This window comes from Doryrhamphus excisus, chromosome 21, assembly GCF_030265055.1.
Source record: "Doryrhamphus excisus isolate RoL2022-K1 chromosome 21, RoL_Dexc_1.0, whole genome shotgun sequence".
NCBI lineage: Eukaryota > Metazoa > Chordata > Actinopteri > Syngnathiformes > Syngnathidae > Doryrhamphus > Doryrhamphus excisus.
This window is the reverse complement of record NC_080486.1, coordinates 1,844,889-2,133,246: the sequence shown is the minus strand read 5'-3', so window position 1 is coordinate 2,133,246 and position 288,358 is coordinate 1,844,889. Positions and strand designations below refer to the sequence as shown.

At 42.3% G+C, this 288,358-nt stretch overlaps 15 protein-coding genes, 2 long non-coding RNA genes and 3 other non-coding genes across 29 annotated transcripts in view; 13 read left to right on the top strand and 7 right to left on the bottom strand.

Moving 5' to 3' along the window:
- The window catches only part of LOC131109087 (suppressor of cytokine signaling 6), a 10,577-nt gene extending 6,668 nt beyond the window's left edge, over nt 1-3,909 (bottom strand). The window contains exons 1-3 of one of the 2 annotated variants that reach the window (XM_058060681.1): nt 3,716-3,909; nt 3,017-3,091; nt 1-2,136 (exon numbers count right to left, since the gene is read on the bottom strand). The exon at nt 1-2,136 is cut by the window's left edge and continues 6,668 nt beyond it. In XM_058060681.1, coding sequence (XP_057916664.1) covers nt 408-2,009 — 1,602 coding nt within the window. In that variant the 5' untranslated portion in view covers nt 2,010-2,136; nt 3,017-3,091; nt 3,716-3,909 and the 3' untranslated portion in view covers nt 1-407. Of the gene's footprint in view, nt 2,137-3,016; nt 3,092-3,539; nt 3,670-3,715 lie in introns of those variants that run through there. The other variant, XM_058060682.1, reaches the window with a different exon arrangement.
- A 2,605-nt stretch (nt 3,910-6,514) lies between these two features.
- rttn (rotatin) lies at nt 6,515-41,490 on the top strand. 3 transcript variants are annotated; one of them, XM_058059404.1, is made up of 49 exons: nt 6,515-6,701; nt 6,908-7,095; nt 7,168-7,441; nt 7,511-7,601; nt 7,668-7,782; nt 8,056-8,218; nt 8,923-9,085; nt 9,192-9,382; nt 9,483-9,598; nt 10,439-10,594; nt 10,668-10,880; nt 11,908-12,020; nt 12,091-12,217; nt 12,437-12,562; nt 13,931-14,047; nt 14,566-14,705; nt 17,039-17,210; nt 18,107-18,206; nt 19,280-19,365; nt 19,764-19,884; nt 21,094-21,190; nt 21,279-21,344; nt 21,415-21,600; nt 22,815-23,057; nt 24,284-24,440; nt 26,765-26,931; nt 27,020-27,239; nt 28,140-28,268; nt 29,409-29,519; nt 29,628-29,786; nt 30,490-30,567; nt 30,938-31,139; nt 32,061-32,167; nt 32,242-32,329; nt 32,399-32,600; nt 32,669-32,759; nt 32,837-32,987; nt 33,070-33,207; nt 33,934-34,115; nt 34,192-34,297; nt 34,394-34,491; nt 35,287-35,364; nt 36,266-36,392; nt 38,553-38,746; nt 38,828-39,101; nt 40,216-40,319; nt 40,535-40,604; nt 40,689-40,711; nt 41,238-41,489. In XM_058059404.1, exons 1-49 carry the CDS (start codon nt 6,671-6,673, stop codon nt 41,241-41,243), a joined length of 6,657 nt encoding a protein of 2,218 aa, XP_057915387.1. In that variant the 5' UTR covers nt 6,515-6,670; the 3' UTR covers nt 41,244-41,489. The 3 variants fall into 3 exon arrangements, with proteins under 3 accessions (XP_057915387.1, XP_057915386.1, XP_057915389.1); XM_058059403.1 differs by having other exon boundaries at nt 40,689-41,488; XM_058059406.1 differs by lacking the exon at nt 13,931-14,047 and having other exon boundaries at nt 40,689-41,490.
- A 668-nt stretch (nt 41,491-42,158) lies between these two features.
- On the top strand, nt 42,159-45,882 carry cd226 (CD226 molecule). The gene is made up of 6 exons (XM_058059414.1): nt 42,159-42,301; nt 43,455-43,784; nt 43,848-44,219; nt 44,348-44,450; nt 45,082-45,139; nt 45,262-45,882. Exons 1-6 carry the CDS (start codon nt 42,238-42,240, stop codon nt 45,328-45,330), a joined length of 996 nt encoding a protein of 331 aa, XP_057915397.1. The 5' UTR covers nt 42,159-42,237; the 3' UTR covers nt 45,331-45,882.
- dok6 (docking protein 6) lies at nt 45,475-88,449 on the bottom strand. Of its 2 annotated transcripts, XM_058059412.1 has the most exons (9): nt 88,341-88,449; nt 88,162-88,260; nt 59,768-59,875; nt 57,200-57,314; nt 54,340-54,459; nt 51,250-51,439; nt 50,953-51,091; nt 49,484-49,589; nt 45,475-46,713 (listed from the first exon to the last, which is right to left on the bottom strand). In XM_058059412.1, exons 2-9 carry the CDS (start codon nt 88,225-88,227, stop codon nt 46,514-46,516), a joined length of 1,044 nt encoding a protein of 347 aa, XP_057915395.1. In that variant the 5' UTR covers nt 88,228-88,260; nt 88,341-88,449; the 3' UTR covers nt 45,475-46,513. The 2 variants fall into 2 exon arrangements, with proteins under 2 accessions (XP_057915395.1, XP_057915396.1); XM_058059413.1 differs by lacking the exon at nt 54,340-54,459 and having other exon boundaries at nt 88,162-88,446.
- A 4,369-nt stretch (nt 88,450-92,818) lies between these two features.
- On the top strand, nt 92,819-148,712 carry LOC131108463 (uncharacterized). Of its 2 annotated transcripts, XR_009120464.1 has the most exons (4): nt 92,860-92,885; nt 147,736-147,804; nt 148,257-148,386; nt 148,456-148,712. It is a non-coding gene; the product is annotated as an uncharacterized LOC131108463 (long non-coding RNA). The 2 variants fall into 2 exon arrangements; XR_009120463.1 differs by lacking the exon at nt 147,736-147,804 and having other exon boundaries at nt 92,819-92,885; nt 148,456-148,703.
- Nucleotides 101,891-114,978, bottom strand: crispld1a (cysteine-rich secretory protein LCCL domain containing 1a). The gene is made up of 15 exons (XM_058059407.1): nt 114,863-114,978; nt 114,276-114,545; nt 109,039-109,157; nt 108,147-108,279; nt 107,959-108,074; nt 107,320-107,420; nt 107,058-107,249; nt 106,477-106,537; nt 105,670-105,736; nt 105,424-105,554; nt 104,785-104,828; nt 104,632-104,704; nt 104,348-104,423; nt 104,143-104,276; nt 101,891-102,856 (listed from the first exon to the last, which is right to left on the bottom strand). Exons 2-15 carry the CDS (start codon nt 114,543-114,545, stop codon nt 102,805-102,807), a joined length of 1,569 nt encoding a protein of 522 aa, XP_057915390.1. The 5' UTR covers nt 114,863-114,978; the 3' UTR covers nt 101,891-102,804.
- On the bottom strand, nt 120,848-125,577 carry pi15a (peptidase inhibitor 15a). Its single transcript, XM_058059415.1, has 6 exons — nt 125,468-125,577; nt 125,099-125,397; nt 123,574-123,692; nt 123,351-123,483; nt 123,147-123,262; nt 120,848-122,108 (listed from the first exon to the last, which is right to left on the bottom strand). Exons 2-6 carry the CDS (start codon nt 125,363-125,365, stop codon nt 121,973-121,975), a joined length of 771 nt encoding a protein of 256 aa, XP_057915398.1. The 5' UTR covers nt 125,366-125,397; nt 125,468-125,577; the 3' UTR covers nt 120,848-121,972.
- A 1,265-nt stretch (nt 148,713-149,977) lies between the features above and the next one.
- gdap1 (ganglioside induced differentiation associated protein 1) lies at nt 149,978-152,921 on the bottom strand. Of its 4 annotated transcripts, none has more exons than XM_058059408.1 (7): nt 152,736-152,921; nt 152,414-152,606; nt 152,248-152,280; nt 151,981-152,154; nt 151,671-151,765; nt 151,499-151,613; nt 149,978-151,431 (listed from the first exon to the last, which is right to left on the bottom strand). In XM_058059408.1, exons 1-7 carry the CDS (start codon nt 152,898-152,900, stop codon nt 151,064-151,066), a joined length of 1,143 nt encoding a protein of 380 aa, XP_057915391.1. In that variant the 5' UTR covers nt 152,901-152,921; the 3' UTR covers nt 149,978-151,063. The 4 variants fall into 4 exon arrangements, with proteins under 4 accessions (XP_057915391.1, XP_057915393.1, XP_057915392.1 ...); XM_058059410.1 differs by having other exon boundaries at nt 152,793-152,909; XM_058059409.1 differs by lacking the exon at nt 152,248-152,280.
- Nucleotides 152,922-153,731: 810 nt separating this feature from the next.
- On the top strand, nt 153,732-179,374 carry jph1a (junctophilin 1a). The gene is made up of 7 exons (XM_058060550.1): nt 153,732-153,855; nt 153,983-154,484; nt 157,143-157,911; nt 169,135-169,253; nt 176,843-177,591; nt 178,341-178,437; nt 178,507-179,374. The coding sequence occupies exons 2-6, from the start codon at nt 154,106-154,108 to the stop codon at nt 178,419-178,421; spliced, it is 2,097 nt and encodes a 698-aa protein (XP_057916533.1). The 5' UTR covers nt 153,732-153,855; nt 153,983-154,105; the 3' UTR covers nt 178,422-178,437; nt 178,507-179,374.
- Nucleotides 179,375-185,645: 6,271 nt separating this feature from the next.
- Nucleotides 185,646-187,717, top strand: LOC131109043 (elongin-C). The gene is made up of 4 exons (XM_058060578.1): nt 185,646-185,757; nt 186,229-186,253; nt 186,334-186,477; nt 187,265-187,717. The coding sequence occupies exons 2-4, from the start codon at nt 186,250-186,252 to the stop codon at nt 187,453-187,455; spliced, it is 339 nt and encodes a 112-aa protein (XP_057916561.1). The 5' UTR covers nt 185,646-185,757; nt 186,229-186,249; the 3' UTR covers nt 187,456-187,717.
- Nucleotides 187,718-188,381: 664 nt separating this feature from the next.
- On the top strand, nt 188,382-194,092 carry ube2wb (ubiquitin conjugating enzyme E2 Wb). The gene is made up of 6 exons (XM_058060577.1): nt 188,382-188,453; nt 189,196-189,287; nt 191,035-191,137; nt 191,396-191,551; nt 192,272-192,347; nt 192,428-194,092. The coding sequence occupies exons 1-6, from the start codon at nt 188,439-188,441 to the stop codon at nt 192,439-192,441; spliced, it is 456 nt and encodes a 151-aa protein (XP_057916560.1). The 5' UTR covers nt 188,382-188,438; the 3' UTR covers nt 192,442-194,092.
- Nucleotides 194,093-194,647: 555 nt separating this feature from the next.
- Nucleotides 194,648-256,643, top strand: stau2 (staufen double-stranded RNA binding protein 2). The gene is made up of 15 exons (XM_058059775.1): nt 194,648-194,749; nt 196,873-197,080; nt 197,769-197,899; nt 198,151-198,310; nt 198,573-198,708; nt 208,504-208,663; nt 210,144-210,251; nt 215,014-215,226; nt 216,974-217,111; nt 219,033-219,161; nt 219,594-219,651; nt 224,847-225,229; nt 234,159-234,272; nt 255,787-255,852; nt 256,452-256,643. The coding sequence occupies exons 2-15, from the start codon at nt 196,882-196,884 to the stop codon at nt 256,485-256,487; spliced, it is 2,031 nt and encodes a 676-aa protein (XP_057915758.1). The 5' UTR covers nt 194,648-194,749; nt 196,873-196,881; the 3' UTR covers nt 256,488-256,643.
- Nucleotides 256,644-260,714: 4,071 nt separating this feature from the next.
- Nucleotides 260,715-268,074, bottom strand: LOC131108623 (retinol dehydrogenase 10-A). Its single transcript, XM_058059776.1, has 6 exons — nt 267,544-268,074; nt 267,014-267,240; nt 262,980-263,078; nt 261,673-261,818; nt 261,145-261,276; nt 260,715-261,079 (listed from the first exon to the last, which is right to left on the bottom strand). The coding sequence occupies exons 1-6, from the start codon at nt 267,827-267,829 to the stop codon at nt 260,956-260,958; spliced, it is 1,014 nt and encodes a 337-aa protein (XP_057915759.1). The 5' UTR covers nt 267,830-268,074; the 3' UTR covers nt 260,715-260,955.
- Nucleotides 268,075-269,911: 1,837 nt separating this feature from the next.
- On the top strand, nt 269,912-272,336 carry rpl7 (ribosomal protein L7). Its single transcript, XM_058059974.1, has 7 exons — nt 269,912-269,976; nt 270,459-270,561; nt 270,645-270,811; nt 271,060-271,197; nt 271,418-271,527; nt 271,874-272,089; nt 272,287-272,336. Exons 1-6 carry the CDS (start codon nt 269,963-269,965, stop codon nt 272,080-272,082), a joined length of 741 nt encoding a protein of 246 aa, XP_057915957.1. The 5' UTR covers nt 269,912-269,962; the 3' UTR covers nt 272,083-272,089; nt 272,287-272,336.
- Nucleotides 271,255-271,337, top strand: LOC131109233 (small nucleolar SNORD12/SNORD106). Its single transcript, XR_009120713.1, has one exon. It is a non-coding gene; the product is annotated as a small nucleolar SNORD12/SNORD106 (small nucleolar RNA).
- Nucleotides 271,586-271,676, top strand: LOC131109232 (small nucleolar SNORD12/SNORD106). The gene has a single exon (XR_009120712.1). It is a non-coding gene; the product is annotated as a small nucleolar SNORD12/SNORD106 (small nucleolar RNA).
- Nucleotides 272,130-272,220, top strand: LOC131109231 (small nucleolar SNORD12/SNORD106). Its single transcript, XR_009120711.1, has one exon. It is a non-coding gene; the product is annotated as a small nucleolar SNORD12/SNORD106 (small nucleolar RNA).
- Nucleotides 272,316-274,524, top strand: si:ch211-171b20.3 (uncharacterized). Its single transcript, XM_058059976.1, has 5 exons — nt 272,316-272,892; nt 273,225-273,354; nt 273,505-273,612; nt 273,680-273,735; nt 273,797-274,524. The coding sequence occupies exons 1-5, from the start codon at nt 272,619-272,621 to the stop codon at nt 273,937-273,939; spliced, it is 711 nt and encodes a 236-aa protein (XP_057915959.1). The 5' UTR covers nt 272,316-272,618; the 3' UTR covers nt 273,940-274,524.
- LOC131108733 (uncharacterized) lies at nt 273,165-273,729 on the bottom strand. The gene is made up of 3 exons (XR_009120525.1): nt 273,661-273,729; nt 273,483-273,597; nt 273,165-273,405 (listed from the first exon to the last, which is right to left on the bottom strand). It is a non-coding gene; the product is annotated as an uncharacterized LOC131108733 (long non-coding RNA).
- Nucleotides 274,525-275,572: 1,048 nt separating the features above from the next.
- On the top strand, nt 275,573-283,495 carry pabpn1 (poly(A) binding protein, nuclear 1). Of its 2 annotated transcripts, none has more exons than XM_058059373.1 (7): nt 275,573-276,045; nt 277,417-277,525; nt 278,178-278,245; nt 278,385-278,491; nt 278,859-278,946; nt 279,049-279,200; nt 282,935-283,495. In XM_058059373.1, exons 1-7 carry the CDS (start codon nt 275,908-275,910, stop codon nt 283,122-283,124), a joined length of 852 nt encoding a protein of 283 aa, XP_057915356.1. In that variant the 5' UTR covers nt 275,573-275,907; the 3' UTR covers nt 283,125-283,495. The 2 variants fall into 2 exon arrangements, with proteins under 2 accessions (XP_057915356.1, XP_057915357.1); XM_058059374.1 differs by lacking the exon at nt 282,935-283,495 and adding an exon at nt 282,046-282,647 and having other exon boundaries at nt 275,575-276,045.
- Nucleotides 283,496-288,358: the final 4,863 nt, after the last annotated feature.

The following is a 288,358-nucleotide window of genomic DNA, read 5'->3' as shown; positions in this document are numbered from 1 at the left end:
CTGGAAGACCAGAATTAGTATGCTGTGTCAACTATATGAACTATCCTCCCTGAATTTTTTATTTTTTTAATGATGGTTTCATTTCATTCTTGTGTTTAATCTTTCCATAAGATATTTTATATGACTATGTGTTGTGTGTACAATGGGAGTGATGTAATTTAGGTACAAGATGCGACTTACGTGACAGTCTAAGAACAGAAGTGCTAACCGGAGGACCACCTGTCATGTATAACTCATGTCAGCACTTCATTGTGAGGGTTTGTGTGTTGTGTTGTATTGTGTTGTGTTGACCTCTGGACCGGACCCTCCGCACAGACCCAATCACCTCCGAGCGTTACTAGTGTGTAAACCTGGTGTACACTCAACTGAACACAAAAGTGCAAAATTGCCACCACTGTTGCGTGTCCTCAGTAGTGCTTCTCCTGCAGGTAATCTTTCATCTTGTTGGGTAAGGGCAGTTTCTGGATCAGGTCTATCCTGGTGTACTGTCGAATGACAAAGCGACAAAGGTACTGAAGGGAGCGCACTTGCATAAACCTGGAGACGGGGTTAGTTAGTCTGACGGGGTAGGTTGCGGACCCTGGTAAGCGAGACCTGGAGTAACAAAAAGCACCGTTCTCAGAGTCTTTAATAGAATGTTCAATCAGGTCCACGATGGACGTGTGTCCCTCCACGTCCGGCTGCTCGTAAAAGCTGAAGCGTCCGTTTGAGTGTTCGATGCGGGTGTGAAGTGTTTTGCCCTGTGACCTGAAACTCAGGCTGAGCAGGTACCTGTCGTCCGAGCTGTCTCTGACCAAAAACGAGCCGTCGGCTAAATTGATCAGCTTTTCCTCAGCCTCCCAGCGCGTGATGGGGCCCCAGTACCAGCCCTGCCTCGCCAGCTTCTTCAGCTCCTCGGTCAGGCTGGTCACCACCATCGGCCCGCTGCTTTGGACCGAGTCGTACACTCGGCTGACACCTGGGGCCGAATTGGGGTCAAAGTTGAGGTGGTGTCGAACTCTCTCGGCGACCTGGCTGTCTGAAGAGCTGAAGCCTGAAAAAGTCCTGGGGATGTGTCCGTTACTGGTCATAGGAGGCAGGAGGGGCGAGAGAGGAGGCGGGACCTCTCCTCTCGAGCTTTGGAGCATGACGCCAGCAGAACCGATAAGAAGACTATTCACTGAGGTTTCCATAAAAATATCTGGAGGCAACGCGCCAACCATCTCGTGTTCCTCGTGTCCCTGGTCCATCAGGGGGGACCCGTTGTCAGCCTCAGCCACCACCTCCATAGGAGACGAGCTGTCCAGACAGAAGGAGTGGGACCCTTCTGGGTACATTCCCTCATCTAAAGGCATTGTGTATTGGATGTAGTCCTGGGGCGTCAACCCCAGCACCACAGGCACGTCATTATCATCAATATTGAGATGCAGCTCGCCATTTTGGGACTGTTTTAAGGATTCTGCTTGGTCCTGAAAGAGTCCATCCATCTGAAAATCGCTAAATTCCTTTCGGACGCCATTTAAGTTGGGGCTGGGGCTAGGAGAGTGAACCATGGCTTTAACTTTGACCTCCATCTTAATACAGCCGTCGTCAGAGTTGACTGGCCGCAGAGGCCACGGCGAGGGGCTGTAGTGGTGACTCCGTAGCGACCCAGATCTCAGCGGCCTCTGGGCTTTCACCTCATTGAAGCTAATGGGCACAGAAGAGGAGGAGAAGGAGTCCTCGTCGTCCGCCGAGCCAATGGCGGAGGAGCCGGCTTTGCCCTTGGTCTTCTGCTTGGCGGACAGCCTCCTCTTCAGCGACCCCATAAGGCTCTCGCTCTTTGAGCGGCTTTTATTCTGGCCACCTTTGTCCTCCTCGCCACCCAGGTCACACACAGAGAGGTCTTTGGTGTAGCAGCCACCAAACAGTGACTCGTCCTTCGAGAACTCCGTGGCGACCGGGGGCTGCTGGAGCATGACAAAGTCGCCCTCCTCTTTGCCCTTTATGCTCAGGGACTTCCGAATGGTCTTAAGGCTTATCTTCTTCATTCTGGCGGGCCCTCCTCCAAAGTGGGGGGCCTGAGATGTATCTCCTTTTTTCCTGATGAAAGTACTATCCGCAGTATCCTCTCATCAGGTCGCACACAAGTCATGCATACACTGGAGCCCCCAAACCCTTCAAAGTGGAAAAAGAAATGCACACAATGAAACTTTCGTACAGTAAAAATGAATGGCCGGGCGGTTAAATTTTTTTTCCCATGCATTCTGATACCATCCAGCATTCGCTCAACATCAATAGTTAGGCCCCACCCAAATACTACACACTTTTGTGCTTGGTTTGTACAGACTTCTGATTGACCAATATGGCCATGACAGGTGAATGTGTTTTGGGAATTTTATTTTTTATTTTCTCCAACACCAGAGTTGGGGAAATGTGCGTTTTGGAAAATATCTGCATTATGTGAGGAAATAGCCTAAATCTAATGTAATCTGATGAGACACAGATACATATTGCACACAGATGGATACTTCAGGAACAATAATCCAGTGACCATATGCTTTGCACATAATTCACAAAGCTTCCAACATATGGAAACAGACTTATATTCATTTGAGACAATTACGGCAACAGTGAGAATTACACTCGGTATTTTTAGTGCATAGGTTGCGACTCGTTTGTGCACGCAACATATTAGTGATGTGTCGGGAAGTGATAACATTAGCGTTGTTTCCTCACAGACAGCATGTTGCGAAACACACAGAACAATCCATGTCTGTTACAATGTGAACGCCGCATTGTTGCACGCAAGCGTGTGGGTCGAGAGTGGTTTAGATGAAATACATTGTCTTTATTCTATTATGAGGTGGTTGTGGAGTGCACGGCGGCCCTTTTAATCGGGGTATTAAATATCCCCCACTTATACTTTTAGCATACGTGCACCCAGCTCCATGTATTTATATAAGATTAACCTTTTAGCCATTAAATGCCACAGCTAACTAAAGTCTATACTATGCAAAATAAGAGCTTCCTACGTATCACCTGATTGATTACTCACCATTATGAGCAGGAAAATGTTTCCTTGGCTTGTCTGGATGGGTCAAGTTCCACTTCGGCCACCTTTCATTTGATGCTATAAAAAAAACAAAAACAAAGGAGATCTTGTTATCATTGTTGAAACACTTCATGTTTTGTAGAGCATTTTATTACCACAACAGGTTAATAACGCAACACAGTAGAGCATAGTTTGTACTACCATACCCCTTGACTGTGCTTATTATTGAAGTAGCCATAAGGTTTTGTCCGAAGATAGCCTAGCCTAGCCTAGCCTGGCCTACGCATTTAAGAGGCATACCCTAAGCTTAGTTACATCTGTGTGAGTGGCGTAGTTGTAAAAATAGTCACAGTTTTATATAACAACGTAACAAAACATAAAGGGAAAGCAATGTTGAAGATAACCTGTCAATACAACACATCATACGACACTAACTAGCATGACAGCTACACAGCTAGCACGTTTGCTCCCACTGTCGGCGTACATTTTTAAATAACTCCGCGTTGGATAAGCACAAGCTATTTACCCCGACTTCCAGTTAATGATGAATAAACCGGAGTTTGTCTTAATAAAGCTTCGCAAAAGGCTCTCTTTTCCATATTTGTCGGCTAACGACACCTAGCTTGGCTAACGCTAGCTCGCTGCTAGTGATACCTAAGGCAATGAGCTAGTTTTCCTAATGTCGCCAATGTGTAACGTTACCTTGCCGTTATTCTGCCTCCGAGTGACCGGGAAAAGCGTCCGCATTTACCATCTCCGGGGTGGTACTTTGTTTAAAAAAAAGAAGAAAGAGGCCGGTGCGATATATGCCCAAATACAATGACACAATAAGGTGACACCTTTGTGACTGACTAGGTTAGCACACTTGAGTAGCTCACGGCCTCTTCCTTTGTTGCCTGTTGAGTTGTGGCTGGCAGTGAACGCATCACACAGACGCTCCATTACATTTGGAAACAATTTCACAAAAAAATAACAATAAAGTATATGTTTTGCGCAGATTATTTAAAAAAATATGGTTGTCAAAATTAAAAACACTTAAAACACAATTAAAAACACAAAACATAAAATGAAACAATTTTCATGTGATTAATTACATATTGAGCCGCATATAAGACGACCATACTGCTTTTAAGGCCCATTTTTTTGGGGGAAAAAATCATCCTTTCAACATCAGCAAAACAACAAATAACAAATCACACATATATATGAAAGATTCCTACAGTATTTACAATTGAATGCTCAGACGTTTTGTGGTTACCAATGTACTGATATAAATGAATTAAAAACAGAATTTTGCTCAATAAAACACATTCTTGTGAAATTCCAACTTTTGTTTCCATTTTTAAAAACGTTCTTCCTATTTTAAATGTCTTCGTGTCAATTCTTTACTCACAATTATGACTTTATTCCCATAAATTTCAGATTTCGAACTTTTTTTGCTGCCTCATTTTCAAAATTATGTCAACGTTATTCATTGTTTTGTTTGTGTCTCATAATATTACAACAAGTACAAAATAACACTAATGCTATGCTAATAAAATGACAATATTTTGGCTTTATTCTTGTAAAATTGGCTTCTGCAGAAATCTGAAAGTGTTTACATGTTTGTTTACTTTTTTTGTGTGTTTCTTGTTACCTTTTTTGAACGTGATGTGGGCCAATGAAAAAAAACACTCTATGGGATGCAAGTGGCCCCGGGCCACACTTTGGGCAACCCCGCTTTAAATATATGGAACTGTTTGTTTTGTAGCTTGTTTACAAAATAATAATAAAAAAAAAAAACAATATATCAAGTTGGTGCCCGCCATCTTTGTATGTTTTTGTATGTGGTCCTCGTGGAGAAAGATTACCTTTCAAACAAAACATAATTATAATTATGTTTTGTTTGAAAGAGCTTGCACAAACAATATAATTCCGACTTTTTAATAACTTTACTTTTCATTTTAATTGTGATGCAAGGCCTAAATGTCCAACATGTTGCTTCTTTATGAAGAAAACAGAGCTGACCATGGTGGTTTTGACTTTGTTAATTGCTCTAAAACATTCACGCTAACGAGTAAACTTTTCTTATTTGTGGTTTATGAGGACGTTGTATCCCAATCGCCGGGGTTTGTATTGGGAAAAAGATCACTCTCAAGTTGATCGAGCAAAGGAAGAACTCGGTTACCTAATTAGTGTCAATATTGTTTTTAAAGGGGATGGTGTTTACCACTGCCAGGCTAATTTGGTTCCCGCTGAACATCACATTGTTTTTTTTCCACACTGTCAAGCGTATGGCAGGCTTTTCCCCCAACCTGCTCGGGGCAGATATATGGGCAGACAGGCTCTCTGCAAGGACTCTAATTACTGGGCCTTATTAGGGTTGATCAGGCTGCCTTTTCTTGATGCGCTGCTGGCACACCAGGGGAAAGTGGTAGTGGGGAAGGATGAGGAGGGGTGGCAGCTCGGAGATGATGCACCGAGGATGCCATAACACCACGACGTCGTGTTTCTACAAGGCAAATTACACCTGACAAACAAAGTTTACTCTGCTAGGTATTGGGTGCCACGCGGTAAAACATGCAGCTGTCTGCAGGCACAACCATGGATGGGGTTTTAACACAAAGAGGGTACCAGTAACGGCAAAGAGGAAAAGTGTGATGATCGCTAACCACTTAGCTGAGTGGTTAGCTATCATCACGAGCAGGCCACACAGCTAGGAGACGCGAGTTCAATTCCACCCTCTGCCATCTCTTTCCAAAAAACATGCTAGGTTAATTGGCCACTCCAAATTGTCCATAGGTATGAATGTGAGTGTGAATGGTTGTTTGACTATATGTGCCCTGTGATTGGCTGGCCACCAGTCCAGGGTATCCCTGGATGAATGAATGAATGAATGTCTTATTTTCTGTTATGATGTCTACTTTACTGGGTAATATAAGTATAAGGTTGACTATAGGGGTGCTATTTTATGTCTACAGGGCTCTAATAATGTTAAAAATCTTAAAAGGCTGTAAACGGATTTTCCTTGCTCTAACTATGAAAATATTTCATTTATAAATACGGATTTAGTTTAATTATACATGGTCTGTTTTATATTTACACATGAATAACAGTTAAATATACTAAAAACATACTTAAAGCATAGCCTGCACAGTTTGTAAAAGTTATTTAATGAGACAGGATTTTTTTTAATCAAGAAAAAAAGCCTTCAAAACACAGGACTTTGACTTTGACTTTGAGACATGGAAACGACAAGACACCTCACCAGTTTAGTATCTTGTGATACAAGAACATGTGAACAACCACATTCCACACCAAAATGAATAAGTGTTCAATAAATAATAGCATTTTGCTTAAAAGCGTGAATTATTCTTCAAAGGTATAGAAAAGAACCACTCAAACAACGAAGAAAGTGTTCATATTTCAAGCGATGTTTAAATTATTATAAAAGTGACGTGTTTAAGTTTTTTCTCCGACACTTTTACATGCCCCTGAACGCAACTAGCTCATATCCCGGAAGTGGAGCGACGCTGGCGCGGCTGTTGAAAACACACCCGGGAGAGACGCCGTTAATGTGGCACAGGCAACGGACCGGAAAACAAAACTTAGCTCGGTCTTTTCTGTGTCAGGACAACGCTTGGCTTTTAGCAACTTGGGACGCAGCATTCATGGGATATGGAATTATCTGGCATTATCAAGAAGATAGGTAAGGCTAAAGTGTTAGCTACATAGCGTTGCATGGTGGGTTGACTTAACCGATAATTATTTAAAAGTGTCTTTATTATGGTTCTTGTATACAGTCTAAATTAACTTTGAGTATCCTTGTGGAGTGGTGTTCTTCTGTGGTCTAAAAATATTATGCACAAGTATAATATTTCTTTTCAGCTGAATATTTTTTTCTCTGACCAACAGGCCACTCCATAGTGGAGATAAGAGTTCGCGCATTGAAGAGCATCATTTGCAAGTTGAAGCACTCCCTCATTTCCATCTCTGACATTGTCCAAGAGCGGATGCTGTTTGTGCATCTCCTGGAATGGTTCAATTTCCCAGAGGTGCCCATGCAGGAAGAAGCCCTGGAGCTGCTTTTGACCTTATCCAAGGTAGAGGACAAATATCTAAGCTGATATTTTAATGTCAATACGGTTTCATTTGTTGCGTTATTTTTATCGTAGCATCCAAGTGCAGCACAGATGCTGAGGGATGTCCGAGCGGAGGATTTCCTCACGCAACTATCTCCGAATGTGGAGCCGAGACTACGAGGTGTCATCGATGCAACTCTGGATCAACTGTTCCAGCTACCCGAGCTCATCCCCAGCCGCGTTACGCTCAATGTGGCGCGTGTTACGCCGCCGACAGATTTACCATGCGATGGTCATCTTCCTCATCGAGGGTATTTCCAGAAGAACCAGCACAGTCGTGGAGATACACCTCCTCTGAAGATAGCAGGCACTGATATACTTGATAGTTTTCATGAAAATACCCACCTTGTTGCTCATACATTTGTTCCGCATACAGTTCACACGGCTGTGCAGTGCTTGAAGTTTTCCGTGTTTCCGTGGCTGACCTTGACAAACACCGACAGACACATCCTGACCTCCAATGAGAGGTGAGCGAATGTTGTAGAAGCGCACCTTTTAATGATTCTTGTTTCATTGAATTTTTTTTACAAAAGTTCTCTAAGGAGCAGCAACCCCAACCTGGTACGGAGCACGTGCGAGATACTGTGTGATGTCATTATGCAGGACTTCCCTGCTGAGATCTTCCTGCAGAGGCCCAATATTGCAAAGGTGCAGACTCTAAACGCTTGCTCGGAGTCAAACAAAAAAAACACTGGCCCATTCCCAAGTAGCACCACCACCACAAGTACAATACCAAGCACATTTTAAATGAATAGCTGCCCATGTTAGAACTTTGGCCTTCTTTCTAAAGTGCAATAGTGCACCTCCGCTTTAAACACTCTGACAACACGCAATAGCATACATCCAACTAATGTATCCCGCACATATCCGAAATCAGTCATTATTTATGCCTTCTCTGAGGGCGTCTTCTCCTGCCTTCAGACGCTTCTGTCCCTGCTGAGGCTGGGGTCGGGCGAAGGTGAGGCGAGTTCCCTCCACATGCAGGCGCTCTCCTGCCTGAGGCAGCTTTGCGTGGGGCTGAAGCAGAGGCTGCGCTTTCATCGAGATCCCAGCTTCCACTCGGCAAAGCAAGGCGGTGCTGCTTGTGAGTTACCGTCACGGCAGTTTGCTTTCTTTTTGCAGGCGTACGTTTCTAATGTTCAAGTGAAAGAAATCTTCTTTCAGAGATTGGGTGTGAATGCTAATTATTAGCCCTGTGTGGGAAAAGTAGAATATTTTTGAACAACGATGATGAGGAAAAATAATTGGCTAACTTGTCTCAAACTTGCTACTGTAAGCTATGCTAGAAAATGGCTGGAATGGGTAAAATTTTTGTTATTAAATGTAGCAATAACATATTTGTTATTCTAATTTGAAAATATAATTATTATTGCAATTCAAATCATAATTATTTTAAGTAATGATATAATTTCTTTAAATATAATTTAATTTTAATTTTAATTTTTTAATTTAATTAATTTAATTTTATTTAATTTATTTGATTTTATTAATTTTATTAATTTTATTAAATTTTATTTAATTGTATTTAATTTGAATTTTCTTCTTTATAATTTTTACAAATATTTTTTTTTACTAATAGTAACCAGGAGCATTTATACACTCAACTGCAGAGAGTACCAGGTGTGCCAGATGGTCTTTCTCATCATTATTTTTTTTAATTTAAATACAAATATAAGGCATTCAGAAGACGCATTCAAAGACGTAATGATATTTGGTATTCTACACTGGTCGCTGGGTGGCAGTAATGTGTACAGTCAATGTGGTTTTGTTTTGGCTTTGGCTATTTAGATCCAGTGTCCCAGAACTCTTCCTACTCCCAAGAAGTGCGGAGAACCCAGCGCTCTCAGGCTTCTTCTCCAGCCGCAGCGTGTTCTCCTCGACCATCTGTAGTTGGCGGAACAGGCCAGAGACTCAGGGGGGACGGCCAAGATGGAGATGCAGCTTCCAACAGGTACGTGTGTTGGCCATAGAAATTCCACTGATGCCGTGTCGGCTTTTATCACCCCCTCACATCTCATAGGTCTCATCCTTATACTTGGCTTTTCCTTCTCATCCAGCGGCAGTTCACACGGAAGCACAGCAGCAGTCCAAGCAGCCAGGCAAACACCTCAGTCTCCCGCAGACACGGCCCGCTTGGCGCTACCCGACCTGGATGCGGAGGACGCCGCGGAGATGCGGGTGCAGCAGCTCACTTTGGCTCAGTTCACAGTCGCCACCATGGAGCACGCCATCCCGCTGCTTAAGACAGGTAAGTGTGAGTGTGTGTGTGTGTGTGTGTGTATATTCCATGAGTGGCTTTGTTGAGAATTCTCTCTTTCTCTCTCTCTTTTCCCTCTCATATTTCTCAGAGGGTTCGCACGTGTTCTGTCGCGTTGTGGAGCTGCTGTTCGACACCGTCCTCCTGCTCGGGGACAGCGTTTGTGAACTGGTGTGGGACGACTGCAGCCTGGTGGGGATGGAGCTGGCAAGTCAAACCACTGCTCGTGACAGCCTCTTATGCAGATGAATGGATACACTTCATTGGGGGGGCGGGGGCGGGGGCGGGGGTACTTGGTTTCGCCTCATGGCGATTTGCCACAGTCACACGGCATACGGTGCTCGGCAGGCGAGATGCATTTGATTATGCAGAATGAATTTTAGAAGGTTACAAAAAAAAACAAAACGCAATTTTGTTACAAAGAGCCCTGACTTCTACGCTGAAGGAGACATTAAATATCATTTCTGCAAGATTTCCAGCCCTGCCTGCTGGTTGTAGATATTGTGTGCATATACTTTTGTTATTAATTTATTTGAGATGTTCCTCTGTAGGTGGGCTCACACTGTAAAGTTGTCAAGCACGGTGGCCCCTGAGGGGGCCCCTTGCTGTTTAATACACGCCAAACCACATCTTGTGGCTTGTTTTGTCATATTTATGTGGAGAGCAGGTTTTTTGGAAAGGGGGGGGGTGGGTCCTCCTGAGAGCGCTCCCATCTGAGCTGCCTTGCAAACAATAAACAGGGCACTTACTGCCCCCTGCTGGTATTAACGAACCACTGCTTCGCAGTATAAAGTGGCTGAGAATACTGAGAGTAGATTGCTCCAGTTTTATTCATTGTGATATAAGGTGGATCTGTATCTCGTCCAAAAATAGCCCTCAAATCCGCCTTTAGATTCAATTTCTTACGCTTGAATCAAGCAAATATTTTCCTTGGATCTCACCCCCCCTCTCACACACACACACACTAACTATCTGTGCACTGCTGTGTGTGTGTGTGTGTGTGTGTGTGGAGCGTTCATGTGATGGAACAGCATTTGTGTGTTTCAGAAGGAGAAGCTGCAAACATGCATGAGCCTGCTAGCGGATGTGCTGCGCTACCACCAGGATGATCTCAACGCTTCTCAAGCTCACCACAGAGTCGCTTACACAAGCTCGGCCATACTGACCATGAAACTCCTCCAGACCATACTCCCCCTGGAAAAGGTGTGCAAGACAACTTGGAGAGCTTGGCTCACTTTGTGACTTGTTAATAATAATAACAAAACTCATCACGCAGGCCGGTAGTAATCTCCCTGAGAATGCAGCAACGGCTATTTTTTACCTATGCCTGGACAAGACGCTGGCGATGGCGGTGCCCAGCATGCAGGAGGCTGCAGTGGCCTACTTGGAGCAGGTGAACTCCGACCATCACGAGATCTACAAGAGGGTGACCTGCGCCGCTCTCTGGATGGAGTCCACGTGCGGCTTCCTCAAGGAGGCCCAGGCTGAGGTACGAGTTGCAGGTCATATTTACCTTAAAAGTATAAGACAATCTCCATTTGTCCAGAGGTCCTGGAACATTATTTACCCCCTCCCACCCACCGTGCGAATACACATGGTTTACACAATGGGCAACAACAACAACACAAAACACTTCTCAGCGTGTCCAGACGATCAAATTAGCATTTTCCATCTTCCAGTTGATTAGTGACACTTCATACACCCTCAGGGACAAACTAGCAACAGCAAGTCCAAAATGGTGTCTATTTTTGAGCCATATGACGTTTTTCACTCGTCTCTACACTCTAGCACTCAGTTGGCGCCAACACAACTAATTTCTGCCAATTTTGGATTTATTAATAATAAATGGCATCTTTTCGTAGAGCATACAAAACTTATTTATGACCATCTAAGTACACTTTTGACATTAGAGCCTTCTAGATATGAAATAACACCCCTATAGTCATTTTTACACTTGACATAATAGGAGAAAATAAGAAATATATTATTTGCAATAAGTAGCCAGTAGCTGCACTTCAATACTAATACAGTAATCAGGTTTTGTGGTGATTAATTAGTTGACTGACAGTGTGTGTGTGGTCAGCGTATTTCCACAAACTAGGAGGGCTTATTTATAAATGCAATATTTTTGTCGATAGAACATAGAAAACTTGTTGACGACCTCCAAATATGGTTTGTATATTTGTATTTTACTCAATTTAGCCACTTAATATCAGAAAATGCTTAATTTAGGCATTAAATTATATGCCAATTTGCTTAAATAAAACTAAATAAATAAAAATAAATAAAATAATAATATAAATAATAATATATACATAAAAATAAATGTTTTTTTTTACTAACAACAGGCCCTATTCAACCATGAAACAACAATGAAACAGCAACCAACCCAAGCATGCCTTAATGGACTCCAGTCTCGTTCCTGATTAGTTAATGAATCAGTTCAGACGTGTCCTGTCAAAAAGTGACCCTGATCCAAGCGGACTCATCCTCATGTCGTGTATTCGTTCATTTAGGGGGAGAAGAATTGGCCGGAGCTGCTGGAACTGGCGGAGAAGGCAATAAACGGCCTTCCATTCCACCAACACCTACCCATCGTCAAGGAATGCGTTCATGTCTGCTCTTACTTGTGAGTCAAAAAAAAACGACCACCGATTCTTCCGCATCCCGTTAACAACGGTTTGAACTGACGTCGTCAGGTGGAAGTTCGACCAGCCCAGTCCTGTCCTCCGGACGGAGAGCCAGAAGCTCCTCCTCAAGCTGCTGTCGCATCCTTTGCTGCCCGTCAAGATGGAAACCTACACATGCGTGCTGAATGCGGTCAAGGTCAGAGCGTGACAGCTGCCAGTGTTTAAATGAGAGCGCGAGTTCACGGCTGGAACGATAACAAAAAGGGGGGCACTGGTCGGTGGAACGCTGCACCGTCATTGAACTATCAGTGTTCCTGCCCCGCACATCTCCGTCTCTTCCATGCACAGCACATGTGTGATAATAAATAATAAATGCTTTTATTTAATGTCATTATACACCCCCCCCCCCTCCCAGGAGTGCCTCGGCATTCAGAATGTGACGCGACAAGAACCAGGAGCCTGTAGCAGCGTTAACTTCCTCCTACACCACTGGGTGCTGTATGAAATAAGCGCCTTTGGCCTCCAGGATTCTGCAGAGAAGGTGGGGGAACTTTTCAATGCAATGTGTTGATACACAGTTATATACGGAATTGGTTCCAGATCCAATATACAGAATATTTTTGTAGTTACAGCACAGAAAACATATTTATACAGTAAACCTCGGATATATATCGGACTCGGATATATCGGAAATTCGCTCACAACGGACAGATAAAAAAGAACCGATTTTTCTGTAATGCATTTCCAATAAAAATTAATTGCATATATCGTATTTTTTATAACGGATTTCGCCTATTTCGGACAAAATCTCCAGTCCCGTTCCAATGCATTTCCATTAAATTTCCCTGGCATATATCGGATGGCCGCATCGTTATGCTAATCTTGTTGACGTCACTGGCTATTGTCTTTCTCCTGGCTCCAGATTTAGGACAAATATAAAAGTGAGTGACGTCAATAATACTAGCACAGCAGTGAATGAGATCTTAACCTCACTATTGGAAATAACGTAGGCCTGACGGGCGTAACAGGGCCTAGCTTAATTAACAATTTGTTATGCTCAATTTGTTAAATTCTCATTACCTTACATCTCTTTTCATTGCCCAGTCCAGGTACATTGGAAACATAGTCAAGGAAGTGCCTTTTTATAACGGATAAAATCCGATTTACGCATATACCGGATATAAATCCGATATATGCGTAAAACGGACATTTTCCGGTATACGCATATAACGGATTTCGCTTATATCGGACAAAACCAGTGGGAACAATTGAATCCGATATATCCGAGGTTTACTGTATATTTATTCTAAACGTTAGAAAGTTTCAAATGGACTAAGGAAGAAGGAACAAGAAGCCAAAATCTACCACTTCCACACAAAATGAGAGGAAAACCTTTTTTTCCACATCATCAGCCGGTCTCCATGCAATGTGAAAGATCATGTAATCGCAGGTCACATCTCATAACGTTACCGATGCCTAGTGACCAGTCCCAAATGATGGGTGCGAGACGTTACAGCAATGGCGACACAGTCACCTTGAAATGGTGTTAATTCATTTCTTCTTAGCAATATCCCACAGTGATGCTTTTATTAAATAAAGAAAAGAGTAAATTGCAGCCTCTTGAAGGATCCCGGGGCAAGGTCATTCATGCAAATTGACTCCCGCCAGCCGTCGCTTTTAGAGATGTTAGTTTAGGTCCTGGTTGTGAGGAATAATAGTAATTAAACAAAAGGCCCGCCTAGCAGTTACGACCACCGCGGGGCTTGTAAAGCTCTCTAATATTATATTAAGACTGTTAAAGTGCCAGCACGGCGTAGCGTCGGACGTTTCGGAGTCTGTCACTTGCATTACCTGCTGTCTTTATCCACTGCGCTAAATGTCAATTCGGCACTTAACCTGTGATCTACAGGTGAATGCCGCCGCCAAGGATATCCTGCTATTCCTGCTCAAGGGACGATTGATGATGACAGCGTCAACCTGGGACAGATTCAGCGCTGCACTTTCCCGGGTCATCGCCGTATTACAGGTGTTGTTGTGGTGCCGTACGGCTCGCAAAGCTCTATCGCGCTTTGAATTTATTAGCCGATATTAACGGAGCTGGTGGGGGCGAGGCGTAGGAAGGGAGTGGTGCTGACTGTTTACCCTGTAATCCAAATTACTGTGATCAAAAGTGCAAATGAAGCTCTGGTGGACCAACAAAGGCTGTTTATTGAGCTGCCAGAGAGCAATATTTACTTATTGTCTCATTTACATAGTCCTGTTTTATTGTTTCCTTTTCAGGTTGGCAGGGAGGAGGAAACATGCTGTTATTAATTGTTGCGTTTCAGGCAGCAGAAAAGCCAGAAAATTCTTCATAAATATGCATGAGCTCGTGACGAGGTTGTCAAGTGTGATTTAATTGAAGGCCATTCAGAAATGTGCAAGAAGAAGCAAACGATAGCCGCCCTAATGCACATTTCTCTTACCGTGGAATTCCCTGTTGTTCACGTCATAGTCTGCCAAGGATGCTTAAACACGCGTGTGTGTGTATTGTGTGTGTGACAGGTTTATGCGAGCACGGAGGAGTCACTGGGAAGCTGTGTCCTGCTGCTAAGTGACATGTCGGAGGTTGCGAGAGACGACACCTTTCCATGCACGGCCAAGTTAAAAGCCGCGCTCAGGCTTCTTTTCACTAGACAGCCCGCGTGAGTCAACTTTTCTAATGATGCCTCCCTACACTTGTGTGTGTGTGTGTGTGTGTGTGTGTCGTCTAATGATGTGCTTCTTCTGCTAAGCCAGAGGTAGGGAACCTATGGCTCGGGAGCCAGGTAGGGCTCTTTTGATGACACTATCTGGCTCTCAAGCATTTCTTACCACAATAAAAATGTATTTTTTGCTAACATTTTAAAGTAAACATCACAGAAATCACTGTTAAAAATAATATTAAAAATCAAAACTTTCTTATGCATTTTAATTCGTCCATATATTTTCTACTGCAATACCGCCGACCATATCTATCTTTCCTGATGATATTTTCCAGGTCAAACACCAAAACTTGATTATTACTGGGTAATGCGGTAGTCTACCTCGGTCATTGAGATGTAAAAAAAACATGTAAATGTAAACTTTCCTTCTTTAGTCAAATAGCTAAAGCTGCAGAACCAAGCCTTCTGGTGAAGATGGCCAAAAGAATGAAATACGTGTACTGAATACGGTTCAAAACTATGCAGCAGCAGAAGTTGCATTAATGGCAGCAAGTATTTGATTTATTATTGGACACTGCGCTTCTCACGAAAGTATGCTGGCCACACCCCATTGGCGTGGGGTAGTGTGCCTGGTCTACATAATTAGAGCCCATTATATCTAAAACTGTTGGTCTTACATAAAAATGCACACATTTTATTGCATTCAAAATGTATATGGCTCTCACAGATACACATTTTAAAATATCTGGCCTTCATGGCTCTCTTAGCCAAAAAGGTTCCCGACCCCTGTGCTAAGCCATTCACAGTGGAACCTATCACGTCGCAAATTTTGAGTTTCGTCAACATTTACAGAATAATTTGCCCGAAAAGTTCAAACTTCCACAAAGGAAAATGTGACGATAACCACAGAATTACGGTATTTGTAGTTGTTTTCATGATTACCCAGGAGATGTGTTTTCCCCGAGTTTGGGAGGAAAAGAAATTAATAAATATATAAATGCTTTGCGATGAGTTATTCCTTGAATTCGGTACCGTTCCTCACCTGACGTCTCTGTCTTTGTTTTGATCATGGATGCCAAATAACCCAAAATGGAGTCAAAGAAAGTAGCAAGTGCCAGCAGGTGAGAAACACTATTGAATTCAAGAGTTCAACTCAAAACAGTTGAGGGGTTGATCTCGCTGCTGCAGCTTTAATCAAGGTAAAAGCAACCTTCAATGTCCATGTATCTCTTTCATTCCTCAATATTCATCTATTTGCATTTGTTTTATAATAATAATAATAATAATAATACATTTTATTTGTATAGCGCTTTTCAAAACACTCAGACACTTTACAGAAGAATGGAGTTGAATAAAAGCAAGTAAACAGAGTAAAAGATACATTAAAATACAACATTCATTCGTTAATACACAGTTAAAACATGAGTAAAAACATTAAAAACAGATTATGCATATGCATGTAAACTGCAAAAAAGTCTGGTGGTGTAACTTTTAGTTCGCCAAGAATTACCGCTGATGACGGACCTCTGCTTCCTGTTGTATTTGCAAGCAAACAAGGATGTTTTGTGATTAAAAAAAAAAAATTATATATTAATAACACAACAAGATGAGCACCATATGGTACGCTAACCGGAAAATGTGCGCCAAATTTTGTCATAAATCAAAAACCGTGCTAACCGAGGTTCCACCGGTCAGTGGTTAACTTCTTTTTATGCTTGTGTAGTAATTTAGTAATGTTAAAATGTTAGCTAAATCGCGTAGTTAATGGAGGTTTTACGAGGGCGACAGTTGGTGCCTGGAACAAATGAAATCACTTTCCATGATTTCCCGCGGGAGAGCTTTGAAATTAGACCAATTTAGACATTAAGCGGCTTTCGCGGAAACGGTTGTGTTCAACTTTGGAGGCGCGACTGCAAGTTGATCAAGCAGACAAGCTCTTGAGACGTTTGTGATGGACACATGATTACTGTCTGTTGCTGTCTGCCCATCGACTCATCAAGTCATTTAAATGCTCTGCGAGGTCCGTGTAAAACAGCTACTCAGTCCCAGTCTATGAATATTGATGGAAATGGAAATTCACAGCCGGCCAGTCGATGAGCTCCGCTGAATTTTGAACACATAACAGATTTGTCTGCTCCGCTTGACGCTTTTGTTAGCGATTATGTTTGGAATATTTTGCTTCTGAGGCGTCTTGTGTACGGTCATAATGAAGATAAAGGGCTTTTTTTTCCACCGCCACTAAAGTTGATTTATGTGCTTTTGCATAGAGAAGATGTTTTTTTTTTTTTCCTGAGTGGGTTTTTAATTAGGTCTTGTGCTCATTGTAAAAACAGGGTGAGAATAGCAGCAGTGCAACACATCCTGCCTCACTTAAGCGGAGATTACGACGCCGACGGGATCAGACCACAGCTGGGGCCGGAGGTGACCTCCTCTCTTCCCGGTCTCTACTGCATCAGGCACCCTGTGGAGGTGGCGCTGGACACCAGCAGAAAGTCTGTACTGAAGGTATAATTACATGCAACACGAATAACCGAGTGGTTAGCGTGCAGGCCACACCGCTAGGAGACCCGAGTTCGATTCCACCGTCGGCCATCTCTGTGTGGAGTTTGCATGTGCATGCGTGGGTTTTACTCCGTTTTCCTCCCACATTCCAAAAACATGCTAGGTTAATTATCATTCATTGATTTTCTGCCGCTTTTTCCTCACAAGGATCACGGGGCGTGCTGGAGCCTATCCCAGCTGTCTTCGGGCGAGAGGCGAGGTACACCCTGGACTGGTGGCCAGCCAATCACAGGGCACATATAGACAAACAACCATTCACACTCACATTCTTTCCTATGGACAATTTGGAGTCGCTAATTAACCTAGCGTGTTTTTGGAATGTGGGAGAAAACCCACGCATGCACGGGGAGAACATGCAAACCCCACACAGAGATGGCCGAGGGTGGAATTGAACCCTGGGTGGTCTGTGTGCTAACCACTCGACCACCCGTGCCGCCCTGCTAGGTTAATTAGCGACTCCAAATTCTCCATAGGTATGAATGTGAGTGTGAATGGTTGTTTGTCTATATGTGGGCTGTGATTGGATGGACACCAGTCCAGGGTGTACACCGCCTCTCACCTGAAGACAGCTGGGATAGGCTCCAGCACCCCCGCGAAGAAAATGAATGAATGATTATCCGTCATGAAATACATTCAGGTTTCATAATTACACCAATGTAGTGACTCTCATGAAGCATTAATTACCCTCATAGTACTTACCTTTTCGTTATTGAAGTTTTAACTTGCAGCCCCTCACTCCAGTGTAGGTTTTTTTGAAACAAAGCAGGTGATATTGAACGAAAATCAAATGCATCCCACACGCTTAAAAACGTGTGTCGTCTGTGTTTGCCGTTAATAAGGTGGAATCGGTGGAGAAACTCTTCAGGATGCTGTCCTCGGACACCGTGGACATGGCGCTGAGAAGATCCTCTGCTGAGCAGCTGTCTGTGGTTCTGCAAGGTTGGCAGTCTCGAGTTAAAAAAAAAAAAGAAAAAAAAAAGCCAAAACAAAAACCCCTCCGTACGCTTCAGTATATCTTTGACTTTACATCTGCATTTCCTCCCTAATGCTGCCGAGCGCTGTCAGACCAGAGAAAGCATTTTATGTTTCTCCAGAAAAAGTGCTGACTGCTTACTTTTCCCTTGCTTACTTCTTCTTAAATTGGTTTCACGACACACTCTCTCGCGCTCTCATCACCGCGTCGAAGTGAAAAACAATGCAGCAGAGTGCAGTTGGCAACAGTTATGAGGGGATCCGACTATAACTGAAGGCTTGAACGGAGATTTCTAAAGGTATTGCATGAAAACGGTGGAATCATACTGTGTAAGAGTAACCATCATAATAATATAGTTGTTAGAGATCGGGAGCTCGGTGAACCTGATTAACTGTAACTTACTTGCTGGGCTTTTGCTAGCTTGTATTATTATCCTTATTATATATTATTATATTATTATTATTATCCTTATCCTGCCCGCTAGGTATGTTTTTAAAGCTGTGCTGTAGCTAAATAACTGGTAGTGTGTTAAGACGGTAGTTGGATTTTCATTTATGTTGGGCTTTTCTACCCTCGTACTCAAAGTGCTTTGGGTGCCGGGGCATGATAACCTTTTTTTTTTTTTTTCAAACTGATACCGATAAATTTCTGCTTCTCAAGACTGATATGACATCGATAAACGACATTACTACTACATTATCACTACGATCAGGAGAACCAGACTCCATAGTGGAAGGAGCCACCGACTATGGCCCAGCAAAGTGCACTGTATTCGGACACATGCTCCGAGCAGCTGGTGTGACGCCACGGAGGTTTCCGCACTTTTCAAACGCCGCGTCGCGAAGCATTTGGTACAATTTGAAAGTGAATGTTCGTTTTCAAGTTAGGACAGGCCGATAAGGTAACGGGCAGGTACGGGTAACCTCGCCTCATCTGAGATATTGTTATTATGTTAGGAGATTAATGACGCCATAATTCTCTCATATCGTACAATTATCGTTAACTCCTATTTAAAACCAATTTGCTTCCTTCTCTGCAGACACAACATTGCATCCGGTGCTGAAGAATCTCGGAATAACAGACCAAACCATTTCTTTCCTGATCGGCAGCGTCAACGGCAACAAGGTAAAAAGCTACCTGCTGCTTCGCTAAAGCAACACGGCAGACCTGAAGGAATTCCACGCAGGTGCGTGCCGTCAATAATAATTGCCTCAACACGACCCCGTCGATGCGCACACATGAGTTCATATGTTGCCAGTGGATGTGGAGGAGACCCACTGAGGCGTGGATGATAGAAGAATGAAATGGCCTGTGTTAACAGTGTCAGACAGGCCTGCGCTCGGCTGTGATTTTTGCCCTCCGGCGCCTGGCGGTCATCCCTTTTGAATCAGACGCTGCACGCGGGCCATTTTTCGGCCATATTGAAGCAGACGTAGAATGACCTGTCTGCGGGTGCTATTTGTCCCAGTGTACGTATGTGAGGCAACTCTTGCAAATTGAGCTCCATGTGCGTTTTGTTCCAGAGCTGGGATTGCATGCTGGAGCCGTGTGTGTGTATCCTGAGGAAGCTGGTGTACGCCGATGCGTCTCTGAGGAGCAGCCTGGCGCAGCGCGGCGGCGTCCTGCTCGTCACTCTGCTTCGAGGTGCACTATTTTGCGAGACGGCTCATTAAGCAATGAGCTTGCACATTTCTGCACGTGTGCGGTGGAGCTCGGGGGCACATTTGCATAAGATATACAAAGCCGTTTACTGATGCATAGCTTTCAGCCGTGTTGTGACAACACTCGCACAACACTTTATTAGACGGCTGTGCGTCACGTGAGAGCCAACAGAAGAGGTACTGTACATCAAAAAAATCTGCCTTGACAATGATTGGCATTTTTGTGTGAGTGACAGGAAGAAAAGCTCTTGTACCTTCTCTGTGGAGAGGTCGTTTGGCGCCACCTGTTTAGCACATTATCAGGGTGGTCCAAAATATTTACACAGAGGAAGGGGGGGCTGCTTTATATATTTTTCTGACTTTATAAAAAGCTGTGTTATTAATTATTAATATCAACAGGTCAGCTTTTGTCTTTGCATTTTGCCTTTTTGCTGTTTTTTTCAGTGTTTAATTTTATTTCTACAAATTGCCACGGGCTAGTAATAAAGTATTCCAGCAGCTCCGGACCCTGCTGGAATACATGAATTGGTACACCCTGAAAATAAGGGACCCCTCTGTTTTTTCCCCCCACATCCATTTTTGGAAAAATATTTTTAAAGACAAAATCAAAGCCAAAAAAGAGAAGTCATATTTTCAATGTATTTTCAAGATTCAATTTCTATTCATATTTTCATATTCATATTTCTCTTCATATTTCTCTTTTCTGTGTGAGTGACAGGAAGAAAAGCTCTTAACTCCAATTTTGGGGCTAACTGTTGGCTTATCAGATTTCGGGAGTTTTATTTTTATTTAAAAATAGCCCTTAAACCATATTTTCATCACAAAAATACATATGCATGTCACAGTACCATCAATACTATAATAGTAAATACATGACAGTAATAATATGAAGATATCTGTATTTTTTAATTTAAAAAAATAGACGTAAGACTGTCAGACAATTTGATTTGCAGATTTTACTGTCATTTTTTTATTTATTGTCCATGACCCACCCAGAATGTTTGGGTCTATGGCAAAGTTTATTAAGGTGAATACTGTCATAAATGTCATTATGGTGGACACATGTACCTAATATTGTGCTCCTTGAGCGATGGATTGCATTTAAAAAAAATTCCCTAATGACATGTTACATTGCTTGAAAAGATTAACATTTTTAGATTTGATTTTTCAAATCTTTTTTCCACCATGACAGCATCCCTGATCCTGAAGGCGAACGGTAACAGCGTGAACGAGGCTGCCGTCTTGATGAGTTTGTTGCTCTTTGATGAAATAAGCAGCATGGAAATATGGTGAGTGATAATGAACATCTATCCATCGTGCGCACCCACTCAGATCCTTTTGCATTACATTTTTTTTTTATTTATATCGGCATATCAGGTCGGATAAATCCCAGAGCGACGGCAGCCTTCCAACGTTCTCCCTCCCGTTATTAGTCGTGCGCAGGTAAACTTTAACGTTCAGATCGCCGCCATCATTCTCTTGGTTTTTATTTCCCCATTAACTTCTCCTCCAGGTACAACATCCCGTTCCAGGCGGCGAGCCACCACGCAGTCAGCCCGTACTGCTGCGTCCTGGCCCCCTCCTCTGATCTACTGACCCTGGCCCCCGCTCGCCAAGCTCTTCAAGTGGCTTGGAACGTCGCGTGGCACTGTGGCATCGACAACCTGCTCGAGGAGCTCAACTCGGACATCGACCCTGAGTAAACACTCTTCATTGGTTAAGAAATACAATGTTTGTATTCCGTTGTACACAATACGTCCTCTCAAGCCACTGAAACATATGCTTAGGAAAAAGACTGCTGTCTTGGGTTTCATTTGTCTTCATTCCCAAGTAATGGGACCTAATTGAAACAGATGAGCATGTCTCTAACACGCTCTAAAGTAGCCTGATTGCTAAATTTCATACCATCACCCAACATTTAGGGCTAATGTCGTGTCCTGTGGAACAACAGTTAGTTCGCCGAGGCGCATATTTAACATGAGAAAAATCTGCAACTGGTGCCTACACAGGTTTATTGTATACTATTCATACTACAGTAAACCTCGGATATATCGGACTCGGATATATCGGAAATTTGCTCACAACAGACAGATAAAAAAGAACCGATTTTTCTGTAATGCATTTCCAATAAAAATTCATTGCATATATCAGATTTTTTATAACGGATTTTGCCTATTTCGGACAAAATCTCCAGTCCCGTTCCAATGCATTTCCATTAAATTTCCCTCGCATATATCGGATGGCCGCATCGTGGCGCTCCGATTTTCCGAATCGTGACATGGCCGCTATACGACGTCGTTTGCAGCGTTGCCTGCGCGTCCAGGTACATTGGAAACATAGTCAAAGAAGTGCCTTTTTATAACGGATAAAATCCGATTTACGCATATACCGGATATATATCCGATATATGCGTAAAACGGACATTTTCCGGTATACGCATATAACGGATTTCGCTTATATCGGACAAAACCAGTGGGAACAATTGAATCCGATATATCCGAGGTTTACTGTATTAAAAAAAAAAAAAAAAGGTGGCGTCAGGTATGCTTGGAGTTCTTCTGCCTTGCCTGTTGCAGGCCGCAGGTTACCTGAGTAGTTACACATTATACACTATAAACATCAAAAACCATTAGAAATTACTGTTCAATCACGCAGTGACCGTTTATGAGCAAAAGTGTAGCGATAACCATAGAACCAGATATGGAACAAGAGTGGATACAAGAAATGCTTTGGCTGCTATAAAGTACAGTATGAGAAAATAAACTCAATTACATTAAACGTACAGTTAATAGATGTTTTATGACATGTTCTTTATTGTTCTCAAGCTGCTGTGTTCGCCACTAAATTCCCCATAGAGTCTGGGCTCCAAAGTCAAAGCATGTGTTTATTAAACACTCTGCAACACTCGCACAGATTCCACCCTGACCTGAAGCTGCCAGAGGCCCAGGTTGCATCGCTGCGAGCGACCCACCTTCCCAGCGCCCTTCACGATTGCGTCCAGGCTGTGGTGATGGCAGCGGGGCACAGTTCGGTGATCTCCGCCCTCTCCAGGCTCAACCTCTACTTGATGGTTGACACACTCGCTCTCCCTCACTCGCCGACGTACGGATGCAGAGAAACGCTGCACTCGCTCGGCTGGCAGGCTGCTGTGAGCAGGTACAAACGCAAATAGAGACTTCATAGGCATTCATTCATTTTCTACCGCTTTTTCCTCACGGGTCGCAGGGGTGCTGGAGCCTATCCCAGCTGTCTTCGGGCGAGAGGCGGGGTACACCCCGGACTGGTCGCCAGCCAATCACAGGGCACATATAGACAAACAACCATTCACACTCACATTCATACCTATGGACAATTTGGAGTCGCTAATTAACCTAGCATGTTTTAAGAATGTGGGAGAAAACCCACACATGCACGGGGAGAACATGCAAACTCCACACATAGGCATTCAATTAAATTAAATGACTTCATGGGTGTCACCCTTGGATCATTGTCATGTCGTATTGAAAAAGCACTCTGACACATTGAATAAAAAAAGTTTCAAATAGTTTAAAATCATAACAAATACTGTGGCACTTCACACTTAAGGAATTGAGCAAAACATGCTATTAATGAGCAACTAACAACCTCAAACTGAGTTGGAATTCTCAGAAATATTTGCTCTACAATATAACTCCTCCCACTTGAGGGGGGTCCCAAAACCCCCAAACAAACAAAAATGTCCCTTTTGTCCCTGAGGAAGTCTAAAGTCATCAATAACATTGTTACAGTTCATACCTTGATGGTTTGCGTTCACATGGATGACGATGTAGTCTGTTCATCCACAGGAAATGGCCTTTGTTTTTGTTTTTTTGGAAGCAGTAGCTTTTAGGCAAGTGTCAGAATGTGAATTCAGGAGGAACTAAGAAGTTTAGTGCAACCCTTGATTAGTTAATGAGTTGATGAATCGGTGTGTTTTCGCACTTTTATCCACCTAGTGTTCAGTATGTCTTGTTTAGGTGAATGAATTAAGCTAATTAACGGGCGGCTTTTATAGCTGCCATTATCTCCACCCGCTTCTGCAACTCTGCAGAACTGTGTGGGACAGCGCTTGCTGTAAATTAAATGTTTTCACGGCTCACCGGGTGCGGCGGGGTAATTTCTTTTTTTTTTTTTCCTCCATCGCTTCCCGGCACTCCGATACGGCTAATAAAGCACTCCAAGGAGGGGAAATGCGACAAATTAGCACGCAACTTTGACACAATTTCAAGGAGAGCTAATTCTCATTTCTTATTTTATTGTGTGTGTTTGTTTTTAATTGGTCGTAATGAAACAAATAAATATATTCTTTGTTTCCCTGAAGATGAAACGGCATACTTCTCACTGCTCTCTCTGATGGTGACCAGGTTTCTCCAGGTGCATCCAGCCTCCGTGGAGGACGAGCGGCTGCTGGCGTACGTCGTTGCATTTCTGAACGCCTACTTCAAACACACGCGCGAGCACTCTGCGTCTGACCCGGAGGACAAGGACCTACGCTGGATGCTGGAGCTGCTTCTCAACGAGGTAGAAAACCAGAGCCGAGCAGCAATATGTGTCTTATTAACGACGTGTGCATCTCTGTTATGATAATCCGGTTAGGACTCTTCTCGCCAACACAGATGGCGATACAGTTGTAATCACAGCAAAAATAAATCCAACTCTAAACATATTACTCCCTCATAAAATCACAATAACAGCACAGCTTCCAAGTTGGATTCATATTTGTGCCTGGAGGGGATGCGGGCATGGAGGCATTGCAAGTCTTCTCATTTTTCTGTTTGTCTGTAAACAATAAGCCCCTCCCCTCTTGGCACCCACCGCAGACTCGGATTGAATGCCTGGTTGTGGCGAGATGCGCCACTCTGACTTTTCTGTAATTACACAACAACATCTGGTGCTCCTCACACGTACGTTAGCAACCTACGAGACCGTACTACTCATCATCACTTTCTCTATAGGAGGCTCGGTGCAATGTACATACACTCGCTTGACACTTTCATCCGTGAGCTCCAGCCTTGGCTGCGATAATAATAATAATAATGCACATTTTTCATGGAAGTATTTCATTTTCTTTATTGGAGTGGTGCAGGAATGCGCACATTTGTAATCACGGGTAGCGTATTTAGCCGCATGAGAAGGAGTGAATATTCAAAACATCTCTAATTACCATGCAGTGCTGTTCTACACCGCTGCAAAGTGCAATTAGAGCTCTGCCAAGGCTGAGCAATCCTGATTTGGCTCAACACCAAATTGTGCACCTTCGTAGTTCTCCTGCACCAACCAAACAGCGTTGTTAGTATTCATTATTTATTGAAAAATGTAAAATACTAGCACTAATAATGCATTATTATGCATTATTTATATATTTTGCAAACCCTGTGTATTATTTAGATCACTTTATACATTTTTGTAACAAACAAACAAAAAAAAAAAGAAAAAAAATTCTTACAGATCTGTTCAAAAACGCTTTGGTCTCTTTCTTCTTGCATCAATCTTGAAGTATTTTAGGTATTTTTATTGTTCCATTACATGTACTACATACAGTTCTAACAGTGTCAATGACTATTACACATTTTTTTAATTTTTGATATACAGTAGCTGTTGGGAAATGTAAAATACTAGCACTAATAATGCATTATTATGCAACATGCATGGAAGAAAATGAAGAACTAGAAATAAATCCTTTTTTTAAACAGTGTTTTATTTGTTCCTTGCGAACCCTGTGTATTATTTAGATCACTTTATACATTTTTGTAACAAACAAAAAAAAAAAAAAGAAAAAAAATTCTTACAGATCTGTTCAAAAACGCTATGGTTTCTTTCTTCTTGCATCAATCTTGAAGTATTTTAGGTATTTTTATTGTTCCATTACATGTACTACATACAGCTCTAACAGTGTCAATGACTATTACACATTTTTTTTATTTTTGATATACAGTAGCTGTTGGGAAATGTAAAATACTAGCACTAATAATGCATTATTATGCAACACGCAAGGAAGAAAATGAAGAACTAGAAATAAATTCTTTTTTTAAACAGTTTTTTATTTGTTCCTTGTGAACCCTGTGTATTATTTAGATCACTTTATACATTTTTGTAACAAACAAAAAAAATATGAAAAAAAATTCTTACAGATCTGTTCAAAAGTATTGAAGTATTTTAGGTATTTTTATTGTTACATTACACGTACTACATACAGCACCATGAAATACCTCTAACAGTGTCAATTACTATTACACATTTTTTTTATTTTTGATATACAGTAGCTGTTGATGCTGATGAGCCGGGATGTGTGCCAGAAGATGTCAGCAGCTTAAGAAAAAGAAAGAAAACACATTTCTATTTTTTGCACCTGCTAAGCTAACTTTCACAATAAGCGAGCCAACCAACGGTGTCCAATCTGCACGCAGAAGAAAATACCGGGTCCATTTGTTCTGATCCCATAATCACATTGGAAAGAATAGAAATCCACTTAATCTGTTCCAGACGGCCATAAATATGAGCAACAGAAACGAGGTTTCGAAATTATTACAGACTTTGGGGGGAATGAGATGTGGCTATTTTACTTTTTTGAACAAGAATCCACAAATTTGCAGGGTGGTGCTGAAACAGGAACGTGCGTGGAGGCTGTGTAGGCGACGAAGCTCAATGCAGACACACTTTGTCACTATTTTAGCTTTATGGAGAATTTTGTCAGGATGCATGGTGCATTTTAGGATAATTCCTTAACATCTTCACCCTTTTACCTTCATAGATAGGGGATGGACTTCTCCCGTGGTGCTACCAGCAGGTCAAGAGATGGACCAAATATTCTACCTGTCCATTTATTTTCTCATTATTCCTTTAAGGAAACCATGTTCCTGCTTAATTTGCTTCCTGGTGTGGAGAGCACAAACGCAGGGCAGCACCCGGAGGAGCCCGAGGAAGTGAAGAACCACGTCAGCCAGAAACTGCAACGGGAGCTGTCCTGCCTCTTTAAAAACATGCTCCATTACCTGACACACACCTCTGACAGGTAAAGACGGCCACAAAAACATTCTCCCTTGCATCATATCTCCCGCTTTCTTGCTCACGCTGCCCTTCTCCCGTCTTGTCTTTCCCAGGCTATGTTTGGCATTAGCGGGGCCCTTCAAGAGCCAGCTGGCACTGCGCTTGCTGGAGAGCCTGCGGGTGTCTGATGCCCCGCGTTTCTATGGCCTTCCCAGCCTGGAGAGGACTCTGCGGGGCATGGTCAGTCTGACAGCGCAGCCTGGCTGGAGCTCGCACTGCCCTGAGCTGGCGCCCGCCTCCCTTTGTGCCAAGTACCTCAGCGGCCTTTTGGAGGTGTGTGGGAACGAGAATACTTCCTTTCCGAGGATACTGCGTGGGAGGCATATACTTTACAGGGCTTAAACCGGTATTGTGTTGCAAGAGAACCAAAGCGATAAGTGATAAGCATCGTGCAGCCGTACCTAATGTTGTGACTGTAGCGTAAATGGAAGGTCTCCGCAGTGTGTGTTTGCGTGCTGCATGACCAGCTTGTCTCTCGCATCAGAGATTAGAACATTTACAGAGCTGAATGAGTAAGAAACTGTGCTTTCAGAGGAGCTCATTAAAACCAAGATATTCATGGGACTTGAAATAGTTAAAAAAAAAAAAATCTCAATGATTAGATATGGCACATTGCAGAGATACTGATGAGATTAATCAAGCCTGCCCGCTCCATCTGTTCAGTTGTTCCACAGCCCATTTAAATGATAACATGGAGCGGACCCGCTTGCACAGCAGCGATGCGTCTGAGCCTTTTGTCTTTCAGAATAACATCCCCCCCGCCCCCCCTGCGGAATTAACTATCATGTTAACACGGCGGCTTTTTTTTTTGTGCTCAAACTTGAATTAAGATCACACAAGAGTGAAGGTGGTCTCTCTCCTCCTCGGTCCCTCCATTGTTGGACACACCTTTCTGCACGTTCCTCCTGGCTCTGAAGGGCCCTAAAGCGTGCACGGACCCCCCCCCCCCTCAAGCTGTTCGCTCTTCATCTGCTCTTCCGTGATGTCCCACGTTCTGATGGCACATCAGAGCTGCAGAATAGTCTCGGCTGTGTTGCAGACCGCCTTTTGTATCGGTGACGTGCATACGCTAACCTCCATCTGAGCGTCATGTGTCGTTTTTGGTCTTGAAATGTTCAAACACAGAAACGTGCAATGTGCATATGACTTAAAAAAATGCTGTCTTCCGCACAGGTGATCTCCTCGTTTTATGTGCAATGGGGGGGCAACTCCATGTCCTTCATGGGGAAAGGCGTGACCAAGAATGCCCTCATATGCTTGCTTCACTTGTCGCATGAGATGATGGCTGAGAGCAAGGAGAAGGTAAGGGGTGGTGCGACAATTTAAACAAGTGAGGCGTCGTGAGCGAGTAAATAAGTAAAGGAGTCGGCGGTATCGTGTCCACGAGGAAGGAAAACACACACAACTCCAAAATGCCACCTTTTGAGCACCAATTCTCTCCAAAGTGAGGGAAGATGATAGATAGAAAACCTATAACCTTGAAATATAACTTGAACAACTTGTTCAACAAGTTGAACAACCTATGTTGTTCATATTTGGTGTCTATTCTATCTATTTATTCTCCACATTATTATTATTATTATTATTTATTATTACTTGTCTTCTTTTGTGTCTGTTATTATATGGGAGCCAGGCAACGACATTTCGTTGGCAATTTCACTACTGTGTTTTTGTGCAATTACAATAAAGGGAGTCTATCTATCTATCTATCTATCTATCTATCTATCTATCTATCTATCTATCTATCTATCTATCTATCTATCTATCTATCTATCTATCTATCTATCTATCTATCTATCTATCTATCTATCTATCTATCTATCTATCTATCTATCTATCTATCTATCTATCTATCTATCCATCTATCCATCTATCCATCTATCCATCTATCCATCTATCCATCTATCCATCTATCCATCTATCCATCTATCCATCTATCCATCTATCCATCTATCCATCTATCCATCTATCCATCTATCCATCTATCCATCTATCCATCTATCCATCTATCCATCTATCCATCTATCCATCTATCCATCTATCCATCTATCCATCTATCCATCTATCCATCTATCCATCCATCCATCCATCCATCCATCCATCCATCCATCCATCCATAAGCCTATGACTGTTATGAAACATTTTGCATCATAGATGAACTTTAAGCCTAAGTGTCATGTACTTAGATTCGTTTTTTTCTTATTAACTTCTTCCAGTAGGTCAGAAATGTATAAAAAAAACTGAGGCAAGACTTCTGCACGGTGTTGTTAAATGTATAAATATTTAAGCTTTACGCTGATCTTGAAAGTGCTTGTTATTTGACCTTGGTTAAGCTGCAGGAGCAACGTGAGCTCAGTTATTGATATTCAACAGGGAACAAGACTGCACATGATTAAAACATTTACACAAGGCAAGCCAATGTTTCTCTTTTGTCTGGACTAGGACATCGTTTCCATGTGGTCTTTGGGGAACGAGGGCAACGTGGAGGAAACCAACGCCTCTCAGCTGAGCTTGGCCTGGCTTATCCCGCTCTGGGTGGACAGGGATCAAGAGGTACAACGAAAGCGCATGACAGATCCTCACACAACCTATTACACAACCATCATTACTTTGAATGGCCACATTGAATACGGTTTGTAATTCCTTGTCCGTCCCACCCAGGTGAGGTTTGCCAGCTTGGGTTTAGGCGCCGCTCTGTCCTCGGTGGCGAGCGGGTGCCAGGCTCTGTGCGCCAGCTGCCAGAACATCAGCGGAGGCCTGTGGGGCACCTTGCTCAACATCCTGCTCGATCAACACGAGAGCAGCATGGTCCGGAGGGAGGTGCGCTGCTCTAACTTTTACACTTATGAGCCAACTACTGTATGTCAATCATTTGGACCATTACATGACAGGCCTATTATTAGTATGAACCAAGTATTTCATTATACTTTTATAATTTTATCACCTAATTTACTTTTACTTTATTTTGTTTTTATTTGTTTCTCACAATAATAATAATACAAAATTAATTTAAAAAATAATTTATATTATATTTATATATATTTTAACTCTGTGCAACTAAAATGACATTATTTTTTGTAAAAATATTCGTAAAATTGTGACTTTTCTGACAACATTGTTGTATTTTTTAAATCCCTATTTCAATTTTCTTCTCAGAATATGACAACGTTAATTCCTATAATAGATTGACTTTATTCCCATAATCTCTCCAGCCTTATTTTCCATACATTATTATTGTTTTGTTTGTTTGTCATAATATTCTGACTTAAATATTTCTACTTAAAGCTACCAAAATGATGTTATTTTTATTGACGTTATATATTTTATAACATTATTTTGTAAACTTTTGCAACTTTTCTTTCTAATAATTTGACTTCATTCAGGTAAATTGTGTGTGTGTGGTGGAAGAGTGGTGTATTAGCTGAAAAAAGCAGGCAGAGGGCGCTGTTGCTGATTCAGTCATACATGCTAAAATCTACTCACCCACTTCCTCCCCCTATTCTGCGTGTATTTGTGTGTCCAGGCCGCGTTTATCCTGCAGAACCTGCTGGTGATGCCCATGCCTGCCAATGCAGAGGAGGCCGAGGACTCCCACTGGCAGGTCAGCAGCTCTGCCAGCTAGTTAAAAAGATTTTATGGACCATGAACTGTTTTCTCTCCTGGTGCCTCTGATTTTTTTTCTTTTTTTTTTAACCCCCTTTCCTTTTTTCTCTGCTCAAACCTTTTATTACTAGCCTCCATTCACACTCTTGTTGAGCCCCGCGGGGTTCAGAGCTTTGGGAATAAGCTGAAATTGAAACTCTACTGGGTTCTCAGGCCCCCCCAGCACTCCCAGTAAAATTAGAGCGTCTGAATAAATATTCCCCTTACAGGGGGTGTTTATCCGGGGTAGAAAAATAAATGAAATAAATGAATATTTCTTACATGTTAGACAATTTTAAAATAGAATATTGTGCTCATGTCTTTTCCAGCACCCTCGTGTCCACGACGAGGTGTCTGGCGTGTCGCTGGTGGGGCTTCCTGCTCTCCAGGCCCTTCTTTACCACTGTCAGTATTTCCAGCACTTGGCCGTGTCTGCCTCCACTTGTTACAGAGGCAGGTACGCCTTTCACCTGCAGAGACCTGGCACTGGTGACGCCGGGCAGGTTGGGCCTCGGGAGAGTACTTCTTCTGGTAGGTGCACATATCTCTTTGACATTCTAATGCTTTTTATTACTTCATAAAAGTCATTGCTTGCAATTCCCGCAATGTAGGTTTCCTTATTTATAAATGTTATATAAATATTTTGTAGTTATGGTTCAGAAAACCTGCTTGTGATCTCCTAAATATGGTTAATAACATGATTAGAGCCCTCTAGAAACAACATAACACCCCTATAGTCACCTTTACACTCTTATTTCCCAATGAATTGGAAGACATAAATACATATGACTCGTGGTCATGTGTGTTCCAGTGCTATGGGACAGGAAGTGATGTCATGTTATTATTGTGCCTATTGTGAGATCATTCAAACCAGCAAGTCTGGTGCTTGTGTGTCTCCATCGAACATTACAGTAACGTTACTGACACCTAGTGACCGGTGTAGAATACTACATAACACAACTGCATCTTCTGAATGTATTTTATGTACTTTTATTTTTTTAATGCTTAATCTAGGTTCAAAAAAATCATAACATTTGGACTAATAATAGACTATATTCATTATGAAACAGCATGATTTATTAATTAATAGATTTTAGAAAAAATTAGAGTGAAGGCCTGAAATTTGAAGCACAAATTGGCAAAACTCAACCCCTGACATCACTTCCTGTGTGGTCGCTTCTCAGCTCCCCTCGCACCATTTAGAGCAAGACATACCAGGACGAGTCTTATTTATGTTTTATATGTCTTATTTTCACTGACTATGTCTACTATATTGGGTTATATGGATTTAAATGTGGTTATAGGGGTGTTATTCAGGTCTAGAGGGCTCTAATTATGTTAAAAACTGAAATGTGAGGCGAGTACGCACTATTGTGGGTACACAAAACCTGCGTAACATGTCAAATGTTTCACATGCTTACAAGTCAACGTTTGTGTCATCTTTACGTCCAGTTTCGGACAATTCTCTGCAGTTTTGGAGAAGCGCCGCAGCAGCTGCTGCCGCGTCGACTGCCAACTCCAGCCAACCATCCAGCTCCATGTCCACGTCAAGCACTGTGGTTAGCTTGGCCTTCCACGCGGGCCCGCACACAAAAGAAGCATCTTGAAGTAAAATCCATGTTGTTTATGGCAGATAAGAGGTTCGGCGTCTCAGACGTCCAGGGCTGCGTCCCCTATGAGCTTTGCAGAAGATTCTCCTGCTAACAGGCTAACAGCACAAGGTACCACAACATCTATGAAATTGGAATAGATATGTAACAACGTATTTTATGTTCGGTGATGCCTTTTAGGCCAGAGCGACACGGACACCATCGGCTCCGTTGCCACGCACAACTCCCAACAAGGCCAGCCCTCGTCCACGCAGCCTGTCGTCATGGTTACCCCTGACCTGCTGGTGGCCCACTGCGGACTGCTGATGAACCTGCTCTCCATCCTGCCAGATTTCACCCTGACGGCCATACGACAGAACCAGCTTCTTTCAGCGCTGGCGAGGTACCATAAGAAAGCCCGCGATGAGTTCAATGCATGAACGGTTCATGTTGCATTCAAATGTCCTGCAGCTTGGTGGCAGTTGGGCCCGTTGAGAAATATCTCCGTGAACTGAAGGCACCCTACGTTCTTCCCGGAGAGAGAGAAGACATCAAAAGTCAGGTGACACAGCGGCGGATTCTGATAGATTGCTCCTAATTCGCACGTTCAACTCTTTTCTCCATCTCGTGTTCGCCTAGCTTGTCACGCTCCTTCAGTTCCAGTCCGGCTTCTCCAAGCTCCTGCACTTGTGCGTCTCGCTCAGCCCAGACCTGATTGGCCAGTTGGACTTCCTGAAACAATTCCTGTCCACCCCGGTGGCAGCGCTCACACTGGACGTCACAGGATTAGGTGTGATAATCCCTTATAACTATCACTTTATATTATATCCATCCGGTCTTGGATTTGATGATCACATGCTCTCCCTCCCCAGATGGAGGTACACGAGATGCTATCACTGCGTGCTGGGTGGACGTGTTTACGCTCCTGGCTACTTTGGTGAGTCGGGACAGTTCTGCGGTGTACCCATCTGTCTCTGCTGCACTGGGAAGACGCTGGCGGATGTTCACAGGTATTGTTTTCATAGCATTGTTGTGGTTAAATATTACGGAAATAGCAATATTGGAATCATATCTCATTATCTGACATGGAGGTTAGAAGGATTCCATCCGCCCTTCTATCTGTTTACAATGTTTTGAGTACAATTTAGAGTATTATTAGAGCCCTCTTGACATGAAATAGCACCCCTATAGTCACCTTAACACTTAATTCCATTACCCTGGGGGTGGACAGGAAGTGCCATCAGGGCTTGTTGTGAGGTCATTCAAACCTGCAATAAAAGTTGGTTGTTCCAGCGATCCAGTCCTGGTGCTTGTGTGTCTCCTGACTAATAATAATAATTATTGTGTCTTTGAATGGGTCTTTTGGAAGCCTTTTGTTTTTTACTCCATTTAGCCATATTTATGCATGAAAATGCATACTTTGTGTAGAAAATATGTCACATTTGCATAAATCTGCATATGTTTTGACTAATAACGGGCCATATTCAACCATGAAACAGCACTCGCCAACAATAGGATTGGTGTCTAGACACGGTCCTGATACAGATCCCAGTCTATCCTCCCTGTCCTTAAACCGCCCCCACACTCCTGATAGCAGGGATTTCCAACAAATCCAGTAAAAAATATGCTACTTTGGTACGCAATACCAAGTTAGAGAAAGTATTTCACCACTGGATTTGTCATTTATCGACTGTGTCATTTATTAAAAAGCATCCTCCTTGTTCTCTTGTGTGCAGAAACACTTTCGTTGTGTCTGAATGAAAAGCTAGGAGATCCTCTTCTGCACAAAGTGGCTTTACACTTCCTCGCCATCATTTTCGCCGAGGAGACGAAAAGGCGGGAGGGCGAGGTCACGACCTTCAACTCGGACGTGCTGAGTGGTCCGTCAGCCAGCCAGCTCTGTGAAGTGTTGACGCAGGTGACGTTCAAGGTCATTTAACGCAGCATCCAAAACAACACCTGTCATGTTAATTCTCTTCTATTTTTAATATCAGAGTTTTGAAAGCAGGTGCGTTCAGGACCCGCTAAAAAAGCTGACGGCCAGAGCTCTGATGACTCTACTCGCCAGCAGCTCCGCAGCGCAGAACCACGCTGCTGAAGGTAGCATGTCTTGACCTGTACCGTACTGTGTACATCGTATAGTACTACCTAACAGAACATATTACACTGTGCCTTTTTTGTACGTGTGTACTCCAGCTGGTCTGATTGACAGCTGCGTGGCGCAAATGAAGCAGATTCACACTCAGCTGCAGCTGGAGTCCCTGCGACCTGGCAAGCCTTCGCAACGCAAGAAGGTTTTCAGTTCTTTTCTTGTTGTTGTAAGGAACGGCTATATTTAGTATTTGCAAGTGTTTTGTTGATTTAGATTGTTTTAGGCCTTAATCAATTAAAATTAATGAATTAAAAAGTAATAAAAAAAGTAAAAAAAAAAAAAAGTAAATGATAATTTGAATAAATGAATACAAAATTGTGGATTTAACTTAAACATCTTACAAAATGATTGGCATTCATGAGAAGATGTCTGCATCTTTGATTGATTTTGAATACATTTTTAATAATACGCAAGAATAATACACTTAAACGTCATTATACTGTATTGACACAAATATAAAACAACTCTGAACCTCTGTATACATCCTCCATGGGGGTTAAAGGGCATCGTTAGCACATTTCAGTTCAGTTTCTTGCCCATGGATACTTCGGCATGAAGGTTGGAGGATCGAACCTGCGACATTCAGGTTGGGAGACGACCACTCAACCATCTGAGCCATGCGGCCCCTGTCATCTTTCTTAGCTACTCGATTAATCACCATTATTTATTTAACTTGCCTGACCTTTTGAAATGCTTTTTTCATGTAGACAGATATGCGTGAGTGCCAGAAAGAAAAGCTCAGGCAAGACTGCATTTGAGAGACCCAGATCATGTTACATTGAGGGCGCTATAGTTTGCACATTGGAACTTGCTGGGAGAAAGCAAATACTTTTACTGCCTTCCAGCGAGGCATCCGTTTAATTAGCAAATGCGGTGTGTGTGTGTGCGCCCACACGAGTGCTTCATTTAACTTTGTCTTGTTTTTCCGCATCATCAGGACGAGAGCCACTTAAAGGAACTCAAGCTGACCGTGGAGATCCTGCGAAGTGCTTTCTACCGCAACGGCGAATGCAAAGTAAGCCTCTGCGTCTGTTTTGCCTTTTAATTCCCAGCTGCTAATTGGTGTCAAATGAGCCCTCCGAGTACCAACGCGCTGGAATGCTTGTCAATGAGCCTCACCCCCCCCACCCAAGTTAATAGCAGCGGTGGTTACTTTGGACTAAATAGTGGTTCTCATGAAATATAGTGCCTTAGTCCCGATGATTCATCTGTGGAGGCAAAAGTATTAGGACACCCGACGCAAATAGCTTCCGCTTCTGTGAGAAAACATCCGTTATTTGTGATCCGCATTTGGTGACCCCGACGTGATACGAAGATGTGATTCAGAACGAGACGGGACGATAAGTGGAATCAACCGTCTTACAACAAGCACATGACCCGGAAACCCTCCCCCCCCCCCGAGGCAGCACCCCATTGGTTGAATGGCTTTACGATATTTTTGGATCATCGCAATGCCGAAACCAACACGTTTGTTTCTTCACTGTAGGCAGTACGCATAAAATACGCTAATAACAAGATGAAATCATTAAACTAAAATATTAATAAAAAGACAATTCCATGCGGTTGGGGCGTTGCAAAAGAGGGAGAGACTGGGATGAGACCACTACACTACACCGCCTACTTATCCCTGTCCATTCGTGGGAGAAGATTCTTTCACGTTTTTAGTCACATCGACTCGTACACTCACATAGCACAATCAGAGTTGCGCAACATTTACGTATGACTGATGGGAATACTGTCTAGAGGGGGCGGGGCAGCCGCTTCATAGGCCGTCACCAAATGTATCAAATTGAAAACATTTTAAGTCGTGACTTTATTGACGTGTCCCTGATAGCGACGCTGCCCCAAGGAACGCCGAGGAAAAGAACCAGCCTGGACTAACATGGAATGTATTAATCCTTTGTGTGTTTGTGTAGTCGGCGGCCAGAGATGCGCGCCTCACACTGGTGATTCACTCTCTTTGGCCGTGGCTCCTTTTGGACGACCCCGTCATGGAGGCGGTGCTGGAGCTCCTCTGCGTCTACACGGCCGACTGCCCCGCAGGTTTTTTTTTATGTGTTTCCTTCTGTTGTGAGCGTCCGTCTGTGCCTCGCCATGCTTGTCCAATCCAATGCGCCCATTGTCCAGCCTGGTGAGCGGCGGGCATTGTGTGTTACAGTGCGAGGCCACAATGGCGGCAGTGTGACGAGCGTCTTCGCGAGGTCGTCTTAGCTTAGTTTTCACACACTTTTTTTTTTAAAGTCTCTGTTCTGCTTCAGTAATTAGTATTCTGGTTTAATTGGGAGTCAGAATGCCGAGAGGCTTGTACGGAAAAAGGAGAAGAAAAGGCGAGATTCACGGGGAGGAAACTGGGAAATGTTACTTTGATAAACAGCTCGCGGTTCCTTTGATGTGTTCGCGAGGGCTGAACCCGTGCGATGGAAATCGCTTTTGTCTGTGAGGGGAAGGAACTTTTATTTGCAAAGACTCGTGAGCCCCCGTTTTTTGGTCTCTCTTTCTATTTGATTGGCACTGCTTCCTCAGCGGAGGCTGGCATCGTAGCCCCCCCCCACTCCGCCCTCCCCTCCCTACAAGGATGGAGCTCTGAGGCGGCAGAAGCGGTGAAGTCAGGCGCTGCCGTCTCCCTAAAGGTTAACCCAACAGGCACTTTGTGTCGCAGCTGCGTGCAGTTACGCCATCCGCCCCCCGGCTACCATTTTGTCTCCAGAGACAAAAACGACAGAACGTGAACGTTTTATCTCAAGTCTTTCATCTAAGGCTTTGTTGAAGATACTTTGACACGTATTGTTTTTAGGTTAAGAACATAATAATCCATACTTAATGCCGTACCCAATACTCACTCACATAGCACAGAGTTGCACAACACCTACATATGACTGATGGAAAAAAATACTAGTAGGCAAGATGACTTTTTAGAGACTCTATCGTCTCTGTCATCTCATTTTGGGCGATTTTCCTCTCAATACAGTTTGAAAACCTTCTAAATAAGCAGATCTTCATTGACGGGCATTAAGATGGCCGCAGGCTAACATTAGCATACATATAGCATACATATATGTTGACTGGACCAAAATGACCATCATCCATCAGCTCAGTGAAATCGCTTTGTTTTTTTTGGTGTAACTTTTCCAAATGTACCTTTATTACAATCATGTTAGCAATAGCCTAAACCAGGGGCGCCCAAACTTTTTAAAGCACATGGAGATATTTTAGTTGTTTTATATAATTTAAGAAAATAACTGTATATCAGCTTTGTGATATAGGTAAAAAAAATATTCTTTGTAAATTTTTTTTTTTTGTAAATTTTCTGATGACTTTATTCCCATAATAATGTAACTTTTTACGTTACAATTTAATATATATTTTCTTTAATATTTAAAGTCTCTGCTACTAAAATAATCTAAGATTTTTTCTCATTGGACAATGACTTTTTTTCTCTTTATATTTTGACTTTATTTCGGTAAAATTACAGCTGTTGTTTTATCCATTTCAACTGTTGTTATTCATTTTTCAATCATTAACTTATTTTTACTTTATTTTAATCATTTTATTGCCCTCATATTTTGACTTTATTCTCTTAACATTGTTTTTAAATATTTATTTATAATTATATTTTTATGTGACCTAGATGACTTATGACTTAAACGTTTTTTTTAGATTTAATATTATGAAATATTAATACTATTAGAGTTCAATATATAATGCTAAAATTATTTTCTAAAAAACTAAAAAGAAAAGGACAGAAAGGCTCTGTGTCCCAAATAGACCCAGGGCCACAGTTTGGACACCTCTGGCCTAAACTAATGTAGTTAACATGAAAGACCTTTTACGTAATTCAAAAGTTCTGTTAGAATGTTTAACCATCGCTCAGTCAATGTTGTGTCTTCGTGCGGTCGTGTCCGCTTGTTCTTTATTTATGACACACCTCCAGACGGCGTGCGGCCATGCGGCCATGCGGAGGTGTTTTGGTGTGACGGGCAGACAGCCGTGCAGCCCGACGCCCGTGTTTTTCTGATTATTCAGCATTTGTGGTGCTTTTAGCTAGCGTTAAGATAAACAGAGAAACCTGAAAGAAACAAGACCTTCCCTGAAGTGGAGTGCGCTACTTGGCTGCTACCAGCGGAGGCGCTGTTTATTCACTTGTTGATTCACCGCTCCTCCAGGCTGCTCTTATTACGGTTCTGTTTTTTTCCGCTTTCCCAGCATGCAGTTCTGTTTGTGGTGGCGGGCCAGGTGTCCCCCCAGGACCGAAAGGTACCTCCGGCGGATCGCTGATGCAGTCAGTCATGAGGTTGGCCTCGGTGGTCGCTACTGACGGTGGTGCCATCCATAAGCTGTCCTTCTCCCTGCTGGCCAACTTGGCCATGTCCCGGGACTGCAGGGGCGTCTTGCAGAAGGTAAATTCGATAATTGACTCCATCGTGTTGTACTCTTTGTATGTCATTGGTGCCACCATTGTGGTCGATTTCCTCCCCCAGAACAACTTTCTCCAAACCTTCACGTCAGTGCCGGTGCCCAAGGTGGGCGGTGCCAAGGCAGCAGCCGTGGGTGGCGGCCCGGGCGGCCTCATGGGTCTGTGGCTGCGGCTTCTGGTCAGTCTGTCCTTTTCAGAGGACGGCCAGCAGAGTATCCTCAGGACCAGCGGAGCGCTGGAGGTGCTGGCCGTTCTGGCGCCGCATCGACGCCACGCCCTCCTCGTCCTGCACAACCTCTGCTTCTGCCCCGGCAACAAGACTCACATCATCGCCAACGGTACCAGCACTGAAATTTAAAAATTAAATTAAATTAAATTAAATTAAATTAAATTAAATTAAATTAAATTAAATTAAATTAAATTAAATTAAATTAAATTAAATTAAATTAAATTAAATTAAATTAAATTAAATTAAATTAAATTAAATTAAATTAAATTAAATTAAATTAAATTAAATTAAATTAAAATACATTAAATTAAATTAAAATACATTAAAATACATTAAAATACATTAAAATACATTAAAATACATTAAAATACATTAAATTACAATACATTAAATTACAATACATTAAATTACAATACATTAAATTACAATACATTAAATTACAATACATTAAAATAACAATACATTAAAATACATTAAATTAAAATACATTAAAATAAAATAGATTAAAATAAAATACATTAAAATAGATTAAAATAAAATACATTAAAATAGATTAAAATAAAATACATTAAAATAGATTAAAATAAAATACATTAAAATAAAATACATTAAAATACATTAAAATAAAATACATTAAAATACATTAAAATAAAATACATTAAAATAAATACATTAAAATAAAATACATTAAAATAAATACATTAAAATAAAATACATTAAAATAAATTAAATAAAAAAATCATTTTGTTTTTTAAAAAGTACATTTAACTGACAAAATCCGAAACAAATGAAAAAAATTAAATTAAAAAAATAATTTTGTTTTTTTGAAAGTACATTTAATCGACAAAAACCGAAACGAATGAAAACCAAGCCCATTTGTCCCGTAGGCAATGATATAAATCCAGCAAATCCATAATGCATTTTATAGAGAATAATTATAGTAATACACGGGGCAAACAACTTATAATATAATTATGAATAACAAACACACGCTAGATGGAATTCAATCGTGTTTCTCACCTTCTTTATCACATTTGCTCGCCATGCAACTGTCTTTGGCCCCATGGTGGGTTGTTTTGGAGTTGCATTTTATAAGCTCCGTAATGAAGCTCCTGTTAGGGCGTTGCAAAAAAAAGAGACATGCTACGGTACGCTTTGTACGATTTCCCCTACGCCGCACGTACGTGGATGTTTTTATTCATGTCTTTGGTCTTTTCTTTCAGACAAAGCTCTGACCGTCTTGTTCTGCTGTCTGGAAAGTAAAGAGATGGAGATGCGCTGCATGGGAGCATCTGCACTTTGGGCGTTGCTCCATAACAATCAACGGGTACACACACACACACACACACACACACAGGATGGGGTTTATCTCCATGCGCAAATAAAAGCAGGAGGTGCATCTCCCTCTCCCCTGTAAGCCAAAACAAATCTTTGAGAAAGCTTTATTATGCCGCTGACCAGCGTCTTTTATCTCCGGATTCTCAAATCCTCATTATAAAAACTCTCCTGGCCTTTCTTAACTTTCTTATTTCGCCCTCCAAGGCCAAGACATCCTTGAAGTGTCCTTCTCTTCGCCTGCGAATCGAAGAAGCGCACCGCATGTCTAAGAAGGGTAGGTTAATCGGAAATTCATTTGCGTCTTTTTTTTTTTTTTTTAATGTAAATATATATTTATCATTTCATTTGTACGCCACAGATGCCGAGAACAAGCAGGGTCCCGTAAGCTCCTACTTGTTGAAGTGCCTTGAAAGCCTCTGCCTGCTGATAAACACATGATTGTCATTTTAGACAGTTTTCTATATTTATATGCCTGTTGGAGCAGTTTTTGGCTAAATATTTTCTTATTAAATTCAAATTATTTTTTTTTAGCCACACCAAAAAGGAGTCAAAGGAGAGTTTATTGCAAGGTCGGTTTTTCGTCATTTGCTTTGCTTCGGTTCATCTTGTATTTACTCACACGGACATAAAAAGGTCAAATCTGTCTTTGGAGGAACCCGACTTACATGGAAATAATTTTTAGAAGTGGTTTTTAACCATTTTTAATATTTTCACCGCACATTTGCTGTTTATTTAGCTTGAGAGGATGACGGCTAGATGTGGATTTGGGTTTACAGTTCTGGGTTTTTGTGGTTAGACGTGGGCAGGGCACGAAAAAGGTTCGACTCTGACTTTTGGTGTGGCCTCAACGTGACCTTTAAATTTTAGTTTCATTTTAGAAAGGATATTTTTTGTCTTTTATTTGCAGAAATGACTGAAAAAGACTCACATTTGGTGAGCTGATGCAGGATTATTAGGGCCACAATGAAAACTAAATAAAAAAAAAATCAAAAATCAAATAAAATAAAAAATACACAAAATATATATAAAAAATATATAATATAAAAAATATATAATTACATTACATTTTAATTACAATAAACATTTTAATAAAAATAAAATACATTTTATTTGTGTAGCGCTTTTCAAAATACTCAAAGACACTTATAAAAGTATACTGTATAAAAGTCAGGTATAAAAATAATATGAAAATAAAAAATAATATAAAAAAATAATATGAAAATAAAAAATAATATAAAAAAATAATATGAAAATAAATGACAATATTAGCATATTTTCCAGACTATTAAGTCACACTTTTTTCCTTATGTTTTGCCAGAATTAACAAAACATCCTATCCGTTACAGTACAGTAAGTGTGTGTGGTTGTCATGGCGATCACACATATGGTCCAAATTCCAGTACACAGCTATTTTTTTTGATTGGGCCCCAACATATTATTAATAAATCAACTCTTATATGATCAATAATTAGATTAATTTTAGCATCTTTAATGTCCAAAAAGCGTTAAAATGGCCCCTGCATCCTTGGTTTCCTTTGTTTGCGGCCCCCTGTGGACAAAGTTCGACCACCCCTGACTTTGGAGCTGGAAGCCGGACTCGTGCATGCACTTTGGTACGCCCTTGGTACGACCTTGGTACGTCACTTTGTTATTTTTATGTGTTTATCTGACGTGGTTGGCTTTGCTTCATTGTGCTCTTCTATTGATAAAGTGCCTTTGTGTGTGTGTGTGTGTGTGTGTGTGTGTGTGTGTGTTTGTGCTATGAGCTAGCGGCCAGCTAGCCTGAAAGCGCGTGCTCTGTCTCGCCGACCCGAGAGCAAGCTCGCGGCAGGAAGTTGCAGCTCGCAGCGCCACCGTTCCACTGTGGTCTGATCAATGCAGCTTTCATTCTCCTTGGCCGGGCCAAGATGGACGCCGTACAAAAGGAGCGCTGGTACTTCATGGCACTTCTCCTGCTCCTTTCTCTTCAAGGTACGTTTGCAAATGTCTCATCTCGTCTCCTCTTCTGTTTTCAAGTGATTGAAGTAGGGAGGGACTCTTTGTGATACTTTGGTTCCATGTTTTTATCCTGTAGTTTATGATCAATTGCTACAACTGGGATGGAGGTTCTACTGATCCCAATACTACAGGAGAACCTCCAAAGTCCACCACAATCTGTTCTGTGATGCATTCATAAATAATAATGATTAATTAATTCATTTTGTGTAATGTTTCAACGCTCAAAAGTGTCACCATTAGAGGTTTAACGGTGCTTAAGTCAGTTTACTCAACATTTTCCAGCAGGAAGATGCGTTCACAAGACGCAATGTCGTGTTACTACACGTTTTGTACATACAAAGATCGCCTGGAATGCTTTTTCGGAATTATTTTTCTTTTTTTTTATTTATTTATTTTTTTTTAATTATTTATTTTTATATTTATTTATTTTATCTGTTTTTTAAATAATTATTTTTATTGTCATTTGTTGAAAATAAACAACAGTTTTAAATAAAAGGATTTAAATATTTAATGATTAAATAATGACTGAATATTTAATGATGATTATGATGATTATTTTAATTGTCATAAGTATTAAAAAAACAATAAAAATGAAAAAACAAAAGTATTTATTTATTACTTAAATATTTAAGTAATTGCATAATAATTGTTTAAAATGGGAAATTATTTTATTATTTTTTTAAATGTTAAAAATAAATGACAAAAAAAGACAGTTTTTAATAAATTAAAAATAATTATAAAAATAACAGTAATAAATTACGCATAAAATAAAAATGGGAATTTGATTATGATTGTATTGCTCTTTGTGAGAAACAATAATAAAAACAATGTAATTAAAAATGAATATTATGAATTAAAAGTGGGGGTTAGCGTATTATTATATTATTATATTAAATGTCAGTTATTTTGTATTTTTTTAAATATTTTTTCCTATATATATTTTTTGGACAAACAATAAATAATAATAATATACTGCTGACTGTATATTCCACTGAGCAGACACTACTGGTTCTATGGTTATCATCACACTTTTCCTCATGGCCATCACAACTGGCGTCCCAGAAACGTAGTAAAGTATTTATCCACATGACGATGGCGTGAACCTCACATAAAGGGGCGTGTCCAGGTGGCGTCGGCGTCCAGAACAAGGAGACGGTCACCGTCCACCTCCAGGAAGGCATGCTCCTCGACTGCTCCTGCCCCTGGGATGGAAACCTCACCATGGTGTCCTGGACCAAAGACCCGGACTCCAACTCCATCGCCGTTTTCCACCCCGAGTACGGCGTGGCCACCACGTACCACTACCGCAACCGCATCGAGTTCCTGAGGACCACGCCCATGGACGGGAGTATCACCTTGAGGAACGTCACCCACCAGGACATCGGGGTTTATCGCTGCTCTGTTCAGACCTTCCCACAAGGCACCTGGGCCAGGATCATCCAAGTGGAGGACTTAGGTAAGACCTCGGAACTTCAACTTCCGGTTGTCTGCTCGGCGTTCACTGACTTCCCCCTCGTAGACGAACCCCCCTCAGAAGAAGAAGATGCCTCGGCGGCGCTGGTGGACGCAGACGCTCATCTGACGGCGGATCCCGGCAGCAACGTGACGGTGGGGTGCGGCCACGGCCACAACGGGACCGTGCTCCAAGCGGTGGTGGAGCACATGGCGCCGGGCCGCCCGTGGGTGATCATCGGCATATGTAAGCGGGTGGAGGGCGGCACGCTCAGCGAGGACTACAGCGAGCGGGGTCAGATCGGCTGCGAGGACGGCCTGGACGTCAGCCTGCACCTGAGCGCCGTGGCGCCGGAAGACGGCGGCTTGTACCGCTGCAGCTTCAGCACCGACGCCGGCCTGAGGACCAGCACCGTCATGGTCACGGTGCCCCCCGCGGGTAGGAGACGTTATCTGTTTTCCTTTTTGCTTTCTCATGCACTCCATGTCATCATTGGAGTCACAAATGAGGCGGCCATGTTGACGTTGCTGAAGGAGACGTTTCATTGGCTGCTTCTTCCTCCTCAGGGGGTTTCAGCCTGTCGCTTTACATGAAGTTCGTTTACTTGGGGACGGCGATCGCCGGGCTGGTTCTACTGACCGTCCTCCTCATCGTCCTGATCAGGACCAGGTACGGGTCTCCAACCGGGTCTTTGCTTCTTTCACCTCCACGGAAGATGAGACAGGATTTCCTTTTCAAATTATATATTTTTTTAACTTCCATGATTTAATTTAATTGTACTTTTTTCTTGCAAAATCTATGTGTAGTTTTTGTGTTTTTTACTTTTATTTAATATATTTATATATTTAATATATTTTATTATTTTCTAAATATTTAATATATTTGTATTTAATATATTTTTATAATATATTTAATTTATTTTTGTATTGTCAAAACTATTCTACTTCACTTTTAAAAGTTACATTTAATTTTATATTAAATAAAATACATTTATTAATTTTATTAATAAATGTATTGTATTGTATCGTATAAATTAATTTTATTAATATTAATAAATGTTTTCTTTATTTTTGCTAAAAAAAATTATAGCAAAAGTTAAATAAAATTTATTGTATTTTTATAATATATACTGATTTATATAAATTTAATTTAATTTCCATTTACTTTTTTGTTATTTTACTCCATATTATAAAATATATATTTTTTTATTACAAAGAATGGTAAAATATAATTCCCAAAAATGTACATGAACTCTAAATGAAAATTGTATTAATTTTTTTGTGTTTCCTGAACGGCACAGGAAGAAGAGCAGGACAGAAGAGGTGAGGGACAAGCTCCACCCATCTCACACCTCCCAGGTATAAAATCCAACAACCCCTTGCCCACGATCCAACAAGAGAACTACAAGAACTACAAATCTTTGTCGTGTTTCTTGATGATTCCTTCATTCTTCTTCTTCTCGACCGTCTTTGAATCGCAGCCTCGCGTGTCGCCACAGAGATGGCGGCGATGGTGGGCGAGGGAGCTGACGTGCACACAAGTCTACTGAGACTACAACTCAAGGGCAGTCATCAACTTGGCAGCCATTTTTGTAGTTCTTTCCTCTTTTTCTCGCTCATTTACTTAGAAGAAACACTTTTCCTGCGAGGTCACACGTTGCCTGATAGAAATAAAAGTTAGAGAGACGATGACGTGGTGGAACATTCAAGTTTATTACCTCCATCATCGGGAAAAAAAAAAAAAAACATATTTACAGTCAAACATCATAAAAGTGCCATCACACAACAGGAAATAAAGTGACATGTTTGTATATTTCTATCAAGTCTTACACAAATAAAATAACATTAGACGCTGGGAAGGCGTGTCAGCAGGTGTTGTACAGGCGGGGCAGATTGTGTGTTGTGTACACAAAAATAATATTAAAATTAATATCAAAAAATAAAAGGTCTCAGTGAGTCGGAAGGCACTTTTTACTGGAATGAGAGTAAAAAAATATTGTAAACCGGGACCAACACTTCATTATTATTCCTTATTATTTTTTATTAATTATTTTCCATTTAAAATTTATTAAATAATAATAATAATAATAATTTTTCAAGGTGCTTTTTTGCAGAAATGTCAGTAAATTAATTTGCCACCAAAATAATTTAATTTTATTAATAAATAAATATTATTTATTTATAATTATTAATAAATATTTGCCAAAAATGTCATTATTTTACTAAAATAAATTGCAAATAAAATGTTTAGATTGTAATTGAAATACATGCAAATGAGGATAAATCTATTATCATTTTTAGATGCGTTTTCTGTATTTCTGCTAAAGACCGACTATTCATGACAATTAATATTTCTAATTACCATTTGCTTTTCTTGCCAAATACATTGAACATATGAGGAACAGCTCTCAGTTTCGCACCAGTACAATCACAATAATAAACATAACGTAGAAATGAATACCTCGGCCAGCGTCAAGACGTGTTTGAGCAGTTTTAAAGGTGACGAGAACCAGCCTATGACAGCTTTTTCATGTAAACAAAATACGTTCTAAAAGCTGGCTTGAACATAAAAACACATTAAAACGACATTTATTCAAACATTTGTTTTAAGACACTAAAAAGTGGACACGATAATGAATTAACTTAACGAATGACATCATATAATACACGTGACTATACACAGGTCTACATTCGCTCTACAGTAGTGCTCAAAAGTGTCCAAAGGCCCAACTGTCATTGAAGCGGCCTCAGGCTGCAGGTGGCTGCTCGGCCACTAGAGGGCGACAACGCCTCTTGATGGCGCTTCGTCTCTTCTTCCTCCTCGTCCTCGTCGTCGTCGTCGTCTTTGTCCTGCTCTTCCCTCTCGTGCTGATGGGACAGGAAGTTGGGGAAGGTCTGCGCTCGTGGGATGAACGTCATCTCCATGCTGCTTCCTGGGACAGTGAAAGAAAAAAAGTCTGTTCATTATGGGATGCTTAAGCCTATTAATGGCTTATAATTTTCCCATAAAAAAATAATTTGTTGGGGGGGGGGGGTATAATTGGGAAATGAAAAACAAAAAATTGTGAATGTAAAGGTATTATTTTATTTTGTTTATTTAGCAAGATGGTAATTTCCACAAATATAAAAAAACAATGACATAACTTACTGACCTGCAGTATAAATCACGAATATTCTCACAAGAAATGCGTTAAATAATTTTTATTTTGCAGAAACACGTATAAAATTTATTATTTTTTTTAATTAATCCAAGATTTTTTTTCAATATATTGCATTTTTCTCAATTAAATCCATGTGTGTAATGTATAGCGTACAACTGACTTCGCTCGTGTAGCACTTCTTAAATTGACCACAAGAGGGCGCTGAGTCGCCAAAGCAGCTTTAGCAACACAAGGTTGGCGTTACACGAATAAGAATTGGAGTGCGACGTTGAACCGACCACCAGGGGGCGCTGCGTCCCCAAGGCAGCTTCAGCAACACAAGGTGGCGTCACACGAATAAGAGTGGAGTGCAACGTGAAAGATGGCTGAACGGACGACATACAAACCAAAGAGTATTAATGACAAGTGCAAGACGATCCTGCGAGAGATAATTAATATGCTGTATATATTTTCACTTTGAAATAATGATTTTGAAAGAAAGCTATAATACTGGACTGTCAGTCACATCAGCACGTCCTTTAGCAAGTTAAGGCAGCAAGAAGCTAGTAGCTCGCTTGACAATATTGAGTGGTGTTAGCATGACGGCTAACCGAACGTCTGCTCACGTGGAAATGACGACAGTGACGCGTTCAAGATCCCCGTGAAGGTACAGTTTATTTTTTATACCATGTAAAGCATCACGTGACAAACATTTTCATAATTTTGTGCCCCGCTTTTACTCATGTTTTAGCTGTGTATAAACGAATGAATGTTGTATTTTAATGTATCTTTCACTCTGTTTACTTGTTTTTATTCAACTCCATTTTTCTGGAAAGTGTCTTTGAGTATTTTGAAAAGCGCTATACAAATAAAATGTATTATTTATTTATTCATATATGTGCCTTTTTCACAACTAGATTTAGAAACATGAATTTTACATTTTTTACCAAATAAGGCAGAAAGAAGCTAGTAGCTCGCTTAACAATATTGAGTGGTGTTAGCATGACGGCTAACCGAACGGGAAGTGACGTCAGTGGCGCGTTCAAGATCCCCGTGAAGGTACAGTTTATTTTTATACCATGTAAAGCATCACATGACAAACATTTTCATCATTTATTTATTTATTATATATGTGCCTTTTTTCACAACTAGATTTAGAACTATGCATTTTACATTTTTTACGGCAGAAAGAAGCTAGTAGCTCGCTTAACAATATTGAGTGGTGTTAGCATGACGGCTAACCGAACGGGAAGTGACGTCAGTGGCGCGTTCAAGATCCCCGTGAAGGTACAGTTTATTTTATACCATGTAAAGCATTACATGACAAACATTTTCATCATTTATTTATTTATATATGTGCCTTTTTCACAACTAGATTTAAAAACATGAATTTTACAAAATAAGGGGATTTGGATGTAACACCTTGATGAATAAAACGTTTAGTTATGTGATTGATTATATAAAAAGTATATTTGTGTGATTGATTATTATTAATGGTATGGGCGTTTTTTATTTATTTTTTGCATAATATTAATACATTTTAATATAATAAATATATTGTAAATATTTACAAAAAATACATACTTAAAATGAAATAAAGGTGCAAATATATTTAGAATTGTATTTCCTGCCCCCCCGTCCCCCCTGTGATAAGTCTTATCAAGCCGCCATCTTTTGAGACCTGCTTCCTCTTGATCAAATCTCCTCCTATCACTCCCGGATGATCAAACTAAAAGCTCCATTACGATGTTGCCCACATGCCGATAGGTGAGGGGAGGCTCCCAGGGGGGCTCCCTCCCTAAACAATAAAAGAAATACAAGGACGGACAAACGACGTTCCGGCCCAACTATTTCCCCCTCAGAGGTATTTGGTGTTTTAGTGGCCGGCTCCACGGCGGACGTATGCGGTGTTTTACCTTTACTGGTTGCCCTTAGCAGGTGAGCTGAGGCTGAGAAAGGAACCAGCTTTAGCTTAATTAGCCCCCCGGGCCCGCAGCGTATTTAAAAGCAATCAGAGGATGACTCAGCAAATTGTGTGTGCCGATTAGATATTCATCCCGTGTGCAGCCGTGCGTGACAAAGCAGCTGTTGTTGTCCAAAACGAGCGGCGGCACGGCGGCATGGCAGTGTTGCTCATGAACGCTAGCTGCTAGCCACTAGCCGCTAGCCGCTAACACGAGCCAAGCGTACTGGAAAAGAGCGGAGGATTGTTATGTTGTGGAAGGTCAAGGAATGACATCATTGTTCACAAAGCGCCCAATCAGATGCCGGTATACTCGTCGCAGCCACTAGAGGGTGTGTTTGCTATGATATGCTGTGATGTAACCAGCATTTCATGCCTTACCTTGTGTTGACATCTTTTATACGAGTGCAATTTTTCCCTAAGTAGTATTGAGTGTTGTGAGTATTTGAATGAATAGTAAATAAGTGACATAATAAAATAAGCCATTCAGTCGTGAACGTGTTTCCAAGTATTTCCAAGCGCCCACGTTCAATGTCATCAGGAATTCAAGCTCGTCCGCGGCAAGAAGAAGAAGAAGAATGCCAAGGTTGATGCCCTCACCTTGGTAGCTGTAGAGATCTCCCACGCTGTTCTGCCGTGTGATGTGTTGCCAGTAGGCGCTGCGTGGCAGGGAGATGGACTTGGTGAGGGTCTCGGAGGAGCGCACCTGAAAGGAGAGGGAGAAGGCTTCACGTGCTTGCGCTGGCTCGGCGTATGGGGGGGGTGGTTGGTATTCGAGCAGATGTGCGGAATGCTGATGAGCGGTGAGGTGGTGCCGTGATGCCACGCAGGCGTGTAGCTGTGAGGGCCCAGGATGGTGCGGACGTTTCTAGAGCTGAAAACAATAGAGTTTTGGAAAATGGTCCCCAGCAGTACGAGGGTCCAGGTGCAAGGCCACGTGGTCAAGGCTCATCAAACACTTGGCAGGACCACGTCAATAAACAACACAGAGGATGCTGACAAAGACCCGGAAGGGAGGGAAGGAAGGGAGGAAGGAAGGAAAGGATGGATGTTGTGGTGAAGGACGGACAGACAGACAAGCAGCAATCAGTGGACACAACATTAGGTACACCTGCACCATCCAATGGGGCGTCTGTTTGGTGTTTCTGGATGATTCAGGACCAAACGTACACCATCTATTATTTATTCCTTACAATGGAAACGACAGCTCGGCTAGCATCAAATCATTCACTTTTTTATTGCTTTTTTTGGGGGATTTTTTTTTAAATTTTATAAATTTTTCTGGAGGGTATTTTTTTTAACTTATTTTATGTTTTTTATTGGTATTTTATTTACTTTTTATTTTTTTTTGTTTTATTTTTTTATGTATTTTATTTTATGGGGTCAAAATTAGTCATCATGTGAAATATATTTATTGCTATAATAATGAATGAGAAATGAAGATGTCCATTAATTAATGAAATAGTAAAATACAAATTGAAATAATGATATTGAAACAAGATATTGAAATTACTGTATATTAAGTAATATATTAATATTTTAAATATATTAAATAATATTATATAATTATTATTACTGTTTTGCATATTTAAAAATTCCATAAAAATGTAAGAAATTAGATTTTCACAAATGAATGTCTTATTTTAAAGTGGCTTCATATATTTATTTCCCAGATAACGGTCATGATGCATTTTATGGAATAACTGATTCAGTCAAAACAGAAGTTATAAAAATAATATTTTCCAAAATTTAACTTTGCCCCTTCATTCCACTTTACCTATATTTTACAGCGCCTCACTTGTTCTTACACTTGCATGGCGATATTTTATACTATATAATTTATATATATATATACGTATAGTATATATTTAGTATATTTTTATACTTAATTTCACTGTGGTGTTGTTTCTACATTAGCAGTGGTTGGCTTAGTTTTACACTTTAAGAATGAAATTAGCACAGCGACTTGAATGCATATTACCACACACGCACACACAGCCCCCCCCCCCCACACACACACACAAACACACGGCCTTGCAGTCCTTCCCAGCATGGCGTTGCGGGCGTACCTGGGAGCTTTTCTCCATCTCCTCCATCATCCTCTCATGCTGCTGTGCGATGGCCAGAGTGGCCGAGTGGACGCGCTGATAGATCATCTCTCCTTCCCGCGTCTGGAACGTGAACAAGCCCTCGCCCGTGTCGCACATCCTGCTCCGGGAACAAACACACGCACGGACACAACGGGAAACATGAACACACGCCGGCGGCGCTCACGCTTGGATGCACGCCGGACGTTGGACGGCGCATGCCAGGCCAAGGCCATCAGAAGAAGTTTATGTCATCATCATATTATATTAAGAACGCACCTCCCGGACTCGAACGTGAACCATGTGGAGTCTCGGCCGTATCGTCGCAGCGAGCTCAGAGGCCACATGACGAGTTTGAGGCGGGCGTTGTGGATGTCCCACAGGTAGATGTTCTCGTGGGTGATCTGCATGGTGCATTCCCCGTAGATGTCCAGGTTGGGCGTGGGCATCAGGTACACGTTGAAACGCTCTGCAAAATCAAGGACATGAAGATGACCCAGTGACTGGGTGCTTGGCGTGACCTTGGCGTGACCTTGACTATGATGTCTGACACAGCGGCGCTTTAGATAGATATTGCTAGCATAGCACACAGACTACAGAGCACACCTGGCATCTGTAAAGCTGACCGTTACACCGAAGTGGAATGTATTTAGCGGAAAAAAACAAGCACATTAGTATCTTTTAAAAAATGGGGGGGGGGTCATCAAATTAGCATAATTGGAAGTCGGGTGTGCTTGTGTGGGCGAGAGTACTATACTAAGTATAGTACTTACTGTACTAAGTACTATGTGTCACGTTAGCTCATGTTTTTAAAGCTTATCCAATGACTTAGTAGAAATGTGAATTGTAACATTAGAGCCCTCCAGACAGGAACTAGCACCCCTATATTCTCATTTACACTTGCATGACCCAATATAGTCGACATAATAACAGAAAATTATGCATAAAAGGAAGAAGATGGATGGGTGGCGGACAGGAAGTGCCATCGGCTGACACTTAGTGACGCAACGTCCTTGAATGCATCACCTGAATGCTTTATATTTTTGTCGCGTGAAGTGGTAAGGGTTTCCCGTGCGTCTAATTTCTTGCTATATCGTACTATGGAGAGGCGTTGCTGCTGCCGTGCCCAGCATGCCTTGTGGGCACTTTGAATGAGCGTTGTCAAAAGTTTGTTGTTCTGGCTTCGTTGTTGTTGCAGTGTAGTTTGTTGTTATTGTGTGTTAACTTATGAATGGAGAAATGCCCGTATAATACATATTATATTGTTATATTTTAATAATCATCATAAATAATGATCAGGGATGAAAGCTATGGTGTTGTTTCTGAAAGTGCATTCATACTAAGGACCCGACACTCTCTGCAGTTGAGTATAAAACCTATGTATGAGAAACTACAGTCGGCTAGCATATGTATGATTGCTAACCTTCACGCTTATAGGAATAGATGAGATTTTTGGGAAATATGCTAATGAACTTTCTTGCCAAGAATGAGATGAGACGCAAGATCAATAACAGCAGATTGGAAAACAGCGAGGCCGGCGCACGCTCTTGATGGAAAAAGAAAGAAATAAACAAACAAGACGTCTGCTCCTCAAAGCCCGCCCACCGCCCTGAGACCGGAATTCCATGCTGGAAAACCTTGGATTGTCATATTTGAAGGAGGAAGATACAAGACAGGACGTCCCCCTTTTTCCACTCGACGGTCATTAAACACACCCAAGCACACTTTGGACGATACGTATTCTTATTTACTTCGTTCTTATGTTTACCCTAAATATGAATATCAATCCTACAGGAAAGATAAACCTCCTTTGGGACGCGGATTTGTTTGGATCTTATAAAGCGCTTCCATGACAGACAAAAGGATTAAGACACAAAAGATGAAGGATGGATTATGTCTTGCTATCTCGCCTTGTCAGTGGGACATGGGGGGGGGGGACGCCTTTCTTATTATTATTGACAATAATATTATTATTATTATTATTACTACTACACCTCAACATACACACCAATTTATATTATTTTACACTTTGTGTTAATATGTACACAATAATTAACAATAACAAATCTATTTTAAATCCATGGACTAATGGATTAAAAAAATATTTATATAATATAATAAATTATAATATTAATAATAATGAAAATATTTATAAAATATAATATATCTAGCATATGTGCATCTTCCATTATGCCAAAATAATTATAATTTAAAAAGTAAATAAAGTATTTTAAAAAGTTTTAATTGTTTTTAAAAAATTTTTTTGAAAAATTATATTAAAAAGATCTATATTTATTATTTACTTATCTCTAAATTACAAAAGTCATTTATAAAAAAAACAATGACAAATACCAAATAAAAAATAAAACAAAATATTAACTGAATATTTACTGAAAAGCTCTAAAATAAGCAATTTTCGCTTTCTGGGCTCCGCCTCCTCTCTTCCCTGATTGGCCAACTAGAAGGACACCTGCCTGAATATGAATAAGGTCCATTTATCTGATGATTGATAATCTTTGCATGAGTTCCCTTTCGGTGCGTCCAGACTGGGGCCGTAGCCTTGTACCCCCCACCCCCCCACCCCCCAACTGTCAGAGGAGGAGGGGGCTTCTCAGTGATCCAAAATGGGTTCTCGCTAATTACAGCCAATGACTCCAAAACCATCCACGTGTCTGCGGCGGAGAAAATAGCCATGTCATAGAGCAGGAGTATTTTTAGGCTTATCTGATCTAATGATGGCCTCTGACCACTTTTTTTTTTTGGGAGGGGGGGGGGGGGTAACGACTTCAGGCGCTTCCTTGCCCTTGCAGGCCCTTTCTTGACTTGCAAACTACTGCAACTTCGGCGGATGGCATTGATTTTGAATCGATAACACAGCTGAGATTACGACTGCCTGTTGCCGTTCCTCTTTATCAAACGAGGGGAGCCAATGAGCTGCCTTCCATTTCCTGTGAGCGGGGAGCACATTTATTTCACGTGGCTTTAAGAGCCATAATCTCATCCATCTCTGTGACAAGCTTCATTATGAGGGAAGCCAGTGATGCACAGCACTTCGCATTAGGGCCTGGAACACGCCCCACCACCACCACCACAGCCTCTGACCTGTGCACCCACACACACACACACACAGATACACACAGGCTTTCCCACAGCAAGCACTTGTGAAGTTGGAGCCGCTAATGTAACAGACCTGAGATCAGGTATTGACAAAAAGAGTGTTCTTATTAGCCGGGCTTAATTGGACATTGGCAGCTCACGGCGCTCCACAAAGCCACAGCGTTAATGCCCCGAGACGTGGCCGCGGGCCCAGCCAGGGAAGATTGACCGGGAACGGCCGTCTGCGTTAGCGCCGACTAATTGGGCACTCACCGTTCTGCTCCCGCTGCACCCCCGCCGCTAACAGGTCGGGCTCGCCCAGGCTGATGTCGTTGAGACGGCTGCCCAGGCACTCCACGTTCAGCAGCTTGCACCATTCCTCAGCGTCCAGCTCTACACGACAGCAGCGGCATCGGGATGGTTACAGTTAGCATCCACATAAACAACTTCATTGTTTATGTTGTTATGGGATGTAGGATTCTACACTGGCCACCAGGTGTCAGTAATGTTACTGTTATGTTGAGTGGGACACAGAACAAAAGGCTTTAATGCAGGTTTGAATAATCAGGCAAAATAATCCCGAACACCGAGCGATAATTCTACTTCCTGTCCACCCCTCATTGTGCTCCCCTACCACTGAAACACATTTCCAGAAACACACAAGTCCATATTATGTCTTATTTTCTCTTATTATGTCTACTGGATTGGGTAATAGGAGTGTAAAGGTGACTATAGGGGTGTTATTCCATGTCTACAGAGCTCTAATAATGTTTTTTTATGCACTAACTATAAAAATATTTGATTTATAAATAAAGAATCCTACTCCATGGACATTCATTTATCACAGTCTGGGCTTGACTCAACAGCGGCCTCTGCTGGTTGCAGCCGAGTACTGCACTTTATTTAGCTTCCATTTCTTTAAGATACAAATACAGTAACACCTTGAAATAAGTAGTGGGAAAACACAAAGGCAGAGTCCATGTAGATATATCCTATTCCTTCGTTCTGCCTCATAGCCATCTTTGTCAACAAGGAAATAGAATCGATTTGGTTAGAGTACATTTCGGGTTTCACTGGACAGTCAAAAAAAGTTTCCTAAATTTGGCTTCAGTTCTCCCGCAGTGTTGCTTATCACGCAGTATTGCACGTAACAAATTGTTGTGTGCTCCATCCTGGATCCTAACATGAATTTCATAAGAAAACGCTATATGCATTAAGTGCAAGGTGCGACGAATGAGAGATTGTGTTTAAATGACAGGCAGCAAGTTTCCCCTTCCTCCTCGCTCAATACTTTCCAAGTTCCAAGGCTGTTTGAGCCACTTGTCCTGCAGTCCCAAACGAGTGAATCATCCATTCAAACAATCAATACTGCACTTCCCACACTGAATCAAGTCTTTGGCTTGTTAATTAGGAAGGAAATGCAAACGGGAAACCGCAGGCTATTTGAACAAAGTTGCAGAAACACTACAGGACGTGAAAATGGAAGAAAATATGCTTTAATTCCTTCCAAACCGAAACGTACTCTAACCAAATCAGTTTGAAACGCAAAGAAAAGGCAAATAAAAGCGATAAATGAACACGTAATGACGTGAAATCAGACTTTTAGCGTAGCGATGTTAGCTCGCAAACACCACTGGTGTCAACCGCTGATGACATCATAGACGGGCGACAGCTGACTTTGTGAGACCATGCTAACTACAAACACGTGTTGGATTTGCGCAGTGTATTCATAACGCGACAGGAAATGTATGATAACTGTATGCAAACTGAGGCAACATTTTTGACTTAAACCAAAACGAAGCTAACCTGTGCGTACTCTAACCAAGGTTCGACTTTAGTTGTTCCACTCTTCAGGGAAGATTTGTGGAGTGTGTCGACCGCCCACCTTGGTTAGCGTCATTAGTTAGCAAAGGACATAATAGACTGGTAACGGGGGTGACTCCCACTTCCTGTTTCCATGTATTAGCATGGCTAACGAGGGCATTTTGTGTTAAAAATACATTAAGAACACAAATATAGTATTTTTGAGACTTTATTATTATTATTATTATTAGTCTTGTTGGACTGATGATTTGCATTTTAAGTGGAGACTAATTAGTGACAGATTTCCTCATGAATAAAACGGGGACGTATCCGTGGCTTTTTTTTGTTTGGGAATATCATTTTTCCATCCCGGTGAGTCAGAAAGATAATGTTTTCTTTCGCGGAGACTTCCAATTGTCTCTCGCCAGCTTCTGGTGAGAGCCACCGATGTATGAAATGAGGCAAAAGCAGGAGTTGTTTATCTTCGCCGAGCTTCTTAACTCCAACCCCCGTGGGATTGTGGGACGCGTAGCCGCCGCGGCCGGCGATGTGCGCACAAACACATATGGAATGCAGAAACATCGGCATGCTTCTGCATCTATTCATCAAAAGGCATGATGCATTTGTGGGGATGTGTCAGCGCCGGTATCTTCAATTCATTCATGCCGCGCTCGCTCGTATCACGTCTTTCCAGCGGGACGTATCTGCGCAGCTTAGCGGGGCCGAGCGGATGGTCTGTCGGTGCCCGAAGCGCTTCGTTCACAGACATCAAGAGAGCCCGACTACGTTTACACACAGGAGGAAGCTACTTAATGCCTCCCCCGATTCTTTCAGAGTTACTGCGGCCTGTAAGTGCCGCTAAACTCCTGCACTTTGAAAGCCCGGGTGGAAAAGCAGCTAAGCAAACATCCCACCATCACAGTGAAAGCGTCTCGGGCTTATGTGTGAGGAAGTATACGGTGGGAGGCAAACTCTGTGTGGGAATGCAAAACAAAGGCAAGACAGAATATGTGCAAAATAATCACAAAAAGTAGTTTTTTTTTCTTCCGGCAAGTAGTTTTAACAATCTTTTGGGAGTAAGTTTGTTAGGGCATCATCTAGTATTCCTGGCTCTATCATGTACTACCATACCGCCTTAAAGATAGAACACGGGGATGGCATTTGAGTACATTTCCGTCATTGATCATCGATTTAGATTGGCCATAAAAAAAAAAAATCGACAAAAAGGCAACCTGAGGCTCAGAGCTAACCCCATTTACATTCAAGTAGTACACAACCTGGCTTCTGGAGAATATTTTTTTGAAAGATAAAACTTTAAAAAGGCACTCACCGGATTCGCAGGCAAAGGTCTTGGACGTGTCGTCACAGAAGATAATGGCCACGGCGTGCTTCTTGCTCTCTCTCGGCATCCTGCTAATGTTCTTGATATTATGGAGCTCAGTGATCTAAGGAGGACAGAATTGGCGGCGGCACATTAACTCGGATGAACGCAGTCGACGGCGGCAATGAGACTTAATTGACCCTCCCGCGCCGCTTTGCTGGAAGCGCAATTGAACTTTAGAGGCTTTTTGCATATAAATAACGGTTGACTAAAATACAAAAAAGGTCTCTTCAGAGTCAGAGATTGATAAAGATGAAATAATCATAAGATAACACCAACAAAATAATATCCTATCACTGGCTTTAAGACTGTATCAGTATCAGTAGCCTTCTCTGATTCATCAATAAGAAAGCAATCAAAGGCATCCATTGAGCAGGAGATGGATGGAGAATAGAAACAAAAGAAAAAGATGACATTTAATTGAATATCAGCCGCATTTCCAGGCTATTTTGCTCTACGTGTTGACTCAGCCTGGCAGATAAGGCCTATTACATTATTGTAGTCCATTGTGTGGCGGCCCTTTGCCAAGAAAGGCTGGGGATGAATTAGCTGGGCTCCATGCCTGCAGTGTAAGGCTTGGGAGGTTAAAAGCCCGGACACAACGCACGCACGCACGCACGCACGCACGCACGCACTTCTTGGGATATTATAAATGCTCTCTCAGTGAGATTGCGAGGGAATACAAGATGTGACTTCCGTGTTCTTATCGCCTTCAAAGATTGGATCAAAATGTTTTATGCGTGCGTAGATAAGTGTGCGTGTGTCCTCCAGGTAAGCAGAGCATCAACAGAGGGAATTTCTGAGCCGTGAATTCCAGCATCCATCCACTCGTCTCTGTGTGTGTGTGTGTGTGTGTGTGTTTGTAGCCGCGTATGAAAGGCAAAGACTTGGTTTCATTCCCAGCCTCAGGCCCTGAAAAAGCAAGAATCGTTTGAGATGAGTTCCATTTCATATCCCAAATGTCTGTTTTTTTATTTTTTTTTTTGGGGGGGGGGGTTGCATTGAAAGGTGTTGACTTTAATCTCATATTAACACGAATATGCTGAGCTTGCTATACGTCCATTGTTTTGACTTCCTTTCACTTTTACTTGCATACAAACCCAGACCCCAAAACATGTTTTCAGAAGAGAGAGAGCGCGTATGGAGATGGTTTGAAAAAGTGTAAGGTAAAGAAAGCCAATCCTCTTTGTGTTGATTGTATAAATCGGCCACCAGTGCAGCTTATTTCCTCCCAAATCACAGCGCCGTTGAATCAAGCCCCCCCAGACGGGACCTTTCTTGATCTCTGTGGCCATGCATTACCAGGTGCACTGGTGCATGTGTGCAACCATCGCTCACTTCGGTGGCTTGTATGAGAAGACCCGTGGGAGGTCGGGGGGGGGTTTGTTGCCGCACGGGATGCCTGCCCCCCCCCACACACACTTCAGTAAGACACAGTGGACGCATGCCCCTTTTCCACCAACTTTGGTGTTGGCTGCAAAACAGCACTACATTTGCACTGCCAATCAGACCAATCATTTATCCGATATTTATTACCCAGACACACTCTGGACTAGCCTACTACCTAAATCAGAGATATTCAACTAAAATATGAATACAAAAGTAGGATTCCTTGTATGTAAACTGAATATTTTTGTATTTACAGCCTATAAAACCTGTTTATGACCTGCTAAATATGCTTTTTTTAACATTATTAGAGCCCTCTAGGCATGAAATAACACCCCTATAGGGACGTTTACACTCCTAATACCCAAGAGAAAGAGAAAAAAAATACATAATATAGACCGACACATTAGCATTCATTGTTGTTGTTGTTATTTGAACTTCCTGTCCTCGACAATACTTCCTGTAGTGACTAGTGTAGAGTATATACAAATACATATCACGTCTTCTGAATGCCTTAAATTTACATTTTTGTTCATTTAGTCATTTTTATGCGCGATAATGCTTAATTTATCATTGATTTTCTACCTCTTATCCTAACAAGGGTCGCGGGGGGTGCTGGAGCCTATCCCAGCTGTCTTCGGGCAAGAGGCGGGGTACACCCTGGACTGGTCGCCCTTAATTTATTATTCATTCATTCATTTTCTACTGCTTTTTCCTCACGAGGGTCGCGGGGGGTGCTGGAGCCTATCCCAGCTGTCCTCAGGCAAGAGGCGGGGTACACCCTGGACTGGTCGCCCTTAATTTATCAAAAATAATAATAATAATAGTAGATCATATTCAAACAGAAACAGCAATGGCTGAGTTTGGCTGGCACAGGAAGTGAAAAGCTGCTTTTTGCTTTATTTTTATCAAGGCGCTGCGTCCACCCCCGAAGTCTGAAAAAACGAGGGAACAACTGTTGACTTTGAATGCCATTCAATCTCGAGGAAAATGTCTTAACTTTATAAAGCTAGCCTATTTTGTTATTGTTGAATAATGTATACAGCGAGAGCTAGCAAAGCGCTGCTTGTACACGAGTGCCATCGAGTATCCTTGGGAGATAAGAGATAAAAAGTGATTTTGCGAGATTACCTTGTGAAAGCTCCTGAAGTAGGCAGCTTTCTCATCAGGATATTTCTCCAAGCGTCGCGGTCCTTTACTGGATGCCTTCTTGAACACCAGCCAACATCTCCGGAAGATCTGCCAACAGAGACGGTTTCCAGTTAACTACCTGAAATAAAAGTCCGGACGGTGTAAATCCTTTGTATCCAAAGCGTATGGAGACCGTAGCTTAGATCACGCGGTGCCACTCGGAGAAATATTGGATGTGCGCACAGGGGAAGAGTCGTTAACCACGATGGTATAATTCAGCCCACCAAACCCTTGGAAGCGGTGCCTTTAAGTTCAACTTGGTGGTTGTTTTTGGCGACACCTAGCGGCCACAGTAATTCATTGAGTAGAACTTGTTATGCATTTACTAGGCATACTAATTCAACGATACAGAGCATACCGGATGCTTTTCTAATTACGCTTCTGCCTTGTAGGCTATGTGTCTGTAAGTAATGTGCAACTGTAATTATATCATGTGTATTTCATACAGCAGCCTCGTTTAATTAGGACACTAATTATGTTTAGCTTGGAGATTGTAGCTGCTGCCTCAGCTACTGACTAAGTCGATACATACATGTGATTTTTGGTCTATTTGAATTCATTTGTGATAAAAAAAAAATGAAATTTGACCCGTTTCTACACACCGGGATGCACCCAGGCGTCATGTCATTAAAAGTATTAAAAGTTTTCTCCAAGAACATTCTGACATTTATTAAACAGGTACATTGGGCTTGGTTTGTCTCCTTGTTGGTGGAAACATTGCCCCCCCTCTCACAGGCTTCTTCTTCTGTTGGGAATGTAAAGTTATTCGGAGCGGCGCCATTGACTGATGCGACCTCGGAAAATACAGCAATTCCAAGAAAATACAGTTCATACACTGCTGTTAGCATCTGACCAATAGCTTACATTGCTGTCTTCCTTTGAAAATGAATGACAGAATAATTTTGCTAACCTTTTTAAAAATTTTATACATCCATTAAAGTCATCTAAAATTGAAATGCCCATGAGAGTTATTTATATTTTATTTGCAAAAATATTTTGGTGGCAGGAAAATATTATTAAAAAATAATATGATTAGTTTATTCATTTAACTCGCATATTAGGGCCTTAGCAATAATTGATATGAAAAAGATATTTTCCGAAATACGGACGTAAGATATGCTTCTATTTACGCTTCTATTACAACCAGCAGGCATTGAACACACACACACACACACACACACACACTGTCCCCCTGATTACTGTACATTGTATCGATTACTACAAATACTGAGTGCAGGGTTTATTTGGCTCCAAGGTCAAATGTACAGCGAAATACAAGCTACAAAGCAAACGCATAGACGCTATCATCATTCAGAAAGTTGAATCAAAGATAAATGCAATAACGCAATGTACCGACGACCCCGAGTACGTTAATAGTCGTTTATTTATTGGCAATTTAACGGCAACTCTCTTGGAACTTTGAATTTGAACTTGGAATTGGAAAAATAATCATACTAAACGCTGTCTTCATGGTCAATGTGTGAAAAGCTAATACAGACAGAGAGAGAGAGAGCGAGAGAGAGAAAGAGAGAGTGATGGAAAATAGATGGTAGTTTTCTACGTCTAAGAACACGATCCTTCTATTTGCTGGTGGAGACAGCCGCTATCACTCTGCTAGATGTATGATCGCCTCGGGCCACGCGCTTGTGTTGGGGAACAATGAACGCTCAATTCATTTGTTTACTCTGCAGCCGAACAGTTCGGCACGTACCTCGCTTTTAAGGTCACGATCCGTTTCATTTTCAGTACAGTAAGGGAACTAAATGTGTTTCATGATTAGAAATTTATTAAAAATATCATTTTGTTGTAGCGTTAGTGGTGGAATAAAATGTGCCAGACGCCACACGGTCGCCAACATCATTAAGAATAAAGAATCGACTCTAATAAAGCATTTATTGTCACGTCTACCCGGACTTTCTAAGGATGATATTGCTTCAAAATGATTTGATCCAACTCCAGCCGAACCGATTACATCAGGGGTCTCAAACACGCGGACACTAGTTTGAGGCCCCCGCCTTGATATGAAAGTTTAATGTTAGTGCGGCCCGCGCAAGTTTGATATGGATGCTGTATGGTATCATGTACCCAGAAAAAATTATTACGTTTGATTAATGTTCATGTTAAAGGTTAAATAACCTCCTTATCCGTGTGGAAGTGGTAAGTTTTGGGCTATTTAAGTTTAAAGGAAATAACTTTGAGGCTACCGTTTAGGTCGCTAGCTCTCTAGTTTGCGAGTTAGCATGTGTCTCAAGACCCTGCAGTTGCGCAATTTGTTGTAAATAAAAAAAAGTATAAATGTGACTATAGTCGTGTTTTGTCATGTCTGCAGGGCTCTAATAATGCTTTGTTCATTTTAATCTGAAAAAATAATTGGTCTACCCACCAACTATATGTGGTTTCTTAAGTTTTTATTATTTGACGTTTTATTATTATTATTATATTTATTTATTACTGATTGATTGATTTTCTTAATTCTTGATCTTATTTTGTGTAGAAAAATAAAACTGAAGATATTTGAGAACAGTGGAATGTTTTATCAGAGCTTTTATTGTAGAAAATCGGAACCAAAGCAAAGTTTATTCATTTTTCTGTTTTTAATAAATGCGTTTTTTTTGGGGGGGGGGGGGGACCTGATGCGGCCCAGCCTTGCCCAGACCCTAGCTCCAGTGGCCCCTAGGTAAATTGAGTTTGAGACCCCTGGATTACATGATTAATCGACAAACCCAATAATCATTAGCTGGAGCCTGAATTGTACACTTCCTGCCCCTCACTGGAGATGCGTCCCATGTGGGACATTGGTGTGTAGGCTCATGACCAAATGATCATACTACTACATGTATCACCTCAACTGCTGCAGCACTTCATAAAAAGCCTGCTGAGTTGAACTTGGCACTCAAAAGGTCATCGACTGGAGGGGTCGTTATCGGTTCGCCTAGATTGGGCGTCCATCCTAGTTCACCGTAGCCCAGGTCCATTATCAATAGCAAACAACACAAAATGTCTAATGTACATTTTGTCGATAAAATGCTTTAAAAACGGCTTCAAAGTCCTCAATTCCAACTGAACTCGCACAAAAACAAAGTAGCACAGTTTCTCCCGGAACCCGAGAAAGATCCATTCTGACAATGAACAATAACACATCTGTGACTATTAAGCAGTAAATGCAATCCTCCATTGCCGCCTCTTGGGAGCTCCAGTCAGAGGAGCCCTGCATGGCGCACAAAGTAATTCACCCTAGGAGTGCTGAGATTAAGTAATTATACCGGCACAAAAGGAAGCTCAATAAGATAGCTTGCGCATAATAGGAACTAGGGGGTATGAATGGAGAGGCTTTAATTTTGCCTGTTCGACAGTTGTCACTGCTTTGTCAAGGCAGGCCTATTCTCAGGCTGCTTGTAGGTCTTATTCAGACACTCTTACCCTGATTGTAATTACAGACACATAAATGAGGCACTGCTGGTTTGATGTGGCTCGTTTAAGGCCGCTGCATTGTGGAGTGCATGGCTTGGCGCTGGAAAGCAACTCTCCGCGCTCGCACAAATTGTCAAAACAAAGTCACGATAAAGAGGGACGGTGATGCTGAAAATAAAAAAAGCGCCTGGTCTATAATTTGAGCTGCGCTAGCTCCACCCCTCTTGTGTAACCACGCGGTCAATCAGCTGAAGAAGGCGTGGCTAAGCTCTGTCAAAAACATTGACAAAAAACATCTTCAGCTTTCTACCACCGTAACTTTAGGCTGTTTCGACGAATCACTACGAAATTTGGTACGCCCATTTAGGGGACGGATACGTACATGTCTGTCAAGTTTGAGCAAAATTGGTGGAAAAAAATGGTTGCCATCAACCAAAATGTCATCCATAGGTCTGGGTGGGATATACAATGCAACCTCCTATAAATCACTGACAATTTCTCTAATGATTATAAAACTCTGACAATATCTGTATTGCATGTATGCTAGCATGTATTCCAAAGCATGTGGAGTACAACCCATAGGGGGCGCCATACGGACCGTTTTTCGTAGGTTTTGATTTTAGCTGAAAATTATTATGTCAATTTTCATTCACTGTCTTGGTTATCAGATGGGCAAACAGCTCAAACCATCTACTTTGGAGGGGGGGGTCCGTGTACCGGCCACCGGTACAATCTGGGAAACATCTGGGAAGTATCTCCATGAAAACTTAAAGATCTAGGCCCTACCCAGAACATTTGTAGAGTATAGTAAGTTGAGGTTTTCCTCGTGTCACATGATCATGAGTTCTAGTTTCTCCTGGTGGTTTTCGCCATACCCTTCTGGGGGAAGCAGCTCTTCCCATTCCCTCATGTCTCTTGAATTTCTGGTCAGTCCTCGCTACTTCCTTCCTACTTTACTTCCTCCTGAGATTTTCGTATTCAGCCTCCACTGACATTTTCTAACTTTGTTTTGTTTGAACTGCCCCCACTATCAGACCAACACAAAACGTCCAGTCTCGTAGCAAAACCAACCCGGGGTCCGGTTTGTTTATTCAACCAGGGCACCAAACGAATCCGAATGAATTCCACTCCGAGCAATCAGAGTTCAGCCAAGTCCGTTCCGTGCTTATTTTGGGACGAGATAAAAGATGTGTGGCATTTGGCGGTCGTGCACTTAAAAAATAAACATGAACTTTACCTTTCACTTTCATCTTATTCGTAGGTCCCAGTCCCAAAATCTGATTACGGGTGGGAGCCGTGTCATTAAAATGAGATGTAGTCCCTGGCAGGCTACTTGAGGTCCGATGCGCTTCGACAGATTTGACGCTTATTTCAGTCAACAGCCAAAATCAGGAGGTCATAATCAGCAGGTCAAAACGATCAAAAATAATGAGCAGATTTACATTCTGAGCGATGGGATGTACCCACACAACAGTGGAATACAAATTGGCTCATTAAAATTTAACACTTAATTAACACAATCTGAGAATGATTTATTAACCAAATGTTGTTGTTTTTTTCCACACTTGAGTTTAATGAGTTTCTTTGGTGTCCGTGTGTGGATATGATTCATAAATAAGACTTAAAAGTTGATTCATTGTTTTTTTTTGGGGGGGGGGAACAAATTAAACAAGTATAGATGGTGCATTACTCTTAACAGAAAAAAATCATTTAATATTTCCTTGCAGAGAGAAATATGATGAACTGCTTTTAGGGCAATCAATTAAATAAGGGAACATCGATTTTCCTTATTAAGTCGGACAAAAATCACAATGTATGAATGCATAGGAAAGTTCTAGTTCTAGACACCCAAAAATATTAACAAAAAATGCATTTTATGTAGAATAATTATATTTTTACATGCAGAAAAAAATGCAAAATCATTCTAAACGATGAATGAAGGTGAGATGGAAGTTGTAATGCGCATGATTGCACTGAAGATTGAACATTAGAATGAACTTTTTCTATATTTATTTTTAAAATAAATTACTATTGTATTTCAGCACATATTTTTCTATATTATTGTTTACATTTTCAGATTTTGAGAAATTGATAGAGTCAGCTGAGTAGAACCAAGTACGGTTTTGAATATTTCACCTAATGTTAAAATTGTAAAGGATTGTTTTTATTTCCAATGAACGCCGCCTCGCATGTGTGCAAAATGAGGGGTCATTTTTCATAACCGAGTTACAACAGCACTGTTAAAAAAACAACACCTCACACAACATCGGTACTCGGAGCATGCCGGCGTGTATAAAATGGGCATCGGTGAAAGTAGCCAGCTGCGGAGAACATTTCAAGGACAATCTTTTCACTTGTAGGGGAGGTCCGTCTCAGGCAGGAAAATACTTCAGGAGATATTTGGCAAAGTAGGACGAGTTCATGAAAACCAGGGCGCGCGAACAAACCAAGCCTACCAGGAAAAAAAAAATCACCCGAGTGTGAACTATACGATTATACACTAAATTATACCGGCACCGTCACTCGTGGGCTGCATGGGGTTAAAAGAACTGCCTTGTACATGTATATTATGTATAATGGCTCCATAATGACAGACCACCGCAAATAATATGAGTTTTGTACTGAATAAAACACCCGTCATTTACATAAATAAAGGATGCAGGGTTTACAATATGAAATATGAGGGATGCAGACAAGCAAAGCTCAGTCTTTAAACATCCGTGATGGACTATGGGGACTACAGCACCTCTGCTGGTTGCAGTCCAGTACTGCACCCCAAATTACCCAATAATTTGAACTGAAATGAACTGTAAGCTCCTCTATTCCTGTTCCATAAACACAACCTCATTGGCTAAGAAGACAAAGCCAAGCTTGCTCGAATCTGCTGAAAAACCTGATTTTTTTTTTTTTTGTAGCGCCAATAAATCAAAGCTTGATTAGTCCTCCTATACAGTCGGTTGTACTATCAGCATCGACCATAAGAAAGAGGGCGTGGTTGGTTTCATTTAGTCATCTTTAAGCCGCCTCAAAAACACAAAGTCTCCTCCGCTTCACGGACCTTTATGAAAACTTGTGCAATTATTGAGAAACTGTCTTCCCCTCTGGATAAATTACGGGCCATATTCATCCCAAACAGACAAATCACTCATCGTTTGGACGGACTGAGGAGCTGTCTAAAGAGATGAGAATGATTTCCAATGACAGCCCTCTTCAAGCGAATGACTAATCACACAGGAGAATAAAAATAGCAGTCAATCCGGCGTCTGAGCGCAATCACATTACCTTGGAGGAGGCACAAATGCGCCGACTCCTCTTTGGGTGTTTCAAGGAAAATCTGACAAATGTGGGAAGGGTTCGTAACCTCCTCGTGATTCATGTGCCCCGCGAAGTAGGATTTAAAGATGATTGCCGCTGCACTTACTGACAAAACTTTGCACAAAAGCACTTCAATCAAGGCACTGGATAACTCTTAACGGATGCTAACCGGCTCATCAGCATGCAGGCAGATAGAAATTACGCAGAAAAACATTATTTTTGTTTGTATATTCTATATATTTTAGCCACTAAAGATATGAAAAGCCATTAAAAATACCAGTGCGCTCGAACGCATCAACTCTTTTATTGACTTTCTATTGCAGATGGGTACTGTCAAGGCTTATTGTTTCTCTTTTCCTTTCTTCCTGGTGCTTCGGATCGCGTCGCTATTGGAGAAGTAGTCATTGATCACACGCTTTAAGAGGTTTTCAAATTGTATTAAGAAATAAAAGCAATATATTCAGTTACAGGGCTGGACTCTACATCGCCACAAAGCCTAGAAAGTGAGAGTTAAACAAAGCTGATCTTGTGTGTGTGCCTCCGCCAGTATTTCCCTATCAGTCATATTTATCTGTTGTGTGTCAAGAAGGCTTTCTATGAGAAGGAAATTAGACTAAAAATTCACTAAGCTAATAGACAAGTTTTAGTAATTGGGTCTTGAGGCAAAGTGCAAAACTTGGCTGCAACCAGGATAGGAAGTGTTGATTCAGGCTCAGCTAGTTTGGAATTCATTATGATGTCGGTTTTTGGAAAATTCTGTTCCACCCACGATATTTTATAGAAAACGATATAATTTGGAGCTGAGATAGAGATTTGAATTACATCGCCCCATCGCTGCCATGTATGTTGATGCAACCTTTAAAACCTTTAAACCGACTTTAAAAAGTCTAAAATCCACACTTCAGAAAACCAGAAACCAGTCCCTCGTTTGTCATTAATTAATTAGTCACAGACCAAACCACGATTAATGACTTTCCGCAAAGTAAAATTCAATATTACCAAAGTGAATATCTTTGTAGACCTTTCAGAATACCGGTTTTAGCATTATTAAGCCCTGTCTACACGACATAAATCTACTAAAATAGTCATTTTGCATAGGCTACGGGATCACGACATTGACAGAACAGATGGCTTACCGAGCTAACTAATTAGCCACTCCGATTTACTTATTATTCTAAACATAAGAAAGTCTTCCAAACATGGTGTGGAAGGAGAACAAAGAAGCCCAAAATTACCACTTCCACACAAATGAGGAGAACCTGTTTTCCCTCATCATGGCATGTCCGTCTGGCTCCATAGCCAGGCTCCATGCAATGTGAAAGGTAATGTAATCCATATGTAACTTGTTTTTCCATAGTTTTGGACTAATAATAAGCCATAGTAAACCACAAACTAGCCAACATTTATGAATGATTTTTGGAAAAAACGCAACATTTGAACTGCGATTGTATTGTGAGATATCCTAATAAAAGCAAGACACCTGATTCTCTAAACCCACCAAAACATCATTAAAAAAAAAAACAATGAACGCCCTTGCATATTTTGTGTACCGATGCAGTCGCAACAAATGTTTGGCTTAATTATTCTTTCCCCGGGCGCCGGCTGTCACCTGCGAGTTCACACACAACACTCAACCCGCCGACAACAACCACCCACCCGGCCTCGCACCCCCCCCGTGTACCTAAATATATTTTCCGCTGCATGTCAAACGTTTGGACATCCCGTAATTTTGTAATTCGCCCCCGACTACAGCTGTTGGCAGGATGGCCAGCCAGCCAGCCGTGCCCCAGTTAATCATAGATTAGTTTATCTGGGCCATTCCAAATCCTCATGTGTAATGCAGTGCTACCTAAGCAGCAAGTAATCACTGCCCCCTACTCCTTCCTGAAGACACACATGAACACACACTCCCCTCATCCTTACTTTCTCCCCAGGCTTGATTCCTTGGTGCCTCTTCTCATGCCCTTCTATCTTACCCATTTCTCTCTTGAGTCTTTATGCATGATTAGGCATTCTCATCAAACATGCATGAGCCAAACCGATGCCAAAATATCCCATCCAAAGCCTTATTTCATTTGTTAAGGCCTTGGTGTGACTGTAGCACAATCCGAAGGTGAATGAAGGATGCCATGAAATACAGTATGAAGACCCGGTATGACAAGGACTGCAAGGGCAGGTGGTTTAAAAAAAAAAAAACGGTCATCAATTCAGAAGAAATCTGCAAAAAAAAGATAACTAAAAAAAGGGGGCATGAAAGAAATATGAGCAGCAAGAGGAAATAAAGATAGCTTAAAAGATAATTGCGGCTCTTGAAGCTCTAAATCCTTGTCGCGACTTAATGTGACCCATAGAGCCACATTATTGGAAAATGTGGCAGGTTGAAATAAACCAGAATTATTCATTAAAAGGCAAAACGGTGCAGAAGTGCAAAGTGCAGCTTTTTAGTGTCGGATCTTCCAATTGGCTGTGTCCCCCGTATTTGAATTCATAATGCATGATGCTCTTAATAGTCCAAGCATTTCCGACAATGAGGACATTCAGAATTTTATCCAAAACAAAATGTCCTCAAATACCTCGCTGCGACCTTGCTTTTGTTTCCACCTGTGATTAGAAATGCAGCAATCCAATCGTGTCCCTGGATTCTTTTTCATAATCACTGTACTGTATTTGCAGCTAAGCTAGTTCAAAGGTTGATATGCCATCCATCCAGATACTCATTGGATTTTGTTTCAGAAAAACATGACAAAGGGACATCAAATTGAACTCTTGTGGTTGAATATTTACTCTATTTTTAGGTCAAAGTATGGATTACACAATCTTATGAGTACTAAAACTAGATTACAGATCGGTACTACATTCTGTAATACTGGTACATTGATCCCTCGTCACTTGCCGCTTCCAATTTCACCCTCTGAATAAATCATCATTGATTTGTGGTCGAATACGGTCTATTATTCTTAGAGTTGTTCTGATCTGAGTGGGAAAAAATATTCTGTATTTTGCCACAGCAACAAGCAAAAATGATGTACGTAGGGCCTATGGTGGTATTTCACAGCTGAGTACAAAACGTGTCATGCACAGGTTTCCTGTGGTGGCACAGAACCGGGGAACCCATGTCGGTGGGAAGTAATATCGGGTTTAAAAACTTCATTTTGCACGTTGCGTATTGCTACATTGTGCAGAGTGGGTCAGTTTTTGTCATTCTACGGTTGTTATTGTTCTGGGTTTGACTATTCCATGCTACTAAACAAGTGTTTATAATGGATCAATAACGGTATTCAGGGCTCCAATATTGGAATTATATCGGAAGTGGCATTTTTGCACAAAATGAATGAAAATACAAAATATAAGGCATTTATAAGACGCATTTACTGTATATATCACACAACAGGCACAATAATTCCAACCCGATTCGCTTCCTGTCCGCCCCCACTCTGCTCCCCTAACACTGGAATACATTTATAGCAATGTAAAAAAGTGGCAATTTATTTTTCACGATATTATTTGCTGTATTTATATCGTTTAGCTACTGGTTTTCTTGGTTTCTAGTTTTCTATTACCAGCAATTCCTATGGGGAAAATTAATTTGAAATCCAAACAACTCAGTCTGAGTTCCGAGGCTCCGGTTCATTGGTACACCTGCAGGTCCACATGCAAATCCGAGCAGCCTCGGGCCATACGAGCACCAACGTCCTGAGAAATAAGCTGCCCACATTGCATCAAAGTGATTTTTAGGATCAGAGCGTATTCTCATCTTTTATGGATTTAGTTCAATTGAACATTCAGCCTGGCTAAATGATTCACATTGGCGGACAGCTCATCCCGGTCCTTTAAAGAAACACTCCACCAAATCATTGCTCTCTCTCTCTCTCTCTCTCTCTCTCTCTCTCTCTCCGTGCCGACGTCAAATCCCTTTTTGTCTGCATCTTATTGTCGGCCTCGTGCGCGGATTAAATGGAAATTGCTGTGTGTTTGTGTTGTTTTTGTGCACGCGGAGGACTGCCTAGTAACGCGGTAATACATAAAGAGGTTTGGATGAGGAATGGCTAAAGAGCAGGCAGTTGTCATGGCGATGACTTAAAGGGAAATTATTCCTCCGTAATAATGTTTTATACATGCGTGCAGAGTACACTGCAGCCTCTTGTTGTGTAAGCAAAAACAAGGATGCTAGCTAGCCGGAAATCAATAATGAATTAAATAGGTTGTAATAACCTGGGAAGTGACGGTAAATCATGGGATGGCGATTGTGGTGTAACCCTTTTCTTTCCGTGTTGCCTATCGTCATAAATCAGTGACAGTTGACAAACTCGGCGTATTAAACCGATAAAATATATAATACCTTGTAAGAAAAAGCAACAATACCACATTTACTCATCCTCGGTCACAAGAGTTTCTCCTATAAAAGTCTTTTAGAGCCACTAATAAAAAAATATTATTGATAAATTATTTATAAATGGGATACCTTAATAGTTAGAGCATAGAAAACCTGTTTATGACCTTCTAAATGTAGTTTTTAACATTATTAGAGCCCTCAAGTCATGACATAACACCCCTACAGTCACATTTTCACTCATGTTTCCCAATATGGTAGCCATAACCACAGCAAATAAGATGTATCAAAATGTTCTGGGTTTAATTTGTGTCACGTGACTTAAACTCTGTGACACTTTAGCTTGTTAGCTTACTTTGCCGTGAGCAAACGACAGTGATTAAAGAGACACGGAACTAATGGTTGCTTTAACAGTAATCATTTTTATGGGAAATGTTGATTCCAATGTTCCTCAAGTTGACCAATCACTTTCGCGGCTTGAGGATTTTTTTGGGAAGTGAACTCTAAACCTGCAAAATGTTATTTTTTTGTATGAAAAATGCCCACATGTGAACATGTCTGTCGTTAGATGAAATCCGGATACTGCATGGAGTGGTCAAGACTTGGAAGCATTGATACCATTAAATCAAGAATGAGCCCACATATGGAGTCCCTAAGGCTTCACTTCATAGTCCACTGTTGTTTTATTCCCTTAATTCCCCTAAATCCACTTTATAAAAACAGGGAAACATGTGGCGAGCCTTAAATTTGAGTACCACTTTCAGCAAGTTCTTTTTGTTCCCTGGGAAAAAAAGTAAATGCTAAAAAAAAAAACACAGACTTTGCTTGTTTTTGTTTCTGGATTCTTATTTTTTTTACGAGTCTTAAACTGTGATGTTGAATTTTGAGTTGTTTAAAGGATCAAGGCTCCACTGTACACCCGAAACCCTGCTGCCCCCCCCCCCCAAAAGCAGTCTCTGTTGAGGGGGATATGAAAAAAGGATGAAAGGAAGCCTCTCCTGCAACCGTGATGCAACGCCACTATTTAACCAGCCTAATTACCATACGATGACCACTTGATTATCATATAAATAAAGTCTACGAAGCCCCATTTAAATATGTAGCGGGACATTGTGAAACGTGGGGAGTGTTTTTCAGGACACTTTGTGCGCTTGTTATTTGAATTAAACCGGAGACCTTAAAAGCAGTAATCCTCGTGCACTGGCGCAGTCGTTCCTTCCTCGAGGATTAATTCTAAAAAGGCACTCGCTCGCTAATGTTTGGGCTTCTGCCCTGATACACGTAGCCCGGGAAAGCCGCGTGCACGGGCTCACAACTGGCGCTCGCCGGAACTAAGTTGACTCAGTGTGCAAATCAAAGATGACGCCGGCGAGTAAACGTGCGCGCACGAAGGAACAAACTGCGGCGGAACGCTTTCATGTCAAAGAACGGTGCCCGATAGAGTTTGTCATATTGTTTTTGCCTCGGAAAAGACTTCCTTTGCGGTAAGCGGGCTGTGTTAGTGTGTCCCAGCATGAAATCGTTGAGGAATGCAATTATCACTTCAGCCAACAGATACTTCTCTGAAATGAGAGCGAACCACAGGGAAGATAAGGAGGGGAGGCAAGAGGTGTGTGAGTGGGCAATGAACTCTGGACACCCCTTTGTTGAATGTGCCGTGTCCTAATCTGATGACGAGGCGACCGCTGCAATCTGCGAGGGATCAAAAGTTCACCCTATTAAATAGGCCGCACTTTGCTGCAGTAATTATGACTGGGTAATAGATTTTGGATGCCTGTATTCATTGCAAAGGGGGGAAAAGTTAGCCCGTTCGTTTCTTTCTGGTTATTAGTCCGAGAAAATCAACTTCTCAACGGGTTTGCAGTCTGAGGCCATGTCCACACGAACTCGGACACGCTCTAAAAAAAAATCAACTACAACGCTTCTCTTCATCAATACAGTAAATGCTTGTTTATCGCGGTTAATTGGCTGCAGAATTTAATATTAGCACAGAAAACCTGTTTTTCACATTATTAGAGCCCTCTACACATGGAATAACACCCCTATAGTCACATTTACACATATATTAGGTCGGAATATAAGGAATATAAGAGAAAATAAGACGCAAAAGACGTAAATGTTACTTTAAATGTATTTCGTAGCTAGGGAATCTGGGTGGGGGGGTAGACAGGAAGTGACATTAAGAGAGCCAGAGTTAGTTTCGTTTGGTTTTTATCTTGCATCGGGTTACGGCCACAACAGTAGCCCATGTTACGGGTTACTGTGCCTCTGCAATAAAAAGCCTGAACAAGTCTGGTGCTTGTGTGTCTCACTCAACATTACATTGTACAATTACAATTACTGACACCTAGTGGACAAGTGTTGAATACGTCATATTGTTACGTCTAAATGCTTAATTAAACAAATATGTACAAATGTGCTTAAATAGGCATATTTTCGGACGACTAATATGCCAGTCAATCACAAGCTGGATGAAGTAGCAAGGGGAAGGAAAGTCCGGGCTTCTGCCTCCGCAACCTGACCTCAGATAAGTGGAAGAAGATGGATGGATGGCTTTAATTCATAAACGGTAAATGTCACATTTTCAGCAAACGGGTTAAATCAAAGCGTGGACGCTACAATGACATCTCATTCTATTTTATGGTGATATCATTGTCCTTGTTAGCTTTTTTTTAAAGCGAACTATCATCGCAGACTCTGAAAATGATTCTAAACTATCAACTGGTGAATAAGCATAATATGACCTTTTCTCCCTCGCCCACAAACTTTTCCCAATGACCTTCTGCTTTCAATTGTTTATGACTCTCATGAGCCATTTTTTTTTTCCTCCTTCATGACCTTTGAATGATCCGCTCACAGCACCACTGCCGACGCTACTATTGTGTGCTCCATTTCCCCTGGCAAGACCTTGCTCAAAATTCCCTCACTGAACAGCCATCCTTGTAGAAAGATATGAAAAAGCAGTAGCCTCGGCTGTGGCAACACTTGAGGTCATTTTCTGCTCCTTACAATGACGCCGTATGAAGAAAACCAGCAGGCGGCTTTGCACGGAACACCGGGCTCCAAGACAAGTGTGTCGAGCCGGGCGCCTACCAAACTCCGGGTAGACAGATAAACTGTCACCTCCTTACTATTAAAAGCACCCCCATGAGAATGAAAGCGGGAGGAGGGGAGGCTTGGCGCAAACTAATCTCCAAACAAACAGAAACAGAGCTCCCACGTGGACAGGTGACATTCACTGGCTGCCGACTTCCCACGCAGACGCCACTCCAAGGTCAAGGCTTTTCCGACACGTTTATAATACGCAGCCTGACAATTAGCGCCACGTAAGAATAAACCACATGATGAGTATTTTAAAGCAATTTCTTTATTTTCCACAGATGTCGGTGTTTAGCATGGAAATGGATTAAAACCAAAGCGACGCAGGCAAACTGAGGCTATGTTTAGGTGTGAATGAATATGCTTGGCAAGCAGGTTGATGAAAGGTAACAGCTACACTACAGTAATCCCGAGCCACTTTGCACTCTGTCACGGTTTTTAAAAAATGTATTAATAAACCACCGCTGTTCGGTGAAAAAAGAAAAAGGCTATTATTAGTCAGAAATATGCATACTGAAGCATATTGTACACATGTGTTTGCCTGGGCAGAAAAAGGGATAAATGAACTAAAATAAGACATTCAGATGTCGTAGTATTCAATACTGGTCATTTATATTATCTTATTTATGCTTTATAGGTCTTATTTTCTCTTATTATGTCTACTATAGGTGGACATAAGGTGACTATGGGAGCACCAATATTGTTAAAAACCTAATTTAAAAGGTCATACACAGGTTTTCGATGCTAATTACAAATATATGGTGGTCCTTGAACTCACCATAGTTGCTGTCTGGTACATAATTACAGTAAAACCTACTTTTACAATCACGTAAGTATACATAAATGGTAAGTGGTCTTATTTATGCTTTATAGGTCTTATTTTCTATTATTATGTCTACTATAGGTGGACATAAGGTGACTATGGGGGCTCCAATATTGTTAAAAACCTAATTTAAAAGGTCATACACAGGTTTTCAATGCTAATTACAAATATATGGTGGTCCTTGAACTCACCATAGTTGCTGTCAGGCACATAATTACAGTAAAACCTACTTTTACAATCACGTAAGTATACATAAATGGTAAGTGGTCTTATTTATGCTTTATAGGTCTTATTTTCTATTATTATGTCTACTATAGGTGGAAATTAGGTTACTATGGGGGCTCCAATATTGTTAAAAACCTAATTTAAAAGGTCGTACACAGGTTTTCGACGCTAATTCCAAATATGTGGTGGTCCTTGAACTCACCATAGTTGCTGTCAGGCACGTAATTACAGTAAAACCTACTTTTACAATCACGTAAGTATACATAAATGGTAAGTGGTCTTATTTATGCTTTATAGGTCTTATTTTCTATTATTATGTCTACTATAGGTGGACATAAGGTGACTATGGGAGCACCAATATTGTTAAAAACCTAATTTAAAAGGTCATACACAGGTTTTCGATGCTAATTACAAATATATGGTGGTCCTTGAACTCACCATAGTTGCTGTCAGGCACATAATTACAGTAAAACCTACTTTTACAATCACGTAAGTATACATAAATGGTAAGTGGTCTTATTTATGCTTTATAGGTCTTATTTTCTATTATTATGTCTACTATAGGTGGAAATAAGGTGACTATGGGGGCTCCAATATTGTTAAAAACCTGATTTAAAAGGTCGTACACAGGTTTTCGACGCTAATTCCAAATATATGGTGGTCCTTGAACTCACCATAGTTGCTGTCTGCTACATAATTGCAGTAAAACCTACTTTTACAATCACGTAAGTATACATAAATGGTAAGTGGTCTTATTTATGCTTTATAGGTCTTATTTTCTATTATTATGTCTACTATAGGTGGAAATAAGGTGACTATGGGGGCTCCAATACTGTTAAAAACCTGATTTAAAGGGTCATACACAGGTTTTCAATGCTAATTACAAATATATGGTGGTCCTTGAACTCACCATAGTTGCTGTCAGGCACATAATTACAGTAAAACCTACTTTTACAATCACGTAAGTATACATAAGATTAAGATTAAGATTAAGATATGCCTTTATTCGTCCCTCAGTGGGGAAATTTGTAAATGGTAAAGTGGTAAAATGGTAAGTGGTTCTGTTTGCATTATTTCTAGGGTTTGTTTTCCAAATCAAAGGTGTCTAAATCCAGTATTTCATGTCACACCAAATTGGAAATTGACCCGCACATCCGCATCACACATACTAACATACTACACGTAAAGGCAACGCCTGCACAGACACACAAAAGTGCAGCCTCGGGGGCTGGCGCGGTGATTAATGAGGGAAGGAAGGCCAAGAAAGGAGGATGAAGCGGAAGTGTTAATGGAGCTATGATAGATTCCTCTCAGCCTGGTGTTTTATAGGTGTGTCTCCAGCGTGCGCGCTCAGCGGTGCGATGCAGTCAGTATGAAAGAGAAGTGTAAGACCGCGGCGTTGCGTGGGAGGTGAAATATGTGCATCGGAACTAAAACACACTTATTGTAATGGCTCGGCTTACATTATTCATCACGCATTAAACTGTGAGTTAACGTTATTGAGCTTGTGAGTCTGATATCAAATACAGGAAGCCGATATAATCAAAATGAAATGCTGTCACTTTCTTGACTGAGGAGATCAAATGTGGTATAAGATTAAACGTTTCACCGGTATTTTACAAACATCCAATTTCAGGTATCATTTACACCGCAATGAAATCAGCATATCTTAGTGGTCAATTCTTTGGAGAACATTCTTTCTTTTTACATGGAGTCCCTCAGGGTTCCACTCTCGGTCCACTGTTCATTAAAATCGTAGCTAATTGATAACTCTGTCAGGCTCTGGGCAGTGATTTAAACAGCCATGCCATAAGCCTTCTTTCTCGGTCCAGTTTCTAGGCAAATCTAAGGCCCTCATTCTCCTTTTAGCTTCTGTTTTTAGCCGCTGCTAACTCCCAAGGGGAATACCTGACTCAAATCTGCAAAGGGCAGCACTATTTTCACCATCTAGTCGCTAGTCACCAGCTGCAATAACTTAGCAATGTGAGATGTATATTTGTTATGAAACTTTTTAAATGTATGCACGACTTTGGCGCCAGAGGGACGCAAGAAGCATGACAGACGAAAAAGTGTCTCAGACTGAAAGCGGAATCCTGTTTGGTAATTTGGAAAACTATTAGAGATGACCGTGAACTGTTTGCTCCGCCCTGTACGGGACAATCTGCTCTTATGGACTTATCCCTCCCCACGATGTAAGGTCCAATTACCCACACTGTACATAGTATGCCTAAAGGAGTGTATATCGGAGCTGCCGATCTCAGTACAGTACCCGCTGCCCCCACCCCCAAATGGCTCCGATGTCAAGGTGCGGTGCACCTATTTTTGAACACTGCACCTTCATAAACAGAAAAAGATGAATGCATCAGATGAAATCGCTTATTAACGCTGCACTTCAATCATCACCCGCTTCATATTATTACTTCTTAAAAAGACACAATGAACCACGGGGTGTCCAAAGTGGGGCCCAGGAGTCTTTTTCCGGCAGCAGCTTGTTCTTTCTAATGAGATATGTTATTAGCCATCACACTCATTTCCTTTGTCACCTATAATGTAAAGCCTATATAGCTTATAGCGCAATATACTGACCTACATCAAAGTGGCTCCCCACATCCTTCAAAGTTTACAGTATGTATGCTACAGCAAACCTCGGATATATCGGACTCGGATATATCGGAAATTCGCTCACAACGGACAGATAAAAAAGAACCAATTTTTCTGTAATGCATTTCCAATAAAAATTCATTGCACATATTGGATTTTTTATAACGGATTTCGTCTATTTCGGACAAAATCTCCAGTCCCGTTCCAATGCATTTCCATTAAATTTCCCTCGCATATATCGGATGGCCGCATCGTGGCGCTCCGATTCGCCGAATCGTGACAGGCCGCTATACGACGTCATTTGCAGCGTTTGCAGCGTTGCCTGCGCGTCCAGGTACATTGGAAACATAGTCAGGGAAGTGCCTTTTTATAACGGATAAAATCCGATTTCCGCATATACCGGATATAAATCCGATATATGCGTAAAACGGACATTTTCCGGTATACGCATATAACGGATTTCGCTTATATCGGACAAAACCAGTGGGAACAATTGAATCCGATATATCCGAGGTTTACTGTATATCGGTATTTCACAATTACCTGCCAGAAGATCAGAATTTGGGGAGAAAAACGTTGGGCAAAAAAAAATGTGCCCAAATACCGAGGAATGACCCTAAAAACAAGACCTGTGACAAGATTTTAAAGATGCAGCCATCACTAGCTCCAAAGAGCTTTTATTGTATGTTTTTAGGGACAACAAGACTCATTGGGTTGAATGCTTAAGTGAGGACCCGACAGAGATTTACTTAAGAGCGTGTATAATAGAGGTACATCAGTCACGGAGAAAAACAGCTTTTGGACCGTTGTTCGCCATGCCCTGTTAGAAACGCCATCCATCAGGGCCCTTAAAGCTTTTTAGTAAAGGATGCTGATGAAAAGACACAAAATGACCACACGGCATATCTGCAAATTCATGCCGGAAGCATTTATCAAAACACAAGTGAAAGTAAACTACACGGATCTATGAGGCACAAATCAAATTCTATGCAAATCAGGCAATTTTGTTCAGTTCAGCACTCAAAAAGATGGAGAGCGGGTAAAAGTACTGAGGATCCGTAGGAATATTTCAAACAGACGTACACAGATTTCGTAATACGAGTCTCATTTGTCCTTGTTTTCCAAAGTGAAGTCCCAACTGCTGGAAGTCTGCTGACTCCGTCTTTTCAGTGCGCCACAGACAAGTACAGTTCCTGTGGTGAAAAATTCCCTGACGCGTACAAATCCGGACGGCCTGTCATTGTTAACAGTGAGCACGCGGTATCTTAAACGGCTGTGCCATCTCGGACAATAGGAACATTATTCTCCATTTCTCCGCCCTTTGTTTTTGGTGGGCGCTGGAGCTCCAACAAAGGAGAAAGTACATACACCCTTACAATATGTGCTGTCCATGTCGGAGCCACAGTTCACTGAGCACAAATGCCCACTTGTTAGTCCAAAATAGCCCAGCGCCACAAAGGGCTGATAAAAGAGCTGATAGCCGCTAATGCAGAGGAGCAACTGCAGACCGGGATTCTAACTGGAGCAACAGGGGGAGAGGTCAGGGAAGGGCTTAAACAATGAATAACTCAACAAATGTGCGGATTTTTTTTTTTTGCAAAGCTAATATTTTTATCAGTGTCTACCAAATGCCACATGATAAGTCATAGTCTATTTGACAACATGGAAGCTCTTTAAGATATCAGTTTTCAGTGTTGCTTGCTAGCTTTCCTATTTATTTTCTCAATTGTTTCGAGAGTCAGTTTCAGAAAACGATAACAATGTGGCAAAATCTATGATTAATCAATTATACAATTAATCAACAACTATTTTGGAATTAGATTAATCGTTTTTAAATTTAAATGTGTAAATGTCCTTTGATTTATTTAGTCATCCATAGGGCTGCAACTAATCGTGAATTCCTTAATCTGATTAATCTGAAAATTGTTTCGATTAATGGAGTCAACGGTTTGACCGAATCAGTATGAACCAAATACAAAAAGTTAATGGTTTTGTCCACAAATAGGGGTCCATGGATTACAATTTCCTGGCCGATCAAAAAACCAAGACCTGCTTGGTTTCATATGTGAGGATCCGCCGATCGGCATTCTCCCAAAATTTAGGAAATCTGTGCTGATCCCCAGAAAAGAGGCAAAAATGTCAATCACTGTTTTCCAAGGTCGAAGCTGAAGTGTGATTTGCCTACAACTCATATATAATAAGCTATGTTAACAATCAATATATTGATTAATTGTTAAAACTTTGAAAGCAGACCTATTATTATTATTATTATGTTTTAATCTGTTTGTGTTTGGTTCATTTGGTTTGTTGATTGGACCGTCTCGGGCCAAACCAATTCATCGCAAAAACTAAGACTAAGAAAATAATCGTTAGTTTTGGCCGGAGCGCAAACATTATTATAAATACTACTGTAATATATACATATATATTTGCAAATGATCCCCTTTTATATGCGTCCTGATGTACAGCCCTGCTTATTGCTTTTTACCGATCATTTGTTTACATCCACAGTCCAACTGTGATTGTATTTCCACTTCTCGTAACTGTGGGCAGGGTGTAATGCATTTTTAATGGCTTTTCTGGTCTGACCAATGCGGTCTCATAACAGCTCAGCAACGACCGCAATAACCAACAACTTTGTGCCTTCGCTTCACTCCCGCCGCTAACACCACATTTGCAGTATATTATCTTCCATTCGAGTGGGTCGCCGCTCATTTGGATTTAATTTTACAGTGATTTGCGTATCGGCGGCGCGTACTTAGCTGTGCTCGATGCTCTATAACAATGCAAGGGCAACAACCATGAATGAAATGTGCAGCATGGAAGCAGTTGGACCACGCAAAGAAGAAGGGGAGACTTCATCTGAAGTGGATTGCGGGTTAATGGAGTCTTGGGAGTTGAGTGTGGAGTGCAATACTGGGATGCAACCTGCAGAGGCGCCGTTGCTGAAAATGTTGGTTAAATTCCTCAGTTTATGATATCGGGGATTTACGTTTTTTGCTCTATTTTAATTATTTTATACATATATACAATATATAATTGTGTAAAATAAATATCCAGTAGCGGCACGGTGGTCTAGGGGTTAGCGCACAGACCTCACAGCTAGGAGACCAGGGTTCAATTCCACCCTCGGGCATCTCTGTGTGGAGTTTGCATGTTCTCCCCGTGCATGCGTGGGTTTTCTCCGGGTACTCCGGTTTCCTCCCACATTCCAAAAACATGCTAGGTTAATTGGCCACTCCAAATTGTCCATAGGTATGAATGTGAGTGTGAATGGTTGTTTGTCTATATGTGCCCTGTGATTGGCTGGCGACCAGTCCAGGGTGTACCCCGCCTTATGCCCGAAGACAGCTGGGATAGGCTCCAGCACCCCCCGCGACCCTCGTGAGGAAAAAGCGGTAGAAAATGAATGAATGAAATATCCTGTAAATGTATACTGTATGCAATACAGTATATTGTATACTGTATATAATAGAGTATAGAAAATGGATGGATGGAAATTATTACAGTTTCAAAGTGACCAATTTTGTTCACATTTGTTGGACAAATCTGCGGGTGTCTATTCAGCAGCCGACCTTTTCAGTTTAGCGCGGTGATGCTAAACCCGGCAAACAAGTACCTGGACTGAAAGTCTAATGCCTCAAAGGTCATCAGCGTCAGCGATTCTGCGGCGCTGATAGCAATCGCTTGTTTTGCACCGAGAGTTCTGCTGTGTCAGTGCCAGATTGAATGTTTTCGCTCCGCGTGGGGTCCCATTTACTTGTTTTTGTATCTTGTGGGCAAGATATGTTGCAAAGGAAAACTGCACGGTGCAAAAGCAGGCGATTAAGATTAATTGAGAATCCATACTCTGTCCTCTAGCAGCAGGTTGTTTTCTTGTTTGCTGGATGCATGTGTGTGCCAATTCTTCACTGTTGAGCTGTGCCAAATTGCCTGTATATAAGTGTGTGTGTGTGTGTGTGTGTGGCTTTGCAGAGTATCGGGGGAATAGCCTGTTAGGGTTATGGAAGGTGTGGTGCGGGGTGATGAATAGGATGCTTTTGTGCTGTCTGTAAAGCAGTGAAGGACAGAAAGGTGAGGAGCGAGATAAAGGGGAAGAAAAGAGGAGGGCAGATAAAATAGCAGAGATGAGAGGCAGTGAAAAGTGGGGTGTACGGGCGGGTGAGACACCTGGGGTGGGGGGTGAGGTGAGAGAAGGGGGGGAGGAGAGAGGTGAGGAAGAGGCAGCATATGCGAGACAGGCGCTGCATTCGAGAACACTGCGCCATTGTCTCCTACACCCAAAGATAGACAAAGAAGTTGTAAAGGCAATCGACGCCATTCAGGGAACTGTGCAAAAGCGTCCTCTTTGGCCGTTTTGATCACAATGCAGAATACCGCTCCGACCTTGTGGCCTCGACCTTCACACTTGGCCACGCTTGGAAACGAGCCAGTGATGGAGAATCGGCGAGTTCAGCCAAAAGTGTTGGCGTGGCTTGGTCTTTTCAGCAAAATCAACTTTTTCGCTGCACTGAAGATGGCTTCCTGTTTTAGTACGACTGCATCACATCATACTTATAGAGCTGTTTTTAATATTTTGGCTGCATGAAAGGGAATATTTACAAGAAAATATCTTGTAATGGCAGCAAGCCCAAAGTAAACATACAGCGGCAACTCTAATCACCACCGTTTTGTTGTTGACTACGGCTATTAGTCCAAAAATATGTATTTTTAAGCACATTTTACATATTTTTTTAACCTAAATTCAAAATATTCAAGCATAAAAATGGTGAAATGAACTAAAATACAAATATAAGCCATTCAGAAGATGCATTCAAAGACGCTGTGATGATATGTAGTATTCTACATTGGTCACTAGGTGTCAGTAATGTTACATTGATAAGACGATAACCACCAGAAAAATACCGGAAGTAAAAAACAACAAGTAAAAATGTGTGCCTATATTATATGTCTTATTTTCTGTTATTATATCTACTTTAATAGGTAATACAAGTCTAAAGGAGACTATAGGGATGCTATTTCATGTCTAGAGGGCTTCAATAATGTTAAAAATCTATATTTTCAAGGTAGTAACATGTTTTCTGTGCTCTAACGACAACAATATTCTATTTATACATTAACAGCAGTGCTCAATATTAACAGTTTCTGCGTCGCTGTCACAACAGCAACGCAACGCTTCCTCATTATCCACCAAACGTGGTGTATTCGTTTGGTTTTTTTGCACATTCTTTGTGTTGCTGCTGGCTTTTGCTGTGATAATTACAAGATTTTTTTTCATACTGCATGTCATAAAACTCTGTAAAAAGCAAGAGGCATTGTTTTTGGCATGTTTTACTTGTTTTAGTAGCGATTTGGCACGAGTATCGGAATAATATGTCAACGATATCTAACCTTGCTTGTGACCCCCCTCCATCTAAAAGCATTTAAAATCTCCATGGTGACTTAAAAAGGAAGTTCATTAAGACTTCTAAGCGTATTTATTTTGCTCACAATGTTTTTTGCTCACGTTTTGAACACAACCAATCCAGCCGAGTATTTTACGAAGGCAAATTGGCAATGGTAGATGTCGTATTTGGATCTCATTAAACAGCGTAGGTGTGCCTAATGCGGTGGGTGAGTTAACTTGTTACATTATTCAGCGTGGAAAGAAGGTGATATTGACACCAGACGGTGACAGAAACATGCTTTCAATCTGTCCAATTAACAAGCTCGAGTCATTTTCATCCCTCATTAAGAGTCTGTGCAAAATGTAAAAATGCACAACATGAAAAACATCTGTCTTTTTTTTTTTAACTCCTCGGAGGCAGTAATTCTAATTTACATTACAAATTATGGACGGAAAGCGTTAACTAGCGAGTGTAGAAGATCCACCAAGCTGAAACAAAACAGGTGTCCGGATGCGGAACAGAAATGCCCAATCACAATCATCCAAAGCCGCTGAAAAAAGTTCCACGAAGTTGCTTTAATTAAAATAAGCGTCGCAATCACAGCAGCAGGTCTGATTAAGAATTAAGTGCATTTTTATGCACATAGCACAGCAAAGCTCATTAAACATTTAGCATGATTAATTAACCCATCATGGCGGTGGCAACGATGACGTCCGCTCATCATTTTACCTAACACACGCTGAGAACTTTCTTGGGCACAAATATGATGCCGCGATCTGGAAGTATAATATGCAAATGATCAATGATGCTGATGCGTCTGCATTGGTCTTAATGACTCCTCTAGGGTCCTTTCTGATTTAAAAAAAAAAAAAATGTTTAAAACATTTGGAATAGCCCAGAATTACACGAGAGAGCAAGGTGGGAGCACCAGAAGGTCAACCGACATGATACATGATATTTAAGAGACCTTTAGAAAGGAAACACTTGCAACCTTTTTGGCTGGTAAACTTAATTCACTCCAATCCTGGCTTGGAATATTTGTTATTTATTTACCTAAAAAAAATATTCCCAGCAGCTTTTGTTATCCTTTTGCTGTCAGTTGAAGAAATAGATGTAAAAATGCCTCCATGGCGTCTTTTTGTTCTTTAGGAAAGGGGACAAAAGGCCATGAGGTATTTATAGAGATCTTGTGAATTGTCAGGCGGCAAATGGAACGAGCAGGCTAAAATGCAAAAAGGAGGAGGGGGGGGGCAGAATCTGAAATAACCTGCGAGGAATTGCTGTGTTGCTTCAATACAGTAAGAAGGTGGAAAAGATACAATGACGCAAGCTATGGTTAACTAACCCAAGGGGTTCTCAAACGGTCTCCGCTTGTTTTTATTGGATTTGTATTATTTATGACACATATATTTGGCGATTTTATACTTGCAAGCTATGTAGAAATTCTAAAAACACAGCATATGTATGTATTTGGGTTGTTTTTTTTATCGCCTATGTCGTTTTTTGAAACATTAATATGCATAATATACTGTACAGTCGTCCTTCGCCACTTTGCAGTTCGAATGTGACACAATCATACCATAACAATAATAATCATATTACTACTACATGTGGCCATAATCCACCTATTCCTGTCCACACAAGCACAAGTCTTATTCATGTCTTAAATTACGTATTTTCTCAGACTATATCTACTAAATTGGCGAGTACAAGTGGAGACTACAGCCGTCCCTCGTTTATCGTGGTTAATTGGTTCGAGATCCAACAGCAATAAATGAATTTCCGCAATATGGGAGTCAAAGTTAATAAATACTTTGAGCGTAGAAAACCTGTTTGACTTTATTTGAGCACCGAGGACATGAAATAATCGTCATTTTTACACTCCTATTATTCATTGTTTACATGACACAAGCTGCAGTGACTCGAGGCGGCCGCTAGCAAGTCAACCAGTTAGCCGCAAATGTATTTCTTCTAAACTTAAGAAGCCAAAAATGTACCACTTCCACACAAAACAGGAGGAGAGCTTTTATCACATCGGACATGTCTCAATGTTTTGTGTCATTACTGCCGCCCAGTGACCAGAATACTACATATCACTTGTATTTCAATATGTTTGGATCATATTCTACCATGAAGCAGCAATCATGAATTAATTAGATTTATTTATTTCTGGGGAAAAACTTGATCATTAAGCGGTATTATTTGCTGTTGAGAAGTAATGTTATGTAATGTTAAAAAAGACATTTAGAAGGTCATAAACAGGTTTTTGATTCTCAAAGGAATTCCTCTTCACAGTTGGGTCTGGAACCAATTAACTGCAATCAAGAAGGGGTTGCTGTACTGTACCTGATGGGAAGTCGCAGGACCAGCCAAACTATAACAAAAAGGCGACTTCTAATCTGGAAAATAGGGTACTTATTATTTTTCTGCCACTTAAAACTCATATTGAATGTGGACTTAAGTTTTGTTTATTATCAATTCTGAAATTTCTTCAAATTCTTGCCTCTTTTCTGACTGCGTACAACATTTCACGCTAGCAGGGCCTCGGGTCTCTTCAGTCGTCACTGAGCTGTTGAGTCATTAGAGCACAATATCAAATTAAATGTGGTGTTTGGGTTTATGCTGGATCTTTGCCAGATATGGAAATGATTCCCTTCAGCCCAGATGTGTACGGTTGTCAGTTTACACACACACAAACACACACACGCACACACTCACACTGGTAGATTGTGTCATGTTGTTGTTTTTCCTACCTGATTTAGACTGCAGGAGCTAACTGGAATAACAAGGCCTAATAAGCGTTGAGGGAGATAAATGCTTGTGGGTCCTCTGAGGCCGTCCCAGCATGCTAACACGCCACACGGCCAAGAGCGTGGGCGATCGGGAAGCAGGACAGGATGCAAAGCGGGGAAAAAAGACACCTCCACGCCTCCATGCCGCCCGCGTCCTCGCTTGCTCCCTGGAAATGTACCCGGCTCATCGCGCGTGCGAGAAGTCAATCCCCCTAAAACTTTATACGCGGCAATAACAACCGACGCCGTCTGCTCCTAAACGGCGGAGAGAGGGTCATGAAAAAGAGCAGTAGAGGAGCCATGAAGCCGCCATCATCACACCTCAACAGAGGGGAGGTGTGCGTCTTTGTTATCATAATGAGCTGCAAGTATGAGCAAAAGCAGATGGCTGCATGACCGACAATACGGCCGTTATAATTGAATAACTCTGCGGCTCGTCGTCAAGCCATTTGTCTCCATCACATCCATTCAGCTCCCCGTGATGCTTTTCTAATACAGAGAGAGTTTTATGCTGATAATGATGTTGTCCACCCCGGGCTAATAATTAGAACCTTAGACCTCGCTAATGAGACCTGTAGCCCGTGGTGCAAAAAGGGACGTGATCGGACTTAAAATATTGAGTCTATCACTGAACACAGTGCAGGGAAATACATTTGCTGCAATGGAGGAGGAGATAAGTTGATTGACGCTGTCAGCCAGGTATTCAATCCGCAATATAGAATCGAACAATATCTAACATCTAGCAATAACACTGTCAGGCGGTTCTCATATTTTGGTTATTTTACTAAATAAGATCAAAAATAAGAGAAGCCTAATGGGTTATCACTTTGAACATTTTATTAGAGCCCTCTAGACATGACATAACACCCCTATAGTCACCTTTACACCCCTATTAGTAGCCATAGTAAGAGAAAATAAGACATATTAGACGGAAATATGATATATATATAACACTTCATCTACTAACATTATGTAGTATTCGACACTGGTCACTAGGTGTCAGTAATGTTACTGTAAAATTGGGCGAGACGAACAAGCGCCAGCCGCAACAACAGGCTTTTATTGCAGGTTTGAATTATTCCATAACAGGCACAGTTATCCTTAGCTGGAACTAAAATCTGAACCCCATGACATCACTTCCTGTCCTCAGCTCCCCTATCACCGGAACACATTTACAGGAATGCACACCAGTACAAGTCTTACATATGTCTTAAATGACTGCTATATTAGGTAATATGAGTGTAAAGGTGACTATAGGGGTGCTATTTCATCTCTAGAGGTCTCCTTCAATGTTAAACATATTTTGAAGGTTGTAGACGAGTTTTTTGTGGTCTGACTATGTAAATATTCAATTTATTAATAAGGAATTCTACTTAGCAGGAATTGACTTTTCACGGTCAGGTCTGGAATCAATTTGATGCCACAAAGTTCAAGACATTTCATCTGGAAAAGCATGCACAACAGCGCAAAACGGGATAAAATAAGTGCCCAGTACATTAACGTAACACATTTCCAGTTATTCAGCTACACAATAACATAAAGAACATACCTGGGAGGCTGATTATGCTAAATTACCATAACAAACCAGCAAGTCAAACTATAAAGTTACCGGTAAGCAAGTTCAGCGAGCTCCCGATCTCATTCCACATCATTGAATCCAGTGAATTCTCCATCGTCCAAGTCTAGAGCGCCATCTTGCAGTTGTCGATGGCAATGTTCACTCCTTTGTTCTTGTCAGTATAAATTTACAAAAAAATTTATAGTCTGGAAAATATGTTAACCAAAATATTATTATCCCTGGGTGATACAGCACAGTCACAACACGACAACTACAACAAGTGCAATAAGAAAAATTGTTACTGTATATTAATAAGCACATCACTCTCACAGTGTGGAAACATCTGCGTGGAGTTTGCTTGCTCTTCACGTTCCTGCGTGTGTTTTCTCCTCATCTTTCTCCTCCTCCACATCCCAAAAACATGCATGTTAAGCTAACTGGAGACTCTTGATTGTGAATGGTGTACCCTGCTTTTCATCTAAAGTCAGCTGGGGTAGGCTCCAGCTCAGCTAAATAAATGGTGAACAGTAATAATACGTCTTTGAGTATTGTGCCAAATACTGTAGCTAAATATAAATGTGTTGAATGAACTTAATTAATGCTAATAACAACAATTGTAGACATATTGACAGTGATACTCGACTGTCATTTCAACTTTGAGAAATGTGGCTCTAAAAGTCCTCCAGTCCTCATTTTTATTCCAGATGCCCCTGATGTAAAAACACATCTCCCACACCTTCCACACCCCCACACTTCCTCCCGTCGGGTACTTAGCAAGTGCAAGAGTACTTACCCCCAGTTTCTTACTCCGTATCCTCACGTATCCCTGCTTCACTATGTCGTTGAAGTTGGAAGCCATGGTCGAGGGGACGCCGAGAGCTCCCCGTCCAAGCTGGGTGAAATAAATAATAACACTAACTATAATTAATAAGAATTTTCCTTTGTGCTATCGTGACGCGACAAACGTCTCACTGGAGGTTCCGTCCTCGACACATCCGCCACGAAGGAAGGGAAGCGAGGCAGCGGGCAACCTGCTCCCGTGTCAGCGCTCAGGCTGCCCGGCTTCAGCGGCGCGGACCATCCGGGGAGAGGATGGAGGGGAGGCGAGAGGCGGGAGATACCATTTGTCAGCTGATGTGCGTGCGCTTCCTGGACCGCACCATCTGCGGGCACAGAGGGGGCTCGGGGTTGGGTCATAAATCAAGGTGCTGAGAGAACAATGGATGAGAAGTACATTAATTGAATGTTTATACTGTATTGCATTACACAGTGGATTATACTATAATATGATGTCGTTTGGTATTGCTGAAAAATATTGAATAAATAATACAATTATTAAAAAAAGATTTGAGACTATGTGCACAATATGGGCAAAACAGGGCACAAATATAATAATAATTATAATTTATAGACAGTGATGTGTGGGGGGAAAAATAATAACATATACTATATAATAGTTCATATGAATTTGTTGTGTGTTTGCTGCTTCCTGTGCATTCATTGGATTTCTCACGTTGCCATGACAACCTGAGTCCCCAGCAGGGGGCGTGGCCAGGAAGCACACCTGTGGCAGATTAGCAATTAGGCGACTTAATTCAGCTGTTCCAGTTGTCATCTGCACTGACGAGTTATTCCACGCCATGCCGCCGCTTGTTGGATTACCCGCGCCCTAACTTCCTAGTACTTCCTGTACTACCTTCTCTGGCAAGTACCATTGTTGCTGTTGTGCTCTGCTTGGCGTCCTCCATGTTTACTTTGTCCTAGTGCCTTTTTTTGTTGTTAGCTAGTTGTTTTGCTAGCTTCCTGCTTTGTTGGACTCTCAAGCCTTTTTGCTTCGGTCTTAGTTTCGGTAAACCACGCATATTGAACAGTATTATGGATTTATTTTATATATGACTGCATTTGTTTTTAATATTTTACTATGTAAGAATAGCTGAAAATTAAGATGAGGCTGCCACAAGTATTACTATTTGACTGCAGTCAAATAAAAGCATGGATGAGTCCCTATGTATCTTTAAATGATAACATTGGGCATCATTCAAGTCCTTTGGTCTTGGAGTTCAAGTGATAGGCCTTATTACGTGCCGTGTCTATGTGGGAGGACCACTTCAGGTACCCAGAAAACCGAAGGTGTCCACATCAGGCAACATGCTGTTGGAGATTGATTCGCCATAGTCTTGAGCGGGTTCAGCTCAAGATGGTTCTGACCCTCTGGTGGGGTCCACCTCCCATCAAAACAGACTCCTCACAGTCCCCAATTGGCTTCATCTGCAAAAGTTTCACAGAAGATTATCCCGAGGTGCTAAATGAAGAAATTAATTTTATATTGCGTAATGTTTTATGCACAATTGCGTACATGGCTCGGGTCATCTCCCAACCGGTTTGCTGGTTCGATTCTCAGTCGGTTAATAGATTTCAACCCATTACTTGGATGTTTCAACTTGCCCGCTTCAGCGCAATTCAACGCAATTTCTCCTGAAATTGCTTCATGTAGTTAATAATCAATACCGCCAACGTCGCTTTGCTGGTTTCTATGTTTCCATACAAACGCTACACACCTTCTCATTCAATAACATCAAGAAATGTGACATTGATTAATGGCCCTTAATGAAAAATAATCACGACGCACTCAGCCATTGAAGTGCCCCTACTTTTCTTTTCGACAACTTCTAATGCAACTTTTCAGTCTTGAGTCATATTCGGAACGCCGGTGTTTAAAGCGAATATGCAAATGCGCACCAGAGCTTAGAGTTGCGGCTAATTTGTAACATGCTTTGTACCTTGCCTTTCGGTTATTGCTTGTCTGAGTATGAATATGATTTCCATATTTTTTGCCAGACAGGCCGCTAATAGGGAAATACAATTTTAGATTGCCTGAGTGTGTGTATGTGTGAGCGCTGTGTTTTTTTTTTTTTTTTTCATTATTAGGTCGCCTTGAACTGATGTTGTTTGATTCTCACAATAATAAAAGCAGATAGTCCAGTGCCCTATTAAATGATCACATAAATTCTGCAAGAGCCAAGACTGTAAAGAGCTCGGCGTGCAGCTTATACAGGCACAATGCTGCGGACAAGCAATCAAAAAGCACTTAAAATAAATGCAGGGAAGACAAATCTGGCGTTGGCCAAAGCAACGGCTAGCGCGAGGGGCTGGGTTTGTTGAATTATGATCAGGAAATTTTCTTGGCATTAGACAGCAGATGGCTGAGCGACTGTGTATTGATATGACAGGCTGCCATTACTTATATAGATTAAAATGGAAAGAAGATAAATGGTTTATATAATGGAGTGAGATAAGGAGGCGTACGCTCGGATCAAACATTCTCTGTTTACACCCTCAAATACTGCAATGAGAGAGTCGCTAATGTATGTTGCAACACAAGAAAGACGACACGGTTATCCTTTTTGGCTCGCATTATTTACGAGTGCGTTTCATTGAAAAAGTGTTTTTGTCACACAGATTCCCTCTCTGAGAAGCGCCGTTCTATCAAGTGTCCCGAGGTGGAACTCAATGTCGTTTTTTTTTTTTTTGTGTCATATTCACAAGGGCGCACCGAGCAGCAATCTGCCACCCGTCCAACAAACAGCTTGTCTTTGATAGTCGGCAAATCTCTCTGGAAGTGTCCTCAAATTTCAGACTTGTCAAGGCTGTTTTGTCTTCATAATCCTCTTTGTGTTCCGTTGCCACCGCATCATCCTCTCTAGGAAAACAACGCCGACACTGTTTGCTTTATTCATGCTAGCGAAACACCACCGAGTAAATACACCTTTCTTAGAATCACCCTTAAAAAAAAAACACACACAAGTTTGACAATGGCAATGCAGAACCGTGAATGGGGGCCGTGCACAAGAAATGCCCTCCCTCCCCAAGCTGACAGATTTGGAGCACTTTTGCAAGGAACTGGTACCATCAATTTCATGAATTGTTGAACATTTATTCTTGAATTACCTAACTTTGGCTATTATAGCATGAGGCGTACATAACATAATATGGGGTAAAACGTCAAAACAAACTAGCACAACACAAGATAACATCACATCACATCGAATAATATAATGTTATATAACATAGCATAACATGTCAGCTAACATAACAGATAAATCAATTAGCTACTGTAAATAATTCCAATGTTTTTTAGGCTTTATGGTATTTAACATCTGCATCACAGCAGCTCCAGGCTAGGGTGTGACAGGGGGGAACACAGAATCAAGCTTTTCACAATAAAGTTCTCTAAAGAAGTGACATTTTATTGGATATTTGGGTTCTTATTGTGTTTATTTCACATTTCATAATGTTTATGGCATTTTTGGTGGCTTTTTTTCTTGATTGCAAAGTGTAGTACTGTTGGAGTATTTGTTTATTATGACTATATTTGACTACTTTTTCTAAATCCACGGTAGTTGTGTGATACCAATACCCTGCCAGTTCATCTGGCCAGGTAGAGGAGGGTGCAGACACACACACACACACACACACACACAAACATATGGCCCTGACATACATGAATGGCTGCCAACAAGGTCAGATGTGCGAGACTCACTCAAGAGCAGCCAGACCTTCATGAAGGTCATAAACAAAACAGGCACATGTGTGAAACACCAGTAGTCCGTATTACAAATTTTGCATTATATCATTTATGTATTATATTGTATTATTGGTCATTAAATTTTGTCACTTTTTTTTTTTTTTAAATAAACCATCCAACCTTAGCATAATTGGATTCTCTGGCGAAAATCCTAATGAAATATATCCAAAGTGAGAAGAATCTTAATATAGAGTAGCTGTGATAGTCCAGTGAAGTATTATAATTACCTCTACTTTGGCTGCTTAGTTTGTTAGAGCGCTCGTTGGCAAACATTCAAGCCCATACAGCTAAATAATGAACACAAAAAGATAAGCAGGGGTGAACGAGTGGGAGGAGGCGAGAGTGGGAGACGCATCTCGATGCCAGGTCAGCATTTTTTTTTTTTTTTTTAGATGTAGGCAGAGGCGAATGAAAGAGATCCCACACATAGGCAGAGAGTTATGGTAATGTTCCGTACCCGAGCCTTTTACAGCGACCACCATCAGCCTGATATGTTAATAGGCACAATGGGAATTGGGTTTGATTAAATGTCAATGCCTTAAGGGGCCGGGGACCAAGCTAGCTGGAGTGCAGAAAGATATGCCCATTTCTCAGGCAATTGGGTCCTTGGCCACGCATGCTGGAAGGACGGCGGTTGGTCACACCGTGCGGGACAGCTAAGGTCGATTCGAGTCTCGGAGGATCCACTCCTGACGTGTTTGTGATTTACGCCATAACAGAAAATTGAGGGGGAAAAGGGTTAGAGGGCCTTTCTGTCCTTCTTCTTGGATGTTGAATATACTATGACTTACTCTACATAATACAAATACAAAGCTCACTGTGTTTTTTTTTTTATGCTTTGAATTCCAGCAATGTCTATACAACACCACCAGGTGGCGCTTCCTCTCTCTTTCCTGTTCCCCTTCGTTACCTGCCTGTCAAGCGTCTTAAAGGTGAGTCATTTTAATATATGTGGTTTTATTTAGTTTTATTTGACAGTAGCTTTATACGTCTATATCAGAGGTAGGGAACCTATGGCTCGGGAGCCAGGTAGGGCTCTTTTGATGACTGTATCTGGCTCTCGAGCATTTACCACAATAAAAATGTATGTTTGCTAACATTTTAAAGTAAACATCACAGAAATCACTGTTAAAAATAATATTAAAAATCAAAACTTTCTTATGCATTTTAATTCGTCCATCTCTTTTCTACTGCAATATGGCCGACCATATCCATCTTTCCTGATGATATTTTCCAGGTCAAACACCAAAACTTGATTATTACTGGGTAATGCTGTAGTCTACCTCGGTCATTGAGATGTCAAAAAAACATGTAAATGTAAACTTTCCTCCTTTAGTCAAATAGCTAAAGCTGCAGAACCAAGCCTTCTGGTGAAGATGGCCAAAAGAATGAAATACGTGTACTGAATACGGTTCAAAACTATGCAGCAGCAGAAGTTGCATTAATGGCAGCAAGTATTTGATTTATTATTAGACACTGCGCTGCTCACGAAAGTGTGCTGGCCACACCCCCTTGGCGTGGGGTAGTGTGCCTGGTCTACGTAATTAGAGCCCATTATATCTAAAACTGTTGGTCTTACATAAAAATGCACACATTTTATTGCATTCAATGTTTAAAAAAATGTATATGGCTCTCACAGATACACATTTTAAAATATCTGGCCTTCATGGCTCTCTTAGCCAAAAAGGTTCCCGACCCCTGGTCTATATCCTGAATTCCGTATCCATTCATACCAAATAAATTCATTTTTTTTGCAAAAAATGCATTTTTTTTCCTCATTAAACTGAAGGACAACAGAAAAAAAAATGGTGTCCCATGGGTGTGTTTTCCATCTTTGTGTTTTTGTGTATGTGTGCGGGTCCGCCCATGCAAATAGGCGAGCATCCGCTCTAGGTGATTTATCTCTGCAGGTGTTGTATGTGATGCTGAATGAACGTAGTGTCACTAGCGTTTGTACTCTCATCTCCCTTTTCACGAGGGTCCATTGAGGGCATTGAGAAGGTAAACGTGTCCGGTATCATAAAAGGTGTATGATTGCGCTTGAAAGAGACGAAACACATCCTGTCTTAATTAAGAGCAGAAAAGAAAGATCCTCGCCAGGCAGCGCAGAGCGGAAGCCTGAATGGAAAAGTAAAAGGGTCATTATCAGAGAGAGGATCCACTTCCTGGTGGTCTTTTGTGTCCTAAATTGGGGTCCATTCAGCGTCGCATTGAGGTTGAACTCTCGGCCGCTTCTCTTGAGACTACTTTCTTTTGCACTGCTTTGGCTTTTCTCATAGAAGTAACTGAGAAAGTGGGGGGGGGGGCTGAATCCACATTTCATCACACTTGTTGTCTCCCCTCCGGAGGAAGAGTAAATAGCTTTCTCCTTCTCCTCCCACGGGAGACCTTTTCCCCTCCATTTCTTTTGTTTTTTTTGTCTTGGAAACGAGAGAGTGGCCAGTGAATTAATCAACTTTTTGGATCAGCAAGCAGGTCACCGGCGTGGGCACCTCGTTCATCCTTCTCAGGCCGATACACTTGATGAATCAGAGGTCACGTTCTTGATATGAATTCATATGGCTTGTATTCCCCCACTTTGGTGTCAACGTTATTCATTTCTTCCAATAGGTCGGATGAAAACCGAGGCCGTTTTTCCTGTCGGAAATAACGTAAATCTAGTTTATTCATTCTAGAAATATTACCAAAATAAATTGTATAAATAATAATGGCAGTTTTACATGTGAAATCATTCATTAAATGGAAAAAGTCATTGGCAAAGTATTTTTCTTGACTCCAACATTGTTTCTCACCTTATATCAAATCTTTGGCCCCATGGTGGGTTGTTTTGTGGTGATTATGAATAAAAAATGCACTTGTTTTGGCGTTCAATGGAATGGTAAAGTACAGTGAAAACGGACTAATGTGTTCCAATCACAAAGACTATTTATGAAACCCGGGCATTCAAAAATCCACCTCTGATAATTATCTTTTTTTGTTGTTGTTGTTATTGTCCACGCCCAAAATTGCTGGATCATCAGATGGCTTTTCCCTTATATGAAATAAGAACAATGCACAAATCCGGCATATACTGTACAAGAGTTGTGTGTTTCTGGAAGTGTACAATTTGGTGTTGATCTAAATTTCGGATTATTAGGCTATTGTATGCTTGCTACTTAAAGCTATTCTTGTTCAAGATTTTTTTTTTCTGAAAGTTTCCTTCCATAATGATCCACAAGCCTCAACGCTTGCCAGGTTTCTCATAAAAAAAATCTGCACAGATGCTGCCATTTTAAGAGGCGGTGAATGGGTATCTTTACAATGTAGTTTGCTTCTACTTCTCATTGGTGCATAATTATTCACTCTGTGCTTCAGCTTTTTCTCTCTCTCAAAAAAAGCAATATGAGACCAAGCATGACTAACATGTATGCCCTGTAGAGGGCAACATTGTCTGCGCTGATAGATGGAGTGCTTTGACAGCTCCTAATATAACCTCACTTCTGACCAGTGTAGTATATTGTCAAAGTGCTGGTGGAACAGCAACTCGCATGATGTCACATGAAAACTTGTTTTTGTACGTTTTCATCACTGCACACATCATTAATGACATGCTTCTATCTTAATTAAAAAAAACTCTTTCAGTGCCACCACATGGCCCCTCCTGCCAAGACTGGTACCTCATAATTTCATATTGACATTGCCATTATTAGGGTTAGCTCGCAGGGCTCCACTACACCTCCGTTTTAGTCCTTTGCTCTGTCGTTCCTTCAGCAAACGCTTAAGAGCAACAAATGGGAAAGAGGATCTACAATGGCGGCGTCCAAAGCAACCAAAAGGTTCTGGAGGCCTCTAAGTGGTCATGAAATCTGCTTTTAATTGATTTCGAACAGCCCTCGTGGTGCTTTGCTGCCGTTTGGCACATCCTGCTGAGATTTATCCCAAAAGGCACCATTTTGACGGCGTTGGCGCCTAATTCCATCTGACAGATTTAATATAAAACAGGTGATACTTTTCTCAATGGCAGCCTCCTCTTCAGGATTGGCAGAAGCGCTCCGCTTGGGCTCTCACCGTCCAGGTTTGGGACAAAGCGACTCTTTTACCTCCCGGGCCGGCCTCACAACGGCCCGTGTGTGAACGTGGAAAAAAAAAAGGAGTGGAACTGAAACCTCCTCTGTAAATACATGAAAGGTCAGCGATGACGTCAGCCAGCAGGAGCAAGCCTCCGTCGTGATTTTTTTTTGTGTGTGTGTTTTTTGCGGCGTATTGCCGGCGCCTGATTTGTTGCAGCACTTTATATTTTGCACTCTTTGCTCCCGCCATGAATATGACAACTTGTGTGACAGAAAGGACTGTCTGTTGCACACCAACAGAGTAGTTTTGCTTGGTGCCCAATCAATTACTCATTGAATCAATGATTAATCAGTTATCCAGTTAATCGACAGATGATTTGGTATTCTATTTATTGTTTTTTTTTTTGTTTGTATTTTAAAATATAAGCCTCTCGAATGTTTTTTTTTTGCACGGTGGTTGAGTGGTTAGCACGCAGACCTCACAGCTAGGAAACCCGGGTTCAATCTCACCCTCGGCCATCTCTGTGTGGAGTTTGCATGTTCTCCCCGTGCATGCGTGGGTTTTCTCAGAGTACTCCGGTTTCCTCCCACATTCCAAAAACATGCTAGGTTAATTAGCGACTCCAAATAGTCCATAGGTATGAATGTGAGTGTGAATGGTTGTTTGTCTATATGTGCCCTGTGATTGGCTGGCCACCAGTCCAGGGTGTACCCCGCCTCTCTCACCTGAAGACAGCTGGGATAGGCTCCAGCACCCCCGTAACCCTCATGAGGATAAGCGGTAGAAAATGAATGAATGAACTAAAATACAAATATAAGGTATTCAAAGCCGTGATTGTAGGGATGTTATTTCATGTCTAGAGGGCTCTAATCATGTTTAGAAAGGGCCCCCATTCCAAAAAACATGCTAGGTTAATTAGCGACTCCAAATTGTCCATAGGTATGAATGTGAGTGTGAATGGTTGTTTGTCTATATGTGCCCTGTGATTGGCTGGCCACCAGTCCAGGGTGTACCCCGCCTCTCTCGCCTGAAGACAGCTGGGATAGGCTCCAGCACCCCCGTGACCCTTGTAAGGATAAGAGGTAGAAAATGAATGAATGAATGAAGCGTACAAATGTCGAAATGAACTAAAATACAAATATAAGGTATTCAAAGCCGTGATTGTAGGGGTGTTATTTCATGTCCAGAGGGCTCTAATCATGTTTAGAAAGGTCCCCCATTCCAAAAACATGCTAGGTTAATTAGCGACTCAAAATTGTCCATAGGTATGAATGTGAGTGTGAATGGTTGTTTGTCTATATGTGCCCTGTGATTGGCTGGCAACCAGTCCAGGGTGTAGCCCGCCTCTCTCACCTGAAGACAGTTAGGATAGGCTCCAGCACCCCCTTGTAAAGATAAGCGGTAGAAAATGAATGAATGTTGCAAACCAAACCACTAACTCGGTCCATCTCGATTCTTACTGACTACTCGATTAATCAAAACATTATAAGCTTGAGATTAATCATTACTTTCACTCTCATCCAAAATAAGCAAGCATCATAAGATGCAGTGTCACGACTGGTCCTTCCATTTTCTGCTCTTGTTGTCCTTGTTCCCACGCTCTATTTGTAACTTCACACTTTTTGCTGTGTCGAGCATCTCGCGCTGTGCTCCAGTTCTCAGCCCGTTTTTTGTTTCTTACGCTCCGCTTGGTGTGTTTAAGGTAGCTGCCACATTCCCGGCCTCCAGTTGTGTTGTTATTTCGTCTGCACAATCCCAGCTGACCCACATCTGGAGGATACACAAAAAGGTCCCGGCTCATTTGGCAGCGGACTCGGAGAAACACGCCCTGTCACGGCGAGGCTGCAGTACAGCATCGATCCAGTCCAAACTCATTTCTTGGTTGCTTACATTATAATATTTACAGTCTGCTCCCCCATGCACAGTTATGAATTAGTTATGAAGTGTCTTTGAGGGTCAGCAGGAATGCAGCCAGACTCGCTTAGAGATGCAGGAATTCAGATGTCTCACTCGCTAGCATACGGGAGTATTGATTGGTGTGCATAAGCTTTATCATAATTCATTAGCATGACATACGCCGTCATGACTGCTCCCTCAGGCAAAGATATCCTCATTTTCTACAGCCTATCATGCACCAGTGGCATCATTAGGCATATTTAAAAAAATTCTTAAGCCCCCCCAAATAATTAGATATTATTTATTTATTTTTTTTAATTTAAAAAAAAATCTGACAAATTTTATATAATAGGGCAAAAGCAGTTAATAAGCAGGCTAATACTAGCCTACTACTAGTAGTAGCAATGATCAGAAGAATGATGATAGTAGTAATAATAATGGGCTAATTAAATAAAAGTACTTTGTTGTAAAAGTCTTATCGCCTTACGTTGAGCGAAAAATCCTCCATCTTGCCAGTCAAATTTATACATTCAGCAGAATATAATATAAAAATATCCTCAATGCATTTTGCTCTCAAGTATGCTGTTTTTCTCTATGGAAGGACAGCAGTGACAAGCACCAGAATATTTCTGTATTTGGTGCCATGATCAGAGAAAATTAATATATATTACAGTTCAATGGACGCGTATTAACATAAGATGCGTCCTGTATTGAAGTGGCAAAATTTGGATGCTATCCAAAAAAAGAGTAGGAGGAGCAAGGAATTGATCTCACTTCCACATTGTCTTTGTTTATCCCTTCCAGTCACCATTTTTATGGATTTGAAGTGTTTTGTAAACTTTTGTGTAACATATTTGGCTTCCTGGATTTACATTATTTCTTATGGGAAAAAATTTATTCGGTTAGCATCCGTTTTGGATACGGATTGACACTAACCAAGGTTCCGCTCCATACGCTTCCTCTGCCTCGCTCAACTTGTCTGTGCGACCCCCGCAGCCTTGCTAGTCGTTTTATTTTCATCCATAAAAACGATGCAAAATTCAAGCGTCGCGTCGAAAAGCGCTGACTCATGCCTCGAATAATCACGGCACGCCTTGGCAAGGACTCCGATGCATTAGACTCAAAGTGACAGAACCAGGGGCCCATTAGAACCGGGAGCGGCCCAAAGACAGATGGGATGGAAGACCAGCCCCACCCCCTCACCCCCCCCACAGCTAGCTGTGAGCCCGCATGGTGCCACCACTGTTTGGAGACTGTCGCCTAAAATAAGGGAGGCCATTAATAACCTCCTCACTACTCCCGCCTGGCACGTCTCGCAGGGTAAAAAGTGGCGGCGCATGGCAGCCGACTGTGGGAAAGAGACTCCGCATTTGTACGCCGTGGATGCGAACGCCATATATTTGCCTTTAATTGGGTGCAATGTCTCTCTTTTTGCTTAGTCACCTGTTTGTTTATGCGCTATGTCTGTGCCACTGCGGCTGGATGGGAATCAGATAGCAGCGATGCGTTCAGGGAACACCTCTGTGAGAAGTTATGGTTGCCAGTGGTAATGACCTTTACTTTGGCACATGAACAAAACATAAACTTTGACAGGGAAGGGTTTTGGGTATTTTTTTTTTTTTTTTGCACCTCCATGATCCAGAAATATGACATGCACATCGCCACACTGTGAATGTGTTTTCCCAAAGTGGGCGCTTTTTGGGGGGGAGGGAATATGACTGGCAAGGTGACTCGTATAATTATGAAGTTATTTGAGGCCGCTGTGTTTTTGAAGTAGGTGTTTGATTCCGATGAAACATTCACGCCTGACTGGCTCAAAGTGACCCCACCTTGCCCAAAGTGACAGAAATTGGACGTCTCGGCTTGAATTTCAAACGCCACTTCATTCGAATTTTGTACGAAATACTCCAAATATGCCAGTCATTGAAGTGTGTACATACTGTATATCAGTGGTGTCCAACATGCGGGGAAAAGGCATAATAATGAACAAAGTTTTTTTAAAAAAGTATGATCTATAATGGGAGACCTGTAGTATAAAAATGTATTTTGTGTGGATGTCGTACTTTATTTATTGGAATAATTGATTGGTTAGAGCAGTTTTAGGTTTCCTGTATTTTCCCATAGCATCTTCCTCCTCTTTACTCGTCTTCATCAGAAGCTTTCGGCACCATCTATCGCCACACTCTGGTGGGACTTCTGACACGGGTGTGATATCTGCCTCTCATTTCTCCCTGGACTCGAACGTATACGCTGACGGCCGAGCGGAGTCCACGATGAAGGCACGTTGCTTCACGGCATGCGTGCTTATTGTCATTCCTGTCGATGTCGGCCATGTTTTTGTGTAAAACTGCATGTCAAATGTTTTCAGCAGCGTGTCAGCCACGGCAGGCCATCTTGTATGATTTAGGAGCGCCCCTCCGGGGGGGGTAACGCAGACTGACAGCTGGAGTCGCGAGGCATGGCAGGCCTCCGGACATCATAACACTGTCAGACATAAATATGGTGGCAGCCAATATGGATGGCTCATTTCGCTCCACTGCTGCTTGGAAGCAAACCGGGAGTGACAAGCCCACTGACATGCCGTAAGAGGGAAGCTGGGATATTTAAAGTCAACAAGCTTCCACTCCCTCGGGCGGGAATGAATAATCCATATAGATGCCGGGGAGAAAAGGTGCTGAAGTCAGGTCCACCCGGAGGGGCCGGGGGGGTGTTCACGTGAGCGGCAGACAGTCCTCATAAAAAGTCACCAAGCCGACCACTTCAGTGATTCTCGTAAGATATTCCGTCTTTCTCTAGCGGCTCAGCGCTAATGTGAAAGGACGTTTTGGCAATGAGCTTTTAGAGCATATTGTCACCTTTTTCAAAGCACCGTGACCCATGTTGCGTGATGTGTTCAGGGACCGCTGATAGCGGTGAACGTCCGCTCGACTTCTTCTTGATTTCTTCCCAGACATTTTATCAACTCCTCGTTCTTCATGGTGCTTACCTAAAGATTAGATATCTATAGTTGCGTTTCTAATGGTTCTCTTATCGTGAAAGGAAAAAAAATTCATATTGACGAATGTGGGAGTCAGTCGTTCCGAGGTGGAAACCGTGGGACCTGTTTTTTTTTGTTATTAGTTGCCTCCAAAAGGTTCAACAAGGCAGGAAATTATGCTTTGTTATTCCACTTGTGTCCTTTATTCCATTTGATTGGCCTAATATAAATATTGTATTTCTGCTATGTTGCATGGTAAAGCACACATTTCAATTAATCCCAATATGGAGACAAAATATATCATAATATAATGGTTTAAACTTAAGTCATTTTTATTAATTTTATACTTGTTATATATTTTAATATATAATATTTAATATATTAATATAATAAATATATTTTTTTTATACTTGGTAAATATTTTAATGTAATTTTTGACCAGCTGTCTGCAACCCACCCACACTGAATCCACGGCCCACTTTTGGCTCCCGACCCACCAGTTGAGAACCACTGTCATACAGAATGAGTTTTTAAAAATAGTAGTAAAATGAAAATATCACCCCAAAATTTAATGGTATTTTGTTTTACATGTAAAGTTTTATTTATGTATTTTTAGGTTTGATTTATATGTTATTTATTTATTTGTACTTGTTTTCATGTTAAAAAAAATGAATACAAATTTAAATACCTGCACATATTATGTGATTTTTGACTGCTCTCTGCAATCCACTCTAGAATTAAAAAAAAAAAAAAAAAAAAAAAAAAAAAAAAAAAAGTAATATAATTACCCCAAAATATATTTGGCCCCATGGTGGGTTATTCATCAGCCGCCACAATAAATGTACAGATAGCGGAATCATATAGTCCAAGGAAAACAGATTTATGTTGCATTACTGTACAAAATTGTTAGTTTGACTGTAATTTAATTTATTAACTATATTAAATCTCATATTTATTATACATTATTTAATAAATAAACAATATCACGTTACATAAAAAACATTTATTGGAGTGTTGTAGTATTTTATTGCAAAATGAGTTTCCCTAATAAGCTGAGGTAGGAAAATATACCGACTGCGACACACAAGTGAAAATCAGCGTGATTGTCAGACAGATGAGAGCTATACGTACGCTTTATCCATGAATTATACATAAGATATAACCATCATCATCATGTTGGTCTTTATCTGTGTTGCGGATGTGACATTTTGGGAGCAAGGGGGAGGGGCTACAAAAGCAACAAAACAACGTCAAACATTAGAATAAAAGACTCTGAAGGGCGACTGTACTTCCTGCCAGCAGGGAGAGAGAACATCATGTAAATATATAGATACATACAGTATAGCAGCATTCTTTATACACCCAGGTGGTACATTAGAAAAATAGATGGAGTAAATTGTGGTGCCCATACATATCAAAATAAAAAGTACAAAAAGACATAAGTTCCAGTAAAAATGTACCCAACTTAAGTGCTATTATATTTTGCCATTTAAAAAAAATTATATACAGTACATAAAAAAAATTATATAATTCAAATCTAGATTTGTTATCATTAGTGACGTCCCATATCGGCTTTTTTGCCAAAAAATAATATTGTCCAACTCCCAAAAACCCAACGGACAAATCCAGTATGTACAAAACGTATACGGCAAAGCATTCCTGCTATCATATATTTACACTTGACTGAAGCTGGCAGAATATCATGAGAGTCCTGACAGCTTCTTCTCATCGTATATGTGGCAAGTGTTTGTTTATGCTGTCATGGAGACGACCTCCGCCCCCCCCCCCTCCTTGCCCATGTGTAGCAAAGGCTGGAAAAGGTTTTTCAGTCGTTGACTTTGACAACAGGCTTTGATTAGCGCCGTCCGTGTGGGCACGCCGCCCTCAGTGGGATGGTGAGGTGGTGATGGGGGCGGAGGGGGCGGCACTCAAATCACGGCGAACACTCGAAACGCCTTCCCTCCGGCCGGGTTCTGAAGACTGGTAGGGGAGATGGAACAAAAAGATGAGTCCGTGGCATCAGCATGCAAACACGTAGAGGTTTGTACGCCGACCGATAAGACGCTTATGGGAAAAAACACAAACATTGGCGGATTCAGATGTGGGGGGGGTTGAGGGAGGAAGATAAATATAGGAGATACTAACAGACGTCAGGCCAAACACGATAAATATGGTGACAAAAGACACGAGCAGAGAGGATATTTTCCTGAAAAGACCAGACTCCAAATGTTGGTAGAGATGATGACACAACAATGTAACGTTCACTTTTTGGACATTTTAGATTTCCCGGTGTCCAAAATGCAACCCCGGGGGGGGGCATTATTATGAGGAAAAATGTAATTTTAGTAGCATGCAGTTGAAATAAAGAGACTTTTTTTTTTAGGGGTTGTAATATGAGAAACAAAGTTGGGTAAAACGGTAAATTAATATTATGGGGATAAAGTCGAAATATTATGGAAAATAAAATTCCGAAAATAAAATTTACAAACATTTGCTTTCAAAAAAAAAAAAAAAGGCGAAAAAAGTCGTGTTTTTTTTGTTTGGTTTGAAAAATATATAACCTCATTGGCTGGCGACCAGTCCAGAGTGTACCCCGCCTCTCGCCCATATACAGCTGGGATAGGCTCCAGCATCCCCCGCGACCCTCGTTAGGAAAAAGCGGTAGAAAATGAATGAATGCTTTAAAAAAAAAGGTGAAAAAAGAGTAAAGTTGATGCAAATAATCTGCGTTTTTTTTTAATTTGTTTGAAAAATATATAACCTCATAACCTTGCATCCTGCCCTGTGATTGGCTGCCGACCAGTCCAGGGTGTACCCCGCCTCTACCCCTAAGCGGTACAAAACAAATGAATGAAAACCTTGCATCCTTTCATTTTTTTAGTATGTGGCCCTTGGTGGAAAAAGTTTGGACACCCCTGAGATAAGAACTGTTTTCCGGCCTTGCGCCAATTCATGGGGGTCCTGACCCCACAGCACGTAACATGAGGGCACGACTATGCAGGGAAGGAGGTGATATTGGGGTTCATTTTAAATCCCGGGATATTTCCCTCCATGCACTTGATGCACTTTTTCTGGAGAAATGATTTGAAGAGGCATGCTTATCACCCTCCCATAGGAAAACCATCATCCTGAGCTGCCTCCATCTTGAAACGATCAAACCCACAAAAGAGCAAAACCTGAGCGCCACTAGTTCCTGCTCCTTTGCCAACCCTATGAAAGCCGTGAGCCGACTACTCGTGTTAAAATATCACAAGATAAACAATCACCTTTCTGAGATGACGCCATTTTGATTGGACGCTATGTAGAGTTTCCGCTTGTCTACCGGCATCACGTCGATGTAACCACCTGCGACGTTCCGAATGACCCCGGCGTGGACCGCCGCCCGACAAATACTTGATTTCTACAGGAGCGACACAGAACAATTTATAATTCCGTCTTTTCATTCTCGATCATATGAAACAAAATACTCACATCGGAGTATATGTTGGTGCCGATGACTCTGGATATGTTTGGGTTCTCTTCTAAACAGTTCCTTGGGCAGTATAACCTAATAAGAGAACATAGAAACAGGAGTTTCAGAGACAATGAAGGGCAGACTCACATGCCTGGACACCCAAGCCTATTTATAATAGATAATCATTAAGTATCTTGATGATCAAGTATAATTCCATCCAACATAAATTAAAATAATGGACACACGTGCAATGAGTGATGGCTATATTTCCACTTGGGGGGGCGCCCACGCAGGGTACTACCTGGGGCAGTGCTTGGCAGGCCGTTGGTACGGACACAGTTGCGCGACTGTTATCTCGCATGTGATTGCTTTGACTGCAAGGGAGCACAGCAATCCGTAAGCAAACAGCAGCAACGCACTTTTCATTTGGGGGAAAAAAAAACGTGCAAATTACCTGCTACTCTGGAGACTGTGAATGAATTAGCGCTCTGATATTTCCTGTCCGAAGAGAAACATTGCATTACATCACATACTTTGCTTGTATTTACCACCGCTATCCACGCTAAGTATTGGGGAAACTGCCCAACTGGTTTCCATGAAACCTAATGGGGTTCGTGGCAATTATTCCCAAATGGTGTACATCCAATTCCTTCGTGCAGCTGTCAGACTCCGTAATATCAACTGCTGTGCAATAACCGTGCAATAACTGTGCAATAAATCTGTGGCTTGATCAACATTACACATCTGTAAATAGTGTTTATAACTTGCTCTGATGTGCTTCTGTACTCCTCCTGCTGCTGTAAATCTGGAATTTTCCCTTTTGGGACTAAAAGGCTTATTTTATCGTCAATCTACCGACTCCCGAACAAGACAAGTTAAGGAACAATGGATGAGAACAATGCTCTCCAGTACAGTGGAACCTCAAAACATTCAAAAACCGGGGCAATTATTCCCATAGAAGTTAATATAAATCCGCTTAATCTTTTCCTAACACCCACAAATCATGACAAAAATACATTTTATTGGGAATATAGTACGGCTGCAGCTATTTCCGGTTCTGGTTCCACACTATGAATTCAAAGTGCGGTCTCACCCCAGCGACTGAACTCCATTTTTGTTGGACTTGATGAAAAAGTCCTTCCTCCCTTGTCTTGAGACATCCATCCACCCTCCGTCATTGTCGATGACGCCGGCGTGTAGGCCGGCCCGGCACACGCTGGATTGCTGCAGAAACGCCGTCACGCGTGCACAATAAGAGAAGAACGGGACGCACACGTCAAATGTCAGCTGGTTGAGTTGTTATGTGGTTGAAGCAATCTACGGCAACGTGTTCACTCACCATTTCGTAGTAAACCGTCCCGACCACTTTTCCTGTCGCGTCTAAGCATCCGGCCGGGCACTCGTACCTGCGGGGTAACACAGAATCAAGAATGGAATTTTTTTTTTTTTTTATTAAAAGTAATTTTTTACCAATAAAAGTAATAATAATTGTGACAACTGAGGCATGGCTCAAGGAAGATGAAGGAGTCCATTCACTTCCTGGTTGATAAATGTGAGGATTTTAAGGAAGGCATCTAAATATGGCACGGGCAAAATTATCTCCTATATAACAGCTTTCCGTCTAGACGAGGCAGACGGCCGCCCCACAGTCCTGGTTCTGTTTGAAGTACTGGACCTGTGCCTTTGATTGTTTGGCAATCAAAGCCGGTGCCGGTTATTTTGCGGGTTTGAATGATCCGACAACGGGCATCGACATTCCACTAGCACTGGCAACCGTTGCGGCCGGAACCCACGGCAAGCTAAAACTCAACTCTGAAGCCCACACGTCACTTTCTGTCCATCGCCCACTCACACTTTTGTGTTTTATGTCGACCATATTGGGTAATATGAGTGTAAATGTGAATATAGGGTTGCTATTTTATGTCTTGAGGGCTCTAATTATGTCATTTCAAAGGTCAGATTTTTTTTATGCTACAGCGATAAAAGTACTTTATTTAGAAATAAGAAATCCCTGGTCATGGTCAGGTCTGGTACCAGATAATGGCGATAAACGATGTCTGTCATTAAAATTGAGTGAATGAACCAAGACTGTGTACTTTGGCGGAGATCTACGCTTTACTGAGCGTCATTCTGGTTTTCACGTTACCTGTTGCAGGTGGTTCCTTTGCACTGATCTCGAAGCTTTGTGTCACACGTCACCAGCTGAGCTGCAACACAGTAAAAGCCAATGACCTTTCAAGGACAAACACATGTAGTTTGTTGTTATGGAAATTGTTCTAGTCATGTGGCAATTGTTCAAAACTCCTAGCAAGACCAAAAAAAAGGGTGGATGGAGGATGCGTGTCAGCTTGCAGGCCTCTGGACCGCTGAGAGGAAGCCATTTAAAAACCACAGCAAGCCTCTCTCTCCCCTCCGGGCCGGCCAAAAGCAAACACAGTGGGAATCAAATGGAGCTTCCTCTCCCTGCTCAGCGAGACTGTCAGGGCGAGTCAGGGAGATGACAGATAAAGACTACAGAACATCAAGGCTATTTAGGATTCATTACAAGAATAACATTTCCGGTCAAGACCAAGTTTGTTTGCCATTATTGCTTTGTCAGCAGTAAAAAAGCAGCCATTCATATGTGCTGTTGACCCAATTTTTTTTTTTTTTTACAATATTTCACCGCCCCATATTTTTTTTTGTAAAGAAACTAGACCCAGAATAAACATTCAAATGGCAGCTTACACATCTGCTGTGTGTTGACCACTTCATTCTTTGGCAGCAGCTCTGTGGGGGGCTTGGTGGGGGCGGGGGCAGGAAGACTGGGAGTCTCAGGTCTGGAAACCCGGGGCCGGATCTGCTGTGTGGTACGGACTTGCTCGGGCTCAATAAAGTTGTTTTCTTCTCTTTCCTCTGGCGGGGGGTTGGTGTAGCCACCTTTTAGAGTAAATGTCATCAATAACAAGCAAACCTTTTGGTCACTTTCATTTTGGGGGGGTACACGTACCTTTGTAGCACAGGTTGTCCTTGCAGCCGCCTCCGTAGCTGGGAGGGCACGCGGAACAGGGGGTCCCGTGTTTGTAGGGCGCGTAGCCCAACCAGTTACCCCTGTTTAGGACACAAATATGCACTCTTAGTCTGCTTGCATTGGGGACAAATGGGGGACATGACACCCCAGATCCAGCAGATGGCGCTGTGGTGAACAACTCCTTTTGGGGGAGATGGCACCCACTTAATAATAATACACATTATTGCCACCTATAGGAAATTCAGACCAGTGAATGAAGTGAAATGTGTGCGATTGTCGCTAGATATGCCAGTGGTGTTCAAAGTGCGGACTGGGGGTCTATTGCAGCACGTGGCTGTTTTTTATTGGCCTGCGGCACATTCTAAAGTTGTAATTTGACTGCATAAATGGGGAAAAATCTGCAGTAATTTTACAGGAATAGTAATTAATATGAGGAATAATAACATTTTAAAGAAAAAAAAAGTAATTTTAGTAGCACATAATTTTTTTTATTTCTAATAAGAAAATACATCATTGGGGAAGTTATAATATAGGGAACAAAAGTCAAAATAATATGGGAATAAAATCATAATTAGGAGAATAACATGGTAATATTATGAGTAAATATGATGGACTTACTTTGGTGAATAGTTGCACACCAGATACACGGCTTTGGCCCAGATCTGCCCCCACACGTTCATATTGTAGCACAAGTTGACGGCACAGCCAACGCGACTGCTGGTGGCCCATACCAGCTACAAAACACCAACTATTAGGTGAATATATTAAAAAAATACCCACTGAAGCGATGCTTTTGATGGTTTTACCTGGGTGTAATGCGTGCAGACGGGGCCAGAGCATCGTAATGGGCAGTAGGGGTTGCACTCCTGAGGGTAGGGGTAGGAGTAGTCCCTCACTTCATCGTACCAGGCTTGAACATGGAAGGTGGGGGGCCGATACCTGCAGAGATCGGACACGGCATTGTTCACATGATCATAATCAATACTGGCTTTGCATTAAAGCCAAATTGTGCTATTTTGCTTGTGATTCAATAAAGAGATTAGTGTATATATTAATTGTAATCGTGTCTTATAATCTATATAGTGCTGCTGTTGCATTATTCTACTTGGCGTGCACGTCTAATTTGCTGTTTGAACAGCATGGCGGGTGAGGTCGGCCATTTATTTTCATATGTGATAAGTGAATTTGTGTGAAGTATTGATTGTTTTTGTAGTAAAGAATAGAAAAGTTGTTTAAAACTTTCTGAATACTTTTTTTTAACATTAGAGCCTTCTGGGCCTAATATAACACCCCTATAGTAACCTGTAAACCCCTATTACCTAATATAGTAAACATAATATGACTAGTGTGTGTTTCTGTAAATGTGTTCCTATGCTAAGTGTGTGTCGGGGGGCATACAGGAAGTGATGTCAGGGGTTCAGAGTTGAGTTTTAGCTCGGTGTGGGTTAACTGTATAGCCCATGTTAGGGATTATTGTGTTCAAACCTGCAATTAAATTTGTTATTCCGGCAATGAATGCTGGTGCTTGTGTGTCATCGGTTAACATTACTGACACCTAGTGAGCAGTGTAGAATATTACATATATCACAACTTATATAAGTTCAGTTCTGAGGTCTCACTGTAGAATTTTGCATTGCTCTTCTCAACGAGCAGCAGGTCCTGCATGTTTATTGTCTTAAAAAAAAAAAATTCAAATACCTCCCCCAGTGAGCGCCCAGATTCTGCCCGATCTGTGGCAGTAAACCTGCAGGACCGTGCTCCCACAGACAGGTCTCGGCCCACTCCTCTGCCGTGCGCTCCAACTCCGTGTCCCATTCCTGAACAAAGCGAGTCGGCACAGAAACAGAAGCGTTATTAGACACATTGCAAGTATTTGCCCTGAAGTAATCATGCTGCAAAAATACATTGGACTTGGTCATGACTACTTCTCGTAATATGCACTAAAAATGCATATAAGTAATACTTTCCATATGTTTGCGGTAAAAATTGACCCTGCGGTGACTCTGAAGAATCGTGTTCCCGTTTTGAGGCTTTAGTGGGAACACTAAAAGTGTCCTCCCGCCACACTGACCTATATTCCGCCATAGAAAAAGCTACACCGACACCAGCTGTACGCCATTTCCTCTGAAGGACACCATATGTTGCATTTTAATGGCACACCTTCACGCTCACCTTCAATCTCTTAACCTCCTTTCCGGAAGAGTCGATTAAGCCTGTTCGTGTGTCAGCTTAAATCGGTGGAGGTGTGACAGGTTTCCACATTTTCACACCTTTTTGGAACCTGGAAGCTAAGGCTGGCTTCTTACTGGAATCTGGTCCAAGAGCAGGACTAAAATAACCCCCAAACATCCTTCACTGTACCTTCCATGTGCTTCCATATCCCTATTTGGAATAACACCATATTCCAGACCTGACCGTGATGAATCAATTTATGCAAAGTAGGATTCCTCTCTTGGAATATTCATGGAATATGTATGTAGTTGGAGCATAAAAAAACTGTTTGGGACCTTTTTGATAGAGTTTTTAACATTATTAGAGCCCTCTACATAAAATAACACCCCTATATCACATTTACACCCAGATTACTAAACACAGAAGTGATGTCATGTTTATGCCAATGTTGGATGATGTCATTGAACATGCCTGTCAAATTATTTTTAATGCAGCGCCCCCCCCCCCGTACTGTACTGTACAGACTGAACTTGAAACCGGGAAAATGCAACATGTAGAGCATATAAGCATATTCAAGAGTCAAATTACATGTGGAGTACTATAAATTGGTAGGTCTGCATTCAAATGAAACCCCCACGCCCCCATGGCCCCTACCCCTGGGGGGTACCCCACATTGTTAAGAATCATAAGTCCTCACGGCGACACCTTTTGCCACGTAAGTCTCTCAGCGCCACGCACCCGCCATTGTTTATTTCACTTGCCACTTCATTTGCAGCAAGCCCCTCCCCTTTCTCGCTCATGCGGTTGTTACATTCCAAAGGGTATGGAGGCACTTCCTCTGCACGTGTTGGGTTTCCTGTTCCATGTGCAATTAGGCATGTAGAAAACCGGGGGAGGTATTTAGAAGCGAAGTGCTAAACATGACCCATTTCTTTTTCATACAGTCCACTTCAGCGTTGGTAATCGTCGTAATTCAGACTACTGGTTTGGAAACTTGGCATTTTGGGTAATTGTTTCTGGAAACGGAGGGAGTTTGAAGCCAGGGTGGAGTCTTCCTACGCTGATCCAGCCCAGCGCTGCAGGCTGAAGGATTACACACACGTTATCATTGGCGGGATTTGCTCTTGATTGGGATTTTATTTGGATTTCCACTTTAACGTGACCCATGTCCAATATCACCGCGTTTACCTGTAGACACACTGTTTGTTTACGGTGACATGACTCCATTAACCCTCAGTACACCTCCAATTTAAAGCATATTTAATACCTGTACCAACCAGTACCTGTACTTCCAAGCTAGCATCACTACTATCATATCAAGAATCAAAGAACCACCACGTACTGTATGTTACATCCCGAGAAAGATCTCCATTGTGTGTTGTTTATAGTGTGTAACATTGTAATGATAATGGATTTATTTCATTTGAACATGCATTAGATTACAATTGAATGCATCACATAATCAGTTCCCAGTTCCACATGTCCAAAAAGGAGTAGGAAGAAGCAAAGCTTATTAAATCCTACCCCTCCATCTGGTACTTTTACAATCAGTAACTGTTACATTTGTTCACTTCCTGCTTTCCTAATATAGTTTTTTTGTTTTTTTTTTTATTTTATTTTTGTCACGTACCGAAGTACTAGGTGATATGACCATACAATGACATAATGGCTACCATTGTGTGTAACTGTGGCAATGTAGCTGACAAAGTCTGACTGACCAGTTTATTAGGGACCCAATATTCGGGACACGGCTAGGCAACAGGCAGGACCAGTGGAAATGTTTCTATTTTGGAAATATGGTCAGAAAGTGAAACTTAAAACGATAATTTTGGTGTAAACGCATTTTTGCGGATTGCTCTGGACTCTTGCTTTTCGAGAAGAATGTTTTTTTTCCCGCTTTCCGTGTTGTATAATGACAGAATGGGAACAAAGCCACGGGGATAAGAGAGAGCGATTGGGGGGCAGGGAGGAGGAAATGGGGGTGATTTGAATAGATGTTATCTTAAGTGTCTCGGAGGTTATCACCACAGAGGGTCAGCCGGGTTCCGCTTTAACACAAAGGCAGACGATAACACGGCAGCTGATGGACATGTACAGTGTGTGTGTGTGTGTGTGTGTGTGTGTGTGTGTGTGTGTGTGTCGGATGTTTGGGTTTGCATTCGCATGCATGAGTGTGTCGTCCAGGCGGGGGCTCACTAAAAGACCCAAAAGAAGTCATATGTGCAGAAATAGTCATGTTATGTAAAGTAAATTAAATTAGGTTTCAACATAAGTTGTTTTTCTTTATTTTTGTCAAGCCGCTGCACCTCATATTTTGAAAAACCCCTGATCCAGAACACGCTCTGAGCTTGTGAATCACCCGCCATTTAAGTAAAACTTGCGGTGTTATTCTTTTCAAATGTGATTCTTTATGTTGGCACCGTTTGACTCTCCCGCTCGTTATTGTTGGGTCTTTTTAAGGAAACTCTCCAGAGACGTTTTTTAATCACCTTAGCTTAAGTTAGCTCGTGGGTTTTATTTAGCAGACCTGATGGCTGTGACGCACCGAGACACGGACGGACCCGCCGGCCGGCCGGACAATTAGGTCACTTTTCAAAATAAACGACCCCCAAACGACTCCCTCAGTACATTGGAGACTGTACGGTTTATATGATGAGCTGAAAGCTAATGTCGCCGGCTAGCGGTGGTGTGGCGAGGTGTCACTACACCAAGAATGTAGTTCTTTGGCAGAAAATGACCCAAAAAATGTATGACCCGACCGATTAACTACGATAAACGAGGAATTAGTCATTGATTTTACGAAGTTATGAAGTTGCCAAGCATGAATGAAAAAACAAAAATGCAAAATCTGTTGTGTCCCGGCAGAAACTGCAGACAATTCCAAGTATTTCTATCCTCAGATTTATTCTCCGCTTCTCCCAAATATGGCTGATTGTTTTTTTTCCCCCCCTCCCTTGATTATTCGACCTTCCCCATCTGCCTTCCAGTTCTTTGGAAAGCGTCTCTCCTTTCAGTTTCAAATCCCTGTATATCGTCTTTAGACCTCTGTTTTTGTTGACTTATTCCTCGCCAACTCTGCTTCTAACCTCACGTCCTCTTGTTGCATGCCTCCCCATATTTCACCCCCGGGTGCCCCTGAATGGTAAAAAAGAAATGAAAGGGAAAGAAAAAAACAGGCAACTGTAACAGGAGACAGTAGAAAGGAGCCGTGCACGGCTGGCTGCTGCTGGCTCAGCATTTCTCCACATGAGTGTGCCTCAACCGGAGGCCTGCCAAGCCCAATTCCCTCACACACACACACACACACACACACGTACGTGGTACTTTAATCCAAACTCTCAATTATACAATTACATAGTCCAGCAATTGCCCCCAGCAGGAACTGTTTATTTGCCTTCACTGTGGAATAATACCGCCTTTTGTTCTGTGGCTCTTTAAGGGAAAAAAAAAAAAAAAAAAGACGTCATTACTTTCTGGACGCTGTATTGATTTTTAACGGCGCCGATCCCGTTGGTGGCCATTCCCAATGGCGGTCAGGCGGCGGCTACACATGTAGTCTGTTTGCAAGCGTTCCAGATGGCCGAGCGTGGAGCACTTGACTTTGCGGAGGTGTGTGTGTGTGGGTTTGTGTGGGTTTGTGTGTGCGTTGGGGTGAGACAGCTGGTAAAACAAGCCGGGGTGCCGCGCTCTTGATTCTAATTGCATGGTGAAAAGTGATCTGGCGGCGCAGTGCGCACACGTGAGGACCGAGAGGTTAAAGTCAAACAAATCTCAGAGCAGGACGGACGTCGGGCCATCATGAGAAAAAACAACCAAAGTCACATGTGTGGGGACTAACATGTGTCGAGGTGCTTAGTGGGACCAGTGCCAGCTGCTCTGGTGGCTGTCGCCGCGCCGCACGGCCCACAAGTACACTTAACGAGTTCAGACGGGGGGCATTTATAATGCCGCTTTTCCACTGCGCCGTACCTGGCGCTGATGGCGCTTCAGAAACGCATCGGTCCGAACACAAACGGAGAACAACTGCTGTACTTGCGTCATATCCAGAGGAGACTGAGGGCAATGAGACAGCAAAGTGGAGATTGTGGACTCCAAGACAGCTAAGGCAGTATTTCTAGCAACCAGCAACAACAACAAACATGCTTGACCAATTACAAACGGACTAGTTGCGTATTTACCAGTTTCATTCAATGGGAGACTGAGGGCAGCAAGGGGAATATGGAGTATAATACTGCTCGGACACTATCTTGATCTGTGTATCAGCAGCAACATACTCTACCAATTAGCATGCCGTTATTTATGTATATCTTGACCACATTTATTGAAAAGGAGACTGAGGGCAGCAAGGAAACCGCTTCTAAGTGGAGACTATGGAGTATAATACTGCTCGGACACTATTTTGATTTGCGTATCAACAGCAACATACTCGACCAATTAGCATGCCGTTATTTATGTATATATTGACCACATTTATTGAAAAGGAGACTGAGGGCAGCAAGGAAATGGACCCCTGCAGCCAAGTGGAGACTGTGGAGTCTCATACTGTTAAGGCAGTATCTCTAGCCATGTATTTATAACAATTAGGAACTGGGTATTTCTATCGCGACCAATTTTATTGAAAAGGAGACTGAGGGCAGCCCTGAGAATTGGTAGCCATGTATTGGCAGTGATTATAAATATGCTCGACTAATCAACATTATTTAGTATATCCGGACCACTTCTATTAAGGAAGAGACTATGGGCACCCGGCGGCATCCACTCACCATGTACTCCATGTTGGATGCGGGGGGGTACACCTGACCTCGGAGTTTATTGTGAAGGTCCAATATGAGCTGAGCGTCGGTGTCGGTGATGGCCCGCCTTCCCCGCTGCTTGGCCTGCCACCAGTCGCCGTCCTCGTCCAGGTACTTGTCCAGGATGTGCTGCCAACCCGTGGCGTTGGGATGCATCGCCATGGAAACGGTCCTCTGGGTGAGCAATAGCAGGAGCAGCAGGGACATCCCTTCAGGCCGCTTTGCCGATGAAAGTCTCATCTTTTACCATCAGCACCGAGGTGGGGGGAAGGAAAATGTCAGGCGGGATGGATGTGAGGCGCAGCGGGAAGCCAGTTAGGATGGAGAGACGGGGGGGGGGGGCGTCAGGATTTGTATGCAGGCTATAAGGGATGTTTCTACTTGGATGAACCCGGTATGCTTCAGTCTCAAACTCCAGAGAATTAGCCAAGTTAGCATACTTTGTTACAGTAATGAAAATAAACACTAACCAAAGCTAGCTAGCTAATGTGCATATGATAATGCTAAATAACTGGCTAAATCTTCTAAAAAATCATTTCAACTTGGGTTTCATTTACCTTCAATGGATTCAAGTGTCGTCCACTCAGGGAAATCCAAAGTCCACAAAGACTAAATCCTTCAGGTCTGAGTTCTGCAGGGTTCAGATGGACTCCAGTGTGACCCAAAGACCCAACGTGTCCTCACTTTTGCACCAAAGCATCTCTTGACCAACATTTTATCCTCAACTCAGCTGGCTTCACTGCGCCGCCTCTGGCCACGCCCCCTCTGGCCACGCCCCCTCCAGCCCACTCCCCTGCTGCCTGCTGCCTTTCATATCTTTTAAACTTTTAATAACTCACATCTGAATCATACACAAGCATTTAAACTCATATTGTGCTACAAACAATATTTTAAATCAAATGTGACGCTATTAATGCTATTCTTACATATAAGTATTTAATTATTTGGTTACAAATATTGGACTTTTTAATGAATGATGTGGCAATACTGGGAGATTATTATAATACATATATTAGTTTTATAATCATGCTAATTATAGCCCAGTAAGGCAAGTGACTCTCAATTATTTTATTGTTATACCAAAAAATAAACATTTTATGCCTATGGAGGTGCATTACAGCAAATCATAGCAATTCATATAATATATGAAAATATAAACGTTTATCAGGACAATACAACATTACACATGTATTCAAATGTCATAAATTGATATCACAATGTAATAGAATTAAGTCATATTATAAATTTTTTAAAATATTTTTAAATAAATTATCATTTAAAATCTATATAATTATATTTGGATATTTATATAATACATCATAGATAAGAAATAAAAAATATGCTGTAAATAATTAAATCTACAAATCATATATCAATCATTTAGAAATGTTTGTTTTTATATATTATTCCATGAATACAATTTGTTTTGTGAAAAATGTGAGGAGCCATCATGCGTTTTATGATGTTATTCCAAATAGTACCACAAGAGGGCACCAATGACTCCAAAGCGAAGAGGTTAAATGTGGTAATGACATTTGCTTTATTAAATAAGGGAAATTGAATACAATTTATAGTATTTTGATGCTTGACAACTTCAGTTTAGTTTCTCTTATTAGTCTGTGACAGTTTGACGCTGTTTCCCGTGGGAAAAAGTCCACTCAGCATTGGAACAATCTGCGTGTTCACCTTTTGAGTGGCAACTGTAATGCAGTGTAATGCATGATGTAGCATGCATCAATTAAAGAGTCTTTTATCTGGCGCACACAGTCACACTCCATTCGCTGCCCCCCCCCCCCCCCCCCCCCCCCGTTCAACCCCATGAACCCTGCAGAAAGCATCGGCCATGCCAGATCCTGCACACGCATAAGTGCTCCAGAACAACACTTTTTTTAAATCTTTTTTTTTTGGCTAGCCTTATCTGCTAAATAAGGGTTGGGGTGAACGCAAGAGTAAAAGGTCACCGGCGGATAAGACAAAAAAAATGGCGAAAATGCTGAGTTACTGTACTTCTACACTTCTTCTACACTGTATTAACTACTTAAGTTCCAAAATTGAATTGTCTTTTAACGTTTGTGCTATTAAAGACTGCAGTAGTAAAGTATGACCAGCAGAGGGCGGTGTTAGCCATTCAACAAGCACCAGTAGCTTTATGAATTACCACTAGAGGGCAGTGTTTATCCAAAATGATGCTGTAACACGGGTTACATATAAAATAAAACTATCACAATGTTCTAAAATATATAAATATTGCATTTTTAAAGAAAACAATTAATGATTTGATGATGTTAAATGTTAAGATAAACATTGTGGGCAATCTGATCCAAATGAATTGTGTGCTTATTGTACTGCAGGCGTGACTAAAGGCTTCATTAGACCACAATAACTCTTCTATCAACCTGGATAGAATATTTGTTTTAGTAAGTGGACTGGCTTGATGTTTGAGATTTTTACGATGGCGTGAAATACGCTGCAATGCATCATGAGTAGCATCAAAGCTATAATGAACTTGTTGACCAAAATTAAAAAAAAAAAGAGGAGGAGGGAAGCCCATCTGATTAGGGTCTCGCTTTCCCAGCTCTGATGATGCTGATGTTGGCCCGCCGCTCGTCTGATGTCCCTGCTGGGCCCCCGTAAGGAGACTGGCAGGGCCTCGTCCAAGACAAAGAGGGTCAACAGAGAATGTGGGCCGCCTTTGCTTTGGTTTGTGTTCTTGGACTTCAAGAAGAGGGGTCAAGTCCAGAATCTCCTCATGTTGATTTTGGTGTAGACTTATTCTTTTAAGGCAGCGGGGAGGGGTGTAATGGTACAGCTGCCACATTTTAAAGGCAGTCAAGGAGTTTAATCCCACCTCTCTGTTCATTTATTTCACACAAAATGCTTATTGAACAATTTGTCAGTCCCTTGTGGTGTAATGGTACAGCTGCCACATTTTTTAAAAGCAGTGAAGGAGTTTAATCCCACCTCTCTGTTCATTTATTTCGCACTAAATGTTTATTGAACAGTTTGTCAGTCCCTTGTGGTGTAATGGTACAGCTGGTGTAATGGTACAGCTGTTGCCTTTAAGGGGCAATGAGTGAGGGGTTCGATTTTTATTTTTGTAATGCTGTTGATTTCTTATTTTGCACTAAAAATAATTTGAGCAATTTGTTGGTCCCTGGTGGTGTAATGCTACAGCTGCTGCATTAAGGGGTTCTTGTCTTGTTCCAGGATCGTTTTCATTCATTTTCATATTAGTCCAAACATGAATCTGACTAAATTAATATTCAGGTCAAATGGAACAAAATGGCTTTCGATGAGGCCCAATGTGATTAATCACAATAAAGTAACTTTTTTTCCACCCTGGCTACAGTTTGACCCTGGAACGGATTAATTCATATTCCATTCTTTCCAATGAGAAAAGTAAATCTGCTTTGAAATCTGAAGAAATCGGAGGTCAAGCGGCGTCCCGAAGCGATTCCAGCTAATTCCCTTTGTCATAACGAGTGCTGAGGTATTACAAGTATGCATAATTAATTTCTTAGCCGACCATGTGAGGGCTTTACTTTGCCAAGATAAAACCACCCGGCAAGAAAAGTGACCGACTTGCATTTTTATTTGTGTGTCGCCCTCATCATGTCGCTCACTTCCTGTCCTAAGCAAACAAGGTCAACTCGGCAAAATAGGCACGTGACTTGAGTACGCGGTTTTTTTTTTCTTTTTTACACCTCGTTTGAAGTCGGGGCATCCCTCCTCAAAGAAGAGGCGGCGCAAAAACCCACCCCTGCCGTTAGCCGGGCGGCTGTGATAGATTTATGGTCGCAAGAGGGCTTTAACGTGTACGTGCCAACGGTGGAGCACATTCCCAAAACATCGGCCTCGTATGTCCGCACCGCCATGTGAACGCAGCCAATTTGCTCCGTGCTCACGTTTGGGGCATCGTTTTTTTTGTCCAACATTTCCACCCACGTTTGTAGTCTGGGTTGTTCTGGTTTGGGGGATTTCATGTTAACTTGGACTTGTTGTGTCGGAAGATTATTTCGTGATTGACTGGTAGCGACTGCGACCAAGGCCGTGATGTGTTGCATAGGCTGAAACAGGGGGGTCCAACATGTGGCACGGGGGCCATCTGTGGCACATGGTTGTGTTTTTATTGTCCCGTGATGCATTCAAAATATATAATTGTAAGAAACTAAGAAAGAAAACAGAAAAAATGGCAAAGTCTGCCATAGTTTTACAAGAATAAAGTGAAAATATCAAGAGAAAAAAGTCCTTTGTTGTACCAAAATAATAAAAAAATAGGAAAAATAATAAAATTTTAGTAGCTTAAACTTAAAATATTGGACTTTTTTGCAAAAAAAATTGCAATGTTGTAAGAATGAGTTCAAAATATGGGAATAACGTTATCATTATGAGAACGTTGAGAGTTGGGGAAAAAAATTGAAAAAAAAATCAAATTTTTTTAGAATAAAGTCAAAATATATATAGGAAAAAGTTGCATTCTAACGAGAAAAAAATAGTCATAATAGTAAGAGAAATAAAACAAAATAAGGTTGTAATTTTTGGCAAAGTAGGTTGAGGAAAAAGTTTATAATATAGGAATAAAGTCAAAATTACAACAAGGTGAACTGGTTGGAAATAAAAATCACCTTAAATGGAAAAAACAACTAATTTTTCGAGAATAAAGTCCAAATATTAAGAGAAAGAATTATCTAAATTTTACAAGAATAAAAAAGTATTGTGGGGAAAAATAATGCTGTTTTATTAGGTGAAATATTACAGAAAAATATGCAGTTTTTTTAAGTCATAAGAAAATTTATGAAGATTATGAAAGAGGAAAGTTGAACAATTTGGCAAATAAAAAAACTCTCAAAGACCTAATTTGATACTTGTACTACGGGGTCCACAGTACTTGACCGTATTAGTGCAGCAGGTTCCAACGTTGCCTTTGTGATTATTTGCCTTTCGATCGTTTCTTTGGCTCGGCTCCCTCAAACGCTTTCCAAAGCAAACCAACCGATTCCTCGAAATCTCTCATTCAGCCGATTCCAGGCATCGCAAAGCTCCCGTCTGGCCTCATGGAAGGGCAGGAATCCCTCGCGCTGCGCGAAGGTTAGCATCCGCGGGGATGTCTCCCAGGCACCCGGCTCACACGTGTTCCGGCGCTGATGAATAAAACATTTCTTGTTTGTTTGTTTGATCGTCTGCAGACGTCAAGGCCGACTTTTCAGGCTGACCCAGACGCATACCTGGCGATCCCGAACGGGAGGTAACATCTGCAAAAACATTCAGTCATTTATGACCTTGCACAGCTGATGCGGCTTGAAAAAAAAAATCACAGATTTTCTTATCATTGTCTCCTTTTTTGCCCCCCCCCCTCCGGCCCCCCCACTGCTAACGCTTTGATTTAGTTTGTGTGCCTGGAGTTGACACACATTCTCACTCGTCTCAGCTTCTGGCATTCCTTTCTGCTCCCCGCCTCCTCCTGCTTTGAGGTCAATGCTTTCACTGGACACGCTCAGACAAGAGGCTCCCTCTTTGCCTCTTTGCTTTTTCTCACCCTCCTCTTCGTACGCTCAAACCTCAGATGTTGAACACCCGTCCTTTCCCGATTTCGGTCCCTCGTCGTATTGTTCACTTGACTTCCAAGTGAAACCGTAACTGTCATACGGATAATAAACCTAAGCTGAAGTCAACCCACTCGCCTTTAGTCCATCTAATAGCTTCTCATGGAAGGCCTTCTCACAAACACTCACATAGCACAATCAGTCGCACAACACTTAAATAGGACTTGCATATGAAAGATACTGGGAGAAAAAGGCAGACGCACACAAGCTTAACTTTCACCTTCATCAGGCCTCCTCATTGGTGCTGGAGGATGGAACCAAATGTATCGCTCTTTTAAAAATAAAATATGCTTTAAAATGCTTTTAACAATTAAAATTAAATAACAATACAAATAAAAAAACAATGTTGAAATTACTTTTAAAATGGCAGCTGCAAAATAAAACCAAACTTAAAGTAAAACTACTCACCCTTTTTTTAAGTTCCTTAACTCGTGGATCCTACTGAAGAAAATATGAGCTAAATACTTTTTTCAAATGTCAAAATATTGTTAAAAAATAGAAACTGCATAAAAATGCAGTTGTAAAATAAAACTAAACTACTCACATGTTCTAAACTTCTTAACTCTTGGATTGTTCTAAACTTCTTAACTCTTGGACAAAAAAAAATGAGATAAAAAGGATTAAAAACAGCTTAAAATAGTGTATTAAATGTGCAAATAGTGTATTAAATTAGTGTAGAAAAGGCACAGAAAGGCAGCCATGTCTTAAAACTAAACTAAAGCAAAACTACTCACCCTTTTTAGGTTCCTTAACTCTTGGGTCCTACTGAAGAAGCTGTACACTTTTTCAAATGTCAAAATATTGTACATAAAAATCAGAAAAAGGTGTATTTCCAAAAGTCCACACATCCCAACAACTTCCTCTTCTTCTATGGCCATCATCACACTTTCAGACCCATTTTGACATCACTTTATTAAACATTCCAACAGCAAGAGAGCACTTCATTGCATAAAAGTCTTGTTGATTTCAATACAGTCAGTGCGGAACTTTTCCTGTTTTTTTTTTTTTAATATATATTTTTAATTTTTTTAGCAGCAATGCCCACTTTGTTCAATCACTTCATAACGCTGCTGCAAAGATGTTGGATTTGCCAGGCTAGTTTGCTAGTGCTTTGTTGCCCAAATGCTAATAATTGTTTCGCTATTGTTGAACAAAACAATACAAAAATATAATATATCATGTATATAAAAAAAATGAATAACTTATACAATAATTGTAGTAGAAAGGATAGTCCGAGTATGATGATTATGTACACGTATACAAAAGGATTTTTCTGCAATTTTGGACTTTTACAACAATTAAGGTGCACTTGAATGTCTCGCTCCAGAATTGCATGACAAAAAATATCATTTTTCCGATATATATCAATACAGTATAAGACATATGATTATCAAATACAAAAAGGGCTCACGTCTGTTGTGCTTTAGACAAATTATTTGCGGTGTTAAAGCCAAATAAGTGCAGATTTAAACTGCGTTTAAGAAGAAATAAAATAAAAAATAAACAGAAGTAGTCAGGTCATGTTTACATTTCAAATTTCACAGTCAAGTGCACTTTTGTCCGAGCGATTCCTCACGGGACAAAAATAGACGGCCGAGGGTGAAGCGTGTAGCGTGGCTACGCTGGCGTCCGTTTGAAGGTTGGATTCCAGCATTCCTAAAAGGCAGAGCACACAACAGGGAGGTGTGATGCCCGTATAGCACCGTAGTGAGCACGCATGAGCAGCTGTCGTCACGTTCGGGCCGCCGCCGCCGCCGCCACGGCCCTTCGCCGTAAACTCTACGTAGCACCCTGCTGGCGTGGATGTTTGGGAAGGATTCTACGCATAAATTAGAAAATCTGGTGAGAATTAATTTACAGTTTATGTACACGTGGTCAAAAAATGGTCTGCTGCCTTCAAACGTGGCTTTGTGTCTTTAAATAAGCCCATATATACAAAAATAGACTGGTCCATGTCTCTTGTGCAAATCCGGACGCTACTCCATGAGAATAGCGTCTCTGTGGTACTGTGGCTTGGGAGGGGTGCGGGCGGTGGTGGTGGTGGGGGGGGGGGGCATCTTGTGTTTATTTGAACCAGTGCAGGTAGTTTGTCTTCAGGGCGGGGAAGCACATGTTGTTGCTGCACGAGCCCCCGTAGCTGGGGGGGCAGGCGGAACAGGGCACCCCGACTTTGTAGGGAGCCTCTCCGATCCAGTTGCCCCTAAAAGACACAAAAGGAGACGTGTGAACAGACCCGCAATCTCTCTTTGCATGTTCTGAACTCCTGTTTCAAGTGATTGCATTGACCAGATGATTTGTATCATTATTAGAGCCCTCTAGACATGAAATAACACCCCTATAGTCCCTTTCACACTCATATTACACAATATAGTAGATATAATAAAACATAATATGAGGTAGTTTGTTCTTTTTAACATTATTAGAGCCCTCTATACATGAAATAACACCCCTACAGTCCCCTTCACACTCATATTACACAATATAGTAGCTATAATAAAACACAATACAGAGTAGTTTGTTATTTTTAACATTATTAGAGCCCTCTAAACATAAAATAACACCCCTATGGTCCCCTTTACACTCATATTACACAATATAGTAGCGATAGTAACACATAATACAGGGTTGTTTGTTCTTTTTAGCATTATTAGAGCCCTCTATACATAATATAGCACCCCTATAGTCCCCTTTACACTCATACTACACAATATAGTGAATATAATAGCACATAATACAGGGTTGTTTGTTCTTTTTAACATTATTAGAGCCCTCTAAACATGAAATAACACCCCTATGGTCCCCTTTACACTCATATTACACAATATAGTAGCTATAGTAACACATAATACAGGGTTGTTTGTTCTTTTTAGCATTATTAGAGCCCTCTATACATGATATAGCACCCCTATGGTCACCTTCACACTCGTATCACACAATATAGTAGATATAATACAACATAATACAAGGTAGTTTGTTCTTGTTAACATTATTAGAGCCCTCTAGACATGAAATAGCACCCCTATGGTCCCCTTTACACTCATACTACACAACATAGTGAATATAATAGCACATAATACAGGGTTGTTTGTTCTTTTTAACATTATTAGAGCCCTCTATACATGAAATAACACCCCTACAGTCATCTTTACTCTATTGCCCAATATAGTCGACATAATAAGACACACGACTCGCGGTGGGATTAGGTTAACGGGTTGATTCGCACGTGACGGCGACTTACTTTGGCGAGTAGTTGCAGACCAAATACGTGGCCCGCTTCCACACGGAACCCCAAACGTTCATGTTGTGGCACGTGTGAACGGCACAGCCCACTTTGTTGGTGGTGGCCCACACCATCTGTAAAACAGACCAAGGAGGAGCGTGGAAATGCGGCGTACTGCTTCGGCGCGGTCAGGGGCAGTAACGCAGTCACGGTAATCCTTACCTGTGTATAATGGGTGCACATGGGGCCGTAGCATCTGAGGGGGCATCGGGGGTTGCAGTCGCGGGGGTAAGGAAAAGAATAATCCCTGACCTCGTCGTACCACGGCTTCACCAGCTGGAGGATGGATCGATAACTGTGAAAAGACGACATGTTAGCTAATCTTCACGTACCGTGCGACACCTCAAATAATTCGGAATCGGACCCGAGTTCAAAGGTCACCTACCGTCCTGTCCTGACGGAGAGATTCTGACCCAGAAACCTGAGGAGGTGAGACGGGCCGTGCTCCCACAGGCAGGCGTGGGCCCAGTTCTCAGCTGACTTGGCCAGATTGTCATCCCACACCTACACACACACACACACACACACACAACACACAACACACATGCACACGCATGGCAAGCGTTACATAACTGACGTAAAATATAGACACCACATCCCCTCCATCTTCGTCCCATTCAACGCTAAGATGTGAGATAAGGCGCTGTTGTCATGGCGACCGGCATCCATCACAACGGTTACATAAGAGAGGAGAGCCGCCGACCTATCAGGCGACTCTTTGATCCCAAAAGTTTTCCATCGTGGTGATGGAAAATTGGATCCATTCCCAACATGGAGGCTTGCTAGACACCCAAACAGCAGTGCTGTGGGGGGGTGTGGGGGGGTGGGGGTCATCATCATCATCCTATGATTTAACCACACAAAAGCTTCATAACTAACAAACTTCATAACTTTCTAACAGAGCAAGGCACCATATTTGGTAGTTCCAGTCTCCATGAACACCACATGCATCAAAGGAAGGCTGAACAACCATGTGACTCCTGCCGGCCAATCAGTGACGAGTACCAGTGAAAGTCAGGGAAGAGTTGCATTTGAATACATCGTACTCATTTTAAAATATGTTGAAAAAATAAATAATGATAAATAAATAATGATAATAAAAAATATTTTAAAGCTTTAAAATTTGACAAATTTTTTATGATCAAATTAAGTAAATATAATGTAAAATATATCATTCAAAAATTGATAAATTCCAAAAATCACATATATTTTTAATATAAAAATATAATTACAAAAATAAAAAATTCTCATTGAAAATTTGGGAAACTTCAAAAATAATCTTTTAAAATGTATAAATAAATAACAAAAATTATGTGTGGAAAAACACAATATACAGTATAACAATATAATTTGACTATCTTTAACTATCAATAATTTATTTATAATTAAAATAAATAAATAAAATAAATTCCAAAAATCACATATATTTTCAATATAAAAATATAATTACAAAAATAATAAATTCTTATTGAAAATTTGGGAAACTTCAAAAATAATCTTTTAAAAGGTATAAATAAATAACAAAAAATATGTGTGGAAAAACACAATATACAGTATAACAATATAATTTGACATGTTGCAAAAACTATCAATAATATATTTATAATTAAAATAAATAAATAATAAATAATAATAATAAATGTTATGATGAGTACCCAGTATGTGGTTAATATGATATATCAACATGAATTCCGATGATAATGGCGGTGGTGTATTTCCTGCCAAATAACTGCAGGCACCCACAGGCGTCCACATTGCTGTTGCCAGTGGGGCTCCTCTAGGACACATGACCCCTGCTTCCTTTTGGAAGTGACTACTTAGGTGGTCCAACAGCTGAAGATACCAATTCCCTTCTAGAAAGTGTGACTTTAGTCCTGACGCATGGTTGTCCAACATGCAGGGCCACTCACCATGTACTCCATGTTGGACGCGGGAGGGAACACCTTGCCTCGCACTTTGTTGTGGTAATCAAGAATGGCCACCATGTCGTTCTGGCTAATGTACCGCTTCCTCCTGCTTTTAGAAGTGTCGGTTCCGGCTCCGGCTCCGATGCCGGTGAAATTGGCCATTTGTGACGCCGGGGATGGCGCGTCGGTAGCGGCGTCCGCGTCCACAGCCAGCGCACTTGTTCCGCATTGCGTGCACAGAAATACGAAGGCAAGGAAGTGAGGCTGCATGCTTGCAAATCCTTGGCGCCTCGGATTGGGAGCTGCAATGGAAGTAAATTTGTTGAGTCTACTGGACTTCTAAGGGATGATGAGAGATAAACCTTCTTCTACCTTTTTTCTTCTGCAAGAGATCCCCTGGAGTTGTCCTTGGCACCTCAGTTTTGGGAGCTTTGCAAACTATAAGAGGTCTTCAGGAGAAGGTGGTCTCTGCGGGTTTATATAGTCTATCCAGTGGACGACGCAGGAAGTGCATGTGGAGGTAGAGGACCACCCTCACCCTCCTCCCTCCCTGTCACCTGAAACAGCGTCATTTGGACACCATTTGATTCCATATTTGCAACTTTGGACTTGAATGGCTCTGTTTTCATAAGAAAATACAATTTTTATAAAGATAACGCTGAGGTATTAATATAACATAATATATATATATGTAATATATATACAGTATATAGCTTATTTTCTATGAGAATTAATTTTCTAAGAAAAGCTTTTCATTAAATATTTAATTTAAAAATATAAAAAAATTGTCATTTTACTTTTATTTTATTTTTTCAAAAAATAACAATGCTTAGATGTTAATTTAACAACATAAATTCAATTTGTATATTAAATAATGTGTTTTTTAGCTCACATTCCCTGAGAAATAATTTTAAAAAAATTCTATGAGAATTAATTTTCTAAAAAAAACTTTTCATTGAATAATTAATTTAAAAATATAAAAGAATTGTCATTTTACTTTTATTTTATTTTTCCAAAAATATCAATGCTTACATATTAATTTAACAACATAAATTCAATTTGTGTATTAAATAATGTGTTTTTTTAGCTTACATTCCTTGAGAAATAATTTTTAAAAATGACTAAAAACACAAAAGACAATCACAACTCATCCAAGAATGATGCTGGTATTTTTATTTTTTTTTATTTTATATACAGTTCATATATGCAAAGATAGTAATATTCTGGTATTGATTAACAATGAAATAAGTGTGTATGGTATGCATTCACAGCTAATTTTCCAAAAATGAGCAACATTATTTTTTTTAAAACGTCAAGATGTATTTTACTTGAATATATTTCAAAATTAAAGTTGCAATTCTCTGATTAATTGGACTGAAAACTTAAAGAAACCAAAAATATAATGACTTCCATTGAATGCCATGAAAATACGCCCCCTAGAGGCTGTAATCAGCATACAGGGCTGACGTCAGAGCAGTTGCACTTTTATGAGTGGCATTGACCTCATAAAAATATGTTTTTGCTGCATAATAACAGAAGCAGGGCGACTTGTGTCCGTCAAAAATGAGCGTTATGGTTACGTCGGATCACCAGATTGCTTCCGTCCGCGTCGCCGCACGTTGAGGCCCATGAAAGACGGCCGGAGTGGCTGATTCTGGCATAACGTGCGTGACGTTGGAGAAGAAACCGGCAGCCATGACTCAAACGGCGGCGTCCGCGTCCATCCATCTTGGTCGTCACCTTCATTACGCCATGAAGATTACACTTGTTCGTTGGCCGCGCGGCTCCAGCTGTGTGCTTTTCCAGGGCGAGACGCCGAGGCCGAGGAGGGAAAAAAATACCACTTCTGCTGCTCGTCATTTTCGTTGGCAGCTGCTGAACGCATTAAAGCAACGTGACGCAGGAAGACATTTCCTGCCCCCCCCCCTCCTGCCGCCCCTCCTCCTCTTCTCCTGTTTTCTTCTTTCTTCTCTTCTGCTTGTCTTTCCCTCCACGTTTGTCTTGGAAGTGATGATCTTTTCAGGTGCGAGTATATCACTCCATATATGTTTCAGCTCCCACTCCCACTCGCTTCCACTCCCTTAGATCACACCAGATCCATATTAGCTACATTTGATCTGCTGTTGCGTTCGATGCTTACAACAGATGAGTGTTTTCCGACACTGGCCAAACTAGAAACACATTTATTAATGGTCGCCTCTCCAAGATAGGAAGAAGGTCAAGTGAGGTCAAACTTCAGATTGGTAGGACGAGGCCTACTCTAGTGTGGTCCGATATCGGAACAAATACAGGTTTTTCGGCAATGTCTGCGGTGTGAAATCACTTACCAAGTTTTGTAAATACGATATTGGATATTGATATCGATCAGAAAAGGAAAAATGTCAGTAAAGTCGTAATATGAGCTATACATTTTGGAAAACAGTAAATAGTATGTTATGAGCACTTTATTGACACTTACTGTGGTACACATAACGTCATTGTATGGTCATATCACCTTGTACTTCGGTATGGGACAAAAATTACAAAATTAAATTAAAATTTTTTTTTTTTTTAAATTAAAAAAAATGTAAAATAATGTAAAAAATGTAAAAAAAAATATGTAAAAAAAAAGTGAAAAATAAAAAAAACAGACAAAAAAAACAAAACCAAAAAAAACCCTTAAACTGTATTACAGAAAGCAGGAAGTGAACAAATGTAACAGTTAGTGATTGTAAAAGTACCAGATGGAGGGATAGGATTTAATAAGCTTTGCTTCTTCCTACTCCTTTTGGACATGTGGAACTTTGAACTGATTATGTGATGCATTCACTGGTAATCTGATGCATGTTCAAATGAAATTAAACCATTACCATGATATTATGAGAATAATGTGAAAATATTCAGGTTTGGAACCCCCCCCCCCCCCCCCCCCCCCCCTTGCAGTGACGATATGAGACTATATGTTACATATAAGCAGTGTCTACATATATGTGACTGCAGCATGGACTCAGTATTTGGATTGAACTTGACACATGTTATCAATATTCTCATCCCTCGGCCACATAATCAGATTAGCCGGTCTACAGAGGGTTCCTGGCTGGTCATATTATCATAATATGTATTCCAGACCCTAACAAATGAATTGAAATACAAGATTTACTCTTCTTTTTTTCTCACACACACACAACTTTTTCACGTGCCGCCTCTTCCAAGGCCCCAGATGATGCTCCCTCCCTCTCCAATCGCTGGCCGTTGCTTCCACACTGAACCCAGTGACTCTCCACAGGCCTTATTATGAAATTATCAGCAAGAATAATAACAGCATTGTTCCGGGCATATGCTGCGTTTTTTTTTTTTTCACTTATAAACATTCCAAGCTTCACCTCGCTCTCTCTTTGAGGCGTTCGAATGTCATTTTGGTCCCGGTGTAGCGAGCGTACTCAGAAAAAGGCTCGGTAAATCTTGCAAAGTAAATCCAGTACGTGACAGTCTGCCCCGAGTTTGACGAGTCAATAAGCACGGTAACCGAACCTCAACGCTCTGCTCGTCCAGTGGCAGTCATAGCGCACGAGTTTGGCTCGCCCACCCGCTCTTATTGTTACTTTGCTGGCATCGACAGCGCCACATGGGAAAGCCACTAAAAAGAGATGCATGTGAATAGACCCAATACACCACCAATGCACCGCTCATCTTCCCTGCTGTTGTATTATTTCATACTTTGGGTTTTTGAATGCCCATAAGTGAATTTCCACCAGGTAGGAGTCCTTATTTATAAATGGACTATTTTCCTAGTTAGAGCATAGAAAACCTCTTTTTTTTAAACCTTCTAAATGTGTGTTTTAACATTATTAGAGACCCCACACATGTAATAACACCCCTATAGTCACATTTATACTCCTATTACTCATTATAAGAGAAAATAAGACATATCTAAGATATTCTTGTTCTTCTTTACATTAGTAGAGACCTCTAGAGATTAAACAACACCCCTATAGTCACATTTGCACCCCTTTTACCCAAAGACATAAGACATACTTCAGGCTCACACATGTCAGTATCGGGAGACCTTTTCTTTTTTTAACATTAGAGCTCTCTAGACTTGCAATAACACCCCTATAGTCACATTTATACTCCCATTACTCATTATAGTAGGCATTATAAGAGAAAATAAGACATAATACAGACCACACATGTCAGCATTAGGAAACATCCCAGTTATTTTTTACATTAGTAGAGACCTCTAAAGATGACATAACACCCCTATAGTCACATTAGCACCCCTTTTACCCAAAGACATAAGACATACTTCAGGCTCACACGTGTCAGTATCGGGAGACCTTTTCTTTTTTTAACATTAGAGCTCTTTAGACTTGCAATAACACCCCTATAGTCACGTTTATATTCCTATTACTCATTATAGTAGGCATTATAAGAGAAAATAAGACATAATACAGACCACACATGTCAGCATTAGGAGACATCTCTGTTATTTTTTACATTAGTAGAGACCTCTAAAGACAAAATAACACCCCTATAGTCACATTTGCACCCCTTTTACCCAAAGACATAAGACATACTTCAGGCTCACACATGTCAGTATCGGGAGACCTTTTCTTTTTTTAACATTAGAGCTCTTTAGACTTGCAATAACACCCCTATAGTCACATTTATACTCCCATTACTCATTATAGTAGGCATTATAAGAGAAAATAAGACATAATACAGACCACACATGTCAGCATTAGGAAACATCCCAGTTATTTTTTACATTAGTAGAGACCTCTAAAGATGACATAACACCCCTATAGTCACATTAGCACCCCTTTTACCCAAAGACATAAGACATACTTCAGGCTCACACGTGTCAGTATCGGGAGACCTTTTCTTTTTTTAACATTAGAGCTCTTTAGACTTGCAATAACACCCCTATAGTCACGTTTATATTCCTAATACTCATTATAGTAGGCATTATAAGAGAAAATAAGACATAATACAGACCACACATGTCAGCATTAGGAGACATCTCTGTTATTTTTTACATTAGTAGAGACCTCTAAAGACAAAATAACACCCCTATAGTCACATTTGCACCCCTTTTACCCAAAGACATAAGACATACTTCAGGCTCACACATGTCAGTATCGGGAGACCTTTTCTTTTTTTAACATTAGAGCTCTTTAGACTTGCAATAACACCCCTATAGTCACATTTATACTCCCATTACTCATTATAGTAGGCATTATAAGAGAAAATAAGACATAATACAGACCACACATGTCAGCATTAGGAGACATCCCTGTTATTTTTTACATTAGTAGAGACCTCTAAAGACGAAATAACACCCCTATAGTCACATTTGCACCCCTTTTACCCAAAGACATAAGACATACTTCAGGCTCACACATGTCAGCATCGGGACATCTGTTCATTTATTAACATTAGAGCTCTCTAGACTTGCAATAACACCCCTATAGTTAAAATGAACACCCATTATAGTACACATAATAAGAGAAAATGAGACATATGACATAATACAGACTTGCACATTGGGAAGCTTATTAGAGCTCTCTTGACATAAAATAACACCCCTATATTGCAATTTACGCCCTAATTTTCCAGCGTTGTAGAAATAATAACATAAAATATGACATACACTACTTCCTGAAAATGTTTTTATTCCGGCAACTTTCCAGCTATCGTGCATTGACTTTTCATGTGCTGTAACTCATGGATTCTTTCTCATGCATCAACAAGGCCGCTGCATAAAAAGAAATGGAACCCGGTCCAGAAGCTGTGATGTCACAGGCTGGTTTTTGTTGGCTCGGAGGCAAAAATAAATTGCCACATGTCACGGTGGTTTACCTTGGTGGGAAGCCCGGGATTTTAACTTGGAGCTTTCTTCCACACACGGCTGCTAAATCGTGTCGAATGTAAAAATGACACGCGGGAAAAAAAGCTTCTGTTTGTTGTGTTGTCGAATTAAGAAGGTTTTTTTTGTCCGAATTGAAGATAATTTAAATAATTCCTGCTGTGTTTGGACTGCAGAGATGAAAGAATATGGCTGATGGCTATCCCATCATGCCCTGCAGGGGCCAGTTGGTAAACAGTCCACTTTCACCCCGTATAACCCAAAACACACAACCCGTATTTGCTATGTAGACAATCCACCCCAGGCTGCGTGTTGTCTAGATACCAGCCAGGATGTTGTTGAGGAAGTGACTTGTCGCCAGGTAGGAAACGGGACAAACACGCGGCTATAAGATGACAGCAGGTGATTCCTGGAAGAAAAAGGTCATTTTTAAAAAGGGCCCTAAAGTGCAGCAAACAATCTTTACAACATACGTCATTAAAATCGTTCTCCCGTGACTCTGTCGGGCGTGTTTACGCCATGGCGGGCTGGTTAGGATGGAGTCATTTGCACGCCAGGCCAGTATTTAAAAAAAATATTTTTGACATTTTATTTTGCATTTTATTATATTTCTGTTGTATTATGGTTTTTGTATTATATATATTTTACATTGATTAGATATATTTTTTTCTTTTTTTATGAGGCTTAATGCTTAGGAAAGGTTGTTTTTTTTATACCTTCTAAATCCATTTTTTTTACATTATTAGAGTCCTCTAGACTTTATATTTTTTTTTTATTAATTAACATATTAATCATATTAATAACATGTTATATTTTTGTTTTTTTATTTTTTTTTAATTTTTAATGAACGTTTTTGTAGTTAAACATTAGGACAGGTTTTTTAAAAACCATCTAAATCCATTTTTAACATTATTAGAGCCCTCTAGACATGATATAATTTTTTTATTAATTAACATTCATAACAATATTAATGTTATTAATAACATGTTATATTTTTGATTTAATTTTTTTAATGAACTTTTTTGTAGTTAAAGCTTCAGAAATGTTCATTTTTTACATTACAGCCCTTTAAACAGGATATACATTTTTTATTAAGATATTATTCCTAGCAATATTATTATTAACATATTATGTTATTATTTTTTTATTTTAAATTTGTTTTAATGAACATTTTTGTATTTAAGGCTTAAGAAGGGTTCTAAACCTTCTAAATCAATTTTTTTACATTATTAGAGCCCTCTAGACATGATATAACATTTTTTATTAATGAACATATTATTAACAATATTAATATTATTAATGACATATTATACATTTTATTTATTTATTTATTTTGCTTTTTTAATTAACATTTTTTGTAGTTAAAGCTTAGGAAATGTTTTTAAAAACCCTCTAAATCCATTTTTTTACATTATTAAAGCCCTCTAGACATGATATAACACCCACATATTTCCCAACACAGTAAAACCGTGCTATAAATTGGAAGCGGCGAGGGTTACATGTACTTCAGGTGGCTTTGCTTATATTTCATATGCTCTGTGACGGTTGTCGCATTGGTTATGGTACGTGTGCCTGTCAGTGGGCCACGCCCACACGTTGACGACTGTAGTGAAGTCACGGCTGATGAAGAAAGGAGCAGGTCGGTGTGACCGCCGAAGCTCTCGTAGCAACCACCTCCTGCTCCGCACGGGTTTAGTGGAAGCAACAATGGTGTCACTTGTGTTATTGTACTTGGTTTCCTGGCAGGTACCCCCCCCCCCCCCCTTTGAATGGGCCCTAATAGGCTCAGGGAAGGTAAGCGCACATTAAAAATAATCCCACATAACAATTTGCATATTCTCCAAAGGATGAATGGTAACAGTTCTCCAGATGTCACCGCTGCACTCTGGACACATTTTCTGCAAGGTGGAGCGTTCCTCGGCGGGCGCTTACCCGATGCCAACTAAGCAAGGATCAAATGGTCTTACGCCCACTTAGCCGGGCAGGCTTTTCTTTCGCCGTGTGATAATGTCCACACTTTAAAGGCGTCATGGTGAGAATTCCACAGTAGGAGAGTGAGTGATTGTGCACAGTTTTAGCGTTGAGGGATCGGATGGAAATGAAGCCAGCATTTGCAGGTTTTTCTTCAACCCTAAAAACCACATTGCAGGATCTCATCAGGATCGCATGCGAGGTGGTCTTGCAATAAAAACAAATGTCACCATTTCTTACAGCGCTTTACCCTGTTCAAGGTCAGAGTCTACCTGAGAGAAGTTAAGTACTCAAAGTTCAACTGCTTGGACAGTAGAGGACATTACTGCCACCTAGTGGTCTTTTGTTGGTATAGATAACAGGAAGGAACTCTCCCTATGCTAATAGTCTACATTACTGCCACCTAGTGGCCTTTTGTTGGTATAGATAACAGGAAGGAACTCTCCCTATGCTAATAGTCTACATTATGCCGGTAATATGAGTCTGAACTAGACTGTGAGGGTGGTCTTTCATGCCTGGAGGACTGTAATAATGTAAAGAACATTAGGGAACCCTCCCAATGCTAACGTGTGAGGCTGTATTGTATTTTATTATTTATTATTATTATTATAGGTGACTATAGGGGTGTTATTTAGACGTCTGGAGGGCTCCAATTAAAAGAAAAATAATAATAATAAGGATCTCTCCCAATGCTAACGTGTGAGGCTGTATTGTGTTTTATATCTTATTATAGTTAACTATAGGGGTGTTATTTAGACGTCTGGAGGGCTCCAATTAAAGAAATATATAATAATCATAAGGATCTCTCCCAATGCTAACATGTGAGGCTGTATTGTGTTTTATTATTATTTAATATTATTATTATTATTATTATGATAGGTGACTATAGGGGTGTTATTTCGACGTCTGGAGGGCTCCAATTTAAAAATAATAATAAGGATCCCTCCCAATGCTAACGTGTGAGGCTGTATTGTGTTTTATATCTTATTATAGTTAACTATAGGGGTGTTATTTAGACGTCTGGAGGGCTCCAATTAAAAATAATAATAATAATAATAATAAGGATCTCTCCCAATGCTAATGTGTGAGGCTGTATTGTGTTTTATATCTTATTATAGGTGACTATAGGGGTGTTATTTAGACGTCTGGAGGGCTCCAATTAAAAAAATAATAATAATAATAATAAGGATCTCTCCCAATGCTAACCTGTGAGGCTGTATTGTATTTTATTATTATTTAATATTATTATTATTATTATGATAGGTGACTATAGGGGTGTTATTTAGACATCTGGAGGGCTCCAATTAAAAAAAATAATAATAAGAATCTCTCCCAATGCTAATGTGTGAGGCTGTATTGTGTTTTATATCTTATTATAGGTAACTATAGGGGTGTTACTTCGATGTCTGGAGCTCCAATTAAAAAAAAAAACAATAAGGATCTCTCCCAATGCTAACATGTGAGTCTATATTACGTCTTATTTTTTCTTATGTTTACTAAATTGGGTAATGGAAGTGTAAAGGTGACTGTAGGGGTGTTATTTCATGTCCAGAAGGCTCTAATAATGTTGAAATGTTTCTGGCTCTGTGTTCCTTTTTGCCATCACTGGTACTCTTCTAAGACGCTTGTGGAGTTTGACTTTTGATCCATATTTTTCCACAAAAAACCTTGGTTGGTGGAACCCCAAATGATGCTATTTTTGGTGGCCTTTGAATAGAGAGAACCCCTTGGTTCTACACTACGTACCTCTAGAAAACTCCAGAGTGGTTGTTTTGGTTTTGGCAGCCCCCCTCCTGGGTCCCAGGTGATAGTTTTTGGTACCTGCCATAAAACATCTCTGCTCTAACTTTAGGTCCCCGCTGGATATTCTTCGTGTTTGTCCGTCTCACTCTCAGCTGACATCTGAACCCTGAGAAATGTCTGTGTTTGACCACAAGGCCGCCACAGTCCCGCCTTACAAGGCCCGGGCATCAAAGATGGCTGTAAATGTCTTATAGATGGGCGAGAATATGTGGGGGGGCAAAGGAATGTAACATGTCAAAAATAGATACACAGGCTAAGACACTTATTTCTGAGGAGCCCCCCCCCCCCCCCCCCCACACACACACACTCACTCTCTGTAATCCCTCAGATTTTTCTCACAGTCTCAGGGGCCATTTTCACGACACCGGTAGAAAATGTATTTTTAGAGAGATTTCTAAAAAATTATGAATAATAATTATGTTAATAAATTATTGTAATTAATTTTTTAATATAAAAAACACAAAGAAAATTAATTTATTATTTAATCAGTGTCATCCCAACATACGTATTTGACCAGCACCGGCTGAAAATTATTTTAAAAACATCAGCAGTGTTTTTAATTTTATTTCATTTGAATGTAAACTATAATAATTATTTATTATTAATAATAACAATGTATTATTAATTATTAATTTTTATTAATAATAATGGACAAAAATAACAATAAAATAAAATAGTTAAATAAAGACAAACTAAGACAAGAATATCACAAAAGGAAATATTAATAAATATGAAATAATGAAATAAATAATAAATGAAATCAAATTAAATAATGAAGTTAAATGAAGTTAAGTTAAGTTAAATGAAGTTAAATGAAATGAAGTTAAATTAAATTAAATTAAATTAAATTAAATTAAATTAAATTAAATTAAATTAAATTAAATTAAATTAAATATATATTAATAATATTACTTTAAGCAACATCAGCTGAAGAAGATGGAATGGGGAATTGGTAAGGCTGACAAGAAAACGGAAGAGGACCAGGGTGAAATCCCATAATGATCCCATAGTCGACTGTTTGGGTTGTTTTGCTGCACTTGTGATGCACAGCGATGGCAGAATTCTGCACGTGTCCGAGGAAGAGTTCAGAAGGCCTAATAGAGATTCCCCATAGTAGCCTCCTGTCATGTAGCCTCCAAACAACGCAGCGCTAACAGGGTTAACAATCCTCACACCGACTCTTCATGCAGCCGATGACATCAGCGGGTTCTGTTGTCCTTGGACTCGGCTTATCAAGGAGGTTCAGGCCTCGTTGGGCTCTGCGTTCTGTGAAAGTGATGGATTTTGAAGTTACAAGTGAAGGAGAAGTCTCCGTGGATTACTGGAAGTCCCTTTTTTCACCCCCTTGTCGTGTGGTTTTTGTGTTTTCCCAGCTTTTCCGAAGTTAATCCCATACACTAAAAGACTCAAAAGTCCTCTACATTGCAAACAGCAATTGCACTGATGCTGTAAATAAGATGATCTCATATATTTTGCGTTTTTTTTTTTTGTGCGTGAGTGTGCAGCAGGTGGCATCGCTCGTAAGAATTTACTAGCTTGGTTCTTCTGGTTCAGTGCAAACATGCCAGGTTTTATGGAGCAAATACGGAAAGAGGCTGCGTTCCGTTCCGACGTTTAATTCCACTATCGCGGCTGGAGTGTTCCGTTCTGGTTTTACTCGACGCTGTGTTATTGCAGGAGAGGATTTATGCATTCATGTCGGAGACAAAACATGGATGAACTCGTATGAACCGTTTAGAAATGAGAATAAATGATGCCCTCGTTTTTTTTGCTTTCTGTCACTGATCGAATTCACTCCATTTTATTGGCTTTGGAAATGTGTATTAATGATCTAACCGTTGAACGCCAAAACTCAAACAAATCGGTTCCCCCAATGGATTTTAATACTGTTGTTTTTAAAGGATAGTTTTTTGGCCCAAAGGTCCCGCTGACAGAGAAATGAACGGTTGTAGTAATGAGCTGTTGGACGGTGTTTCCTCTTCCTGAGGAAAATCAAACCTTTTATTTCTCATGCTTGCGGCTCACAAGAGAACGTCATCGAAAATCAAATCATCTGCAAACCTGACATCACAGCAGGACGGGTTGGTAATCCTATCCTGTTGAAATCATTCACCAGTCAATTTCTCTTGCTTATGCTTGCAGATCTACTTAAAATATATTTTAAGTAGATAAAATCCCAAATTATCACATGCATAAGATTAATTCCATTCCATTTATTGAATGAATTGGGAACTGTCTTCAGTGGAAGCGATCCTCCAAAGTTAATCGTATCATTTAATGTTGTGTGATACTCTATCTCAAGTGTCGCTAATGGTTGTTTTGATTACAAAACAAATTAATTTAACATGTATTCTTCTGTCTTTGTCTTATTGGCTGGACACATTTCCCAGAAAATGGACATTTCAGCTGCGGACAAATGTCCGGTATCGGGATAAGACCAGAAAAAAAATGGAATTAGATCAATGGGCAGAATGACCATTGGGAAATGAAAACCAAAGATGTGAAAAAAAAGTGGATTAAATGAAATTTATGCAATTTTTGCCAGCGTTTTCTGCTGAAGACGGCTTTTTAGGAGCTCCTGTAGGCATACAGGTCAGCTTTGGTGGGCATGCCCACTATTGTGAACCTGCATGGATACGTTGTCATATCATATGGACAGTTCCTGCTTTAAAGGGTGGCTGCTTAGGCGCAAAATTTTAATGGAATATGCAAAATGCTAAAATGCTACAGCTAGCAACTAGTGAGATGGTGCATTATTGTGTCGGTTTTGCACCCTGCCATGTAAAAATACTGGCATAAGTAGTTGAAATACTATCATGCTAAGAGTTAGCATGCTAACTCATGTTATGTCTGAGTTTGTTTTTGTTATATTGGTAAAATAGCCAAAATGCTAACAGCATACTAGCTACATGTACATGGTACTTCAAAGCTTTTCTATGCTGTACCTCCATCATGTCATGTAGAAGTTTTCATATTTACATGCTGTAAGTAGTTTAAATGCAATCATGCTAAGAGTTAGCATGCTAACTCATGTTATGTCTGTTTTTTTTACATTGGTAAAATAGCTAAAATGCTAACAGCATACTAGCACCTGGTGGATTAAATGCAATCATGCTAACATGTTAGCATGCATATCTGTGTTTGCATTTTTACATTGGTAAAATGCTAACAGTTAGCATACTAACACTAAGTAGCGAATGTTAGCATGCTAGCACCAAAAGTAGGCCGTTCTGTCGCGTTCCGACATCATGCCATGTTCCGTATGTACTGTGTGTGTATTTTGACATGATTAAAATAGCTAACATGCTAACAGTATGATGAGTGCAGTTACTTTCTGAACACCAGCTATTGTTCAGGCACAGCCATGGTCTCTTTTCCCAACATCGGCCTCGCTTGTTGTGACATAACTCGCTTGTTACCAACCAGGAAATTTGTCTGAGTCTTGCTGGACTTGGGGGGGCCAAAATAAATGTTACCAGGTGCTCCCTTCTACATCATATCCCGGCCTTCATAAGCGCATATCGAAAGCCGGGATGCCATGCGGGATGGTTGCAATTAGCATGGAGGCTTTCTCTTGCCTTCGTGTCTCTCTTTGTTGCCTTGATGGGAGATGTTGAACCGGGAAAGCGAAATCCTTCATTTTCCCGTTTCATCTTGAATTGTTGGACGTGACGTTCCTCGAGTCCTGCCTCCAGCCGGCCAAAAGCTCACACGTAGATCCGCTAGCTTGTTAACCGGTCGACAGCGGTGACATCATGCCTTACGCGTCAGCTTCTACGTCTGAATGGACCACGCTTCAGCGTCCCCTCTTTGACCTCTGACCCACATAGTGACGAGAGTGAATCCAGATGGAGGGAGTCTGTGCGGATGTTGCGTCATCAAGTCCCATTCCGCTCCGGTGTTACCCGATGGTAGATTTTACTATGTTTTGTTTACCTTGAGGTTTTATATTATAGTATTCCTAAACAATTATCCGTTGTACTACAGTAGTGTCTTGGAAGTGTGTGGAATTTGGACCGTTGAACTGTTTTTAGTAAGCCCGACTGGCAACGCACAATGCTAATGAGCTGTGTTCATTTCCGACAGTGTGGCTTCACTCTATGATGTTTTTGTCAAAGTCGACCTCACATCTAGGAGGACCAGGGTTCGATTCCACCCTCGGCCATCTCTGTGTGGAGTTTGCATGTTCTCCGGGGTTTTCTCCGGGTACTCCGGTTTCCTCCCACATTCCAAAAACATGCTAGGTTAATTAATTAGCGACTCCAAATTGTCCAAAGGTATGAATGTGAGTGTGAATGGTTGTTTGTCTATATGTGCCCTGTGATTGGCTGGCTGGCCACCAGTCCAGGGTGTACCCCGCCTCTCGCCCGAAGACAGCTATGATAGGCTCCAGCACCCCCGCGAGGATAAGCGGTAGAAAATTAATGAATTAATGGTACCTTTTGGGTGTTAAGTTGCTGTGTGATGAGGTAAATGTTGTTTGTAAGATGACACCGTGATTGTAGGGGTGTTATTTCATGTCTAGAGGTCTCTAATGTTTAGAAAGGTCCCACATTCCTAAAACATGCTAGGTTAATTAGCCACTCCAAATTGTCCATAGGTATGAATGTGAGTGTGAATGGTTGTTTGTCTATATGTGCCCTGTGATTGGCTGGCCACCAGTCCAGGGTGTACCCCGCCTCTCGCCCGAAGACAGCTATGATAGGCTCCAGCACCCCCGCGAGGATAAGCGGTAGAAAATTAATGAATTAATGGTACCTTTTGGGTGTTAAGTTGCTGTGTGATGAGGTAAATGTTGTTTGTAAGATGACACCATGAGTCAGACGTGCAGGCCTCACGGCTAGCCGTGATTGTAGGGGTGTTATTTCATGTCTAGAGGTCTCTAAGAAAGGTCCCACATTCCTAAAACAGGCTCCAGCACCCCCGCGACCCTCGTGAGGAAAAAGCGTTGAATGAATGAATGAATATTCATAAGTCATATCGCACTTCCGGCAAAAGTTCCATCAAGTGTAATTCGGATCTCACTCGAAGTATAAAGTATTAATATTTCCTCCATAAAATACCTCTTACTGGATATTATTCTAAAAATAACACCAAGCAATTTACACATACAGTAAAGGCGTTCCTCCGCAATGTGGACTGCGTTAACGTCAGCCCCACCACGCCTTACCAATCCCAAATAAATAAAGAAAGCGCCGACTTTGACCTTGGATGCCCTCCTGGCTTACCTATACTGACAAAGCAGCGGGCGGGGGGCCAAAGCCAAAGCCAAATAAATCCCATCATTAACATAAACCGGTTCAGAAGCCCGTTTGGGTGCCAAAGCAAAGCCAAAACTCAAGAAGTCAAATGAGGTCAGAGGAAGGATTCGGTGTCAAGCAATTAAATTGATGTTTGTCTTTGTTTGGCCTCACTTGTGGGTGAGCATTATTTGGATCTCGGGGCGGGTGATGTATTACGCCAGATGATTTTATTTCCATTACACCAGCACAAAATGGCCGAGTGAACGGAGCGTTACTGTACAAATATAACCAGTAGAGCTGCAAATGAGGGAAAATATCATACGGGATGCTTTAAATGTTGTAATAAAGTCAATATGGGTAATGAAACCTGAATACTTATGCATCCTAATGTCGGTAAAAATACTACAGTATTAGCATTTGTGCCAAAATAAGGGATGATTCTACTGGAAATAATATTAATTTATATAAATGTAGGAATTACTCCTCCAATTTAGAGGAAGAACCTGTTTAATTTGAATTACAGCCATCACAAATAAGTAGATCTTATCCGTCTATGCTAAAACTGACCAATTTAGCAAATTACTATGTAACTAACATTTTATACTTCAGCATATTAATCCCAGTACTTCCATAAAATGATATAAAAATACCACAGTATCTGCATTTGTGCCATTTGAGCTTACGATTGGGCTTCGGGAAAGACATGATTCCAATGAAATGCTCGGAAATAGCAGACATTTATTTAAATTTAGAGCAAGAATCCGGTTTAATTATCTGAGCTTATCCGTCTATGAAAAGAACCCAACTGATTTTAAATTGTAACCAATTAAAAAAACACGTTTTAAAAAATAAAGTGACATTTTTAATACACTTTGGAGACCATGTGTCTGTAAGTAATGTGCAATTATAATGTTATGATACCTGTGTGGATTGAGAAATGTGCTATTTTTAGACATCAATGTTTCATTAGAATGCTAATTATATCCAGCTTGGGAAAAATACAGTACACTTATGATATTATTTATGTGAATACAAAGATATACATATATTTGGTATTTCTACACACTGGTCACGTATCCAAAGTATCTTCTTTTGGGAACATTTTGACATTTATTCAGTAAAAAAGTTATTGTTATTGTAGCCATATAGTTTAAAAATGGGATTTATGTCAGCTTATGTAGCTTTAGCTTGTTTCTTTGTTGGCGTTAGCATGTGAATTAGCATTAGGGAGATCGCTCCATCATGAAATCCAGTGTGATTGATTTTTCTGGAGCATTCTTTGAGTTTTCTGCTCATCCCAGTTTTAGTCGTAACTAAAACTTCACTAATTTTGCCTTTAAATCTACTTTTCTTTGTTTTTCTCAAGCTGCTGTAGCCTCCCAGGTGGAGAAATCCTAGTCTGGTCTGTGCCCAATTAGAATGGATGCACGTACAGAGACAATAACTCAAATGAAGCATCGACAACATCTGGTCTTCATAAAAGAGCGTTCTTCGATGTCCCCGAGCGAAATGACGGCGAGGATTACTTGGAGCTTCAAGTCCTCGTAACGTGACGCAGGGTAATTGGGCAACAAAACGGGAACAGCTGAACCCAACACACTTCCATGATGTTTTATTTGCGCCGTTTCCCCGAAGTGGACGCAAAGACATGTCAGTAGCTAATACGTCTTGTGCCGAGCAAACAAAAAGCCGCCTATGAAGACTTGATATTTGTCTTATCGTACGCGCGTTTGAGTCATGGCTCAATGGTCTGCGAGACGCCGCAGCGGACAAGGGACTGAATGTTGTAAGGAGGGTCTTTCTTAGTGGTCTGGTCTTTGAGTGAGTGGCTTTTACGTCACTACCACCCACGGCTTTTCCTCTATGTATGGTTGGCTTGCAGGAATGTGTTTCCTTAACCTGCTCTTGATGACACGGGTCACATGACTGACACCCCGCACATGCTGGGAGGAGATGGACCGACAACTCTACTCCTGAATCGACCTTAAGTGTTGTTAAGTTTGGAGGGGGCAGTTTTTGGCATCGATTTCATGGTTCTATTTTTGATTTACGACACAATCAGAACAGTGGCGCTTTTAGCTGGGGGCCACATGGACGATTGCTCGGCGGCATTCCCATGGTTTTTTTTCCCGGGATTATACAATCAAACATTGCTATTGCAAATGTTTAAGTACATGACTAAATACATGACTAACTCCATGCTGTTTTGTGGGTGAATACAGCTGACTATTTGTCAAATATGTAAAATAAAATGTATTTTATTGCCTAAATTAGGCATTTTTAAGCATAAAATGGCTAACTGGAGAGTGTAGTATTGTATAATGGTCACTAGGTGGCAGTAATGTTACAGTTGATCACCAAAACAACAGGCTTTTATTTCAGGTTTGATTCAAATAAGTCACAATAACCCCTAACACGGCTGCGGCTGCATTCATTCAACTCTGAACCCCCGATGTCACTTCCTGTCCACCCCCCCACACAAACCACATGTTTTATTCATGTCTTACATGTCTCTTATGCCCTTATTATATCTACTATAGTGAAAACAGGGTTGTAAAAGTGACTATAGGGGTGTTATTTCATGTCTAGAGGGCTCTAATAATGTCAAAAGAACAAACAACCCTGTATTATGCTCTTATTATATCTACTATAGTGGAAACAGGAGTGTAAAAGTGATTATAGGGGTGTTATTCCATGTCTAGAGGGCTCTAATAATGTTACAAAGAACAAACAACCCTGTATTGTGTGTTGTTATATTTACTATATTGTGTAATATGAGTGTGAAGGGGACCATAGGGGTGTTATTTCATGTCTAGAGGGCTCTAATAATGTCAAAAGAGCAAACAACCCTGTATTATGTGTTGTTATATTTACTATATTGTGTAATATGAGTGTGAAGGGGACCATAGGGGTGTTATTTCATGTCTAGAGGGCTCTAATAATGTTAAAAAGAACAAACTACCTCGTATTATCTTTTATTAAAAACATAATAATGGGTTGTAAATATATTTTCAATACTGCAACTACAAAAATATTCAATTTATAAATAAGGAGTCCTACTTTGTGGAAGTCTGGTCGGGTCTGGAAGCAATTAGGCCCGATAAGCTACTGTAGTTATTTATGGTCAGCGTTCATTTAGCCCCCTCTTCAAGTGGGTCCCAGATAAAACCGGACTTGGTCTGAAACAGAGCATGAGTCTTTCAAATATTGTCATCAACTTTCTTTAAGGTAATACATTTTTTTATTTGCTCATAGCATCTTAGCAAACTCAGAGGGTCATCAAGTCGAACCACTAGCTCACTAAACATTAGAGAAGTATAAAAAAGGATTTAGTCTATTTACATCCAAATTTATCTTTTCATTAAAAGCAATAAAAGCAACAGAGGATGAATATAAAAGAGTAAAAAAAAATTCAAGTGGTGCCCAGTTGGAACGGACCTGAAGTGAATCTGCTGGCTTTTGGATTCCCACTTAGATGCCACTTGGATGGGCCTGCCGAATGCTAAGCTGAGATATTTATGTACACCTGTGTCTATACACTTTGGTGTCCATCCAAACTTAGCAGCGTGTTTGAGAGATCAGCGTTAATGTGTGGAAACGGAGCAAAGACACCATTTGGAAAAGGCGGTAAATCTTCACTTGAACGGCCAATCAGATGACCGATCGGTCCATGAAGTATTAAGCCAAGTGTATTTAAAGTGAAGGCTTTATTACATCACTTATTGGTCATATCCAACCCCACAATATTTGGCACTGTAAAACTGTCCAAAAATGATGATCATTTTTCATAGCTTTGGCCCATAAAACACTGAGCAAATGTGAGTAATCTTTAACTACCTTATATTTGTATTTGAACTCATGTTACTCATTTTTATAGTAGAAAATGCTTTATTTAGGCCAAAAACACGTACAAGTTGCTTTAAGATGCATATTACTTGCATATTACTTGCATATTACTTGCTCCAGCACCCCCTGCGAAGGTCACCTTGCTTGTCCTCCTCTCCTCCCGTGGAAAGGAGTGATGGATGGGAAGAACATTTGTCCTCTGGTCACATTCGACCTTAATCCCGGATAGGGATGAGTGTGCACATTCCCAGTTCAGCACTGACTCACACCCGAGGATGACACAAAGATCCCATCCCCGTCCATCTCCATGGAGAAAATATTTAGATGGCTGCCATGCGACATTTTGGGTAAAGTCTGACTCACGGGGCCCCCCCCCCCCCCTCCTCCCGGAACACAGCAAGTCCAGTGTGCAGCTTCGGGAGCGTACTTCCATATCGGTGCAAGTGTTTGTTAGTACAGTGCTGCCATCCAGGAATGGAGCCCTCGCACCAAACCTCCAAAAGCACGAAGCTCCCGATGTGGCCTTCTGACCTTCAACGCCATGGCAATGCAACACGGGAAAACACGCTGATGTCATGCGTCTCAACGCCAGTCAGGAATTGGACTATTTAAGATGTCGGAGTCATATAAAATCATACATAAGTATGAGTTATGGTTGCATAGTCATGATGGAGGAGGAAGCTGGCGTGATGTGTGCCAGGTTGCCGCTTTGCAATAACGAAGGATCTAACCTTGGCAGCTCACTGCACCGCTAATGTTGCTGCAATGGTTCAATTCCACGGTGATGGAGGAGCTGTCCAATGCATACATTTTGTGGCCATCTAATCCAGACCGAGCTCCCCTGTAATTTGGCCGCACACCCCCCTCTTCGCTGCATTTGGGCCATTCCTGTTCGATGCGTGGAGAAACTAAGGTCATTTCCTGCCAACGTGTGTGCGGATAACCAAAAATCTTTTCCCCCTCCATTACTTCCACTGTAGTCATAAATCTCTAAAATATATCATTTATTTCCAGACTTGGAGTATTTTTTTTAAAATATTTTCAATGTCCAAAAGGACTAGACTAGACTAGACTCCGGCAGGTCCTAGTACTTTTATGACTAGCATAGCATGCTACATATATCGTCTAATGCATCTTTTCAATGCTTTATATTTCTATTGTACAATAATTCCTCATTTATAGATGAAATAACACCCTTATAGTCATATTTACACTAATATTACCCAGTATATTAGACATAATGGTAATGCTTTAATTTCATTTGAACATGCATCCGATTACAATTGAATGCATCGTATAATCAGTTCACAGTTCCACATGTCCAAAAGGAGTAGGAAGAAGCAAAGCTTATTAAATCCTATCCCTCCATCTGGTACTTTTACAATTAGTAACTGTTACATTTGTTCACTTCCTGCTTTCCTAATATAATGTAAGTTGGGTTTTTTTTTATTTATTTTTATAAGACAAAATAAGACATCATAGGTCATAAAACACAGAAGGGATAGGGATTATTGTGCCATCATTCAAACCGGCAATAAAGGTTTTTGAGTCTGGTGCTTGTGTCTCCTGAATGTTTTTTATTTTTATACTTTTTTTTAATACTTGACAAATGACATTATTATATTATATATATCACGTATTTGAATCACATTATGCTTGCTTCAAATGCTTCATTGTGCAATGCAAGATTGTTTTGACTGATAGGATGCAGTACACAAAACAAAATATATGTATATATATATGTATATTCTTGAAAAATGAGTGAGGCCCCCATTTAGTGCTTTTCTTTCATATTATATCATCACTCTGTTTGCTGTATTAGCATATTTTGTGACATTTATTGGAATAAACAGGTCAGGATAAGATACATGTGACGGTTATTAATTGAATGTTTTTGTTTTTGTGATCCTTTCACTGCATTTGGACTATCCCATATGGGAATATTTGATTAGGGGCTGTGAGCCAAAGCCACCAAACATAATCAATGTTAATGTTGAAGACAGTAAAACATGCACAGCCCCCCCCCCCTGCTTGAGGGATGCTGGCTGGCTGGCTGACTGGATGGTTGGCTGGCTGGCTGGTTAGATGGTTCATTTTGAGGAACAAGTGTTTCTCATTATGTTGACTATTGTGCTTGGCAGGGAGGCGGCGCGACCCTGCCAACGTCAAAATCTGCTCTGCAGTGCCTGCTTGGAATACCATATATAGTTTCACCTGCGAGGCCGCTCACATGAGGGCGTCGCTGTTGTGTTTTCTTCAGCGGCGAAGTCGAGTAATAGCCTTAAAGTACACTATTGTTTACTTCATATCAATTTCGGTTATCTGAGTCACACTCTGGAAGTATTCCAACAGTTTTTTTTTTGTTTTGTTTTTTTAAACTTGTTGCTGTGTCCCCAATGAACTTGATGATTTTGGAGGAGTGGAAACATCTGCATTAAGCACACGACTGCTATTAAGCACCTTGCTCCAGGCGCTGGAAACTCATTTTATGTGCAGATCGCTCTTGCTAAGTATTAGCATAAAACAGATGCAGCGCAACATGCAAAGTGGAACAAAACTTGGCGTTGCGACCGTAATGGTGCAGCCCGCGTCTTGTTTTTAATTGGCCTGCTGGACATTTTAGAAGCAAAATTAAAGCAAAAAAGAGAACAGAAATCACTGGAAAATACACAGTAAGCCCTCGTTAGGGTTCGCCCTCAAATTTCACCACTTCACTTTATCCGAGTTATGCAAAAGTATATTAAAAATAATTCTGATTCATGGTTGAATATGGCCTATTAGTAAAGAAAAATATGGCAAAATGAAGTAAAACTTGAATATAATGCATTAAGAAGATGCATTCAAGGACTTAATATATGGAATAATCGGTAAGACACACAAGCACCAGACTTGAATTATCCCAGATCAGTCATAATGCTAAGCTAAAACATCCCCCCAACCCCCCACCCAGCTCCTCCTAGCACCAGAAAACACTTACAGCAACACACGAGCATCTTATGTCTCATTTTCTCTTATCTATTTATGTCTTATTTTTTGTCTTATGTCTCCATTATTAGGTAATATGAGTGTAAAGGTGACCATAGGGGTGCTATTTCAAGTCAGAGGTCTCTAATAATGTTAACGCTGCAATTTTTCATTGGCGAAGTCCCAAGCTTGGTGTTTGGTGTTGGCGAGTTCTCCAGCCGGACCAGTCCAGGGTGTACCCCGCCTCTCGCCCCAAGTCGGCTGGGATAGGCTCCAGCATAGCCATTTAACTACGACAGACTACCCAGGGATTACTATATACTTGTATATTGTAATATAATACCTTAAAATGTGACTTCAAACATTGCCTGTGCAGTTCATAAATCTTTTATGACTGTGAGTTTACGCCTGGCACAAATAATTTGATGATTTCAAAACGTTGGAGGTTCCACTCCGCCAAGTTTATACGACAAAAAGCGATGGAGAAAATTCATTAGCGCTATAAAAGATGGGAGCGTGTGTGTGTGTGTGTGTGTGTGTGTGTGTGCCTTGGCCGCGTTGTGATTTGTAACGCAACAAGTTCGCTCCAAGCGCTGGTTCTGTTGGGCCAGGTTAAATATTTGAGGAGCGCATGCGGGGATGAATGGTGGCACAGGATTTCATCACAAAGCTGTGAGGGGCGAGCCAGCGGGGGGTCATTTTAACACTCGTGTCAACACCGCTGTCCACTCAGCAAACGTTCTGAAAAAGGCCCCGCTGGGTTTTTTTCTCAGAAGGCCTTTTGACGGCACCACCTCCTCTCATGGATCGGGGCGTCCGAAGCAGCCATTGGGCGCTGATGCTAACAGCTGCTGCTAGTCTTTTCATTGATTTTTATCGTGATATTTTCAGTCCGGAATCGACCGTGCGATTACGTAACGAGGCTCCTTTTCTGTTCTCCGCCAACCCTTTTCCAACCCACTCAGGTCTGATCTGCACGGACGCGTCCAGCGTGCACCATCGAGTGGGTTTGGCCGTCATCTGCTGCTGAGTGGGTTGGTGTTTGCCCAGCCTGCCCGTCTGTGGACATCTAACAAAGCTCACACCGCTCTCCGAACCGCTTTTCTCGCTGTCCACAAACAAACACTTGCTATTTTTTTTTTCTCTCTCCCTCATCTTTTGCTGCTCCTTGACACGTGACGAGCCGCTCAACTGGAAGAAGAATATCTGCTGAGAAATCACAAAGAAGGAAACCACTTTTATGCTAGTTAATACATCACAGCATATCACGGCAACCCTATTTATTAGCATAACATAGCTTAATTGGATGCTAGTATGGTTAGGCAATCATCTAAAGCATAAAAATGGCTAAATAAACACAAATAGGCATTTAGAAGATGCATTCAAAGGTAATATGTAGTACTCTACATCGGTCACTAGGTGTCAGTAATGTTACATTGACAACTTTTTTTGTGTCTTATTTTCTGGGAATACTTTACAATACAAGCGAAAGTGAAACGCCGTCTTCTGCGAACTGCAATGAAGGCAACACCAGGCATCTCGAAGGGAGACCGGTATCCCGTCCAAAACATCTGTGCCCAGTTCTTCACCTGCTGAAACCCGTCTTCCTCGTCCAAGTAAGCCTCGACTTTCTGTTTATTTTCCTAACATTTGTATTGACTCAAGCCGTTTTCTCATTCTTCTAGCCCACAGACTTAGCGGGAGCGAGGCTTCCAGCTCTTCATAAATTTGGGCGAGCGTGCATAAACACTCAGATGGCACCTTGCTTGAAGCCGTTATGTACAGTACTTCATTATTTATGGCGTACAGCGTGTAACCTTCCAGATGTTTTTTTTTTTTTTTAAGGTTCTGCCCATCAACATCCTTGCTTTACATGTTTATTTTCATGTTATACATCTTTCGCTTGGCACTTTTATTCAGTTTAAATTATTATAAAGTCGATATATATTTTTTTTTCAACAAAAAAAATAAAGTCTATAAAGTAGTCCCTCGCTGCTTCACAGTTAAGGCACCAAAGGCATTCGGAACACTCATTGAAATGACATTATGGTGATATGTATTATTCTACGCCGGCCACTAGGTGTCAGTAATGTTTCTGCCGTGTTGTGTGAGACACACAAGCACCACACCTGCTTTTATTGTAGGTTTGAATGGTCTCACGACGGACACGATACTCCCTAACACAAGGCTACTGTTGTTGCTGTAATACTTCAAAAAGTACTTCAACTCATCTCTGCAACCCCCGACGTCACTTCCTGTACTCTCCCCGAGCACCAGAACACATTTACATGAGTCTTAAATGCCTTATTTTTGGAGTGTAAAGTTGACTATAGGGGTGTTATTTCATGACCAAAGAGCTCTAATGTTAAAAAAAAACATATTTAAACATAGGAATCCTACTTTACAGTTAAGTTTGAAACCAATTAACCAGCATGTTTAATTGGTAAACATATTACTATAAAACATTTCCACTGTGGTAGATAAAAATTGACTTAAATGGTTAAAATTGATCATTTTGTCCATCACTAACAACATCCAGCCATACGAGAACGTTTCACTTTAATCTCTAGATGAATTCCTGCGCCTCATATTTCTCATATTTCACTTTAGATAATGCTCTTCAAAAACAATGGTTGCCAATGCTGAATGACAAAACACTGCCCTCTTGTGGAATATACGTGCATAGCATCATAAAGTATGGTTAAAAATGGTCTTTTTACATTTCAAAATGTTTATAAATGTGCCTGCGGTGCAGAGAAACGTTAAATCACTTCACACCAAATACTATTTGGACCGCCGCTGCACACTTGACACCAGATAAAGCAACGGAACCACTTGGGAGATCTCCATGAATGAGCTTTGAGGTCATGTGCTCCATCCTCCATCCTCCATCCAGATGCTGGGGCCCAAAGGCCAGACGGGTCTAGACGTGCAACGTGTCTGCGCCGTCTGCTTTATGTGCAGCTCACGTGAGTCTTCCTCACGTATGTTCAATGTCAGCGTTGGCCTGCGGTAAACACATTACCGAAGATGTTGACTTCCATCCAGACCCTGGGAATGTTGTAGGGAATGTTTTGGTGGTTAGTTCTTCTCCCTTGTGTGATGTTGGAAAAGATCTTAGTGATATACAATATATAGAGCTTACTCAAATATGCATTCTGGCTTGGCAGGAGTATTTGGAAGACATAGTAAGTGATCCGGCAGAGTACAAGGAATCTTGTTTAAACAATGTTCAGCTTGGATTTAAACCAGGAATACATTTAAATGTCATGGAAATGAGAAGCAGCCAAACTGCATACATTTGGAACACGTTTTTTTTTTTAAGATTTTACTGCACTTGTTGCATTAGAATTGCATCATGTACTGTGCAAAAGTACTGCATTGGCCTGCGGAGCGTGGAATTGGTCTTTGTCAATCAGGCTACTTCCTGGTTGGTGGAACATAGTGACAATATCATTATTGTTGTTCCATAGATTGCATTTTTTTGAACAGTAATCCCTCGCTAAGTCGAATTTTGTGGCTTCATTTTATGTTTTTTTTTTTTTTTAATCGTGCGTTGAGTACGGCCTATTTCGACTTTTCCCTATTTTTTGCCTAAGTGAAGCATTTTCAAGCGAATGACTAAATGAACTATAAGGTATTCAGAAGACTCTAACGATATGTTGTATTCCGCACCGTCACTAGGGGTCACTAATGTTACTGTAATGTCGGGTGAGACACACAAGCACCAGCCTCTATCGCCGTTAACAGGCTTTTATTGCAGGTTTTAATTATATCACAACAGGCACGATAATATATCCTGACATGGGCAACTGTTGCGGGTGTAACCCATGTCGTGTCGAGCTAAAACTCAACTCTGAACCCCCCCCCGACATCACTTCCTGTTCGCCCACCACCGGAGCACCTTTACAGAAACACACATGAACACAAGTCTTATTTTTTTTTAATCTTATTGTGTTTACTATAACGGGTAATATGAGTGTAAATATGACTATAGGGGTGTTATTTCATGTCTAGAGGGCTCTAATGTTAAAAAAACGTACTTAGATGGCCGTATGTTTCCTGTGTTCTAATAACGAAATTATTAAATTTATAAATGAGAATCTACTTTTGCGGCAAATTGACTTATTCCGGTCAGGTTTGGAACCAATTAATCATAAGCAAGGGATTACTGTCCTGTTACATAACATCTTCTATGTACAAAATTCCAATAGAGCAGCGAGTGGCCTTTTGCACAGTACTGAAAAGATGCAAAAATGTTTAAATGTGCAGAATGTTTGCTAGCCCAGGAATTCAGCTCCAGCCGCCCCAACTGGACAGAGTCAACCTCCTCTTCATGTAAAGAAAGGCCAGGTACGTGACTCCGCCCAACAGGCCGATCAGCAAGGTGGTGCCGGCGATGACCGGGGCGTTCTTCCGGGCCACGCGGAACGCCACGGGAAGCACGGCGGAAATCAGGATGTTGTTGACGTGGCCCAGGACTCTCCTGAAGGCCGGCCGCTCCAGCACGCACTCGTAGTAGCCCTCCAGGTTGGCGCGGCTGCCGTTGCCCCAGTAGCGGCGGGAGAGGCCGATGAACTTGAGGCGGTGCAGGGTGACGGCCAAGGAGACGTCGGCCATGCTGAAGAACTCGCCGCACAGCCACGACTGACTGTTTTCTTCTGAAAGACAGAAGTTCCCGCGTGACGACACTTCCCACGGCTGCTTCCTGTTGTTCCGCAAAACTACCTGGCGTCTCTTCCACCCGCCTCTGCAGCTCCGTCTCCACCTGGTCCATCACGCTCTCCAGTTCATCCAGAAGCTTCTTCAGGTACTTCATGTTGTCGTGGTCGAACAGCTTGGACTGCGTACGTAGTTTCGAACATCAGCGTACGTCTACCAGGTTACTTCAATGACTCACCTTTAAGCGCCTCTGTTTGGCTACATAAGCGTCCTTCAGCTCCGGGTTTTCCGCTGCCAGTTTCTTCAGCTCCGATTCCGTGTTTAGGATCTGCGCTGTGGAACAAAAGACACGGATGGTAATGTATCTCACATTTAATCCGGAATAGTGCATGGCCAAATTCCGCCAGGAAAAAACAACACAAGTACTGTTAAGACCCCAACGAAACCAGAAGCATTGCTGGAGTGCCTTCTGGTTCCCAGCATGCTTTGTGGCAAAAACCGTTAAAACGACACGTTCAGCGTTACGTTATTTATCACATTCGACTTACTGCGAATGCTTGTGGCGGCGTACGTCGGTATGTGCGAATCCACGGTGATCTCCGGGTGGAGGATGCAGCCGTGGGTGTAGGCGTCCATCTGTAGCGAGTCCAGCAGCTCCCTGTAGTGCTGCACTCTGTGGTAGTACGTGCTTCCCTCTTCCGGGATCAGCCTGGGGGTGCCCTCTGCAGGTGAAGAAGAATAGGAGCATTGAACATGGAGGAGCATACAGGTTTAGCTTTGGGGGGGGGGGGGCGCAAAGGGAATCGCATGCTTACCAGATGTGCTCCATTTAAGCCAACAGGATAAAGCTATCATGAGTCAAAAGGAAATAACTGAAAAATGAACAAAAATGCAACTTAACAACAAATAAACATAAATAATGAAGAAAAAAAGGAAGCTGTGACATGAATGAAGCGCTCCCAGACCCCACTTTAGTCTCACCGTCACTGAAGTTCTGCTCCAGGTAGTCCATGATCTGCGTGGGGTCACAGATGACATTGTCGTCATGGACCAGCACCGGAACCTCCCCAGTGGGATTGAGACGCATAAACCACGGCTCATTGTGCTCGCTGAGTGGTAAGCTAACGTCATACTCCACGCAGCGCAAACCTTTCTCCGCTATGGCCAGACGCACCTGAAAGAAACGCAAAAAAAAACATCAATTAGTACTATTACTAAACCTCTCCCGTGGTCCGTAAACGTCACACTGCTGTCTCCAACAGGGAGCTGTCCGTGGACCTTCGGTGCTGAAAGGGACGCTAACCTTCTGCGAATTAAACGACTGTGTCCAGTGGTAAAGAGTTAATTTTGATTCCTTTACTTTGGCAACTGTGTCACATAAACCACGCTCGTCCTCGTCCTGGTTCGAGTCCTTCTCCAAAAGTGCCGCATTCTCATCTTTGCTTTCCGAGCTGCTGTCAGTCGCCATCTTTCTTGCTATTGGGGACAACTGAGGTTAGCTAGTGCTGGTGGGCAAAGTGGCTCATTACTGCCCCCTGCTGGCTTGGAGTGTTAGTACACCCAATCGAAAGCTTTAATACACTCACTGCCTGTTTTTTTTAATTGAACCTGAAAAAACACTTTTTTTTTAAATTACAATAAAAATGAACATTCCAAAATTGGATAAGGCTCCAGTGGAAAAATAATAAAAACAGTAGATATCACACCAATGATGTTAATATTTACTAAGATTCAATAATAAGTCAATTTGAACACCTGGGCTGTTTATAAGCATTAGCATAATGTACCCACGCTGAGGTTGAAAAAGTGCAATATATGTATTTGTCAAAAATAATAAAAAGTTACACGTTAAACAGTAGATGCTGTTAATATTTACTAATTTTTAATAATAAGCCAATCTGAACAGGAAGTTGACACCTGGGCTGTTTATAAGCATTAGCATAATGTCCCCACACTGAGGTTAAAAAAGTGCAATATATATATTCGACAGCAGATGTCGCTGTAGGCACCGTTTTTAAAAGTGATGCAATATTATACTCCTACATATTAATGACTGTGTTTCTGTGTGTGTAATACATGCAATCGATTTAATTAGAAGTAAAACCATTACCGCGTCTGTAGTATAGACAAAACAGGGTCACGTGCGCATAAATGCATATCAATATCCGGTATATCAATGCGTATGCACATAAGCTTTGATATTGTATAACATTGAAGTCGATCTCAGTGGAAGGAGGGAGGGACGCATGAGTGATGGGTGAGGAGTGGGCGGGATCTTTGTGGTGACGTTTTGTCTCTTCAGTTTGGAGGGGGTGAGGGGGGGGTCTCTCTCTCTCTCTCTCTCTCGCTCCCTCCCTGCGCGTCCAGTGGGTGAGAGGGGGGAGACCAGCCACACTCAACCGACAAGCCGGTGCGCGCCTCCGGTAAATGACGCCCACCATTCATACCTTTCCACTTACCAATTTTTAAGAGATATATTAATACATATATCGCATGAGTGCACGGAAGAGGGAGGCTCACCACCTCCTCTACCGTTTTCTCCACCTCTAGTCATCCTCTCTCGACGGCATCACCATCCGTCCTGGAAGCCTCCTCCCCCCCCACCCGTTTCGGTCCTTGCCGCAGCAGAATCTGCCCTTTGCGTCCCCCCCCCCAACCCAGCTTTGCATCTGAATGACGGGCGGAAGGTTCGACTTCGACGACGGAGGCACTTACTGCGGGGGTTGGGAGGATGGCAAAGCCCACGGACACGGCATCTGCACCGGACCCAAGGGCCAGGGCGAGTACGCGGGCTCCTGGTCGCACGGCTTCGAGATAGTCGGCGTGTACACCTGGCCCAGCGGGAACACCTACAAGGGATACTGGTCCCAGGGCAAGCGGCATGGGCTCGGCGTGGAGAATAAAGGCAAGTGGATCTACCGCGGGGAGTGGAGCCATGGCTTCAAGGGGCGCTACGGCGTCCGGCAGAGCCACAACACACCTGCGAGGTACGACGGCACCTGGAGCAACGGACTCCAAGATGGATATGGCATTGAGACCTACGGCGATGGAGGTAAGGGGACCTTGGCGCATTGCACTTGAACGCAGCATTTTACGGCTGTGGTTGCATGCTGCAGGAAGCGGGAGCACTGTGACTCCAGCGTTCGACAACTTGATGCTGACCCTTGACCTCGCAAATGTAGTGCATCCTCCATGTGGTTTTACCCGTTTTGGGTAGAATGGTGGCGTAGTGGATCACGGTGCTGGCCTCCCTCGCCAAGAACGCAAGTGGGAGTCCAGTATTTTCCTAATGAACTTGAAAGTAGCCCCATCTTTTATCCGTTAGAGATGCTGACTAATCTGGTCCCACCTGCCTAATAAACACAAATTGTATGGTCCTGTAGTTGTATGAACCAGGAAGTAGTCCAGTTTCAGGAATTCCGGGCCACAAGTTGAACTCCAAGAACAAGAATAGTATAGTCCTGTGTTCTTGGAATTCTCCACCAACCAGAAACTTGTAATATGTGGAGTTTATTTTATTTTTAAATGTTTTTCGTCAGAATCATTCCAGAATCACGACTATATAGTCCTGTCATCTTTGATGAACCAGGAAGTAGCCTGCTCACAAACAAATGGATGGAAAGCAACCAGGAAGTAGCCCTAAACCAGGAATTTAGTTTTGCCGTTTGATGTTGGTGTCACAGTTTGAAGTGCAAGAACAATAGTACAGTTCTTGTCGTTCTTCACCAACCAGGAAGTAGCCTGCTCGCAAAGAAATAGATGGATAAACAACCAGGAATTAGCCTTAAATAAAAACAACTGGGGGCGCTCACTTGTGTTTAGGTTGATGTTTGAGTCGTGATGGAACTGCTCCCATCCCAGAATCCGGACTAGTATAGTCCCATCGTCTTCCATGAACCAGGAAGTAGCCTGCTCACAAAGAAATAGATGTATAAACAACCAGGAATTAGCCTTAAATGAAAACAACTGGGGGCGCTCACCTGTGTTTAGGTTGATATTTGGGACTACTCCCATTCCAGAATCCGGACTAGTATAGTCCCGTCGTCTTCCATGAACCAGGAAGTAGCCTGCTCGCAAAGAAATAGATGAATAAACAACCAGGAATTAGCCTTAAATGAAAACAACTGGAGGCGCTCACTTGTGTTTAGGTTGATGTTTGGGATTGCTCCCATCCCAGAATCCCGACTAGTATAGTCCCGTTGTTTTCCATAAACCAGGAAGTAGCCTGGTTCCAAGTGGCTGGAAAATAACCAGGATTTGCAGCATTAATTGAGTTCAGTTTTTTAATGTTTGGTTCACTTTTGAACCGCAGTAAATAAACTAAATAGTCTACAGTTGTTGTCATTCTCCATGAAACAGGAAGTGGTCAGCGCGGTAAAAAAATGGATGGAGAAACAACCAGGAAGTAGCCCTAATGCTCGCTTGTGTTGCTTTTTGATGTTTAGGTTTAGCGTTGGAAGCGCTCCCATCCCGGAATCAAGACTAGTACAGTCCAGGAAGTAAATAAATGGCTGCACAAGCAAGCAGGAAGTTGTTCCTGAATGATGATGGCGAAATGAGGAATGAGCGTAATGCTACTTCAGGTGCTAAAACGGGCTTAGCGGTCGTGCTGGTTATGAAACAAGTGGCAGCGTGACTTGTCAGCAATCCACGTCACAATCTGAGGTCTTATGCTGCCGAATGAGCGCCACCCATACGATGGGGTGTGTGTGTGGGGGGGGGGGGGGGGGTGGCGGAGGGGATCAGCTGATCCCAGAGGATATAGAGCACATCTGGCCGTCTGACCCCGCAGCATCCTGATCACTTGATCTGCAGGGTCACCGAACTGAACCGCAGCACCAGCATGTTAATCTGGCGCTGTTTATCCATCTAAATTCCAACCCGGAGCAGCGGATCCTTTTCCCTGTGAAAGTGAACATTATGGCTTATTGCGTTGTATTGGCCGGCCAACTGCAGATCAGCAAGCTTTTTCTTATTATTAGGGATCAGGTTGGTAATATGATGCCCCCCCCCCTCAGGAGCCGCTGGTAGGCAAGGCCCGTGCCGGTCGGGCTCGGCAACAGCAAACCCGGATTAATGAAGCATTCCTCTCATTGTGTGACTCACGGCCGATCCGTGTGGTCGGAGACGAGCGGATAGTGGCGAATGTGCCCACTGTCGGTGGGGGAGTTACCGGCTGCCTGAAAATAGGCTGCGAGTTCGGTGATTCACATCCCGAGCGATACTCGGCGTCTTCATCGGGACACTTGGTGTGAGGCGCGCATGCTCGAGGAAACATTCCGGTTGATGTGTTCACATTTTCATGACATCCCAAATCGATGCTCCTAGATTGATCCTAGCGGTGTTTTTATGCCTGGAATGATCTCCTAATATGATCATAATTACTAATTAGGACTGGAGCAGCAACAACTAACCAATAATTACACAAATATTGGTCATTTTTTGATTTAAAAAAATGTAAATTCCGATTTTCGGAATTTCATCCATGAAAGCAGACCTATTATTTTTGTGTTTTTATACTCAAAACAAAACATTGACACATATTAGTGATGCATTTTTCTCATATGTTGCCTTCAGGTTATATTAATTTGGGCCTTCTAGGGCAGCGGTGTTCAAGCTGCAGTCCGGGAGTTTTTTTTTTTACTCAGTGAATTATATGAAATAATCATGGCGGCCATAATAAAATGATCCTATGTTTTTATGTACTCAGGCACCTATCAAGGCCAGTGGATGGGCGGCATGCGGCATGGCTACGGCGTGCGCCAGAGCGTCCCGTACGGGATGGCGACCGTCATCCGCTCGCCTCTGCGTACGTCCATGGCTTCCCTGCGCTCGGAGCAGAGCAACGGCACCGTGCTCCAGGACCTCTCCTCCCCCACGGACACCATCACAGGCAACCGCGGCGGCTTCGTGCTCAACTTCCACTCGGACAGCGAGGTGGTGACGGGCAAGAAGAAGGGCCTCTTCCGCCGCGGCTCGCTCTTCGGGAGCCTCCGCCAGCTGCGCAAGTCCGACTCTCGGACGTCCATCTCCAGCAAGCGCAGCTCGGCGCGCAGCGACGCCACCATGAGCCGCATCAGCTCCAGCGACGCCAACTCCACCATATCCATCGGCGACGGCGAGCTCCAAGACGAGGACCTTCTCCTGGAGGACCACGTGGACGCCACCACCACCGAGACCTACATGGGCGAGTGGAAGAACGACAAGCGCAACGGATTTGGCGTTTCGGAGAGATCCAACGGGATGAAGTACGAGGGAGAGTGGCTGAACAACAAGCGCCATGGTTACGGCTGCACCGTTTTCCCAGATGGCACCAAAGAAGAAGGGAAGTACAAAAATAACGTGCTGGTGCGTGGAATAAGGAAGCAGCTGATTCCGCTAAAGAATCCCAAAACCAAAGAGAAGGTGGATCGGGCTGTTGAGGGGGCGCAGAGAGCGGCGGCCATCGCCAGAAGTAAAGTGGAAATAGCTTCTTCCAGGTAGGAGTTCTTTCCTTACTCGACGTGTTATGTCGCCCCCCCGCCGCCCCCCCCATCGGTCAAAGGCTGTCAACGCTTTTGACCTTTTATCCATCAGCGGCTTTTGTATCGCCGCCGTGGTTATCCCTTCAAAATGTTCCGTTTCTATTCTCTCCCCGCATCTTTCATTCCCGGTGTGTTGTCTGGTTGTAGCCGCTACTCCTGTGCCCGCTAACGCAACCTGCGGCCCCCTGCCAAGCGTGGCTCTGATGTGGCATGTGGGCTTTAACAGGTGGACCAGACGTGACCTTTTTAAAAAAAGCCCCCCCCCCCACCCCCTGCTGGGACACGGCTCAATGTACGCAGCATCACTGGCTTTTATTTCTTTCGCTGTCAAGCTGCACGGTAGCTTGACGGCTAAGGAAGTATGGGGTGATACCGATGTTCTGAACTCCTGTTTCCATGCCGGTGGTGTATGGTAATCACTCATTTGTTGCGATGGTGATGTAGGATACCTCATTTATAAATTGAATATTTTTATATTTAGAGCAGAGAAAACCTAATATTAGAAAATTATTACAGAAATTACACTTGCACAATATCTTTTTTTTTTTTTAAACCGATACTGATCCAAACCCGACATACACACCTACACCTGGAGGTAAGCAGGACTCAAATTAGGATTTTAATATCATGACATAACTACTACCACATCATTACAATCAGGAGAACCAGAGTATCCAGGGGAGGGAGCCACCTGCTGTGGCCCAGCAAGGTGCACTGTATTCGGATACATGTTCCGAGCAGCCGGTGTGACACCACGGAGGTCTCAACATGACAGTAACATTACTGACACCTAGTGACCGGTATAGAATACTACATCTTTGAATGCGTCTCCTGAATGCCTTATATTGTATTTTAATTCAGTTATCCATTTTTACATTAAAAATATGTCAAATTTGATTGATTTGGATGATTTATTACGAATTAAATTCCCCGACGAGGTATTGGTCAAAGTAATTTCAGCAAAGGTTTCAGCATTTTTGGTTGAAAAAAAAATGGTGAAAGCGAGTTAAAAGAAAAAAAATTCTGTTAATGTGCTCCGTGCTGCAGCATCAACCATTCTCCCGGGATATAATTCCGCTTTGGCGAGTCCAGGGAGACATTATTCTGCAGATTTCAAGGATATAAGATGAGGATTACATAACGTGGATTTAACATGCTTCCGCATCATGTTTGCCACCCGCTACGGCCTCACGATGTGACGCCTCGATGCCGGACCTGCTGTGAGAAGCGACAAAAACAAAAGGGCACCAGAATAACAGCGCAAAGCAGAAGCAAGCGCATGACCTGACGCCCCGTGACCTGACCTTAGCGGTGATGGCGGCGAGATAGAAGGGAAGGAAGTCATCAAATGATGGACTTTGCACGTGCAGCTTTTGCTCGTTTGTGCACGTTTGAGAGGGGAAAAAAAGCAGCCAGGGACGGACTGCCGTGCTGTAAGCAGGTTATGTAAGACTCATACGCTGCAAGGCAAAGGATACACCCGTATTGATCCATTTCTGGTCACATGACCCTGCCACTGCATGAGCTCAGCTGGTGCATCCACTGGGATTGTACAGCTGGAGTTTGATGGTGTTTCACCCCGTTTCATACTTTCTTCTTAACTCCTAATGTGCAGACTCAATCACAACGTAGAATTAGGAGCACAAGTGTGCCTAATATTGTGGCCGCTGAAAGGGATGGGCGTCCGTTGGGCTGTACAGTTGGCTCCGCAGGCTCTGGTGAAAGGTTAACCAGCAGCCACTTCGCAGGTTCAACGGAGCATGAACCATATTTGTATCAGGTTTATTTGGACGACCAGGCGCTCGGCAAAAGGTTAAGATTGTTTATATCCTGGGAGCATTCCGAATATAAATATAGATATACGCTATATACCTGTGTAAATAGGTATATTTATACTTATATAACACATAGGAGTACAGTTTAGGGCTATTTTATTACTAATATTATTTTATTCTACTTTATTATGATTTTGGGGGACACAATTATGCCAAGTAATACATACAAATATTTAATATAATATTTTAAATATTACTAAAAAATATACAAAGTTTGTAATATGTCACATTGAAATTAAATACAATTTAAGTTTTTTTTTTTTTGCTTTTTTACCTTTTTAACTTTGCAATTTTAACCTTTAAAATACATTTTATAAAGTTTGATTTATTGTGTAATTTATTTTTAATTTTTATTGTATTATTGCAAAGTGCCTTTGGGTTTTTAGAGTGCTTCAAAATTAAATGTATAAGATAATTTATAATTTTTTAAATTAAAAAAAACATTTATAATATATATATATAGATATATGTTTTAAAAATATATATATATCATTTTTATGTATTCAAAATATTTAAATAAAAATAAATCAATGATTCAATATAAAATTGAATCATAAAAATCATAAAAATAAAGTTTTTTGAGTACTGAAAAAAATTAAAATAAGAAAAGAAAATGAAATACCTGCTGTGCAAAAATTTAAAATGTATATGTTTAATATGTTTAATATATTTGGATGCATTAGAAATATTTCAAAATATATATATAAATCATTCCACATTACAGTCAGTGTTTTTTAAAAAAATAATAAATGGGGGAAAAATGAAGAATAAAAAAAGAAAATGAAATACTCTGAGTAAAAATACATAAAAAAAACTAGGCAGGAATAAAAACTGACCAATATCTGTGTTGTTGAACGGGTGAATAAAATAAAATGTGACTTTTCTCGCAAGAAGAAGCCGTTCAGTCAAGCATCACGCGTGAACTATTGGAGACGAGCAAATCTTTTCTCTGCAAATAACCGACTGTTTAACGCACTGTAAGTCTGTTTCCAATCACACACACACACACACACACACACACACACACGCTTGCAGCCTTGCAGTGTGTCAGCACAGTGCGTACTGACTAAATAAGGCAAGGCATCAGTTGGCTTATCAGCAGCAGCCAGGAATATATACGCCACTGATATAGCAGGCCGCCATCTCTCTCCACGTAGTCATCCCTATCGAGTGTGCACGTGTGAAATTAAAAAGAGAGAATGTGTCCCTTTCGAGCACACATAAAGTACATACGGTATTTGTTCGTACAGTTCCAGGGTGATCCATCAAGTATTGAATACATACAAGTATGTTTTTCTCGAAAAGAGATCAGTCCAACACAATTTTTTTTGTGAAGAAATTGATATGACATCACAAAGTGTGCTTTTCTTGAGTCCCGCCCACGCAGGGTTGTTACCCTTGCGATCTCACTGGCTCGAGCCAGTGTCAATCAAGAGTGGGTGTGTGCTTTTTACATGTGCAAGCAGCAGCAAGCTTGATAAGTTTTTTAGTCAACTCTTGCGGTATTCTAGTCCTTATTTGTAAATGAAATATATTTTTTTTACAAATCATTAGAGTCCTCTAGACATGAAATAGCACACCTATAGTCACGTTTACGCTCATATTATCCGATGTAGTACATTATAATAAGATGACGTTTGGTGCTTGTGTGTCTCACCCAATACTACAGCGCCTTATATTTGTATTATACTTAATTTAGCTGTTTTTATGTCTCATTTAGGCAATAAAATATGTATAATTTGCTTAGATATGCATATTTTTATGCTAATAATAGGCTATGTTCAAGCACACAACAGCATGATTGTGTGAGGCGCAGGTGAGGCGCAGACTAGGGCACCAAATATGCTCCATAAAAGTCTTTTTTTTCATGGAGTATTTATTATATTCGCTGAGAAGCAGCTCGCATCTATGAATAAATGTCAGCGCCAATATCCACTAATAAGCTTTTCCATGTTTGCATGTGAAAGTAAAGCCCATTTCTGTTGAGCGCTGCCTCAAGCATCTTACATCATCTCATTTGTTGTTGTTGTTGTTGTGTTGTTTGTTTTTCACACCTGTTTGCGTTGTGTCCGTAACCTCTGGACTTGAATACGGTCTGCTGGGTCTGTTCAGCTGTGCTCTGATTGGCTGGCTCGGGCGCTCTGGCTCCAGATGTTCCCGGATTGGATTACGGAGTTATCACTTCTCCTGCTGATTCGGAATATTGCCTTTCCTCACAATCTACGTGCAATCCCGTCCCTGCAGCTCTTGTAATCACGCAGGCGCTGATTGTGCGTGGCGGATCAGCTCGTCTTTTGCTTCCTTTGCACGGATGCTGTATTTTGTGTGTGTGTGTGTGTGTGTGTGTGTGTGTGTGGCATCGACGCCTGTTGCATCCATGTCATATGAATCGGTTGCGTGTTGCAAAGGCGGCGTCCAACCGTCCCCATAAAAGGCTGTTGCGTGGGTTTGCATTAGCAAATTCATCAATACGCACCAGATGCCTGCTTGGCCAGCTTCCTCCAGCGTCTCTGCTGGTTGCCGTGGAGATGTACGCCATCACTGTTGTTCCATTTGTTGATTTGCTTTATTGTTTAAGTGGCAGAGTTAAGAGGGCGAGTTGCGGAGCTATTGTGCTCATCCTGCCCGTGGCCGAGCGTAGTGAAGATGCAAAAGGACACGAATGTGGCGGAACATTTGGTAGCCTGATGGGAATAGATGGGAATAGATGGGAATAGTCGGTAGATGTCGCAGCTGTGACTTCAAATATTCAAGTTTTGGGAAAATATAAAATATTTATTTAGCAACCTTCATCCTCAGGGCAACAACAATAAAAAAAAAACTCTCTCCCTTTGAAGAATACTGTTAAAAATGAGTACATTTAATATTTTTTCCAAATCCACGATAATAAAATAAGCGTTTTAGCAAACATTTGCTTAACATCTTTTAACTGAGGATTAACAAACTGCCAATTCTTTATCAAATAAAAATAACATAAGTCAAATTTATTTTATTGTTTCTATTTATTTTAATTAAATATTATTTTAATATCAAATAAAATTATTATGATACATTTTTCATGAATTATTTTATTCACTAATTTATTCACTCATACAGTCAGCACAGATTTCTAGATACATTTTAGATTTTTAAGCTTTTTTTATAATTTTAGGAAACATGTTTTGCTAAAAATTGAAATAAATCAAAAATGGAATTTATTTTTAAATATTATCAAATAGAATTATTATACATGTTTTGTGTTTATTTAATTTATTTACATTTTTTTTACATTTCAGGACAAGTTTGTGTCATTTGTGTGTCAATATCATAAGTCCATTGTATTTATTTTTTATTTTTTATTTTTTTTATTAATTTATTTATGAGCATTTTATTCAATTATTTTTACTTATTATTTAAATTTACTTTAAATATATTATTTTCATTAATAATTCAGTCATTCCATTTATTATATATTTATTTGTATTATTTATGGGGGGCATGTTTTATCCCTTTGCCCCCACCATCACCCCTCTGTCCCCCCCTCCCTGGTGTCATTAGCCGCATCAGCTGTGCTCATTTTTCACCAGTCGTGTTGACACAAAGAGCAATGTGAATCTGTGCCGCTACCCCCCCCCCCCCCCCCCCCCCGCCCTCTCCTTCCCAAAAGCAGAGGGATCATCCCAGTTGAAGGGGGGGTGGGGGGATTGGGTGTCGCCTATTAAACAACCCCCAACCAAGATCTACATCAGCGGCGTATCAGGTGCGTGTTCGCCGGCCTCCGGCGCGCGCCAGACGTCACATCACGCTCCATTTGAGAAAGACTCACACACGTGCACGTCTTTGCTGAGTGGACGCTCTCTTCTTGGGCAAAATGTACCCCCCCAGGCACCCCCCCTTCTGTTTGGAGACAGTTTTCCATGCAATGACCTGACAGAGTTTCTACTGTTACGTTACATTCTAAAAAGTACATACTGTACATTTAGGTCTGTCAATCCATTCAAATATTTCATCACAATTAATCATATGCTGTCCGTAGTTAACTCATAATTAATCACAGTGAATCACAGATAGAAGTTTTAATCTATAATAAGTATACCTTTTATAATGTCCATGTGAAAATATATAGATTATTTAGTTTAATGTTTCCGCTCCTGTATTCATAGCTACAGCACTCATTTTCACCTGCAGCTATTGCCATCAAACCACTTTGTAGCTTGACAGTTCCCGCTCCTGGATTCATAGCTACAGCGCTCATTTTCACCTGCAGCTATTGCCATCAAACCACTTTCTAGCTTGACAGTTTCCGCTCCTGTATTCATAACCACAGCACTATTTTCCCACTGTAGCTAGCGCCATCATACAGCTTTCTGTTTTTGTAACCTTGTAAAAAAAAAAGTATTATTTAGTGTATGTCTATCGTGATAGTTCCCTCTCATGGAATCATGGCTACAGCACTATTTTTTCCCCTGCAGCTAGTGCCACCATACCTTTTTGTATTTGTATTAAAAAAATTAATTAAAAAAAAAAGTTGATGTCTAGCATGTCCTGGATTCATAGCTACATCACTCATTTTGACCTGCAGCTAGTGCCATCAAACCACTTTCTGCTTTAGTTGCCATAAAAAATTAATATCTGTGTTAGCGTGTTGCCTTTCTGACCGATGCATTCAAGAAGATGCGGATTTTGTGGTTTCCGCCTCCAAATGTGATACTGTAGTTGTTGCCTCACTGACCGCCAGTGCTGGGTTCATGTTTGGTTCAGCGTTGCGTGTACGGACCTCAGGCCTGATGGTATAAATGTCAGTCATTTTGTTTATGCTATCATTTCACGCTTCTTTCCCCGAGACTGGAACTACTCAAGTGGTGTCAGTCGCCGAAATCTGACCTGATGCTCTGCTGTGTTATGATTTTTTTTTTTTTTTTTTCAGTCGAGGCGATGAAAGAGATGGATGGAAGTTAACGCAAGATTGTTGAGTGCTGATGTTTACCACATTCAAGGTCTCAAGACTCATCTGCTGGCTTATTATACATTAAGAGCAGTCAGCATTCCGCTGACCATCATGGATAGACGGGGGAGAGATGAGATGGGGGGGGGGTGCAACTGTGTCAGCATGTGTGCGAAAGGGAGCATCTTCACGTAGACCACGGCCTGCCTGATGAGTGATGGCCCGAGAGCACATTCACACTCACGGGGGCCACTTAAATATTTATGGAGGAATGCAAATGTAAGCACGGAGTAAATTTGGAAATGCTCAATGTGTGTGTGTGTGTGTGTTACCCGCCGTGTTACCCGAAAATACAATACCTACAATTGCTTTGAACCAACAAGCCGGCTTCGGCGCCTGCAAAGGAGGCGTGAACAGGTGTTGCGTTGCATTCAGAAGCAGACCGGCTTCTGAATTGAACGTGGAAGTCACGCAGAGGTTAATTTGTTGTCTCGAATCTGCGCTGGACGTTTACGACCTATTGTGTGTCCACTGGCTCCACAAGCTAACAAAATGAAATACGATCCAACGTACAGTAGAGACAGACTACAACATGATCATATAGATACAGTAGATTGCAGTAATATTCCTTTTTTTAAATGTAGAAAGTGAATTCTGGAGCTGAACTGAAATGGAGAGTGAATTCTTGAATGTACAGTAAACCTCGGATATATCGGAAATTCGCTCACAACGGACAGATAAAAAAGAACCGATTTTTCTGTAATGCATTTCCAATAAAAATTCATTGCATATATCAGATTTTTTATAACGGATTTCGCCTATTTCGGACAAAATCTCCAGTCCCGTTCCAATGCATTTCCATTAAATTTCCCTCGCATATATCGGATGGCCGCATCGTGGCGCTCCGATTCGCCGAATCGTGACAGGCCGCTATACGACGTCATTTGCAGCGTTTGCAGCGTTGCCTGCGCGTCCAGGTACATTGGAAACATAGTCAAGGAAGTGCCTTTTTATAACGGATAAAATCCGATTTACGCATATACCGGATATAAATCCGATATATGCGTAAAACGGACATTTCCCGGTATACGCATATAACGGATTTCGCTTATATCGGACAAAACCAGTGGGAACAATTGAATCCGATATATCTGAGGTTTACTGTACTAGAAATGTAGTGAAATCTATTGAATGAGGAACGAACCAGCAACCATCAGTACCGGCCATTTTTGACCGATTTTTCAAGCCACACAGAATATTGTATTATTGTCTATGTTCACATGTATAACACAGGAAATATCTTTTTCCATTGTGTAGTAATCCGTAGTTGAACATCGGTAAGTTTCAGCAAAAATAAGTTTCAGCAAAAATAAGTTTCAGCAAAATATCAGTTCTCAACAAAAAAAAAGTCCAAAAAACAGCATTTTGTGAAAAGATCCCTCCAATGCGTCACCTTATGGATGCTCCGTACCGTGTGACTTCCTGGTTGCTGCGGAGCGCACTTTCTCATGGGAAGGATGCATGCCGAGCTCTTATAAAATGCACTCCTGCCACCTTGTGGACGTTTTTAAGGCTAACATCTGCACCAAACATGAGCTCTTCTGTTGTGCAGTTGCGTCATCGCCTATTTTGCCACAAAAAAACATAAAAGACTGAATGAATTTCCACCAGTAGGGGTCGACATTGAAATTATCCATTCATTTTCAATTATGGAAAATGTGGGAATTCTTGGAAAAAAAAGTGAAAATGCTGGTATGTTGAATGGTTACAGCGGGAACGAGAATCGAACAAGCAACCACTCTACTTCCAGAGCCATATGAAATATGCAGAATGTTCCAGTTATAAAAAAAATGTAGTATGATTTTCATCCAGTAGGGGGCACCAAGAAATTGCTCATTCATTTTTAATTATGAAAACTGTCACAGGAAATGGATGAATATTGTTTAAAAGCCCTAATGGATAGCCAACATGCCCTTAATGAGTGGAACATTGAAAATGTAGAATTCCACTGAGTTTCAAACTTTGCACTTTACTTTATACGGATGTTTGTGCAACATAGAAATGTGCAGCTTTCCAAATACGCTCCAGAGCAACGTAGTCTGGGAATTCCGGCCGTGTTAAAGAGTCCATCCATGCACCCCACCCATTTTAAGATGTACCTCCTTCCCATACCGTGGGATGCTGACCATCGCCAGGAATACGACTAACCAGCGTCATCTGTTTTCACACCTTCCGACTCACTCTCTTTCATCATTCTCTGCCTGTCACCTCCTACCCGCAGACTTCCTGTCTGGGAGCAGTCTACGCCGCTTCCCGAGCACGGCCGGGCGCCCCGACCGTAACTAACGGGGACACGTTATGATCCTGTAGGGACGTGTCACGGTCCACGACGCGTTCATGCACGCACATTTCACACATTTCAGAAATAGACACATTCATGTCCTGATGGCAGCACGTGTGGCGAGCGCATGCGATGCTTTCATGTCTGCTGCAGGTGAGTAGCGTGCATCTAGCGTAACCCTTTTATATTCAATGCAGAGCAAGTGGCCAAGCAAATACAAACACGGCAGCATGGAGAGCCACACCCGTCCTATGCAACATGTTTCACAGCAACAAATAGAGCCCCCCGCGTGTTAAAAGTGCGTGCCACTCAGATGCTGCCAAATACTCTGCAAATGTATTTTTACATTTTCATCTGCAGCTGGTCAGTGGCGAGAACCTCCAGAGGGTGACAAGGAGCCCATGCAGTCTGTCTGTCCGTCCGTCTGTCTGTCTCTGGGTCATGGACCGACTTATTTCTGGGGAGGAAACCGAGCCGCCGGCATATGGCTCTTCATGAATTTTAATAAAGTCCCGCTCCTCCGCAAACAGGACATCCCTCCGTCCAACAAGTCCTGAAATAGAGACGTCCGTTCATTAGGGTCACTCTGACAGAAGGATTTGTATTGGGCACAAACATCCGTATCGGTAAAGTGCACAGGATGAAACACTGGGATCACACATAGACTTGAAACCCCTACCTCCTCATTTGTATGCCAATATTATATCAGTATGCAAATAGCTTCTTTAATAATATTAGATAATTTTGAGGTGTAATGTGCAAAAAAAATCTATTATTTTTTAGTCAAACCCGACACAAATAATACCTATAAAAACAATTTATCATATACCTATTTATTATAACTCAGATTAATTATTTGCATTATAAATAAAAACAATTATTTAAAAAATAATTTAAATTCATATTCAATTATAAATTATTTTTTATGAATATAAAGATATATTTTTATAAACATTTTCTTTTTATTAGTCATTTATTTATTCAATAATATAATACAACAAAAGTTCAACAATACAATATAGCATTAGTATTATAAAATAATGTTAGATTTTTTACAATAATATTAATGATGTTACTATGATAAAACCTATATGTTATGTTTACATGAATTATTTGTATTATATTTGAGCACATTATATATTATTTACAGTATTGTGTGTCTTATGAGAGAGATTTTTTCCAGAAATTATTTTGTATTCTAATTGTTGTTACTATTAATGTGTGATATAAAATACTTTTAAAAATTATTTGACAAATATGATGTAAATATGACCATTTCCAAAGCACAGTGGGAAACTTTTATTATGAGGCTCACGTTTGATATTTTGATAAAACGGCTATTTTTTGTGACATGCAACATTTGTGGAAGTGGAGCACCTGCAAGCATCTCCTGTTGAAGATGTTGAAGATGAAATGTTGATGTGCTGATTGGTGGATGTGAGATAAGGAAAACAAGGAACAAGTAAACAGCTGCCGTGCATATCTTGGATACAAATGGGGGGGGGGCATTGATTTGAAAAGGCCATGTTGACTGGAAGATGGATGAGGGAGGTCAAGGCACAGCTGTCCGTGCTTCCTGTCATAGCACATCATGCATACTGTACATGCATACGTAAATACATGCAGGTGATGTGGGTAGTGTCGTTTTTGTGGAGTTTTGTGAAGCAGGTCAGGTCCTCTGCTTTCCCAGAATGCCTTTTCCCGCTAATACTAAGCTTGCATTGATCCCAAAACATAATACTTCGTTTTGCCGTTTTTCAGCACGGCAGGGATACAGTAGCTGTGGACGCAAGCCAGGTTTATGTGACGGTTTTAGCCTGAGGATTTGCTAACACTCTGTACCGCTGCCATCATGATGGACGTCTCTTTTTTTTCACTCCTGTGGAACATTTAGGAATTTATCACAAGTGGTTCACACCGGATTAAGGTTGGTTGGACGCCACTGAGCGCTGGCTTTGGATTTAATATCAGAAGCACGGGGGAAATTGTGTCCCCCAAAAAAAGGTAGAGATGTGACTAGGACAAGGACAAATGGCGCATGAATCTTTACACTTATCGTAAATATCGTCTCCTTGCAGGACGGCCCATGCCAGGACTAAAAGCGAGGCCGCGGACCAGGCCGCCCTCTCTGCCGTGCACGATGCCGAAATCGCCAGATCGGTCGCAAGGGAGCTGGCGCCCAACTTCTATCAACCAGGTAACCTTGAAGAGCAAAGCTTCCACCTCCATCGGCATCACCCCGGTCCACATTCGAGCTATTAAAAGGGTTTCAATCCACATAGAAAGTCGTAGGCGGCTGATACAAGAAAGCACAAAAAGTAAACCCACGCCATGCCTTCGCTTTCCTTTTTTAGCAGCAACATTCTCAAATGAAAGTCTTTCTTGGGAGGTTTTAGGTTGTAAATAAAGGTGCGTTGCCGGTTTCTAATGAGCTGATTCAGGGTGCACAAAAGTGTCAGCCTTGGTGTTGAAGCACTGAAATCGCAGTCAAACGCGCCACAGCGGAGGGGCTGTGTTGGTGCCAACGAGTACTGTATGCTGAACGGAAGCCTTGTCGCCGCTTTCTCAGACTTCTTAACAGCTAAGGGGGAGAGCTGCTAAAATCTGGAGCTGTAAAACCTGCCAAAATATGTGTGATTGCTTTTTCCTGCAGAAGAATGCGGGCCTTTCATCGCACAGTGGATCTAGTGTCTCTTTTCCCCCTTTTTCATTGCGAGACTGGAACAGAAATAGTAAGGGATGGCTAGCCTTTTTAGTCCGCTCGATGGGGGGTCAGAGGTGAAACCCGAGGTCAGAGGGAAGGCAAGGGTCTGTTTAACATGAGGAGCACCTGCACCGCCTGTTGACATCCCATACAAGACACGCATCTCTATCTGAATGCACTTGAATAGCACTTATTTCAACAGCTTCCCATTAATGGAATACTTTCATAGTTCAACTAAAGAAAAGGTCCTGATTAGCACCTTCTAAATACACTTTTTAATAACATTAGAGACCTCTAGACATGAAATAACACCCCTATAGTCACTTGTGGTGACACAGTGAAGTACTTCTGTAGTTAGAGTATAGAAAAGGCCTGTTTGGGAGCCTGTAAATACAGTTTTTAATATCATTAGAGACCTCTAGACATGAAATAACACCCCTATAGTCATTTGTGGTGATACAGTGAAGTACTTCTATGGTTAGAATATAGTAAAGGCCAGTTTAGGAGCTTCTAAATACAGTTTTTAATATCATTAGAGACCTCTACAAATGAAATAACACCCCTATAGTCACGTGTGGTGACACAGTGAAGTACTTCTATAGTTAGAGTATAGAAAAGGTCCTGTTTAGGAGCTTCTAAATACAGTTTTTAATATCATTAGAGACCTCTAGACATTAAACAACACCCCTATAGTCAGTTGTGGTGATACAGTGAAGTACTTCTATAGTTAGAGTATAGAAAAGGTCCTGTTTAGGAGCTTCTAAATACAGTTTCTAATATCATTAGAGACCTCTAGACATGAAATAACACCCCTATAGTCACTTGTGGTGATACAGTGAAGTACTTCTATAGTTAGAGGATGGAAAAGGCCTGTTTAGGAGCTTCTAAATACACGTTTTAATATCATTAGAGACCTCTACAAATGAAATAACACCCCTATAGTCACTTGTGGTGATACAGTGAAGGATTTCTATAGTTAGAGTACAGAAAAGGCCTGTTTAGGAGCTTCTAAATAGAGTTTTTAATATAATTAGAGACCTCTAGACATGAAATAACACCCCTATAGTCAACTTTACACTTGTGGTGATACAGTGAAGTGAAGTAGGATTTTTTATTCATAAATGAAATACTTCTATAGTTAGAGAATGGAAAAGGCCTGTTTAGGAGCTTCTAAATACAGTTTTTTAATATCACTAGAGACCTCTAGACATGAAATAACACCCCTATAGTCACCTTTAACCACACTCTTATTACCCAATATAGTCCACATAATGAGAGAAAGTAAGTCATTCTAACAAGGAAAAAGTTTAAGTTTAATATTATGGGAATAAAATAAATATTACAAAAATACATTTAATGAAGATTATTTTATATGAAAGTTGAAATATTTGGAAAAGTAAAAAAAAAAGAACAGCAAAAGAAAATAGCTTAGAATCTAAAAGTTGGGCTTTGGAATCGTGTACACGTCAAAGCCATTCCTTGTACTCGTATGTTTTCAAAGTTGTATGCTGCGTACCAGGGAGGCGTGTCCCCCCTCCCCAGCCCCCCCCTCCCTTACGCTGTGCAGTATATTTAGCCCTATGAGCTGGATGACCTTGGGCCTTTGCCAGAAGGCGCCACAAAATAGTGAGTGAGCAACACGTTGACAATGGTACTCATTCAAGCCCCCCCAGACCCCCACCCCCAACCCCCCATCGCTAAGCCACACACAGATGCACCACCCTGGCCAGAGACACTGTGCCCTGCTTTGTGTGTTGTGTTGTGGAAACCGGCGCCCATGCCACGGCGCGCAGCGAGTGATCCACACGTCTATGTGCCGAGAGCGTCCTTGCCTTTTAAGTGGGATCATGAATGAGAGAGCGGCCAATGTCATCATCATCATCATCACCATCATCATCATCATAGTGTGCATGGCGGGGCGACATCCAAAGAATCCAAGAATGGCCTCCTGCTTTATTGTTGGTTCGCTTTGTCCTCTGGCAGTGTTTGAGTGTAAACAGGCTCCCCTATTCTTATTGCTTATATGACAACCACCTCAAAGAGGAACATAGACACTGAATTAGATCTCCTTTTTTACATGACAACAAACTTTTAGAGACGTTGTAGAAGTACCAAACTCTAGAAGGAACCCACCCACGTACCCAATAGTGTAAGTAGGACTTGTCCATGGATATATGACGCTAAAATAACCGATTGTTAGCATAAATTATACACATGAAAGCAATTTGTACTCATTTTTCAAATGGCAAAATTAACTGAAATTACAAATATAAGTCATTCACAAGACGTTGTCATGTGACATAGATGAAACAATAGCCACTGGATGTAAATAACTGTCCATAACAGGAAGTAAAAGCATGTATGAGTCTACGTTATGTTTTACTTTCTCTTATTGTACAACTATATTGGGTAATAGAAGTGTAAAAGGTGACTATAGGGGTGCTATTTCATATCTAGAGAGCTCTGATAATGTTACAAGCCACATTGAAGAAGGTGGTAAACAGGTTTTCTGTGCTTTAACTATGAACATATTTATAAATAGGGAGTCCTACTTTGTGGAAATTCACTTAGAATAAATGCGATTTTTTCAAAAAAATATAAAAAAAAAAAATTTTTAATAACAAACTAAAATAAACATTAAAAATAAGGGGAAAATTACTAGACTCGATCCTTCATTCCTTTATTTTCTGATACTGTGTCTACCATATTGGGTAACAGGAGTATAAAGGTGACTATAGGGGTGTTATTTCATGCCTGAGGGCTCTAATAATGTTGAAACCCATAGTTAGAAGGTCAAAAACCCGTATTTAGAAGGTCAAAAACAACAGAAAATATTCAATATATAAATAAGGAGTCCCGCTGTGTGAAGCGGCTCGGTGTGGGGCGAGATAATAACAGGAAGTAAAAGCATGTATGAGTCTACGTTATGTTTTACTTTCTCTTATTGTACAACTATATTGGGTAATAGAAGTGTAAAAGGTGACTATAGGGGTGCTGTTTCATATCTAGAGAGCTCTAGTAATGTTACAAACCACATTGAAGAAGGTGGTAAACAGGTTTTCTATGCTTTAACTATGAAAATATTTATAAATAAGGAGTCCTGCTTTGTGGAAATTCACTTAAAATAAATGTGATTTTTTTTTTTAATATTACATTATTTTTTTTAAATGACAAACTACTTGTCATTATAAAAATAAAGCAAATAAAAATTAAAAATAAGGGGAAAATTACCAGACTCAATCCTTTATTCCGTCATTTTCTATTATTGTGTCAACCATATAGGGTAACAGTAGTATAAAGGTGATTATAGGGGTGTTATTTCACATCTGAGGGCTCTAATAATGTTGAAACACGTATTTGGAACATCAAAAACAACAGAAAATATTCAATATATAAATAAGGAGTCCCACCGTGTGAAGCGGCTCGGTGTGGGGCGAGCACCATGAGATAATATCAGTACGTGGCCCCACCTGTAACAGACACTGTGTCCTAAAACGTCAGTCCACATGTTGTACGCTTGAAAGTCACAAGAAGTCAACTCGAGCTCTGACAGCTGCTGCCATAACTCTAAAAAGCAGCACCTGCTCACGTCCGCTAAAAGCCTTTATGCCTCCACCTGGTTGGTCTTGAGTGTACCTTGACGGGGTCATGCAAGGTGGAGCGGCATCCCCGGTGGGCCGCCCCCCGCCCCTTCATCTCCGATGACGGGCTGAAGGAAGGGACAGCTGCGCTGTGTCAGACCCCCCCCCCTCCGTGAGGTGAAGGGACGCGGCACGGACTCCTCTTTAGTGCGCAAGGATGCCAGCTATGCCTCCATTAGAGCCCGGCGAGCACACGTCGGCAACAAATATAGCTCAATTAACGTCACGACGAGGGGGCCACTCCCACCCCCCCGACCCTCGCCGCTCCCCTCCAGGGTGCTGTGTGTGAACCAATCATAAAGGTCAGGGTTCTGTTCCCCGTGACCCTGGCTTCCCTTTTGAAGTACACAGTCCCAATGCGGGTGCTAATCTGCCACCAGTCTGAAATGTCAATTACAAACAAGGAGGGGTTTAGACCCCTGGTTGCTACCCAAGAGGGTTTAGCATTAAAAGCAGCAAGTGAGAACATTTCCACTGCAAGAGGTCGACATTAACGACATCAAATATGAGCTTTGTCTTCTGTCGGGATATTTGAGGATCATCATCAGTGTGAAATCATCTCCTTAATTCTCAGTGAATAATGCATGCATGATATACAATTCATATTTTGCTTATGAGATCATTTGATTATATGTTTTTCATGAGGAGGTCGTGTAGATCCCTGAGTTTGATTTTGATCGAAGAGTGACTGTCGTCACCTGCATAGCAAAGAAAATGTGTTAAATGTACGGAAAATGTGACCAAGTTTACAGTTTAAATGATAATGAGAAGGGGCTCCAGGACAGAGCCCTGGGGTACACCGGTTTGCAGTGCAGTGAAGTGAATATTTACATTCATTCATTCATTTTCTACCACTTTTCCTCACAAGGGTCGCGGGGGGTGCTGGAGCCTATCTCAGCTGTCTTCGGGCGAGAGGTGGGGTACACCCTGGACTGGTCGCCAGCCAGCCAATCACAGGGCACATATAGACAAACAACCATTCACACTCATATTCATACCTATGGACAATTTGGAGTGGCTAATTAACCTAGCATGTTTTTGGAATGTGGGAGGAAACCAGAGTACCCGGAGAAAACCCACGCATGCACGTGGAGAACATGCAAACTCGAGGGTGGAATTGAACCCTGGTCTCTTAGCTGTGAGGTCTGCGCGCTAACCACTCGACCGCCGTGCCGCCTGAATATTCATTCATTCATTCATTTTCTACCGCTTTTTCCTCACGAGGGTCGCGGGAGGTGCTGGAGCCTATCTCAGCTGTCTTCGGGCGAGAGGCGGGGTACACCCTGGACTGGTGGCCAGCCAATCACAGAGCACATATAGACAAACAACCATTCACACTCACATTCATACCTATGGACAATTTGGAGTCGCTAATTAACCTAGCATGTTTTTGGAATGTGGGAGGAAACCGGGAGAACATGCAAACTCCACACAGAGATGGCCGAGGGTGGAATTGAACCCTGGGCTCTTAGCTGCGAGGCCTGCGCGCTAACCACTCGACCGCCGTGCCGCCTGAATATTTACATACCTGCAAAAATAGCTGCATTTCCCATGTAAAATTACCTTGTAATAATAATTCTTGTTGTACCCTGTAGTGACTGACCATGGTAGTATTGTGATAGAATATGTATTTCCATATTTGCGTGTTTTTATGAAGTAAACTAGGCCCCTCAATAGTGGTTAATTTGCATGTGCATACGTCCTCGCGTACAGGAGAATTATTGTGCCCGACAAAGACGTACGCCCACTCATCCCATCATCCCAGCCCCCTTTTCACCCATCTGTCAGCATGACCAGGAAAAAGAATGGAAATAAATCTTAAAGCACTTCAGAGCTTGAATACAATGCGACGACATAAAAGCGTGACATGCGATTGGACACGCTTTCATTCTGGGAAAGTCCCTGTTAGCGTCGCATCAAATCGATCTGCATTGATCTGTGGGATTAACCCATTTTCCGACCCAATAGCGTAAGCAAATATTAGAGGCACTCGCGTTGCAAACCCTGCATATCCATTTGCTTTGTCATTATTATTATCATTATTATTATTATAAATGTTGTCCATATCAGTCTAATTCTCGGTAGAACAATAATTCAGCAGACAGTCCAAGGTGATGAATAAAGTGTGAGTTTTCACACATGCAGTCGGACATTTACATTCACATTCCGGGTTAAGAAGCGTTTTAAACAAGAACCGATTGTACCTGAAGATGACTACTGTATCTACTGTACGCAGTCACGTCACAATACCATCTCCATATGATGTCTACATGCATATCATGTCGAGTCATGAATATTTGATTAGAAAGCATAACAATGCTTTGAAGCTCACATTGAAATCCTCCCGTGAGACAGAAGGGAGTTAGATAACAGGCTCCCCTTCGCTCGCTGCCCGCTCTTGGACAATGGAGATAGGTAAAGATTTTTCAGAATAGAACTGGCATCTCATCAAAGTTTGGTCATCACCAAACTGTTTGTTTTGAGGGTTTTTTTTTTTTGTTGTTGTTGCTGGGGTTGTTCTTCCTGTTATGTTTGAGCAAAGGAATATGTCTCTTAAAGCTCAAATAAAATCTCCAGTGTTCTTTTAAGAAAAGTCTGGCTCCCAACTGCTATAATTTTGTAAAAATAGCTTCAACTCTGCTAAAAATAATCTCTAAATGAAGTTATTTTTGGACAAATTGCGCATTAATTCTGAAAACAGAAAAAAAAAGGTTGAAATCTATTCACTGACCGAGGATCGAACCAGCAACCATGAGGTTGGGACACTATACGATCTGAGCCACGCCTCCGAATGTTACATGTAATGTTAAATGTGAAGTTAATTTCCACCAATAGGGGGCGACAAGGAGCTTGTCCATTCATCTTCAATGGAAACAATTTGCAGAAATTATTAAATTCCAGAAAATGTGGGAATTTCGAGAACGGCCCTGATTGACAGCCAACATGGTCCTGAATGAACTGAACATTTTAATATTGGATTGGTTCGACGTGGTTAAGAAGACGGTTGAATTTGGAATGTAAAAATGGAGAACGATTGTTGAAAAGTGTAAATATGGCCAAGGAGGGCTGAGGATCGAACCAGCAACCACCGTTTTGGAGACGACCAATCTACCACTAGAGCCATGTCAGACTTTTAGAATAAGCTGAATGTTATGATAATGAAAATGGAAAATTTTGCGCCAGTAGGGGGCACCAAATAAATTCTCTATTAATTTTCAATGTGACAACTGCCACAGAAAATATGAAATTATAGGAAATGGAAATTTTAATAAACAATGCGGAAGTTGGGAATACATCGGTTGCATAAAATATTGAGAAAAAAATATAAAATAATTTATAAATTATATTATATAATAAATTATTATTAATTATTAACATACATAATTATTAATAATTAATATATATAATAAATCAATAAGTATTTCTGCGTTTCTCCTGCAGGGCCGGACTACGTCAAACAGCAGTTTAAAGAGCCGGTGGAGATTAAAGAGGTTCCTGTTGAAAAGAAGGACGGCTCGCCGAGAGATTCTCCCCACTTTTATCGCAAAGGTACCACTCCTCCTCGTTCCCCGGCGAACAGTCCCGGGGGCTCACCTCCCCCCTCGCCCCACTCCGGCAAGAAGAAAGGTCACCTCGCCAACAGCAACGGCCGCAAAACGAGCAAAGAGGAGCAAACGGCTCGTAAAATAAGCAAGGAAGAGAAATCAGCTCATAAAAGCAGCAAAGACGAGCGTTCCAGCAAGAAGCCCAGCAAAGAGGACAGGTCGTCCGTCCCCGACGGCCCTAAGGGTTCTCACACGCACATCGAGGCCCCACCTAAACCCGCTAAACTTCAGCAGCCGACCCCGCCTTCCGCTGCCCAACCTCCCGCCAACCCTCCTTCACAACCTCCTGCCATCCCGGTCAACGGCCAGCTCCACACCGAGTACCACAGCTACTACGTCAAGGCCCCCGTCAAAGGCCCCCCACCCCCTGATCCAGAGGAAGACCCCGAGGAAGAGCCTAGCGCCCTGGCCCTGGCGCGTATGCCGCCGCAATCCAGGTCCTTCAGCCCCGCGACACCCAAGCCGGCCTCCATGCGGGACGGCAAGGGCGAACTGAAACTCAGGAAGCAAGATTCCCTCAAGCCAAAGAGTCTCGCTGACACAAAGAAAGCCAGTATGGAGATTGCAGAAAGCTCGGAGGAAACGGTGAGTAGCGGGGTTTGTAGACCAATGTGTCATTTACTATCCTATCATACCGGGACGTTTTTTAAACAGGTACGATTCCCCTCTTTTCTCTGTATTGTGTGTAACTCAAGCCCAATGGACAACTCTGCAGGGTCTTAAAAATCAAGTCATGTGACCTTACGGCTTTAAAATGTCAAAGAACCTCTTAAAATTGTTCCAAAGGTGTCGAAAAATGTATTAAAGTTACTTTTAATTCAAACAAATGCATAAGCTTTAGTCTTGTGTAAGCTGACAAAATAAAATAAAACCAAAAAACAGCAAAAATAATATAAAATATTATTAATATTAAATTCTAGTGTGAAAAAATATAAAGAATGACATAGTAAAGTTTAAAAAAAAAAGCTGAACTGTTGATAATATCAACATATAACACCATAAAATCAAATATAACACCAAGAAATATTTAAATTAAAATATCCCTTCACTGTGTAAACACAGCTTAAAACGGCATCAAACATGCTCTCTTGTGTTGTAGAGTTAACTATCACCATGCTTGAAAAGGAGTAGGATGAAGCCGAGCTTTTTTTTTTTTTTTTTTCTCCATGGCTCAACATTTACTGCTAGTTTGTTTACTTCCTGTAAACAAAATGTTCACATTTTGTAATAAATAAGATTTGTCTTTATTTTTCTCAAGCTGCTGCACGACCCCTGCTTCAGTTAACTGTAGTGGCCATCATTTTTTACTTTTATTTGTGTGCTGTTTTTTTCAGGGTCCTAACTCCATCCTGGTTGCCATGGTAATGCTGTTGAATATCGGCCTTGCGATTATATTTGTCCATTTTCTGACATGATAGTTCTCATTCTCAGGTAAGCGTCCCACTCGAACAATTCAATGTGATTTTTTGTTTTTTTTTTTCACCAAGTTTGTATTTACAGTGACAAGACGGCAAGCTATGCAGCTGCATCGCCGGCCTTTGGGGGGGGGGGGATGGCGCCAACGAGTCCGAGCGGCGGCCGGAGGTGTTTGGTTAACAGCATGACTCCATGAAGACAACGGACAGGGAGACGCCGTCACAATCGCCGCCTCTGCCAAATTCCTCTGGGGTAAATCTGAGGTGAAATGTCGTGTCTGGTAATTTAAAGAAACCAATCAAATCCTAGTCCGAGTCATTTGGCGCCGAGGCGGGGCGGGGCGGGGCGTTGGGGGAGGAAGAGGAGGCCTGACGGACTATTGCTGCCGGGAAGAAAGCGGAGCTGCACTTTTGAAGATGACGGGAGCAAACGGCTGCCTTTCTATTTTGCCATCACGAGGCGGAGGTGAGGATGGCGGGAGGGCGGACGGCCCTTTCCCGCCAATTTCCCGCCAGGAAGCTGGCCTGTCGCTACGCTGTCAGTGCTAGCACGCTCACTCGCCAGTCTTACCTCCATGTTTGTCCAAATCCTCAAAACCAGCCTCCCTCTCATTCATTGCATGAACTTTCTTTTCATCTTCTTTCATTTTCTTCTCTTATTTTGAAAACCCCTCACACCAATTGTCATAAGAATGCAATATGTTATGCTTTTTCGATATTTTGCCAAAACAACACACACAAAAAAAGATATCTTGTCCTTTAAAGAGACTGAAGAGGAAGCGAGCGTGCTGATTGACAGCTGGCAAAGGAAGTTTATTGACGCCGGCTGTCCAGAGTGATGTCTTATCGTGTTATTTATTGAAATCAGAATGACTTCATGTACGGGCTCGTCGTCTCCACGGTCCTCCAACACTGCTTGCATGCCTGGCATCCAAACAGTATTTTAGCTTGATGCTGTGGGGTCCGGGGGAAGGGGGCGGGGGGGATGCCTTTAAAAGTCTTTAACAGGACTGTGTACCTCATGAAAAGATGAGGAAGCAGGGATTGGGAGGGTGGGTGGGGGGGTTGAGCGATGCCATCCTTGTCTTAATATTGTGCGGGATACTCGTCACCTTGAGTCGTGCTTTTTGAGGAGTTGACTTGCCTCTTTTTGTGGTCTCTGTTGCAGCTAAGGCGAGCGTTTCTTTGACTTTGAAAGGAAAAAAAAAAAAAGGTGGTTCTTTTTATGATTTATTGTCATGCACTTGGAAAAACTGATCGCAATCGACTGTGGGGAAAACCAATGATTAATTCATCTATTAATTCTTCATCGGGGTGCACGATAATCAATTGGTCTGCAGGTTGCCTGCACTCGGTAAACACCGACCTACGTTTCTGGGAATTCTCGGCTTGGGAGTGTGACCAATCGGCGGTGGAATAGCTTTCTGTGCGGGTTATTGTGTGTAACTGCTCTATAGGAGACGCAACACAATGCAAAAAGCCCTGAAAATGATTATAATAGGCCCTCTTTAAAAATAGCTGCGATAACCAAGAATGCAAAAAATAGAGACGAGATTCAAACAAAATCAAGCGCTCCTTTTTCTCCTGGCTGTGACATTAACTGAGCTCACTTGAAAACTAATATTGACTTTAAGAGGAAGGATTTATGAAGAAAAAAAAAACCTTATCAGCCACCTGAAAGGCCGGCGGTGCAATTTTTGAAAAGTGCAAAAGGTTTGCCAGCGACCTCCAGGGGGGCACCCTGGCTGCTCAGAGCCTGTGCCTGAATACAGTGCACCTTGCTGGGCCACAGAAGGTGGCTCCCTCCCCTATATACTCTGGTTCTCCTGACAGTAGTGACGTCATGATGTCATGACGTCTAAAAAAGTAAATCGGTACCATATCGGTCTTGAGAGGTTATCAGCATCGCTTTCTAAAAATAAAAATAGATATATCGTGCATCTCTAATTAATATTTGTATTTTTCATTTTAAAGTTTATTTCCCCACAGTGGTTGCTCGTTGCGTGGACTCAACAGCACCTCTACTGGCTGCAGCTGGTAGTGCACTCGGTTGAATCAATTCCACAGCATTCATGGACTAATTGATTATTATTCAAGGGGGATTAAAAAGGGCTTTAATCTTGCGTGGTGTCGCTAAAACACCCCTGCAAAGTCCGAATTGAACTGATGTACATTTAGCAATGATGCTGTTGGAATAAAATGACTAAAATATTCAAAACAGGGTCAGCCAGTCAGTCAGTTAGCTTGCTTCTTATAAAACAGCATCAATTATCTTTATTTATTTTTTTCGTTGAGACACACTCCTCCTTTTTTTTTGGTCTTTGTGACTTTTGGAGGGTTTAATTGTTTTTTGTTTTTTTTTGGAGACGTTTATATTGAGAGAATTGTATAGTATTTCTAAAGATTTTTACAGAGTACAATACAGAATCTGGTATGAGTATGGGTATTTTTCTAACAATTTGCACACCTGTATTTTAACAGTGGCTAGAAGTTGTAATTGGTAACGTAATGCACATATTCTAATGTTTGGAAGAAAAGATTCTATTTGGTTGTACCGTATGATGTGAAACGATGCAGATAGATGTTACCTGTTTGAGTATTTTTGCAAAATGATGGACTTTTAATATCACAAGGCGCATTTGACCCCATCGATTTGTTTTTTTTTTTTTTGGAGACGAGTTTATGTGTATAACAATTAAAAACAAAGTTATGCCTTGTTAAATGGGATTTGTTTTTGTGTGTGGATTTGGTCACGCTTGCAAATTTAATGTTCTGTGCCTCCGAATACTTAAATAACTTTTTCAAAAAGGTCATGATAATGATATATCAATATAATATACTTTACTTTTATTGTATTCCATATATTGGTATGTAAACTACCGCTATACACTGTTTACATTGCATTAATGTAATTTATTTTAGCTTTTAATTTATTTTCAAAACACTTTTTATTTTTTCATTAATTTATTTAATAAATTCCATCAATTACATTCAATTAAATATTTTTTTTATTTTAATAATGCATTAAATAATGCAGTAATTGTTAAAATGTATTTATTTAAAAAAAATAAAATGAATAAATGGTGTAAATTAAATTTAGAGAAAAATTCCAAATAAATTAAAATTTACCAATTAATGCTTTTTAAAAATAATTATGTAATCATTCTATCCTGCAAGGTCTTTTTCACAAAACTCAGCCATAATAAGCAATAATAAGCTTTAGTTTTGAATTTTACTTCCTTTCAATTTCGAAAAGTTTTGTTTTTTTAATTTAAAAAATCCCAGGATTCTGTCGAATAAATTCTAAACTCTTCTGGTACCAATTATTCATCCATCCATCTTCAACACCGCTTATCCTCACAAGGGTTGGAGCCTATCCCAGCACACTTGAGGCGGGGTGCACCCTGAACTGGTGGCCAGCCAATCACAGGGCACATATAGACAAACAACCATTCACACTCACATTCATACCTATGGACAATTTGGAGTGGCCAATTAACCTAGCATGTTTTTGGAATGTGGGAGGAGAACATTCAAACTCCACACAGAGATGCCCAAGCGGAGAATCGATATTATTCTTGTGTTTCATGCTGCTATGACGGGTGGTTGTGTGTGGACTCCTCAGTAAGCAAAGGTGTAAGATGTGGAGGAGGAGGTCCTGTGAGGAGGAGGTCCTGTGAATACTTTTGTGGCTGCAAGAACCAAGTGTCAATTGATTGCCTCTCTTGTTGTTAAATGTTTTCAATTCCATTCCAGAGTGGACTTGTGGCTCTCTCCTGCAGTTGCTAATCTGCGTGTACACGACCAAGACCGTATGACCTCGCGGTGACCTTCTCATAATGAGGTCTCCGGGGTGGGGGGGGGCGTCAGATCAGGCAGGTGTCTCCTTTTTAGCGCAATATTTGGGTTTTTTGGAGCTTGCAGCTCTGCCTTTTGATTCCGTGTGCGTCTTCCCGAGCGTGTAAAACATGGCGGCGACGCCTTATTTGTCAGTAACAGTATTAAATGTCCCTGTTACTATTCTCATATGGTGCGGCGTGCCCGCCGAGTTTTGGGCGCACTCTCGGAGACGAATATAAACTGAAACCCTGTCTGTCTTCAGTGTCATCAAAGAGGCCGTTTAGCACGTTGGGATGACGGCCCCCCGGTCATGGGGGGCAGGCTACCCGCAGGGCGGTAGGAACCCCCACATATTCACTCCATAGTATAAATCATGTACCATGATTCTTCACTTTGTGGCCTCCACTCCTATAGACGCCGTAAAAAAGACAAATATACTATAAATGTGTGTGTGTATGTTAAATCATTGATATTATCATAGAATAAATACTCAAGTTAGTAGATGCCCGGTACTCTCTGCAGTTAAGCCACACTTTTAGTATGAAATGGAAGCTAAGACGCAACTTGTGCTAAAGTTGGAATGTGTCTGGTAAGCAGTGCTCGTTTTGCCCCATGCCCCCCTGCCCCCAGCCCCCATCACACATGCAAAGACATCAGTATGAACCAGATCCGCTTTCCGTGCCCGGCATAGCTAACTTAGCTTAGCATGGCCTCATCTGTTAAAGTTACATAGGCATGTTTCATGTCGTTTTTAAATAAAAATACTGGACTGAGGCGGGGATGGGGAGGTTTTTCCAGTAGAGAAAAAGGTCGTCGTTAACGAGCGGTGCGGTGCAGTGGCCTCCGGCTATCGTTGCTAAGTGGTTGTCACATCTGCTTGTGTCTTTTTTTTTTTTTTTTTGCCATTTGAAGCCCACTGACGTGTAGAGTAAAGACATCCGACTGGCTTTTTTTTTTATGCCTTTCTTCATGAGGAGTGGTTAGCATAGTTTTAGCATGATCAACATTTCAGGAGCAGGTCGGAGCGACTGAGGCTGCAGGGGCCGTGGCTTTCTGATGCATGGTGACAGGCCTTTGCTTCTTTTCACTGAAGAAATGCCCGGAGACATGTCTCCCCCATCGTCCCCCAACCTCCCCCTTGCAGATCACCACTTCAGTTCTGACCTGGTTTATTTATCCGAGCCTCTGTGGCCTTCATATTTTTTTTATTTATCCTGTGTGTTGACATGTGTCCCACTCAATAAAGGTGGTTTTGCCGCAGTGGAGCACCCCATATGAACTCAAAGCTTGACTTCTACGTTGTCTAAACTTTCTTTTATTTTGCATTGTACAATGTAAAGTTCTATTATAGTATATTTTTACTACGGTATGATTTTACAGTATATCATAGGACAGAAAAAATGTATTTGTACATACATCACTGATTGACGGTGTTGCATGTTGGTGAGCATCTGGAAAAAGGTGCATCAAAGGAGCCGAGTGGTCCACCCTGCATCATGGCGGAGGTACTTCCTGTTCTTTCATCACCCTCCATGAACTATAGGTGCTAAATCATAGTGATGTGTGTGTTCTAAGGATGTCGGATAAGGAGGTCAAGTGGTGGTTATGATATAAATGTCAGGCAAGGCAGACATTGTAAGAATGTTAATGATGTCAAAGGGAGGGAGGATACTACTTGGCATGACAAGAGATGTTGCATGTATTGTGTGTGTGTGTCTTGTTGTACAGCGCCTCTAAAATAGATCACAGAGCAGCTGCAGCGGGGCGGGGTCATATCAGGGAGACATGAAAGCGTCCGCCGCCACCCGCCTGCTCGGATCAGAAGCACTAATGGTGTAATGGGGGGGACTGGAAGGTCACTGATTGTTTTCACTGCGTGTACGTGTGTGTGCGTCACGGTCAGCGCAACTTTCTGGAACAGTCTGTAAAAGGCCGGCCTTACTGTACACTCACATACCGGGTCAGCGCTCTTTATTTTGGAGCGACTTTGTTTCACAAGAAGACGACTCCGTCGACTATCTTGAGTGTCAGGAGCGTCGCGTTTCACCACTCATCACTTTTTCACCAGGCCACGTCGACGTCTTCAACCTGAGTGTGCTCGAAACCACTTCTCAGATTAGACTAGATAAAACTTTATTGATACCCGTTGGTCAGATAGCATCATAAAGTACACCTACACAAATAGCACCACAGCTGGTCCGATTTAGTAATTACTAACTCACACATTCTATGGTTAATTGTAGATTTATGGGCCTGCAAAATGTCACAGTCAAGGAGCACCTGCTGCACACCATCATGGCCTCAGCAGCCGAGAGAAGACTATTCTGCAACACAGGCGCCCTCTACAGGACAGGATGTGCAGTGCAAAAGAACGTACTATACTGTGTCATAAACACGAATCATGAAGTTTATTTTTTTTCTTTGTAACCAAGGTTTTATTCAGACGCTGAATTTATATAAATGTTTGTAAGCAAAATGCGTGTTTTGAAAGCCACTATATTAAAATACTGTGCAAAAAAATCATCAGTACATATACATTTGATGGTTCAAAATTGACATATACACTTCCGGGAAATTAAAAGAATCTATTGGTTGTGTCTCACAGCCAGCCAATCAGGTATTATCAGGTGCAGTCACGTGACACGAGTTGGACCTAGGTGGGGGGTTCGGAAACTATTAACTAGGGTTAACTATCGAAATATACAGTAATATACATACTGTACATTTAATATGCATGCGATGTGTAATTTGTGCTGTATGATATATATAACAGGTTATATAAGAAAGTGCTTCGCCTCACACGGGATCGAATAGCAGTGGATATATTGGGAAATATTCAGATTTTAATTATTAAAAAATATGAAAGTTATTAATTTCTGCTTCGATATGAATCTGGTTAAGATGGAAACCAAAACAAAGGCAGTCTCCCTGTTTATTTGATGTGTTTGTTTACAATGGACAGGTGATTGAATGAATATACTATAAATACATTTGACGATTCCCATCACACCCAATCAAAGAGAACGTGTATTGTTGACGTCAAAGCGTCGAAATACCATGGCTGGGTTCACCCGGGCAACCACATAGGCAATGAGATAAATCAACATTGCATTTGAGGTAAGCCAATGCTGCGAGATCGCTGTATTGAGTGCATGCAATCGCTAAAAATAAAAATATCACCAGTGCTGCACTGTTGTTGTTGTTGTTGTTTTTGGTTCCTACATCTTGACAGCGGAATAATTGAACATGATTCCAAATTCGAGATATACGAGCACACATGACACTACTGTTATTTCATTTATTATAATAATAGAATTGTAATTGTAATTTAATTATTTGAATTTCTCGTTCAAATCATAAGTTGGAACATAGTTTGCTGGGAATGGAACACTACGGAACATTTTACCGGTCGTACACACGGTAACATCCGGTTGTCAACATCCCGGCTGTTAACGTTAGCTATAGCGCTGTAGCCCCTCCAGTCCGCAGACTAGTGGTAAGAAACAGTCCAATGTTTTTATTTTGTATTTTGTATTATTACATTTAGTGTCTGTTCTGGATATTTTGACGTTGGGGCCTTGAACGCAACTTTTTAAGGGTATACAATCAACGCGGCGTTAGCTTGCGGTGCTAGCCTGTTAGCACTCTTAGCAATGGAGCATGAGCCAGCTAACACGAACTGCGGCAAGGTTTTGTGTCTTTTTTTAATAGAATTATCCACGCATGGGTTCATTGACAATATTAAGTTACACTACAAACGAAATACGCGTCGTTTTGTTAGCCTACTTGTGTCTGGTTGCGTTAGCGGGCACTGTTGTTAGTTCTAAATGCATTTAAAGGGCTCATTTAACTGAATGAGCATCTCAATACACACCACTCCTTTTCGCTGCTGCATTAACAACATTGACTGCTAACTTAAGAATGTCCTCTTTTAACTCTCATGCTGTTATCTGATCATTCTCATTAGGAACAGAACAACTGTATCAGAATGGGTAAGTAGTGAAGTGTTATATTGAGTACACAGTGCCCATATTCACTTTTGCACTTGTCACTTTTTGTTGGTATCTCGCAGATGGTGAAGAAAGGACCTATGGCGGCTGTGAGGGACCAGAAGCCATGTATGTGAAGTTGATTTCTTCAGATGGCCACGAGTTCATTGTGAAAAGAGAACACGCTCTGACATCCGGGACTATCAAGGCCATGCTGAGTGGTCCAGGTGAGTGGTTCAGATCATCCCTCCATCCATTTTTTATTATGCTTGTCGTCATGTGGGTCACATGTGACCTGAAGCCATCCTAACTTACTTTAGGCCGGTTGCCAGAGACATTCAAAATTAACGTCTATGGGCAATTAAGTCTCCAGAAAGCCTAAAATAAACGATGCACCCGTGGTTACAAACGTGTTATGTTGCGAGACTGTGGCGTAAATTGAGTTTTAGTGGTGGAACGTCTACCTAAAACACAGACATCACTCACACTGTACACATTAAATACATCAAAATACAGAAATAAAAGATTAAATGAATGAATGAAACAGTAGTAAAAGAGAAAAAACGTTAGCATTCAATTGTATTATTCATGAATGACCGTCATGACAGTTGAGCAGTTGGACCCAAAAGAGCAGCCAATATTGGTGGGCGTGTCTCCTCCCAGAGTGTTTCATGAGCCTTTTCACTTTGCTTTTCTTTGGGGCACTGCAATTTGAACAGGCAATGAGGTCCACAAGTTAATTAGCAGTGTAGGTGGCTTTGGGAACACATTGTATTACGATATAACTTCATTAAAAGGACATTTTTGCATAATAGTGGACCCATAAGACACCATGCAGTGTTTACAGCAAGGCCATGTTGTGGTTGCTAAAGTAGCTGTAATGGGAGAATGGAATCATGTTGCCTTTCAGGACCGTAAAACAAAAGTATCAGCAACCCGAGAGTGAATAATTTTGCGTTATAGGCTGATATGTAGAATTATTACCCGTAACACCCTTCCCTTCTTCCCGCCCAGGTCAGTTTGCTGAGAACGAAACTAACGAAGTCAACTTCAGGGAGATCCCCTCTCATGTCCTCTCCAAGGTCTGCATGTACTTCACCTACAAGGTCCGCTACACCAACAGCTCCACAGAAATCCCCGAATTCCCCATTGCTCCGGAGATTGCACTGGAACTGCTCATGGCGGCTAACTTCCTGGATTGCTAAAGTTGCTGAGTTAAATGCAGTAGCCGATAACACTTTTAGATGGTTTTGACTATTTAACTTGTTTTGCCATAAAAAAAAGAAACCATGTTGTTTTTGCATCAGGATATCAGTCATTGTTTTGAGTATTAAAGGATTTTGTTTTAATATAATGTATGACTAACGGCAGGCTGCATTGCTTCCCCGGAATGTGACAAAAGTGTCTCTTCTACCGCGTTTCTTCCCTGCCCCCAGTCTTATTAAAGACATGTTTGGATGGAGTGTACATTATTTGTCAAGTCTTCATACTCCAAATGTAGCAATTCAGCAATTCTTGAAGCACCAAATGAGAAAAGTTTATTCAACAACTGATCAGATTCAATGTGAACATGTAGCCAGAGATTGAAAGGTTCCAGTCATCTTCTCAGAGCAAGTCAATTGAATTTACATCAGTGAATATATAATAGCATATATAAAAGCTGCACATATTTGGATTGGAACAATCACATAGTTAATATGCACACTTACTTCCTGGTGTGGCAAAAAAGGTAATTGCTGTGCTGAGCTCACTGGGACTTTAATTGTCTTTAGTACATTTGTTTATATTTGCGTCCTTAATTTAATGGCTTTAAGTGCAACATTTCTCACAGGATTGCTGCTCTTCCACATAGGAACAGAATTGGTATTGGTATATTTTTCAAAGAAATAAATTAAACATAGACATTATAAATAAAGTGTCTTACCTGCTCAAGTTTCAAATTAGAAAAAAAAAATAAAGAGGCGATATTAAGGAATTTATTTTTTATAAATATTTCTGAATTATTTCACATTTTCAAAATAACACAGGTCCAAAATAGTTTTGGAGGTTTGAAATATTTCACGAGACTATTTTGTTGGCCACAGTTGACTGAATTGTGTGGAAACAATGTATTAAAGTCACGTGACTCGGTGACGTCACCGGCGCTTGTACTGTGCGCTGGTGCGTGGGGGCGGGAGGGGCTTCCATCATGGCGTCGATGCAGGTAAGAGCACAAATGACATCCGCCGCAAGTATATCACCTACCCGCTTTAGTCCACACGCTTTCGGTCCTCTTATTCACACGCGGCGTCATGGACACTTCACGGCTTTCGTTCGAAGTCGCCGTGATGTGAGTGTAAACACGGCGACATGTCGACGTAAACAGTAGACTATGGCTTTTGCTAGCATTAGTACCAACGTTAGCATGTCATCATCATCTTCATCATCAACACCACATACGGCTAGCGGACAAACCAGTTAGCCGGGGCTCAAACATTCATTACGGACGATGTTGTCTTCCTTCTAACACTCCGATACCGCAGCAAATATGGTGTAACACATTTAATTTGAGTGCTTATTCCGGTTGCTGCTCGCTTGAGTTAGCTTGTGAGGCGGTTGACCTGTTCCAGTATCCTCTTGAGCTGAACAGGTGCATCGCTTCCACACGGAAAGAGTTGACCCATTAAAGGACACACTGGCAATGCTCGTATGTGTGGAATTATCAATTAAAACACGTGTTTTAATTAGTACAACAAACGTAATTAATCGCTAAAATGAGGAAAATCTTGTGGTGTGATGTTTAGCTAGCTACCATTTCCTAACTCATCAAACTTGAACTCTCATTCCGGAACAGAATGTGTCAAGCTAAATGGGAATGAAATGTTTTATTCAAATTAAGAATAATGTGACTTTTCTGTCGATTTGCTCTTTTTCACTTCTAATATTTCAATGTTTACATTGTACAGAAAAGGCTTCAAAAGGAATTATTAGCCCTGCAAAATGATCCACCCCCAGGAATGACCCTTAATGAGAAAAGTGTACAGAACACCATAACGCAGTAAGTACCCTTGTCATTTACATGTGCACAAATCTATTCAAGATTTCGGGGGAAAATGTCACAAAATCACGATTGGCAAGTTTAAAAAAATAAACAAGTTCTGTCCCGTCCTGTAGTAACACCTAATTCACTCACACACCACTGAACACAAACATAAAAGTCCAGTTAGGATTTCACAGGACCTCATCCTTGAACATGTTCAAGGAAAGTGTTCCTTTCCGAGCATTTTTACATTGTCAACTTGTAAAAAGGTGGCTTTCCTTTTCTTTGGCGCACTGCCATTGGGGGCATCTACCTTGCACTTTGGAGACAGGATGAAGGGCGGGAGGTTGGCAAGGGAGAGCGGGGGATATGTTGTATGTCCTCAGTGTATTCTTCCGCCACAACCGCGGAGTGGAACTAGAGTTCTCGAGCATGTCTTGTAATTACGAACCAAACAGCTGAGGTTGAAATAACCACAAAACAAGCAAGAGTCGATGAATCTGAAGATTGTTGCCAGTAAAATGGTGGCAGTAAAATAACCAATAAAATATTCGATCTGCAACCTTGATCTATCTAAATATTGAACACTTTGTTGTCGTTAGCTGTGCGTCATTAACTTAACAGTTAAATGCTCAAGAGTTTCGTAACACAAATTTGTGTTTCCTTACTGAGTCAAGCTTTGGAGAGCTTAATTCCGTGACGACATCGCACTCGGGCTGAAATGTTTTGTGTTTTGCAGATGAAGTATTCCAACCAGTTCTGCTGCCTTCCCTGTTTAACATGCATCCCAGGTTTGACATGGCAGGCATGGGCGTGCCTCCCAACCTTGATTTAAAAAAAACAAACAAAAACAAAAAAAACACTTTTGAGATGGGGTGGACCTTGTTAGGCAGGAACTTCCCTCTTGGGAGTAGCAAAAGTGTTCTTTTGTGGCCAGAAGGTCAAGATAATTCTTCATTGAAACAAACACGGCAAAATGCATGCATTGCGGTTTTGTGTGTGACTGAGATAAGGTTCTCGTTTGTTTGGAGAACACCGCCATGGTCTTGTGGTTTACAATATGATAAAGCAGATGGCTTGGCTTTAAAAAGGCGATACAGTTCAAACAAGGCAACTCCTACTTGGAATATATGCTCGCTTTGTCCCCCTCCTTTTTTTTTATATGCTTCACTGGACTGGCACAAATATTTCAAACGTTTTACCTCTCCGTGCATCGCTGGTCTGATTTGTTCACATTTTGAAGCATTTCTAAAGGTCATCTATGAAAGTATCCAGGTTTGCCGCCATAAACTCTTGCAGGCAATGTTCAAAGTAACACTATGACATTGCCTGCTTCCACTGCATTAAGGATTGGGTGTCGCTGAAGCATAATACAGATGCTGGCTAGCTACCGCGCTTCTGGCCTGGCTTCTAGCGTTTGCCTCCTGGAGCTCCTTACACACACTCTGAACATTAGGCCTGACCTGATCTGGCACATGGCCTGAATGCTTGTGCAGAAAGAGACCCGGCGGCTATAAACCCAAACATCCACAAGTTCTCAGTGTCCTATCTGCTTCACTCTCCTGGAAGAAATTAGGTTATAGATTATCATGCTTCCATCAATGACCCCGTTTGCCGTCTCCTTAGTGCTTTGAATTGCGAGCAGGCTGTTCTTATTCATGTACTTTATTCATCTTTCTTGCTATACCATGTTTCTGTGTCATGTTTAAAATAAATACTGTATGTTACCTACTTTGTCTTTATTTAACGCTGAGGTTTTCTTCAGGTGGATTGTAGACATGGAGGGAGCCCCCGGGACACTGTACGAAGGAGAAAGATTTCAGCTGCTCTTCAAATTTAGTAGTCGATACCCTTTTGATTCACCTCAGGTAAGACACCATGCAATTGGTTTTTAATGTCAATAAAACAATTTGGAGTGTTTGGTGTCGGGTAGCAGGCCTCTGGCATCACTCAGCATACATTCTGGGAGGAATGAAAAGGCGTGTTTGAAAGGATTAGCGCAATGATCTTACGTCACGCTTTAGCGTGGCCACCTAAACTTAGTGAATGGGCTGTTGGGACAGTAAATAGGATCAACGTGTGTCCTTTCTAAACGACTCCCGTGTCATTCCGTGTCACTGTTGCAGGTAATGTTCACGGGGGAGAATATACCTGTCCACCCTCACGTGTATAGCAACGGTCACATCTGTCTGTCCATCCTGACGGAAGACTGGTCACCAGCCCTCTCAGTGCAATCTGTTTGTCTTAGCATTATTAGCATGTTGTCCAGCTGCAAAGAAAAGGTAAGGAACCTCTACAAAGACAGTTAGAGGTGTATTTAGGGATGGGCATGATATCAATAAGTATAATTTACCTGATTGACCAAAAAAAAGACAAACCCTCCTTTTCAAGACCCTTTTTTTTTTAAAGTAGAGGTTAGTCGCCACCACTAATTTGCCTGAATATAACAACACATCTTTTTTTTTTACACGTTTTTTAATTTTAATTTCGGTCAATACAATATATTTGTAAAATATTGTCAACAAAAATATTTCCTACAATTAGTACTTACATTGATAATACTATAATACTGTTCTAAATATGCTATTTCAACAATCAAGAGATTTCCCTGCCCGGTCTTTCCTCTTCCTGTTTACATTCTCTTGAGATTTGATAAATGAACAGCACCCCCTGCTGGTAGTTGCCACACAGTACTGTCCCATCTGGTCTCCAAGGGTGTGCTTTTGTGTGTTTTTGTTGGCCCACAGCACATCGTGGAAGTAAAATCTACAAGGGGTTGATGTATGCGGCCCTCAGTGGAAAAAGTTAGGACACCCCTGTTTTAGACGTACCAACTAGCTATTACCATACCCTTGTAAATCCAAATGAGACTGGTCAAACTCCACTCTATTGAACAGTGATTAATGCCCCGATTTGTGATGCCCATCCCTGGATGCAGTTAATTAGTTTGATTAATTGCACGCTGTGCACGGTGTGAACTCAAGCGCATGCTTCTCCTGCAGAGACGACCACCCGACAACTCCTTTTATGTAAGAACGTGTAACAAAAATCCAAAGAAGACAAAATGGTGGTATCACGGTGAGTATATTCCCACAGGGGCCATCACCTTGAAAGGCTTGGAATGACAAATCACCCACACCGTGTTCTTCCTTTCCCAGATGACACTTGCTAATGTACCAAGTTTCTAACGAGTCCCAGAAGAAAGAAGTCCTACTGACCTATGTGAAGCACTTTTTAATCATTCAGTCTCTGAACTCTGACCTTTGACTGGAACAATGGACACCACGCGCCGGAGCCCCCCGCCCCCCCTTCCCCTTGCCGGGCAGTTTGATGCATGTTTTAGTTGGAAGAGCGGAAACACACAAGCGGAAGGTTTAGATGCACCCAAGATGGATCCTTTTTTGGTGGATAGCAATGCAGTACATACCGAGGACTTTTAGTGTATTTCCTATTTTTATTGTGTTTTTTTTTTGTGTGCGCGCGTGTGGATGCAGTCAAAGGTCCTTGTGTTGTGCAATAATAACCAACCGACGGCCGCATGCTTGGGACTACAAAGGAATTCTTCAAACCTAACGGATTTCTGGAAAGGACCTGACCATCATGAATTGCTTCTTTTTTTAATTATTATTATTATTATTATATGCACTGTGAGAGTATGTAGAGGCACTGTCATGACATCATTCCCAACACTGTAAGCAGACCCCCCACTCATTGGTTCTAGTTTGCAACACCGCCCGTGTTTAGCTCTACTGGCGTAGTTTCCACATGTCCAGCCTTCGACATAAAAGCAAGGGCCTCGCTTCCATTTAAAGAATGTTGCTTTTTTTTTCTTTTAAGTATGATGCTTTTGTACTGTTTGTGGGAGTGGGGCCCATTTTGATGACTCGCTATCTTTTTTGGGGGGGGGGATATAATATATTATTTTTGTGTGTTGTATTTAAATCTTTTGGCAAAGGTGGAGAGCGACAGAAAATGAGTCTTTATGTATAGGAGAAAGACAGCAAGGCTTTGTGATTCTGCCTGGTCAGAGTTATGGCTCAGGTACTTTTTTCAATAAAGAGAATGCCTCTAAAAAAAATATTAAAAAAAGTTACCTATCAGATGTTTTAACTATTTTCACCAAAAGACTGTTATGTTGTAAAATAACATGTCTGGAGCTGGTGTGTGTGTATGTACACATATATAAATGTTTAATTCCGGAGTGCTTGAATGAATTGGGAATGATTTCTTTTGCTAATTAGGACGTGTACAGTCGTAAACAAAGCAAACTATAAAAATACTGAGTAGTTTCCAGTGGGATTGCATGCGTTTTTTAACTTGTTTGCTGAAATGCGTCAAAAATTGCAATGCCTGCAATTCTTGGCATAACTAAAGCACTCCTAGGGGCTTTGTCGTTGAAACGGTTATCAATATTCCGAAAGACACCAATAAGATACTTGAATTTTCCATCTTTGTTACTTTTTTCTTCGTGAAGATTTCACTTGTAAAGATGACCACATGACACCGCTATGTCAGATACATCCATAGTACCCTATGTTTTTATTAGGAATGTTCAAGCCTGCTGTACAAGTCAGAAACATCATGGTACTGGAATGATTGTGTTTATTAAAAAAAAAAAAAAAGCAGCCATAAGCAGAACTTGCAGGACAATAAGTTACATGGATCATTTTCATTTATTTTTATTTTTTGTATGAACCCCCTAGTTTGCAGGCTGTTTTGAGTGAATAAAACCAATGAGGGTTTATTTATATTCGAAATAAAAAGAAATATGTTCTGGGATGTTCAAGCTCTCTGTATTAGGTGCCTGTGCATTTTCATAATCGATAATAAAATCAAAGATTCACTTGTTTAACTAGTATGCACAGTTAATTGGTTATATGAATCGGTTTTGATTCATAAATTTGATTGAGCAGGCGCTTCAGAGTCGCCCTTGAGACAGTTGCCATGGAAACTGACTGACTTCCGCATCCTTAAGGGACGTTTTGGGAAATCAGTGTACGTAAATATAAGCTACTTGGCCTATTCGGTACATACTTCAAAACGTTTTGTTTTTTTTAAATTGCCTGAGCTAAACGTCAGATTTGAGCTTGAAAAAACATAGCCTTTTAACCTTTCAGGTGATTAAAGTCAATATTTAATTCAAACAAAGTTTATCAGGAAATGTAAATAACTGAATCCAAGCTGCTGAAGAGGAAAACCAGGACTGATCCATTCCTGTCACCGGCGGGGGGTGTCTGATTCATTCAATACTCGCCTCAGTCTCTCACCGCCTCATGACAGCCATATAAAACGTTTAATGTCATTTATATACATTATCTTCCGTACATAAAGCATACTATTAACCACATTATACTTGCGATTTGACGTTTTTTGTACGTCTTTGACCCCCGTGTAGAAGATGGTATGATTCAACTGCCGTCCAGTTCTCTTTAGTGTTTGCCAATGTTGGAGGTGTTACTGGGGTCTGGCCCGCGACAAAGGTAAACAAAATGGCTCAAAATGTTTGTCAAGGCTTGTCAGAATAGTCTCTGGGTTGTTCGCTATGTTCGCTACGCCGTCGAGATGCACTTAACAGAGCCGAGACCCCGATCTTGTATAGATGGAGCTGTGGTGATGCTAGCAAGAAGGGCGCTCGGCCGACCTGCCATGATGAGCTTTAAAGCAACGCTCCGTGACATTATGGACATTATGTCCGCTAGTTGGGAACGTACGGCTTTTTAGACATGCCCTTCTCTTCACGGACTCCTTGCACGGCATGCCCGTTTGTTTTGGAGGGCTGCCACGCAAAGGAAACGCTGCTTTTCTTCATGGAAACGTTAGCTTCCGGCTAAAGTGGACCAGGCGGAGCAGTCATGCAGGCTGCAACCTAACACCCATTCCCATTTTTGAGGCAAGAAATGATGTGCGAGTCAATCGTGTGCACCATGAGAAGGAAGTGCAGGGAAATGCAATGATTGTTTAGCAGCAAATGACAGAAATGTCTTTGGTCCAGTCCAGTGTTTGCTAACTGCAGTGTACTAATGCATAGATCTACTAAAGCATAGATCTACAGGACATAGAGATTGCAGCTGAAGTGCTGAAATGACTACTTGACTCATCATGATGTGTTATATTGGAGTATAATTGGAGTACTTGGGGAATTCAGGGGTGTCTCAAGTGTGCCCCGGGGTCTTTTTATTCACCACATTCGAAAATTATAATTTAACAAAAAAAAAACCTGCAAAAATCTACAGTAATTACACTAAAATAAAGTCAAAATATTAAGGGGCAAAATAATCTAATGAGAAAAATATATGTCACTTCTGGAATAGCATCATTTTAGTAGCATAAAGTGTTTTTTTTTAAGTCATTTTTTGAAAAACAAACAACAAATGTGTATTTTTTTGTCAAATTAGGTTCCGAGAATAAAGTCAAAATATGGGAATAAAGTCATAATTCCAAGATGAAAGTTGCAATAGCTGGAAAAAGACCTATTTTTAAGAGAATAATGTTGTATTCGAATGAGTTTTTGCAAAATTAGGTGGGGAAAAAAAGTTAGAATCGGAGAATAAAGTCAAAATATTAATGGAATAACGTCATAATATTACAGGAAATTGACAAAGATTAAAAAGACTGAAGCTGATGCTAAGAATAGCCATTTTCAAATGCAGTTGTCTTGAAATGCATATCGAACTTCTTAGCATATCAACATGTTTTGCTTTATAAAGTATCAAAGTGACCCTTGCATGCTTTCATTTTTCACTATGTGACCCTCGGTGGAAAAAGTTTGGACACCCTTGCTGTAATGTCTATCTATGTTAAAGAGACTGCATGAATCAGATTTTATGTAACCAAAACATTAAAAAAACACCCTAGCTAGCTAGCATCTGTTCCCAATAGTGTCTTTAGTTGCAATTTCAAATCTAAACTGCATAAAAATGGTCACCCGAATAAAATAACTGGCGTTCACGACCGTCTGGTATCAACATCCGTGGCTCGCCCACATACAAAACGAGCAGCCTAACAGAAGCGGCTGTTAGGAATGGAATATTTTTACCACTGCAGCATGTGTGCTTATCTACAACAGAATGACAATCACAAGACCTTTCACTCGGAGCAAAGGCACCCTGGTCTTTTTAAAACTCGCGTACCCCCATTCTTCCGTTACCGTAATGACCTGTATGGAACTGGAAAGCGCAGAGTAATCATTTGTATAGAACTTAGTACATAGCCCGTGGGTCCTACTGTTACCTCATACAGAAGGATATTTACCTCACCTTTGTCTGGGGGAAAAAAACGAGTGAAAGTGAACGGCCATTGTCGCAGGTCTGGATTCTCCCATTTTTCCGGGGGAGCTTAGCTGCAGTAACATGAGCAAAGCTTCTTCAAATAAAGCTTCATTGTCTGCGTGCAAGCGGCCGCCGGGGCATCAAAATGTGCGCGACGCCAAGCGCCTCTCCCTTTTAACGTCTGTACTGACATTCAGTACGCGAGATTGTCCATGTGCAATCCCTGCGTGTTTACAGGTGCCCCAAATGCCACGGTGATGTGTCTTCTCCTTAGGACCGCCTCTGACGGCAAACGTCTATTCTCGAAATCTTCCATTATGCTTTTCTTGTTTCAGGAATAGAGCATGGCTCAAGTAAAAGTACAGACCTCAGCACCCCTGGCTGGTCCTGGCCTCTCTCCCGGAGTCCCTCTGGCGGCCATGGCCAGCCCAGGACCCCTGGGTCTGCAGCCCTCTGTCAACGGCACAGGCTCGTCCCCCACACCCGCCTGCCCCGCTCCTGCAGCTGGATTTGGGGACGCTCCTGTGCCTCTCACACCACCAGGTAGATGCTTTCCCAGTGCGCTGTGGTACCTTTTACTAAACATCATGAATGTTATTATAGTAGATATCAGTATACTGCATGTATCTTTTTTTCTATCTGTATATTTTCCCCTTATAATCTAATCTAATCTAATCCTGATAACCTTCCATTATGATTCCTGGGTGCATCCTGGTGTGTAGAAACATATCAACATATCAAACAGCTAAATAAAACAAATGAAATGACACTGCTGTCTAAAAATAGCACATTTCTCATCATATAATCATAGTTGCACATTACTTACAGACACAGTCACCAAGGCAGAAGCGTATTAGAAAAATATTCGCTCACAAAAAGCGTACAGTATGCTCTGATTCTTTCAATTTGTGTGCTTCACTGCATCACAAGCATAACTTAACAATTGTGGCCACTAGGTGTCGCCAAAAACCATCAACCATCACCCCACTTCAACCTAAAGGAAAACTGCTCTTTTTGGGGGGAATTTAGCCCATCATCCACAATCCTTTTGTGAAACATAAACACACATCTTTCTCTTTTCTTTTCTCTTATCTGAAGATATCAAAACAGCTAAAAAAAAATAGGGGAATAATTAATGCATGTAATGGAACACACCCATTCCACCTACAAGCACAATTAATGGATATATATATATATTTTTGATATGTGTGAGGTTTTGTGTGCGTTTCAGGTTCGCCCCAGGAGAACATGGCAAACCCTAAAGAGAAAACTCCAATGTGTTTGGTGAATGAGTTAGCCCGTTTCAACCGGATCCAGCCTCAGTACAAGCTCCTCAGTGAGAGAGGCCCTGCGCACGCTAAGGTGAATCAATTGATAATAAAGTGCATTACTGTAGTCAGAGTTTGAGTGACAGACACTTGCACAGAAACCACATCGAAATATTGTATTTTTAAATAGTGTAATTGTAAATGCTGTCATCCACGATGGAGACATGTGCGGCATATTTAATTGTCTTGTCTCGTAAATAGAATGTTTTACTGCAACACAGTACCACGTATGCGTCTTAAAGCCTTAATACTGCACTTGCTGCCGTCTGGGTGTCGCTGTTTCAGATCTTCACGGTGCAGCTGACTCTCGGTGAGCAGGTCTGGGAGGCAGAGGGCACCAGCATTAAAAAGGCCCAGCATTCCACAGCTGCCAAAGCCCTGGCCGAGAGCGTGCTTCCCAGGCCCATGCCCCGCTCGCCCAAAGTGGACGTCAACAGCAATCCAGGTAATTGCAAGTCCCTTTCTTCAACGCTGCCTTTTCACTTCCTGGTTGCTGTGCGGTGTGTATTTCTGTCTCTACATCCCGGGGTCACGACCGTGCCAAAACGTGCCGAAGTTAACAGTTTTGCAATGTCCTTGGTTCATATTCTGTTCTGCTAATTAAAAATGGCTATTTGTCCAGCACCACGACACAGCGGTGGCGCCCACCCTGTATTGCTTTCCCATTGATTGTTCAACACGGGTCCACTGTGTACGTCCTCACACAGGCAGCATAACGCCCACAGTGGAGCTGAACGGTCTTGCCATGAAGAGAGGAGAGCCGGCCATCTACAGGCCTTTGGATCCCAAGCCTTTGCCCAACTACAGAGCTTGCTACAACTTCAGAGGCATATTTAACCAAAGGTGAGCACTTTTGCGGTGGAGGGGGGGTCAAATGATGTAGACAGTGGTGGTCCGGCCTACATACAAATTACAATTTATTGCTTATTGTCATTAGAATTATTATTGGGCCCTAAGATTTGTCAGTGATTACATTATTTTTTTCTACAGTGTCATATTTAATATTGAAAAAAATCCCCCAAACTTTAACATATCAAGTATGCTTCATTTGTTTTTAAAATTGAAGTATAAACATATGACAAATATACTTTTTAATGTATTTATTTATATATAAATGATTTTGAAATGAATAAATCAATTTTATATACACACCTGTATCTTCCTACTCCATAGACACTTGTTTTAATAAATGGTTAAAGGTGTGAAATTGAACACAAATGATAAAACATTGCACCATTTGATGGAAAAATATAAAAATAAATTACAACCCATGATAGAAACTGGAATTTTAACAGTGCCCTGCATTGTTTTAGGTTTTATGTATATATCTACTTAATGATATATTTTAAAAATCTATCATTTTATGTTATATATATATTTTTTTCTGAACTTCCAAATTTGTATATATTTTTTCACCATTGACTGCCTGAAAAAGAAGCAGAGCTTAAAATTCATAAATCTGATGTTCATGAAAGACACCCTCATGATATGAAAATAATATGCAAAAAAAATTAAAACTGCAAAAATAACATGTAAAACGGATCCAGAGTCGGCTTGATGCTGCTTACAGTTGAATCCAAGTCATGTGAGTAACCGGGCTTCGCCAGCAGATGGCAGTGTTTCCTCATTTGTTTTATCACTGTGTGATAAAACAACAGGCTGGCGGAGCACCCATTTTGTAACCCCCAATACAGAATATGAATATATGTATTTGATCATGATGTTGTATGATGTGCTTTTATCATCCTACATGGAGCAAAGATGCAAGTTTGACGTTTGTGAAAAGAAAAAAAGTTTATTTTAAAGAAAGTGCAGGAGGCTCCAAATAGAAGTATTGATGGAGTGGCAGTGTTGGCTGAACGGGTCTCGTCAGCAGACGTCCTGGCATCTGGCTCACATCTTCCACGATTTAGCCCCTCATTGGGTTCGGTTCGGTTTCCTCGTGCCACATTTTAAGGGAGTCAGAGTGGTGCTGAGGAGAAAGATGGAATGAGAGCAATCATTACCTCAAGGTCATTTATGTTTCCGCGAGGTCGCTTTCTTTGAGTGTGGCTGAGCCCCGGATTAATGAAAGCGGGACCTTGTGAAAATGAATTCTGTTCCCGCGATGTGGTAGAGTGACAGGCTATGTCCACAATCCGTCATGCTAATGACGCGGCGGTGAAACCAAGGTTCTCGTATGCCCATGTCCTTACCTTTTATGATGAATAAGAGTGATCTGGAATCATGTTGATGGAGAATCTTCCCATTAAAAGGCCAGTCTGGCTCGGATCCATCAGCGCTCTAATCACCGCCAAGACTCGTATTGATTCATTCAGAAAGTGCTTTGATGAGAAACTATGGCGATGATATGTAATGAGCATTCATCAGCGTCTTAATGAATCTTATTTATGGCCAAAGGGCCGGCGGATAATTTCACCGCATCCAAGTCCACTTTAAAATCAGCAATTGATCTTTTGTGGTGTCGTAACCACGCCATTGTTCATCCTCCTCGAGTCCCGCTCAGCCGAGTGTGGAAATCCCGCTCCAGTCATGAACATGAGTCATTTATGCTATCAAAAAGCAACATATTTTAGGCGTAAACTTTTGTTATCTTTGGAACGCCCAATTCCTACGAGTCCGCTTAAGTCAAAAGCGGCCGCAGGGATTCCGTGTCATGTGACAAGGGGTCCTTGGCTTCGTCTTTAACCTCTTTCTTGAGTCTATCCATGTTCTTCCTACTTTTCCGCTACTCCCGCCTTTGCCCCCGAGGGGTGTTCTGTCAGAATTTGGAGTTGGGACAGGACCCCCCCGGCCCCCCCTCCCCACGCATAGGAGCAAGGCCGAACAGCCTTTTGGCCACCCACATTCTCCCACACCTAATTTGGTTATGTCAGGAACATTGTGTCAGCTTGAAGAATGAACGTCTGCTGGCTTCTCTGCCCGATGACATTAGCGCATGGGACCGGGTTCGAACATTGTTTTTCTTTGCCTTTCTTTCGCTCTGATATGTCGTTTCCCAAATCTGACATTAATAGAGCTGTTCACATTTCAGTCCTTTCGTTAGTTTATTTTCAACATGCACGATTATTTATACCGTCATCCACACATTTGTGTACTGCATGTTTTAAATGGGAGAATTGTGCGCCATCTGGTGGACAAATTAAACAAATCAGATCCTTTACTGCAAAATGAAATGTTAACAATATTAGAAATGCCATGATATTCCATAATCCCTCAGCATTCATTAATTCGTTCATTTTCTACCTCATCCTCACGAGGGTCGCGGGGGTTGCTGGAGCCTATCCCAGCTGTTTTCGGGGCGAGAGGCGGGGTACACCCTGGACCGGTCGCCAGCCAACCACAGGACACATATAGACAAATAACCATTCACAAAGTGACTGTAGGGGTGTTATTCCATGTCTAGAGGGCTCTAATGTTCATTAATTCATTCATTTTCTACCGCTTGTCCTCACAAGGGTCGCGGGGGTTGCTGGAGCCTATCCCAGCTGTCTTCAGGCGAGAGGCGGGGTACACCCTGGACCAGTCGCCAGCCAATCACAGGGCACATATAGACAAATAACCATTCACAAAGTGACTATAGGGGTGTTATTCCTTGTCTAGAGGGCTCTAATGTTCATTAATTCATTCATTTTCTATCGCTTATCCTGCGGGGGTTGCTGGAGCCTATCCCAGCTGTCTTCGGGCAAGAGGCGGGGTACACCCTGGCCCGGTCGCCAGCCAATCACAGGGCACATATAGACAAATAACCATTCACAAAGTGACTGTAGGGGTGTTATTCCATGTCTAGAGGGCTCTAATGTTAAAAAGTGTATTTACAAAGTTGTAAGCAGGTTGACTCTGAAAATATTGAAGAATCCTTATTTAGAAATCCGTCACAGAAATTCCGTTATGGGTCTAAAACCAACTGACCCCGATAAAGGGGGGGTTGCTGCATGTGATAAACAATACCTGCAGCACAATGCGCCAAAAAGCCAAAAAAAGCAGGACCCAATGTTAATACTGACATGCATGACAGCACACCAACACGTTTAGCTGAGATTCCAAGTTATATAACTTGATTTTTTTTTTTGTTATTATTGCTCGATAATCTTATTTTGTATGTGTTTTTCCATTGTGGAAAAGACTTGCATCTCTGAATGAAAGGCAAGCATGGCGCTGACTACTGATTGAGCGGCTCTTTGCAGTCATGTCCTTGTCCAATCAATGACAAGTGTTCCATACAGTACGTTCTTATGTAAGAAATACAAGGAACCTTGCAGTGAAAGCTACTTATCCTTGAAAAATGAATCTCTCCGTCTTACCCGCAGGGCTCAGACGAGCACCATCGACCAGACGCACCTTGGCTGGTCTGCCCTGACATCTGCACTGTCGGGGGGTGGGGGGGCTAAATCTGCCCGTGAGCACTTTTCTCTAGTCAACACTTTCTACCATCTCCTTCTTCGTGGAAGATATCTGATATCCTCATAGCTCCTCCCATCACTCACCTTCTCCCTCTTAAGTTGATCATGTTGGTTGTACACAGCCCGGTGGCCATGTTGGATCCTTGCAGCCCAGTCGGGACTCGGCCTGCTCTTTTGTCCACTCATGCATTCCGCAGATGTTGTCTCTTCTCCATCCCATCATCAGCTGCCAAACCCCGCAGGAGAGGCATCGCGTTTTATTGCTTCCATTTCTTCAAATCCACGTATGACCGCGCGTCTACGTGCTCGAGTAAATCAGATGCGTGGCGTCACACGTGACATAAATAACCACAGGAGACGCGCGAGACCAAAGAAGAACACGTCGGCATTGTGCAAATGGGTGTAAACTCGTAAAGCAATATTTTATTTGAGAGCGCAGGCATCCAAAACAAACATTTGGAGAGCTTAGCAGGCTCGCTATCACTTCAGGCTCGTCTCTGCTTTCTTGTCCACGGAGTTGAGCGGAATAGAGTTTCATGTTCATGTTTGCGTAACTCCTGATATGCACCGCTCCACCTTTTTGACTCGCTGCTTTTCAGTGTGAAAACCATCCGACGCCGTGCAAGCGCTGAGAGAGAGCTCGCCTCGGCCGAAGATCTTTTTGTCATGCTTGGTCTCGGCGTGTTTGACAGCGTGAGTCAAACACGAAGGTTGACCTCCTCGCCGCGTGGAGCCTGTCGACTTTTTCCCAGGACACTGAAGCGCTCTTATGCGGCGTTCTTGGGCTGGAAGCTCCTCGCAGTTCCAGCAAATGTTGATCTTTCACCTTTTTAGTTGTGGAAAATTTGACATCATAGTGTGTGTGTGAGATGTAGTGAACAGGCACCGTCATAGATGTACGCAAATAACCACTCTTCATTTCTATTCAGTCCAATACGCAGTTTTTATATTCCTATTATTTACCTAAAGTGAGCATTTTCAAGCTTAAGAATGTGGAAATGAAGTAATAACACAATTAAGGCATCCAGAAGATGATTTCATGCTGGTCACCAGGTGTCGGTATTGTCGATTGAGACACACAAACACCAGACTCGATATGCTTATTTATTTATTTCACGTTTGAAGGATCTCACAACAGGCACAGTAATCCTGAACACAGCTATGACTGCCACCCCCACCCCCCCAAAAGTAAGGATATCGCTGTCAGATATTGTGAACATCCAGCAGCAACACAACCTTGTGGCACGGCTTCTATCTTGATGGGAAATTATACTGAATCAAGTTAGTTTACTCTGATGTTGAAGCTGCCCCCCCCCCCAAAAGTAAGGATATCGCTGTCAGATATTTTGAACATCCAGCAGCAACACAACCTTGTGGCACGGCTTCTATCTTGATGGGAAATTATACTGAATCAAGTTAGTTTACTCTGATGTTGAAGCTGCCCCCCCCCCCTCCGAAATGATACATGTCTAATTTATCATTTGCTATCAAATCTGATACAATGAAAGCCACTAGCATTGGACTTTACTTTTCCCGCTCGGTCCCTGCATCATGAAGGCACGACCAGCTAAATCAGGAAAATGGCGCCAGTGTGTTTTGTATTTAAAACAAAGGAACTCATTTTCCCTCTTGATGACAATGAACATAAAACAGCGGGTCACAATATAATAATACTTTTAATGAGGGCGGCGGGGTCTGCTTTCAGACCGGTTCCCTCTCATCCAGCCAAGTTGGCACTCCGAGGGCACAGAGGTTCAGATGCTTTTTTTTTTTTTTTCCCAGGTTATGTGGCATAAATATACACACGGTGTAATTATTATGGAAAGGATTATACTGCCCCAAGTTATTTTCGTTTTTATTTTCAGTCAAATAATCAAAGACCATATTGGAGCAGCTGGTATTACTTCCATGGTGAATTATGCAGTTTTTTTTTTACATAGTAACCAAACCCTCCCTCTAAGTAATACTATTGTTAAATGTTCATATTTGGAAGTGATACCCGATGTGTCACCATTAGTCAGCCATTACGAGAGCCCTGGGGTCATTTTAATGTAGGGGGGGGTCTGATTTCTCTTGAGCCAAGCGCGGAAGGAGGGCCCCGAGACTGATTACGGAACGTGCAGAAGGGAAACCACGGCAAGCTGGTAGAAACAATGGATGCTCTCAGTTCTGACACTCTTGATTAAAATGCGCTGGTTTTCATTTGTACATTTGTACGTCGGTCTGACTGAAAAGGACAACCCCTCTTTCCAACACTCCTTTTTTGATGGTGTTTGACTGTGGTGAGAGTGACGGGAAGAAAAGCTCTGACACGCTTTGGTTTGGGCACCTCTTGGTTTGCATGTGCAAAAATTCTTCAGTATATAATAAGGACAGTTGTTGTTGTTTTTATCAGGTTTTGATGCAGGGGTTAGCATGTGTGCATGGAGATGCTGGGGGGGGCGTGTTGCTTTACAAAACTCATTTTCATGAATAACGACTTTGGAGCATTTTATTGACTAATTTGATGATCTCGTAATTCTTTTATTTACATATTAGCAAACTTATCAGTCGTGCTATGCTGACACTGCTGGATCTTTGAATGGCAAAGCGGTCCTGGTCTCTCAGGGAAGCAATGTTGATGCTTCCTGATTTGATTTTTATTTACCGCCACAAGCAAATGTCATGAGAACAACCTTGCTCCGATATCTCAGCGGATCCACTTTGCCGTGATGGATTAGTGATGTCTATTTCAAGAAAACTCTAAGCCACATTTGTTTGGTCTTACTTGACAACGTGTTTTTTTTTTTTTTTTTTGCGTCACATCATTATGAATTTGTGCATTAGCGGTTGCGTGAGGCAGAGAGGAAGAAAAACAATTAATGATGAACGCAGGGAATGAAGTATGAGGGGAGGAGGGAGGGAAAAGAAGTACATGTCTGGCAGGAGATTGGAAGAAAATGCAGCTGGAGGAAGAGCAACCCCGTCCAAGTCGTTTTTTTTTTTTTTTTTTTCTCCACACAAAGTTCTGTCACTCTTTTTGCTCTCAAAGCAGCCCCCAAAGCGCCGGCTGTGTTGCATTGTGTTGCTGTTGGTGTGCGACCGTGTAGTGAAAGTCTGTTTTGCGTGTGTGGTCACTGGTTGTAATGGTGACGCAAAGAAAGCTGCGTGTCGTGTTGTTTTTCTTTTCCTTGCAATTGCCAAGTGTATGATGCCGATGTTTTCATCCAAAAGACAAGAACGACAACATGCGGTCTGTAATTACTTCAAAGCCCGTCCGCTTTTATGCTGCGCGTTGCTGCATAAAAACACACATGGCGGTTAGCATTCCTCCAGCATTCTGGAGTAATTCTCGTGTTCAACCACAAAACCCAATGTTGGATTTTATCTAACTGGATAATAATGTCGATCTTCTCTTGCTTAATTGATTGCAGAGTATGTTATTCATGTGATTAATCCATGAAAACTGTGGCATTTTTTTTCCATGAGAAATACAAATCCAATGAACCCCAAATGCATTTTGTAGAGAATAATTACAGTTTTAAAACAGCAAAAAACAAAGTAAATGGATAAATGGGGCTGCACGGTGGTCTAGTGGTTGGCTCCACAGTCATGAGAGATGGGTTTCGATCTCTGGACATCTGTGTGTTGAGTGTTCTCCCACCTTCCAAAAAAACATGCATGTTAATGCATAGGGCTGTACACAGTTTGGCCGTACGATAACCGAGACAATAATTTCCATTGAAAACCAAGGTTCCACTGTACTTAATGTAAACCAACTCATGCCTATACCGTTCCACAGCAGTCCAATTCAATAGTGCGGTTCAATGATTCCACCCGGGAAAGTAGTTTGCTTGCCACAATCACAAAATGTCAGCTTGTCATCTGCAGCAGTAATTGAATGTCGGTATCTCTCGGTTCCCATGACGACGGTTTGATGGAGCAAAGACTTTCATCATGTTTGGGTTTTTATGATTATTTGTTCATTTGTATCATGGAATTGCAACACTGCAAGCTACAAGGTAGCTGATGCCCTTTTAGAGTCCACTACCAAAAACGATCACACGCGTCACATGTTTTTATTCTTTCTCCCCTTCATGCAGCTTGCACCCCCCCCCCATATAGGCGCCATGGCCTCTGTAGTAATAATTGATAAGACGTACTGTATTTGCCCAGCCGGCCAGTTTGCACTGATGGGATTCCGCTGCCTTTTCTTGTGAGCATGATTTTGCTGCGTGTACGTGCGCTCTCCCGTGTTCTTGGCTCGCTCGCTCGCCCTTGTTAAAGCCCTCTCTCTTTCCCACGTTGTAGATTAGGGTCTCCCACAGGCCTCCCCTTCTATATCCCCCTCTTCCGTTCTCCGTTTTCCTCTCGTCTTCCTCGTCTTATCCCTCCATCTCTTCCTCCCCGCACCTGTACTCCGCGCTCCAGCCCCAGCTGCTCCCATCTTAGCTGGACGCCATTGGCTACAGCCCATGTTGCACTTGGCATGTCCTCAGAGACCCCGGGGCCGTTCTTGACGTGCGAGGGCCAGGCAGGCCGCCGCCCAGGGAAGGCTCCTGTGGCCAGGAGGAGCTGAGAGCAGATGGATAAGGATGGCTCTGGGCTGGGGAAGAACCTCCTGCCATTCTGGGAGTGAAATGCTTTTTCTAAGTCCTGTTTGCGGCTGGAGATGGAGCAAATTGAGGAAATAAGCGGTGAGGATATGTTGATTTAGAGGTTCTTGTTAGTAAAGAAGCACTATCATAGCTTGAAGGCATGGACAACCCGCTTAAACGGGACCTATTATGCTTATTTTTGGTGCTTTGTATTGACTTGTGGACTCGTACAGAGCAGCTCCACACAATAGCTCGCACAGAAAGCTTCCTAGGTGTTCCAGAATCTGCACCTCTTTCTGCTTCCGACCCAAAACGCTCTTTTTAATTGACTCCACCACCGCCCACTCCGCTGTGATTAGTCACACTTCCAAGCGCTCCAGAGGACTTCCAGATACGTCTATTCGCATTTACTGAGTGCAGGAAATCTGCAACCCGTATAATGAAGTCTGGATTGCATTGACGCGAGTAGAACTCGATGTTAGGAAAAAACACCAAGCGTGCAGAGCCAGTCAAAACAACCAAACCATTCAAGTCGCTATTATGTTTTTTGAATATGAACTTGATTATGAATTTATGACATGGCTGTTCCAACCAGTATATAAATATCAAACTGAGCTTTCTGTGGCGTCTTCATTGTTGCTATTTGGCGGACTTGGGGTCAAAGCTTTAAATCATAATAAAAAATAAACAAATTGAACAACCCCGGAGTCTGCTGTGTGCTCCCAAATCCAGGTCACAAGTCATGGCTCGTTTTGACTGAACCACTTATGTTTACATCGACAATCTGGTTCCACCGTTCCGTGTTACAGAGAACACGGATCAACAAATTTGTATTCCAAAGACCACAAGCCACCACGTAAGCGTGAGCTACAGTACAACTGCTATGGAATGTCCGCCTTGCTCCGTTGCCAGGTGTTCTAAAGCTTCTGGAAATGAGTGGAAGCACATACATGGAAAATAAAGCCGCACGGTGTGAAAAGATACGCCTGGAATGCTTGTTTTGATTGACTGTAAATTCCTCCAATGTGAATGTATTTCTGAGAATAATCATGTAGCGTACGTCTGCCGCATACGGGGGGCTTATGTGCGCTCATGTATGTGAATGTGCTGGCAGGGAAGCATAAGAAGCGGATATTAAAAACATGGGATTCCTCCTCCCATCTCTTGTTAGCTTTCCCACTACTTTTCTCTTTGCCTGCTGTCCATTCTGCAGACACCACCACCCCCTCCGCCCCCTTGACCCAGGAGGGGGTATCACCACATGGACTTGCAGACCGCTCCATCAAGTTAGTGACAGCTCAGTCCCACTCTGTCAGGACCCAATGAAAGAGAAGAAAATCTATGTTGAGGGCCAGAAGAAAGAGGAGAGGATATATGTGTCCTTGCTCTTTGTTTGGCAACTGTAAAGTGAGAAAGAACCGCCAAGCATTAGTCAGGTGATCGGGCGACGGGGCATTGTGGAGTAATTGACCCTAATGTGGATGCGGGTGAACTTTTAATTTCACAATACTATTAAATGCTTTAAATCTTCTCGTAATGTTCAAGCGTCTTCTGAGCTCGTCACGGGTTTTCGAGGCGGACAAAGAGGTTCATTGTGGGGGGCATAAACGGCTCCTAATTTTTTAAAGTCTCCTCCTTGTTTTGCCCCCTTTTTCCAGGTACCATTATCCTATTCCCAAGATCTTCTATGTGCAGCTGTCCGTGGGGAGTCACGAGTTCATCGGGGAGGGACGCACTCGCCAAGCCGCCAGACACAACGCTGCCATGAAGGCCCTGCAAGCCCTCCGAAATAAACCCATCCCTGAAAGACCGCCACAGGTGACCCACGCTTTGAAGCAGTTCAGCGGACCAGGACGAAACCATAATATTCGATATTTTCAATGAACACAACTCTTAATATTTATTATTTTCAGATTACATTTCACCAAAAGCTTGTAAAATATACTTTTAAAGAGTGGCGGTGTAACCAGTGTTACAATTAACGCTAAAAAATTATTAATATAAAAGAGAAAACACATGAGGTGCTGCCTCTGTGTATTCGTATGACTGCTTTCTTGGCCAAAAGATTATCGTCCATAAAGTATGAGATGCATAATCAATCATTGCAAGGATCCTAAATTCACCATCATCGTATTTTGAAATGCTGCGCTGGTAATGCTAATGTCGTAGGGCTGTCAAATTATTGAAAAATGAATCAATCAGGTCATTCATTTTTGCTCACGAGGTGAGACGATACGTCAGATTGGGTGTACGAGGCAAGATAACATTAATTTTAAAAAACATACAAAGCAAAAAAATGTAATATATGACACTATATTGCAATCTATGTTACACTCTTCTGCACTATGTGTATGCTGACGGCCCCGTCTCCACCCATTAGAGACCATAGGACACACAAAAAATGCACAGAGTGAACCCTCTCCCTGCCTGTTTAGAGGCGGGAGACAAGTAAAACAGACGCATACACATGACAATATATTAATGGTGGCAAAAATTAAAATTTCTGTGATTAATTTATGGTCCCAGGCCTGTTGCCCTCAAGCAGAGATCTTGTGACACGAGCCCTCGCCACCCGTATTAGAGACAAATACCTTGTGTGTTATATTCTCTTCCAAACTCGGTACACAGGCTTCATGTCGGCCTCTCATAGTTGGGCTATTTTGTCCAATTTGACGCAGCATCTCATGATGAGACTGTAGCTTCTCTTTCATAAGAGGTCTCACAACGTGAATCACGTCATATCAAGTCACGGCGAGGTAAGTAGGAGCCCACAGGCGGCCGTTCGTACTCGGAGTTGCATTAAAAAAAAAAAATGAGCAGAGGGTTTCTATAGTAGCCCTCAGTGGTGGCTTGTTCCCGCAAGAAGGGAACATACTCGCTTGTCTTCGCTCTCTTGGCTGACACACACCTCCCTTTTATGACACGGTTGGATGCAGTTCCTGAACAGTCATGGATCGTTAATTTGAAAAGCCGCAGCATTTTTTGGCAAATTGTTTAACAAATTCCCAAATCTCAGATATGCTTATCAGACAAATGAAAACAAAGTCCATCGTGTTCCAACTTTTTTAACCATTTGAACTTCGCTATTTGGGCCAAATTTGTGCCAGAATCAGCTGGTGACATAGGAGACCCCTGTGATGATGTCACCATCATAAGGCTGGACGCACCGTATGTCGAACAACCACACAGCATTTGAACCTTTTAGTGTCCATGACTATCATGTCAACAAAACACTTTCTCTTCAGCGTGTAGCACATATTCGCTCATATTGATCATTTTTTTTATGTTTCTTTGCTAGGACCCAGAAGAAAATACAGAGAGCGAGGAAGGCGCCGACGCCAGCAAATCGGAGATCAGCCTGGTTTATGAAATCGCCCTGAAGAGGAACTTGACCGTCAACTTTGAGGTGAGCACCGCTTCTCTTGGACGTGATGCGTTAGGAAAATGTTCACTCGTGCTGATAACGTCTCTGACTGAGGATTGCGGAATGCAAACACTGAACACTCGGACGTAAGCCTTGAATCATCATCATCATCAGAATGCGTTAAGAGTGGTCCCTTTTTGGGGAAACTCTCATCTTCTAACAAGTTTCTGGGACACGGAAATGGCCGCATTGATGTGGTCCTAATGGCTTTCCTATTGACTCATCTGATAAGTTGCATCCGCTACAGTAAGATGAATGAGCAGCTATTTTAAGTACAGTCGCCCCGATTCTTTGCGCCTCGAATTTTGCACTTTTCACTCACGGTTTTCAAGAATATATGAATGAATGAATGCATTGAATGCCAGATTCTCGAGAAAATAACTATTCAAAACTATTCACGTAAGATGAGAGAGTCTATGAATGACTGACTCGCATGCCCAGACAACCTATTTGGATCAGGTGATCCAAATCGATCGGCAATCGTAGCACGTCAGTATGACATCAATGAGAGTCTTATCACAAATATGTATGTAAATTATAATTTACATGAACTAACCATATTTTCCTGACTGAAATCATGCTGGATGCTGGATTTAGACCAGGTCCCTGAACATATCAAAAATGGATGGACGCTTGGCAGGCCCAAATGGATAAGATATCCGAATGACCTTGCCCAAGTCAGACAAGGATTTTTGAGTTTTACTGGTGTTTGGGAAGTATTTGACTTGGACTCGCCACAAGTTTTCCCAAAAACCAATGAGGAGCTTGCGGATGTCCTTACGTGACCCGCCTCGTCTGTTCTCTTTGGCTTTCGCCGTTCCTCAGATGACTTTATCCAATAATCTCTCCTCCATCGCCCTTTCTCCTTCTTCCCAGTACTGCAAGGTGCCAAAAACAAGGGAGGCTTAGTTTATTTTGTGCCCCCCTCCCTTCCGCCATTGAATCCTTCCTTTCTCCTCCGCAGACCATCCCTCCCGAAAAAACACAGGATGAGCAAAGGGTAGACTCTTGGATTGGGGAGGGGAGGAAAGGACTTTCTCTGGTGATGTTGCGTGCTAATGAGAGTTTACACAACTTTGGAAAGTTCTCCAGAAAGCTGTCCAGTCCCCCAAAAAAGGGGGGGCGGAGGGGGGGGGGGCACATTTGCTCATCAGACCATGACGCGGACATTCTTCCTGGAACTGCTATTAATATATTAGGATAGCTAAATCCGTGTTGGTGTGATTCATTATCTCCCTCGTCTGAAATTAGGCTACTTTCACTTTTGGCCGTTTCCCATCTCGAGAGGAACCCTTCTCCGAAATAGACCCCGGCCGCATTCCTGGCTCTTTCCTGGCTCGCCTTCATTACGGTTGCCTGATGAGCAGCAAATCCTTCATGTCTCTTTATGTTCATTCTGTCCAGCTTTCATTTCCCGTCCATCTTCAGATTTGACAGTATTCCAGCAACTAAAAATAGCACTTGTCACAAGGTTATCAATATGTGGCATCCAGTGACGGGGATGCTCATGCGTACTGCATACTCATGCATACTTGGCACATCAATCATGTCTTGTTAAACACGCCACTACTGTCAAAGGCACAACATGTAAAGAAATATTCTTCCGAATTTCCTCGCATTTACTAAAATGTATCTTGAAAATTTTTTTATTAATATTTTTACACAAAATAATAAAATACGTAAAATAATTGAACAAATTTATATAATTTGTCATAAATTAACATATATAATATATTAGAAATAATGTATTTGTTTGAATTATCTATAATATTTATCATGTATTATGTGTTCATTTATTTAATTATTAAATTTATTTAATTATGTAATTTATTTTTAAAAAATTATATAGTTAATTGTAAACATGAGATGTTTTTTATGACAATAGGTTTTCTTAAATGAAGGGATTATTTTAGATAATTTGTCATAAATTAACATATATATGAGAAATAATGTATTTGTTTGAATTATCTATAATATTTATCATGTATTATGTGTTCATTTATTTAATTATTAAATTTATTTAATTATGTAATTTATTTAAAAAATTATATAGTTAATTGTAAACATGAGATGTTTTTTATGACAATAGGTTTTCTTAAATAAAGGGATTTATTGTTTGCTTTATTTTTCTTCCCACATTGTGTAGTCCACTTCTGCAGCTGACTACAGCATTGCCTGAATAAAATGAGTCTCCCCTCCATATCCCAAGAGTATAAATAGAGGAGATCCTCGTTCTGCTCCATTGTTAGCTCGTGCGAGTCGAGTCGAGCTGAGCGGAGCCGACACGATGCAGTGAAAATCTGCATTTGATACACCCCTCCTACGACCAACCACAATTCCCTTTTCAGGAGTCCACCACAAAACGACAACATGGTCATCTGTCAGGTGAACACCCCTCACAGCAGTCCCATGTTTTCACATCTCATTCTTTCCCTCGCTGGGGCATGAAATTCCCAATGAGTCAGTGCTAGCCCGCGCCTCCTTTCCCATCCCTCCGCCACAACGAGGGTCGCCGCCACCCTCGGAGCCAGTTGGCTCATTTAATCCTCCTGTCAGGCAATATCAAGCAGATGTCGGCATCAAAGGAGCAACCAATCTATAAATCACAGCTTGTTTGTTGGATCGGAGGCTCCTTTTTCCAAGGAGGGACTTAAGAATAGTGGGTCTGGGCCAAGAACCACCCATCCTACAAGAAGCTCTCTACCACCCTCGAGGGCTGGGGCTGGGGCTGGGGCTGGAGGTCCGCACTCTTGTCATCACCTGAGAGCCTTTATCCTGTCCTACCATCGCAGACTTGGTCCTTTTCACGTGGACCTGTGCAGGTCCTAAGATATTTAGTCTGAAATCTTTATGTTGGGTCATATTTTTATGGTCTTGGTCGTTGCCAAAAACTGAACAGTTACGTAAGTTTTAAGGCAGACTCGGAGGGCAAAAAGAAGTGTGGGGAGAGGGAAAGGCTGCTAAGAACCAAGACCTTGATGGACTTCATAAACCCATATTCCAGATTTGAGCATACATTATATTAACCCCAGAGTGGAAGTTACAGTCAGTTGTACTCAAAACATATTACATCAACACATATATGTATATTAATATGTAGTATTCTGGCCACAAGGCGTCTGTAATGTTACACTGATGAGGCGGCCATCTTTATTATGTTACCATCCAACTGCATGTAGACTGACTGCCAAGACAGTCAAGCTGAGAAGGACATACCATGGCTGGGGTTGGGGGTGGTGCTCTCTCTCATTCTGTGTGGAAGTGGTAAATTTTGACTCCTTTGTCCTGCCCTTTTTTTGAAGGCTTTGTTTACAGCGCATGTCACTATAATCTCTAACATTTATTTCTGACTCCCATTTCCTCTTTTTGTAGCTGAAGATCGAACGGTGCAAAATGTAAATTCTTGCAATTTTTCAACTGGTCTTAAAATTGGAATCAGGAGTGTGTATATACTGTGTGCGATGTGCTCAAAACGGCCATGTTTCCTGGACTGTCGATAGAAATGAGCTGCGTGCTAATTTCTATATGAATAATTTCAACAAGAATGTTTCGCTAATAGAATACTTAAAAGGGTTTTATCTCTTAAAAGAGCTCGCACAGTGGAGGTTGAACGCCAGGATTCAAGTGTAGCCGTCTGAGATATTCCCGTGTTGACAAACGAGTCCAGGAGTTGTTTTAACGTCTTCCATTAACGTTGCCGTCTTATTTTCTTAACTGAAACGAAACCACATGGTCGATTATGGCGGAGCGGACATTACCGCTCCGTTCTGCTAACGAGAGTGGAATGAGCCTGTTGTTGTGCGGAGTGTCTGAGGAACGCTCATGGTTCCACTTATCCTTTTTTCATCAGGTGAAATTAGGCGCCGGCAGTTTGTGTTTTGATTGCAACAATTTAGACCGTGCCCGCCGCAATTTGGAGACACCAGTCGGCGGTCACAGCACAGTCGAGCTCGAACCTCGGTTTGCGTCATGAAGCCTTCCCAACAGCTTTTATTTTTTTCTCATCAGGAATAAGCGTTTTAAATAATTATTTTCTTAGTCGAGGAATCTAAAGTTGTTTTGCTTGACTGGCGGACTTAATGAGGTGGATGCCGAGCCTTTTTGTGTGCATTCCATGAACAAATAAACCACTTCCACACCATGCGAAACATGCATGAAAACCGAGACACATTTGTGGAAAAGATTTTCCAGCATAAATTGATGAGTTAAGCATGCGCTTAAAAAAAATAACACAACTTATTTTTGTGTGTTTTGCTAAATAACGAGAGCCACACCTGCCACTCGCACACACTCGATGTACTCACACACAAACCTCGCACTCGAACCTAACAGGAAGTAGATGTGATTGCAGAAGCATGACCTAACGCCAGCCGGTGTTTGTTTTAGGTCTCCCAGGTGACCGGAGGCTAGAGGAAGGAAACTGAGCCCTCATCGCTAGAGACTGTCATCGAGGAGCGTGTTCCTCTCGATACGTGCTGTTGTACGTCACTGCCTGTGTGTGTGTCTCGCGTATGAATAACACGAGCGTATGGGCGGGTAGCAGTGTGACCATTGAGAGCAGATGTTTTAGGACCACCTGGTGTAGCCGCTCGCGGCGCACGCTTCCTTAGCACACACAAAAACACACAAACACGCCTTCACGTGGCTCTGCGGAAGCTTTCTCCGTGAACTACCAAGGCCCTCAAGCCCTGGTCCTGTTTTGTGTATCTGTCTAGGAATGAAATGTTCGCTGTTGATTCAACAGGTGTTGAAGGAGAGCGGACCCCCCCATATGAAAAGCTTCCTGACCCGCGTCACCGTTGGGGAGTTCTCCGCCGAGGGCGAGGGTAACAGCAAAAAGCTCTCCAAGAAGCGTGCCGCTCTGTCCATCCTGCAGGACCTGAAGAAGCTGCCCTTCATCCCGGCCGTGGAGAAACCCAAAACGCACTACAAAAAACGCACCAAGACCATCCTCAAGGTACCGCCGCCCCCGCTTGGGCTCACATAGTCGGCTCTAATTTTGTGGTGGTGGAGTATGGCGCAACCTACAGTGAAGAAAATAAGTATTTGAACACCCTGCTATTTTGCTATTTCTCCCACTTAGAAATCATGGAGGGGTCTGAAATTTTCATCGTAGGTGCATGTCCACTGTGAGAGAGATAAACTAAAAAGAAAAATCCAGAAATCACAATGCATGATTTTTTAACAATTTATTTGTGTGATACAGCTGCAAATAAGTATTTGAACACCTGTGTATCATCTAGAATTCTGACCCTGAAAGACCTGTTAGTCTGCCCATTAGAAGTCCACCTGCACTCCATGTATCATCCTGAATCAGATGCACCTGTTTGAGGTCGTTAGCTGCATAAAGACACCTGTCCACCCCATACAATCAGTAAGACTTTAACTTGTAACATGGCGAAGACCAAAGAGCTGTCCAAAGACACCAGAGACAAAATTGTACACCTCCACAAGGCTGGAAAGGGCTACGGAGCAATTACCAAGCAGCTTGGTGAAAAAAGGTCCACTGTTGGAGCTATCATTAGAAAATGGAAGAAGCTAAACATGACGGTCAATCTCAATCGGAGTGGAGCCCCATGCAAGATATCACCTCGTGGGGTCTCAATGATTCTAAGAAAGGTGAGGAATCAGCCCAGAACTACACGACAGGACTTGGTCAATGACCTGAAAAGAGCTGGGACCACCGTTTCCAAGGTTACTGTAGGTAATACACTAAGACGTCATGATGTGAAATCATGCATGGCACGAAAGGTTCCCCTGCTTAAACCAGCACATGTCAAGGCCCGTCTTAAGTTTGCATATGACCATTTGGATGATACAGAGGAGTCATGGGAGAAAGTTTTATGGTCAGATGAGACCAAAATAGAACTTTTTGGTCATAATTCCAATAAGCGTGTTTGGAGGAAGAAGAATGAAGAGTACAATCCGAAGAACACCATCCCTACTGTGAAGCATGGGGGTGGTAGCATCATGCTTTGGGGGTGTTTTTCTGCACATGGGACAGGACGAGTGCACTGCATTAAAGAGAGGATGACTGGGGCCGTGTATTGTGAGATTTTGGGGAACAACCTCCTTCCCTCTGTCAGAGCATTGAAGATGGGTCGTGGCTGGGTCTTCCAACACGACAACGACCCGAAGCACACAGCCAGGAAAACCAAGGAGTGGCTCCGTAAGAAGCATATCAAGGTTCTAGCATGGCCCAGCCAGTCTCCAGACCTGAACCCAATCGAAAATCTTTGGAGGGAGCTCAAACTCCGTGTTTCTCAGCGACAGCCCAGAAACCTGACTGATCTAGAGAAGATCTGTGTGGAGGAGTGGGCCAAGATCCCTCCTGCAGTGTGTGCAAACCTGGTGAAAAACTACAGGAAACGTTTGACCTCTGTAATAGCAAACAAAGGCTACTGTACCAAATATCAACATTCATTTTCTCAGGTGTTCAAATACTTATTTGCAGCTGTATCACACAAATAAATTGTTAAAAAATCATGCATTGTGATTTCTGGATTTTTCTTTTTAGTTTATCTCTCTCACAGTGGACATGCACCTACGATGAAAATTTCAGACCCCTCCATGATTTCTAAGTGGGAGAAATAGCAAAATAGCAGGGTGTTCAAATACTTATTTTCTTCACTGTATGTAATGGTATAAGTTTGTGATCCCGCCACAAAGTGACCCCAATTGTCCCAATCTCTCGTGTCCTCCAGACGGGACCGGACTACGGCCAGGGCATGAACCCCATCAGCCGCCTGGCCCAGATCCAGCAGGCCAAGAAGGAGAAAGAGCCTGAATATTTGCTGCTTTCTGAGAGAGGGATGCCCCGACGCAGGGAGTTTATCATGCAGGTACGCCATGTCGGTTCCCCATCCAACAGGGACCGGAGCCCATGGGCCAGTCTCCTGACAGACTGGATGACAACTATGTCATTGTCATTTCCCGATGCATAAAACAAAGACGCATAAAAACATTAAATTAAAACCACAAAATAGTGACTCCCCATGGGAACGGGCCTGGAGTTTGTTTTCCAGAGACGTGATGACAATGGGATGGTTTGATGACAATGTCATAGGTCATAGGCATAAGTGACAACAGGTTGCTTTTCCAAAATTCATATCCATTTAATTGAATTTAAATGACTTTTTTTTTGCGTCCTGGTAGCCGAGGATGATTTAAGTCAGGGGTCTCAAACACGCGGCCCGCGGGCCAAATGTGGCCCGCAGGACACTAGTTTGAGGCCCCCGCCTTGATATGAAAGTTTAATGTTTGATATGGATGCTGTATGGTATCATGTACGTTTGATTAATGTTCATGTTAAAGGTTAAATAACTGTTAATAGTTATCCTCCCTATCCGTGTGGAAGTGGTAAGTTTTTGGCTATTTAAGTTTAAAGGAAATAACTCGAAGGCTACCGTTTAGGTCGCTAGCGTTCTAGTTTGCGAGTTAGCATGTGTCTCAAGACCCTGCAGTTGCGCAATATGTTGTAAATAAGAAGAGTATAAATGTGACTATAGTCGTGTTTTGTCAATAATGCTTTGTTTTTTGTTTTTAATCGGAAAAAAAATAATTTGTCTACCCACCAACTATATGTGGTTTCTTAAGTTTTTATTATTTGCCGTTTTATTATTATTATTATTATTATATTTATTTATTTATTATGATTGATTGATTTTCTTTATTCTTGATTTGTTGTATTTATTTTTCATCTTATTTTGTGTAGAAAAATAAAAAGTAAGATATTTGAGAACAGTGGAATGTTTTATCAGAGCTTTTCTTGGAGAAAATTGGAACCAAAGCAAAGTTTTTTTTTATTTTTTTTGTTTTTAATAATGCGTTTTGTTTTTTGGGGGGAAAACCTGATGTGGCCCAGTCTCACCCAGACCCAAGTGGCCCCCAAGTAAATTGAGTTTGAGACCCCTGATTTAAGCCCATCATAGCATTCCTGTTTGATCCTGACAAATCAGGCAAATTTATATTTACAAAGTCTCAACTCCATTTTCTCATTCTTTTGCTTGTCAGCCTTCCTTTTAGTCTCCCGGCTGTATTGTCTTTTTTTCCATGATCCTCTTCTTTCATAAGTGGAACGGAGCTTCCCTAAGTATCAGGCAGTAATTCAGCCTCAAACCTATTCTCCATGCCTCTTTGATACGCGCATCAGGCCCCTGTGAATGTATGCGCCTACCTTTTGTGTAGTCCGCTCACTCTTCTTAAATTTCCTTATTGTTCCGTTGCCGTCAGCACCGGGAATGAAGCCAGTCTCTGTTTACTAATCTTTCGTCTGACGTCGCAGAAAAATGTTTCACCTTGCCTCCCTTTTGCTTTTAATGAACTGGTTCTATTTATTATTTTAAGAACGATCGTGTTTATTCAAGCGGTCGTTCTCCTCTTTACGGTTTGTTTGATGGATTCCGACAAGCACTTAACGAGCATGTCGCGGCGCTTTAAGTAAACGCGCCACAGCCGCCATAATGTTATTTGTACAGCGTAATTGTCTGTTTGCATTACAGAACCACGTTTGATATTCTCTCGGAAATATCTGCTTACATTACGCGGCAACAGATTTCATGTTTCGGGATCAGTGGAAAAACAAACATTTCAATTGGATTGAAAATTATAATCATTTGTGAATTGGGAATATTTGATGCGCATTTTAGATGGAGATGTTTTTATTATGTGGAAGAATAATGTAAATAATGCACGTTGAATACAGGAATGTTTTTTTAGATAAATGAAGCCATAACCAGTTCTGCTGCAATGTTGTCGTTGCAGGTGAAGGTGAACAGCGAGGTTGCCACGGGGACGGGGCCGAACAAGAAGGTGGCCAAACGGAACGCCGCCGAGGCGATGTTGCTGCAGCTGGGATACAAAGCGTCCACGCTCTCTCCGAATCCCACCGAGGTATTTGTTGTTTTTTTTTTTTACATCACGTCCATGTGATAAAAGCACTTCTTTAGCGACTCAACTCAGCTGTCACACAGATCCACAATGGCCGGGCCCCAGTGTCGCACACACACACACACACGTGTGTTTGTGACTGTGTGTGTTTGTGTCGGCAAACACGCATACCATCACAGCATCAGCACACTGAATGGGAGCCTTTGGAGGGTAACTAAACATTGACAACCCCCCCGATTAAAAAGCTGGCCGAGACGGACACTCTGCTCCTTAAGCGTTCTCTCATGTGAGCGCTCGTCTCTTTGTGGTCCAAACAGTAGGAAGGAACTTGTCTGACATGCGTGGAAAAAGCTGTCTGTTCAAGAATACATCTCTCTTACTTACCTCCACCCCCCCTCCCCCCCCCCTCCCCCGCCTCCCTCTGCATCACCACAGATGGACAACAAAGGCTGGAATGGACAAAAGGCGCCTTTTACCGAAGCGACGAGCAACAGTGAGTATCCCGTCACGTCTCTTTCCATTTCCTCCCCCGCCCCTCGTTCCCCGCGTCTCCATCGCTCCCTCCGTCCCCAGGTGGTTTTAGCTGCCGAGACGGCCCGGCGTTTAATCTCTGTGACTGGTCAATGGGCATCTGACTGTCAGCTTAATCGGCCGTGCGTCCTCGTGGGGAGCCTGCGAATGCGGGGTCCATTCAGTCAGGCTTACAGGGCCCGCACACTGAGGCCCTCCGGGGAGTCCCCCCGCTGCCTTCCTACGCACAAAAAACGCCAGCGTTTCACTCAGGATTAACACACAAGAGCCCGCATGCACTGCAGACGCATACCACGAGTTGATGCAGGCGATGTGTGCGAACATGTGACCAACAATTTGCCCAAAATACGCTCTTCAAAATAAGCACTACCTGCTTCAAAACACGCGTGTATTAACCGTGTGTATTTACTGCATGCTCTACTCTTACACAATAGGAGAATACGCTTTGTTGTTGCACTTTGGCCGTTTTTCCAGATCTGCATGTCACACTGACTTGCTATGATTATCTCCTCAAGGCTGGAGGCCTCTTGTCTCCAAAACAAGTCCTCCACATGCTTATCACCTGATTCAAATAACCTTGGGTGTCTGGTCATCCGAGCGATAGCATTTTCCTTGTTTATAAATTGAATATTTTCTTAGAGCAAAGAACCTGTTTACAATTGTCTAAATACAGTTCTTAACATTATTAGAGCTCTGCAGACATGCAATAACACCCCTATAGTCATAAGTGTAGGGAAGACAGGAAGTGATGTTGTGGGTTCAGAGTTAAATTTTAGCTTGTAGTCCTTGTTAGGGCTTCTTAGGCCTGTTTTGAAATCCTGCAAACCTTGTTGTTGCGGCGATAGTTTGGTGCTTGTGTGTCACACCAAGCATTACAGAAGATGCATTATCTTTTGAATGCACCTTCTGAATGTCTTCCATTTTTATTTTAGTTCATTTAGCCATTTTTCTGTTTGAATTTAGGCCACAACAAAAAAAACATAGTCTTTGCTGTCAATCATTTATTTCTGTTGATATTGTTTTCTTAGCCTCCAGGGATTCCCATTTTAGTCCTTTCGCTGTGGGAGTTGAAGTGAAACTTGGTCGTTTTTCCTGACGTATGAAAGCAGATGGAGAAATAAATAGCCAATGTGATGTGCACAAACAGATCAGTATTTTAAGTCCCAACGTGCTGTCATCAAACTGATCCAATGAGGCCGTTTGGCAGCGCTGCGGCGCCCTGACACGAACATCCAACCGCAGTCTGCCCAGGAAGTGAATGGGATGTCGTACAGAACAAGTCTCATCGCCGAATACCGTCGCTCAATGTTTCCCCAATCTGCAGACCAGAAGGGAGATGTTTGTCATTTGGTCCAATTTGTCAAGAGATCAATCTGAGACGGGTGTTTGTTGTTTGGCGGTTGTGGTTTGTTAGGGTAGCTCCAGCCAATGCCTGTCCAATAACTCCAGACAAAGCCTCCTGGGAAAGGACAACTCCCCCCTTTTTCTGATTAGCGTCGGTTTACATCCATCCCCGACTTGGTTAGTATTTGACTTAACTATGCGCTAAATGGCTCACTGGGATCGCACCAGCTTTAAATCAAACGTTTACACGTCATTCAAAATGAAACGGCTCCAACTACAACGGCTTTTGTGTGTCCGTGATGGGCGGCACAAGGGGGGGGTGTTTGTTGTTGTTGTTGTTGCCTGTTGTCGTGATTGCCAGTGCCCGATAGAAACAGGAGTAGCACGGTTTTCACATCTACTCTCAAGTAAATCTTTTACAATAGATATATTTCAAGAACCAAAAATGCATTTTGTGATACTTTGCTATTTTCTCACTTTTCATGTTTTTTTTTATATTGAAACATTTGACATCTTCATAATTTTCTCATTAAATTATGACTTAATTCTTCATTCTACTTTTTCCCAACAAAATTTTCCCAAAAATAACAACTTTATTTTATTTCTCATGATATGACTTGATTGAAAAATAAATTTTTCTTAATATTTCAACTCTATGCTACTAAAAATGACTTTTTTTTTAACGTTTTTGCGTCATTACAATACAACTTTTTGTCTTACTATTTGGACTTTATTCTCCTAATATCAGCTTTATTTTTTTCTACTGCTACGATTTCAACTAACTAAACTTCATTTTTCAAAATATTTTCATATCACTTGAAAAAATGTATTTAATATTTCAACTTTATGCAACTAAAATGGCGCTATTTTGTTCTTATGGTACTCTTGTAAGATTAGAAATGTTGCATTTTTGCTATTTATTTAGTTTTCTTGTTAAATGATATTTTTAGAATTTAACGCGGACCGCACATTGGACACCGCTGAACTCTGGTAAATGTGAAATAGGCTTCAACATAACACACCCACTGAATGTGTGTGTGTGTGTGTGTGTGTGTGTGTGTCCTTCTGTCCTTTGGCCTGTACGCGCCGCGGGATGCGGCACAACAAACCGGGTGGCTTCCAGGCAGGAAGGGGAGCGCAAAAGAAAGAGAAATAAGAAGAGTGATTTTTCTCTCGTCTATTCCCATGGGCACAGCGGCCAGGCTTTTCACCGGAGTTGCCACATTTCATTTCCTGCTGTGCGCGTCCGTGCGTCCGCTGCATTGTGTGCATGTGTGAACTATGCAAAGGTTTCGCTCCGCCGCCGTGATTTATAGCAGCGGGCCCTATCTGTTTTTGATCAGTCTCATGCTTGGCTCTGGCTTGCCTCCAGCGCTCCCCTGGCCCACCGGACGCCGAGCATGGGCGGGACCCCTCCAAAACTGCCTGGAAACTTGCACCGCTCCCCACCACCCCCCTTCATTCCCTCCTTACTTCTCAGCTTCACCCTCTTCTTCTGCCCATCTTCTGTTTTCTCTCACTTGCCCCCACTTTGCAATATGAAATTGCTCAGTCTCACGCTTCTGACGTTTTCACATCCTCGTATTCACACCCACACATGCATGCACACACACCAGCACTCACATGAATTACATTCCCTGCCCCCCCCTCCACCCCCCACCCCGCCCATCGTGCTCTTTGTCCACGGCTGATGTCATGTTGGCTAACATCTTTCCTTTTTATGAAGCTGCACGGCCAGTTTGTGTAAATTTAAATTCTTGACTGGAAAAGGGGGGTGTCATTGCTGGCGTGTGTGTGTGGCGGGGGGGGGGATTGTTATAGCGTGAGTAATAACGGCTGGATTTCATCGCAGAGCTCCAGTGCCCACTCGGCTTGTTAACGTTGGGCGACGGCGTCGTTAGATTCCCGGAAACCTCAGACCCGAAGTACAAGCGCGCAAATGTCCGTCATCGTAACTCAAACAGGAAGTATGCTGTCAGTCATGCGCTTGCTCCAGCACTTTCTTCCCAGCTGTTGGTCCGTACACACAAATAAGCACACACACACACACACACACACACACAGCTGGTCTTCCTGTCTGTGGTGACCTTGGCTGGACTTTGCAGGCTCCGCATGGTTTTCACATCCACTCCTCCCCAGCACAACCTGGCTCCCTCGCTTTTATCCTCTCTCACTGCCTTCACATCTCCTCCTATTTGTCTTTCACGCCTCGGATTCTCCGCTCCTCGCTTTTAATCGCAGCCACGGAGTGACGAAAGTAGCGCGCCTTTCCTGCGTCCACCTGTTGCGGCCGTTTCAGGGCGATGATGTCAGAGCGCAGCGGGGAGACGCCAAGATCAACAGATGAGATTTATCGAGGCGATCTGGATTGGAAGAGTCTGGAAGAGCGGCGTGGAAGCGCGGCACGTCTGGATGGAGCCGGGGTCTTGTGAAAGAGGAGCCGGTCAGACAAAACAGATGCCTTGGCCTGTCCGACGCAAATCACACGGGCCGTTTCTTTGGGCCGCCCCTAAGCACTTGCAGGAGGCCAGACGCTGAACCTGCGCTTTGTATGGACGCGGTGGCTCGTACATCCCTCGTGGTTCACCAATCAGAGGGCAAAGAATCCTCAGAATTTCCACTGATAGAATTTCCTTTCACGCCACCTTGATTTAGAACGTGATTAACAATATGATCCAGCTATCATCAATGATCAGGTGTCATGGCGCCGCTCCACACATGGAATTCACACAAGAAGAAGATGAAGCCAGAGGAGGGGGGGCAGTGTTTAGACCAGGGGTGTCCGAAGTGCAGCCTCAGACCATTATTTGTATTTTTTTTGGCCCTTAGCTCCTTCTAAATACAATTGTACAAGAAAAGTAATTATGATGAAATAAGCAATAACAAGCAATTGCATACTTTTTAAATATTAAAGAGGAAACCATATGAGAAGCAAAAAATTAAGTTGCAATTTTTATAAAATTAGGTTAGGGGAAAAAGCTACATTACCGTAATAAATTATGCAGGAAAAAATTTATGTGTGCATCTCCAGGCTTGGCAGTGTTCTACTGAAACAACACTGCTGCCTATAATACCACATAGTTGCACATTACTTACAGACACCTCATTCATTAGAATGGGAAAGTTTTTCAAAATTAACAAAGCTACAAAAAGTAGGAAAATAGGCGACTATTGGCAACCTGTAATATTCCTAATCCTTTATTTATCTGTAAAAAGCACTTTATGAGCTGCTGGCACCGGCATCATTCAGGCATGAATAGACACTAGAAGTTCTGCCAAACCTGAAGAAATTCCGAGTATTGCCTCATTCCTCCCAAAAACCTCATTTAGAAGCAGTGGTTAAAGCTAACATGTTTCATCAATATGTCATCAATACAGTACAACAGAGTATAAGGATGGATGGTCCAAGTAGCTTCTGAAGTGGTCCTGGAAGCTCGGTGAAGGATCACGAACCACATCACGTCCCGGTTCTCCTCCCTCCCTCCCACTGTTGAGTTGAGGCCTGATTCCAGTTAGCAGATAGCGCCGCTTCTCATCAGTGATGCAACACCGCTTGCGGTTCCGGGTGAAAAAAGTTTTTCCCGGTGGACACGCTCATCGAGCCCAGAGCTGCCAAACCAGACAAAGTGATGGAATGTCATTTTAGAAGCCAAAGTGTGTACACACACACACATACACACACACCTGTATGCACCAATGAAGTTGTGTAGCCGTCATTTCTGTGGTTATTGTGACGTTTCTTTTGTCATCCCAAAAGAAGCATCACATTGCATCCGGGATTGCTTTTTATCATCCCTCTTCTGTCTCCTCCAGCCCAGAAAGGTCTGCTCCACCTCAGCCCCGACGTCTACCAGGAGATGGAGGCCAGCCGGAAGCAGGGGGGCAGTGCCCCATCCCCTAACGGCGGCGGCGCCGGTAGCGGCGGCTCCATCAACTACCTGGCCTCCAAAGACGTGAATAATCCATGTGCCGCGCCACCGGCCCCGGGACACACCCCTCCGTACTACAACGCTCCATCATCCTCTCCCGGCCCGGCGAGCACCATGGCCAGGGAGCTGCTGCTAAACGGCCAGTCGCAGGCGGCCGCTGATGCTTCTGTGCCGCCGGTGAAGGGGAAGAGTCCGCCCTTGGCCTGTGGTGGGTCTGTGCAACCCGCACAGCAGCTGGAGTACCTGGCTCGCATCCAGGGCTTCCAGGTGAGCCACAATTCCCGATGGATTACCAACATATCATCTCTTTCCTGCACACCTACTTTGCTCAATCCATATCAGTGTAGTTGCACATTACTTACAGGCATAGTCAGAGGCAGAAGTGTATTATTAGTCTGACCTAACAGAAGGTATCTGGCATGCTTTGTCTATACGGCCACCATTCATGGAGGACCGCTTTGTAAAAAAGCAGGCTTCACTACAGATCTTAAAACTCTCTCATAGGGGATCGTACTTAACTAATGTCATCCATTAGGACATCAGCCCGAGACTTTAAAGTCCTTATCAAAAAGCCATCACACACACTCCCCGCCCCCAACTCGCTCCGACTCGCCTCACGCTGTGTGGTCTTAGCTAACCTGCGTGCTTAGAAGACGCCTCCATGCTCATCATTCAAAACCTGCTCTATAAAAACTCGGGCAGGCTCCCCGTGTATCGGATCACGTGCACTGAGCATGTGCGGCGGCGGGTGAGACGTCGCAGGAAGAGACGTTCAAAACACTCAAAACTTTATCTGTTTTCTGCACGTCACGCCATCCAAACATGCATACCAGCAACTTGCACATTGAAGCTGCTTTTTATCACTTTGGAGAGAAATAGTTTATATTTTAAACTGCTGAGGGTTCCTTCGATAGGCCTTTGTTATTTCTCTGAGTGTGTGTGTGTGTGTGTGTGTGTGTGTGTGTAATCCGAGAAAGCTGCCTGGCAAAGCCCAAACACACTAGTCCGCACAGACATCCACGCAGCAGGTTCTGTTTCATGGAAATGAAGAGTCTTGTTTTGTACACGTACGGACTCTAATGTTCTTTAGAGACACGCCGTTTTAACCCACGGCTGTGACTGCCGCCATGAATGAATTTTAGGTAATAAACACCTCCCAGGGCGGCACGGTGGTCTAGGGGTTAGCGCGCAGACCTCACAGCTAGGAGACCAGGGTTCAATCCCACCCTCGGGCATCTCTGTGTGGAGTTTGCATGTTCTCCCCGTGCATGCGTGGGTTTTCTCCGGGTACTCCGGTTTCCTCCCACATTCCAAAAACATGCTAGGTTAATTGTCGACTCCAAATTGTCCATAGGTATGAATGTGAGTGTGAATGGTTGTTTGTCTATATGTGCCCTGTGATTGGCTGGCCACCAGTCCATGGTGTACCCCGCCTTGCGCCTGAAGACAGCTGGGATAGGCTCCAGCACCCCCCGCGACCCTCGTGAGGAAAAAGCGGTAGAAAATGAATGAATGAATGAAACACCTCCCAACGTGAATATACAGTATTTCTGTGCGGGGTAATCCAAGCTGTAACAATATGTGTTTCATTGAGGGGATGTCGTAAGGAAACCCTTTAGTTTAAGTCCTATGGACTCGATGCCAAAGCGTGTTTGTAGTCTAAACACACACCACACATTAAAAATGTTTTAGCTAAAAAAAAAAAATCACCACTTTTCCACTAGTCAGGCTCTCGGTGACATGAAGTCACAGACACCGGTGCAGTTTTTAGTGTGTAATGCGATGATAACATCCCGGTCTGATTGTAATGTAATTATGTTATCCAAGTGAGAGGATTACAGCCGCTGCTCAACAATGCAATGAAAGCAACCGATGCGCTTGTGCGCCTCGGGTAGAACTGGATGAGCACTCGTGTGTGTGTTGCGCTCGTGCCAGTTTGGAGTAAGGATGGCGGGAGCGTGTGTGTGTTTGTATTTGCTATTAATCTGGCTGCCGTGTTGTTGGAACGGCGGGTTGTGTGCTGGAAGCGGGGCAGAAACAAAGAAGCAGGCGGTAATAAACAACACATGGATCCAGGATGAAGTCAGAGGCCCAGAACCGATCCCCAACCCCCTCCCGTTTCTCATTGCTTCCTTTTTTTTTTGGGCTTATCTGAATTTAATCGTCCGATATTGCCGCTGGTTGAAGGCCTTGACCGTGCCGTTGCCACCACCGGCTGCTCATTTACGCCGTCGTAATACGACTTAATAGCGCCATCACGCACCGCAACCACTTCCCTTTATGAACTTTTACCTCCTTTCGAAGTGAGCGCCACGTTTTTATGTAGACGATCTATTCTTAATGGTAATCTAATCATCATTATTTGCAACACTTGATTCTAAGGCGGCCATGGCGTTAAGACGTGTCCGAATGGGAATGGAAAATGTTGCTTTTTGACTGACGCAAGGTGGTTAATAGCAACATTTATTCTTACTGTAATCTTATTCTGTTTTGTGTATGTTGCTGGACAATAACAGTAGTTCATTTTTCATATATTCTTTAAAAACGGTGATCAAGTGAAATATGAGGGATTGCTGCATATTGTTCAAATCTCAACATGTTTCCAAAAGCATGATTGTATGCTAATGGCTTCATTTTAATGAGCGCTTTTGTAAAAAGGTTACACAACCTACATAAGTTTGCATAGCTAATTGCTTTTTGCTCCAGTGATGTAATTATTCTATGGTGCCGGAGTTCGTAATGGAAAAATTACCTTTTTTTTTAATAACGTGAATCATTTATGACAAGTCGTGGTCCTGCCAGATTAGCACAGCCGTGCCACGCAATAAACGCTACAAAAAAGTAACTGGCAGGTGAAGCGAGTGCTGCCTCCTTTCAGCGGCAATTAGGAATTACAGCCATCTCGACGCTGAAGTTTGTAATGGAAAAAAAATACAAAATATGTTTTGGTATGATTTGAGCAGGACACTCGAAGTCAAAAGTTCTGGTTCTTTGGACTCACAGTCGGCCATTCGAACCGTGCTCATGGGGTACACGTCCCCTCTGGCGCATTGGGAAGACGCAGCGAATTGGTTGCACACCCAAGCCGATGGAGTATTAGAATAACCGTAATGTGATAGCATTAGCTTCTTGTCTTATAGCATGATGAGAATCAGTTCCTCAAGGTTCTGCCCCCCAGCACACGTTGGAGAGACTCTCAACTGGTTTGGGAACACCCCGAGATCTGCTGGTGAAGTAGTCGTGGAGAGGGAAGTCTATGCTTCCCATCTTGGGCGGATGTCCTTGTGACCCGACCTTGGATAAGCAGAAGAAAATAAATGGTTGGATGGATGTCGGAGGAGTTGAAGCACCTCGGGGTCTCGTTCACGAGCGAGCCAAGGATGGTAAACGAGATGGACAGACGGATCGGTGCGGCATCTACAATGATGCCTTTTCAATTTACCAGTCGATGTACGTCCCGACCTTCATCTATGGTCATGAGCTTTGGGTGGTGACCTCAAAGACAAGATTGGAGCCCAAATGAGTTCCCTTCCTCGGATTTCGGGGAAAAGCTCATTTAGGAGGTGCCCGGATTACGCCGCTCGGGCATCTAGTCTGCTGCTGAGACTCCCTTAACTGGCCTGGGATGCCTTGGGATCCTCAGGGAACGGCTTGGGAACGGAGTCTGGACCTCCTGACCCAACCCCGCATAAGCAGAAGAACATGGATGGATGGAGGTGTAGCAACCTGATCCTCAAATTGTTGCAAATTGAGGTCAGACGTGCAGGATATTAACTTTTTAGATGCGTCACATCCTCCGCCTTATCGACACGGATCAGCGTGTCATTCCGTGATCCTCCCAGTTGGATCACATCTACCGTATCATCATCGGTCCACCTGCACGGCCCATCAGCTAAAACGCCGCCAGGATCGCAAACAGTTATGCTATCTCGCCATCAGAGGCCGGCTTGCCAAATAGGCCGGACGGAAGGGAGGACTGGAAAAAAAAGGCCATATTAATAAAAACACCGTCCTTGGCGGGCGGCTGGCGTTGATCGCCTCTCAGTGCGCTTCCCAGGATTTCTCACACTCTCGCCTTGTTTGTTCTCTTGTCCCTCCGCTTCCTTCTTTGGCTGTGTCGAAAAACCACTTCAAATGGTGCCGACCAGCTCCTCTGCCTGCTTGGCAATGGAATCTCTTTTTTTTAGACAACTTCCTCATCTCCAAGGCTCATTCCTCTGTATCAACATCAAACGCCCCATCTTGTCATCATCTCACTCCTCGTCTCTCTGTTTACTCTGGAAATTGTGTTAGAAAATACATTTTGGGAAGGGGGCGGCTCATCCCACCCCATTAGAGCGGTGATGGCTTCCAGCTGCGCGTTTGTGTAGCATATTTGTGTGAACAGCAATCTTTGGAAAACAACTTTTGTCTGCGATATAGATCAGTGAATGCACCGCGGAGCTGCCTACACGGTGGCCTTGTGCGTGTGGAAAAAACGAGCGATGATGTTTTTACACCACAATCAAGCCCATTTGCAAACATTTAAAGCACAAAGCGGCGTAATTTGTGTTTACCTTTGTTCTTTTTTTTGATTGTGATGCTACTTATTGATCTGAAGTATTTCCAAGAATCCACATGGGAGGGCCGTTTCTTTAGAATCCAACGTTTGTTTTTTTTTTGTTTTTTTTTTTATATGAGCACACTCTCCTCTCCTCCATTTTTCTCTTGCTGCAAACATTTCCCTGAGCGCCTTCATGGTAATTGAACGATTGGACGGATAACAACTGTTGTCTGTGCCCAGTCTATCCGGACATAAAAAGACTGGCCGTAAAAAAAAAAGAAGTCAACATTTTTGATTAATGGCTTTTAATCTTGTGTGTTTTTCTTTTTCCTACAAGAGGAAAACCAAATGTTGCACTAAGAGCTGATTAGCGCAGCGTCACGCGTCCCAAAACTCCCAATCAAATTACTGTCGTCTAATCAGCATGTTACCAGGCAACCGGCACGGACTCATTAGATGGAAGATGATTTCTAAATTAGGGTGATTATGACTCCAAATGTGGCTTTGACACAGTCGTGGAAATGCAAAAAAAATTACATAAGCTACGAGAATTAATTTATTTTCCTACCATTAATTCCGCGCCCCAGAATGCAAATGGTAAAACCAATTCCCATGACTGAACCCCTCCCTTTGTCTGAGACCACATTTTATACATATAATATCCATTTCTGGGAGATTATGAGTTAACAGATTCCATTTTTATTGGCCAATTTTGTGATTAATTGAAACAATCTTCAGATTAATCGACGAAGAAAATAATCACTGGAGCTAAAAACTGTTTGTATTGATAGTTTTTGCAAAAGCAAGCTTTGCACGTCAGAAGCTGGCAGCCGTCAACCGGACGTCACCGGCCGCTCATTGGGAGGCTGGTCCGGGTCCACCTTGGAGCGCTTCCACCCCCGCCATCATTCGGCACCACTCTGCATGTTTAAACCCCTTAATGGAATCACAAATCAGCACATTATGGTTTGATTTGGCCCCTTCCAGGTGCCACTCGGTGGAATATCTTTTGGTTTGCACAGAACCTCGCCACATGGACTGCCAGGCGGCGGTCTGACACGTTCGAGTCTCCGTTCTTCTCCTGCTGCTGCTTAGAAAGGATGCAGGTGGATGACTCGGCATGTTTCTGTTAAATAGTACATTATATCTATATCTCAACTGTGTTTTTACACATGCTAAGCTAAGATTATAGCAAATATTCATATGGTCAGCAGTCCCTCGTTTAACGCGGTTAATCGGTTCTGGACCCGACTGTGATAAGTGAATTTCCACAAAGCAGGATTCCTTATTTATAAATGGAATATTTTCATAGTTGGAGTATAGACCTTATATGTAAATATGGTATTAGAGCTCTCTGGACATGAAATAACACCCCTATAATGACATTTACATGCATATTTCTAACTTCTCAGAGATCTTAATGGTTTAATGCTCGTGGTTTTGTGTCGAACTGGAGCTTATTTATTTGTTCCTACGTTTTCGCCGTGTCTCAGCAATTTGTTGATGGTTTGCTTGACTTGTTGGTCTGATCAAGTGCGTCTAAGCTTTGTGTTTGCAGCATAAAATGGTTAGTTTTAAAGCGTTTGGCATGCTATCGACCATGTTGTTGCAGTTTGAACAAAGCATTTGTTGCTTGACCGTGTATTGATCAGTTGTTTAATCACCTTGATGGTTTGTTTTGTGTGATAATGTACACGCGAGCCATTCCGCTGGCTGCTTTTTTAGGCGGAATAAGTGTTTCCCATTACATGCATTCTTAGCTGCCTTTTTCGTGTCTCACGTAAGGATTATGCAAAAAAAAAAAAAAAAAGTGCAGTATTTCCTTTTAAAAAAATCATTAAGTGGTCTCATTTTGTCTCCACTTTTTTCTTTATTTTTGTTGTTTTGCCTCTTTCGGTACCAGCTGTGTTTTCCTATCAAACCACTTCCCCTCAGAGTCGTGAAAGGTGTATTAACCATGCGCTAAAAACACTCCTCGACCCAAAAGTGGCTCCGCTAGAACCCCTAATTGCTTTTCACCGGCATTCCTCCAGCAAGATTACTTGTTTGCTGTTATTATTTACTTCTACCTTTGCACACGACCACACGGCTCGGCCATGTGAAAATCCATTTTGCCCTCATTGGGACGGCGGTTGTGCTTTTATTTACTGCATGCTCGCGTTTGTTCAGAGGAAGAGGAGCATTTGAGTCGGAGCCAGCTTTCGAGGCCAGATGTCAAGAGGTCGTTCCACATTAGTGCTGCCGATCAATCGCAGGCCTTGCGTAACTCTCCTCCTCCTTTTGTCTGTAAAGGAAGTGGATTAGAGGCTGTTTTTTTGAGCGAAGACCTGGGATGATTAGTCGGGCCTTTTAGAATGCACGCACTCACGGATGCCTTCCAAACATGCAAAGAATAGACGGTTTGTTTTTCAGTCGATGCTCGTTAGTTCCGTTTTCTGCCAAATCGTCACAAATAAAGATGACGCCACGGTTCGAGGCGGGCCTCGGAGGAAACCCTGCACTGAAACTATTCCATCAACAGACCGGCGTGAAACACGGACCTCCAGGTGATGATTGGTGACCTGCCAAATGAAGCGGTTTTCCAATCCAGAGCCGTGTGATGTTTATTTATACAGTCAAATAGTGTGTCACTTGGCACCGTGGACCCACAACAGCGAGGTTCCCAGATTAAAATTGCTTTACATGCCAAATACATCAAAACACGCTTTAGGACTTAAGTTAGTGTAGAGCAGGCAGAGCGTTATGACTTTATTCCCATTATATAACATTTTCCCCTGCCTATATTTCTTCACACTTTATTTAGTTTAGCTTTTTCATATTACAACTTAAAAAAAATATTTAAAGTCTATGCTACTAAAATGACATTTTAATATTATGGGTTTATTCACCATGTTTTTCCGTTGTTTTTTTTATTTTCCAAATATATTTTCTTCAGAAATCTTCATATATTTTCTTCTCATAATATTCTGACTATCGACATATTTTGACTTAATTCCCTAATAACTTTTTCCCACTTGAAGTGTTTGAAAAACATTTTATTGTTTTATTTCTTGTTTTACAGCATTTATATAACGTTTTTTTAAATAGTCGGCTTTCTGCAGCTAAAATATTTTTTTATTAATATTATATATTAATTTATTATATTTATTTATTATATAATATAATATATAATTTATTCATTCATTCATTTTCTACCGCTTTTTCCTCACGAGGGTCGCGGGGGTGCTGGAGCCTATCCCAGCTGTCTTCGGGCGAGAGGCGGGGTACACCCTGGACTGGTCGCCAGCCAATCACAGATATAATTTATTATATAATTTTATTATATATTATATATTTATTATATATATTAATATTTAATATTAGTTTTTTATGATTGTTCTTATAAAATTACGGCCATTTTTTCTGCAGTTTTTTTTATTTTCTTCTTGAAAATGTTCTAATTATGACTTTATTTCCATGTTTTAACTTTATTTTTGCAAAGTAACTTTTTCTGCGAAATATTAAAATATGACGTCATGAAATTAAGAGTTAAGAGTACATATTGTATATCTTTCACTGTAAAATTACTGTACATTTTTGCATACTTTGGGGGCTGTTACATATATTGGGCAAATGGCCCTCAGGCTGCAACCCTAACCCTAACCCGTACATTACCAGGCAAAATAAAGTTATTTAAGTCTCCCTCATACCTTCCTCGCAAAGCCTGGACATTTTATTGGAGATTAACCTGTCAGAAAAGGCTTTTCCCGCAGCCCATTTTCAGTATTAATCACTTGTGCGCTCAGCTGAGAGCATTCCACAATGGAGTGCATGTGAGAGTCTGCACACTCATGCGTGTAGTTTACCTCGTGTTGCGTTCACTGTGCTTGCATTGACTTCAGTATGTTCTAATTCAGAGCCTGCGTGTATTCCTGCCTAAAGTGCCATGTATACTTCAGTGTCAAAGATGGCGTAGGACCTGACGTAATGACAAAGATTTGGAGCCAGTCGTCTCTCATCTCTGCTGTCCACATCCACATTCATTCCCGCGTTCGCAGGCCGCCACGATGCAACAGGTGGCGCTGCAGCCCCGGGAAACCTTCATCTGAGCCCAAGCCGCCTCTTGAATAACACACTTGAATGCAAAATGAAAAGAATTAGCAAGAAAACAAACCTGATTTTGATGCCATGAGGTGATAAAACGTGCGCACCGCGACATCAACGCCACGCCTCGGAATGTCATCGTACTATCACTGCTACTACGCTTGATGACGCTTTATTCTGCATTTTATTAAGATGCCTGCAGCTGTCACGGGTATATGTAGGCCAGAAACACACACACACACACACAAAGTGAAAGCCATGGAGAAGCAGGGCCGACAAGCAGGCAGCGTTTCCAAAGCGCTCGGATCTCGGGAGCAGACTTTCCCAGAGGAGCATCCTGTCATAACAGTCCTGATTGCACGCCATTCAGGAATGCCTGCAGAGTTAACCTCTCAGTGATGACGGGTCGCTAGTGATGTCATACCCACCCCCAACCCCCCTGAACCAGCCATTGACTCCTCCGTTCGTCTGTGCATGAACGTGGTGGTGGGTGGGGGGGGGGGGCTGTCTACAAGCATGCACCATCGCATTAAACCCCCTAACCCCCCCCTCGTCCTCCATCTCTTCCAGGTGCAGTACAGTGACGCGCAGAGTGGCAAGGATTTTGTGACCTATCTGACCCTCTCCCCCGTGCAGATGACTTTCCATGGCACTGGGAGCACCCTCCAAGCTAGCCATGACCAGGTATGTTTTAGCTAGCGGGCGCGTGACGTGCGGCGTATACAGTAAGCTACGGTATCCGACTGTGGTGTCCTAACTTTATCCAGAGAATACCACATAGTGACACATGAAAGCATTTGCCACTTTGATATTTTGTAAAACATATTTTGTAGATATGCTAGCTCAGCTTTGTTATAGAACTTTTAACAAAACATAATAAAATTAGGAAAAAAAAAATTTTTTATATTACATTTTTGAATGCAACAGAAACCAATCAAAAACGGTTACACTATTATAGTACAATAGTGCAGTTTTAGGCTTAAAATACTAATACATTTGATCCCCAGTTAACATGACGTATGAAAGTGAAAGTGAAATTTTAATATTACATTTTTGAATGCAATAGGGACCAATCAAAAACGGTTACACTATTATATTATAATAGTGCAGTTTTAGGCTTAAAATACTAATACATTTGATCCCCAGTTAACATGACGTATGAAAGTGAAAGTGAAAGTGCACTTTATGCTTAATAGCTGTGGGACAAAACGTACCTTGCATTGAGATTCCAGCTGCAGTTTTGTGTGACCTTTTATTCTGGGAGTGGGTTGGGGGTAGGTGGGGGGGGGGGGGGGGTCCTGAAATCGTCCAGAGCATCTTCACACGTGGCATCTTCAACTTTTCCCCTCCCGTCTTGGTTTTGTCGGTCCAGCTCTCTCTCGCCTCGTCCTCGTATTCAAAAAGCAGCCTCTTTGTCTCGTGTTGGCCAAGCAGAAAACCACTTGCTTACATTCTATCATCTAAACATAGGACGCCCCTTTGTTCAGCAGTCTTCAAAGCTTTAATAAAGGGCCAGCCCTGTCCTCAATGGGGACGGCTGACAGGGGGCTAGTGCCGCCGCCACCGCCGCTAACTCAGAGCCAAGCCAATATAGGCCAGGCAGGTCTGCGTCCACGGGACCTGTTGTTGCCAGGAGCACTGGGGCATGACCGACTGTTAGGGAAGGCCTTTTCTTCTGCTGCTCTCAGTACAGTGAGGAGTGCGCTCACAAAGGGAGCGCCCAACAATGAGGGGTCAGCATCAGCAGCCCCCCGCCAAAAAAAAAAAAAAAAAAAAAACATCGACACTTGAACAAAGAAGGCCAAAAGGCGATGCGGGAATTGGTCGCTTTCCCAACATGGCCATGCGTGCGACTGCCGGGATTGGTGTAAATTACTGTTGCACAATATATATTTTTAAAGGATTTGTCCTAATCATATATATCATGGCATAACCACTATGAGGAGGACCAGAGTATATAAGGGAGGGATCCACCTGCTGTGGCCCGGTAAGGTGCACTGTATCGGGATACATGCTCCGAGCAGCCGGCGTGCCGCTACGGAGGTCTTGAGAAGCGGAGTGTAAAGCAGGAGGAGCCACTTGGCATGGCCCAGAAAGGTGCGCTGTATTCGGACACGCGCTCCGAGCAGCCAGTTTTGTAGGCTAAGGTTTTTTTTGTGTGCTCGATCGCTTAATACATTTTTATAAAATGCACTTTGAACGTGTAATTGTGTCGAAAGAAGTGGCTCGCGCCTTAATGACCATTGGAAAACGTGGGTCCCCAGTTTGAGACCATTTGAGAACCCTTGTTCCAGACATGAAATAACACCCCTATAGTAATCTATTTCCCAATATAGTTGACATAAATAAGAAAATAAGACAAATATATATATATAAGACACAGCATTGGGAGCATTCCAGTATTTCCTGCTGTGGCTATTTCCTTATCAGTGTTACATTACTGACACCTAGTGACCAGTCTAGAATACTACAGATCCCAATGTATTCTCAATGCCTTATATTTGTATTTTACTTAATTTAACCATTTCTATGCTTGGAAATGTTTCATTCAGACCAAAAAATAAAATACTAGGCTTATTCGTGTTTTGGAAAAAAATCAGTATAATCCTAAACGAAATGATGAAATGAGTCGTTTTAGATGGCGAGAATCGATCGGAATGGTTTTTCCCGTGCCACATGTTGGCCTTGGCACGCGCTCGCTTCCTCGTCGCACACACTTTGCACTTTTATCAGCACAGCTGAGAGATGATAAATCTTGTCGAGCGTGGCTTCTATCAGATAAAGCCCGTCATTAGCGTCTCTCACAAACACCGCCATTGATTATGTACGGCGATAAATGGCAATAACAAGCAAACTAATCTTCTCCACATCTCGCATGGCCTGATACAGTATGTCGTACCGACCACATCACACAGATGGACCGCACGTCTCTCATCATGTGGAGTTATTCAAAGAGAAACCACTTGTACAACGTCAGTTATTGACTAGTATTGCTTATTATTGCCTATTGATGAAGAGCAGATATGTCATTTCAAACAAGGCTCTGTTCTTCATCCACAGACAAGAGTGCGCATGCATGCATGCATGCCATAATTCCCAGCTTTTTTTTTCCGCAGACATTCCCAAAGGGACAGTATGTGTTCGCGCGTCTTAGAGAGCCCGAGAGTCTTCCAGTCTTCGTATGCCATCCACTCCGTACCATCTGCCCAACACATGTGAGCCCTTAAGACGTGTCCTCCAGCCAAATATGCTTCCTTTTGCCAAAAAAATATGATTCATTCATTTGAGTTTATGGAAAGGAGACTTGGTGTTTTTTGTTTATATCCTCATTAGGGCCGATATTGGCGTTAGAATCACATATCGGGAGGGTGGACACCATTTGAATTTGAACGATTCTGGATTAGGTTACTCGTTTTTAAAGGAAGGTCCCACGGAGTCACAGGAATTTTTGGGAATTCATATCTTCTCTGGTGCTTGTCCACGTCTACTTTGTTGGCGTTCTTGGCTCGTTCTTCCCGTTAACACGTTGCCATAGAAACTAGGACTCCAAATAAAAACATTTGAACGATCCCGACAGAAGTCCGGGTTCCCGTTGATGCCCAACATCGGATCATATTGGCATTGCTTTTGCTTCTGCCGATAATGATATATTTTTGTGAAATGGATCCAGAAGTGTAAACAATCCTCCACGTGAACTTTCCTGCTCCTAACGCTGTATCGGATATCGATACGAGCCAATATCAAACATCGTGATTTAGCGTTTTAAATAACATGAAAGTAGGTGTTTTTTTTTTTTTTTTCTGTTTGTTCCGCAGAGCTGAAGTAAGTCTCTGGCAGTCGGTCTGTGGCGGCAGTGGGTCACCGGGGGGGCTGAGGCCCACTGGGCCCGATGTGAGGTGTCGCTGATGCAACATGAGCGGCCAGCAATCGAAGATGACAGGGGTGACTGTTGTCTGCCACCAGACTCTCTCTCTCTCTCTCTCTCGCTCTCTCTCTCCGTCTCCGTCTCGGTGTCCAAGTGTGCGGACCTCTCATTGCGTGCGGTCGCGTCCTCAGCTGAGCCGCCGCCACCGCCGCCGTCCTCGGGGTCCCGTCTTTCTCCCGATTTGTCAGCTGCGGCTGCTCGGCTTTTTCACAGCAAGGACATATTTAGCTGATTTCCTTTGACGTGCGGTGGATCGGGATCAAGAATGTGCCGTTATGACTTTGTGTAACGATTTTGTCGGCCAAAATTAATGCTGTAATTAAGGCAGTTTAAAATTAGTGGCGTGGGGGACAGGTGGATACAAATGTTAGCAAAACTAGCATAGCATTACTGGCTTATTGTTTGCAGATTAGCCGAAGAGAAAAAAACGATTAAAACTGTCAGCTTCCTGTTTTCAGCCGAGTGATGCATTATTGGCAGAGAAGCAGGCTTCATTTTAAGACGTGCGGTGAAGCCTGTATTTTCACGTGCATGGTGGGCTCGTCTCGGAAGACGTTTTGGTCGGTCAGAAGCAGAAGCTGGACATTTTGCATCATACATTTGATTAAAAATGACACTTTGACATAAATATGTAGAAATTGTATTTAGATGTGGCGCTGTCGCTAGGCAGATTAACATTGGATTGTGTTGTGGAAGTCGGCCATGTTTGACCGGGATAAGACCACTTGGATGGTTATGGATGGCCAGTCGAGGACGTCTAGTCGTATCAGTGGACGGGACCGATGTCACAGCGTGATGACTGCCGCGACGGTCTTCTCAGACCCCCCCCCGTGGAGCTCGGGAACAGCAGGTGAGGGAGCGACAGAGCCTCGCGTTTGATGTCCTCCTTCCCCACCGGAGCGCAGACGTTACCCCAGGCTGGGCTCCTCTCAGGGGGTCCTGCTGTGAAGTGTTACCCAACCAGGCAGGCAGCTGTCGGACAGCCTCTGCTTTATCTGTCTTTGCTCTGTGTGCGCTTTATATGCCCGAACGCGGCACCTGGATGGATCCTAAATCAGTGTACGTGGTCCCCATCTGCACCGAGGCTGGCTCAATGCCGGAGGGATGAAGTCATTCAGGGAGGAATTGTGTGGGAATGCTAAATCCGAACATTTAAATATTCTTTAAATGTGTTGGAATACTGTACATTAACCGACTGAAGACCGAACCAGTCCTCATTTTATAATTTTCCAGTATTGTGACATCTCCATGGTGACGGTCGCTTGTTCGATCCTCAATCCATTCGGCTTAATTATATATTTCAATATTCCATAATTTTCCAATTTCAAGTTAATCTAACGCTACATGTAACATTCTGCTTATTCTGTTCACGGGTGGCGTGACTCGGGTCGTAGTGGTTTTGACTCAACCCGATTGCTGGTTCGATCCTGACATTTCGACATCCATTCTACATTTCATTTTCTGCCCCCCATTTTTGAAGTTATTATCGAATCTGTCTAGTTTTGCTTCAGAGAAACTGACATTTAAGTCAGTTGATTTTTTTGTTTTTTTTTTGACTGAGGGAGCGTGACGGCCAACCATGTGCTTTCTGCCGCTCCACTCATTGGGGTTTTTTTTTTTTTTTCGTCTCCGTGGGGCCGATCATCAGACTATTTGGACAAAGCCTCGTTTTGTTATTTTCTCATTTCCTTCCGTGATGCATGGTCAGGTTTAAAGGAGACCGTAGGAGGACGCGCACGTCGGCCCCAGCGCCCATCCTTCATTGTAATTAGCTCGCATGAGAGATACACCTCCCTACGTCCTCCCCCGGAGAAGCTAGTTACCTCTACTCCCTTTCGAGCACCCCCCCCCCCCCCCCCGCCCCCCCTCAGCGTCAGAACCAAGTCAAGCATGCACCGCACCGTCCATCACTCCACCACATGCCCCCTTCAGGAAACACCCTTCAGACCAGAAGATTAGCGAGTGGATAGGAGCAGTGAAAGAATGATGGAGGAGGAAGGAGACGGCTTAACCCATTCAGGGAGGGGGGAGAAAAGGGAGAGGGGCACGTTAAAAAAAAAAAAAAGTGGAGAGAAATTGATAGAGTGGGGATGCGAGAGATTGATTGATTGAGACGGGAGTGATAAAACAGGAGATGCAAGTGAGTCTTTTTTTTTTTTTTTTTTCCCACAGTGGGAGAAGAGAATAAACATGAACTTGCCCATTAGGAGACTTGTTGATAGCTCCCTGTGGTCCTTTGCAAGCATTAGCATGTCTATTAAGCGCTGACATACCAGGGAAGTGAATAAACACACGTGTTCCACTTGAGTTGGGCCGAGCTGGCTGGCTGGACTCTTGGTGTTGCAAGTGCGTCTCGAGTGTTGATGAAGTTGTTTAAATCCACTCGACCGACTGTATGACAGCAGAAATCATCACTAGAGCCTGCCTCAATTTGGATTGAGTAGGATTTTGCGCAGAAACTAATTCATTTTATGAAAATAATTATATAAAATACTGCAAAAAAAGCTTAGTCATGAGAAAAAATATATATTTTAATACTATTAACACTAATAATATACTTTGTCACCTGTAACACTAGCTGACATGTGGACTGTTTTTTATATCTCACTTAATTGGTTCGTGATTTCCGCAAAGTAGCATTCTGTCATAATGAGTGGAATATTTTTGTCGCTGGATTATCAATAACCTGCTTACCGCCTCCTAAATACGGGTTTTATTATTATTATTATTATCATTATGAGACTTTATCTAGACATGAATGCGTTTCCTGCATTGTCTATTGCCATTGGTGTAACATTACTGACACCTAGTGTCTAGTGTAGACTACTACATGAGTCTTCTGAATGCTTTGAATACAGTTTGTTCATTTAGTCTTTTGTATGCTTGAAAATACATCAAATGTGGCTGTAGTCAACCTTTTTTTTTTACTTTTCTGTGCAGTACTTCCTGTGTTGGCTATTATCTCGTAAGTGCAACATTACTGACCCCTAGTGACCAGTGTTGAATACTACACATGAGCTTAAATATGCGTTTTTTTTATTCAGTCATACAACAGTGATTATTTATTCATGTATTTTTATTTTTTTTAGATATTTTTGCAAAACTTTATTTATGTACCAATATATATATATTGTTACGTAACATCTCTGCATAGCTGCATGTGTTGACTTTATGTGCGAATACTAGCTGTGTACATTGAAGTGGTGTAAACCAACACCGTGCAAATAAGTGATACTTCTCAGATCAGCATTCGAGCGTACGAATGTCGGCTTTGTGCCGTCGCACCTCAGCGAGGACGTAAAGGTAACAAAGGTGTTAGATTCATTATCGCCTCGGCGCTAAGAGGAGCAAGATGTTTAGCCAGCGGCTCTGCAACCATCAGCCTTGTTTTAATCGGCGTGTGATTTCCCACGCGCGCGCGCATTTCGCATAGATAAAGCTTTCCCAAGCTGTCGCACCTCCCTTTTTAATCATCACCGGCGGGAGGCTGAAGCCAGCCAGGCTTTGACTGCTCACCTGCTCCTTTTGTAGCATCTTTGCCTCATTAGCCTAATGTCATTTGACACCCAGCGATAGCGCCACTGGCTGAAAAGGTCCCCGAGATAAGGGCCGGCGTTCTAATCTCTTGCCTCTGCCTTGCAAATCTCCCCCGTGACAACCTGTGATGTGCGTCACCTGTGGAGAAAACACCTTTTCTCCCGCCTCCGCACGCCGCTTTTCACTCTGCAAATGTTAACATTTTCTGCTTTGTTCCGTGATCAACGTGATGGAAGCTGGTTCCGTGTCTCTTATTCTAAGTCGTTCCTACAATATACAAACATGGCAGACTGGGGTGGTTGGTGCATCCTTGTTGGGTCATTTGGAATAATATACAATATTCTGGTTTTGTAGTTTTTTGGTGTAGCAAAGCTGGGGTACACGAGTGGAACACAATTACATGATTGTTAAATTATTTCATTCATTCATAGTAGCATAGATTTACCGTTTTATTGTCGGCAACACCGGGATAATTAGCTGGGGCTGCACGAGTGCTGCCAGAAAATTCCAGTTGAATATGTGAATATGCTTTGAGTTTTTCATTTTCTACCGCTTTTTAGATTAGATTAGATTAGATTAAACTTTATTGTTATTGCTCATGTCACTGGTACAGGGCAACAAAATGCAGTTAGCATCCAACCAGAAGTGCAATTTTATAAGTACCTTAGTAGTAAGTAAATGTAGATGGACAGATCTATGTACAAACTATAACAGGGTCGCGGGGGTGCTGGAGCCTATCCCAGCTGTCTTCAGACGAGAGGCGGGGTACACACTGGACTGGTGGCCAGCCAATCACAGGGCACATATAGACAAACAACCATTCACACTCACATTCATACCTATGGACAATTAACCTTGCGTGTTTTTGGAATGTGGGAGGAAACCGGAGTACCCGGAGAAAACCCACGCATGCACGGGGAGAACACGCAAACTCCACACAGAGATGGCCGAGGGTGGAATTGAACCCCGGTCTCCGAGCTGTGAGGTCTGCGCGCTAACCACTCGAACACCGTGCCGCCCCTTGTTAAATTATGTGTCGTTAAATTACCTGACTGAGTGGAATTGAACCCTGGTCTCCGAGCTGTGAGGCCTGCGCGCTAACCACTCGACCGCCGTGCCGCCCCTTGTTAAATTATGTGTTGTTAAATTACCTGACTGATGGATAATAGACAAAAAAAACAGTAGCTTCCATTCAGATTACCCTTTTTTATTGACGCTATATGATACATGCATCTATTATATATTTAAGAATAATTTCTAGCTGCTCCCCCGCACGCCTTAAATGTATCGGGATTTGCATGGTCCGTGGACCCATGACGTCGTGTGACCAAACACCATCCGCATAACAGAAAGACAACAGCTGTGCTGTGATTGCAGCCAAGGTGTAACGTGATCCTTCTGAAAGGAGCGAGAGACTATCTCCACCATGGAACGTCGTTTTTATTTTTTTTTACGGGTGTGTCTAATGCACAGCTACTATTAAAAAAAAAAGTCTTGTTCCATGACAAACAAAAGGAATCTGCTTGGAGCGCAGAGTACCACTCACTGCTTCAACCCAGTTCGGGTGTGAAAGCACCAAACCAAACACCAAACGCCCCATCGAGAACATGAATAGAAGTCAGGACTACAAATCAGCGCTCTCATCAAATACCTGCAGTTAAAGTTTGTATTGAAACGCATTCCTTATCTTGGTTGCAGTACCGGTAATTACACTTGTACTCGTTTCCCCCACAGACTTGAACACAACCACTTATTACAATCTGCTAGAACAACAATCACAATGATCGCTGTTGTGGTTGCCATTACTTCCTTGCCAAGGACGGTGTTTTCCCTGCGGTGTTACGCAGGTACGCGTGGTATGTAAGAGAATTTAGGATTTTTTTTTTTTCCTCTTTGTGGTTTTGTGGAGTTTAAAATCTATCACTCAAGTTCCCCAGCCGTGTAAGTCTCCTCCCAGCCAGAAACGAGTAAATCCCATTCTTACAGGACGCTATCGGCAGCCATGAATCAGGCACCGAAATGACTCTTCACTGTCGAGCAACAGGTACCGGCGCTTCGGGTGGCGGCGGGAGTCCGCTCATTAAAGCCCCGTGTTGGGGATCAGCGCTCTGTGGCAGCACACTTGAGTTATGGAGATGAGCGTAACGACTGGGGAATGTTTTTCTGTCTGTCTGAGACAACCCCCCCCCCCCCCCCCTTGCCCCCACCCTCCCATCGCCGCTCCCCCGCCGCCACCGCCTGCCTCTCATCTGGATGTTAACGCATTCTCAGGCCTCAAACGGCAGACATTTTGAAACACTCAAAAACAACAGCCACATCGGGGGTTAACACTAGTTACGACTGAGGTGTCACACACTCCTGCGGTTTGTGTAAACACTGTGTGTGTGTGTGTGTGTGTGTGTGTGCGTCATCACAGCAACTCAATGATTGTGTAAATAAAACAAGTCTTTTGCATGCCTCGGCTAACGAAATTACTCGTGTTCTTCCGTGACTGTTTACAAATGAAAACTTGGATGTTTTGGTTCTTCACGTACCCGACAAAGGCAGGGTTAAGCCCTGCAAACCGAGCGTTTGATCAAGTGGAAAGTATTGGGAAACAACTGCATAATACTATCGAAATAGTAGTAGTAGTAGTAGTACAGTTTTTTACATACCAGTATACTAGTGTAGTGGTACACGTTGCTGCCTTTCATGCAAATGCTGTGACACAGCCGGTCAGGAGAACCAGAACACAGAGGGGGAGGAGAAACCTGGTGTGGCCCAGCAAGGTGCACTGTATTCGGGCACATGCTCCGAGCAGCTGGTGTCATCCCACGGAGGTCTCTGGCTAATATTTATCACTTACTTCGTTAGGCTAACAATATGGTGCAGTGTCCTTCCTCTTAAAGTGCATAATGTACAATTAACCTCGGGGGGGTTGGGGGGGGGGGGTTAGAGGAGAATTATCTGGCACTCCTAGTTTTAAGCATTCCTGGAGTTTATTATGGAAACAGTTTTTGGAGTTTTTTCAGAAGGCTTTATAGGCCGAAAAGGTGTGTCCCATTACATGCATTCTTAGTTGCCTCTTTTTTTTAGCTGTTTTTATATCTGTAGAACACATGTTCAAGTCTCACATAAGGTTTGTGGATGATGTATGCAAAATGTAGCTTTTAAGATGCATAAGCCTGTGCAACTTCACCGTGGAAGGCCGTGCACACGAACGTGACGGAGGGGCAATGACCGCTGAAACGATGCGATTAATCGCGCAGCCTCGCTGAGTGACCGCTGAAATGCTGTGATTAATCGTGCAGCCTCGCTGGGTGAGATCAACTAAACATTCCTTGCAGTGGACCACCTTTCTGATTTGGGACATTGTCTCGAAATTTCCTCAAACGAAATCTCATTCCTGTTTTCACGGTCTGTGTGTCCAACACAGGACCCCCCCCCCCCCCCCACACACACACTCGTACACACACACCTCCCCAGTGCCCACTGAGTAAATGTGGAACCGTGTGAGCCTCCAGGAGGACTTTGAAATGAGACATGGCCGGGACATCAGAGGATTCTGCCATTCTCAATGAAGCTGGCTTGATTTATAAGAGAGACAGGACTGGGGGGGGCGGAGTGGGGGGGTTTCTAGAAGCACACAAGGCTATGAGGTCTTCCATTAGTACCCTGACCCCTGTTTCATGCGACCAGCCACCGCATGAGAGAAGAAGAATGGATGGATGGATGGTGGACATGTGGGGGGGTGGGGGGCAGGGGGGGGGACTTTCTCCCTTTCTTTTTAACGTAGAAAGTCTGCTATTTGCATTTTCAAGTCAGGGCGGCAGAAATGAGAAACCCAAGCTTCCATCATTTGTCAGCGGCCTGGGGAGTCCCGATCCTTTTTCTCTCAGGCCTGCCCCCCCCACCCCCACCCCCACCCCCACCCCCGACCCCCTCCTTCACTTTTACGGTCCTCCTTACAGTTTTACCATCTGCAATCCAATTAGTTGGCTCTTAATCAGGTGTTAAAGTGCAGCACCTTCCTGGTGTTTACTGTCTGTTTGCAATGCTGTAAAAAGGTGTGAGGTGTCTCATAAAAACATGCCCACTGAGGATGAAATAGTCCCCCCCCCCCTCGCTAACGGCATCGGGAGCAAAACACATGCTTATGGATGAAAGGATGTACATAGTTTAGTAGTTTTAGCTTTATGATTAGGTGGCAAGAGTCCATTAATGGCAACTTTTTTTTAGTTTGTAATGCTTTTTTTATTGGTAGTTTTCCAAATATTTCAACCTGTCTCAAGTCTTTGGGAATTTTCTTCTTTATTCCCACAATATAATGACTTTATCCCAACCAAATTTTTCATCAATTAGAATTTTTGTTTTTTCATAATATTACCACTTTTTAAAAATACTTGTTCTTGTACCATTATTTTGTAAAATTACTGCTGTTTTTTTCCCTGTTTTTTTTTTTTTTTGCGGTTCGGCGGTCGAGTGGTCAGCTCGCAGACCTCACAGCAAGGAGACCAGGGTTCAATCCCACCCTCGGCCATCTCTGTGTGGAGTTTGCACGTTCTCCCCCGTGCATGCGTGGGTTTTTTCCCGGGTACTCCGGTTTCCTCCCACATTCCAAAAACATGCTAAGTTAATTAGCGACTCCAAATTGTCCATAGGTATGAATGTGAGTGTGAATGGTTGTTTGTCTATATGTGCCCTGTGATTGGCTGGCAACCAGTCCAGGGGTGTACCCCGCCTCTCGCCTGAAGACAGCTGGGATAGGCTCCAGCGGTAGAAAATGAATGAATGAGTTTCCTTGTTAAATAATATTTTTAGAATGTCATGGCAGGTCTGCTTGGCTCTTCTGGTCTCCAGAAAGGTCACGTGATCTATCGTCATGTCTCATAACATTCCTGACGCCTCGTGACCACGATACTACATAACTCGTCTTTCGATCATTTTGGACTAATAAGACATAGCCTAGCACAAACCTTGTCTCTCGTCTCCAAACGAAGAAGGTTCACTCTGTGCATTGGTTCCATAGAACAACGGCATGAACGGAGTGATGGCTTTTGTCAGATGGGGCCCTTAGCATACACACACTCAGAAGAGTGGAGCCTCGTTAGTAGCAACACAAAAATATCAAGTTTGCAATATATCGTTTTGTTGTTCGTAAGATCTGGTCTCATTCTCGTAGTCCCGATCTCGTCTCGTGTGTCCCGTGACACCCCCGCTGCAAACAACACAATACTAAACATGTCTTGTGTTCCGTTTTGTTCCTCGGGAGTGTGTTTTTATTCTGACCATGCCCGAGTCCGTTGGCTTGCTCGTCACGTCATCCCCCTCGCCGCTCGCAGACTTAATCCATAACATTGCTTTGCTCCTGCCGAGATTCCTCCCTCGGCTTTATTGCTCTTCCCTGAGACCCCCGCCTTCTGCATACAAGCCACGGAACCGCACCAACATTCAGGGAAGGAAGGCCACGTATGATTTTAGCGGGCTCCATCTTTGTCTGGTTAGCGCCATGCGTTTGTCCCAACGCGCATACCTGCCAACGCCGTGCGTGGTGGAATTTATTGTTTTCACTAAACATGCTCGATACATAATCCGTCTCTGCGCCGCGCAGTGCCAGTTGCTATAGGAACGTGGAAGGCTTTTCACAACACTTCAGGCGCTCCCTTCAGTGGGTCCAGCCGACCCCCGTCGCACAACAAGTTGCCTTTCAGGGGCTCCGAATAGAAGATGCAGCGGCGGCGGCGGCGGCATCGAGCACGCGGCATAATGAGAAACAGTCATATAGGAAATGATAAAACACCACAACGGGCTTTACGGGCGTGTCCCTTGTGTGTACGAGGCCATTCGACGTCAACAGAAAAAGGATGCAGCGACAGGAAGAGGAAAGAGGGTGTAAAACGCCGACTGGCCGCGCGTCCTCTCTTGTTACCGGATGTCCTTGTCTAGCAGACATCCACTCTCGCTGCTGTCCCTGACATGGGAAATCCAACTGGGGGGGGGGGGGGATTATTGCATGCAGATGGCAGTAAAACACTTAGCTCCCTCTCACCTTACCCCGAATCCCAACTCTTCCACAGACGCCATTCCCAAGGTGCTCCTTTTCCACACCTGTAAGGCTCCCCTGTTAAATCTTGTCACCCGTTTTTGTCGAGGGGGGGGGCAGATTTTGCACACCCGCCAAGGCAGTCTAGGACGGGGGCCACACGCTGAAAGATCTTTGCTATTTTGTAAATAAGCTAATAAGTTATACTGTTATATATTTCAGGAAATAATTTGCAATATGGGCGGCACGGCGTTCTAGTGGTTAGCGCGCAGACCTCACAGCTAGGAGACCAGGGTTCAATTCCACCCTCGGCCATCTCTGTGTGGAGTTTGCATGTTCTCCCCGTGCATGTGTGGGTTTTCTCCGGGTATTCCAGTTTCCTCCCACATTCCAAAAAACATGCTAGGATAATTAGCGACTCCAAATTGTCCATAGGTATGAATGTGAGTGTGAATGGTTGTTTGTCTATATGTGCCCTGTGATTGGCTGGCCACCAGTCCAGGGTGTACCCCGCCTCTCGCCCGAAGACAGCTGGGATAGGCTCCAGCACCCCTGCGACCCTCGTGAGGAAAAAGCAGTAGAAAATGAATGAATGAATTTGTAATATTTTTGTCCGATTTGAGAGTCGATCCCGCGTAAATAAACACAAAGCGGAAAGGAATAGGGAGCGTCTCGGCAAAGAGGAGCTTGATAATGAAGTGGGATGCCCCTCGGGACCGATCAGTATCACTCTGCCGATAAAAGGACGTGTCTGAAGGCTGGCTATTCTTCCCACAGCGTTCCCTTTGTCCCCAAGGGCAATTGGAGTCGCCACAGTTGTGAATTCATCTCCCTGCCGGAGATGGCATGATGATCCGTGCAGGTGGACATGATGGGATGTTTGGAATATTATCCTGGTCTGATTACTCGCTGAATCGCCCCAGCAAGTTTGGGATTAATCATGTAAGAAAATAATGGTTAATTCCCGCTCCAGTTGTGAAACATCGGAGCGCCGTTTCCTTCCCCACGAAGCATGGCGTTCCCGGTCTGTTATCAGGAAGGCTGTATCTGGGTATCATCCCAACGCTCGCCTGACAAGGCTCGTGTATGGTATGCGCTTCTCGCCCTCAGCCTTCGCCCATATGTTGTGAATTACGCCCTAGGAGGTGCCATGCTCGGCAGCTCCATGATGGGAGGAGGGGGGAGGGGGGGGGGGGGGGATAAAGCAGGCCTCTCTGGCCCAAATGACGCATGACACGGCGCTTCGCCCCGGGCCCTTATTTATGGCTTCCCATGTCAGCGAAGGCTCGCTCCCCTGGGGAGCCTCACGGACCCGCTAGCCGGGGGCCGGCCTGCGAGCAGAAACGCACACGCCTCCATCCCCGTTTGGGAATTCTCATCACCGAAATGTGGCGGCGTCCACACATGACTGAGATGTATGGCGGAATCAAATACATTTCCTCATTGGGAAGTTTGTTCAGCTGTACCAAAGCCGGCGCATGTGAAGGCCTTCCTTCAGAGGAATTAACGTCATGTCAGGCCGCGGCACACACTGCCTCTTTTATCAACGCCTCTGATGTGGGAGAGGATGTGAAATCTTGAGCGAGAGTGCGGAAGCGATTTTTGGTGAGAGCCTCAGAGTACATTTTCTCTGTAGTTCCCGAAGAGTCCATGTACATATCACACCGTATTAACAAATAGATGCGTACTCTGGCAGCGCTTATGCACACACAGGTGTTCTCCATGAGGAAGTTCCCTGTGATCACGCTCCAGGGTCCAAATGTGGGCTGAGGCAACGCAAAGGAATTTGGAGGAAGCCGAAGCCAAAGCATGAGAAGAAGCTCAAGAAGCCGATGACAAAAGGCAAACTTGAGAAAGATGTGATGAAACGGGGGGTGTCCGAAGTGCGGACCGACGGCCATTAGAAAGTTGAAATGGTTGGAAAATGTAAATGCAGGAATAAAAACAGAGAAGTTAAAATTAGTTTCAAATTTACGTGAATAAACCCGTAATATTATATTATTAGGGGGGAAAAAACTAAATAAAGTTTATCATTTTTGAAACTTAGTGTTGAGGAAGGTTAGCATGTTGGCCACACGGTCGGGAGATCTGGGTAGAAATGGCGACCAGTCCAGGATGGACCTTGCCTCTCGCCCAAAGTCAGCTGGGATAGGCTCCAGCATACCTTTTGTGACCCTAATGAGGATTGGATGGATGGATGGATGCAGTAGCGTCATTAGGCCTATTTTAGGGGAGCCTAAAATATGTTCTTAAGCCCCCCTAAATAATTTTATATTTTTTTATAGATTTTTTTTTCTTACATAAAAAAATCTGACAAATTTTATATAATAGGGCAAAATTGCTAATAAGCAATGATGATAGTAATAATAATAAGCTAATTAATAATGTAATGATTATTATTAGAACATTTTAGAGGGATAAATCCCCCCTAAAATGTTCTTTAACCCCCCTAAATAATTATATATTTTTTATTATTTTTTATTAATTTAATTTTTTTATTGATTTTATTTTATTTTTTTTATTTTAATTTTTATTTAAAATATAAATATAATTGTTTTTTTATTCGTTTTTATTTTTTATTTGTTTGACAAAATAAATTTCAGTAATAGTAATATATAGTAAATAAATAGTAATAATAATAATAGGCTAATGAATATTATAATAATGGTTATTATATAATTGTAAGTGTCGATTGTGTGTACTTGTGTACATTTAATGGTGGCCTAAAACAATTGAGTATCTTTACTAAATCTGTCCAAAAGTCCGAAAGTTATATTCCGGTTCTTGTTCCTTATTTGTTTTTTTTTTTTTTTTGAATGTTTACTACATTCATTCATATCCTGTGCATCTCCAGGGGGCTAAGCCACCCCCCCTGTCCTCAGAACCTAGTGACGCCCCTGGATGTATGAATACATGAATACTGTAGTTAAGGAAAAAGTTTGGACACCCCTCTGTGTGAAGGAATAATCAACATCAGACGATGATTTGACGAGAAGGGGGACGGGGGCTCCCCCTCCTCCCTGGTATCTATTTCTTTGCGTTGGTGGGTGGGAGGGAGAGCACTGTCACGGTTTTATGTGGCCTTTTGGAAACAGAACAATATACCCAGCTTTAGAACTTCTCTCTCTCTCTCTCTCTCTCTCAAAAAAAAAAACAAAAAAGGCACTCATTTTCCAACGTTCCGACTCCTGCCTGTTTGAAATCCACTCTGGTCATTGTTTAGTCTAGCGGACATCCCTTAGATCATCCTCATCAGAAGCCGTCCTACGAGCTTTTCATGTTGCCCTTTCACGGTCCTCCCGCTTCCCTGCAGTAAATTATGCAACTCTTACTGCTGGTGGAAATAACGTTGAATTCTCGTCCACCATTTTTTTTTTTAAGATTATCTGCATGTTTGCACCTGCGGACTCGCTCCTTCTCCCACGTTGAACGACATGCATTCATGACTTCAAGGACGTCAGCCTCCCTCCGACAATCTCGGCCTCCATCTAAAACGCACGGACGGTATTGTTGAGAGTAGATTCTCGGGGATCTGGAGCTTTTTAGTCCAAGATGGAAATAAAGCACCGTTTTTCAAAGAACGGGTCAACGGGTTAAACCTCAAGCGAGTGTCTGCACCTAAGATGAAAGCAGAAGCAGTATTGGCTTCTTCTGATAAGCCGGACCCGTCTAATATCTCACTTTTCTGTGAAGATTCGGAATAGGATGATGCTTCCGTTCAGCATTCCCGACCTACTTCCCAGCACCCTTTCATCATCTTACTAAAATACGATACACTGTATTCCAAAAGTACAATCTGGAAGGTTCAGATACAAGCATGACTCTACTGCAGTGGTTGTTTGTTTGGTCTTGACTTCCGGAAAACAGATTCCGGTTGAGTTCCATTACTTGGAAGCACTGGAAAACCGAGCATCCGGAAATAAGGCATGTGACGTATAACAAATCATTTCTGTCATTCAAGATCCAAGATGCTAATTTACTCTGGAAATCCTATGAACTGGGCGGCACGGTGGTCTAGTGGCTGGTGCGCAGACCTCACAGCTAGGAGACCAGGGTTCAATTCCAGCCTCTGCCATCTCTTTGTGGAGTTTGCATGTTCTCCCCGTGGGTTTTCTCCGGGTACTCCGGTTTCCTCCCACATTCCGAAAACATGCTAGGTTAATTAGCGACTCCAAATTGTCCATAGGTATGAATGTGAGTGTGAATGGTTGTTTGTCTATATGTGCCCTGTGATTGGCTGGCCACCAGTCCAGGGTGTACCCCGCCTCTCGCAGCTGGGACAACTGGGATAGGCTCCAGCACCCCCCGTGACCCTTGTGAGGAAAAAGCGGTAGAAAATGAATGAATCCGATTGACGGAAAATTAAGAACCACTGTTTTCCTGTTTTCCAGTGTTCCTTATTTAATTAACTGGCTGTTTGCCGCCATCGAACAGGGTCTCCGACTCCATATCGACCTGTAAAGCTCAGTGGAAGCATGGCAAGACGGAAAGGTTGATCATCGTCTTTATTGTTTCGGAAACAGATGTATTCCCTTCTCTTCCATCCCTTTCCTGTCTCTGCATCCCAAATGTCCCGATCGCTTCGCTGGAACCCAGCGGTCCTGCAGCGAGAGCTGACACAGGAGTCCCATTTGTCTGGGTCTGGTGTGATCTAACAATCCATTAGATCCATCAGGCCGACGCATCGCACTCCTGGGAGACCGGGCTTTTGTTTGGCTAAGCCGTTGATGGAATCAAAGCCTCTGTTGGGGAAGCCATTAACGGAGCAACAGGCCCCGAAAAATGAGCCGCCCCTGTCAGTCCGCATCAGGAGCTCGGCTGCAGTCGCGGCTCATCCTCAGACGATCGGCGTCCCGTTTGACTGCTGCTCGCCGAGCCTTTGAACTCGGCGCTGTGAGATAGATGGATGAATGAGCCAACGTGTGAGGCAGGCGCGGGGTGAGCGCCGCTTTATCTGAAGTCGGGGTGAGGAAAGAGGAGGTGAAGAGGGACTAATGAGGATGACTTCAGTATTTAAAGCTTTGTGCTGGTGGGCAAGTTGAAATACCGAGGACACCTACCGAGTGATCCTTTACTCTTCTTTCAAAGTATTCCAAATACACTAGTGTTTTTCTTTCTTGTTACCATAAATCATATTGAGCGTGTCCTCAAAGTGAAAATGTTGACCCCTAGGGGTGTCACAAGATATCACAAGATTAAAACGTACAAAGATTTCTCATTCACGGGGGCGATTAAAAAATAATGAGCTGGCTAATTTTGCCGTCCTCGGTGTATTGCCATGTGCAATACATGCAGGAAGGGGGGGGTTCACTCTGTGCATTGGTTCCACGGAACAACGGCATGAACAGAGCGAGCCCTTTTGTCAATCATTCATTCATTTTCTAATGCTTATCCTCACGAGGGTCGCGGGGGTGCTGGAGCCTATCCCAGCTGTCTTTGGGCGAGAAGCGGGGTACACCCTGGACTGGTGGCCAGCCAATCACAGGGCACATATAGACAAACAACCATTCACACTCACATTCATACCTATGGACAATTTGGAGTCGCTAATTAACCTAGCATGTTTTAGGAATGTGGGAGAAAACCCAAAAAAACATGCAAACTCCACACAGAGATGCCCGAGGGTGGAATCGAACTTGGGTCTTCTAGCTGTGAGGCCTGTGCGCTAACCACTTATCCCACATTACAAAAACATGCTAGGTTAATTATTCATTCATTCATTCATTCATTTTCTGCCACTTTTTCCTCGCGGGGGTGCTGGAGCCTATCCCAGCTGTCTTCATGCGAGAGGCGGGGTACACCCTGGACTGGTCCACTATACAATCATTCATTCATTTTCTACACAAAATAATTTCTAGACAAAATAAAAAGCCAAAAAGTTACCACTTCCACACAAAATAGGAGGAGAACTCATTCATTCATTTTCTACCACATTTTTCTCACAAGGGTTGCAGGGGGTGCTGGAGCCTATCCCAGCTGTCTTCGGGCAAGAGGCGGGGTACACCCTGGACTGGTGGCCGGCCAGCCAATCACAGGGCACATATAGACAAACAACCATTCACACTCACATTCATACCTATGGACAATTTGGAGTCGCTAATTAACCTAGCATGTTTATGGAATGTGGGAGGAAACCGGAGTACCCGGAGAAAACCCGTGCAAACTCCACACAGAGATGGCCGAGGGTGGAATTGAACCCCGGTCTCCTAGCTGTGAGGTCTGCACGCTAACCGCTCGACCCAGAGGGCTCCCCCTGCATTGTCCCGACAATTGGACATTATTTTCTTCCCTGGAGATTTACTCTGACTTGGGATCAGTCATCAGGAAAACGGAGCGCCACCACGACGGTATCACATCCTCAGACTAAACATGCCGCGTCGCCGTCGATGCATCAGTCCAATGGCGGCTTCTGATGAGGGCCCGCCTTATCTCGCTGGAACAATAACGCTTTCATTGGCCGCCATTCCCACAGATAGGACCCGGTGTTTGTCCTGGGCTGTGTGGGGCTTCTGGGCCGTAGACTGGCTGCCTGGGCCCTTACGCCTGCCTGTCGTATATCAGCAGCTCAGCCACCGTCAAGACTCTGATTTATGGCCGTTTTATCTCCACCCCCCCTCCTTGCCCCCGCCCCTCCCAAAACAGATGGGCCTCAGCTATTTACCTAAGCAGAGAATTGTCCCTAAAAGCCATTGAATAAATACAACACACAGGAAGATATTTTTTTTGATGGCTTTGGATTAATCGCTTGATTAATGATTGGCGCATCCGGTCGTTGTTGTGTTGGAGGGGGGGGGCGCTTAATGTCTTGTTTGGCTCTGATAAATGTGGACATTCCGGATTATAGCACGGCAGAGCATCCAAACGTGTTCTGTTCTCCTGTTCGGCTTCTGGAATCAGTTCTAGGTGGAACCCGAACAGTACAAACCCTCAGACCGGTCCTGCTGTGATGTTACGGAGCGTTGCAGATTTTTTTCATCAGTTTAATGGATTAAAGCCAGATTTTGACCTTTGCTTCCTGCAGTCGTAAACTATCATTCCTGCTTTATGTTTCTCATAATCTGACGTTTCTGAACTTTTTTTTTTTTTTTTGTGCTCACATATAATAGTTGGTATTCTCCTCCCTTGTTTATTGCATTCCTTAGACCCACGTTGGTGCTGCATGCACGTTGAGCATATTTCTTTCATAAAGATGTGCGGAAATACGTCTCCTTATGTGGAAGCGAACGTTTTGTCGGCACCGCCGGTTACCTCGCATTACAGCTCCGACTGATGTAGGTGGTCCGTGACTCATCCGTTTGTCAAAGCTCACTCATCCCATCGTGGCGCGGAACCGCTAATTCCTTATCTCCATTCTCATCAAAACGGTGATGAGTATAAACGAGACGAGCTGTGCCGTCGCTCCAGATGTACGGAAACCCGTCACCTGGAGTTTGCGTTCATTTTAAGAACACTTGGACGTAATTTACGCGGGAAAACATGTTCAATCGGCCGTTTCCTTGTCGAAAAAGCGACGTGTATAGTATAGCGAGAGATTTGATGAACTTAAGCAATTTCTAAAGAAATACTGGGAATACTGAAAAACTGAAATGCAGAGTGAATGACGTTGGGAGACGGCCACTATATGCAATCGAAAAATATGCTTTTTTTTTGGCTTCAAGTTGGACTTTTGTCTCCAGTTACATCAGACTAGAACGTACACTTCCATGCCCAGACCTGGTGGTGTCAGCTCCACTGGGAGATATATTCCCGAACTGCACCCTCCCAAGTTATGAAGTTGGGAAAACGCGAGCTCATCTGGACCTTTTGATTCCAACAGAGCAAAGGGGGGGCATGGGGGGGGTGTCAAGACCGAACCTGGATAGCATCAGATGGGCCCCGTTTGTCTCGGCACACTTAAAGAGCCTGTTTCTCCAAGTGGCCCTCAAGTGGTTTCAATTAGCGGTTCAGCTCAGCGGCCGCCCATTAGGGCGCTCAAAGTAGATACGGCGGTCTCGATCCAAAAGTCATTTACACCAAACTAAAAACACCCCCGGTTGCTCCCGATGTTGCGTGTCAAAGTAGGTGGAACAGTAAGATAAAATATGATGTACAGTTTTATTCATAGGACTTCTTGTATTATATTTTGGTTGGATGCTGTATAGAGGTAAGTAAAAAGAATGTTTGGGGTTTTTTTTGTACTAGGTCACTGTATGGCCTTTGACCCCAAAGTTGGTCCAATCCGACGCCCCAATGTGGACATGCCGTATAATCAATTTCATAATAATAATTCCACTTTGAGTCAATACAAGTAAGCATCCATGAAGGTTTTAATAATAGTCTTCTTATGAAGTGATGACACATGTAAACATGGGAATCACGGAGCTCATTGAAACTAAACCTGCTTCAATTCTTCTACTTCGTGCTACTCTGAAGCCGCTGCTGTCACAAATACAGACGTCACTCAGTCATACCGACTGGGCAGCAAGAGCATAAAGTGTAAATGTTAAGCCAATAGCGCTACACAAACAGTGAGAGCAGAGGAGCCAAAGACAGCGGAGAGTGAAGGGAAAGTGTCCTGCTGGCATTGTCTTTCCCAGAGTTAAGTGTTATTTGAAAAGCAGCTGAAGGGTGACACTCACGCTCCTCCCACTCTAGCGCGCTCTTCCTCCCTGCGCACTCACTTGACCATCTGTTCCCCTCTCTCTCTCTCTCTCTATCTCTCTTTCCCGTCTCAGGCTGCTCTAAGTGCCTTGAAACAGCTGTCGGAGCAGGGACTGGACCCGGTGGACAGCCCTGTCAAGGTACGGCGCATCACGGTCTCACCCCGGTTAGAGCCGCTGCAGCGAGGTGTCGGCGTTCCGGCCCTCCCAGCAAATCAACAGTCGCCACACACAGTCACATAATCTCACTCCATCATTCCCAAACTCCTCCACGGTGAGCATGCTCGGAAAGGAAACCAGGAAGAAGCCAAGGAGGAAATCCCTGCCCATCATTTCTAGAATATTTTCCGAGTAGGTGTAAAAAAAAAAAAAAAATCGGGCATGGCTGTTATCAAATAGCAGAGGAAAGGAAGGAGGAGAGGAAAGACCGCTAGATTTACGTCACCATTGTGGAAGAAAGGGAAAATATGTCTTTGAGGCTGAGCTGCTCATCACTCATCTCTCACCCGTTCTGTCACTCACTGACCTTCTCACATGCTTCCGAAAATGCATCTTTCTTTATTTCTATTGACAAATGTGGTGGTTGTCATCAATAACTGGCAGGAAGAGCAATTGAAGAAAGTTATTTTAAGCTTTTTTTTTTAAAAAAAAAATATGACCGCTGTGAGGAGCAATTGAGCTCTTTGGTTCCCCCTTTCATGCTTTCTTGACCCTGACCGCATTTTGCTTTGTGTTTGCAGAGCACAGAGGCCTGCGGGAGGGAAGACGGACACTAAACAGACTAACTCAGGCACCACCACCACTCAGGTCTGCACGGATTCAAAGGCTGTCGTCCAGGAGCTGACATCCCCGAACCCCCTTTTCTCTCTCTCTCTCTCTCTCTCTCTCGGGCACACATCCCTTCTAATCGTCCCCTTGCCTGAGCCCCAAAATGTAACTAAACCCTTACCTTTCCCCCCCACGATGGCCACTGTCTCCTGCATAACCTGTAACATGCAATAGGGTGGATGTGCACCGTAAGACAAAAAAACATTACCTGAAGTCTATGTGAAGACAACACTATCTCCACACATTAGTGATGAGTTCAGTCTCGGTTTATAGAGGAATTAAAAGAAAAAAAAATTAAAAAAGCGAGATGCATGGTACTGTATGAAATGAGGGGTGATCGATCATTCCCTCCGGATCAATATTTGTCGGTATGGTTAAAAGAAATATGTACATCATGCCATTGAAATACAATTTTAGAGGAGGGAGCCAACTTGTAGCTTCTTTGTTTTGATGGGGATTACTTTTTCTTTTATTCTGTTATTTTATGGATCTAACAATGCTTGAGTACTGTATTTAAAATTAACCAATGCCAGTGCTGTGAAAGTTCTAGTTGTTGTCTTCATATATAGTCACCCAGCTTACCTTGTATGCTGACTTACCAGAAAAAAAAAAGAGTTCATCTATATCTATATGGATGTGTATGAATTTATTCCCAAAATTAACACACAATAAACTGTTTTTTTCATGTGGACAAAAGGAGAAAGGTGGTGTTAGCAAGGTTGGGCTGTCCCGTTTGAACGTGTCCTCACGCTGGCAGAGCATGACCGACGGTGGCGGCGGTCACATCTACGCCCATTGTGTGTGTCGTGTACTTTTGACCCGTCGCGGCATCAACTGGGTGCTTTTAATGCCTGCTTTGGATCTCTCGTTCCCTCCCAGGGCCGCATTGAAGATGGCGTCCGTTTGTGTGAAAGATGCAGTAAAAACACCTCAGTTCATGTGGAAAAAAAAATCTGTCTCTATTTTTTTTCTGCCTCTCAGTGGATGTGCGTCATGCAAGCGTGAAAAGGAGTGACACTGCCCTCCAGAAGTATTGGAACAGTGCAACATGTGATTGAAAATAGGTCATACCCGAATTTTTGAGGCTCATCTTTGTACTTTTTTTGGCAAATTCCAAGCTGGAAATAACTGTTGTGTTCTGGTGTTGTTCACTCAACGGCAAAAAAAAAGGAATTGAACATCCTGTTTCAATACTTTTCAAGGGCACTGCAAGTATACCGTTGAGCCAGTTTCATCTCATGGGGTTTTTCAGGACATCTAAAGTTAAATATTTTGATGGAGTGATGTCTGTGACGTACATAATTTGTTTTCCAAACTTTTGTTCAATTAAAAACATCTGCATTTTAGCAGAATCTGTACTGACAAAGGGACTAAATAATGCACATCTAATCCATGTTTCCCACTTTTGTCTAAGTGTATATATCGCTAACTGTGTCACGAAAGCAGCCAATAGAAAACGTGATTCCGCCCCCAAATTTCACATTGACCAATGGCTGTATCTGCAATTCACCCGGAAAAAAGCAATCACAGGAAGTTACACTTAATTGGTCTAAAATAAGGAACATTACTTTGTTTCTGGTGGGAATCATTTCAGTGTGACCCCAAACAATGCACTAGCATAAAAATTCCTACGAACGTTATGAAGAGGAAAGGTAAGGTAAAGGTAAGACCAGACTTTTGGCTTCATGTTTAGTAATTTTAGTATTTTTTTTATTTTAGTAATTTTTAGCGAAAATGTAGTCGGAGTGGCTAATATTAACTTCAAGCTAGGCGAAGTTTGTGTTCAGGGATTTATGCTGGTCTGTCTTTGTTCGCTTTATTATGAATGACGTGTGAATTTTCATAATTCAATTTGCTGGCGTTTTAGCTAACGTTCCTAGCATTGCGTAAATGTACTGCAGGTGGAGCGTGACGCTGACTATTATGATTATGGTTTTTCCGGGGTATTTCGAGTTCTATAGGATACGTTGATAGTGATGTAATGTAAAGCATCCCACTGTCTCACAGGTGTAAAAAGAGGTTAACCCCGCCAAAATATGAAATGAAACAAACACATAGATGTGGTATTAGACCTGTGTGTAATGGGACGGGTGTTAAGTTTAACAGCTGACAAACAACCTTTTGTGTTGAAAGTAATTGTTGCGCCTTGACAGGTATCTGATTGCTAGATGCTGTGTCACACTTTGCTAGGTTCTGTGGAAAATGCACAGGTAGATAAATGCCGGATCTACTCTTACTGGATCTCTGTATGAAAGTGTTCTAAGGGTCTTCTTTATCTTTGAAGTGATGGTGCGGAATGGAACAAGGTCAGCATCGCCATCACCTGCGCCCCCACCACCTGTGCTCCAGCCTCACGCCGCTCCTTCCTGTTGGCCAGATGAATGTGAAAAAAGGATTGACTGATGGACTCAGCTGGCAGCTACATCTGCTGACCATCGAGGAGCGCCAAGGCCGTTCACACACATTAGTGGCACATCTCTATTCCAGAAGCTTGTCCACGCCGGCGGCCACGTTAAGGCCTCAGATGAATTGCTGGGCTCGTAGCAGCCAATATGGGAAGTGAACCTCCACGCCCGAAATAGAAGAAAATCAATGCGGCTGCGGAGAAAGTCCGTGCCGTGCAATAGCAAACGCCGGCCTCATCGATTTTTCCCACTGAATTATGTGCCATCGACCCTCCTGAAGGCCTCTTAATTAGCGCTCCGTTAGCAGGAGGATAAAGGAGTGAGGGCAGTCTGAAACGCGTCATGATTCCACTATTGTGTGGACCAAAGCAGACTCTGTTTCTCTCATTACAGCTCATCCGCCTCCCATGTCCACCACGCCGCAGGAGAACCCGTGTGACGCAAGTCTGAAGGTTCTCCATTCTCGGTCAGGTACATCCATGTTTACTTTTCATCATGACTACATGAATAGGGGAGTGGATGGAAATTGGATTCGTTCTACTGACTCAAGTGCTTATGAGTCACTCATTGAAGTGAATCAGAAAAATAAATAGATTCATATTTTTTAAGAATAATTAACAACTATATTATATGCATATGAGGAGAAACATGAATACATGAGAAAAACATTTTTTTTAAGAAAAATGTATATTAAACTAAATTTTTTGGGAGAAAAGTTGTGGGAAAATGTGATATATTTCTACATAAGTTCTATTCTGAGAATAAAATAGTCAATATAACTTTTTGGAGAAAGGTTTTTAAAAAGAAAATCTATGAGAATCTATGAATCTGAAAAAAATCACAGAAAAATTATGACAAAATTAAATTGTTAAAAATTGTATTGAACTTTTTTTTCCCTGGAGGAAAAAAAATATTTTGGGGTGAGATCATCTTGGAAGGCAATTGGGTATTTTTAACCTTTATATATGATGTTGCTTCATGTCTTGGCATGACTCATTGAGGTTTTCCTTTTTGCTGCTATTATCATCTCCTATTGTCAGCGCCGCTAACAAAGACCAGCAGTGACTCGGCGGAGCTCCATATCAGCCACTCATACGCAACAATGGAAAACGACGCCGGCGTGAGTCACCCGGTTTCGAGAAAGTGAGGCTTTTCTAACGCGGAAGCAACACCAAAACACCATTTGGTAATAATCTAAATCACTTTATTAATTTAAGTTAGGTAGAGACACTAAACATCGGAACCACACTTTGCTTTGCTATGGAGCAGAAAATTACAAAAACAACAAAAAAAAAACAAAAGGTTGATGTCATACTGTCCAAAAAAATAATAAGAGGTAGAGAATTTAGGCTCATTGCTGTGACTGAAGGAATGATGCCTGTTGGAATGTCACTGAACTTTTCAAACGCTGTCATCCCCATCCGTCACATCGGGAAAGTCATTTGGGTTACAACATGGAAAGACACTTTGAACGGGACAAACGGACGCCTGTGTTACTTCTTGGACAAAGAACACATCTTTTAAATAGGCGTGGAATTTGTTGAAACGGTGGGCAGTGGAGTGGAAGATTAGAAAATTACAGTGCATGTCTACAAAACAAAAAAAAAAAAAATCAAAACAAAAAGTGAAGATGTGTTTTTTTTTTACTGTCTGTACAGTAACATACTGTATATTCCCACAATGACGCTAGATAAGCTGGTGACTAAATAGTTAATTATTGGATACCGTTTCTGTACGATTTCAAAACTACTGACAGTATATAGATGTCTCTTGAAAAAAAAAAAAAAAAAAAAGAAACACACGCACAAAACGACAAATAACTCCATTGTGTAGTACACAGCTTTCTTTGTTCCAGAGGAACAATATGGTAAACCTTTGCATTTGCTCAATGCAAGTGCACCAGCCCACATTCAGTCTTTCAGCCCCCCCACCCCCCTTTTCCACAGTGGTCGTCTCCTCCTCGTGCTTGCAGGATTGTGTGCCGCAGCCCCCCCCCCCCTCTCTCTCCCGCCTAGATCCCGTTCTTGGCGTCGTTGTTGTTCATGGCCTCCTTCCGCTGTGCCAGGAAGGGGTACATGCACTTGTCGGCGCCGAGGAAGCGGTACATGCACACGATGGCCTCGAAGGGTAGGATGCTGCAGGAGGTGCAGGTTAGTGGGGCGGGTGGTTGCCGTGGCGATATGGTGGGAGTTGGTGTTACCTTTTCATGAAGTTGACCATGTAGACGATGCGAGGCGTGCAGATCATGGGCTGGTCCGTGAGGATGGCACGCATGGCTTGCTTGACGCAGAACTCGGGCTTCAGGGGGGGCAGGAACGGTTCAATCTCCTTCCTGAATGCAAGAGAAAGGGGAAAATTAGGAGGAAAAAATTCTAGGAATGATCACAAAGGTTATGTAGAGAAGATTTCGGCACGTTATGAGCAATAACAGTACATGGTGATGCTTGGTGGTGGGCGGGGCCAGTGGGGGCACGGCGCACCTGCTGGCCGAGCTCCCCTGGGAAAGTGTCCCTATCTTTGTGGCCGATTGCTGACCGCCCGCTTTGAAGATCAAATGTTATTTGTGAGGCAACTTTATAGGGAGAAAATTACAGATGGCAAACTCTTGGCAGGAGCACCAAAAAGCCTCGCGACACGCAAACACAAAAAGAGCTAACCTCTGTGTGTGTGTGTGTGTGTGTGTGTGTGTGTGTGTGTGTGTGTGTGTGTGTGTGTGTGTGTGACTCACCTTATTCTGCAGCCTTTGAACATGCCGGTGTCCACCAGGTAAGGACACACCAGAGTCATGTTGATGCCGTCCTTCTCCGAGGCTTTCAGTTCGTGGCTCAAGGACTCGTGGAAGCCGATGGCACCGAACTTGCTGGCACAGTAATCCTGCATGGAAAGCAGGATGATAAGGTCGGGGTGTTTCTGTACGTTGGACGTGTTTGTTCTTGCATGGACCCGCACCCCCACATGGGTCATCATCCCAGCAGGTAGCTTCATTAGTGGTTTTGACTAAGCTGTGTTTACATGACTGTGGTTTCTTCAAAGATACAGTCTTTTTTTTTTTTTTTTTACTTCAAACAAGGTACTGGATTACTATACATACATGTACAAAAGTCAATACATGCATAGTTGGGTATAATTATGTTTAGAATTTTTTTAAGAATTAAAAAATGTAAACACTCAGCTTTTTTCCCCCTTTAAATTTCCAGAGGCGACCCGGCCAAGTTCCATCTATTTAGCAATATTTCATATTAATCATAACAATTAAGTTCCATGTGTGGGAGGAAAAACGGTTATGGATAAATTCTAATATTTTTTTTTTTTTAGAAAAAAAGGCTGCATGTCAATGTTAGCAGAAAAGATGTTACATTAGCTGAAAATAAATACGTAATTTTATATAACACTGGATAGCATTCATTATAATAACTTATTAAAAATCAATGAAAAATGTCTCACGGCAAATTGCAGCTTTTTGGCCCCATGACAGGTTATTTAACACATTTTTAAAAATGCACAGACGGCGAGTACAAAAACAGGCACAATTTTCGGCAAACCTGAAACGCTAATAAAAGAAGCTTTCTTTTGAAAGAGCGCATCGCGGTGTTTTGGCCGCTAATGTATGTTGCGAGGGCTTGGTTGGCCATTTTAAAAATGAATTTCACAACTTGACGAGGGAATAAAAGGCCAAAGTTTATCCGTGGAAATGGCCAGTGACATGAATACCGAGCGAGTCGCTTACAAAGCCGTGATGAAGACGTCTCCGTCGCTTGGGGAGCTGTCAGCTCTTTCTGGAGCGGGGGCCAGAGCCCCCCCCCCCCCCCCCCAAGTAAAACCCACTGCTGCGCATAGAAGAATCTATAAGAGGCTCCCTAATGCTCATCTGTGTCTCTTAATTTACCGGGGTGGGGGCAACAAGAGAAAGGGGGCTGGATCCCCGCTACCAAGCCCGGTGTGCTTGGATTTGATGTAAAAGGGCGCTTGTGGGGGGGGCGGCGGGGGCGGATGGTGGGAACCATGAATGTGCATGTGCTGTGTTGTGATACTAACCTCCACTCCAGCTGTGCTGAACAAACCCAGCGAGCTGGCAACCGTCACAATGTGGCCGTGGTTCAGCTCCAGCATCTTGGGGAGAAACGCCTTGGTGGTCTGCAGAGAAGGAGGGGGGGGCAGGACAGTAGAAGAAGAAGAAGAAGAAGGTTAGTTCACATGTGCCAATGCCCTTTGATCGCCCCTCCCCTCGTCTTCTCCATGGTGATGCACAAAGAAGCATCTCAATTCATAACAGGCAGAAAAAATGAAGTGGGATGAATGCTCTAAAAAGTTGACTCTTTCTCTTTGGCAGGTGTGAAAGGCTGAGAAAGGAGGATGAGGTGTTGCCAGTCCCCGCCCCCCCTCCTCCTTCCACCCTTCAGAACAAGCAGGTATGTGGTGTGTGTGTGCACGCACGCTACAGTGCAATGTGTTCTTTTCCCACACAGATCTGATAGCCATTGTTGAGTCGGGCACTAAAGGGCTGGTGACAACACCAATCGCAATCCTCCCTCCCTCTCACTCGACACGATTCAGGCTCACGTTTTTTTAAAAAGGGTCTGCTTGCACATTTTACCGTAACATGGACGTTGCATGCAATGAACCAATCGGCATTCAGACATCACGTTAAAAAAACATCATTCATCACCAGCTCAGGTGCTTTTCTTTGATTTGCTAATATTTTGCCCCCTAGTGACCGTCAGATGAAATGCAGAAGACACTCTGCTTATTTATTGTAGTTAATTGGGTCCAGACTGTGATATAAGTGGAATATTCTTGAGCATAGAAAACCACAATATGTTTTTTTAACATTAGAGCCCTCTGGACATGAAATAACACCCCTATAGTCACCTTTACACTCCTATTAACCAATATAGTCGACATAATTACAGAAAATAAGACTCATGCTCGTGTGTTGCAGTGAGTTTTAGCTTAGCAAATTCAGAGCTGCACTACAAATGTGTTGTTAACATTACTGACACCTAGTGACCAGTCTACGATACTACATATCACATATCTTTGAATATGTCATTTGAATGCCTTGTCTTTGACTTCATTTTGAATTTCTATGCTTACTGTAGGCAAATAATGTGTCCATTTTGCTTAAATGTGCATATTTTTGGTAAATAATATTGCAGAAGGATTACTATATGACCAGTTTGGATGTTATACCTGACTACTAATGTAAGAGGAAGTAAGCTACTTAAAAAAACATACTTCAACATACACAATCACATCCATTCACAACTGTTATTGAACCCCCCCCCCCCCCCCCCCCCCACAAAAAAAAAATCAAAGTTCCCCATGTGGGCAAGCAACTAACACACTTGATGAGGATATGGATCTTTCCCAGCCAGTTGAAGCCTGGGGGTGGGGGGGCCCTGACGTCCATCCAAGGCCCCCAGCGGGAGCCAATCAGCAGGTGTGACATGTGACTGCCACCATAGGAACTGACCAATCACTCTCCCAGCAGGAGGTCCCAAAAACAACCAGTAGGCCTTTTGTTGGGAGAGCGGGCGCTTGATCTCTCCGAGGCTGCGGCAGGAACAATGCCTGGAGCCTGACTTCTCCTTTGCAACCCAAAAGCCAGATCGCTGATGGTGATAAATTGGAACAATCCCCCCCCCCATAGAAAAGTAAATAGTGCCCAGTCGCTTTGCCTTCATGTAAAAGCTTGCGGTTTAATTGCAGCTGGGAAGCCTGGCCAGAATAATCCATCATCTCAGTAAACAGAACCAGAGGGAGCGTGGTACCAGATAGCGTGAATCCACAGGCGGGGGGAGGGACGGCCTCGTTAAACCCGCATCAAACCAGACGTTTGGACAGGTAATGAAACTTGAAAGCATTAAAAAAGGAGGCACTCCAGCCAGGTAGAAGTACTCAGGACTCCAAACATCTGCACTTTTCCAGGGTATACTAAATCTCGTAGAGCGAGCCAGAACAGCGGCGGCCGCGGGCGAGGGAGGACGTTGCGTGCAAATGAGGCATTAATTTCGAATATGCCCCTGATGCCACCTCCCGTTGTCGTCTTTCAGATAGCAGAAACTGGATCGCGCTTTGGACTCTGGGGCGGCTCATCCCCTCGCTACAAACACCACCGTCTGTCTCGCCTCTCATGGCAGCTCCCGGCATGCGGCCCTGACCCCTGCTGACCTATCGGACACAAAATGTGTGAAGGCAACCGGGGGGCTCGTGTCTTACATCAGAGCCGAGGCCGTAATTGGGTCTCGGCATTCCCTTGTTCCGCTAAATTACCCGCTCCTCAGCCGCCGCACAAAGCGTCTTGCACCTGGGGTGTCAGGCTGCATTAGCGCCTCGCCGACAGGAATATGAACAAAATATTGGCCCCCGAGTCGAGCCAGATGGCCGCCTAATTAGGCGGACCTCTCCCAGGACACCAGAATGGAGCAAAAAAAAAAAAATGGCTGTGCTCACTTTTCCACAAACATCTCACCTGACAGCCGACAGAAGTGGCGCTGATCATCTCATCTGGTGGCCTTCTCAATCTTAATCAGTGTGAACCGTGTCCCAAAATGCACCACTTGGCGGACCCCAGTAGAACCCACCTCAGTTAAAAAAACACTTGCACCAACCGGTACCATTTGAGAACCGAGCTATGAAAGAGTCCATCAATGAGTCCTCCACCACGATAAATCCCATCCCCACGAGACTTGAACAGGTATCCAGTAACCCAGTAAAGTAGCCACTTCTGGTTCTACAGGAGGCGTACAGGTGCACCGAGCCCGAGGAAGGGGAGGGGGAGGCCCAAACGAAACCAGTCAAGTAGGACCCTTCTGCCTGGCTGCCTCCTTTCTGTGGATACAGCAGGAATGCAGCCTGCAGAACTTGGCTCCTGTCGCCTGGCATCTTGTCAAGCTGATCCACAGACAAGAAACCAATTGTCACATAAAGTGGGTCAATAGCAGCTTACCATTACCCCTCTCGTCTCGCCGGCCCACGGCCCCGCTCCACCTCCTTCCACCCTGCTCTTTTCCCGCCACGGCGGTGAAGGTCCGACTACGCCGTATTGTTGCATCACGCCACGTCGTATCACCCCAAACTCTGCTTACAGCTTCTATCAGGGGCCCGATGCAACCGGGATAGGGGTGCACACGCTACTCCGACTATCCCATTCCCACCCTCATGCACCAAAACCTTCGGAAACCCGCATCTCCCCTGTGGGACAAAAAGAGTTATTGTCTGCGTCTTCGAATGATGACTTTGCTCGTAAAACGAAATTTCCTGCGTCCTAAATCAGCCTCACTTGGTTAGTCTTTCACCCAGGGGTGCCATTTAAGTGTTGACCGAGTTGTAAACCTGCTGTCATGTTTTTGTGGGACCCCCTCACGATGCATTTAGACAACACCAGCACACCAGCGTTTACTTGAAAGCACGAGTGCTTCCCTGTTAGCCAATATCCCCACTGAGATCCCGGCACAATTAGCTCCTAATTGGGGAGTCATCAAGCTAATGTAAGCCATTTTAACTAACATTTGCATGCGGCCGGCGCCCGTAATGTGTTGACGTAAGAAAAAGGATGGTGGACAGGTTCCCATTAGTCTAAGCTCCATTCAAACCAGCTTGTGTCTTTAATGAACCACATCCTCCACTCAGGCTGTCGCCATTCATTAAGACCTTCTTTCATCTGGACCACCCCTCTAATACACCCCCCCCCCCCCTCGGCCAAGCTACCCCGAAAGGAGCTACGCTTTTTTTACACAGAAAACACCCCAGAATCCCAAATCTGCCACCCAACCGCCGGGTCCTGACTAACTCCTGGATTTGGGAAAACATGGGAAGTGACGAGCTGAATGAGGGAGGAAACCTGGAAGATTTTCAATGCAAATCGGTGGAAGAGTGGACACAGTCTGCCTAGAAGAGCTGCAGACTTGGATGCAATTGATTACTTCATGTAAAGATTGTACTTTTGGCCGGTTATGTTCACGTTTTGTGCATCCTACACCCAGCAGAGGACACTACCACGGAACTACCGGAATCAAACATCAAAAACATGCAACAAAAACCAATCCACGCTCGGCGCATCACCTCACCCAGAAGTGTGCGTGGCAGTTGACCACCATGGTGCGCTCGATCAGCTCGTCGGGGCACTCCAGGAGGTGGTGGCCCGACACCACGCCGGCGTTGTTGATGAGTATGTCCACCTCGCCCACCTCTCGACGCACCTTCTCGGCGGTGGAGTAGACGCTTTCACGCTTGCCCACGTCGCACACGTACGTGTACACCTGAGGCTGGAAGGGAGGCACTTCTTCGACGCCGCCTGAAGGAGACGCGGTCGGAGGGATGAGCCGGTTTGCAGCTTTACACAAAACTTTGCTAACTTCACTTTTAACGACAATGTGACCTTTTTACAAATGTCAACATTTTTACTTTAACAACTAAAAAGGTGTACTCTTAAGGGTTGAATCCCGAGGTTACATAGTTTGACATGTATATGCAATTCAAGGTATTTGTAAAGGTATGCAGGTAGCATTACGTAATATTACCACATTTCAATGCATTCACTGCAAAGGCATAACAGAGTGTGCTCATTTCTGGAGAAAAAAAAACAAAACAACCTTACCGTCTTTGGAGGTCGGCGTGTCCACTTCGTGATAAATCTGTCGCACCATCTCTGCCGTCTCCTCGTTGCTTTGGCTGTTTATGTCCCACAGCACCAGGGTGGCTCTCCGCCGGGCGAACTCCTTCGCGAAGAGCCGCCCGAGACCACTTCCAGCGCCGGTGATCACGCACACCTGTCCGGCCACGCTCTTCTCCTTTGGCCGCACCACCCACTTGGCCCCGGCTGTTACGAAAGCCCACAGCACCTTCAGGATGACCACGAAGAACTCCGCGATGATTATCATCATTTTGGGAAATTACGTTTAAAAAAAACAAAAACAAAATCTTTTCTCAACTCGCAGCGTTGAAGACTGCGTCTGCTTCACAGACCTCAGCGAGAATCGGAAAAAAGGAGAGAAAAAAAAGCGAGTCGTTAAGTTGAGAGGGGAAAAAGTTGCAGCTTGTCCCAGTTGGCGCAGACTTGTGAGCGCACAATACAATGAGAGGCTTCCTCCTCACTTCCTCTGCTCGTCTCATCCCGGAGCGCATCTGGGCTCGCTATTTATTCAGTCCTCCCATCAACACCGGACCCAATCGGACTGAGTCTTTAGCGCCAGTCACAGTGAAGCGTCAGGTTCGCACAGCACACTCACGGCAGGCGCAAACGACAGCATTTGACTCACGCTAATCTTGCACAAAAAAATCTAAGTCATTAGGGTGTCGCTACTTATTAGAATTATGACTAACAGACACCCGTCTATCAATGCAGACGTTGGGGTGGGACGATACAGGACTGCAAGCTTTGGTATCGATACGATACCAGCAGGGGTGTTCAAGCTTTTTCCACAAAAGGCTGTATACTAACAAAATCAAATTTTGTATCGGTATGTATATATATGTTTTATTTATTTTGTAATGTATGTTTTATTTGAGCCAATAAAAAATAAACAGCAGCCCACAAATGGCCCTCGGGCCGCACTTTGGACACCCCTGACATATATGGCCCACTAGGATTTGTCAACTGATTTTATAAAAACAAACATTATATACTAGACTTCAAGCCATAGCTTTGTGTTATTATTAGTATTGCCATTTTTGTTTTAATACAAAGTATATATTTGATAATATTTAATACAAATAACATCAACAATATAATATATAAAACAAGAACTTCTATTGGTTCTCATATAAATCATTTGGCTTTTTGCACTGACGTATTCCCTTAATTTGTAAACAACATATTGTATAAATAAACTTGATATGGCTAAAATCGGTGTTTGGATGGATGTGTGCCAGTTATTATTCGATATCACCAGCTGTTGACATTTCATAACAGTACTGCACGACTGTATCTGCTTGGGTCCTTGTCTTAAAGGTAATTGTATTATCTCGCTTCGAGTGGGGCCGGGACAAAAACAAATGTGCCCCAATCATCAAGATAAGTGGCGCACCTGGAGCGCGTTCAAAGTGCGAACATTCACCCCCCCACACACACACCTTATCCACTTGTCCTGAATGAGGAAAGCTCTGCACCATGCTTGCGTCCGTGACGTGCAGTGGGCGTGTCATCACTGCAAAACAGAATGCTACAGTTAAAGCATGCATGCACATTTTTGTTTACGTTATAGAGGGACGTTTACGTGCATGGATAAAGTGTAGTACTTTGTAGTTTTTGCAAAAAGAAAGTTACATAATGTGATTCACAAGAGAGCCGTGTATTCCCAAAGTATAAGTATAAAGTATAGGATTTGCATGGTCGAACTTTATTTTCCAACTTAAAAAAAAAATCTGGATTGTTGTGAAGGAAAATGATTCCAAAGGTTCCCTCAATGCAGACGCTCTCAGTGACATGCCTGTAAAAATGAAGCAATACTACCCTCTTCGGGAAAGATAGTGTACTGCAAGTGGTATCCTTTTTTTGTATTTTAAATGGTCAGTTAGCGATACAGTACAGCATATCAATACAAACAAATATACATTTTGTGTTGACACTCATGAGCTACCCATTACTATATGTTTTGAAAACTATGTGGAGAAAAAAAATTGTATAATGAAAAAAATAACAGTGGAAAATACGTTTTTAAACAAAGCTTCAGTGAAGAATTCGTCAGTTTTTGACAATGTATCCCATTTAAATTATCAATACTGATCACGTATCGATCATTTCTTACGTCTGTAAGAAATCTATTTGTGAATAATGTGAATAAGTTTAACTAAATAATCATTAATTCTACGTTTCAGCTGATAATTATAATTAATTGTTAATCACTATTACATGCAAGCACAATGTATTTGTTTCTCAGCATGCTTTATTTTACAAAGTCAAATGTGTTTGTGACTTATAAAAAGGGATCAGGCAGCGGCGAGGACAGCCCAAATGGGTCCTCGAGTCTTTAACACGCGCATGCGCAGAGTGGCCTTTCTCTTTCCCGGTGGACGCCATGGCGGACGCAGAGTGAGTGTCTACTGCGATGATCAAATCTTAATGCATCCTTTGTTAACGCACGTTTCCGAGCCGTTTTAAAGCTTTGAGTCTCGTGTTTAGTTTATAAATATTTGTACCTTGTTTGTATTGTGAAGGATAGTGTACGTAATTCGTCTTCGGGGCCACTTTTTTTCCAGACAGTGTAGCTGAGTACAACATGGCTGTCTTTCCAGTTCCGATGCGATAGCTATGGCAAAAGCATGCTACACCGAAGCATGCTTCATCTAACGAGATGAATTGCTATGGAATAGCCCGTATATAGCGTTATGTTTATTCAGGGAGTATTAGTAGCGGTCATTTTAGCGTTCTTTCTGAATGCTCACCGTGTTGCTGCCGGTTTAGCATGCTAGCTAACAAGTTGGCGTCTCTGGCTTCGACGAGACGAGAAGCTGCATTGATGCAACGTGTTCATCTCTCATCCGACTTGACTCGAGATAATTGCTTTCTCACAGAAAAAAGAAGGTTCCGGCCGTCCCTGAGAGCCTTTTGAAAAGGCGAAAGGCCTTCGCCACCATGAAGGCCGTCCGCATCAAGAAGATGCTGGCAGAGAAAAAGGTATTGGGCCGTGAACATATCAGGTGATTCTGAACCGCTCGCGTTAAATGCTTTGATTTACAAGTTTTGTTTCATATCCACAGGCTCGCAAAGTAACCAGAAAATTGATCTACAAGAGAGCTGAGAAGTACTACAAAGAGTACAGGCAGATGTACAGGCGTGAGATTCGCCTGTCACGTACTGCCCGCAAAGTAGGAAACTACTATGTGCCAGCTGAGCCCAAACTGGCCTTTGTCATCAGGATCAGAGGGTAAGCCAAGGTTTGTCATCAACAGGACTGTCTTGATATTTTACTGAAACCTTACTACAGTGTAGCTTTAAAGTAGCCGTGTGAGGTCAGCGTCTGTGGTTAATGATGCAGTCTTTCCCCGACTTATCGACTATGGTGATACAACCACTTGCAATAAGCCAAATTATGTCTGAAACCACACCAGGTCCTTGTTTGTGTATATTGCGACCTTACCGGTTTGCCCGCTAATCCCAATCATTGTCTGGCAGCATCAACGGCGTCAGCCCCAAGGTCCGCAAAGTTCTGCAGCTGCTCCGTCTGCGGCAGATCTTCAACGGCGTCTTTGTCAAGCTGAACAAGGCTTCCATCAACATGCTCAGAATTGCCGAACCTTACATCGCCTGGGGGTGAGTCCCTCACGGAACAGAACCCAAGTAGACGAGACTTAGAGAGATTTGGAGTGTGGTTCATGATGCACAACTTTTTTCCCCGTCTTATCGACCATGGTGAAGGAAAACAAACTCAAAAGCCAATTTTGTCTGAAACCTGTTGTTTAATTCCCAAGTGAATCTGCTGTCCTGTTTTGTCAAAGTGAAGTCAATTTGATTTTCCCCCCAAACCGGTCAGGTACCCCAATCTGAAGTCTGTGCGTGAGCTTATCTACAAGCGTGGCTTTGGGAAGATCAGGAGACAACGTATTGCCCTCACAGACAACTCGCTGGTGGAGAAGAGCCTTGGTAACGTGCACACTTCACTTGGTCATGCAGTTGGAATATCAAGACTGTTTAGTTGACTTTTGTGGTTGATGATGCACACTTTTTTCCCCGTCTTATCGACAATGGTGAAACAAACTGAAAACTAAGCCATTTGTGTCTGAAACCACAATAGCTTGATAGCCCCATTGAGATTTGGTCAAGTTAGACATGACCAACATTAAACTAAAATTGCTTTTATGTACTGTTCTGTTGTCCTATCAAAGGCGATATTGGGTTGTGTGTAGTGGTAAACTTTTAGGTGTCAAGCGCCACGACCCCCCACCCCCACTGGAAGTGTAGCTTCATGTCCTCACACTTTCCTCTGCAGGCAGAACCGGCATAATCTGTGTTGAGGACCTCATTCATGAGATCTACACCGTCGGCAAGAACTTCAAGGCGGCCAACAACTTCCTGTGGCCCTTCAAACTGTCGTCACCACGCGGTGGCATGAACAAGAAGACCACGCACTTTGTGGAGGGCGGAGACGCCGGCAACAGGGAGGATCAGATCAACAGAATGATCAGGAGGATGAACTAAGTCGATGGTAACTAAGCTTGCAGACCTTCAGAGTAAACGTATCGTTTGATGTGGTTAAGGATGCACATTTTTTTCCCCGTCTTATCGACTATGGTGATAACCAACTAAAAATAAGCCAATTATGTCTGAAACCACATCCAGACCTGTTAATGTTTGTTTGCATGGTCCGTGTACAACTGTTAACCATTTTGTTTTTTATTTCAGGTTTGTACAAGACTCAAAATATACAATAAAAAAACATACCAAAAAATGTATTTTATTCAATTTTATTTGCTTTAAATGCCATCCAATAATATGGTGGGGGACTTGGACTTGTATGACTTCATTCTTTTTAAAGCACTCAGTTTTACTTTCAATTGTTACACTGCAGACTGATATGCTCACTGGGCCATTTTAATGGTTTACATTAGTCATGTGACCCATGTTTCACCTGATATTGTAACTGGAGGCTGCACCAGGTGGGGCTTTAGGACTCATGTTGCTATGGTAACTGTTCATCTGGCCACAGTAGTGTAGACTTGGTGACTCGCACTGTCATGACTAAGGGCGAGCATGGCCCAACACTTCAACGCACCAGTAACTCCGCGGGCACACCTCAAGTGGTAATGTACGAAGGATGCCGTACGATGCCTTTGCACCTGAACGCATCGACCACTGAAGCCTTCATGGTCGAGGGACTCTCAAACTGCAACCAGCGTGGGCCCGACTGCATCGGTGGTTCCACATACGGCGGCTTTGGGATGGGAGCCGCTTCAGGACGACTCCCGTTCAGGCAACAAATGCGGACATTTCCAACGATTCAACCGAGTTGTGAGTGAACGAGCTCTGCTACGTACACGTGAATGTAGCGTCTTGTATGCTAAATCAAGGCTAGCTAAAGAGGCGTTCATGGATGTAGGATTTGTGTGTAGAACTTACATTTAAGCAGCATTGTGGTCGCAAGGCAAAGTAGTAGCATGCGTTGTATAATCTGACGTCATGTGTATTGGTTCCGAATTTCAGTTTGACTACACTTGAACGTCTCATGACCTGAAGTTGATTCACTGTAGTTATGTATATTGTCCGCTAGACAGCGGTGTTGAGCAATATGTATGAGACAATACTGTATTAAAGGTATCAAAACACATACTTTATTATTTCAGATGGCGTGTTGGAGAAAAATGTCTTCCGTCCACTAAGACACAACCATGTGCACCAACAGGGAGAACAGCAGCCTTTTGGCCTCGCCAAGATGCTGCCCCACGGCCATTCATGGAGGCCCTTCACCCTGAGGTAACTATTCCTCAATATCTCCATTTGTGCTCCCATCTTTGACAAGAACATCTATAAAGCGGCAAAACATTCCAAGTCAGACATGATTACCAAAAGCACACGTTGAGCTAAATGAGAATAATCCACACCTCTTCATGAATTGCCCTGCAGCCACTCTGAGAGATATAAACCCAATCTCACCGCGGCTGCCTCGTTCCCGACCACGTTGGTCCTCAGAGGCTTGAGCACATTGCCGGCGCAGGACTGCAAGAACAGCAGGTATTTGGATAGAGCTTCTCAAGTAAATCAAATGGAACCTATTATTACCGTGTTACTCTCTCTGCAGGCCCAAAGTCAACTATCCAACCTTCAACCTCCTGACCCTTGAAGACAATCTGAAGAGTGAGTGAACGAAAAATATAGACAACTAATTTTCTCTCACTCATAACATCTCCTCTTGTAGGTCACTCCTACCCAGACCCAATGGTGGGAGCCTCCCGCCCGTTCCTCCACAGGATATCTGAACTGTCGTGTTTAGCTGGCGAGACAGCAAGACAGGAAAAAGTCAAGAAAACGAGGCAGCCCAGAAAGTCCTCGTCATCCTGACAATCACAGTCAAAATGCTCCGGGAGGGAAAGTGACTCGACTGAAGCCCGTCAAACCTTGTGGGCGCCTTGTTCCTTTCGGTGGCTCCTTGTCACGGCTGTTTTGTCTTCGCTGGTGCTGGTTTGTTGTATAACGTGGCTACTTGTCACGTTCTCTCATTTATGACCCCCCCTTCACCTGGATTTCCCATAAAGTCTGGACTAGGGAAAGGGTTGATGAGTTCCATTTTAAAACGTGCATGTCTGTTTTCTTTGTCACCTCAAGAACTTGGTCGTTCAATGATGATCAAATGATGTACAGTGTGCATTACAAACTCCATAGCTCAATATAGTGCACATGAATGGTGTGCTGTTTATGGTCATTTGGGTCATAAGACTTCCGGAAGTTCATAATTAAAATGTATGTGCTTTGTTATTTACACTGGCTACTCTGTTATGTTATTCCCTTGGGTTGATTTTGTGCTAGAAGAAAAGAGACGTTATATGGTGTCTTGTTGGTGACTCAACAGCGCCCTCCTGTGGTTTGGAGTGGAAGCAGTTTAGGGGGAGAGTGTTGTGAACGCACGCATGCTGTATGAGGAAATACACGGAGTTCATGTTACGTGGTGTGTCGTCGTTCTTCTACATGCAACATACACGTTTTTAAAATCACGTGGACAAACATTGTCACTTTTTTAAATAAAATAAAACTGTTGAGCGCGGGTTAGCTAATTAAACTAGTGAGCTAGCTAGTCTTACAACAGTTAAGTGATACTTTTTGTCCCTCAAGAGACGCTGTAGTTTGTTACATTGTGCGAACTAATATTACTTGATGAACTACAGTAGTACTACTGCTGATCCTACACATCGACAGGCAGTACTCCTTCGAGGTTTGTCGCAGATAATACGTAAATGAGTGGCTACATTAACTACGGAACGCGTTGTGTGATGCTTTTTGACCCTCAAGAGACGCCGTACTTCTTGCTACATTGTCCTACCGAAATAGCTATTTAATTACTACTACTACTGTTATTACTACAGTAGAACCACTGACGTTTTGATTGTAATTGATTCGTTGTCGTTGTTGTTTGATCGCCGATATAATTACTTTGAAAAAAATAACAAATTTGTTATTGTTTAAAACGTTTCGACGCAGGCCTTCAGTTGCGTGAAAATCACGCGTTTTTACATAGTGTTTATCAACAGGAATACAATACAAATCCTAACTTCTCTGTTAAGTGATTTTAAAATGAAAAAAAGTTAAGTATTCTGACTGCAGGATCTTTTAAATACATAGACTGCCTACGTCACAACATGGAAGCCTCTCGGATAATAACAGTTTTTTAAAGAAACAAGAGGATATTTTCTTTGGCCACATACCTTTGCCATCTTCCACGAAGGGAAATAGTACCTTTTAAAAATATTAAAAAAAAATATTGGGACAAACACATTTTCAGTTTGAGCTGGCTCATAGTTTACCGCGATTGACATTTGGTGATCGGCACAACTCTAATCCAATTATAACCACACATTATATTTGGCACCCGGAAAGAGCTACTCTCTAAACCAATGGAAATTTGACTTGGGATAAATGGGCTGGCCAGACTAGCCCAATAGCGAATGGGGTTGAAGCATACGTCCGCAGTGACACATTGCTCCGCCTCCGGCCTCCATTTCTGAACAGAGGCGACGCCGCTGCCGATCTCATGTCTTCGCCTTTTTTTACACAGAGTTGATTCATTGAACGAGACACTCTGTCGTTCTCTGTTATCTAAAGGCCGAGACTCAAACGTCAATTTAACGTTAGTCGATATTCACACAGTGGCTAAATTGTAGCTAGCATTTTATTTCCAGTTTTAACTTTTACAAGCGGCGTTTTCCGCCGTTTCCCCCCCTCTTGAACGCCCCACTCACTCCCCCCTTGTGTGTGAGTAGGGGCCTGTTACGTTGCTTTGACCACGAGGCGCGTCTTTACACTCGGAACGGGACAATGGCGGACTTCGGTAATGGACTAGCGGAGGAACCGCTAATAGAGCCTGACCCCGGACACCTGGACCAGCTAGAAGACCCGGATGTCGGCGACGAGGAACCGGGCTTAGAAGAGGGGGAAGCCGCAATCGAAGACCCGGTACGTGAAGGGTATTGTTTCAGTCGTATTGTTTGAACATGCTGTGATTATACTGTAGTCGCGTTGTAAAAAAACTCAAATCAGTACTTGTTAATGACTTGAACAGCTAACGACTGGCTCACATGTATGTTTAATACATTAACCGCCATTATGGTGCGCGCAGTGCAGCAGAATTGGGTGGTGACATGCGCGATATCGGCCGCCATCTTGGCGCTGGTTTCTGCGCCAGGGAGCAAGACGAAGACTCTGAATACAAATCGTCGCAAAAAATGCAAAAGGGGGGACGTGTGAAGCGGTGAGGGGGCAAGGGTAGGGTAGGGTGCAGCCGTTATACACCGCCGCGCCGGTTCCCTTCGCCGAGAAGCCGCCTCGTTCAACGGTAATGGCACATTTTTTTGTCCCCCTTTCTACGCTCAACAACATACTCGCTGCGGCATTTCGAGGAGCGGCGTCTGGACGTGCGGATGACCTAGCGACAGCCGTGTAAAAATGCTAGCATAACTCGCTACACCACGATGCGATGCCGCCTCACGGATTTACAACCGGAGAGACTCCGCAATCACATGACACGATTAAAATGCGTCATGCTTGGTGTTTGTAACAGTTTTAAATGTGGCTGTGCGACTAGCCAAGCTAGCCGACTCCATGAGGAGGGACGTAGCATTGCATGTTGTTTGCACGATGCCAACATCTTTTTTTGTTGTGTTTATATGAGCGCTTATGATGCCGCCTTCCTTTTAGCACACGTGCATTCGAGCATGATGGCGGATGTATGCGACACGTCTTTTCAAGGAGTGTCTGTCTGCATAATGAAATTGTGTTGCGGTGTTACCAACCCCCTTATTGGGTCTACATGTCATTACATTCTCTACTTGATGCTATTTTGATATTGCTTATTGCTTTCATGCAATAACAGATGCCAAGCGTGGCATATATTGCATTTTCCACATGCATGTACAATGCCCGGATTGTGGGTCAGTGCCTTTGGTTATGTGCTGGGTTCGGCGTGCCATTCAGCATCGCCCTAAATGGAACTGGAATGACTCCCACTGCAATGCACCACTCTTCCAGGATGGGCCACACTCACTGGGGACAGTGCCTTCTGTGTATTCCCAGTGTGACACACCTGCCTGGTTTGTCTGGAAAGGCCAAAATCTTTCCTGTGCTAATTAATGTGCCCCCATGTTATTTGATCTCATCAACCAGTCCGATCTAATTGTCTTGATTGTGAAACAATACAGGGGCAAATTTGTTCACCAGCGTTATAATGGGATTGTCATGAAACCTGAAATAAAAGGTTCCCGTTTACAGGAAACGGTTGCCACCACGTTTTGTTTTACGATTCACTGACGTTTGTGTTTCTGCTCCCAGGAGCTGGAGGCAATCAAAGCCCGGGTGAGAGAGATGGAGGAAGAGGCAGAGAAACTGAAGGAGCTGCAGAACGAGGTGGAGAAGCAAATGAATCTCAGTCCCCCACCAGGTATATTTTCTATTTTACAAGCGACTGCACAAATCCATTTTAACACACAATCGGTTAAGTCTGTTGCAGGACGCATCCGCTGCTCTGGTAACAGATAATACATGCTTAGGGATTCGGAGCACACCATTTTTTAAATTAGATCAGACCTGAAGTGTAGAAGTTATCCCTCATCAAATGCTCCTCGACAATTTATTTTGTACCACGTAGTTGCCCCCCCCCCCCCCCCCCCCAACAACAGCAGATAGCCTTGAGGGCTGTCTGGCTGCAGACATAACTCATCCTTGGTCACTTAAGTGAATACACAGAAATATCCATGCTTTACAAAGCAAGGTGGCAAGGATGTCAAACAATAACAACATGATAAAGACAATAGTCTCTCGTTTATCACAATTAATTCTAGGCTTAATCGTGATATGTGAATTTCCGCAAAGTAAGATTCATCATTTCTAAATTGAATATTTGTGTAGTTAGAGCCCCGAAAGCCTGTGACCTTGTGACCAGTGTAGAATACTATGTCATCACAACATATTTGAATGCGTCCTTCTAATCCCTTATTTACTTCATTTAGCCATTTTTATGCTTGATAATACTTGATTGCCAATACTTGTTTTTTCCTTTATTTTTATAAAAAAAATTCTGTTGTTTTTTGCAGTTGGCCCAGTCATCATGTCTTTTGAAGAAAAGATGGAAGCAGATGGTAGATCCATATACGTTGGAAATGTGAGTAGATTTTTTGCTCGTGTCAAAATTCGTTTACGTCTGGTAATTTCTTAGAAAAGCATTTCCTCGCCTATTCATATATTTATTCCTAAAATGTAAAGATGTACTGAGTATGATGAGTTGATATGGGCTTTTCTAGGTGGACTACGGCGCCACTGCGGAAGAGCTTGAGGCACACTTCCATGGCTGCGGTTCAGTAAACAGAGTCACCATCCTGTGCGACAAATACACGGGGCATCCCAAAGGGTAACCTGGCATTCCTGGCACATTGACGTTTGGTACATGTGGTCGGTCTGACATAGCTTAATAGCAGGGGGGTCCAAAGTGCACACGGGCGTCGTTTGCCGCCTGTCTAATTTGCCAAGTTGTTTTTTTTGAAAGAGTATTTAAAGCGTTCTCATTGCACTCCAAATATAGTAAGAACATCGCACACGGAGCCCTTGTGCTCCTCCTTACAAATCAGTGAAAGAAAGGGAAAACCGGAATGGCTCAAATTCTAACGATGCCCAACCCTAATGAGTTCCCATTCCGCTGTGCAGTCACTACGCGGCCAGTAGCGTTGTCTCTGTTACGTGTGCGTGTTATGTCCTGCCATAAACTTTTCATTTCCTAGGTTTGCCTACATCGAGTTTTCAGACAAAGAGTCTGTAAGGACAGCCATGGCTTTGGACGAGTCACTTTTTAGAGGACGGCAGATCAAGGTGAGGCTTTTAGAAGGACACCCCGTTGTGATGGTGGGGGGCCGCGTCGCCATCGCCGCACAGATTGGTCTTGCTTCACTGCGTTGCACGATCCCCTTGCAGGTTGGCGCAAAGAGAACAAACAGACCCGGCATCAGCACCACAGATCGCGGCTTTTCCCGCGCCCGGTTTCGATCACGGGGAGGGAATTTCACGTCACGGGCGCGCTACTACAGCGGCTACACACCGCCTCGAGGCAGAGGACGGGCCTTCAGGTGAGTGGGACGCATTGTAGGAGAGCACTGCATGAACGACATCCTCATCACCTGTTGTACTCGCATGGTCAACGACTGGGGAATCATTTTCTTTTACGCATCACGAACGACTCAAATAGGCCCCTCAAAGGTTGATTTCATTCTTGGCGCACAGTACAGGTGGTCTACAGGTTTCCCTAGGGGACACATTCATTTGGGTAGCGTTAGGGTTGTACCAATTCCGCGGTAATTTTTAAATATGCGGACGGTTAATAACGCAAATCCGACTTTACAGAAATTCACCACCCCCACCGTGATTACTGATAAATGAGGGATTACCGTATTTATATTCATTTTTGTTTTCTGCGTGTCAAAACTGTAATTGTAAAAAATCTAAGAATTTATATTGTCTTAGCATTTTTTTGCTTTCTGGAAGGGATGACTTAGATGGACACGATTTTTTTGACTATGTTTGGGTTAGCGTCCGACCTTCCGTCGATGTAGATGTCTACATATCACGTTGTTAAAACAAGGCAGCTTCGGCCAAAGTTTGACGATTGTTTTTGTATGACTAATTAGAAATAAAGTCCAGAAAGGAAGTTTATGGCTGTCTTTGTATGAGTAAGTGTCTCATCATGTTAGCTCACTGGGATTTAACCCGCATTGCAAGTGTTGATGTGATCCGGTTCCAAGTTCAAGTGAGGGAATACGGATGGCATGGCAGCACAGTGGTTTGAATCCGTCCCAAAACCTGACTGCTGCATCCCCATGGTGAATGCTAGCTTTGTGCACCCGGGGCCCCCCCGCAGAAGCCTGCTGAGGCGGCTCTCAACATTCATTCTTATGAATCTTATTATCCTCACACGGGGGCTGCTGGAGCCTATCCCAGCTGTTTTCGGGCAAGAGGCGGGGTACACCCTGGACTGGTGGCCAGCCAATCACAGGGCACATATAGACAAACAACCATTCACACTCACATTCATACCTATGGACAATTAACCTAGCATGTTTTTGGAATGTGGGAGGAAACCGTAGTCCCTGGAGAAAACCCACACATGCATGGGAGAACAGGCAAACTCCACAAAGACATGGCCAAGGGTGGAATTGAACTCGGGTCTCCGAGCTGCGAGGCCTGCTCGAGCATGCTTTGCCATATCACAACTCATTCCCACACGCTCTCATCCTCCCAAGGTAACGTGAAGAGCCAAGACTCCTGTGTTGACATTCGTATGTCCTTGCATGTCCATCAGCACACATGCGGTGTGCCCCCAAAGCCGCCACTTTTATGGTGCGCACTCCCAGAGACAAAGGTTCATGACTGCAGCTTGACGACAACCACTGGTTGTGTGTGTGTGTGTGTGTGTGTGTGTCAGGATGTTTCCTGTCTGGCTTTTGTGACCATGTGAGTGTTCTCGAGGTTATCAATCCCGCCCCTTTCCACCAAACGTCCAGGCACTACCAACTCCTGGAACTAAAAGGCTCCCGTGGCTTCCACCAGATATCAAACTTCAAAATCAGATGTATTTTTACTAGTGGCAACAATTCATTGATTTGAAATGGATGAATTTAATTATTTTTTTGCAGCTACTTATGTATAACAAAGGCTAAAAAAAATACAATGTGGTCCTTGGATAAATGTGTTTTTATATGGTTACTCGATTCATTGAACAAAATAGAGATAATTGATAGCTACAGACCTCATTTCTAAATAAACATACATAAGGTCCCAAAATAATGTAAATAAGGAATGTTCCTGAAAAGGTGGAAAATGGGCGACTGCATTTGTGTGTGCGTGTGTGTGTTGCGTCTGTCTTGGAGGTCCCCCCCACACCACCAACCTAGATTGAATGCCCCCCCCCCTCCTTTCCAGGAATTGTGCTAGCTGGCATTGGTGGTTATAAGGGCTGAAGATGGGCGTTGTTGCTTCTTGCATGGCATCTCCAATTGAGACTAAATTGAGTGCAATGCCAGGCTGCCACCAGCTGAGGCGCTGTTGGGTCTGCCTGTGCTGTGAAGTTGACCTCCAGTCAGTGTCATCAGGCATTTTTCTGCTCACTCTTGACCCCTGGGGATTGAAGCAGGAGTTCAGAACATGCAGAGAGGTGCTCCCATCGCCATCTGTTTGAAAGACACGCCCATCCTGAGTAACGCTGGCACATTTCTTAAAGAGACAGCACATGTTGTCGAAATGCTGATGTTTGCTCTCAAATGTGGGGAGCAAAGCGTTTGTACGATCTCTGTAAAGGTTGGAGAGAGAGAAAGAGGGAGAGTACACCTCTGCTACCTGCCCCCCCCTCCCTTTTTTTTACACCGACATACATTATGATTATTATGATGATTCAGCAGTCCATGTAATGAAACACTGGCATAGCAGTGCTAGCCTGGTACATCTTATTGATCCGAATATAATTTTATAGGTAGATTACAATACCAAATATGTTATATTTATTTTGTCAAAAGGCTGTGCTGTACAAATATTGTAAAAAGTTGGGATTCCCTGACTTATTCCATGACGTAACTTGAATGTCCCAAACCATTACTGCGTCTGCTGGGTTGAATACTTTGGTTATTTTTTTTTAATTCTTGCATTTCTCCCAGCTGTGATTTGAGGAAAAGCTTCTAAAATAGACTTTAAAAGAGCCCCGCCCGTTCACTCTGGTAGAGGCCGCAAATAGACGCTTTATATTCGGGTCAATATGGTCATCGTCGTAATAAACCCTGTCCCAGTTGTTGTTCCCAGACACATTTTGAACGCACGGCGGCAGATCCCATTTGATTGGAACGCCACACCAGGAAATTGGTGGCCATCTTCTTAAGCCAACCAACCAGGAAAGAAACTCACCCTCTTTTTCTCTCTCTCTTCCAGGGGCCGAGGGCGAGCACCGTGGTATTCCCCTTACTAAACACCCACCACACACCCCCCACTCCCCTCAACCTTTTTACTATCAACCCCCCTCCCTTCTCTGTCCCCGTTTAAAAACACACAATGAGAAAAAAAAAAAACAGCCCTCCCCTTCCCCAACCAAAAAAAAAGAAGAGTCCCAGAAGAGAGAAACAAAAAGAAAAAAAAAACACTCGTGGACAGAGAGACTGACTGTCTGCTTTTGTATGTGAGCGTGCGTGTGCGCAGGTTGGTGCGGCCCCCCCTTGGTAAGATATATATATATATACGTTGGCTTTTCGGGGCAGGAAAGTTTTCTTTTCTTCTGTGTTGGCTTTGGGGGGGTGTGAATGGGGTGGGGTGGGGGGGGGGGGGGGAGAAAGGATGAGGATGGTATCTCAGGCTGCAGATGTGTCTCCTTTGGTCTGGCTGTGACATCCTGCTTCCACACATCACCCCCACCACCAGGAAAAGAGTCAGGGGGGGAGGGGGCATGAGACTTTTTTTTTTTGGGAGGGGGGTTATTTTGTGTTGGAATGTGAAACTAGGCAGGGTAGTTGTTTTAAGTTGTTTGTCATTTCCTCTTTCCCACCCTTCATCTCCTCTCCTCATCTGGCTCCATCTTTTAACCCCCCCTTCCCTACCCCCCCGACCAGATCTCGTTCTTATCCCCACGCTACTTTTTGGACAAAAGGAGGATTCTATACTCATTTTTTTTTATTATCTTGAAGGCAGGGGGGCTACTTTCACTTTGCCCGTTTTTATTCCTTTGGCATTTTTGGGGGTTCATCTCCACCCCCTCCTTCAATACTCCTCCAACCCCCCCCCACCCCTCCCTCCTCTTTGTATATTAGACCACTTCTTGTCGTTTCAGGTTTCAGGACCAGTGGCGGCTGACGACCCCTCCCCAGGTGGCGCCGGCCCCCCCCACTGTCTCCGCAGCGTCTCTCTCTCTCTCTGCTCCCGCTATGCACACTCACCCCATTCTGTCCGTGTGGGGGGGAGGGGGGCAGGGCGACCACAGGCCGGCCACGGGGGGCATTTACTACAACAGCAAACGCTGATGATGCTTTTAGTCTCTTCACACACACACACTCTCACACGCACACACACACACGCACACACACACACACACACACACAGGTCGCCAAAACCCCCACTTTATTTTTCTACATAGCTGACAGGCAGGCAGGTTTTTCAGGAGCAACACCAGAGAAGATGGCTTTTTTTTTTTTAAGGGAAGGTGCAGGTGCGTGCCCCCCCCCAACTGACGATGCGCAGTGCAGTCACGGCTTGTCAGAAGGAGGGAAAAAAAAGTGGGCTATTTTTTTTTTTGGAGGGGAGGGGGTATTTTTCTTTTTTTAATTTTTATTTTTACCCCATGATTGTGTAATTACAAAAATAAAACAATAAAGCTGTTGTGTAAAAAGGAGAAGCTGTGTTGTGGTCAATTCAAACACGAGCAAAGCGCTCCTGTCGCATAGAGGATCTTTGGCTCACCTTGAAAACATCACGTGGGAACGTTTCAGCTCAAAGTACCCGGACCTGCGAGGAAGTCGTGGGTGCACTGGCAAGTCATGTGACCGGAGTCATGTGGGTGCCCATGTGACCGGACGTCAAGCAATCACGTCCGGTCAACGTTGTGGTATTTTTGTCTAAACTGCGAAGAGCTTCGTAGCAGTCGTTCCGCTTGTTCGTCGAACAAACCGGACAAGCAGACGGCGGACCTTCGTGTTCCGGAACAGCCACGAGTGGAGAGTTAACCGGTAAGCCCATCGAACACGGTGAAGTGTGCATTTTGCCGATTGTAGACTTAACCGGTAAGCCCATCGACCCCGAACGCACCAACAGTGAAAAAGTGGATCTTGGTCGAAAGCAAGAGGTGGGTGGGGCCGATCGGAGTTTCCAATCGTTGACGATAAAGGTAACATGGCTGAATGTTAGCTTTGTATATGTAATAAGAATTGTCTATTTAAAACAATATTGTACAAGTCTCCAATATTTTTATCACACAAACCTGTCATTGTTTGTGGTCATCACCTTCGATATGCTGAGTATTTGTCAGGCGGCACGTTGGTGTCCCTAATATTTAGACTTTTGGTGGTCCTACTTGTGGCCAATTGATTAGCTTTAGGGGTGTACTACATCAATTGACCACAAGTATGCCCAGGTGTACCTGGAAGCCTTGGGTCCAAACACATTTTAGTTGTGTGATTTGGTGTATATAGTTTTAAAAATCCTATAAATATCTTCAACATATTAGGGCCACCAAAGGTCAAAATATTAGGGCATTGCCTTACTATACATCATGATCGAAAAAATGCCTTGCATCATGTCCGAAAAAAGGTCTTACTATACATCATGTCCTAAAAAATGCCTGACGATACATCAAGTGCGAAAAAAAGGTCTTACTATACATCACGTTCAAAAAATCGTCTTACTATACATCATGTAAAACAAAATGCAAAAAATGTCTTACTATTCATTATGTCCAAAAAAGGTCTTATTGTACAGTGTCCAAAAAATGCAAAATGCCCTATGTCTGAAAATCATCTTTCTATTCATCATGTCCAAAAAAAGGTCTTACTATAGTACATCATGTCCTAACAAATGCGTTACTATACATCATGTGTAAAAAATGGTCTTACTATTCATCATGTCCAAAAAATGCAAAAAAGGTCTTGCAAAACATCATATCCTAACAAATGCAAAAAAGGGTCTTACTATAACATCACGTCCAAAAAAATGCCTTACTATACATCAGGGGTCGGGAACCTTTTTGGCTAAGAGAGCCATGAAGGCCAGATATTTTAAAATGTGTATCTGTGAGAGCCATATACATTTTGAATGCAATAAAATGTGTGCATTTTTATGTAAGACCAACAGTTTTAGATATAATGGGCTCTAATTATGTAGACCAGGCACACTACCCCACGCCAATGGGGTGTGGCCAGCATACTTTGGTGAGCAGCGCAGTGTCTAATAATAAATCAAATACTTGCTGCCATTAATGCAACTTCTGCTGCTGCATAGTTTTGAACCGTATTCAGTACACGTATTTCATTCTTTTGGCCATCTTCACCAGAAGGCTTGGTTCTGCAGCTTTAGCTATTTGACTAAAGGAGGAAAGTTTACATTTACATGTTTTTTTGACATCTCAATGACCGAGGTAGACTACCGCATTACCCAGTAATAATCAAGTTTTGGTGTTTGACCTGGAAAATATCATCAGGAAAGATAGATATGGTTGGCCGTATTGCAGCAGAATATAGATGGACGAATTAAAATGCATAAGAAAGTTGTTGATTTTGAATATTATTTTTAACAGTCATTTCTGTGATGGTTTACTTTAAAATGTTAGCAAAAAGGCATTTTTATTGTGGTCAGAAATGCTTGAGAGCCAGATCCAGTCATCAAAAGAGCCCTACCTGGCTCCCGAGCCATAGGTTCCCTACCTCTGTTGCAGACTATTTCGTTTCCCCATGTGGGTTCATTATCATTTTTCCGTCTACCTTCCTGAGTTGCTTTATCCTGCTGTTGCTATCATTGCACACAATAAGTATTTTTACCTGCATTTGATCATGTTCTCTACATCCTGGAGTTGAACCGTAAAGCTCTCAAGCCCGACCGTGACAGAATGATCCCACCAGACAACGACCTCACGGAGATGGACTTCTGGACCCTGCATGTCTTCAAGGCAATGGAGGAGGAGTGTGCACACCCATAAACGGCAAAAATGCCAGTTTTGAGGGTGCTGAAAAAAACGTAAAGGGTTAGTATGTCGTTTTTTTGAGTTTTTTTCTGCTTCATTCTAATGCACTTTTCTGGTTAAAAAAACAGGGGAAACCTCACACATACTCAACAGGGGGGCCCAAAAGAGCCCCAAAATGGCATAAAATGCCAATGTTTGCCAATTAATACATTTACAACTTTATTCTCATAAATTTAGGACTTTATGACAAAAATGTAAATTCGCGAGAAAAAAGTACATTTACTAAAGTACATTTGTAATTTTACAATTTACTATTACAACTATTCGCGTAATATTCTGACTTTTTTCCTCGTAAATTACATTTAGAATTATTTTTCAGAGTTTATAAATTCATTTACAATTTTAGTTTCGGAAACGTACTACTTTATTTTTGTAATATTACAACATTTTTTTCGTAATATTACGACTTTTTATCTTGAAAATGAAGAACTTTTTTCTCGTGAATTAATTTACTTTTTTTTCGGAAATGTACAAAGTTATTCTCATAATATTACAACTTTTTTCGGAATTTCCCAAAAGTCCACATCAGCTGCCTCACCTGTGGATGTCAGGGGTTCAATTTCACTCTTTCGCTCTTTTTTTGTATAAAAAGTGACATCTGAGCAAACGCTGCACACACTCTAAGTGTACTTCCTGTCAGTTACACTTATTAGACCCTATTATGGGGCAGAAAAAAATACACATTTAATTCATTCATTGAAATAAAAATGAAAATTTCAATCATGTTTTTATTTATTAAAATTATTATTTTTTAATTTAGTTCATAAATATTTTTTATTTTAAAATGTATTTAATATTGATGAATACATATTAATAAATAATTTACATATAAATAAGAAAAAACAAATAAATCAAATAATAAAACAAATAAACTTTATTTTTAAGGTAAAATTAGTACATTTTATATAATTAATAATATATTTGAAAAATATAATAAAAATATAAAATAATTTAAATAGTGACTTGTACTACAGCGAAACTAAAAACCAAATATATTTTCCTTAAAGATTCTTATTTATACATATTTAAAATAATAAGAATTAAAAGCAATAGGAATTTTAATAAAAATAATTATCATAAAACAAATAAGTAATGTGATTCTATTTTAATTTGTTTTGTGATAATATGGTTTTATAATAAATTGAATATATTAAAAATGTATTTGTTTTTTATTTTTTGACAATGTATATAGGTCAAAATGTATATATGCGTATATATATGTGTATATACGTGTATATATATGTATATATATGTGTATATGTGTATATATATGTATATATATGTGTATATGTGTATATATATGTATATATATGTATATATGTGTATATATATATGTATGTAAATATATATGTATATATATATGTATGTATGTATGTGTGTATATATATGCATGTATATATGTGTATATATATGTCTATATATATGTATGAATATATGTATATATACATATATATGTATATGTGTATATATATATGTATATGTGTATATATATGTATATATATGTGTATATATATACGTATGTAAATATATATATGTATATATGTGTGTATATATATATATATGTATGTATGTATGTATGTATATATATGCATGTATATATGTATATATATGTCTATATATGTATGTATATATGTATGTATATGTATATGTATATATGTGTATATATATGTATATGTATATATATGTATATGCATATATATATATGTATATATATATATGTGTATATATATATGTATGTAAATATATATATGTATATATGTGTGTATATATATATGTATGTATGTATGTATGTATGTGTGTATATATATGCATGTATATATGTATATATGTCTATATATATATGTATATGCATATATATGTATATGTATATATGTGTATATATATGTATATGCATATATATGTATATGTATATATGTATATGTATATATGTGTATATATATGTGTATATATATGTATATATGTATATATGTGTATATATGTATATGTGTATATATATGCATATATATGTATGTATATATGTATATGTATATATATGTGTATATATATATATGTATGTAAATATATATATGTATATATGTGTGTATATATATATGTATGTATGTATGTATGTATGTATGTATATATATGCATGTATATACGTATGTATATATATGTCTATATATATGTATGTATATATGTATATATATGTATATGTATATATGTGTATATATGTATATGTATATATATGTATATGCATATATATATGTATATATATGTATGTAAATATATATATGTATATGTATGTAAATATATATATGTATATATGTGTGTGTGTATATATATGTATGTATGTATGTATGTATGTATGTATGTATGTATGTATGTATGTATGTATGTATGTATGTATGTATGTATGTATGTATGTATGTATGTATGTATGTATGTATGTATGTGTGTATATATATGCATGTATATATGTATATATATGTTTATATATATGCATGTATATATGTATATATATGTCTATATATATGTATGTATATATGT

Bases quoted from the DNA above. Each gene is read 5' to 3' on its own strand.
- ube2wb (XM_058060577.1), top strand. The intron at 189,288-191,034 runs GTAAGTACCCTT...GGTTTTCTTCAG, and splicing joins GTACAGAACACCATAACGCA to GTGGATTGTAGACATGGAGG. The intron at 191,552-192,271 runs GTAAGGAACCTC...CTTCTCCTGCAG, and splicing joins TGTCCAGCTGCAAAGAAAAG to AGACGACCACCCGACAACTC.
- dok6 (XM_058059412.1), bottom strand. From the start codon at position 88,227: ATGGCTTCCAACTTCAACGACATAGTGAAGCAGGGATACGTGAGGATA. The intron at 59,876-88,161 runs GTAAGTACTCTT...CTCTGTTGGCAG, and splicing joins TACGGAGTAAGAAACTGGGG to ATCTTCCGGAGATGTTGGCT. The intron at 49,590-50,952 runs GTACGCCCGCAA...CTCTCCTTTCAG, and splicing joins AGATGGAGAAAAGCTCCCAG to GTGCGCTCCTCCGAGACCCT.
- si:ch211-171b20.3 (XM_058059976.1), top strand. From the start codon at position 272,619: ATGACTAAGGGCGAGCATGGCCCAACACTTCAACGCACCAGTAACTCC. The intron at 273,355-273,504 runs GTAACTATTCCT...ATTGCCCTGCAG, and splicing joins TGGAGGCCCTTCACCCTGAG to CCACTCTGAGAGATATAAAC. The intron at 273,613-273,679 runs GTATTTGGATAG...CTCTCTCTGCAG, and splicing joins CAGGACTGCAAGAACAGCAG to GCCCAAAGTCAACTATCCAA.
- cd226 (XM_058059414.1), top strand. From the start codon at position 42,238: ATGGACGCCGTACAAAAGGAGCGCTGGTACTTCATGGCACTTCTCCTG. The intron at 43,785-43,847 runs GTAAGACCTCGG...TCCCCCTCGTAG, and splicing joins CATCCAAGTGGAGGACTTAG to ACGAACCCCCCTCAGAAGAA. The intron at 45,140-45,261 runs GTATAAAATCCA...TTTGAATCGCAG, and splicing joins ACCCATCTCACACCTCCCAG to CCTCGCGTGTCGCCACAGAG.
- rttn (XM_058059403.1), top strand. From the start codon at position 6,671: ATGGAATTATCTGGCATTATCAAGAAGATAG. The intron at 14,706-17,038 runs GTGAGTCAACTT...TTGTAAAAACAG, and splicing joins CTTTTCACTAGACAGCCCGC to GGTGAGAATAGCAGCAGTGC. The intron at 19,885-21,093 runs GTGCACTATTTT...CCACCATGACAG, and splicing joins GCTCGTCACTCTGCTTCGAG to CATCCCTGATCCTGAAGGCG.
- pi15a (XM_058059415.1), bottom strand. From the start codon at position 125,365: ATGCAGCCTCACTTCCTTGCCTTCGTATTTCTGTGCACGCAATGCGGA. The intron at 123,484-123,573 runs GTAGGTGACCTT...GTCTTTTCACAG, and splicing joins CTCTCCGTCAGGACAGGACG to TTATCGATCCATCCTCCAGC. The intron at 122,109-123,146 runs GTAAGTCGCCGT...TGTGTCTTTTAG, and splicing joins GTCTGCAACTACTCGCCAAA to GGGCAACTGGATCGGAGAGG.
- LOC131109043 (XM_058060578.1), top strand. The intron at 186,478-187,264 runs GTGAGTGGTTCA...CTTCCCGCCCAG, and splicing joins GGCCATGCTGAGTGGTCCAG to GTCAGTTTGCTGAGAACGAA.
- crispld1a (XM_058059407.1), bottom strand. From the start codon at position 114,545: ATGAGACTTTCATCGGCAAAGCGGCCTGAAGGGATGTCCCTGCTGCTC. The intron at 105,737-106,476 runs GTAACGTGAAAA...GTTACCCCGCAG, and splicing joins AAAGGAACCACCTGCAACAG to GTACGAGTGCCCGGCCGGAT. The intron at 104,277-104,347 runs GTGAGTATTTTG...TCGCTCCTGTAG, and splicing joins GCACCAACATATACTCCGAT to AAATCAAGTATTTGTCGGGC.
- jph1a (XM_058060550.1), top strand. From the start codon at position 154,106: ATGACGGGCGGAAGGTTCGACTTCGACGACGGAGGCACTTACTGCGGG. The intron at 157,912-169,134 runs GTAGGAGTTCTT...GTCTCCTTGCAG, and splicing joins GTGGAAATAGCTTCTTCCAG to GACGGCCCATGCCAGGACTA. The intron at 169,254-176,842 runs GTAACCTTGAAG...TTTCTCCTGCAG, and splicing joins GCCCAACTTCTATCAACCAG to GGCCGGACTACGTCAAACAG.
- gdap1 (XM_058059408.1), bottom strand. From the start codon at position 152,900: ATGGCGACTGACAGCAGCTCGGAAAGCAAAGATGAGAATGCGGCACTT. The intron at 152,607-152,735 runs GTTAGCGTCCCT...CGTTTCTTTCAG, and splicing joins AGTCGTTTAATTCGCAGAAG to GTGCGTCTGGCCATAGCGGA. The intron at 151,614-151,670 runs GTGAGTCATTGA...CTACGTACGCAG, and splicing joins CCAAACAGAGGCGCTTAAAG to TCCAAGCTGTTCGACCACGA.
- stau2 (XM_058059775.1), top strand. From the start codon at position 196,882: ATGGCTCAAGTAAAAGTACAGACCTCAGCACCCCTGGCTGGTCCTGGC. The intron at 198,709-208,503 runs GTGAGCACTTTT...CCCTTTTTCCAG, and splicing joins AGAGGCATATTTAACCAAAG to GTACCATTATCCTATTCCCA. The intron at 219,652-224,846 runs GTGAGTATCCCG...TGTCTCCTCCAG, and splicing joins TACCGAAGCGACGAGCAACA to CCCAGAAAGGTCTGCTCCAC.
- rpl7 (XM_058059974.1), top strand. The intron at 270,562-270,644 runs GTATTGGGCCGT...TCATATCCACAG, and splicing joins AGATGCTGGCAGAGAAAAAG to GCTCGCAAAGTAACCAGAAA. The intron at 270,812-271,059 runs GTAAGCCAAGGT...ATTGTCTGGCAG, and splicing joins TTTGTCATCAGGATCAGAGG to CATCAACGGCGTCAGCCCCA.
- LOC131108623 (XM_058059776.1), bottom strand. From the start codon at position 267,829: ATGATGATAATCATCGCGGAGTTCTTCGTGGTCATCCTGAAGGTGCTG. The intron at 261,819-262,979 runs GTTAGTATCACA...CTTTCCATGCAG, and splicing joins TCAGCACAGCTGGAGTGGAG to GATTACTGTGCCAGCAAGTT. The intron at 261,080-261,144 runs GTAACACCAACT...CACCTCCTGCAG, and splicing joins ATGGTCAACTTCATGAAAAG to CATCCTACCCTTCGAGGCCA.
- pabpn1 (XM_058059373.1), top strand. From the start codon at position 275,908: ATGGCGGACTTCGGTAATGGACTAGCGGAGGAACCGCTAATAGAGCCT. The intron at 277,526-278,177 runs GTATATTTTCTA...TGTTTTTTGCAG, and splicing joins GAATCTCAGTCCCCCACCAG to TTGGCCCAGTCATCATGTCT. The intron at 278,492-278,858 runs GTAACCTGGCAT...TTCATTTCCTAG, and splicing joins TACACGGGGCATCCCAAAGG to GTTTGCCTACATCGAGTTTT.